Below are 288358 nucleotides of genomic sequence, written 5' to 3'. Positions count from 1 at the left end.
CAGATCTTTTTATCTTTGCTAAATTTAGATAAATTGTAACAATGAAACGAGTCAGAAAGTTAAGCCATCGAAATGTGAATACATTTGTCTCTAGACTAAACAAAACTTACTGGCCGTTCAGCATCCGGTATTCAATAACACAAACTACAGTGCTTTTGTACTAGCATTCATGAGTGTTCTCAATGAATGTTTCCCCTTTATAATAGCACACGAAAAAGCAGTGCAAAGATTCGTGGATCACTGAAGGCATCAGGATGTCTAGTGCGAGAAAGAAGAAACTGCACATGGAAGCGAAGGACAACCCTGAGGCAGAGTTTATGTTATTTAAACAAATGCAAAAGAATATTTGGCAGAGTAGTTAAAAAGGCAAAACAATGGCAAACAGTAAGTACATCTCTAATGCCACAAAGAAATCAAAAGCTACGTGGCAGATTGTCAAGACTGAAATAGGTGCTGAAAAAACAAGAAGTTTTAATCCTAGATTAGAAATTGATGGACAAAAGATTACACCTCCAGACATATATGTGAAGAATTCAACAGGTATCGCATAACTGCAAAAAAAATTGATAACCTTCCGCCTTCATACATAAATCCCAACATAATGTGATACAGATCATGAGAATTCAAATTTACGCATATACCTCCTATGAAGTGGGCAACTCAAAATCTGTAAGAAATATTTAATTGTGTGCTGGCATGAAATTCCAACAAAGATAATAATGGCAGGATATTATAATATTGCACCCCAATTCCGTCACATAATAAATCAATCGTTTAATAAGGGCTACTTTCCAGACAGGCTGAAATATGTGGAGCTTCAACATGTCCACAAAAAGGGCAGACAAGAGGAGATAGGAAACTCTCGTCCAATATCAGTACTACTTATTTTTTCTAGAATATTACACTGAATAGTGTATAACCAACTAGAAAATACAACAAAAACTAACATTATTATTAATAATCTATATGGATTCAGGAAAGGGCAAAGCAGTGTGTACACTATCAATGAGGCAAAGCACTGTGTACCCAACAATGAACTAATCACTAAAGTAAGCAAATGCCTCAATAACAAGGAGTGTGTATCCAGTATCTTCTGTGACCTTACGAAAGCATTTGAAACGGTAAACGATAAACAGCTGCTCCTCATATTAGCTTCTTATGGCTTCCATGAAAAATCTTTAAGTTGTTTCTCATTCTGTCTCAAAAATAGAAAACAGAGGGTAGATATGTATGACTGCATGGTAGGTAGTTATACAACATTAAGATGAGAAAGCCTGCTCTAGTTGGAAGGAAATAAGAGTAGGCCCATTCTGTTTCTGTATTACATAAATGACATGTCAGGTAAGTTAACTTCAGATACAGTTCTGTATGGAGACAATTCAACAGTAGTAGCCTACTGTAAAAACACTGAAGAATTAGCACAGAAAACAAGAAACTATTCAAGAACTAGAAAATTCGATATATCATAATGCTATGAACTAAACCTAACAAAAATCCTAATTGTACACTTCAGGACCAAACAAATTGTTGAATATATAGCACCATTAAGTTATGATGGCAAAGAAATAATCACTGCAGAACCTGTTAAATTTCTTGGAGTGACTATAAACAAAAGCCTGCCATGGATTGACCATGTGGATTGCTTATGAAAGCGGTTAAATAGTTTTTTTGCACAATAAGGGTTCTAAATAGAGTAATTGACTTAGCTGTTAAGAAGATTGTGTACCACACATATTTTATATCAGTTGTAAGGCATGGCATAATTTTTTGGGGTTCTGAGAAAGGAAACCTTCTCAATGTGTTCAAGCTAAAATTATCAGAGCTCTGACCAGAACAAAAAATAGACCATCGTGAAAACCTTTATTAGCGAGTCTTGAGTTATTGACAATTCCTTCCATGTTAATAGATTAGACACTTCTCTTTGAGCTAAAAAAACCCATTACTTTTTGATGAGATTTCGTTTCACATGCTTTTGAAACGAGGTATAAACAAGATTACATGTTACCTTGCCACAGACTAACATTACTTGAAAATACTCCATATTACATGGCTTTGCAACCTACCAATAAACAAAGTCAAAATTCAAGGACTGTAAGCTAGAACATATAGGAGAAAACATTAAAAATATTTAAAAAGCAAATGTTGGTACAGTATGGATGATTTTCTAAACGAGGAAGACGAGTAGGAGATATTAAATTTGGCTTGTTTTTTTGTTAGTTCTACATTATGATCTATGTGTATTGATATGGTCTCTCTTAATGAAGGTAAATGTTCTCTTTATATGTGTCCACAGTCATAAAATCTGTGTCTTGGTAAACTATGTATAGACATGTATAGACATGTGCCCTGTTTATGAAGGAATGTGTTCTTTTTATGTATGTTCGTATTTGTAAGCAACAAAAACAAACATGAAAAATATTTAACACAAAAAGAACTTAACCCATTGCGGAATATTTTAAGAAACAGAAAAAATGTAACATGTACTTATCTTTTTATGTTGTTAAAGTCCTTTGCGGTCCATGAATACACTTTCTTTTAATATATCTTGTTTTGATGTGTACCTACGTAGGTACAAAATTATTCATTGATGAGTCACCAATATTTCAATCAAATGATTATATATAATATGTCATCTGACAATAAAGATTCTGTTCTATTCTACTGACTTAATATGTGCAGAGGTACATGTAGATGTGTAGATTTTGGTTAAATTCTAGTGTCCGATTTCACTCATCGACATTTATGTCATACCAGCTCAACACAAAAATTGGATAGGAAAATCAATTTCTCGTATAAATCATTAGCTGAAGTGAGAAACCCTAATAAAAGAGTAATCGTTGATCGTCGATTCACACTTGATGGAAAGGAACGCAAATAATTACACAATACACGTGAAATGACAGTATTCCCACAGATCCTCAGCAGAACAGAACAGCACGTCAGCGTGAAGTTTTCTGAGGATGAAAGTCTTTGTGACAACCTTGATAGATGCAGCAGAAACTACTCTCGATGCGCTCCCTCGTGTTATTGTAGTGGGTTTTGTGCATTGTGTCTTCTTCGTCGTTATTTTATTGTCTGCTTTGTTTTCGTGATACATGGTAAAGGTTATGTGAGGATTTGGAAATTTTTCCTGTGAATGTTCTTCAGTAAAAGAGGTTATATATCTGAAACGGAAATAGTGATTTAGATTTTATGGTACACAAATAGAGAAAATAATTTTAATTAATAATTCTTTTTAAGGTCAGCTCTTTTGAAGCAGAAATACACAGTTCATTAGACAAAGAGGCTACCCCGATGCAATTGCACTGTCACTGTTCGTCGTGAGATTGAAAGCCTCGCAGTCCTGTTACATGTGGTTGCAATTGCACCCTCTGATTGACATGAACCCTTCTTCCCTGTTACAGAATGTAGTGGCTACCTAATGCTGTAGCTAACTGTGGTCAACCTCCTCCAATTCTTCAAGCAGCAGTGCCTATGGTTCTGAATGCTCCCCATGCACGTAAAACAATGCTGTGAGTGATACCAAACTCCTGGGCCACACTCGTTGCTTTTTGTCCTCCTTCCAATTTCCCTATGATTGTTCCCCATGTGAAGTCATGTATGCTGTATTGAAGAACACCACCACAATGCACTGCAATATGCCATGTGACGTCCAACTTTATGTGCACGAATGGGAGATCTTGCAACATCCTTCCGCACTTTCAATCATTTCAGCAGAGTTGATATGATATATTACTTTATATGTCATGACCTGAATTTTACAGAGCAATGTATGTATATGCATTCAGAATATTAGACAATATTTAAAGGGCAATACACTTTAGAGGCCAATAGTCTTTATTTTATTCACTCTGTTCCGTTTTCTTTCTAAGAATCAGTATGGATGTTGTTAACAAAATTTGCATGTAATAATTTTTGCACTGTTGAGAAGTGAAAGAATAAAAAAAAAGTGTCGTCTAGACTTTTCAAAACAAGATTAATTTTCTCGAGAATATGGATTGGAGTGCAAAACTTAATGATGAAAGTAAATTTAACATTCTGTGCAGAGTGACACTGCTCGGTGAAACTTGCACCATACATAGAAATAACCGTTACAGTACAGCACAGAAGATATCTGAAAAACGCGAAGAGATGAACAGAAATGTTGCTTTTATTGAAGGATAACAATGACACCAAAAGAAACGAAATTTATGATGTTGCTTTGGATGTTAGAAAAGACAGGACATGGTTCTTAATAGAGTGTGTGATCACCACAGGTAATCACTGCAGACGGCTATGTGAGCTCTGTAATGTGGTCCCGTACTGGTCACAGGATTGGTGTGGTGTTCTTCTGGTAGGAGTGTTCCATCCGTCCACCAGCGCATTGACAACTGTTGTACAGCCATTCGTGTATGTAAGTGGTCCAACTAAAACATTCATATTTCTTTATGTACTACACGAATATGTAATAAAAAATGGGAGTTCCTATTTTCAAAAACGCAGTTGATATCCGTTTGACCTATGGCACCGCCATCTAGCGGGCCAATCATAGCGCCATCTGGTTTCCCCCTTCAAGCTAGACAAGTTTCGTCTTTGTAGTTTTTTCGTTTGAAGCTTATTTCGTGAGATATTTGGCACAGTCATGATCAATGGAGCGCGCTCTCTCTCTCTCTCTCTCTCTCTCTCTCTCTATATATATATATATATATATATATATATATATATATATATATATATATATATATCAGAAATCAGTCATGAACTTTTAGAGTGTTTTGGTAATATCGGTAAAGAACAATCTGTCTTTATATAATAGAACAGATTAGAACTTCTAAGCCTACCATTGTTTTAACTTTTTTGTTGCATTGTATTTGGGCATTTCCTCTGGCACAGCTGACTCTACATCCCATTCTGCCCATGCATCTTTATCTGCAGTTGCATTAGGAAAGAACCTCTGGTGGCTTGCCATTTTGGTTGAAGCTTTGCCATCAGTTTTGTTCTTGTTGCGGTTAATTTTTGCCAGATCCTCACACTTGTTGCAGTTATAGCACCTAGGCTGTCTGCTGATCATAACAACATCAGTCTTTTATTTGTAAACTCACAGCACTGCTAGTAGTTGGTTTATGACAGGTGTCGTTGCTTACTTCTTGCAGTAATTTAATTTTTATGTAGTATCTCATTATTGGCAAATCTGAATTTTCTAAGCTCATAATCATACATTTATATTCGTTTACTACTCAATTCATTCTAGTTTACATTCAAACATTAAATCATATAACTGTTCTTTGACACGTACTCTTCTACTGACGAATAATTATGAAGTTCGTTTGTCAGCAATGACTTTAATAGTCTATTTGACATAAGAGGTCTGAGTCTTTATAAATTTGCTTTAGCTTGCCCCATGCTTCTTTAACTGTAGAAATATCTTGCAAATGAACATATATCAATGGTGGATGGAAAGCATAATTTTGGCTCTTGTGCAAAATTCAGTTACATCCATTATTTTGCCATTGTCCCAATCAACAATAGTTTGTATTGTACATATGAAACATGTTGTCCTCTCTTTAAAGTTGTATAGTTTATTTTACTTACATATTGCCTTATAATTTGACTTACAGAGAGATTAATTAAGAAAGATATCCATTTGAATTCTGAACTGATTGAAGTATGGTGTTAGGATTTAAGGCTTTTGTTAAAATCAGACATAATGTTTGCAAATTTACAGCAGTTGCAGTAAGAAAATGAAATCATTATTCATGATACTGATCTCATCTATATGATCTTCCTGATGAACGAAAAATATGAAAATCGACTATCCAAGCCACACGTACAGTTTACATTCATATGAAAGGCAGACAATATTACAAAAAATTCATTAATTAATTACTTTGTGTAAAGAAAACTTATGTTAAAGTGACATGTTCCACATCACTATAAAATGTCGTAATCATGATCTATGGAAGAAGGATTATTGTATGTATGTATGAATGTACGAGGGGGAGTTGGGAAATAAGTTTCCCCTGTCGACTGTGGGAAGAGTTGTGTGATATGGGCGAAAGACGACATGGCAGGTGAACGCGCACATGAAACACACCAGTACACCATGAATCTGGCAATGACGTGTTTCGGATTGTGACAGGGGATGAAACGTGGGTCCACCACTACACACCCAAATCGAAGGCCGAATCCATGAAGTGGAAACATCCGTCTTCACCTGTTCATAAGAAGTTCAAAAGCACTCCGTCTGCAGGTAAAGTGCTACTCACCGTTTTCTGGGACGCCAAAGGACTTCTGTTGCTGGACTTTCTGGAAGATGCAACCATCAATGCTGCATGGTACTGTGCCACTCTGTCGAAATTGAAAGAGCTGATTCGGAAGAAGTGGAATGGCCTTATCAGATCTAGTGTTCTGCTGTTGGATGGCAATGCGAGACCACACACGGCGACGGCAACGCAAAACCATATTGCAACTCTTGGTTGGGAGTGCCTACACCATCCAACATACAGTCTGGATCTCGCTCCAAATTACTTCCATCTGTTTTCTGCTTTGAAGAAGACTCTCGGTGGAAGGCGCTTTGGCAGCAATGCTGACGTCAAACAAGCCGTTCAACACTTCTTCCCTATGCAACGTCCCGATTTTTTCCTGGAAGGCTTTTTGAAGTTTATAAAGTGGTATGACAAATGCCTCAATGTACTTGGTAATTATGTAGAAAAGTAAAGATATGTGTTATCTTTAATGTCTCATTCTCTTCTTTTTCCTTTCACACACAACTCTGACCACAGTCGACAAGGGTAACTTATTTTCCAACTCCCCCACATATGTAAACTTACAAGTTTTCAGATTGATATTTACACTCTGCAGCAGAGTGTGCGCAGATATGAAATTTCTCAGCAGATTAAAACTGTGTACAGGACCGATACTCGAACTTGGGTATGTAGGAGATGAGGTACTGATAGAAGTAAAGCTGTGAGGACAAGTTGTGTTTGGATAGCCGAGTTGGTATAGCACTTGCCTTGTACAACAGTGCACAGTACCAATATGTTCCAAGAAGGAGCAAGCAAAATTGTGGTTTTACAGGCAGTCATACCTTGGGCTCTATTGATAACAGAGATAAGGAGTCAAATGTTTTGGATAGTCCTTGGACTAGCGACCATTTCTATACCAGTTGGAAGAACGAGCATACCGTATCTATCCTACAGTACAGAATCAAAATTTAAACATCGCAAATTGAATAAATCGGATGGTTCTTTTTGATTAGCTGTGGTCAAGGGTGGGCCTTAAACATCTATTAAAACCACCATGCGTTTATGAGTGATTCCTGAGAAAAACATTGATTTTTGGGTACCAAAAGCACCAATTTTTAGGATGGCCACTCCTATAACTTCTATTCATGGCAACTGTCGAAATTTTTACCGTATATTATAGAAGAAACTTATAAAAGTGTTTCTGTATCTTTATCCATCACTGATGTCCAGAGATTCAGAGTTACCTTACTTATGCAGAAAACCGCAAAACCGGTTGTTACCTGGTTTTGCATCATGGGGCGCAATGATCTAAATAACTAACCGTATGAAATTGCTTAGATTTTAACTGTACGTCTTTAGACATTCATGTAGAAACCTCACGTTTCTGTTTTCTAAAATCTGTACCCATTGCCATGATGTACACCGAAAGCTATGATTGCCAAAGGTGCTAATTGTGGATATGGCCACATCTATAATTTCTATTCGTGGTAAACAGTTGAAATTTTTCCATCTGTTCTGAAGATCATGTTCTTGGGGACCTTAAAAGCTTCTTTAGGTACCATTATCTGTTACCAAGATACAGTGATTCAACGTTATCATATTATGCACATGATATCCGGCCTGCAGCGCAAATGTAGGTTTAACTAATGTAGTGAACACATGGGGAGTGTTATAGGGTCATGGCAAGGATTTTGAGGTGACCATTCGCCATTTTTTTCATAAATTGACTTTTTATCACGCCCGGTTTCTGTATAACGGGCACTTCATGCCTATACAGACTGTCTTGACCTGGTGGCGTAAGCACCTTACAAAATATTGTTTTGTTATACGAAATTCTTTGTACTTGAAAATCAAATACAACAATTTTTTGTATACTCTTGGTGTAGCCAAACATTTTGCGCGTTTTTTTTTTTTCTTTTTTTTTTTTTTTTTTTTTTTTTTTTTTTGTAAAATAGCGTAAAGTGAACTTGCATTGAATGAGGGTTTTCTGTTAAGCTTGCATTCCGTATTTATTTGTTGTTTGAATGTGTCGAAGCATATTAATAAACTCAAAACTATACTGACCAAAAAATTCGTTTCAAATAAGTAGCACACTGTACCCTAACAGGGAAAAGAAGGGAACTAGCTGACAACGGCTTCAATTGGAGCACAAAAAAGGCAAATATGTTCCTCCTTAAAAGTCGAGTTACTAAAAATTCTTAAGCAGAGTCCGTGCAAGATTTGGTGGCCTATCGCAGTGACCAGTTTTCGTCCAAAGCGCTGGGCGAATTCATTCGTTTGTTCAGAAGGAGAGGCCGAAAGTGTTTGCCGCCTTTCTGCCAGTCTTTCTCAATTGATTATGGGGAAATTTTTTCGGTAAAAAAATTTCATTTTTCCTTTACTTTTGGCTTTATATGTCAGGTTCACGATGATTAACCGTCCTTTCGTTAATGGTTATAGTATATTTACATTCCAGACACAGAACTTCGAAAAAGTTTGCAATGAAAAGTAGGGGTCGCTATAATTTCCGTTTGGTGTATATTACACACTATGTTGCTGCATATGAAATTTAGTTAACATATCCAATTTTTCTTTCGACTTGGCTGGTGGGCTCAATCTGTCACAAATTTCGAGAAAATTGATCCGGTGGAGCACAATCATTTGCGATTGCGCCGGACTAGCGATAAAATCAAAGTGAAATATACACAACATTTCTCATATTTCATTTGAGAAGCTTAAAGTAGTAAATGAGTTTTGCTATTTGGGGAGCAAAATAACTGATGATGGTCGAAGTAGAGAGGATATAAAATGTAGACTGGCAATGGCAAGGAAAGCGTTTCTGAAGAAGAGAAATTTGTTAATATCGAGCATAGATTAAAGTGTCAGGAAGTCGTTTCTGGAAGTATTTGTATGGAGTGTAGCCACGTATACAAGTGAAACATGGACGATAAATAGTTTAGACAAGAAGAGAATAGAAGCTTTCGAAACGTGGTGCTACAGAAGAATGTTGAAGATTAGATGGGTAGATCACATAACTGATGAGGAGGTATGGAATAGAATTGGGAAGAAGAGAAATTTGTGGCGCAACTTGACTAGAAGACGGGATCGTTTGGTAGGACATATTCTGAGACATGAAGGGATCACGAACTTAGTATTGGAGGGCAGCGTGGAGTGTGAAAATCGTAGAGGGAGACCACGAGATGAACACACTAAACACATTCAGCAGGATGTGGGCTGCAGTAGGTACTGGGAGATGAAGAAGCTCGCACAGAATAAGGTAGCATGGAGAGCTGCATCAAACCAGTCTCAGGACTGAAGACCACCACACACACACACACACACACACACACACACACACATATCGAAAGAGATTTCGGCAAATTATAGTAAGCAAAGAGGAGAATATTTTCGCATATTTTTATTACGCAAATTTTCATTATCTACCGTATTATTCCACTAACTACAAACATTTTTTTATGAAAGAATTTAATTTTTAAGGGACATTGATTGCTGGTGAAGCGAGAAATGCCACAAGCTTGGGAACAACATAATTGGAGTCATTACACATACATTTTGTACTGAGGATGTGTTTCTTCAGAAGCTACTGGCCTTAGTTTTCCTCAGTTCCTCACTTGATAAACTTAATCGACCACTGTTTCGGAATTCTCACGCAGTTGTGTCTGCACTACATGTTAGTGAGGTGATATATTATAAACTCTGCTGTGTTTTTGGAGAAGAAGCAAACTTTAAGATGGTAACAGGAGAAATGAGTAGTTTTTTCTCAAAATTCGCCACTCATGACACTTCTCTGAAAGTTACAAATGGTTAACAAGCCAAGAGAAAATAAATCGCCGCATTTTCAGCGGAATTCTTTTTACATGCTAACCAAAGCAGAGGAGACAGATCTCCTTGAGTGGTCACCATGCGAGTGTCCATGTGGAGGGGTTCCACTTAGTGTTTACGAAATTGTGAGCTTCAGTTTAGAACGGCACTTCTCCGCCAGCGCTCGGCATTTCTCCTACAGCTCCTGTCCGTAACCCCCAGCACTACCTCTCCCACACTCCTGACGGCGCGCCAACCGGCAACTGTGTTTTGTGTGGACTCTTACGACCCCCCCCCCCACACCCCCACATTCTGCCAAACCAGTGAACTTTAACACAAAAGAATTTGACCATTGTCCGCCATCCCCTACACCCACTTGATAAAGTTTCCTGGTCTAGGGAATAAAATTCCGAGCAAACAGTCGTCGAGGACACGAGTCGTTGAGAAGCGAGACAGCAGACTGTAATTGAGGGAAAAAGAGACAGAGGCAATGAGAGGGAAAAACAATAGAATAAATACAATAGCAATGAGAAAGGGAGACAGTGAACGTGACAGAGAAGGAGACAGTTGAAAAGAAGAGCAAGAGAAAGGGATGAAGACAATAACAGTGGGAGAGACAGAAAGGGTGAGAGAAAAAGAAGACAGTGGGAGAGAGACATACATAGTCAGTGGCAGTGAGAGGGAGATGTTTCACTACAAAAAAATACAAGGAGAAAAGGATTTTGAATGTTATGTGTTAAAAGAGCATGAATATGCATATGTAAAAATTTTTAATGAGGAAGGCAGAATGACAATTGAAGCATCCGCATCTCTACTTTTCTGTCAGTCCATTAAAGAGGAGCGTATTTACCTTTTTTATGCTCTGGGAGGAACATTTTTCAGCTAGTGGAATTAATGGGACAGAGAAAGATTAATGTGTAGGTCAGCTATACCTGGAAGCAGTGAAACTGACAACTGGACAGGCATGGACAGAAGGCAACCCCTCCACCTTATCTGCACTGCTCTGTCACTCGTGTTCTCAGAGTGCACCTCAGCTGTTACAAGCCATCTGCCTACAACTGTCGAGCCAATTACAGTGTCATCAGTAGTTATGTCCACCGCATGCATGCACGATGCATTACAAGGCGCTCACTAGAAAATGATTGATTACTGAAATCGTGAGATAGGACATTGCATTAAAAATTTTATAGCCAGAAGCAGACAATGATATATTTTGAACAATGTACTATTACTGTAAAATTGTACATCACGATTTTTTAGAAAATGTTATAGTGGGACAGCAGCCTCTTCACATTAAAGTATTCTGATACGGTTCAGAAATACAATATTGTTGCTCATATGTTAAATTATAAAGATTCTTCACTTCTGATTACAACAACATTTAATCATTCCTTGAAATGAAATGAAATGAAGTCCCATGCTTCTTAACAGAGCGTAGGGGAACGATGCGGGAGACCCGCACCGATTTACTAGGCAAGGTCCTAGTGGAGGTGATTTGCCATTGCCTTCCTCTGACCGTGATGGGGATGAATGATGATGATGGAGACGACACAACAACATTCAGTCATCTCGAGGCAGGGAACATCCTTAGCTTTGTGCAAAAGAGAAAACAAGAGTCTTCTGCTCCACACAAGTAACATTGACAAACATTCCACCACAGGCATGCCTGGAGGCTGGTGTGCCTGTTATTGATAAATTTCTTGCAGGAGATAGCAAAGGGAGGATGACAGGAAAGGGAGTGGTGGGAGGGAAAGTCTACACAGCTTTGAGGAATTTTCGATAAACACAGTCATTGAGGAGGCCTTCAAAGCAGTTAAGTGCCTTTCTCGAATGCTTTTCTTTGTATATTCTTGCAAATCATCATGTCTTACACACGTAATCCAGGCCTACAGTGTGGTATCGTCAATGTATTCCTCAAGTAAATACTCCACATCTATCGTTCTAAACGTGCAATTTCTGGTTGTGACCTTACCTTTCACTGAGGACTGTAAGTTTTCTGTCAGGTTTTATTGTCAATTGTAAAAGTGCTTGTGGTGTGACTGCCTCCATCTTCTCCACTTTAGCATAGCAGTCCAAAATAGAAATAATTTTCTCTTCCAGCCACTGTTCAGTTTTTCCTTCTCTGTATTTGAATTAATAATTTTCTCTTTTTTTTCATCATTGATAACTAGTATTATCCATGACTGTCATACAACCTTCTACTAAACCACATTACGAAACCAAAGACCAGAGTTTAAATACATCATCACTGTACATCTCTTCATGATAATCACTAAGTTTACAGGATGAAAAATTTGTTTTGCATGTTTGATGAAGACATATTCAGGTGTAGGGGAATAAATAATTTTTTCTTCTCAGAGGGGGAGAGAATGGTGTTCAGTTCTGCTCAAGTATAAGATCTTAATGCGACGCAGTATACCAAGATATTAGTAGTTGAAATGTCAGAAACTTTTTCAACGTTTCGAATTGGAAAATAAGTTGCATCTACTGAAAATTCTGATAGTAGTGAAGGGAAATGAAAGCACTGTAACAGAGAAATTGTTACACATATTGATGATTGTAAAAAGTACTGGCGACATCCATACTAAGTGTATTGTTCTATGGGTGATTTGGTAAGTTCAGGATTTCCTCCTAAACTCCTGGATCGCTTTTGACCAAATTTGGCACACAAATAGTAACCTTCCTGAATATCAGCACTGTGAGGTTTACAACCTTCTAGCTCCATTAGGAGAAAAGATATGGGCAAAAACTGTTTTTTTTTCAATCCCTGCCCTGTGGGGTGCCCTGTATGACAGACGAGTTGTGTTGGAATCACATATCAACCTGCTTTGCAGGGCAGGCTACACGTGAGGTGCAAGAAATATTTCTCCAGCATCCAACATATAGGCTGCTCTATGTGACAGTCATGTTGTGCTGCAACAGTATTGGCTTTTGCTATGGACTTGCTTTGCATGCCAGCCTATATGTTAGGGACTAGAAACAGCTTTCTAGCCTATGATGAATAGTTTGCTCTGCATGACAGGTGTGACATGGCAATAGTACTGGCCAGCTTTACCAACCTTTTTTGCGAGGGCTACACATGCAGATGGTCATGGCTGGGAGAAGGCTGAGACGGGTAGAGGAGGAGATGAACAGAGAGAGGGAACAGGATGGAGAGTAAGATGAGGCAGGTGGGTGTTAGAGAACATCCTCTGAGAATCCATTTAAGCCTCATATAAGAATATAAAATATTGTCAAACATTCAAATATTGCAATTTGATATTAATTACACACAAATTAAATACATATTCAATTTGTAATTAAATATATATTTAATTTGTGACTTCAGTTTCTGTTAGGAACACAATGCAACTAATATTTTGCTTATAAATTAGTCAAATATAATATGCTTTGTTTATTCCATATATTATCTTGTTTTACTCTTCTAAATTGTTTATTCCATGAACTACCTATACATACTCAGCAGGAAATAAAGTACCTAAATTACTCTGTCAAGAGTTTATCTCTGTGTATTAAACTTATATTGTTATTTTGTAAATTTTCATCTTAAACAGTAACATTGATTGTTCTAAAAGTATAAATAGACATCCAGCAGCACTGTCATTACGCAAGTTATAGCCAGTATTCTGAGAGTCAAGATGTAGTCAGTTTGTAACGCAAATTGTTCATTGCCACACACCAGCTACACAGTAATAAAAGAATTCATTGCAGCTCCTACACTTTCATTGATGATTTCCACAGTGTGGGAAGACTGCTACAGTCTCTTACAGCAACATATTACAGACAACAGGACATCACCAGCAAAGCACGTATGAAACTCTAGAAATTGAGTATTTAATTCTACCACCGAATTTACATCACAAACATTATTGACATTTTCGTTCTTATTAATTTCGGTTTAATTTTAGGTACAAACACATAACGTTCTGTACCTGGTGGAGGAACCTTTTTTGTTATTCACTATTATTCATTTTTGGTGAGACTACTCAATGAGATTTCCAAGTGAACATCAGTATTTAGCAGTTTTAAACAATTATATTTCGTCACATTCCTAATAGTAATGTTATAAGGGACTGGACAGAGATAGTGGGGAAGGAGGGGAGGAACTGAGAGAGGGAGGGGGGCAGAAGATGGATAGGGAAGCATGGACAATATGATGGATAGAGAAAGTTGAAGAAAGAGATGGGCAGAGAGAACAAGAGGGTGATATAGTGGGAGACAGAGAAGATGGACAGAGGAATGAAGATGGATGGAAGTATAAAGAGGAGGAAGAGATGGTCAGAAAGAGGGGAAGGAAAAGATGGTCATAGATATGGAAGAGGAGGAAAAGATGCAGGAGGCAGGTGAAAGGTGTGGTAGAGCAGCAGGCAGATGGACAAGGAAGAATGGGGGAGAAGATTTGGTGGAAGAGAGAGGGCAGAGGAGATGGACAAACAGAGGGTTGAGGAGGAGATGAAGAGACATAGAGAGTGGGAACGGGGAGATCTACAAAATGCAGTTGGGAGGATGTGGGGTACAAACACATAGAAGGAGAAAGAGGAGGACACAGTTTGGAGGAGGTGTATGCGATATATTCGAATGGATATGTAGGTGAAGGCATGATGAAAAGGCTAGTATGTCTTCCCAAACAAATGAATGGATTTCACCCCTCTCAGTGTCAGTTAGGCCGTCAGCGAGAGCACACCGCTAGTTCCTGCTACTAACAAGGCGAGTACAAAGTTCGCTTTTTACATATTTTTACGATCAGTAATGGATAAGAACTGTGATTGTTGTGCACAGATGCGAGCTGAGCTGGCGACCCTTTGCTCACAGCTTCAGGCTGCGTTGGCTTCCGTCACGCAGCTTGAGGCTGCTGCCAAGGGGCGTCACTGTGGGGGGGAACGGATGCGGGGATACGAGGGACGTCGAGCACGTCCCACGGCGATCGGTGCACTGCTGTGACCTCCCCGGATACTGCCTGCACTGAGGTTGACCCCTTACCAGTGGTCGAGTGGGAGATCATTCCAAAGTATGGCAGGCAGTGAAAAACTTTCCGTGGGGCCGATCGTAGGGCCTCCCCAGTTCATTTTACGAACAGATATCGGGCGTTATCTGTGGCTGACGATGTCTCTGAGCTGGATGCAGTCGTCCACCCCATCCCAGAGGAAACTTCTCAGTCCGCAAGGTCTGGGCATTCACAGAGGGTGGGTTTGCTGGTAGTTGGGAGCTCCAACGTTAGGTGCATAATGGGACCCCTTAGGAACATGGCTGCCAAGGATGGAAGGAAGGCTGTGTGCACTTTGTGTGCATTCAGGGGGGAGTCATTCCGGATGTGGAAAGGGTGCTTCCGGATGCCATGAAGAGTACAGGGTGCAGCCAACTGCAGTACCAATGACGTGTATCGCTTTGGATCGGAGCAGATTCTGTCTGGTTTCAGGCGGCTAGCGGAAATGGTAAAGACTGCCAGTCTTGCTTCCGAGATTAAGGCGGAGCTCACCATCTGCAGCATCGTCGATAGAACCGACTGTGGTCCTTTGGTGCAGAGCCTAGTGGAGGGTCTTAATCAGAGGCTCAGGAGGTTCTGTGACCGTGTAGGTTGCAGATTCCTTGACTTGCACCATCAGGTGGTGGGTTTCCGGGTTTGGCTTAATAGGTAGGAGTCCACTACACACAGGAGGCGGCTACCCTGGTAGCGGGGGCTGTGTGGAAGGGACTGGGCGGTTTTTTAGGTTAGAGAATCTCAGGAAACCACAGAAAGGACGTCTGCCTAAAAGGAGGCAGGTAAAACACAGTAAGGTAGTTGCAGAAACGATTGGTATTGTAGTTGTAAATTGTCGTAGCTGTGTTGGGAAAGAAACAGAGCTCTAAGCCCAAATAGAGAGCACTGAAGCTCAAATAGAATAAGTTCTGCTGAAATTTTTTTAAACGATGTAACAGTGTTCTGAAAGGATAGAATTGAAGTAGATAGTTCAAGTGAAGTAGTATGGCCAGAGGTTATACCTGACAATCAGACTAAACTATTGATTGGGACATTTTACCAACCCCCCAACTCAGAACATATAGTTTCTGAGCAGTCCAAAGATAACTTCAGTCTCATTTCAAATAAGTACCCCGCTCATACAATTATAGTCTGTGGTGACTTCAATCTACCCTCGATATGCTGGAAAAACTATACATTTAAAGCCAGCGGCAGGCATAAAACATCATCCGACATTGTACTGAATGCTTTCTCAGAAAATTATTTTTAACAATTAGTTCATGAGCCCACTCAAAGCGTAAATGGTTGCGAAAGCATACTTAACCTTTTAGCAATAAATAATCCTGGACAAATAGTGAGTGTTGTGGCGAATACAGGGATTAGCGACCACAATGCAGTTGCTGCTAGGCTGAATACCATAACACCTACAACCATCAAAAAGAAACGCAAAGTATATCTATTTAAAAAAGCTGATAAAAATGTTCTTAACGTCTTTTTAAGAGACAGTCTTCACTCCTTCTAACCTGATCATGTAAGTGTAGAAAAGTTATGGAATGTTTTCAAAGAGATAGTATCAGCAGCAATTGAGAGATATATACCACATAAGTTAATAAGTGATGGTACTGATCCCCATTGGTACACAAAACGGGTCAGATCGTTGCTGCAGAAGCAACGAAAAAAGCATGTCAAATTTAAAAGAACGCAAAATCCCCAAGATTGGCAAAGTTTTAGAGAAGTTCTAAATATGGCGCGTACTTCAATGCGAGATGCTTTTAATAATTTTCACAACGAAATTCTGTCTCGAAATCTGGCAGTAAACCCAAAGAGATTCTGGTCATACATAAAGCACAGCAGTGGCAAGACGCAATCAGTACCTTCACTGCGCGATAACAACGGTGAAGTCACCGAAGACAGTTCCACTAAAGCAGAGTTATTAAACACGGATTTCCGAAACTCCTTCACGAAGGAAGACGAAGTAAATATTCCTGAATTCCAACCAAGAACAACTTCCAAGATGAGAAACATAGAAATAGATATCCTCGGTGTAACAAAGCAGCTTAAATCACTTAATAAAGGCAAGGCCTCCGGTCCAGATTGTATACCAATCAGATTCCTCTCAGAGTATGCTGATAAAATAGCTCCATATTTAGCAATTACATACAACCACTGTCAGAAAGGTCACAGTTCGTGGTAATAGACGGAAAGTCATGGAGTAAAACAGAAGTAATATCCGGCGTTCCCCAAGGTAGTGTTATAGGCCCTCTATTGTTACTGATCTATATTAACGACATAGGAGACAATCTGAGTAGCCGTCTTAGATTGTTTGCAGATGATGCTGTCATTTACCGTCTTGTAAAGTCATCAGATGATCAAAACGACTTGCAAAATGATTTAGATAAGATATCTGTATGGTGCGAAAAGTGGCAATTGACCCTGAATAAAGAAAAGTGCGAAGTTATTCACATTAGTAATAAAAGAAATCAGCTAAATTTCGATTATGCGATAAGTCACACAAATCTGAGGGCTGTAAATTCAACTAAATACTTAGGGATTACAATTACAAATAACCTAAATTGGAACGATCACATAGATAATATTGTGGGTAGGGCAAACCAAAGACTGCGATTCACTGGCAGAACACTTAGAAGGTGGTACAGGTCTACCAAAGAGACTACTTACTGTACGCTTGTTCGCCATATTATGAAGTACTGCTGTATAGTGTGGGATCCGCATCAGGTGGGACTGACGGATGACATCGAAAAAGAACAAAGAAGGACACCTCGTTTTGTAATATCGCAAAATAGGGGAGATAGTGTCACAGACATGATACGTGAATTGGAGTGGCAATCATTAAAACAACAGGCATTTTTCGTTGCGATGGGATCTTCTCATGAAATTTGAATCACCAGTTTTCTCCTCTGATTGCGAAAACATTCTGTTGACACCCACCTACATAGGGAGAAATGATCATCACGATAAAATAAGAGAAATCACTTTATTGTGAATAGCAGCGTAATCACATAGTTGTATATGTAGATGTATTTGGTACATGTACTACTTGCTATACAAAAATCACCACTGTGAAGGTTAGAATCTCATAGTTCCCATGGGAGCCAAGATATGGGCGAAAAGGAGTCTTCACCACTGGCATGTAGGTATGCTGTGGGGGTAGTATCTGCGTGTCTTACATTGGTTACCATTGTGGATGGCCACACATGAGCAGACAGATGAGAAGAGAGATGGATTGTGAGAGAAAGGGCAAGATGTGGTGGAGAGAGAGTGGGGAAGGAGACGTGGACATAGAGAAAGGGGAAAAGTGATGAACAGAGAGGGGAAGGAGGAGATGGACAGAAAGAGGGGCGAGCAGGGGACAGATGGAGGCAGGGAGAGCAGGAGATGTACAGAGAGAGAGGATGAGGAGACAGCCAGAGAGAGAGAGGAGAAGATGGACAAAGAAAGGAGGGAGGAGGGAGAGATGCAGAAGGCACATGTAAGGTGTAGGAGGATAGTAGGTAGATGGAAAAGGAGGATGGGGGAGAAGGAGATACTTATCCTACTTTTCTTTGAGAAATGCCTCCTAGTACATAATGGTATGATCTATAGAATGTGGAAGTTCTCACGACACTTGCCATGGTACTTGGCAATCTACGTGAGCTGGCACTCAATGGCACTGCACTAGTCATTACATAGTGAACTGCTTGACCCTGTGCTATGGCAGTCATTTAATTTATTTAATTTCAATTCAAATTCATAGCTACAAATAGACACCACATGTGAACATGAATGTCAATATAACGCGTGTTTTCAGGATACCGTATTACTTTGTTGCATCATTTCCATCACAGTAAGTGGTCAGATTGTTTGGCCTCCCCTCTTCACCCAGATAACAGGCCCAGTGGGCATAGTAATTACACCTATGTATAAGGGATGATCTGAAACTTTCCGTATGAGGGCATTGCTGTAAGGCACATACAGTGTAGCGCGATTCCAATGCAGGCACATAAGCGCTGAAATGTAAGCAAGCGATTCTGTGGCAAGTGTCTTTCCACCCATGCATACGCTAAATGACCACATGTGCTAGAATGTGAACAGTGGTGTCGTTATTACACAATGTGTCCAAAGAGAACCAACGAGCTGTAACATTCATCAAAGTATGGGAAATGTTCGTGGGTTAGCAAGTCAGTCGAAAGTCACCTTGCAGGATCAACGATTCATGCTGTTTGAGGATATCCCAGGCAGTTACGGATGGGTATCTCCAAACAGTTGTGTTAGTTGATCGATGGTCTCGATGTTCACGGTGAGTTTGCCTGTTTGGTTTACCTATTATGGATTGTGTGGCCTTCGAATAGGAACTTTTTGATGGTCCGTTATAATTAAGTCATTAATGAAACATTTTCTTTCCGTTTTCGAACATTATTCAATACTTTGTCATTCATATCAAGCTACATTTCCATTCTTAAAGTGTTCTTATGATAATCAGACTGTTTTATGGAGCGTTACCTTTACTTTCCAGTTCATTTAAAAAACCAAGAGGAACACAATATTTATGAGTTTGATTTATATAATTGGTAATTTCATAAGCTCAATATTGGCTGGAAGATTACTGTCAAGTAATTTTAGCATGATTAAATTAATAGTCGGTAGCACACAGTACCAATATGCTCCAAAAAGCTGCAGCTGAAAATAAGAGTTTTCATGGGGTCATATCTTTGTTCTGTTGATCACAGGGATAAGGGTCAAGTGTTTTGGACAGTCCTTATCCTAGCGACCATTTGTATACCTATTTGAAGAACAGTCATATTGTAGTTATTCTACAATGCGGGGTAAGCATTTAAAGATTGTACACTTTCTCCAGCCCATGCAAACCGATCGTTAGGTGTAGTCTAGGGTGAACCTTAGGCATCTTATACAAGCACCACCTGTTCATTGGTGGTCCTGAGAAAACCCTGAAAAAACATGACTTTTGGGTACAAAAAGTAGCAATTGTGGGGCTGGCCACTTCTATAATTTCTATTCTTGGCAAATCGTCAAAATGTTTTACCATATGTTTTTAAAATTATTTTCTCAAGGAATTTCGCAACTTTTTTCGTTATCATTATTTACTCTCGAAATACAGAGATTCAAAGTTGCTGTGCTTATGCAGAAAACTGCAAAAACCTATATTTATCCATTTTTTCCCAGTGGGTCGCAATTATCTAAATAACTAATCATAGCATATGACTCCAGTTTTAATTGGACATTCTATAGACATTCATGTAGAGTCACCATTTTCCAGTTTTCGAAAATCTGCATCCATTATCAAGATACTTCTGAGAAACCATGATTTTTTTTAGTACTGAAAGCACCAATTGTGGACTTGACCACATCTATAATTTCTGTTCATAGCAAACCGCCAAAATCTTTCCATCAGTCTTAAGATAGGTCTGAGAGCGCCCCCCCCCCCCTTTTGTATCTCAGCCACTGTGGGTTAGATATTCCTGCATGGCAGACAATAAGTTCATTTCCTTTGTCAATTGTACTTTCAAACCGCTATTGTCTTTGAAATATTGCATAATGTGTTTCATGGAACGATTTTGATTGCTCCCGATCTCTATCAAGATAAATAATAGGGTGCAAATGATCCTTTATATTTGATGTGCATTGTTGACGCAGAAGTTTACCTAGCCGCTACAATCACACACTCCATAGAATGCGTTTATTGTTATTCATTTTCCGTGCCTGCATTGCACAGATATCAGTATTCTTCCACATGAATGGTAGCTCCTGTGAAACCAAAACATGTAAAACATCTGCCATCTTTTGCCTTGTAGAATACGCACAACAGTCCTAAAATTCCAATGTAGCATAATTAACAACATATTTCTAGAAATAGTCCAAGTCAGTGATAGTTCTTCCTCCACTAATATCTTTCCTTGAGGACTGAAACTTTATTTATTGGCCATCGATTTCCATTCCCCTTGCTTCTGAAAATATTCTGTGTCTGATTCATATTGAGAAACCATATCCCTTTGTTATTTCAGTCTGTGGTACCAAATGTCAATAAGTTTTCGTTTCATCTGGAATTTTTTTTACTGCCCTGAATAAATTCGTATACTTTATTTATTGTTTCCTCTATCTGGCTCTGTTTGTCTTGAAACACAGACATTTCAAGCTGCAAACAAGAATAGCAACGCCACACCATAAACATCGCATCACTGTTTGCAAACGTAAAACACTTCCATACAGAGAATGCATTTGCTTAAGATGTATAGCAACCAGATGAAAAACCATGCTGGTGTCAGCATGAATGGTGCACAGTATTACCCCATAAATCCTGTTAACTATGATGTATCATTTAAGAGTACGACACCCACTGTAAACTGATGTTTAAAATATAGAATTCGGTCTAATGGAAGATAAAAGATGCCAAATGAGAAAGAAAACGAAATAAGAATATGTTCACTTGTACTTTTATGAAATATAAAATTTACTGTTTCACGAGCATAAATCTTCTGTCTCAAAGACTAATTATTGTGTGACAATACATTGCTTTGTATACAGTTGTGCATTGAAGACATGTTATTATAACAAGTGTTAGAAACTCTATATTGCATTATTCGAATTCTTCTGGAAGCAAGAGGGAAGTTGCCACACCAAAACTCATTTCTGAATAATAAACAAGAGGTTATAAATGTATCAACTGCACACTATCACAGCTGTACATATAGCAAGAACACAATTGCAAACGAAAGAAAATTTTGCACTTCTCATTAAGGAATGCTGAGAAGAAAAGCTCATTATTTAAAATCTGTGTGGTACAGTCAAGAAAGAAGAGGTACATCATTGTTGCCATAAAATACGCGGAAGAATGTTCCTCATGTTCAAAAGTAAAATCATGGCACAAGAGCTTGGTAAGAAAATAAAAGAAGTTCACAAACCTTTAATGAAATACACGGATTCCAAAACTAACCCAGAAATCAATTTAATAATGTTTGTAGCACATGTCTATATTTCTGAGGTCAGTCAAGCCATTGTACAGTTACCTATAATGGTAATACAGTATATAATGGAGCATGCAGTCAATCAGGGTAACTTTTTACCAGTCAGGGTATCTTTGTACCACTTACCACTTCGGTTTCAAATGACTGCTGCACCATCTCTTTATTGCCTTCATGATTTCTACTTAGTTTTTCAGTTTGCCTTTCCAGCTTTCTACAAGCTCTTAGGCTTGTGATTATCTTTTAATTGCGTTGGCTGCAGTGAATGTATAATATTTTCAACAGAGCTGAACAATACTACACCTTTTGCAATCGCTACATACCTTGGGTTTTCTTTCTTGTGACTCTGTTGAAGCGAAGTTAACCTGATTCTTCGGCGAGGATGCAGTTTCGGCGCTGATCTGCAGTCAAGATGAATACAGACCTTTATGGAACTTAGAGGAAATAATGCCATTAGTCTTTTTCTATCTCTTCCTCCCTCAGCCCTTAACCTAGCTGCTGAAAGACCCAGCCCGACACTCTAGTGCGTGGATTCCAATGCTGATTCGCAACATATAAACACTGCAGGCAGCAGTATGTGTGCCAGCCCTCCACGCAAACTTCCCATTAGGATGCCCCCTCCCCTTGATGAACAACTGAATAACAACAGTAGTTTACCATTTGTCTGTAGAAAATTAAAATGTATGATGGCTTCCTGATTCTGCGTTGGGTTTTACATGTCAGAGTTAATGTAGTGCACTCGGAAGAACAAACTATAGTATAGGTATTTACTCCTATACTTACTCACAAACACGTGAGTTCAGCTTCTCTTAACTCAGTCATTGCCTCTCTAGAGCTTGATGAAGGCATCACGGATGATCCTGAGCTCACGATATATACATGGTGGTCTATTGATAGTGACCGGTCCGAATATCTCACGAAATAAGCATCAAACGAAAAAACTGCAAAAAAACGAAACTCGTCTAGCTTGAAGGGGGAAACCAGATGGCACTATGGTTGGCCCGCTATATGGTGCTGCCATAGGTCAAACGGATATCAACTGCGTTTTTTAAAAATAGGAACCCCCATTTTTATTACATATTCGTGTAGTACATATAGAAATATGAATGTTTTAGTTGGATCACTTTTCTGCTTTGTAATAGATGGCGCTGTAATAGTCACAAACTTATAAGTACATGGTATCACGTAACATTCCGCTAGCGCGGACGGAATTTGCTTCGTGTTAAAACTGACCGTTTACCAATTGCGTAAAACGTCGATATTGTGTTGATGTATGGCTTATGTGATGAAAATGCCCAACGGCCGTGTGTTATGTATGCTGCTCGGTATCCTGGATGACATCATCCAAGTGTCTGGACCGTTCGCCGGATAGTTACATTATTTAAAGAACTAGGAAGTGAAACTTCCTGGAAGATAAAAACTGTGTACCGGACCGAGACCCGAACTCGGGACCTTTGCCTTTCGCGGGCAAGTGCTCTTCCATCTGAGCTACCCAAGCACGACTCACGCCCCATCCCCTCAGCTTTACTTCTGCCAGTACCTCGCCTCCTACCTCCCAAACTTGACAGAAGCTCTCCTGCGAACCTTGCAGAACTGGCACTCCTGAAAGAAAGGATATTGCGGAGACATGGCTTATCCATAGCCTGAGGGATGTTTCCAGAATGAGATTTTCACTCTGCAGCGGAGTGTGCGCTGATATGAAACTTCTTGGCAGATTAAAACAGTGTGCCAGACCGAGACTCGAACTTGGGACCTTTGCCTTTCACGGGCAAGTGCTCTACCAACTGAGCTACCCAAGCACGACTCACGCCCCGTCCTCACAGCTTTACTTCTGCCAGTACATCGCCTCCTACATTCCAAACTTCACAGAAGCTCTCCTGCGAATTTTGGAAAGAGAAAGTGTTCAGCCACAGGTGAAACGTCAGCCACGACCTACAACAAATTATGATGCCCAAGTAGGCATTTTAGCTGCTGTCGCGGCTAATCCGCACATCAGTAGCAGACAAATTGCATGAGAACCGGGAAACTAAAAAACGTCGGTGTTGAGAATGCTACATCAACATCGACTGCACCCGTACCATATTTCTATGCACCATGAATTGCATGGCGACAACTTTGAACGTCTTGTACAGTTCTGCCACTGGGCACAAAAGAAAATGTACGGGACTTTGACAGATTTTTTGCATTGGTTCTATTTAGCGACGAAGCGTCATTCACCAACAGCGGTAACGTAAACCGGCATAATATGCACTACTGGGCATCGGAAAATCCATGATGGCTGCGACAAGTGGAACATCAGCGACTTTCGCGGATTAATGTATGGTGCGGCATTAAGGGAGGCCCTCATTTTATCCATGGCATTCTAAATGGTGCAATGTATGCTGATTTCCTACGTAATGTTCTACCAATGTTACTACAAGATGTTTCTCTGCATGACAGAATGGCGTTGTACTTCCAACATGATGGATGTCAGGCACATAGCTCGCATGCGGTTGAAGCGGTATTGAATAGCATATTTCATGACAAGCGGATTGGGCCTCGAAGTACCGTACCATGGCCCGCACGTTCGCCGGATCTGACGCCCCCGGATTTCTTTCTGTGAGGAAAGTTGAAGGACATTTGCTATCGTGATCCACCGACAACGCCTGACAACATGAGTAAGCGAATTGTCAATGCGTGTGCGAACATTATGGAAGGCGAACTACTCGCTGTTGAGAGGAATGTCGTCACACGTATTGCTAAATGCATTGAGGTTGACAGACATCATTTTGAGAATTTTTGCATTAATGTGGTATTTACAGATAATGACACAGTAACAGCATGCGTTCTCAGAAATGATAAGTTCACAAAGGTACATGTTCAAATGTACCTACATTTCGTATTTTAATTTAAAAAAACTATCTGTTACCAACTGCACATCTAAAATTGTGAGCCATATGTTTGTGACTATTACAGAGCCATCTATCACAAAGCAAAAAAAGTGGTCCAACCAAAACATTCATATTTCTTTGCGTACTACACAAATATGTAATGAAAAATGGGGGTTCCTATTTTTAAAAATGCAGTTGATATCTGTGTGACCTATGGCACCGCCATCTAGCGGGCCAATCATAGCGCCATCTGCTTTCCCCCTTCGAGCTAGACTAGTTTCGGACTTTGTAGTTTTTTCGTTTGACGCTTATTTCGTGAGATATTTGGCCCAGTCACAATCAATGGACCACCATATATATATATATATATATATATATATATATATATATATATATATATATATATATATATATATACAGGGTGTTTCAAAAATGACCGGCATATTTGAAACGGCAATAAAAACTAAACGAGCAGCGATAGAAATACACCGTTTGTTGCAATATGCTTGGGACAACAGTACATTTTCAGGCGGACAAACTTTCGAAATTACAGTAGTTACAATTGTCAGCAACAGATGGCGCTGCGGTCTGGGAAACTCTATAGTACGATATTTTCCACATATCCACCATGCGTAGCAATAATATGGCGTAGTCTCTGAATGAAATTACCCGAAACCTTTGACAACGTGTCTGGCGGAATGGCTTCACATGCAGATGAGATGTACTGCTTCAGCTGTTCAATTGTTTCTGGATTCTGGCGGTATATATATATATATGAGTGTGTGTGTGTGTGTGTGTGTGTGTGTGTGTGTGTGTGTGCTTGTGTATGTATATATGAATATATGTATAGTTCTGTATAAAGTTGCTGCTTAAAAAAAATGTGTATCCTATGTCCAGATTGTGCAGAGCATAGCTTAATTTTTTTGGGATCCGATATGGTAAGAGTCAAGTGAATAAGCACATATGAGTGACAATCGTAAAAACACTGAGTTTCAGTCAGGTCCAAAGTATTTGATTGTCTGACCTTGAGCCTCCTTTATGGTTACTGCAAATGAAACTTTTTCCATAAACTGAATGTGGTAATCGATAGGGATGATTGGTGTATGGGATACAAGAGATATCTCTCTAGCTGCTAGATATTTGAGGACATTAGCTTCACACTATTTCACACAGTTTTAATCTGAGGAAGGGTAGAGCTGCCAAGTTTTGTACAGTTAGGATTGTGTAGTAGTATTCTAAACATAAGCCAGTAAACCAAAAAATGCGACTTCCTTAAGATACAGATTTACTTTTAAAACTAGCAACAAAGAAGAAAACAAAAAAGAATGTTGTTGTATAAAACATTTTTCTTTCACATTATGTGTACAGAGAAGTGATATGAATGGTAGAAACAATTATTGTAATGGTTCACATGACCCGCTATTCTAGTTAAAATGACTGAGAGAAAGAAAACTAAGCCTCACATTTTCACAGCACAACAAAGTAGAATACACTATTTTTGTTGTCATACTTAGTTATAAAAGAAGACCTATACATTGTTGTTTAAAAACTATACAGCTTAAGTCCATCTGAATGTTTATTACCACTTCTCTCAAAAGTATGAAATACTCATACACCATACATATTAAAAGTATATGCAGTCTGTGTCTGTCTGAACATTAATAAGAGTGTTGTGCAAAAATTTTAAGTAAATTGATCAAAAGCTTTTTGTGGTTATATATACATATATATATATATATATATATATATATATATATATGTGTGTGTGTGTGTGTGTGTGTGTGTGTGTGTGTGTGTGTGTGTGTGTGTGTGTGTGAGTGTGTGTGTACATTATATATAATAAAGAAATAAGTAGTCTATATCCACCTGAATCTTCATTAGAGCATTGTTTACAAATTTAAATTAAATGCATCAAGAACTTCTCGAGCTTTTTGCTAACAATGTTGAGCTTTTATATACAATATTTATACTTGTGTACCATTTTATATTGAAAATATAGGTAGCCTATATCTGTCTATTGTCCGAAAGTTTAAATATATATATATATACATATATATATATATATATATATATATATATATATATATATATATATATATATACATATATATATATATATATATATATATATATACACACACTTGTATATCACACAAACACACACGCAAACATCTACTTCAGGTAACGTCTTCTTAAGAACAATGAAATTTTGTATGAAATTATCCTATTTTGTCCTGGTGAGTGTTGAAGGCCTGTAAAATGGTCTCTAATTGAAAGATCAAAACTTACTTCACACTATCATTTAGTAGTAACAGGTGTTGACTTACAGTGGATTAATTTATGCACTGTACAATGATATGAAGTCAATGATAGTGTTAAATTTTGGGTAGAAGCGAATTGTTATAGAGACTCCTAAGGAGAAAATCCTTACCATGAATCGGTGAATATCACATTAAAGGTGTTGTCATTCCCACATTTTAATGCAGATGTCGATTGTGTGTTCAGTTTTGTAAATAATGAAAAATCAAAAAGAGAAATGCAGAATGAAGGTGAGGATGTAGCATAATATATTCTGTGTCAAATATCGACCAAACAGGGAAGACAAATGTGGCCATTCATATGAACTGCTAAAAGAGTTGTTGCAAAAGATAATGACCATGCAGTGTTACTCTCAGCCACCAACTACAGCTTCAGCAACTTCAGCTTCTTTCTTTGAAGAGGGAGTAGACAGCAAAGACGAGGAAATACACTGATGGAAAAAAACAACGACCCCCATAAGAAATCCCTGTCACATCTAGAAGTAAAATTCTTCCCCACAAGCAAAAGGTGACAGGACCATACAAGCTCAGCTGAATAAACCTGAAGTGTGATTGCCAATTGCTGTTTGTTTATGTGGTTGATTTGGCATGCGAATGATAAGTATTGTTATAATTATTAGCAAAATTTATAGATTCATACTACCAGATCGGAAATAAATGACTAACAGGGATAACAGGTAAAAAAGATTACATATTATCTACACAATGCAACCAAGAAAATGAAATTTTGGCAGAAAATTTTTGCCAGGTCGCTACGCTATTAAGGGGCAATTGTACAGCCCCTGGTTAACAGCCACTTAATCTCTATTCCTGGAATAGCTCAGAAAACGCATTGTAATAACTAAACTGGTGCTTGTGGCAGGGTTAGTGAAGTTAACCGGAGAATAAGTTTTGACAGTGGAAGGAATAGTTACAGAATTAGTGATGACACGATTGTCTGTTAGAACAAGGTTCAAATGGTTCAAATGGCTCTGAGCACTATGGGACTTAACATCTGAGGTCATCAGTCCCCTAGAACTTAGAACTACTTAAACCTATCTAACCTAAGGATATCACACACATCCATGCCCGAGGCAGGATTCGAACCTGCGACTGTAGCAGTCATGCGGTTCCGGGCTGAAGCGCCTAGAACCGTCGCCCACGACAGACCGCTTAGAACAAGGAAGGAGAAGAAACTAGAACGGCACACAAATTATATGGAAGACTATGGCGATTCCAAATTTATATAAAAATTTCGTACTACTACTCACGCTTGAGAAACTGGGCCATATGAATGAAACGTGAAACTATTTCCTAACATAAAACTTTTTGTTTGTAGTAGGCCTAATAGATTATTTGTGAATTATATTCTGTCACGTTATTTATGTAAATGAAGTAGATAAAAAAATGACCATTTATGCCAAAACAATTACGCTTATTTGGTGTGTGTTACAACTGCTACAGCCAATGGCCTTGCCGCAGTGGTAACACCAGTTCCTGTCAGATCACCAAAGTTAAATGTTGACGGGCTGGGCCAGCACTTGGATGGGTGACCATCCCGTCTGTTGAACGCTGTTGGCAAGCGAGCTGCACTCAGCAATTGTGAGGCAAACTGAGGAGCTATTGATTGAGAAGTACTGGCTCCAGTCTCGTAAACTGACAAATGGCTGGGAAAGTGGTGTGCTGATGGCATGCCCCTCCATATCCGCATCCAGTAATGTGTGTGGGCTGAGTATGACATGGCGGCCAGTTGGTTCTGTTGGGCCTTCCAAGGCCTGTTCGGATGGAGTTTAGTTTAGTTTTTACAATTACTGCAATATTAAAAAGGCCTATATCGTTTTATCTAGCACACAGTGACAAAATACATAGATATAATCCTGTAAAACTTGAGTGCTAGTCGTATTAACAGATTAATCGGTGTTAGACAATGGCATTTTGATTTTTCATGTGGTAAAACGTTTGACCAACTTTGATGAAGTAGTAGATTCTTTTACATAAAGGAAAGCACGCCGTGTAAAGCTGTAGCAATTTTAGAGAGAAGAAATTCTTGGGGCCTAAGGATTGGAGAAATATATACTATCTTGCTTGTCTCTTGTCTTTACTAGTTTTATTTTTCCTATATTTAATTTTGTTGTTGTTGTTGTTGTTGTGGTCTTCAGTCCTTAGACTGGTTTGATGCAGCTCTCCATGCTACTCTATCCTGTGCAAGCTTCTTCATCTCCCAGTACCTACTGCAACCTACGTCCTTCTGAATCTACTTAGTGTATTGGTCTCTTGGTCTCCCTCTACATTTTTTCCCTCCACGCTGCCCTCGAATACTAAACTGGTGATCCCTTGACTACGAAGGCTTTCCCGGCATAATAATTGATAATATTTTTCTCAGGTATGCAGCCGGATCATAACGTCTTCATGACACAATATTTTCGCGGTCCAACTGGCCGCCATCTTCAGGTGAGAGCGCTGGTGCACAATCTCGCTGGAACTGACTTCCCAGCGCAAACGGCAGCCCCTATATAGGCCACAGAAGACCAACAACGCGTGCACGAGAAGGTGCCGTAGCTGCCCTCTAGCGCAGTAAACATGCCGCACCGCCAATGGTGGAAAGAGGCGAAATCAAGATATCGCGGTCAAAAATAAAAGAAATTTTAAAAATTTTTATTCCGACGATTGAAACACAGATCGTTGTTTTTTAATGTCAGATAACACCGGGTCCCAAGTCTTACTTAAAAGATAACCCTTGTCTCTATTAATAAGACTGTCAGATAAACGAATCTCTATGGATTCTTTTAAAACACAGTCCCAATAGCGAGATGCAGGGGCAACCATTTGTGTCGCGTCGTATAGCATTCTGTGTCCCTCGGTGAGACAGTGCTCCGCCACTGCGGATTTCTCAGGTTGAAGCAGCTGTGTGTGCCGCTGATGCTCAACACATCGGTCCTGAATGGTCCGGATTCTCTGACCAATATAAGCCTTCCCACAGTGGCAAGGGATCTTGTACACACCGGGCTTCCTCAAACCCAAGTCATCCTTAACAGAGGCAAAAAGCGCGGGTGATCCCTTGATGCCTCAGAACATGTCCTACCAACCGATCCCTTCTTCTAGCCAAGTTGTGCCACAAACTTCTCTTCTTCCTAATCCAATTCAGTACTTCCTCATTAGTTATGTGATCTACCCATCATCTAATCTTCAGCATTCTTCTGTAACACCACATTTCGAAAGCTTCTATTCTCTTCTTGTCCAAACTATTTATCGTCCATGTTTCACTTCCATACATGGCTACACTCCATACAAATACTTTCAGAAACGACTTCCTGACACTTAAACCTATACTCGATGTTAACAAATTTCTCTTCTTCAGAAATGCTTTCCTTGCCATTGCCAGTCTACATTTTATATCCTCTCTACTTCGAAAGGAGGATATAAGATGAACATCAACAAAAGCAAAACAAGGATAATGGAATGTAGTCGAATTAAGTCGGGTGATGCTGAGGGAATTAGATTAGGAAATGAGACACTTAAAGTAGTAAAGGAGTTTTGCTATTTGGGGAGTAAAATAACCAATGATGGTCGAAGTAGAGAGGATATAAAATGTAGACTCACTAGGGGTAAGATAGATAGTGCCTACAGGAAAATTAAAGAGACCTTTAGAGAAAAGAGAACCACTTGTACGAATATCAAGAGCTCAGATGGGAACCCAGTTCTAAGCAAAGAAGGGAAAGCAGAACTGACAATTTCCAGTCATCCATGGCTATTAAATTTTCGTCTGCCTTCACTATCTGAATAATTTCTTTTATTTCATCATACATTTCATCAATTTCTTCATCATCTGCAGAGCTAGTTGGCATATAAACTTGTACTACTGTGGTAGGCATGGGCTTCATATCTATCGTGGCATCTACATCCTTACATTTGTCCTCTAGCCATGCATGCTTAGCCATTTTGCACTTCTTGTAGATCTCATTTTTGAGACGTTTGTATTCCTTTTTGCTTGCTTCATTTACTGCATTTTTACATTTTCTCCTTTCATCATTTAAATTCAATCTTTCTTCTGTTACCCAAGGATTTCTACTAGCCCTCGTCTTTTCACCTACTTGATCCTCTGCTGCCTTCACTACTTCATCCCTCAAAGCTACCCATTCTTCTTCTACTGTATTTCTTTCCCCCATTCTTTTCGATTGTTCCCTTACACTCTCCCTGAAACTCTGTACAACCTCTGATTTAGTCAGTTTATCCAGGTCCCATCTCCTTAAATTCCCACCTTTTTGCAGTTTCTTCAGTTTTAATCTACAGTTCATGTACAATGGATTGTGGTCAGAGTCCACATCTGCCCCTGGAAATGTCTTACAATTTAAAACCTGGTTCCTAAATCTCTGTCTTACCATTATATAATCTATCTGAAACCTGTCAGTATCTTCAGGTTTCTTCCATGTACATAATCTTCTTTTATGATTCTTGAACAAAGAGTTAGCTATGATTAAGTTGTGCGCTGTGCAAAATTCTACCAGGCGGCTTCCTCTTTCGTTTCTTACCACCAATCCATATTCACCTACTACGTTTCCTTCTCTCCCTTTTCCTACTGACAATTTCCAGTCACCCATGGCTATTAAATTTTCGTCTGCCTTCACTATCTGAATAATTTCTTTTATTTCATCATACATTTCATCAATTTCTTCATCATCTGCAGAGCTAGTTGGCATATAAACTTTTACTACTGTGGTAGGCATGGGCTTCATATCTATCGTGGCCCCAATAACGCGTTCACTATGCTGTTTGTAGTAGCTTACCTGTATTCCTATTTTCCTATTCATTATTAAACCTACTCCTGCATTACCCCTGTTTGATTTTGTGTTTATAACCCTGTAGTCACCTGACCAGAAGTCTTGTTCCTCCTGCCACCGAACTTCACTAATTCCCGCTATATCTAACTTTAATCTATCCATTTCCCTTTTAAATTTTCTAATCTACCTGCCCATTTAAGCGATCTGACATTCCACGCCCCAATCCGTAGAACGCCAGTTTTGTTTCTACTGATAACGACATCCTCTTAAGTAGTCCCCACCCAAAGATCCGAATGGGGGATTATTTTACCTCCGGAACGTTTTACCCAAGAGGACGCCATCATCATTTAACCATACAGTAAAGCTGCATGCCCTCGGGAAAAATTACAGCCGTACTTTCCCGTTGCTTTCAGCCGTTCGCAGTACCAGCACAGCAAGGCCGTTTTGGTTAGTGTTACAAGGCCAGATCAGTCAATCTTCCAGACTGTTGCCCCTGCAACTACTGAAAAGGCTGCTGCCCCTCTTCAGGAACCATACGTTTGTCTGGCCTCTCAACGGATACCCCTCCGCACCTACGGTACGGCTATCTGTATCGCTGAGGCAGACAAGCCTCCCCACCATCGGCAAGGCCCATGGTTAATTTTATAACACACAAAAGAGAAAGTTATTAACTAACAGGCAATAAAATGTGCAAATTTTCTGAAGAGTTCTTATTCTCCCAGTCACAAATAATCCCACTCAGTATTAATTGTGAGTTTTTTTAATGGGGGTAGGAAATCACACTGACCGACTGTGACCAGGAGACGCACCACGGCTCATTTTAATTTCCACTTCCCCCAAAATGTGGTTTTGATGGCCCTACTATCTAGGTTTTGCACAGTTCGGAAATATCATAGATCCGAGGCTGCAAAACACCGCCATTTGTGATGTCAGTGGTGTCAAGGAAGAGCTCATTGGAGGCAGGGTGGAGATCTGATGTGTTTTCTGATGAAAGCTGCTTCTGGGTTGGTACCAGTGATGGTGTGTGTTGGTTAGAAAGAGCCCAACTGAGGGCTGCAACCAACTTGTCTGTGTGGTAGACACACTCGACATACACCTGGAGTTATGGTCTGGGGTTATTGCAGAATTTTGGAAGTGCAGTGTTTCTGGTAATTATATGGTGTTGACAAAGGTTCCATCTTCAAGAACTGCCGATCAATACACGTGGAAGTGCAGAAAAAATAATATATGGAGATCTATATGCAGAGAGACCTGATTCGAAAGACCAAGGCTGAATTTAGAAGTAATAATCATGTTAACTATTTTTGACGTGATTGTTCTTGTAAATCTGTCATGCACGAAACAGGGTTTGTGTGTGACACTGTAATTTACTGGTTTTCATTTTGTAGAGAAGACTGTGGGGAATTTATATACAGGGTATGATTAGGGGGGAGGGGCAGCGGTTACAGCTGAAGTAGAAGAGTCGCATTTTAGAAAGACAAAGTACGAAAGGGGGAGCTTTGGTTTTTTGGAGAATTTCTGGAGGGGATTGTGCTGATGTATTCAGGGTCGTTCGAAATCGTATGAAAGAAGTGTTAACATCTTTAATAGAAGAACATGTGGAAGAAGGTTCAATAGTAATGTTGGATGGGTTTGCTTCCACAAGGGGCCGGGTGCCAGATGTTATAATCATTTGGTTGTAAATCACAATATTCAGTCTAAAGATTACAAGATGGGGTCAGGTATCAATCGTATCGAGGGGTGTTCAGGGGCTGTAAAATCTGTTGTCGGATGCGAAAAGAGGATTTCAATGTTGCAAGGCCATTTGGATGAATACTGGTGGGGAAGAATGTTCCTAACTGTTATTGTGTATACCTAGCCTCGCTTTGTAAGTTAGTTGTGAGTGATTTTCATATATTTTCTTGTTTTTTTCTGTTACTGTGGTCTGTGGGTTTGGTACTTTTTTGGATTCTCTGGGTGGAGGTTTTTCTGTCGTTTTAATATTTTCTTGAGTACAACGGTGGGGTGAGGGGTTGGTTGTTGTGTCTTGTGCTGGTGGGTTCATTTGATTGACTCGTCATATCATTTTTTTTTTATTTTATAATTTTGGGGCCAGTTGGGGGTGGGTGGTAGTTAAGAATTGAGTTGGGTGGTGCCTCTTTTGTGCCTGGCAGTTTGTGTTTCTTACTAACTTTTTGGTTAGTTATTCTGGTTTTTGTATATTTCGTTATAGTTTGACCTCCTAACATTATTTCTTGTTATGTTCTTATTTTGTTTTCCTTTTTAGCCTCGATCTTTCAGTCCTTTGGAAGTTCATATGCGGTAAGTTTCTTTTTATGTTTTCCCTTTCGATGTTGTCACTATACTTCTGTTAATTTTACTTTCATTCCTAAGGTATAAATTCTACCGTCTGTTATTTTTGAGGTATTGTAGCTGGTGTGACTTACATGTAGCATAGTTATCGGTTCCAAGGTTTTGTCATTTTTGAGTTTTATTTTTTTGTGTGCTGTGATGTTTGTAAAAATTTTCATTTTTGGAAATGTTTTCTTTACTACTTTGGACAACAGTGTTCTCTGAACTGGATTAGTAAATTTGAGCCATATAGGTGAATTCTTTTGTCGATTCCAAGGTATGCAAGTTTACAATGTGTGTTCACAGTGATGTCTTTCAGTATTTCCATTGCTCCTTTTCTGTTTTTACTCCGTGACAAATAAACAATTTATTAATTGCAAGACTGCAAAGACGTTGAAAAAGATTCGTGGAATCGATAACTACAACTGACCTGTATTGATATATTATGTACAATAGAAAGCGTGGAAGTGATAACTGGAATTTAGGTATATAGGTCAATTGTAGTTACCGATTCCAAACATTCCATCGTTCATTATGCACGTCGTTTTTCCATATACAGCTCAATACTAGTACCGATTCCAACCATCTATGGCTGAATAGTTGGTATTGGTAAGTAGAACTGACCTCCGATGTAGGTCAGTTCTAGTCGTATTCGATAGTTCACTAACAATATCGTTTTTTAAGCAAGTTTGTAAAATGTAATAAGATTTTTGCGCTTGTAATTGCTCTCTGAACCACCGCGAAACAGTACTACTAGAATTGGTAACTAGAAATGACTTCTTATACAGGTCAATTCTAGTTACTGATTCCTACTATTCGATGGTTCATAAATTATATCGTTTTTGCCGGAAGTGTGTAACATATAATACCATTTCTGCACTCGTAATTTCTTTCTGAACTTCTGCGAAAAAATTAGTAATATTGGAATCGGTAACTAGAATTGACTTCATATATAGGTCAGCTCCAGTTATCGATTCCAATATTTGTTGCTTTTTATGGATTTTCCTTGCTTGTGTACCTGCTTTTCTAAGGATTTAGGGTGTTCGTCTCCCCTGTATTTTACGTTGGTAATTGGTATTTAATATCATTCACTTTTCCATTGTTCTGTTGTAATTTAGTTTCTCCCCGCTCAAAATCCGAACTTTCCTGTGCTTCTCCCCTTTGAATGAATAATTACTATTAACGCAAATTTATAATAGTACGAGTTCACTATATGCTATACAGTAATGCAGTTTAATGATCCTCTGTGCCCTTCTGCTTGCATAAGTTATGATAAGAATTCTAAACAGACATACATTTATCCTCTCTTGTTCTTATTTATTTCACTTATCTTCAACCTGCTTGGATGTAATTAGTGGGTAAATAATCATTGCGTGAAATCTGAGTGTAACTTTATCAAACAAAATGGTTCAAATGGCTTTGAGCACTATTGGACTTAACTTCTCAGGTCATCAGTCCCCTATAACTTAGAACTACTTAAACCTAACTAACCTAAGGAGATCACACACATCCATGCCTGAGGCTGGCTTCGAACCTGCGATCGTAGCGGTCGCTGGAACTTTATCACAAGCTACATTCATTCATTTAGAAGTGTGATCCGTTCATTTCATAGATTTCCTCTATGCGGCAACTTTGCGTTAGGTATTACGTCATTGGTCAAAGCCGACGAGTCGAATTCGACACTAGAATTTATCCCACTTGTTAATTAGTAGCTGCCTGTCTGTGTTGATATCTGAAAGAGACCAGACGCAAATGATGACTTGTGTAAAAAATATACGCACGCCAAGTATTATTAACCTTATGAATGTATTAAAGGTTGTGTGTAAAAATATATTTGGGACAGTTTTAAAAAGTTGTCTGAATATTTATTTATTAGTCCATGAAAGTACATCGCGTTAAATGTTTGGACGATCGTGAGGACCTGCAAGGGCACCAGTAATAATGGAGGGAAACACCAACGTGTCACCACAGCGTTAAAGAGGTACAAGAAATCCTCTGAAGAATGGAAATTGGAACATTTTTAATTTTCATTCTTATGTATTCATATCGAAATTGTATCCCTTAACTACTATGGTTATTCACAGGAACACAATTACTATGGAGGGGTCTCACAGAGAGCATTTTTATATTTTATAAATCACACCAGAATTTTGCTGAACATATATAGTTTCTTGTCTTCCTGTCGTTTATTACATTTCTTAGAGGTGGTCTTTGTAGAAATTTGAATTTTTAAAACAATGTGGTATTTTAAACACTTCGACAATGAAAACAAAGCGAAATTTGGAGTATATTTTTAATTTATGATTATAACAGGTTTCTACTCACACACAGATTTTCATCAGAGGGATTATATAACTAATTGGCAATATAACTAGGTGCAAAAATCGAACTTGACTTACGATGAATTGTGTGCAAAGTCAACTTTCAGTTTACGACTCATCTTTGCAATGTAGAGCGAATATTTTAGTCCATAAGTCTATGAATGGAGAAACTTTGCCACATTTTACTTCTAAAATTACAAGTAAAAACTAAATACGTGTTATCATGTGCCACTGAATCGTACTTTAGTTAATTTCTACCTGCATACTCTTCACGCAGACCTTCCTGGAACACTCCAAACAAATCGGAACACCACGCTGTTGACATAGATATCTTGTTTTCCTCCTCAGATGAGGAGGGCAAAAGGCACACGTTTTTCGATTTTAAAATTCTTCTTTCGGTGTCTGAGGCTCATCTTGTATGTGAAGTATTCTTCTGATGGTGTCACTCAACTCTCATGGCAAGCGTTGAATAGAAATTCTATGCTTCATATGAGGCCATCTTCTTGTCCGGTGACTTGACGAATGAGCTACACATCTTTGGTCGAGACAGTCCACACCACCTTTAGTTATGTTATAAAACAGGATGATCTCAGGTTTTCCTGACACAGGTCATTGTTTACTGAATGGTGCATAGAAGAGATCAGTATTGCAGCTTTGGACTTCTTGGGCTCGAAGGAAACCAGAGTCATGTCTTCCGTAAAACCATAGACAGATGTCTTCACACCACGTTTCTTATTAGGTAAGTTGTTCTGTGGGATCTCCGTTTTGTTGTTTTTCAGCATACCAACGTATGTGAGATCTTTTTTTGAAAGTTCATTCACTAGTTCTACTAATGAGTACCAGTTGTCACCTGTAACATTTCTCCTTGTGTTTTCAATGGGTTTCACAAATCGAAGAACAGCCTGTGTGGGAACACTGTGACCTTTCTCATGGCTGGGAAGGGTATGACTGTCGCTGCCTTTTTCAAAATAAATATATGCATTGTACAAGTAACCTGTATGAGCGTCAGTGAAACACTGAACTTTCAGGCCATACTTTGCTAGTTTGTTTGGCATGTACATTCTATACCCACACCTTCCACCAAAAGGAACAAGCATTTCATCTACACCCACAGTTGCACCTACAGAGTAGCAAAGTTGATTGCTTTCGATAAAACGCAAAAAGATTTGTGAAATTGCTGCTGATTTGTCTGTTTTCTTTCTATCCACCCGATCATCTGGATTGTCAAATCGTAATGCAGACAATAAAAACAGAAATCTTTCTTTGCTAACAGTGCACCTGAAAACATCTCTGCCTGTTCCATCAGTTGTTAACAAGCTGTAAACCGACTTGTTCCCCGACTTGAAAATAGCTGAATACACTAATACACAATTAGAGCCTTCAAATCAATGACATCAACATCTTGTAGATAGTATAAGCGATCGTTAGCATACTGTGCTCTAAGCTTAGATGTTTTCAGATTTGTCCATCGAATAATTTCTTCTAGAATTCTGGTGTAAAGAACAGATTCCATACCTCCAAAGCAGCAGGGTTTTCTCCAAGACTTTTCGCCATTTATCGCAGTCCAGGAAGCTGCAAGACGATGTTGTGTTGCCTTGTTCTTATATTAGCTGGTGGCTGATTTTTTTCTCCATCGAAAACATCTATTCTTATTGAAGAAGTAAGCTCCATCGTCAGCAGCTGTCATATCTTCATCACTTAAAGTTTCCTGCTCTGAATTAGTGTCGTGATCAATAAATATCTCAAAATCAGGATAATTATCGCTGTCATCAAAGTCTTCATCCGAAGATTCAACGGGGAGATCTTGAAAACTGCGCAATTGCGAAGAATTTGTGGCGTCCTGTGTGAAAGGTAGCTCACACGTTGCATAGAAGGCCCAGCTTTCCCCGCCATGGAGAAACAATAGCATGCAACGAAAACGCGGCACGCAAACACTATGGTACGTCTGTGAGACCTCTCAAGGCTAATAATTACGAAACAAAGAGCAGTAACAATGCTGGCACGTGTAGCTTGACGCCAATATGAAGATACACAGAAGAGTCCATTTGGCTTTGCAGGGGTGTGAGAAATATCTCAACACAAAAATTAGTAGCGGTCTGAGAGACGGTCTATGGTAATTAAGGGTTATTGTTCAATTTTTTTCTTCATTAGCTGCAGTGACTGTTTGGACGCCTTCTCCTTTATCCGATGATATATTCCAGAATAATTTTAAAAAAATCATTTAACCCTTAAAATAATATTTCCCTTATCATTTCCAAATTCTATTCCCATAATTTTACACACGTTTGCATGCAACAGCCTGGAGATAACATCGGTTATCAATGTACCAGCATTTTACATTTGCGTATCTCATGCTTACACTAACTTGTGATCTTGCAGCCGGGTTCACACAGGCAACAAAAGTATCGCCACTGCTAATGGCGAACTGCAGTTGCTTTGTAGTTGCATGTGTGAATTCCTAGTTTTCGGTGGCGCCATTTAAGAACTTGGTTCTACTTTGTTGCGCCATTCTGCCGTCTCCACAATCTTCACGATAACGTCATTTGATTGCTACCTCTCTGCTGGATTCAGACCTTTCTAGTACGTATTCGTTCGCAGATAGTGCTTTTGTTTGTGCGTTTGCTATTAATATGTCGAAAAAGTGGTCAACAGCAACAATTATGAGATTCTTGGAGGTGTATCAAGAACGAGAATGCCTTTGGAACCACAAAAGCGAATCATACAAAGACATAAATTTACTTTCACTGTAGAGAACAGCAAAAAGGTCTATGTTTTATCACTCAGCTTTAAAAGAGACTTAAGGGCATCGTAAATAGCATCCAGCACTTCGCACAAGAATACTGAAATAGTATTTTTCGGGACACGGTAGGTGTAGGCTACTGGAGAGATGACATGGAATCACCACTTGCCAAATATCGGAGAGTTACTTGAAGTTTCACACGAGCAGGGATTGCATCTCTCATGTGTGTATCCAATCTTTGAATAGAGCTTGATACACATCTCAACAAATACTCGAAATTCGTCTTCGACGTCCGAAAATGGTTTACGAATGAATTTTCATCTTCGAATGTTAATTCCTTTATGAGCGTATTTGTTGCTCCCATATAATTTCTGCGCGATATCCACTTACGGATCCATTTGCGTTTCCGTTTCATTGTTGTTAACTCTTTGCTCAGTTCTAATGCCACAATTTGCGCTACAACATTAAACGCAGGCCCGAATCATTTCAGCTGAGACAGGTGACGCCATTTTGCAAACTGCGCAATTGCGAAGAATTTGTGGCGTCCTGTGTAAAAGGTAGCTCACAGCGCCATTCCAGAATGACTTGACTTATGGCGATACTTTCGTTGCGTGTGTGAACCCGGCTTTAAGGCCCGTCCACACGCAACGATCTGTCTGCGCAAATGTCTTCGCACATCACATCTGCGCAGACAGATCGTTGCGTGTGTACAGAAGATTTGCACCAACCAGAGGTGCGTGCAAACCTGGAAGTTGGAGTTGGAGCGAAATCTCTCAAATCTATGGGTTCAAACCATATCTGCGCAGACAAGTTGGAGCTTGTGGACAGGAAATCGACGCAAATCTGGCGCGAAACAGGAGTTTGCTCAGTCTAGTGTTTGTATTTGCTCGCAAAGGGCATTGAAATGGCTGATACTCGTCAGTGTTCTCGAGAGTTTGTAAGTGAATTCATTGAAATATATAGAAACTACCCATGTTTGTGAAAGATTAAATGTATAGAATATAGTGACCGAGACAAAAAGACAGCTGCGTACAATGCTCTAATTGAAAAATTGCGGGCAGTTGACACCTTGGCAAACAGAGAAACAGTAATAAAAAATTAAAAAAATCTTTGCAAACTGTTTACCGAAAAGAGTTATCCAAAGTTCAGAAATCTAGAAGATCTGGTGTAGGAGTAGATCATGTATACCAGCCAACGTTATGGTATTTTGATCTGCTTGGCTTTCTTCGCCAAGACCAACCAGGAGTACAACTGAAGATGAAATTGGAGTGTCAATGTGCGAGGAAATGGTACGCGAGACAATGTAAAACAATATATTTCACAAACGTTTATCAAAAGTTTATTCAAAAGAATATATTTGTGTGAAAAATAACAGAAAATTAACTACTGTTATAAAAAGAACTCATCCTTTAAGACAGTGTAAATAGCTTCACATGTGTTGGGTATTATTTCACTCAACGCTTGTTTCGATATTGCAGTTGAAAATTCCAAATCCTTATAGCTGCTTCATGTTGCTAGGAATCTTAATGTTACCGCCAGCCGCACATGAGGAGAAATAACCCTTCTCATACAAGTATTTTTTCTCATAATATGAGGGCTTACAAGCTTTGAAAGATAATTATAAGTTTCGACATCCATCCGCAAATAATTTCTCCAGTGCCCACTTTAACTTGCTGCCTGTATAGTTCTCTGCTGGTATATTATTCATTCAGTTACATATTTCGTTATAAATTTCGCCCATAAATTTATTATAAGCATGGCAAAGTGTTTTATTGGATGTCAGAAATCTAGCGACTTTCTGGAGATTTTTTATATTAAATCTGGCGACAATTGAAGCTCCCATGTTGGTCATCCTGCAGTCCACGCAGGTCTTCTTTTCTTCTGCCATGTGTTCCGTTACAGGACCCAGGTCTTTTCTTCGAGTATTGGTTAATGGATTTGTAGTGTTGTTTGTTCTGTGCCGGGAGCCCAAAGTTTCCTTTTTGAAAAATGGCACTTCATTGTAAATGATAAGGGTCATCGTTATTATTATTTCTGACATGCCAGGTAAACTTTTCCAGGACGTATTATTTCAGCTCGAATTCAAAACTTTTATCTACATTTTGAGTTCCTAAAATGCAGTAACAAAGGTCAGAGGTTGTAATTTTGGTATTCAGTTACAGGACACGTTTTGAATCTATAACGCGCATTTGTGAGTGAGGGGTGTATTTTCGTAATGTGGCTGCGTTTTGAAATTTTGTTGTAAGAGCGTTTTTGTTAGTTCAAAACAACTGAAAGCATGAGGAAATAGTGCGAAAACGATTTTCATCATAATGTCCCATCTTCTAATGACTTTTTGCTATGAAATTCATTTTGGTGGGTTCTCGGCGTATCTGTTCTGTTTACTTTGTTCACTAAGTTTTCCCAGAATAGCCTTGTTGTGTATTAAATTGGTTGTATGGTTTACGAAGATTTACTTGTGTTTCTGTTACCCCATCCCCTCCCAACCCGATTTTTACTTTTACTTTTTTTGCGACATACACTGGCGGAAATATTTATTGCATCACCTCTTACAATTAACAGTTTTTGTTACAATCATTGAATAACTGAGCTACATTTGCCTGATTTCTATAAGAAATATACACAATAGTTTTTGTCAATTTGTTTTTATTCTTAATTTTTGTTTGTATAAAAATGTTGGTTTTTATAATTTAACACTTTTTTGGAAAATGAGTGGATGTGGATATGTCAGCTATTCTATTTGCTAGTGTGAAATGTGAATACTGATGTTGAAAGAAACACTGCATATTAATGTTGTAACATAACACTGATGGATTTTAGTGTTTGTATTGTCTCATATGAACACACTATTGCATTTAATACTTTGTTGCTCCACCACACGCCTTAATCACCACTTGGCATCATGAAGGCATTGAGAGAATTAAGTTTTTAATGTACTCCTCATTCAGTTCATAAAACCACACATGTACCAGGGACTCAAACAGCTCCTATTTATTCAGTGGCTTCTTTTTGGTGATAGCATTTCCTATAACCTTCCAACAGTTCTCAATAGGATTGAGATCAGGGCTGTTTCCAGGCCACTCTAATACTCTAACCCCATTTTGTTGAAGGAATGATTTGACCTGAAATGTAGAAGTACGTGATAATTAACCAAAAAAATAATCTGCTTTGCGTTGGGTACAAATATTAGTCGTAGGACTCACCTTCAAAGCTCTATGCCAATGTGTGGAGTCATCCTGAAAAATCGAATTGGAAACATCTCCAAACTGGTCTCTAATGGTTGGCATAAGCTTCCTTTCAAGGATGCTTATGTAGGCATCTGCGTTGACAGTGAGCTCTATGCCAATGTGTGGAGTGATCCTGAAAAATCGAATTGGAAACATCTCCAAACTGGTCTCTAATGGTTGGCATAAGCTTACTTTCAAGGATGCTTATGTAGGCATCTGCGTTGACTGCAATCGATGAAGTCCAGACGACCTACTCCGTGACTGGAAATGCAACCCCAGACCATCTGTCCTTGTGGGTGTTTGACTGCACGTATTCTGCATGATGGCAAAAATTCTTCACCTTTTCACGAACACTGATCCATCTGAGCCATGCAGATTAAATTTGGACTCATCTGAAAAGATTACTTTGTTCCACATCTCTGGTGTCCATGTCACATGTGCCTTTGCCCATTGTAGTCGCTGTTGTCGCATTATCTTGGTCAATAAAGGCTTCCTTCTAGGACAACGGGCTGAGTGTCCAGCCTCCAGTAGTCTATTTCTTACAGTTCTACTGCTTACTGAGATGTCGCACATTTCTTCCCAGTCTTGCTTTAGTTCAGTTGATAGTAAGCGACTGTTTGGCAGTAGACGCCCTTTTCTGACCCTTTCTCACGATAAACATTTCCTTTTTCCCTGTATTTTTTCAGTAACCTCGAAATCGTAGACTGATTAAACCCTGTCTTAGAGACTATCTCTCTGGTTCTGAGACCAGCGGACGAATAAGCAAGTATAGCAGCTTTTTTTTTTCCTGGCGTTAATTCAACTGACCTGCCTATCTTCTCACTGCAAAGTCTCAACTCAAAATGGCAGTATAAACATTGGTTTCATTGTAAAACCAAACAGCAACAAAGAGTTGTGTATTGTTGGAAAACGTGTGAAGAAGTCAGATTATTGAGGCAAGAATATGCCAACAAAGTTTAGCAACCATGGGACTAGTATAACCTGAAGCAAACTGCTGCGAAAGATAGAGTGATGAAGTAATTTGTGGTGATGCAATAAATATTTCCACCACTGTATATACATAATATGCACCAAAATACTTGTTGGACATTTTCTCTGTTTATACATCTTTTTGAATTATTTATTTTGCAGTACATAGCTTTTATAAAGAAAAGTGTGTAAAACAGGTAGTAAACTTGAAAACTGGGCTACAGCATAGATAGTCCAGTATCACAAGCAAGATATCACTCTCTAGTCCAAATATTTTATCAACATATATTGCATTACACCAACATACTCACCCAGTGCATTTTAGTGTTGCTGTTAAACCTATTTTAGTGAGTTACCAGTAAATCAAAGGAGTGGGAATGTGTTCAGTGGCACTGTGATTCCCACTATCAGCCATTTCGTTGCTTTATCAGCATTTTCACTAGCTTGCTTTTCCAATTGGTGTGGACGATTTAGTAATTTAGCAATTCTTATTTGCATTTGGCACTCTTTGATTAACAGCAGAGTTCTTTCCAAGTGGTTACATGGAGTGTTGCCTCAGGCTGTACCAAATGGTACAGCTAGAATAGAGGAGAAGCATGGCTAAAATCTGCAACTTTCCACAGTTTGTTAAATTGGTTAAATTGAATGTTGATATGGCTCTTTCTTTCTCTGAGCTTTTGCTGTGTCTCTAATTACCTCAGTGTTAAATTTTCCTTTTTTCCCCTCAGGCCATACTTCGGTATGCTGTTTACAGTAAACTATATTTGTCATCTACTTTAAGGCATATAACTCGGCTACATTCAAGGCTGTGACATACTTGTTTAGAGAAGATTCTTTAGTGTTTCTATAACTAATGGTGGCTAAACAGCACTTACAGCCTACCTAGTGATGGAAACTGAATTACTACAATGTAAATCTGTGGTTAGTCATTGTCTAAGTTGCACATAAACCATAGTGTCAATGGACCACTTTGGTCAAGTTGAGAACAATTCAGGATAGGTTGTGTGTTTACTTAAGGAAAAAAGTGTAAATATTAAGTAAAAAATCTATTGTTTCAAAGACTGTACATATAAAGTATGTAGGAATAAATGTTCTAAGTTTTATAAAGAATAAAATAAAAAAAAATTAATACTGAAAGTTGTATTTCCCAAGTTTTGGTCATATTAATTCAAGATAAGGTCAGTCATTTAGCCACTTCATATTATGATAAAACTCTGTCTTAAAATAATTGTAGAATCAGTTTGCTAGAAACTCATTTGTTCTTTATACAAGCACACAAGAAAACAAACATGTATAATGTACTTAAGTTATAGAAAACAAATTAGCAAAAGAATTGTAACAATTGGCCTAGAAATAGTTTAATACCCCTTATAGAACAGAACATCTAGCCTCATTCACATCTGGCATCTTTTTGTGGTAGAACTTTGTGTCTCTCTCAAGAATGCCATATTACTTTTTTTCCATGTGATTTTGCAAATCTGCCTTATCAGGAAGTTTTTGCAGAGGTAAATAGAAATTTTCCTTACTAACTCGAAACCCCAAATTGGAACAGTCCAGAACCAAGCCCATCAGTATATCAGGGTGGCATTTCTGGAAATCTTGTGGAATTAAATTTTACCTTGAAAAATCAGGGAATTCCAGGAATTTCATAAAATGTCGGGGAATAGTGCATTTTTAACCTAGCTCAGAAACTGAATTGTATGGAGTGAGTTTTATAAATCACAAATTTTAAAATATTTAGGGTCGACAGAAGCGTCCGATCCCACGCGTCGGCTTTGACCTGTGACGTAAGGGTGTTGTGTGTGACGTCAAGACGGCGCGGAGTTTGGTTTGAGTGTGGCTGTCTCCAGTTCTGTTTTACTTTATTTTATTTACTTTTCTGGTCTGTTCGTTCTATCTCGTGAGATTTTTTTTTTTTTTTAAATTTAAAAACACTTATTACTTATTTTAATTATGTTTCCTCGAATTTCTGTTTTAGTTTATTATATTTATGTTTCTGATCTGTTCGTTCTATCCTGTGAGATTTTTTTTTAAAGGCAAAAAACACTAATCAGCTACTGAAGCATCTTTATCTTCTATGGGTTGCAGGGGTTATGACCCCTGGGGAGGTGGGTGGGTATTCATGCATGGCTGTCTTCACTTACAAGTTGTAGCTGCGCAAGGCGTCTAAATTTGTTTATATTTAGTTTGCCCCCCACCCAAAACACCCCATTTCCCGCGCTTGTCCCGTTAGTGTCATTAGGCTTCTTGTGGAAAGTGTGTGTGTTTGTTTTTGTTTCCGCCATATTTGTGACGTCATGGGTCAAAGCAGACGGGTGGGATCGGATGCTTCCGTATTTCCAATATTTAATATTTCAAAGCTTGTTATTTATATGAATCTCATCACATATAAATTATTGATGCCTAAAAACTGTGATTAAACTACTGCTTATGGCGGTATATAGCTCAGCTGAAAGGAAAGAAGTCATAGTGTGATATGTTGCCGCCGCCCCCACCCCCTCCCACTTCTCACCCCCTCCCACTCTCTTCATGCTCATCACTAATTGATCAGGTAGATTCTTGCAGAGCTACACCTAAATCATATTTCTTGATATTCTTCCTGAGTTATACAATTTGCTTGCAGTAGCTACCTTCATACCCTCAATAATATCCTCCAGTACATGTTTAACTTTAATGGGAATACCAAAATCTCATTCTTTGCGTGACTCAATAACTATAGGTTAATAGAATGTTGTGTGTTCATAATTTTGTATTGCATATTTTAGTATGTTACAAGGGTAGATGAATTAATGAGTTACTTAGGCAAGAGCATTAATTAGGTCTATCATGATACAGGGTGTTTCAAAAATGACTGGTATATTTGAAACGGCAATAAAAACTAAACAAGCAGCGATAGAAATACACAGTTTGTTGCAATATGCTTGGGACAACAGTACATTTTCAGGCGGACAAACTTTCGAAATTACAGTAGTTACAATTTTCAACAACAGATGGCGCTGCAAGTGATGTGAAAGATATAGAAGACAATGCAGTCTGTGGGTGCGCCATTCTGTACGTCGTCTTTCTGCTGTAAGCGTGTGCTGTTCACAACGTGCAAGTGTGCTGTAGACAACATGGTTTATTCCTTAGAACAGAGGATTTTTCTGGTGTTGGAATTCCACCGCCTAGAACACAGTGTTGTTGCAACAAGACGAAGTTTTCAATGGAGATTTAATGTAACCAAAGGACTGAAAAGCGATACAATAAAGGATCTGTTTGAAAAATTTAAACGGACTGGGAACGTGACGGATGAACGTGCTGGAAAGGTAGGGCAACCGCGTACGGCAACCACAGAGGACAATGCAGCAGGTGATCCAACAGCGGCCTCGGGTTTCCGTTCGCCGTGTTGCAGCTGCGGTCCAAATGACGCCAACCTCCACGTATCGTCTCATGCGCCAGAGTTTACACCTCTATCCATACAAAATTCAAACGCGGCAACCCCTCAGCGCCGCTACCATTGCTGCACGAGAGACATTCGCTAACGATATAGTGCACAGGATTGATGACGGCGATATGCATGTGGGCAGCATTTGGTTTACTGACGAAGCTTATTTTTACCTGGACGGCTTCGTCAATAAACAGAACTGGCGCATATGGGGAACCGAAAAGCCCCATGTTGCAGTCCCATCATCCCTGCATCCTCAAAAAGTACTGGTGTGGGCCGCCATTTCTTCCAAAGGAATCATTGGCCCATTTTTCAGATCCGAAACGATTACTGCATCGCGCTATCTGGACATTCTTCGTGAATTTGTGGCGGTACAAACTGCCTTAGACGACACTGCGAACACCTCGTGGTTTATGCAAGATGGTGCCCGGCCACATCGCACGGCCGACGTCTTTAATTTCCTGAATGAATATTTCGATGATCGTGTGATTGCTTTGGGCTATCCGAAACATACAGGAGGCGGCGTGGATTGGCCTCCCTATTCGCCAGACGTGAACCCTTGTGACTTCTTTCTGTGGGGACACTTGAAAGACCAGGTGTACCGCCAGAATCCAGAAACAATTGAACAGCTGAAGCAGTACATCTCATCTGCATGTGAAGCCATTCCGCCAGACACGTTGTCAAAGGTTTCGGGTAATTTCATTCAGAGACTATGCCATATTATTGCTACGCATGGTGGATATGTGGAAAATATCGTACTATAGAGTTTCCTAGACCGCAGTGCCATCTGTTGTTGAAAATTGTAACTACTGTAATTTCGAAAGTTTGTCTGCCTGAAAATGTACTGTTGTCCCAAGCATATTGCAACAAACTGTGTATTTCTATCGCTGCTCGTTTAGTTTTTATTGCCGTTTCAAATATACCGGTCATTTTTGAAACACCCTGTATATGAAATAAGAGAAATATTTAAAATAAGCCTACTTATAGTTAGCTTAGTCATAATGCAGATCATATCTGTATTACAAATAATTTGTATATATTTTTAAAAGTGAAAAAGCAGGTCTGGTGTGTCTACTTCTGGCACCAAGCATAGCGAAGATGGAACCAAAACTAAATATGGCCCTGTTAGTGGTCGTAGTTCAGTGGTATGTTTCTGGGCTATAACATATTTAATATGTAAGAAACGACACTGTAATACTTTAGCTTACCTCACAGAAGACTGTTTCTTCTGATGTTCAAATAAAATGTGTATAATATGAAAAACCAATTGTGTATTTCCTTAAGAAAAACTCAACTTCAAAACTGATGTCACGAAAATGACTCCAGATAGTAACAAAGAAATGCTTCTATAACTAATTCAGTAGCAGATTTCATTTTTATGGTAAGCTATTGTAAGATTGGCAGATATTCAAAATAAGCTTAAAAATTCACTTACCACTGGCCGTAAGTGGGGTAGCAGCCAAAACTGGAGCCTTGATCTTCCTGTTGTCTAGTTAACTAGCAGGCACTGTTGCAGCACTCAGCACACTTTTCGGTTAGTGTGCGATACTGGACATTCCTCCACCCCACCTGTTCCCGGAAATCTTAGTTGTGGTGACAAAGAAAAGTCATTAGTGTGGTATGTTGTCCCCCCCTAGCCCCCCTCCCTACTTCCCACCCCTCCCAGTCTCTTCCTGCTCATCATTAATTGATCAGGTAGAGTCTTGTAGAGCTACACCTAAATCATATTTCTTCTATTTTAGGTTTAAAAGTGATAATTTGGTTGTTGGTTGTCAAAGTCAATGAATGTGAATGGCAAATAAAGCTTCTGGTAACAAATTGACCTGTAGTGTAGCCTAATATTCATCTTCACACCATTTTTATACACACTTTACGTTATATAAACTAAAACTGTCAAATAATTTCAGGAAACATGTAGTAGATTATGGACAAGTCTCGAACACCTTCTCTTCGCCACTCTGCCCGCTAAACCCCCTCCCTCCCCATCTGCCTGCCCTTCTGTGCCCTGCCCTCGGCAGTTTTATTCTGGTTCCTGGATCTACTTCATTGAATTGGCTACTCCTTTCCCACTCTGAGTGACCTGACTGCCATGTTGTTTCCTAAATTGTATGTGTCTCCTGTTGACTGCCATGCAATGTTCTCCATACCACACAGAGTGAATTCTGGAAACAATCCTTCACAAGTGCACAGCCCAAGTCACACTGTTCTCATGTTTAAGCTTTCTGAAAAGCAAGTGGCTCGGTACTACACCAAAATTTATTAACAAAAGCACTATCATATGTAAAATTTGCGACTCGACAGAGACTTCGTGGTAGGGAGGATGTTGCTTGTAAACTTAGATGGAAAGTCATTCATAGAAATAAAAAGTTACGTCAGATGTGCCCCAGGGAATTGTATTGGGGTACTTTTGCTTCATGTACTGTGTTAATGACCTCCCAAACAACATAATCTCTGACTCTTTACCGATGATGCGGTGATCTGTAATGATGTCATCTGAAAAAAGCTGTACAAATATCCAATCAGATGTTTAGTTGCAAACGTGTCAATATTTGCATCTTGTTTAAATAATCAAGAATGTAAAATTGTGCTCACAAGATACAACAAAGTGTACTGTTGGGTTGATGCACAAGTTCATATCATTTTTCCAGAAGTGTGATAAATACGAGATACACATAACGGAGACTTTTGTCATCGGTAATATATTCTCCTTCAGTATTTACAAGTCTGTCAGGGCTGGGATAACTTTTCAATTCTGTCACTAGAAATCGTGGTTTTGAGGCGAAAAACTCAATGAGCCATGTTTGGAGCCCATTTTCATCTGGAGAAGGTAAAAATATGAGTGCAAGATAGGTGAATAAAGGTGGGTGTGGAATGACAGCAAAGTTCAACTCCTGATAGTGTTTTTGTCAGACCAGCAGAATGCGGGTGGGTGTTAACGTGGAGTAGCATCTTTTCATGCAGTCTTCCTGGTTGTTGTTCTCAGATTGTCTCTGCAAGACATGTAAGTTGTTGGCAGTAAATTTCACCAGTGCTTGTTAAATCTCGGGGAAGAAATTCGTAGCACACCACACTGTTGCTGTTCCACCAGATGCATAACATTATATTTTGTGGATGCACACCAGTCATTGTATGGCGAGTTCTGCTTTAACCATTCCTTTCTTTTAGCGTCGAATGAAATAAGACTTGCACTTGGCGGCTGAACTTCCCCGAATGACACTGTGGCTAAAGCGTACTGTGCATGGCAAAATGGCACTACCCAAAACTGGCACCAAGACAACTGGTGCATCGAGGACCGTAGATGACGGGTGAATGACACCTGCAGAGATGTGTGGGTGAATAGGCGTGCAACTGACGAGCAGCTGACCACCCAGATAAACCGAGGGGATGTAGACAGTCTCTCCTCAATGACTGCCCAACAAATGAAGCTGCACACGGGTCTTTGCAGCAGGTGCCAGGCTCTTGCACCTGTACTGACTGCTGCCAGGCAGTGACAAAGGCAGGAATTTGTACACTAATGCTGCATCTGGACGTCCACTGAGTGGTCGCAGGTAGCCTTTTTGGATGAATCAGTTTGTGTTCCATTGATGTGAAACGTCTGAAAGCAAACACCCTGCAACAATTGTCAGAATAGTGCAGGCTGGAGGAGGGAGTGCTACGGTCTGGGGCAGTAGTGGTCAAGCTTCAGCCCAGGGGCTGCATGCAGCCAAGCAACCAACAGCGGAATCCAAAAACACCGACTAACTTTTAAGAGTGTACCTTTCCTGCACAGTCAAAAAGAAGAATATTGAGAGAGATATTAATATTTTAATATATGCTTAATTTTAATTGACAGAGTGAACTTGTTAGTGAGCTAAAAATATTTGACTGCTTACCTCAGGGGCAGAGGAATAAGTAGTGCAACAACGGGAGGGATTAGAGGAAGTAAGGGCTCTCTCTCTCTCTCTCTCTCTCTCTCTCTCTCTCTCTCTGTGTGTGTGTGTGTGTGTGTGTGTGTGTGTGTGTGTGTGTGTGTGTGTGTGTGTCCCATCCCCCCCCCCCCCCCTCCCCGCCCCAGTCGCTCACCTTGATCAGCTCATAAGATATAAATTTTCGTATGGAAGTTACATGCATTCGTGAAATGTGTACTACAGAGATCATCATCTTCAAATGTGTGACACTTATTTGTAGCAAGGAGCATTAAATTAATGAAGGCTATCTTGAGGCAATGTAGTGAGTGCAAGAAAACTGACATTCAAAACATGTAGTGAACACTAGTGGTAATATTACATAAAGCATTTAATTATAAGTACAATTACTGTTATTAATCACTTAATCATCTGCTCGTACAAACAATGCTACAATACTTCGTCAGGCAGTTACAGTGTCACAACTTTGTGGTCGCCGAGGATGGTAGCAATGTGGAACAGGTAAGTCAGCGTGATGAGTTCTGAATGTACTTGTGGGCTGGCAACTGACCTATTGCACTCTTACTACACAGTCATTGGGGGCTGATAACACGCTAATCTATGTAGGTTACGAAACTTGTAAATAAAATTGAATGTTTGTCTGTTTGTTAGGATTGTATAATCTTAAAACATAATAGGCCAATTTATGTGTGATTTCACAAAAAGACCTGCATTGTCTGCAGAAATTTTCCACCAACAATGTACTGAGGGAAAGACAGTCCTTCTTCTGTAGGGAGAGATTTCTGTAGGCTCTCACATTTTGGTAGTCCTGTGTAACAGTTAAACAAAAGGGAGTAGCCTGTACAATGCTTTTTGTGTGTAAGCAGACTAATTAGTTTATCTGATTGAGCTGAAACTTCGTACAGTTGCTGTTGATTTCTCTTTAAAAGTAATCATACTGAAAGAAGCATCAGTTGTTAGTCCTACCGACCACGCAAGAGAAAGAAAGAAATAGGTGTTTCTCGAGGAAGCGAGGATCACCAGGCGAGCGACGAATCGATCGTTTGTGGGTGACTCGGCCACGTGCGTCAAAATCAGAAGACAGACACACGGGAAAACATTTGGAGCTGCTAGATTGCATGCTTTGGAATCTGTTATATGTGCAGGGTTTGTGAGGGAGACAGCAGAAAAATCTTTCTGCACAAGACAGAAAGACCAAAATTATTGTATACCCCAGAGCACTTGAAATACTTACTCATACACTGCAATGATGAAGAAATTTTTCTTTTACTTATTCTCTTCAGATACAAGTGTCTGCTTCATTGATGTGTACCTACTTCCACTAAATTACAAAACGATTGAAAGCATTGCAACTGTGCCGAGTTTTAATTAATATTAAAATCTGTACATGTGCATCACAGTGTGGTGCCCCACAAGTCGGTGTCGGCTCTGGAGCAAAATAGTGTAAATGACTGCTGGTCTAGGAAATGTTTTCGTGGCGTTCCCCGGTTGGTCTCGTCACTCTGGAAGGCACAATAGATCGACACAGTTATAAATCTATTCTTGGGGACTGTGTCCGTCCATATGTGCAGTTTTGTTTTTCCTCTGCAGGAAGTATCTACTAGCAGGACAATGCGTCGTGTCACACGGTGTGAATTGTACGTTCAGAGAGCACCGGGAAGAGTTCACTGTACTATCCCGGCCACCAAACTCCCCTGATGTAAACCCAGTCGAGAATCTGTGTGACTGTCCCCGTTGGGCTGCTCGCACCGGGGATCCTCGACTGAGGCATCTAGTGCAGCTGGCCACTGTACTGGAGTTGGCAGGTTCCACATCACTGCTGGTACCTTCCAGAACCTCAGACACTCTTCCTCCACTCCCCTCAGTTGCCCGAACTGTGAAACATGGGTATTTGGGCTTTTGACAGTTGTTCACATTAATGTGACTGACAGTGGCGTGACGTAGTTATTTGGACCTGCTCGGATACTCCTCTCCCGTGGTCAGTTCTTCTCCCAAACACCTTAATGGACATATGTTTGGTATTTCTGATGAACATTCTTCCTCTTTAATCAGAGATTGCACGTTTAGCAATATGACAGGTAATTGTGGCCGATGCACAGTGTAGTGGCTGCCCAGTTCCAAATTTTTGTCAACGCCTCATTACGTTCTCCAGGAGATGAGAACGACGAGGCCTTTGTGTCTGGCCACTTTGATCACCACTGGCCTTACCTACCTGTGCTTTTTACTTGTGGAGCCAGTAGGAAAGTACTGTCTGCCAAACCAGTGGCCGACACACGGTCGAACAGTGGGTCCGTAGCCTGTGACGCTATTTGGCTACAGCACTGAACTTTCAAAAGAAAGAGGCACATGATGCGAGCTGCGAAAGTTTGCATTGCATTCTGTGGTGGGCACTTTGAACATTTTTTGCTAATTTGCGAGAAAATTACATCGTGTGATATGTAAGGTAATAAGCAGTGGGCCTACTAACATCTTTGTTCTTTACCTGTCAGGAGTCACTGCCTGAATTTTGTCACCTTTTTTAATAATCAGTGGTGACTAAGAAAACTGAATAGTTGGTATGTAAATTTTTTAATTTTGTGACATTTCATCTGGTTTTTGGTTTGTTGCAGTGGTGGGCAAGTTAGTGCCTCCAGCAACTAGCAAAGTGGTTTTAATAAGTCTTCCAAAACCTGTTTTTTGATAACAGACAAATCTCTGACAGTTACTTTGGTGTGTTTTAGTACATTCTCATACTGTGAAAAATGTGAGGGTACAGGGGCACTATGTAAATCTCTCGTGGCGTACCTTGTATGTCTTTCCAAAAAGCTGTTATTTTGACAAGTTTTTATGAGTGGCTTGAATATTTTTTGTATTCTTTCTCTTACACCCAAAGAAACATTTCTGTTATGTCAAACTGATTCGCAATGGTCCCCTCCATCCTCCAAATTTCCTCGTCTCGGTTTATGCTGCTGCTTACTGTGTGCTTCACAAGGCAGCACACTCCTTAGCATCTCTGCTACATTCACTGAGGTGTTGAGCTGCTATGATGATCCTCTTAGCTCTGTACTTGTGTGTGAAGAAAACTGGCACCAGATCTGAGCAGCTCTCACTCTCTGGATATGTCAGCTGGCTATCACCTTGTGGATTTTGTATTATGTGGACATACCTAATGTGGCAGTTTTAGATTGGAGCCATTCTTTGCTCTACCCTCGCGTTAAGTACTGGTAGGGTTCAGGGGTCCAAACTGTCACTTGTACGACACTGCTGACCTCGGCAGAGTGTTACGCTGTAACTGCAATGGAATGCTTCGGATGGTGTTTTATTTTGAAATGAGTGAAGAGACTACTTCTGGTCCGTGAGAAGATTTAGGTATGACCCTTTACAACACCAGAAGGAATTTGTCAGATCTGATTTCGTAGAACCACTTTGAATCCTGCGAATGGGAGGCCTGCTACTTTCTCCTCGGGCCTCTTTGCACTCCTTTGTTATAGTGTCCACACAACAATTGTATTGAAGTAATACAAGCTAATGTAGAGTTGATGTGACAGACCCTGTGTTTGTAGATGTAGTAAAGGGTGAAAAAGAGTGCTTTCTTCCGCTATGCCATTGGTCGAGTTATTGATTTGTGATCCTGTAAGCATATACTCAGTAACTTTTCTTCAATTCTGCTAAGTTTCCAGTAAATTTTGTGGTAAAAGTTACGTAGTGGATATCCCTCGAATTTTTTGTAGTTTGAGGGATATATGTGCATAATGTTTTAAAATACTAATTGCAGACTGGTCTGTTATCTAACATAACATTTTCTGAGTTTAAACAATGGAAAATCCAGAATGTATCTTAACACTATGATGAAAGGGATAGTTGCTTGACAAAGGCCTTGTTGGCCGGAAACTATCTTTCTGACAGTGCCTTTCTGCGACTCAGTATCTCCGCTATATAGTGTGTAGCAACTATCCTTTTGTTATTTTCTGAACTTGGTTTGCAGATACAGTTTTTATGATGATGTGTGTGATAAAAATAGTGAAGTGCTTTTAAATATTTCATGAATGTGAACATTTCACTAGGCTACACACTGATCAGTTGCCACAACCATTGTTTGGTATTCACATGTATTTGCTCCACCATCTCTGAGCAATATCATCTTTCGACCTAACTTCTACCTCTGGCTTCGTAATGGATCGATCACACTCTAGCCAATTTCCTTTATACTGACTGTTTCTTATGTGGTATCTTCTGTAGAATGTTTAGGTATTAACCGACTGACCGATTATGTACAGTATGAAGATATTTGAAATTGTAATTGGTGGAACTTGAATAATAATGGGTATAAATGTGGCAGTCACGGTTAGCTCCCAGTGCCCAATCGTCAGTCTCTCCCACAGGGTCAGTGGTGGCCCTTGACGGTCCCCTGTGTGTCCTCGTATCAGTCTATTCATCGTGAGCCTGCAGTCAATTTGTGAATCAGTTTTCCAGCAGGTGGCTAGAGCTCTTGCTGCTAATTGTGACATGGTGTGTTCGTGCACAAAGGTAAAGACATAGTGATTACAATTTTTTGTTCAGCTCATATTACATAATCATTAAATCAAAGAAACATATAAGTGACATCAGGGACACAGGTTCACTGCCGTCGTCTTACATGTGGGGGAACAGGCCTGTGCCTGTTCTGTCTCTGTGAAGTTTGTCCACCTTTTCCTCAACCGACGTTTGTCTCTGATTACTTTCAGTTTGCAGTTCAGGATTATCTCAGTTACTCTTCCATCCTTCATTCTATTCACATGTTGTTTTCACCTCCCTCTGTATTCAGTTATTTCCTCATTACTAGCACTGACATTAAACTCATTTCTAACATTTTCATTCTTTATTTAATCTTGTTGTGCAGCAGTTCCCTTTCCTTAAAAATCTCATCTATGCCGCTAATGTTAGAAAAAGATAGATTGCTATCCATCATACAGCAGAGATGTTAAGTCGCAGACAGGTATAACGAAAAGAATTGTATACGTGTAAGCTTTCGGCCAGAAGGCCCTCTTCAGAAATACGCGCACGCACACACACACACACACACACACACACACACACACACACAAAATTCACGCAAATGTCTCTCTCTCTCTCTCTCTCTCTCTCTCTCTCTCTCTCTCTCTCTCACGACCACTTTCCATGACTGCTGGCTGCCAAGGCCTGCCATCCTTGCTATTTGTATTTTGTTATCATTGTACTTTTTTATCCAACATACAACAGTAATGGTTTCACCATAATTTCATGAAAGACATTGTATCTTTCCAGGTTTTATAGTTAAGTGTGCTGTTTATTGTTCTGCATATTGCTTGAATTTTGTGCAGCTTAATGCCATGCTAGTGATCTGGGTTCAGTTACTGCCTGGATCAGAGATTTGAACGGGGAGTGGGTGTTGTTCTCTTCATCATTGTATCCTCTTCAATGCAAAAGTCATCAAAATGGTGTCACCTAAAGACTTTTACCAGGTGACTGGTGTACCTGAAGAGAGGTCATGTTTTATTTTCATTTCTGCGAGTATATGGTATAACTGCTAACTGGAAGTTGTGTTCACTTTCTCATATTACTACTTTTTCACTTTCTTGTATTATTTATCTTCTTCAAATATTAAAGCACTTAGATTAATTTGTTTACATAATTTAACTGCAGGATAATTATCTGATAATGCCCATTTTAATGACATTGTCAATATTAGTTGTATAAAGAGTGGATGAAAGAACACATGAGTCTCACTCCCTGACTAATTTTTATCTCATTTGTCCTTTGCTCTCTTATTTATTACAGTTTTTGTTTCATGATATAAGCTTTTGATTGCCTTTAATAGGTGTGGTGGGTAAGTAGTAGTGTAGGTTCATTTTAGTGATATTAAATTGAAAATAGTCATAGTTGATAATTTTATTCTTTATTTATTTTCTTCTAAATCTAGACTTAACTATTGCTCACTCTCATTTTTTTAAATGTAAATACCGTTTTCTTTTAGTCAGCTCAGATATTACTTTATATCTTCTTCATTGCACTGAAAATGGTAAGCTGTGCTTCAATTAATTCTATGGTTTCCTTTTTTTTCCAGGAGCAGATATTCGTTATGAACTGTAGATTAAAAATGAAGAGACTGCAGGAAGGTAAGAAATTAAGGTGGTGTGACATACATAAATTAAGGACTGAAAGCTATTGATAGTTTCAGACAATGTGTTAGGCAACGATTGGCTGAAACGAGGAGAAAGAAATAAAACAGAAGACAAATGAGTAGCTTTGAGAGATGAAAAGTGAAGGCAGCGAGGATTAGATATGGAGAAAACAGGGCCTAGATTACTCGGTAGGAATTGAATTGATAAAAAGAGGACAGTAAAAAAATGCAAGTGAAAGGGAAAAGATGTGTAAAACATGCTTGACTGAAAGTTCAGACGTGTGTAAGCAGGAATTGTTAGAACATAAATGCAAGGCTGTGGCAGCATAAATGACTGGAGCAAACCTACACAGTCCAGTCACATTAATACAACAACTGCATATTTTAGACATCGGCGTGCAGTACCCACTCCGAAGGTAGCTGGCAGCACTAGCAGTGGAGGGTGTATACAGTGGGTCGTAATGCGGAAATGGAGCGTTTTATCGGACGTCTGAAAGGGTGTGATCCTCGGGTTTCGGACTAACGGTGGAAGCACTTCTGAATTGGCTAAGTTTGAGAAGCGTTTGTGTGTGACTGTGGTTAAAGTGTACCGTGTATGGAAAAATGGGGCTATCCAAAACTTGTGGCGACGCAACTGTGGTGCACGAGAGGCTATAGATGACGTGTGAACAGTAGCTGTGGAGGTGTGTACAGGTGAACAGATGCGCAGCTGTCTAGCAACTGACCACACAAATTATCAGAGGAGTTACTGACAGTGTCTCCTCGACGACCGTTCTGCGAAAGTTGCCGCGTACGGGCCTCTGCAGCGAGTGCCCGGTTTGTGCGTGCCGAATGTCGTCCGACGGAGACACGGGCCGGAATTTGCATGGCGGTACCGCAGTCGGACTTCCACGAGTGGTGACGGGTGGCCTTTTCAGACGAATTAAATGTTATGCTCCGCCAACGTGAAACTTCTGAAAGAAAATAATCTGCAACAAATCTTACAGTGGCCCAGACCAGAGGAGGCAGTATTATTGCCTGGAAAATGTTTTCGTGGCATCCTCCAGGTGATCTCGTCATTCTGCACGGTGCAGTGGATCGACCCGAGTGTGCACCGATCCTCTGGGACTGTGGGCACCCGTACGGGCAGTTCGATTTTCCTGTGCACAGTGGAATCTGCCAGCTGGACAGTGCGACACGTCGCGCAGCTTGGAGTGTGGGGAAGGCGAGCCAAAGGTTGTGTTTCATTGGCAGGACACTTAGAAGATGCAACAAGTCCACTAAAGAGACAGCTTACACTGCACTCGTTCGTCCTCTGTTAGAATATTGCTGCGCGGTGTGGGATCCTTACCAGGTGGGATTGACGGAGAACGTCGAAAGGGTGCAAAAAAGGGCAGCTCGTTTCGTATTATCACGTAATAGGGGAGAGAGTGTGGCAGATACGATACGCGAGTTGGGACTGAAGTCATTAAAGCGAAGACGTTTTACGTCGCGGCGAGATCTATTTACGAAATTTCAGTCACAAACTTTCTCTCCCGAATGCGAAAATATTTTGTTGAGCCCAACCTACGTAATTAGGAATGATCGTCAAAATAAAATAAGAGAAATCAGAGCTCGAACAGAAAGGTTTAGGTGTTAGTTTTTCCCGCGTGCTGTTCAGGAGTGGAATGGTAGGGAGATAGTACGATTGTGGTTCGAGGAACCCTCTGCCGAGCACTTAAATGTGAATTGCAGAGTAGTCATGTAGATGTAGATGTAGATGTACGTGCGCAGTTCAAAGAGCTCAGAGATCAGTTTACCATACTCCCTCGGCCACCGAACTTCTCGGATGTAAAGCCAGAAGCCAGTAGAGTACCTGTGAGACTGTCTCGGTCGGGGTGTTCACTCCTCGGATCCTCAGCTGGGAATTGTAGTGCAGCTGGCAAAGGCACACGAGCCTACATAGGTCCACACCCTGTCCGTTCCTTCCAGAACCTCGTTTACTCTCTTCTTGCACGTTATAACAATTTCTTGGGTAGTTTAATACTTAACTTGTGTCGGCCTGTGGTTCATTGATAAGAACATCACAAAAGTTTCGAGCTTCACAAAATTATTTATCGACATTAGTTCACAACCAAACTGCACCGACTCCGGAAGTAAACGAAACACTGACTGACCTCCTCACTGAGTCGCTTTATATACAAACTTAACAATTATCATTGTTAATGTATTACAAAATGTAACTTACAATTAAAAACAATTTCATCTAAACTAATTGCTGTTACATTTGTTCAGGTTATAACATATGATGTAGAATAATATACTATTTTTATCATCATCTTTGGCTTTTGGTGTGTGAATTAATTCACAATCTGATTTCAACAATTATTTTGATTATACTTTAATTTCGTAATTAGTGACTGTATGGATTTTATTGCTAACATTTGATCGAAGTATACACATCGTGCTTCGCCAGATTGAGTTAATTAAATACCCGTGTTTTCTTAGTTACCGGAATTTTGTAAATTTGTGTGATGTAAATAACAAGAGGCAATTACCTGCGTAATTTACAAGCACCATTAATTACAATGAATTACATAAAAATGAATAATGAATGAAATTACATCACTGGGTAATAGTTATTTTCATTTGAACCAGAATGAGGTTTTTGTGTTAGCTAATTTACCAATTGCAATTAATGGCAATTAGAGGTGTTAATTATTTATGCTAACATGTCCGCAGCCTCTTAATATTTGTTGATAAACATTTATTACTTCAATTTTATGATCTGATATTTAATTTGACAGGTGTACATTACTTTGTCAATGACAACAATCTATTAACAATCATGAGAATGTACGTCATTCCACAATATTCTATACATCTTCACAAAGAAGAATAGGTTCTTTGGACAAACTGAACTGAACGATACCTATAAAGATACACATAAAAGGCTCTAGGAAGCAGTGAATCATATGATAAATACACGGATGCATATAAAAGGGTGGTATCAGACAGTTCATAATGATGTCGGGGGAGGCTGTTGCGTAATAACGTCCCACGGTGGTGTACTCTGCAAAAGGGCATTTTTCAGGCTTTTGATAGGTGGTCACGTTACACTGACTAGACAATGTAATTTCTGCCTATAGGAAAATCAAAGAGACCATTGGAGATAAGAGAAACAGTTGTATGAATATCAAGAGCTCAGGTGGCAAGCCAGTACTCTAAGGAGAAGGGGCTGCTGAACAGCAGAAGGTATACACTAAAGAGCCAAAAAATTATGACCACATCCTATTGCGAGATTCAATCTGCTTCGACTCTCTTCTGGTATTGTAAAAACGTAAATCATTTTTCACTTCCACATGTATCACCACACTTACGGAAGAACACTCAGTGTAAAAAGAAATCGTGGAAAATTTGTGATTTGACATGAAAATGAAGCAAAATTATTATTTTGCTTCTTATTAAGAAGATAGAAAAGCTCATAATTCGCTTTGTAATGTGTGAGTGCAGTGAAAATGGGTTAACTTTCTTTAGTAGATAATGACGACACATGCGCCACCCCACCTACCTTAGAATTGTTAGTGTTAAAACTAACTTCTCGTGAAACCTTTACGGGGACATGACGTGACGTTTAGCCCAGCTCTGTGCTGCACCCCCACTCCTCTCCCTCCTCCCCCAATCCTCCCATGCCGTTGACGACCTGCGAATGTTGGATTGCATGACGTGTGAATTGGCATTAGTTATCAGGGAGTGCCATGTACTCCAGAGGCCTCGTTTTAAGTTGGGTCTTTTGGTGACCTCTCAGATTGTACAATCATACAGGATGTGATGAAAAAGTAGTAGGACTGATTTACTGTAAGCCAGACAAACCGATGGAGGGGAGGCCGACTGGCTGGGAGTTATGGAAGGGACCTTCACGAACAGAATGTAACCCTCTGCAATCGTGTGTGGGCCTGTGGAGGGTGAGCACGCTGTTCTTTGTGAAGTAGTGTCATCACGTGCGGCACGGAACATACTCTGGAGTGGTGCTACACTGTGAATTTTTGCTTCAAACTTGGAAAAGCTGCTGCAGAAACCTTTGATGTGCTCAAGTAGGTCTACACGGATGCCGCCACGAGCCGCCAGTCGATGAAAATGTGACAAAAGTGAAACAACTTACAGGCCCTAATTCTTGGTTATAGATTTGTCTGGTTATTAATTAGTTAAGCCTTTCTTATAGAACCACTCAAACCACAGTTACAAAAGATTCGAAAACGAGAAATGTTTCCACGTCGTCGGTGCCCAGATTCTAGACTAATTACCGAAAAGTGAGTTGTGTGGAAATTTCGACAGAAACTCCGAACTGTGTTTGGAAAAACAATTGCGTTGTTACTGAAGGCAAAAGCTGGTGTTGTCAGTATGACTTCGAGAGGAAATGCCAAAGTTTGGAAAGGCACAAGGTACGTGTCACCTGATTCGAAGAATACCTGGCAGAGCGAGTCTAGACTGAAGACTGTTTTTCTGGTCTTATTTGATCTTCGAGGAATTATCCACAGGCAGTTCGTACCATTCCGGCAAACCACGAATGCACAGTTTTACCTGGATGGTATAGAGGGGTAGTGAAAAAGAGTCAAATGGGTGTGGCTGGACATAGTCCGTTCCCGGAAGCTCCACTGTGGTGTTGTGCTGTGCCACACGACGCCGTCGGTGCGGCAGCAAGCGGCAGAGTACGGCGTTGCCTCACCCTCCCTACAGCCCAGATGCGGCTCAGCCGGACTTCTTTCTCTTCCCTCGCCAGAAATGGGACACGGAGGGACGACGTTTTGACTCCGCCGAAGGCAGTGTGCCGAAGCACCCGGTGTTGGAAAAGCTCCCGAGAGTCGTACTTGTGATACCTATACGAGAGGTACCTCGAGTACTCTCCTCTCCCGTGGAACCTGTCCCCTCTGCAGAAAGTACAGGCTCTGTCATTACCTGTCCACTTGACTGCGAGTGGCGTTTCAGTGGTAGAGTTAGGCATCCTGCACAGGGTAGACAGTATAATATCTCTTGGCCCGTGCTAGCAGATAGAAATCAGTTCCACGACCTTTCTATTGTTATTGGTTTAAAGTGAAGATCAATCGCGAGGTGGCGCATTTTGCCTGCGCGAGTGAAATGTTTATTCCTAGACACCGTGTTGCTCCGTGGCGAGTGAACAAAAGAAAGAAAATTGGAATGTGACTGGACTTCATTGTGATGCAGGGTAACGAGAGGATGTGTAGGAAGTGTGTGTGCAATGAAACGGGTGTTGTTAGCTGCCATATTCAATAATTTGTGTTTTTTGAGATTCACAAGCGATATGTAATGTTAATGTGGAGTTCAGTAATGGCCGTAATACAGTCTGTTGCTTTTCGAAGGTAATTGCGCGTGTTTAATTTTGATCAAAGGATTCTGTGACGAAGTATTATGTACTACAAGCTCGTATAGGACTTCGAACATTTGGTTGTCGATGTTTGCTGTAGAACCTGCTTCAGTAACACGGTCAAAAGCATAGAGAAAGAGTTCTCTGCTAAAAGGAACTCATTTCACTTGCAGACAATCATCGAATGACCAAGTGTGAATGGCAGTGTTCCAGTTCGAGAAGATCCTATAAAAGTTTTCTTTCTCTTACATTTCAAAAGTTTTACAGCAACCGTCTGAGTCGGCAGTTGCATCTACACCACGAGAGTGACTTGTCTACGTGTACGAAATTACGTACGTTGTGGGGGTCATTGACGTTGCACAAAATATTGTACTTCACAGGCATACAAACAGAGACACTACACACACTAGTTCAATAAAAACGAGTTTAATATTACCAGCTGTAAAACCATTAATTTCTTCTTTTGAACAGTAATATAGTAACAGTTATCAGGGAGGACTCAGGGTGTTGTAATGGCCCTCCTAACTGACAAGTTTGAGGTGCTGTCTTTCACTGAAACTGAGCCAGTGAGACTCTCTTCACCTGTTTTGTTAAGAGGAGGCAAACACGAAAGGTTAGGGGTCTGTTAATCGTCGGCAGGTCAGACGTACAGTGAATTGTGTTATCCCTTAGGGCAGGGGTCTCCAAACTACGGCCCGTGGGCCGAAACCGGCCCGCGTTAGCTGGCTCGTAATGACGTTTAATATTGTATTATTTGAAGACTGATATTGGTTCATTGCAAATAATCCACATTGGTTTGTTGCTTGACTCCACCATGAAATATTGACATCCCCACTGCTCTTTAAAAATTCTTCATTCACTGTCAACCTTTAGTTTCTTTTCCATATCTGTACAGAACTTCACAAAAGATTGTAACCTGAGAATAAAATTGTGCTATTTAATACTAATAAAACTAGGGACTAGTCTGCCTAAACAAAATGCAATGAATTTATTTTTAAAGTACTTTAATTACTAAATTAAATGCAATTACACTGTAGTTCCACAAAAAAATACAGTGAAGAAATACTCAAGTCATGCTATACGTATTTCTATTTTCCTTCTCCCTTCGAATTCAAACTTTGAATTGTCCCACACTTCGTCATCTCACCTGCTAGTACAGTGCATAAAACACTAAAAAACCCGTGAGATACTCGCAACATAGACACAATCACGCAACAGAACTATCAAATATATGCTCTGGCTCTGCTACTCGCTACAAGACTACATAACTAAACTTATTGTTGCGCCGCTTGAAATAACAGTGCGTTGAGATACTCTACCTCTGTTACATCTTGCAGTGATAGTGTTGCTAACAATGATTTTGAGATTTCGTTAACTTTGGAGGACGCTTTCGTGAAGAATGTGCAGTGGCATACTTTTTTGTCGGTGAAATTCGCCAGAATAAAATACGCCAGAATTTCGGTCAGGTACGTCCACCAATCAAAATTATGTAATTAAATAAAAATCCTAGTTTGTTTTAGTGCTAACTATTCCCACAACCTTAGATTTTTGCAATTTCATCTTTCTTTTAGCCTTACATTACGGTGTTCGTGGAGTGCTAGGGCGCTTTAATCCCACTAGGTATATCTCGGCCCGTGTGACTTCGTGGAGGAGTCAATGTGGCCCGCGGACTAAAAAGTTTGGAGACCCCTGCCTTAGGGAAGTGGCAGTGAGGGACAGGAGATGTCACCAGGTGCACACAGTGTGGATGCCTGGAGGCCTCATTCAACATGTTGAAGAGGCTCATTCCAGCAGCCATTGAGGGAACAGCGTGCAACCAAATGCAGATTGTGGTGCATGTTGGAACAAATTATGCCCGTCATCTGGGCTCAGAGGTCATTCTTGGGTCATTTTAGAGACTGGCATAGGAGGTTGAGAAGACCGGCCTTGTGCGTGCAGGTTCAGCTAAGCTCACAATTTTCAGTATTGTCCCCAGAACTGATCGAGAACCTTCAGTGGAGTGGAAGGACTGAACCAGAGACTTTGAAGGTTCTGTGACGAGTTAGGCTGTGCCTTGTTGGACTTGAACTGTAGGGTTCCCCTAAATGGGTGAGGTGTGCACTACTCATCAGAGACTGCTACTCAGGTAGCTGACTGTGTGTAGCATGCACACTAGGGTTTTTTAGATTAGTCAACTCTCCATCTAGTCCAGATAACGATAGCTGTAGGAAACCCAGAAGTATCAGTGTAAGATTGTAACAAATGCCTCCCACATGTGAGATTATTACAATCCTAATGGTAAACTGCTGAAGCATTCCTAACAAAGTGCCAGAGTTTGAAGCACTCATGAAAAGCAGTGAATCTCATGTAATACTAGATACAGAAAGCTGACTGATGCTGAAATTAATAGCATTGAGGTTTTTAGGGAAAATTTAAGTATATATCAAAAGGGTAGGCAAATGGGAAGTGCAGGTGCCGTATATGTCACAGTAGACAAGAAACTCAAATCCACTGAAGTAGAAATTGAAGCACGTGATATTTTTTCGGCAAGACTTAATCTCAGGGGTGGGCGTAAAAAGATAATTGGATCCTTTTATTGCCCACCAGACCCATTACCTAAAGTAACCAAAATCTTTAAGGAAAACCTCAGGTAACTTCTACGTAAGTTCACCAATCGTACTGTAATCATTGGAGGAGAATTCAGTTGTACAACAATTAATTGGGAAAATTACAGTTTTGTTAGGGGTGACCATCGTAAGACATCCTGTGAAACTTTGCTAAATGCCTTCTCTGAAAACTATCTAGACCAGGTAGTTAGGAACCCCACTCATGATGGAAAAGCGCTGGTGTCCAAAATTAAAACAAAAAACTGCTATTTCCCTGCCCTGTGTCTAGTTAGAGATATACACATTCAAACTGTTAACAGATGTCCGTGCAATCGTGTTCTGCACGGCAGACAGCATTCCGGTCAACGGTCAAACACGCCAGTGATGGCATCGGTGCACCTTTAAAACAGAGTGGAGTTTCCCGGGTAGTCAGTAGCCACAATCGCCATGTACACAGTCACAGATGATGCAGTATGGCACAGAGAAGACGTCAGCCAGACTCGGATGGAGGGCTGTTGGAAGAGGTGGAGCAGGACAGTTGCAAACTGATGTGACGCAATGGCTTACTGCAAATTGTTCTGTTGTTTCTCGTCTCTAGTGTCAGTTTATAGAGACCGAAACCGTATCCCAAAGACTAGGGCAGGGCCCACCATATGTTGTATCAGAAAGAGAGGACCTTTGTTTGGCTGTAAGAATACGACGGTATTACCTTAGTATTGAACAGCAACAAGCATCTGACCTCTCAGAATCCGTAGGACGTGTTGTCTAGAGGCAAACAGTGTACAGAAGGCTTTGGCAGAGTGGCTGGATACTTGCTGCACGTGTACTTATGGCTTCGGCAGAGTGGCTGGATGCTTGCTGCACGTGTACTTACGACGTGTCCTCACAGAATAGAACATCTAGAGGGGAGCCGTCCTGGACAGTCGAACAGTGGGCCAGCGTTCTTTTCACAGACGAGTCTCGATTTTGTATGGAGAGTGATTCTTGTCTGATTAACATCTGGAGGGAATGTGGAACACGATTTCGGGATCCAAACATTGTGGAAACAGACCGATACCGAGGAGGATCCGTAAGCGGTATACGCAGGGATTATTTTGACCATTTGAAAACCTGTTAATGGAATTATATGGGTGAATTGGTAAGTATTAACTGCTGTCAATTATCGTAACGAGATCTAGGGACCTCGTGTGCAGTTGTTACGAGGTGCTCTGGGCCAGGACTTTGAGTTGATGGGCAGTAATGCTAGACATCGTAGAGCACGAGTGGTTGAAGTTTCCTCGGAAACGGAAGATATTGTATGCATCTTGTGACGTGCTTGCCCTCCCAGTTTGAATCTTGTCGAGCATGTCTGGGACGCACTAAGGATACGGGTTGCGTCACGTTAGCATCCACCAGCCACATTCCGAGACATGTTATAGTCTTAGGTGGAGATTTCAATTTACCAGATATAGACTGGGACACTCAGATGTTTAGGACGGGTGGTAGGGACAGAGCATCGAGTGACATTATACTGAGTGCACTATCCGAAAATTACCTCGAGCAATTAAACAGAGAACCGACTCGTGGAGATAACATATTGGACCTACTGATAACAAACAGACCCGAACTTTTCGAATCTGTATGTACAGAACAGGGAATCAGTGATCATAAGGCCGTTGCAGCATCCCTGAATATGGAAGTTAATAGGAATATAAAAAAAGGGAGGAAGGTTTATCTGTTTAGCAAGAGAAATAGAAGGCAGATTTCAGACTACCTAACAGATCAAAACGAAAATTTCTGTTCCGACACTGACAATGTTGAGTGTTTATGGAAAAAGTTCAAGGCAATCGTAAAATGCGTTTTAGACAGGTACGTGCCGAGTAAAACTGTGAGGGACGGGAAAAACCCACCGTGGTACAACAACAAAGTTAGGAAACTACTGCGAAAGCAAAGAGAGCTCCACTCCAAGTTTAAACGCAGCCAAAACCTCTCAGACAAACAGAAGCTAAACGATGTCAAAGTTAGCGTCAGGAGGGCTATGCGTGAAGCGTTCATTGAATTCGAAAGTAAAATTCTATGTACCGACTTGACAGAAAATCCTAGGAAGTTCTGGTCTTACGTTAAATCAGTAAGTGGCTCGAATCAGCATATCCAGACACTACGGGATGATGATGGCATTGAAACAGAGGATGACACGCGTAAAGCTGAAATACTAAACACCTTTTTCCAAAGCTGTTTCACAGAGGAAGACCGCACTGCAGTTCCTTCTCTAAATCCTCGCACAAACGAAAAAATGGCTGACATCGAAATAAGTGTCCAAGGAATAGAAAAGCAACTGGAATCACTCAATAGAGGAAAGTCCACTGGACCTGACAGGATACCAGTTCGATTCTACACAGAGTACGCGAAAGAACTTGCCCCCCTTCTAACAGCCGTGTACCGCAAGTCTCTAGAGGAACGGAGGGTTCCAAATGATTGGAAAAGAGCACAGATAGTCCCAGTCTTCAAGAAGGGTCGTCGAGCAGATGCGCAAAACTATAGACCCATATCTCTTACGTCGATCTCTTGTAGAATTTTAGAACATGTTTTTTGCTCGCGTATCATGTCATTTCTGGAAACCCAGAATCTACTATGTAGGAATCAACATGGATTCCGGAAACAGCGATCGTGTGAGACCCAACTCGCCTTATTTGTTCATGAGACCCAGAAAATATTAGATACAGGCTCCCAGGTAGATGCTATTTTTATTGACTTCCGGAAGGCGTTCGATACAGTTCCGCACTGTCGCCTGATAAGCAAAGTAAGAGCCTACGGAATATCAGACCAGATGTGTGGCTGGATTGAGGAGTTTTTGGCAAACAGAACACAGCATGTTGTTATCAATGGAGAGACGTCTACAGACGTTAAAGTAACCTCTGGCGTGCCACAGGGGAGTGTTATGGGACCATTGCTTTTCACAATATATATAAATGACTTAGTAGATAGTGTCGGAAGTTCCATGCGGCTTTTCGCGGATGATGCTGTAGTGTACAGAGAAGTTGCTGCATTAGAAAATTGTAGCGATATACAGGAAGATCTGCAGCGGATAGGCACTTGGTGCAGGGAGTGGCAACTGACCCTTAACATAGACAAATGTAATGTATTGCGAATACATAGAAAGAAGGATCCTTTATTGTATGATTATATGATAGCGGAACAAACACTGGTAGCAGTTACTTCTGTAAAATATCTGGGAGTATGCGTACGGAACGATTTGAAGTGGAATGATCATATAAAACTAATTGTTGGTAAGGCGGGTACCAGGTTGAGATTCATTGGGAGAGTGCTTAGAAAATGTAGTCCATCAACAAAGGAGGTGGCTTACAAAACACTCGTTCGACCTATAGTTGAGTATTGCTCATCAGTGTGGGATCCGTACCAGGTCGGGTTGACGGAGGAGATAGAGAAGATCCAAAGAAGAGCGGCGCGTTTCGTCACTGGGTTATTTGGTAACCGTGATAGCGTTACGGAGATGTTTAATAAACTCAAGTGGCAGACTCTGCAAGAGAGGCGCTCTGCATCGCGGTGTAGCTTGCTCGCCAGGTTTCGAGAGGGTGCGTTTCTGGATGAGGTATCGAATATATTGCTTCCCCCTACTTATACTTCCCGAGGAGATCACGAATGTAAAATTAGAGAGATTAGAGCGCGCACGGAGGCTTTCAGACAGTCGTTCTTCCCGCGAACCATACGCGACTGGAACAGGAAAGGGAGGTAATGACAGTGGCACGTAAAGTGCCCTCCGCCACACACCGTTGGGTGGCTTGCGGAGTATCAATGTAGATGTAGATGTAGATGTAGATGTGAGCAGCTCTGCAGAAGAATGGGTATTATTGCCTCAACATGACACTGGGGGCTTCATTCACAGTAGGATCTGTCGATGTCAGGCCCGTATTGCTGCCAGAGGTGTTCACACCCCATACGGAGGCCATTAACGAGTTGTCTGAATGTGTGTGAAAATCTGTTGAGTTGGAAAAAGCGAAAATAATTTGTGTCTACCATTATGCTTGTTGCATTGGTTTACTTTCTGTGGTTTTTACATTGTTTCTACTTTACTATAACATATTTATACTGTTTTTTGGCAAAATAAATGTGACCTTGCAAAATTTATGTTCGTTGCTTTAATTTTGAACATCAGTGTATATTGGATCTAATACCAACAAATAGACCTGACCTCTTTGAGGATTTCCACACCAAAACTGGTATCAGTGACCATGTGGTTGTGGCAACAATGATTACCAAAGTACAAAGGACATCTAAAACAAGCAGAAAGATATAAATGTTCAGTAAAAAAGATAAAAAAAAATTAGTAGATTGATATCACAGTGAGAAACGTGAAACTTTCTACACAGGTCAGGAGCATGTACGTGAATTCTGGCTCAGGTTTAAAAACAGTTGACAACACACTGGGTAGATATGTACCCAGCAGAACAGTTCATAGTCGGAGGGAACCTCAGATTTCTGCATAATAGCTACAAAACAAAGTTTGGGCTTAGTCCAGTCAAATAGCAGATATACCTTGCAAAAGGGTGGGTAGAAGAGTTTATTTTTCCAACTCGTTCATATGGTTGGAAAGATTAGAAAAACGAGTTTTGCCAACAAAATTTCGCTTGGGAAAACTTTCTGCAGCTTGGAAAATTTTGGCCTTTTCCAGTTTTTTCAAAATATCTCATTTTTTCTCCTATTCCTTTAACGTCTATTTTCTTTTTTAAAGAGCACAAAATTCTCTACAAATTTGATTCTTGCCAATTTTTTTTTTTTTTTTTTTTTTTTTTTTTCTACTCCCAATATCTAAGGCGCTACAGCGCCTCAAAAAATACCAATTTTTCAAATTTTGAGCATGGTGGCAAGATACCTTATTTTTGAGCACTATTTTTTCAGTTTCTGTTTGTGTAGTATAAATACATTATACATCATGTTGTATGTTGGAATTTTTCCATCTCACTTTCAGGTATTCAGTTTCTCTGTATGCAACATGAGGATTGCTGGGGACCCAACTATTGTTGATTCGTACATCACTACTTGAAGTTCACTATGGGCCACCTCAGCCCTGGTATTTGTAAAACTATAAATATAAAATACATCATTAAGACACACACACACACACACACACACACACACACACAATAAATTGTCTCAGGAAACTGAACTATTATTACCTGCAATAGGCAACCTAATTATGTAGGTAATTATTCTTGTGTATAAAAGCCACACAGTTGACATTAAAAATAAGTAGCTTTATAACAATTAAAATGCATTGTCAGTTACTAAAAAATGTTGACAGTTCTGGGTGTGTGATACTTGTAATATCGCACTTTAGTGCACTCGAGACAGATATGAGCATCACTTCCAACGTTTTGATGGGCCAGGTTCCTCAGTGTCACCAGAAATACCTTGAGTTACGGATTCAGGGTCTGTACATAGAGTTGATCCCAGATTGACCTCCTCTTTAAAATGCGAGTCAGCCGCAGCAAGTTTGTTGATTTCGTCAGCGGTTTCCTCAACATCCTCCATAACATCATCTTCACTGTCTTCATATTAAAATTTTGGCACGTTTTCACAGTTGACCCCAATACATTTATTGCAAATTGAAGAACATTTCAAACCCACTTTTCTGCAGGAGCATGCTCCGCCACAGTTCAGCTTGCATGAGCATGAAACAATGTGAAGAAGTGCTTCAGGTGCTGGACCTTGTCTCATTATAACGGGTCACTGTGATTCCAGCCCCATTTCTCAGGAAGTTTCCAGTTTCCCATCCAACTTTGGACTTGTTGGTAAGTCCGCAACAAATGATGTTGTACAGCATCTTGTGTAGGTGGCAACCGTGCAAGATTCAGTTTGCTTCTTGTGGCAGACTTGGCAACTAGCTGGTACCGCAAATGGTCTAGTGTGTGGGAACTGCCGACACCTCCATGCCTTTATCTACTTGTGTTGCAGGTCGGTAACCTCGTTTCTGTCCAGTAGCTGCAACACTGTGAAAGAACTTTCTGTAGCAAAATCTGTGGTACCACCCATTTGCAGCAACCAAATCATTTACATTTTGAATCTGCTCTCACTTGTTGACCAAATTCATCACCACGTCGTTTAGCCTGTTCTAATACTGTCGATTGCACTTCCAATTTCATTACTTTGTAAACAAAATTTCGTTTGGCGTATGGCAATCTTAACTGCTTGGTTAAAAAGTCATCAGAATTCCCTTTTGCACATACGAAGCATTTCTCTTTGAAATTGAACTGACCTTTTCCCTGCGACCGATGTTGCATGACTGTTGGTTCCTGAGGATGTCGAAGGCTAGCTGCTATCATTCTCTCATTAATGTACTTCTTGTAGCATGCTTCATGCACCATCACTTCACTGAGCATTTTCAAAAAACGGGTGTGAGCAGACTCCCTGCGTTTAGCACTACAATCGATAAGTGTGCTCAGTCCTTTCTTTTTCACATTGCGTCCACCATTCACCACAGTTTTTTCGCAAATGAAACACAAATTCATGTCAGACATACTCATTTTCAGCACCACAACGTATACTGAATGGAAGCGACTCCAAACTGTAGGACCATTATTGTTGTGTGCTAATAGCTGTCAGTGTGCTGTGAACAATCACCAGAGATAATCGCCTTCTGCCCGCCAAAGAATAAATACGCTTTTGTCCGCTAAAGAACAATTCCTACATACTTTTTCTTATAACTGATCATTAATGTCAATCAACTGTAGAAAATGTATGGCACCTGCATGCAATCGTGTTACATATTGTAACACAAATAAACTTCACGCAATCCGACGTGAATGTGTTCGTAGTTACTGAATATGATGCTGTTTGTCCTGGCCGTGCAGCAGAGTGAGATGGTAAATTCCAATTAATAACATGATGAGTAATATGTTTATACTACACAAATAGAAACTGAAATAACTGTTCAAAAATTAGGTAATTTGCCACTTTGCTCGAAATTTGAAAACTTGGTATTTTTTGACGCGCTGTAGCGCCTTAGATACTGGGAGTAGAAAAAAATGGTAAGAATCAAATTTTTAGAGAATTTTGTGCTCCAAAAAAGAAAATAGACGTCAAAGTGATCGGAGCAAATGAAACGGAGATATTTTGAAAAAACTGAAAAAGTCTGAAATTTTCGAAGTTTTTTGACTGCAGAAAGTTTTCCCAAGAGAAATTTTGTTGGCAAAACTTGGTTTTCTAACCTTTCCAACAATATGAACAACTTTAAAAAATAAAACCTTCTACCCCACCTTTTGCAAGGTACAGGCTTTTTTTCTGACAGTTTCACTGGACTAGCTATAGATTGATTATGCTGAATGAATCGCATTTGGCTGTCAGGAGAGCAGTGCAAGGTGCCTTCAGTGAGTACTGTAGCAGAATGTTGTCAATTGAAATTTCACAAAATCCAAAGAAAATCTGGTCACATGTAAAGGCTGTTAGTGGCACCAAAATTCTGTTAGTGGTGCCAAAATTAGTGTCTTGTCCCTAGTGAATGAGACAGGAACTGAAATTGAGGGTAGCAAAGCCAAAGCTGAAATCCGTAATTCCATTTTCAAATGGTCCTTTACAAAGGAAAACCCAGGAGAATTGGCCCAATTTAATCCCCTACCACTGGAAAGGTGGATGAAATAAGTGTTAGTGTCAGTGGTGTTGGGAAACAGCTGAAATTGTCAAAATTGAATGAAGCTCCAGGGGCCGATGGAATCCCTGTTAGATTTTATACTGAATGTGTGGGTGTGTTAGCCCCTCTTCTAACTATAATCTATCGTAGATCCCTGGAACAAAAAACCGTGCCCAGTTCTTAGAAAAAGGCACAGGTCACACTCGTCTACAACAAGGGTAGTAGAAGCGAGCCGCAAAACTACTGTTCAATATGCTTGACATTGATTTGTTGTAGAATCTTAGAAAATATTCTGAGCTGAAACATAATGGCGTATCTTGAACAGGTGTAGCTGTTCAATGCCAATCAGCAAGGGGTTTTGAAAACATTGATCGTGTGAAACCCAACTCGTATTTTCCTCACATCGCATACTGAAAGCGAGGCAACTATGGAGTCACTGTTGGGATTGGTCAACTCATACAAAAACCTGGGTATAACACTTTGTAGGGATACATAGGTTCAGTCGTGGGTGAAGCATGTGGTAGACTTTGGTTTATTGGTAGAATACTGGGGAAGTGCAGTCAATCTACAAAGGAGATTGCTTACAAATAAGTGTGTGGGACATGAACCAGATAAGACCAACAGGCGATACGGAATGTACACAGAGAAGGGCAGCACAAATGGTCACAGGTTTGTTTAATCTGTGGGAGAATGTCATTGAGATACTGAAGGAACTGAAATGGAAGACTCTCGAGGATAGACGTAAAGTATGCTGAGCAAAGCTATTAACGAAGTTTCGAGAACCAGCTTTAAATGGCTACCCTGTGTATTAGTTCACATAGGGATCGTGAGAATAAGATTATAATAATTACTGCAAGCGCAGAGGCAGTCAATCAATCATTCTTCCTGTGCTCCATACGTGAATGGATCTGGAAGAAACACTAATAACTGGTACAGTGGGAAGTACTCTCTGCCATACACCTCACGGTGGTTTGCAGAGTATAGATGTAAAAGTAGATGCAGCAAGGTTCCTATTTCGAAGGCTATTAAGTGTGTGTAACAATATGTGCAATAAATTATTTCTGATAAAATCAGTCACACTACTTTTTTGATCACACCCTGTATCTTCCATATCATCCTAATTTACTACTCCTTCTCTTTCCATAAATATTGTTTCAAAGTTAGCATAATTTGTATAGCTTTTTCCACATTTCGTGCTTCCCTTCTTCGCATAGTACTTGCTTGCTCTCTGTTTTTGATAAGGCTCGTAGTATAAAATGTAGTACGTCAATCTATAATTTAAAAAGGAAAAATTGCTACTTAATAAAATTGTACACTAGTTTTAAAAAATTAGCAAGTTCACAGTTGTACTTTAACCACATCATAATTCACATCTGACAGCAGACCACATGAGGGCATGTCGCTAGTAGTCCCTGAGGTGAAGTGTGGCAGTGGTCATCTTCTTACCTTTGTACTTAATTTGTGAAGAAAACTGACACCAGATCTGAGCTGCTCACCTCTTTGGGATGTTTCTGCAAACTATTCTCGAATTGCTGAACTTCCAGTGTTGTGTTGTCTGTTAATGAAATAGTTAATAGTGGAGAATTTTCAACATCTGGAAGTGTCTCGGAGCCATCGTCTCACAGAACCGTATATATTTGTCCAGCGGAGCAGTTCTCGGAATAAGTTCGAACACAGCTGGCTGATCTCGGTACGGATGGAGGGTCGGTGATGGTCCACCGTACACAGCCACGCAACTGATAGATCACTGCTTGTGACTGAGAATGTTCCAAGTATGTATGTGTGGAAGTAACCTTAAGAGCCTTGTATATGAGAATAAGCCACTGTGGGGTACAGAAGGTGTGAGGGACATCACAATTATGATATGCGGACAATACTGTGGTAAGGAACTGCACAAAATGTGGTTGTAGAAAGTTAGGCACATATAACTAACAAAGACTGACTACATGTACATCTACCTCCGCAAACCGCTGAGAAAGGCACGGCAGAGGGTATGTCCCATTGTACCAGCTTTTAGCGTTTCTCCCTGCAACATTCACATATGGAGCGTGGGAAGAATGATTGTTTTAATACCTCTGTGCGTGCTGTAATAATTCTAATCCTGTCCTCACGATCCCTATATGAGCAGCACCTAGTAACAGCAGAATGGATCAGTCAAGAGAGCTCAGTGGCTTCAGATGTCTGAAGAACAGGCACCACATACATATAATTAAGACGAAATGGCCAGTGATCTTTTCAGTGAGGACGCATACCGGGCTCAAACTCCTACAGGAATCGGCAAAACGCCACGAGCAATGAGGATAGTGGGCGAGGGGCAGTACGTCGGCAGTGTGTAGATAAGTGGACAATTTGGGTCTGGTGGGAGGCATGAGAGGGCAGTCCGTGCAATTGTGGTGACTACTGTGTCCGGGTGGCTTAGTGGTCAGGATATCTGCCTAGTAAGCAGCAGACCTGGGTTTGAATCACAGCCGGGGCAAGTTTTTCACTTTCCCCATCAATTTCAGTCAATCCCCACATGTAGCTAATGTCGGTAATTCCTCTGTGGCTTAATCTCGTGGAATTGCTTCTCGAACTGTACTCCTGTGTTACTGAATTTGGTGAACTCTAATTGAGTTATATACACAACGCAGCAGTTATAATTCTTCTTGTATTTAATCACACTGAAGTAATAGGTTTACATTTGATCTGAAAAGAGGAATAAAAAAATAGAACATGGAGATGATGACTGTTTAAGGGCTCTCTTTAATAGTGCACTTACAGTATACGGGATCTTCGGAAATTCCCATCGTGGACTTCGACGACTTCTGGAGGGAGAGGAGTGAATATAAAATATTTTGAATAGGAACGTATGTCAGGAAGTAACGTCGAACAGTGCTGCAGAGCGTCAAAGTTCTCGGCAACAGTGCCTGTAAATGTACACTGGAGAGCCAAAGAAACTGGTACACCTGCCTAATACCCTGTAGGGCCCCCGCAAGCACGCAGAAGTGGGACGACACAACACGGCGTGGACTCGACCGATATCTGAAGTAGTGCCAGAGGGAACTGACTGTGTAAATCCTTCAGGGCTGTCTGTAAATCTGTAAGAGTAAAAGGGGGTGGAGACCTCTTCCGAACAGCACCTTGCGAGGCATCCCAGATATGATCAATAATGTTCACATCTGGGGGGTTTGGAGGCCGGCGGAAGTGTTTAAACTCTGTGTTCCTGGAGCCACTCTGTAGCAATTCTGGACATGTAGGGTGTCACATTGCCCTCCTGGAATTTCCCAAGTCTATCAGAATGGACAGTGCAGGTGATCAGAGACAGGATGCTTATGTACATCTCACCTGTGAGTCATATCTAGATATATCAGGTGTCCCGTATCACTCCACCTGCACACCCCCAAACCATTACAGAGCCTCCCCCAGCTCGAACAGTCCCCTGTCGACATGCAGGGTTCACGGATTCGTGAGGTTACCTCCATACCTGTACACATTCGTACACTAGATGCAATCTGAAATGAGACTCGTCCAACCAGGCAACATGTTTCCAGTCACCAACAGTCCAGTGTTGTAGTTAACGGGCCCAGGCGAAGCGTGAAGCTTTGTGTCGTGCAGTCATCGTGGGTACAGGAGTGGGCCTTTGGCTCAAAAGCCCATATTGATGAAGTTCCGTTGAATGGTTCACGTGCTGACACTTTGTGATGGCCCAGCTTCGAAATTTGCAGCAGCTTGTGGAAGGGTTGCACTTCCGTCACGTGGAACGATTCTCTTCAGTCGTTGTCGGTCCTGTTCTTACAAGATCTTTCTCCAGCCGCAGCAATGCCAGAGATTAGATACTTTAGCAGATTCCTGATATTCACGGTACACTGGTGAAATGGTCATAAGAGAAAATCTCCACTTTGTCGCTACCTCGGAGATGTCCCATCGCTCGTGTGCCGACTATAAAACCACGTTCAAATGCCTTTAATCTTGATAACCTGCCATTGTAGCAGCAGTAACCGATCTAACAATTGTACCAGACACTTTTTGTCTTATATAGGAATTGCCAACCATTGCGCCATTTTCTGCCTGTTTACATATATCTGTATTTGAATATGCATGCCTATACCAGTTTCTTGGGCACTTCAGTGTATGTATATACAGAGTGATTCCATGATGATGATAACAAACTTTGAAGGACAATGGAGAAGGAGAAATGTATCAGTTTGAGGTAAGGATCCATGTACTGGAAATGAGCAAGCCTAAAGTAATAAGTGAAAACTGTACCTCTAACAGTGGGCTACTTGTCCTGGTACTGTTTTTGCTAATATTGTAGGGGAGGCAACTTGGAGGTGGTAGTATGGAATAAAACAAGAAAAAAAATTAGTAAACTGTAAAATGCATACCTTAAGAGCTGTAAAGAGGGGCAGCAGCCTTTCCAGTAGTTGCAGGGGCAACAGTCTGGATGATTGACTTATCTGGCCTTGTAACATTAACCAAAACAGCCTTGCTGTGTTGGTACCGTGAATGGTTGAAAGCAAGGGGAAACTACAGCCATAATTTTTCCCCTGGGCATGCAGCTATACTGTATGGTTAAATGATGATGGCGTCCTCTTGGTAAAATATTTCGGAGGTAAAGTAGGCCCCTATTTGGATCTCCAGGCGGGCACTATTCAGGAGGACATCGTTATCAGGAGAAACAAAAACTAGCGTTCTGCGGATCAGAAATGGAATGTCAGATCCCTTAATTGGGCAGGTAGGTTAGAAAAGTTAAAAAGGGAAATTGATACATTACAGTTAGATATAGAGGGAAGTAGTGAAGATAGGCAGCAGGAGGAAAAAGACTTCTGGTCAGGTGAATACAGGGTTAGAAGTACAAAATCAAATAGGGGTAATGCAGGAGTAGGTTTAATAATGAATAAAAAAGTAGGAGTGCGGGTAAGCTACTACAAACAGCATAGTGAACGCATTATTGTGGCCAAGATAGATACAAAGCCCACACCTACCGCAGTAGTACAAGTTTATATGCCTGCTAGTTCTGCAGAAGATGAAGACATTGAAGAAATATATGATGAGATAAAAAAATTACTTAGATAGTGAAGGGAGACAAAAATTTAATAGTCGTGGGGATTGGAATTTGACAGTAGGAAAAGGAATAGTAGGAGAAGTAGTTGATGAATATGGGATGGGGTATGGAATGAATGAGGAAGCTGCCTGGTAGAATTTTGCACAGAACATAACTCAATCGTAGCTAACACTTCGTTTAAGAATCATGAAAGAAGGTTGTATATGTGGAAGAGATGTGGAGACACTGGAAGGTTTCAGATAGGTTATATAATGGTAAGACAGAGATTTAGGAACCAGGTTTTAAGACGTTTTCAGGAGATGATGTGGACTCGGACCACTATTTATTGGTTATGAACTGTAGATTAAAACTGAAGAAACTGCAAAAATGTGGGAATTTAAGGAGATGTGACCTGGATAAACTAAAAAGAAACAGGGGTTGTAGAGTGTTTCATAGATAGGATTAGGAAATGATTGGCAAGAATGCGGGGAAAGAAATACAGAAGAAGAAGAAGACTGGGTTGCTTTGAGAGATGAAATAGTAAAGGCAGTGGAGGATCAAGTAGGTAAAAAAAAAAAAAAAAAAAAAAAAGATAGTAGAAATGCTTGGGTAACAGAAAAGATATTGAATTTAATTGATGAAAGGAGAAAATGTAAAAATGCAATAAATGGAGCAAGCAAAAAGGAATACAAATGATTCCAAAAGGAGATCAACAGGAAGTGCAAAATGGCTAAGCGGGGATGGCTAGAGGACAAATGCAAGGATGTAGAGGCATATGTGACTATGGGTAAGATAGATACTACGTACAGGAAAATTAAGATACCTTTGGAGAAAAGAGAAGGGAAGGCAGAAAGGTAGAAAGAGTATATAGAGGGTCTATACAAGGGCGATGTATTTGAGGGCAATATTAAGGGAATGGACGAGGACGTAGATGAAGATGAAATGGGAGATATGACACTGCATGAAGAGTTTGACAGAGCACTGAAAAACCTAAGTCAAAACAAGGTCCCAGTAGTTGATAACATTCCATTAGAAATACTGATTGCGTCGGAAGAGCCAGCCCTGACATAACTCTACAATTTGGTAAGCAAGATGTATGAGATAGGCGAAATACCCTCAGACTTCAACAAGAATATAATAATTCAAATCCCAAAGAAAGCAGGTGTGGACAGATGTGAAAATTACCGAACTATCAGTTTAGTAAGTCACAGTTGCAAAATACTAACATGAATTCTTTACAGAAGAATGGAAAACTGGTAGATGCCGACCTCGGGGAAGATCAGTTTGGATTCCGTAGAAATGTCGGAACGCATGAGGCAATACTGCCCCTACGACTTATCGTAGAAGGTAGATTAAGGAAAGGCAAACCTATGTTTCTAGCATTTGTAGACTTGGAGAAAGCCTTTGGCAATGTTGACTGGAATACTCTCTTTCAAATTCTGAAGGTGGCAGGGGTAAAATACAGGGAGCGAAAGGCTATTTACAATTTGTACAGAAACACGATGGAGTTAGGAGTCGAGGGGCATGAAAGGGAAGCAGTGTTTGGGAAAGGAATGAGACAGGGTTGTAGCATATTGCCAATGTTATTCAATCTATATATTGAGCAAGCAGTAAAGGAAAGAAAAGAAAAATTTGGAGTAGATATTAAAATCCATGGAGAAGAAATAAAAACTTTGAGGTTCACCGATGACATTGTAATTGTCAGAGACAGCAAAGGACTTGGAAGAGCATTTGAATGGAATGGACAATGCCTTGAAAGGAGGATATAAGATGAATATCAACAAAAGGAAAACGAGGATAATAGAATGTAGTCGAATTAAGTCGGGTGATGATGCTGAGGGAATTAGATTAGGAAATGAGGCACTTAAAGTAGTAAATGAGTTTTGCTATTTGAGGAGCAAAATAACTGATGATGGTCGAAGTAGAGAGGATATAAAATGTAGACTGGCAATGGCAAGGAAAGCGTTTCTGAAGAAGAGAAATTTGTTAACATCAAGTATAGACTTAGTCGTTTCTGGAAGTATTTGTATGGGGTGTAGCCATGTACGGAAGTGAAATGTAAACGGTAAATAGTTTGGACAAGAAGAGAATAGAAGCTTTCGAAATGTGGTGCTACAGAAGAATGCTGAAGATTAGATGGGTAGATCACATAACTAATGAGGAGGTATTGAATAGAATTGGGGAGAAGAGGAGTTTGTGGCACAACTTGACTAGAATAAGGGATCGGTTGGTAGGACATGTTCTGAGGCATCAAGGGATCACCAATTTAGTACAGGAGGGCAGCGTGGAGGGTAAAAATCGTAGAGGGGGACCAAGAGATGAATACACTAAGTAGATTCAGAAGGATGTAGGCTGCAGTAGGTACTGGGAGATGAAGAAGCTTGCATAGGATAGAGTAGCATGGAGAGCTGCATCAAACCAGTCTCTGGACTGAAGACAACAACAACAACAACAACAACAACAAGAGCAATGAGCACTTGCTCACCTTCACTAATGCGAAACGCCTATTCTCTATAGAAGAAGTGGCCATAGCTGTTAAGGTACACATTTTAGAGTTCATGTTCACTAGACATTTTTTTCTTGTTTTGGTCCATACCACCACCTCTGAAAATTGCATACCCTGCAATCTTAGCAGTAACAGTACAAGTACTTGTATTCCACTCTCAGAGGCTGCAGAACAGTTTTTGCTTATTACTTTAGATTCATTTATTTCCGGTACAGGGATCCTGGCATCAAATTGATACATTTATCCCTCTCCATCATCCCTGGAATTTTGGATCATCACGGAATCACCCTGTATATACACACATTTACAGGTGGCAGCACATGTAAGTTTGAGGCTTCGTAGCTTTGTTAGGTGGCATTTCTGTACATGGGTTTCTATTCAAAATATTACGTATCCATTCCCCTCTACAAGTTCTAGAAGTTTGCAACAGGAATTTTTGAATGTACTGTATTTTGGAACTGTATTATCATAGACTGCCTTCACAAACATGGGCATTAATAGAGAAATTGTGAATGTAGTGTAAAAGATACAGAAAAATCAGATTGGTGGTTGAGGAATGTCCAATGGCCCATAGGTGTGGAATGGTACCTGCTTATATTAACCATACCTCACTGCAGTACACATTTGTAGCTGGCTGGTCACCCTTTGTGGCCAGATGTGTGTGACCTGTGTTGTCTTAAGTCTGGTTTGTCCACTAGGTGAGTCAGCACGGCTGAAATCGTCTGCTCCAGCGGGTAAAAAGTGCCGGACCATCTCGACTGCGTGCCACCCGGGTCATTGTTGCCTCTCAGTGGTCAGCATGTGCCAGGGACTTTGCTGGATGAGACAGAAAGGCTGGGGTAAGCTACTTCTTCACAGTAGTCTCCTGCAGTGTTGGTGGTGAAGACCGTTACATAGTGCATCGGGTGAAAACTTTGATTATTTGGACTATTGTTTTGACGAGGAACACTTTGCAGTGGCTACATACGCACACGGATACGTGACTATGATAAATTTAGTATCAGCATTAGTGTAGATGAATTAAGGCAAATTGCTATGGATGTTTTGTTGCAGAACAAGTGTGTTTGATGTGCAGCCAAGTTCCACAAAAAATGCCTTGCGTATTACTAAGAACTTCGATCTTATTACAAACTGAAATGAGAGTAATTTATCATTTATTGTTTGGATATGTAGGTGTGTGAAAGATGCTAGAGAAATTGATTACATAGTCATCTTTGTTAACAATTGACTATGAGTTCTCAGTTTCTTAGTAAGAGTAGACTTCCGAATATTTGTATCATTGTGTAGGAAAAGTTGACTTTTGCTCCTGACACGACTGGGAGGATGTGTTATACAACTGTTAAACATCTCTTGCCCAGCTCGTACACTATGTGATCAAAATGGCTTAAAAGTTTGTTGTGCCCTCCATCGGTAATACTACAATTCGATATGGTATTTGCCCACCCTTAGCTCTGATGACAGCTTCCACTCCTGCAGGCCTACGTTCAGTCAGGTGCTGGGAGGTTTCTTGTTGGGGAATGGCAGCCCATTCTACACAGAGTGCTGCACTGAGGAGAGGTATCGATGTTGGTTGGTGAGGCCTGCCACGAATTCGGCGTTCCAAAACCTCCCAAAGGTGTTCTATAGTATTCAGCTCAGGATTCTGTGCAGGCCAGTTCATTACAGGGATGTTATTGTTGTGTAACAACTCCACCACAGGCTTTGCATTACGAACAGGTGCTCGATCGTGTTGAAAGGTGCAATCACCATCCCCGAGTTGCTCTAGTAGTGGGAAGCAAGAAGATGCTAAAACATCAATGTAGGCCGGTGGTGTGATAGTGCCACCCAAAACAACAAGGGATGCAAGCCCCCTCCATGAAAACCACGACCACACTGTAACACCACTACCTCCTAATTTTACTGTTGGCACTACACATGCTGGCAGATACCATTCGCCGGGCATTCTCCATACCCACACCCTGCCACATCGTGTACCATGATTTCTCACTCCACACAATGTTTTTCCACTATTCAACTGTCCAATGTTTACACTCCTTACACCAAGCGAAGATTCGTTTGGCATTTTCCGGCGTGACATGTAGCTTATGAACAGCTGCTCGACCGTGAAATCCAGGTTTTCTCGCCTCCCGCATAAGTCATAGTACTTGCAGTGGATCCCGATGCAGTTTGGAATTCCTGTGTGACGGTCTGGATAGATGTCTGCCTGTTACACATTACGACCCTCTTAAACTGTCGGTGGTCTCTGTCAGTCGGCAGGCGAGGTCAGCCTGTACGCTTTTGTGCTGTACGTGCCCCTTCATGTTTCCACTTCACTGTCATATCTGAAACAGTGCACCTAGGTATGTTCAGGAGTGTGGAAATCTTGCATGCAGATATGACGCAACTGACACCCAATCACCTGACCACATTCGAAGTCCGTGAGTTCCACGGAGTGTCCCATTCTTCTCTTTTTCAATGTCTAACGACTACTGAGATGACTGATATGGAGTACCTGGCAGTAGGTGGCAGCCCAATGCACCTAATATGAAAAAAACATTATTTTTTGTGTTGTTGTAATTTTGATCACACAGTTCATTTAGTATATCAAGCATTCACAATGTTTGTACGATTCAAAATATTTCTCAATAAACCTTACATGTTTTCAATTGTTAACAAGAAATGGATTATGCAATCAATTTCTTTAGTAATACTATCAAACAGTAATTACTCTCATTTGAATTTATTATTGGATCTTAGTTGTTCTCAGTAAAATAAAATAAGTTTTAATTTGAGATATAAAAATTGTATTGCCTATCTTCAGTTTCAAACCAGACACCAAAACATGACAGCAGAATGGATTAGGATCCTTAAATACAGTATTTTGGGCATCGTACAACTTCTCTAAATAGGCCTAACCATTGACTTCACTGGATTCTACAGATCTGTTATGTTTCAAATACACACCAATCTGTGCCCATTCCTACCATTGCAAATATGCGGGAACTGCAGTGACATACGCTCGAGCAGAAAATTTTTTTAAACTTACTGGAAAAAAACAATTCAGCCTTTCTCAGTTGGACACTATTCCTCAAGGGACTTTTTACTTGCTCACTAATCATTAACAACACTTCAACAAGTAAATGGATGTGATTATAACAAACCTTAACCTCATTAATAATTACATTGTGATACATATGCCTCCAAAACTTCATTTCATCTCTCATACATAGAAAACTTTGGCAGGATCAAAGCATTTGTATCAAACTTATCACCATATTTGACTACTAAATTATGTCTCCTCTCTTTTCTCCCTCTCCCACTGACACTGTGTCTTCTCTCTCACACCAAAATTGTCTGTCTGCTTCTCTCTCTCTCTCTCTCTCTCTCTCTCTCTCTCTCTCTCTCTCTCTCTCTCTCTCTCTCAGCACAAAAAGAAAAAGTGCAGATTTGTTGCACGATAAAATTTTTAGCAAGGAAGGTGGGTTAGAGATTGAGACAGCTGGTTCTCCACGTTCCTCTCAGTCTTTTAAACAAGGTACATATTGGTCTTTGTTGTGCTCTGACAGGAGCACTTTTCCACTAGTTTCTTTCTTTCCCCTGCCACAGCACGGTGTGTTGCTTGTATGAAACTAATTCTGTTGGTCAGTAAAGTTTTGACAGTTTATTTAGATACTTAACAAAGACAACAATCAATTATTGATAAAATTATTTATTTCGATAGATAAAAAATCTAATCACCAAGTGGCAGCAGAACACACACATAAGACTGTTGTGGCAGGCAAGCTTTCTGAGCCAATGGCTCCTCCTTCAGGCAGAAGGGTTGAAGGAGAAGGAAGAAGGGTGAAGGAAAAGGACCAGAGAGGTCTGGGAAAGGGGGGTGGTTTTTGGGAAAGTCACACAAAACAGCAGGAACTGTACGGGACGAGGAGGAAAGACTGATTGTTGGGGACTGCATCGGATGAGATTTGAAAACCTGAGATCTTAAAGGTGGAAGACAGGGTAATATGCAAGACAGAGATTACTACTAAAACATTGTGCACAAGTTAATAAGAGCGAGAAATATGCAAGACAGAGATTACTACTAAAACATTGTGCACAAGTTAATAAGAGCGAGAAACTAAGTGCATTGTTCATAACAGAGGTGGGAGGTGGTGGTGGTGGTGGTGGTGGTGGTGGAAAAATAGACGTGAAAGACAATGAAAGATAGATAACTAAAAAGGAGTGAAGCAAAGAGTAGTTACAGTGAAGGAAAGATGAGACGGTAGAAATTAATGTAAATCTTTTCTCCGCCTCTGTTACATACAATGCACTTAGCTTCTCACTCTTGTTAACTTGTACACTGTGTTTTAGTAGTAATCTCTGTCTTGCATATTACCCTGTCTTCCACCTATAAGCTCTCAGGTTTTCAAATCTCGTCCAGTGCAGTCCCCAACAATCATTCTTTCCTTCTCATCCCACACGGTCCCCTCTGTTCTGGGTGACTTTCCCAAAATCTACCACTTTTCCTACTATATCTCTCCAGTCCTTTTCCTTCACCCTTCTTCCTTCCCCTTCAACTCTTCTGCATGAAGGAGGAGCCATTGGCTCCGAAAGCTTGCCTATCACAACAGTTTGTGTGTGTGTGTGTGTGTGTGTGTGTGTGTGTGTGTGTGTGTGTGTGTGTGTGTGTGTGTTCTGACACTTCTTGGTGAGTAGATTTTTTATCTGTCTATTTACAAACTTAAGACACATTTTCATATGTACACATGTGTAAGCAACAAATAAAGAAGCATAATATATGGTTAACACAAAAGCATGTGCCATCTAGTGCAGGTTCACTTCAGATAAAAATGCCTATCATTACTATGCTACACCTAGTGATGTGGTCCAGACAAATGCACAGTGGGCAGGACATTTATAAACGGGCATTTTCCCAAAGCAGTTTTAAGTGCCCAAAATCAGGTTATTTATTAAGAAATACTTTTTGAAGATATTACTGCTACAATATATAATTTACCAATTAAAATAAGGGATGGGATGACACTTCCGAAATTAGAAGTTAATAAATATTTACATTTAAACATATGTATTACCTTTATTACTAAGAATGAAAGGAAAGGAGAGAGAAGCTTTTTTTACCGGCTTTCCAATGTGCTGTACCAAGGAAGTGCCTGTGTTGCGCGCGCACGCGCGCACGCGCGCGCACACACACACACACACACACACACACACACACACACACACTGTGTGTGTGTGTGTGTGTGTGTGAGAGAGAGAGAGAGAGAGAGAGAGAGAGAGAGAGAGAGAGAGAGAGAGAGAGAGTAATGAACAGCTGTGCAGTGATAAGCCAGTATTAAAAAAATCTTGTCCTTAACACATAGCTTTGTAGTGTAACACACTTCATAATTTGTCAAATCCCTAAATATTACTGAAGAATGATTATTGAGAACCTTCTTGATAGTAACTGTATTCTTGAATGTTGAACTGTTTTCAGTGAAAAACAAAAGAGAATGCTTTTTTGTTGGATGTAACGACATTTTTTTCTATTTTGCTCATTTCTTTATCTACTTTTGAAAGACTGCACTGCTATGAAGATAGAATGAGGACACTAACATAAAAAAGATTTAATAACAAAGAATTGATCCCCAAGACACTGGAATCGTTCAATTCTGATATTTGTCGATTCCTAGAGAATCGGTAACTGTTGGACTCGTCAAATCGGAGTCGGCACATGAATCGTCCTTAATTAAGATCATTATGGATATGCATTTTTTACTCACATTTTTTTGCAGTAGTAAAAATACTGCCTAAGGCTACCTACTTAATATAAACTATACTTTCTTTCAAGAATTACTTTCAAATTTGAGTTTTGTTTTCTTTTTTTATGTACTACCACAAGAATTGACCTCATTAAACATGTGTAGTTATGTTTACAGTCCAATCTATATTCCGTAACAACTCTTAAGCAGCTTTATCAGCTTGGTTACCCAACTAAAACAACAGTGTTACAAAACACCTTTTCCAATACAAAATATCAGTTTAAAAACTTTTATAAGTGCTGCTTATTAGTTAATCTTTAAAATGAATAAATGCCAGGGTGTTTATGAATTTTGGGCATTTACCCAGGCATTTATTCTGGACATTTGCCCCAACTTACAAATGCCCAGGCATTTTGCATCATTACTCTTAATGTTTTAAATATGTGCAGCTTACTTTCAAGTATTGGAAAGCTTGTGTCTTAAAATTAGGTGTACAGTTTAGAAGCATGTACTGCCTGGCAGTGCAAGTAATTTCTTACTCCTAAACACCCCGTTATGAGAGTTGTCTTATGTGAGGTTGCAAGGAACCCTGACCAACTCCATCTCTCTTACATAAGAATACTTCTAGGCTTTGTGCTTTCCTGCAGCACACAAACCCGTACTTCACTTCTATAACTGTGCACCTGCTGGGTGAAGTGTGAGTAGCTTTGCTCCCTTAGTGCCCAGGTTAGGTCTGACCCTTGCTCACTTGAGATAAGCAGATAAACTGGCTTCTCCAGGTTTAGTTTCATATTGCAAAGGATATTCAGCTGCCATGATGAAAGTTGACCCCACTTCGTGATGAACAATGAAGAAAACTGGCACCAGATCTGAGTGGCTGAAATCCAGAAATAGTGTATGGATAATTGTTAGTTGCTCAGAAATTACCTTTATTGCACTGCAGCTGCACAACAGGAATTGTAAATGGTGTGCGGTGTTCACTGTAACGTGCCATCTGCAGCATGTCTGTGGAAGCATACAGGGTCAGGGTGACACTTCTTCTGAAAAACCTGGAATTCTCAGGGAATTGTATTTTTCCTAGAAAAATAAAGGAAATTTCAGGTATTTCGTAGAATCTCGGGGGATTCTGTTCTTAACCTGGTGTTGGAATTTTATTTTATTTGGTTTCATAAATCATAAATTTTAATATACTTAGTATGACAAAGTATGTGAATTATACGAAGATTATTCCTTTAAGTTATCATTGTTTAAAAGCTGCAGTATTCTCAGATGAGAGGAAAGAGTAATGTCACTATTGTGCAATGCCCCACTCCTTCGCCCCGCCCCCCCCCCCCCCCCACACACACACACAAGCTAATTGTTAATTATCATTAACTTCTTACGATGCAATCTTGCTCCCCATTCCTGGAATTCTCACGTCGTCTCCCCTCCCCCGAGGCTGCCGATGTTACTTTGCTCCCGACGTTTGGGTAGGTTTCATTGACGATCAAATTGTAGGCCCATCCGGCCTCGTGCTCATGCGTGCCGACAGTCCCAGTTACGCTGTATTTCTGTGAGAGGTCATACTCGTCTCGTCGAACGAGGTACCGACGATCGTCTGTTGTGCCGAGTGGTTCCAGCAGGATGGCGCTCCAGTGCACTTAGACAATGTGGTACGTGGTCATTTGAATGACACATTCAGCAGCAGATGGATTAGACACGGAGGCCCAGTAGCCTGGCCCTGTCGTTCTTTAGCCGTGACACAATTGTTTTTATGTGTTGGGGGGGAGGGGGGGGGGGATCATGAAAACCCTGGTGTACGAGACACCTGTGGAGTCAACACGAGGCCTTGTGATGACACAAATCCGAGTATCAGCTGGAGTCATCTGTGGTATGCCAGGAATCTTTCCGAGAGTTCGGCAAGATGTCACCAGGTGATACATAAATTGTATCAAAGTTGGGGGTGCTAGTATTGAACATCTTCTGTAAGTGAATTATACTGGTATATACTGACAGTAATAATGTACATTGTTTGCTCCTTGCATAGCTTTAGTGGTTATAAGTGCCTCCGTCCTCCTCTCACAATTCAGAGGTACTAGCACCCAAAACAATCATTTTTAAACATAAGTTTACAAGCCCAGCACAGTCACGCGGCACCCGTTGACTGATGCCACACCTTGTAACTTAGATTTTGGTACACGCTGTGTAAAAGGTCTTTACAACCGACTCCACAGCAGTCTGCTGTGAAGTAGCAGCTCTTACCAGCTTTTTATGGTGTCCGTGGCGCATAATGGCTGTTGCGAAGGTGACGGTGACCTCGTGGTACATAGTGGATACGATTGGGTGTATCTTGTATCTGCCTGAGTAGATGGCCTCTGCTGTGCCACACCTAACAGATAGGCCTAACATACGGCAGTTCTTATACTGAAATATTTCCTGTGTATCACAGTGACAGTTTCGCTGAGTGATGTAATACGTCAGTTGGTGGATAAGCTGCTAATGTCAAAACACCTTTTGTAATTACCTGTGTCTTGACTTGAAGGGGGGGAGGGGGGAATCTTTCTCCCCCCCTCTCTCCTTCCTCCTTCCCTCCCCCCCCCCCCCCCTCCCTTCCCCTGCAAAAAAATCGACATCCAGCTATATTGTGTGCATCTTATATTGTTGACTACTTCTCCTTTTTGGCGTGCTTCTGAGTGCTTTCTTCTTTTGCAAACCACATATATTGTAACAAAAAAAATTGCACTCGGAAAACAACTTCGAACATTACTGTCTGCTTGACAAATTTACCTGAAATTCATTTGCAGTGATCAGTCAGTTAATAGCGGTGCTACTAACTCCGACCTCTTTTGTTTCTAGACCTTTCCTTCTGCATTGTCACAGCCACCTTCTTCCACAGAGGCTGGTGCAACTCCGTGATAGGGATCTGTTGCCGGGAGAAAACTTTAAGAGTAACAAGTGTGGTCAAATGTGAGCTGCCAGCAGCATCGCCCGTTCAGTAGTGATGCTATTTCCATTGACGTTCTGTCAACGTGCACATGTGGAGAAATCCCATGCTGTAAACACACATGGCTCGTTTTCCAAATTACGTTAAATAAACTTTCTTCAGCAGTCGACAGTCATCATTTGTCGATCCTAAATACCCTGTGCCACATGTAACTTTAAGAAAGTGATATGTTACACTATAATACCTCACCAACGAGGGTGACTGACCAGCTTTAAATTAGTACTGAAGCATCAACTTTCAGTTTCCTATTGCAAAAAGTATTCAGTTGCCATGATGACAAAGTAGACTCTGCTTAAACCAACAGTGAAGAAAACTGGCACCAGATCTGAGTGACTGAAATCCAGAAATTACTTATTCTTAGCTATTCTTACTTAATTCTTAGTTACATTTTTTTTTTGTCGTGTGTGCATAATTGTTAGCAGCTCAGAAATCATCTTTATTGCACAGTAGCAGCACAGCTGGAATTGTAAATATTCTCTGATACTAACTGTTACCTCCCTTTTGCAGCACGTCTGGTGTACACTATACAGGGTGTCCAAACAAAACACCGACAACAGTTACTGTGTGGTGCAGAAAGGCAAAGTAATCAGTTTTCAAGAAGGAACCCGTATCATACAATGCACGGCTTCGGTGCCGGAGGGCATCAAAGTCAGAAAATGAACAGTTGTGACCCTTCGTTCTGGTTCGTTTTGGTATCTGAATACGGAAGGTTTGCAACCCTTTAGCAGTCTGTAGTTCGGATGGACGACCTGAAAGTCTGTGCACTACATTCCTCCACACGGCCCTCGTGTGCATCCTATTGCGGACCTTGTGTGGTATGCAAGTGCAGTGACATCATTGACAGCAGCGTGACATGTACCGATACACAATTCTGGAAATGACTGATGTGGTGCTTGCAAATGGCAAAGCGGATTGCAGTGGAGAAGCTGCTGCAAGATTTTATGTGGAAAGTTTCCCAAACAGATGTATACCACATTCGTGGCCATTGAGAGAGACCGCAGAGAAGCCGGAAAGTTGCACGTGGGTGTACTCTGCCTGAGGTGTGTCCGTTGTACTGTATGAGGGGGTGGGGGGGGGGGTGAAAGTAACAGGAATTGGGCTGCGGTGGGGAGGGAGGGGGGGGGGGGGGGGGGAACACATTGTTTCAACTGCAGGGTGTCCAGAAAAGGACTCCCTGATTTCAAAATTAAATATCTCGAAAACAAAGATCGATAGAGGAATGCAGTAAACGGTATGTTTATTGTGAAAGCTGTAAGAAGTTTATACAGCAGTTTGAAATAATAGTTACAAAAGCTGCTAACAGATGGCGCTGTAATCGCCATACATAATGCCTAGTATAAATAGTGATCCGAAGCCCAGAGGGATCAGTTCCACTATTGAAATGTGAAAGGAAGTTAGTGTACCGAAGGAAGAGATTAAAACCATGTACTCCATTGAACAATGCGTTTTTCTGGTGCTAGAGTACCACAGGTTAGAAGAGAGTCCTACGGCAACAAGGCGAAGTTTTCAAGCATGATTTAATGTTCCAAAAGGACCCGATGCGAAAACCATTCGTACGCTCTTCACAAAATTTCAACGAACAGGCAGCGTAACTGATGATCTAGTGGAGCATGTTGGCCGCAAGCAAACCGCAGTTACGCCTGAAAATATTTACGCCTGAAAATATCGCCACAGTTTCTGGAATTATTCAGTGAAATCCAATGTCATCCGTCCGTAGAATTGTATCTGAGACTGGTTTGAAGTGTTCCAGCACGCAGAAAATACTGAGAAAGAGCCTACACATGTTTCCATTCAAAATTCAAATGCACCAGGCCATACCCGTACGAACTGTGCAACAAAGGGTTGCCTTTGCTAATCAGATGCTCACAATGATTGATAGTAAGGGATTAGATGTTGGCTGCATCTGGTTTACAGATGAAGCACACTTCCAGCTGAATGGATACGTGAATAAGCAGAACTGGCAATTTTGGGGTTCCGAAAAGCCATATTAGTGTGAAGTGAAACCCCTGTATTCTCCTAAAGTTACTGTGTGGGCTGCAGGATGCAGCAGAGGCATTATTGGCCCTGTTTTCATTCGAGAAACGGTCACTGGTGCACGTTACGTTGCAATTTTGGAACAATTTGTCGCCACACAGCAAGCGTTAGAGGATCGACCAGGTACTGGATGGTTTATGCAAGATGGAGGCCGACCACATCGGACCGAACAAGTGTTTCGCTTTCTTCGGCAATCGAGTCATTGCTTTGGAATATCCCAAATTTACTGGTGCAGGCATGGATTGGCCTCCATATTCGCCGGATTTGACTCCCTGTGACTTTTTTGTGGGGCACAGTGAAAGACATGGTCTACCCGAAGCACCCGGCCACGCTGGACGAGCTTGAATCGGGGGATCTCTGTGGCATGTGAATCCATTTCGGTTGAGACACCACGAAATGTGATGGCGGATTTCAATCTTCATTTGCGCCACCTCTGTAGTGCCAATGGTGAACATTTTGAAAACATTGTGATGTGATTGTTTGCAAAGATTGTTTTCATACGATTATTTCAGTTATGTATGCTGATATGAGCTGTACAGCGTACGGCGCCATCTGTTAGCAGCTTTTGTAACTATTATTTCTAACTGCTGTATAAACTTCTTACAGCTTTCACAATAAACATACCGTTTACTGCATTCCTCTATCGATCTTCGTTTTCGAGATATTTAATTTTGAAATCAGGGAGTCCTTTTCTGGACACCTTGTAGGTGATCATATCACTGGGCCACAACTACTGCTAGACAGACTAACAGGACCGGTCTACCTCACATATAGTAGAGATGTGTTGTCTACCCTATTGGATGTAGTGCCACTAAAATGTTTGGATGGACACGTGGCTGCAGTACGCCGGAGCTCCGACACACTTCGATGCCGATGGGCAGAATCACCCGATCATCGCGTACAGTAATTGACGGATCGGTAGGGGGTGGACTGTTCCATGGCCAGCATGGTCGGCAGATCTGAAACCTCTAGACTAGATTTTGTTAGGTAATATGAAGAGTTTGGTGTACAGTGCACATGTAACGTAAGCGGAGGACCTTATTGCTGGAGTCTGCAGAGCGACTTGAGATACTTGAAAGACAAACGTCCGTATTGGCTCACGTGTGTGAGACTCAGCCCGCTGATGTAGACTCTGCATTGACATAGGAGATACGCAGTGTAAATCCCGTTTCTAATGTAGAGAGCATGACGTGCTACTCGTGTTGGACTGATTGACATAATGTGGAACACATACCCATCTCAGTTTTAGACACTTTCCAGCACCCAAGCCGTGTGTTACTGGATATGGGTTCCTTCTTGAAAACCGATCATTGTGCCTTCCTGCACAACATACTAAGTGTTACCTATGTTTTTGGGACACCCTGAAAATGTTAAGAAAATACACAGGTCGATCATTCGATCGTTGTGGCTATTGGCATCGCGGAGTCCAGAGCAATTAAATTGTCCAGTGTGCTGTTCAGTGGTGAGTACATTCAATGTCAGCGCTCTCTCTCTCTCTCTCTCTCTCTCTCTCTCTCTCTCTCTCTCTCTCTCTCTCTCTCTCTCTCTGTGTGTGTGTGTGTGTGTGTGTGTGTGTGTGTGTGTGTGTGTGTGTGTGTGTGTGTGTGGGCCCGCGCTAACATTTATATTCACTATATAGGTAATGCATATAACACTTCTACTTTGGGTAACTTACGGTATGTTCCATTAAGTTCTGGGTGTGCAGCCGCAAGAAATCTCCTTCTTCTAATATTTCGGCTGTATACCGTCCAGCCATCTTCAGAGTGAGTCACAAGACTGCCGCGACTGCGCATGCGGCCACAGATGCAAATGCGCCAGAGACGTTGGTTGGCGGCAGAGACGTGCATAATGCGCGAGTTGTATCTATGACTCCGCAGTCGATCTGTGTTGGCATACCAATATACCATTGTGAGCTGCACTGTGACGTCTTTGTGAGTTTATTACAGCAAGTAATTTATCATGATTTATCAAGATTGAAACCACTATTTCTATTAATTAAATTCGTCGTCAAGCTAATTTCAATTGCCTCCTTCACTATCGAGTCCCAAAAGGATGATGTAGTTGCCAAAATTCCGACGTTGTCATACAACATACTGTGACCATTATCAATACAGTGCTCTGCCACTGCCAACTTGTTAGGTTGTAAAAGTCGTGTGTACCTCCGATGTTCTGTACATCTTTCTTGGACAGTACATTGGACAAACAACTCGTACATTTTTGATTTATCTGGCAGCTTTAAGGTCATTTAAATAAAAACATCTTGACATATTTGTGCCTTTTGTTGGCATACCTGCATCTTGCAATTTGTTAGGCTAAAGTCCCTGATTCTGTGCCCACAATCCAGAAAATTCACCAGCTGTACTAAACAATTTATCATATCGTGTAGCTACCCTAGACACGAGTAAATAAATACAAAAATATCATGTAGCTGAAGAGCTTGCATATAATTGTTAAAAAAGTTTTTCTTGGGGAATAAAATTTCTTAAAGTGGATTTGTTTCTGGGGGATGACTTCATGTATCATGGTATTGTATCTGATGCAATGCATTATACAGTCAAACCACCATATAACGATTACCTGTGCGACGATTTTGTATGGCCCTAGCTGATTAGGCAAGACTTTCGGCGCTTTATTTCTAGAAGCTTCACTACTTACTATAGTACTGTATTTATTCTAGTGGTAAAGAATACGAAGTGTACAGCCGCGGGCGAGCTGTGCTCACCGACAAATGTCAGAGAGCTCCTTTGTTTGAACGAGTGTTTAATTTATCCATTGTTGAGCTTCAGTAGCAGACAGAAGTGTTTTTTTTTGGGGGGGGGGGGGTGCATATGCCGCTTATCGCCGTGATTTTTGCAATCTGTGAATGTTTTTAGTTGATGTAAACTCTTTGGACTTTGCTAAGATTTGGACAGTGGCTGGTACTCGGAAACAAATAAGGTTGGAGGCAAAAATGAAGGTTTTCAGAGACATTGATAGCGGAATGAAACAAGTAGACATGACGAGGAAGCATGGACTTGCACAATCAATGTTAGCTACATTCCTTAAAAAATGAAAAGAAATTGAAGAAAGTTTTGTAGGTGGCAAATTTAACCCTTCAAGGAAAAGAATGAAGACGTCTGCTGCTGACGATGTGGACAGGCTACAGTGCGATGGTTTAATGAGTTTTCACAGGCTTCATTTGGTTCCTTTTCTGCTAAAGAATCGATCTAATACATACGAACTGATTTCCTAATGTGCACAAGGCAAATGACACTAACATAAGTAATATAAAAGGGCACGAATTATCCCACAGAACCTAAATGTCAGATGTTGCAAAAGGCAGATCGTGCAGGAAAATACTTTGTTTCGCAGCAATGCCGCTGCTATGCTGCGTAGAAAATGGTCCAAGTTTTGGGCGTCTTCCCTAGGAACTGTTCACTTTAAAACTATGTCTTGAAATTTGTGTGTCCAGTATTAATAAGATTTTCGTAGGTTACAGCACACACATTTGTAGTGTAGATCTCAAGTTACAGAATTTCCCAGTCACAAATAAAAAAAGTCCTTACCATTTTTCTAAACAAACTTTTTGTTAGATCACGATAAACTTATAATAGAAAGCTTGGATTAGTTTTGAAGTTTTTTCATTATCAAAAACTGCGACCACTACAACTGCACAGTGGGGTACTGAATTTGTAAAGAGTACTATTACTCAGTGGTTGTACTGGAATGTGTGGTTAGTCGACAGTGGCCATAGCCGGCAGCAATCGTAGGGCAGTCGGCCACCTACCAGCAGCTGGGCAGGCAGGACGTGCTCTAGCAATAACGAAAGGCTTAAATTCGGTCAATATTTCTGCAAAATAGACAAATTTTTGTTGCTTCTTCATTGCAACTGGTGCTGGGTTGTGGGGTAGCATTTAAATACAGGGTGTATGTAAAGTCCGGGAACACTTTCAGTTATATATTGCAAAAGAATTAACATTGCACAGATGTCATTTTGAAGAGAAACTCTGAAAGTTTTTACAAACATTCGATATGCGAGCCATGAATGACCCAGCAGACGTCGATACGGTAATCGAATTCTTGCCATTCCGGTCCCAGCATGGCATCGTAGACTGTGGCAGTTGCTTCCCGTATTCTCTCCTGGAGTTCTGCTACATCACGTGGTAGAGGCGGTATGTACACCAGATCTTTAATGTGCCCCCACAGAAAAAAGCCACACGGGGTGAGATCTGGTGATCGGGGAGGCCATTTCGTGAAACAGCTGTCCTCTTCTGTAGCACGGCCGATCCATCGATGTGGCAGCTCCGTGTTCAGGTACCCACAAACTTCACGATGAAAATCGGGTGGAGCCCCATCCTGCTGAAAGATGAACAGGGAGTCCAATTGCATATGAGGCATCAGCCATTACTGCAACGTGTCCGAGTAGGAATATCCAGTGACAGTGCTCTCGGTGAAGAAGAATGGCCCGTACAGTTTTTGACGTGACGAGGTTCACAAAACATTAACTTTGGCAAATCACGCTCAAATTCAGTGCATTTGTGTGGATGCTTTGTACCCCAGATTCGACAATTACGCCTGTTTACTTTCCCATTAGTGTGAAAAGTGGCTTCGTCGCTAAAAATTAAGCAATCAACACCACCATCCCCATCCTCATTCAGTAGTTGCAACCGCAAACAAAACTCAAAATGCTTGTCTTTGTTGTCGTCATTGAGCTCCTGCACTAGCTCCAATTTGAATGGTTTCATAGACAGCTCCCATTGCAGGACTTTATCCACACTGTCATTGGAGCCATTTAGAGTTCACGGGATGCACAACGCACAGATTTCTTTGGCCTCTTTACGAATGTCTTTCATACGCGCTCCACATTCACTTCACTCACTCTGGGCTTTGCCAGGCACAAGCAACCCGTCGTAACGAATTTGTTGTGCCCGTGGTAAATGGCCTTCTTTGTTGGTGGCTTCCCGTTCCCGGACTTAACGTATACCCTGTATTGTGGATAGGGTTTTGTATTCACAGCAGCAGCTTTGGTAGTTAACGTCATGCACTAATTCAGTTTGATGATTTTGAAGGGTAGGATGGGGCACGTTGGCAGCAAATTTCATTCATGCTACCAATTGTGGTAGGGCATTACGTGTACCGTGCATTTTATGAACATCTACCACCTCTGAGTAGCATTTCGCCTGACTATATATGCAGTCAGAACTGAAGTGACTTCACAAGTGGGCAAATACTCAGCAGTAGTATGTATATCTACAGGAAACAAATTAATTCCAACATAAGTATTTTCACACAGAACACTAGGAATAGACATAATAAATGAAATGTTAGACTCGAGAACAACACTAAAGCAAGTACAGCTCAACAGCACTGTTGATTTTCAAGGTTGGCAGCAAATGATGAAGCAAGGTTTTTGGCCAAAGTTGTGCAGTTTCTGCTGACTCACACAGGCAACACAAAATTGCTTTTAAGATAATGGTTATTCATCTTGTAGAAACAACAAACATGATTGCAGCAGGAAGAAAGTTTGATGTCACAGAAGTGAATGTTCGTAGGAGTCAAATAAATAATAAATTAAAGAAAGCTAGTTTTACATGCCAAACTTTCTGGAGACCAAATTGAGGAAGGTTTCAGAAATTGGAGCTGCAGGTTATTCAGTATGTGCTCGTGAAGAGGCTTCCCAATTATTCAAAAAATTATCCAAATGAAGCAGCTGGAGGTAAAAGAGGAATTTTCAGACTGCACGCATTGCCGAAAGCCGAGCGAGTGTGAGTTGCTTTGTGGCGAGGATACTGTGTGTGGGGCTAATGTTGTTATGCCGAACCATACTAGCTCACTTGCTTCGTGTGGCATTTGATCAGAATTAAATGGGAGGTCATTTACGTATTAGAAACAGTGTATCTAATATTGAACCTAGTGGAAGTAAATTATTGATTTGTTGAATTGTGCTGCACAACTTTCCCTATCTGTATTGATAAGTATGGTGTATGTAACATTGTTAAATGTACTGTTAATTCCATAAAACCTTCCGTGATATACAGTAAAATGTCTTTAATAGAGAGAATACTGATACAGATATTGAAGATAGTCTTGTAATGAATTCGTAACCCCTGAATTGAACATTGGAAGATGCCGCATATTATACGCATTACAGTTTTTCTGTTGATAACTAGAGTAAAGCTCTTAGAGAAGACCGCAGTACGAGTGTTTCCATTGTTTTTGCAATGAAAGACGAAATACTTCTGTGAAGATTTCTCTTACATTGCCTGAGACTGACCCCCCCCCCTCCACACACACACACACACACACACACACACACACACACACACACACACACACACACCACTTTCATTTGTAAATACAAAAAGTGCTTTAAAAAACTTTCAAACTTCAATTTATTCAAATATCATGAATGAACAGGAAGAAGCCTTAATAACCGTACAGTGAGATGTACCTTCTGCCATGCTTTACAGATTGTAGATGTAAGAGGTCTGTTCAAAAAAATTCTGAAACTTTGTCCACAAAGTTTTTCTACACTTACCTTTTGCTTATTGTGCACGGTCTCCTATGAAATACTGGGCTCCCATCACAGTGGATACATCGCTCCCAGTGCTGTTTCCTCTTCCAGAAGCAGTCTCGGTGCATTTCTTGCTGGATTGTGCAAAGTGCCATATGCGAATTTTATCTCTTCTATCATTGCAAATCTTCATCCTTTCAATGGGGTTTTCAAATTTGAAATTAAAAAATGTTCCGTAGGAGCAGGTCTGGAGAGTATGGAGGGAGGCAGCATAGTGATTTTGTTTTTTGTACAGTAGTCGCACACCGACAGGGATGCGAGAGCCACGAACTGTCCCGCCACATTTCAGGCCATTTCCTTCTCACAGATGTCACAGCACGTCCCGATAGTACCATCGATTGATAGTTTGTCCCTGTGGTGTGGTGTGAATTCGTGATGACTTAATCATTCAAAGTCATAGGAGACTATCAGCACGGCCTTGGCATCTGATTTGACCTGATGAGTTTTTTGGTGTCAGAGAACCTTTCCTGACCCATTGTGAAGATTTAACTTCGGTATCAACATTATATGCATAAACCTATGTCTCATCACCAGTTACGATTCTCTTAAGTTACATTTCATTCTTATTTGCACAGTCCAAAAGTTCTTCACATATTATGATGCGAAGGTCTTGCCGGACTCGACCTGTGAGCCGTGGGATGAACTTGACGGCAACACGATACATTCGGAGATGCTGTGGCAGGATTTCATAACGTGATCCCACTGAAAAGCTACGTTTTTTGCTTTCCGTCTTCAATTGGTACGCACAGCTTTGTTGGCATTCCTGACATTGTCGTCGGTGTCCTGAATGAGGATCATCTTCAAACCGTGTAAACCATTTGTAACACAGAGTATGGCTTAAGCACTCGTCACCGTAGGCTTCCAGCATCATTTGGTGTTTGTCTCTGTAAAGGTTTTCTTGAGAAATGTAATTCAGACTTGTTGCTCCTCTGTCATCTCGAAATTCAAAAACTGTGCGACACAATGTTCTACTCAATACAGCACAGAACAATAACTGATAAGACATAAAACAATGAAACTTCTGGTAGTTACACATTAAACACAGGTGTGTGCAGGAATGCCAGTTGCACTTCGCTCTGACACACCATTGGTGCGAAATTACGAATAGTTTTGGAATTTTTTTGAGCAGACAGGGTGTATATGACCCGGGACATCTGGGAGATCCGGGAAAAAACCGGAAATTTTTTCGTCCGGGAGAAAACTGGGAAAAACCCGGGATTTTTTTAGAATTCCGGAAAATTTCCCTTGTTTTAGTTAGCAGATTTAATTTTTGTGATTTTGACTGGTAAGAACCAATACTCTAATAAAGGATATTACTGTATCCCGCTTCTGCAGAATAATACTGCAGCAACAAAACATGAACGAGAGAAGAAAAAAGAAATTAAAACTTAAGTTGCAAAGGAAATCCGCCATATACAACAACAAAACACAGTGCACATAGAAGCGTCTGCCAACCAAAGTGTCTCAAAGGCTTTAGGAAGAATATGCAGTGCTTCCTAACAAGAAATTGCCTCCGATGAGCGTGACGTGACAGCTGTTTACATTTGATTCATTTGAGCACTTGCGGGCGGGCTCTTGCGCATGCGCAGTTGAGTCGCCTATGAGTAGTACCTTCTCCCGCTTCTGGTTATAGATGTGTGGCTGAGCACCACTATCTAAATTGGTCCGGTTCATAAATATCATAGATCCAGGGCTGATGCACAGAGCAGTCTGAGTTCTAGTGGGTAGTCTCCACGTGACCTGTGTTTATGTTTAGTGATTTTGCTGTTTCCTCTTCCTTTATTATTCTCTCATTAAATGAAAACAAAACGGATTTCTGTGGCCAGGAGCTACCAAATGAATTAAAATACGTTCACATAATTACGGAAAGCTAAAATATGTTGTTAGTTTCAGGTTTTATTTCCACCTTTGACAGTCAAGCATTAATCACCTTGCAGAACAATGAAGTTATTTTTGTCTGTTTGCTAAAGAGATTTGGCTTTTATTAATATTTTGCGCTGAGGCAGTCAATTTATGTGAAATGAAGTGTTTAATTTCACACTGTTGGCTAGTTTCAACTGTTCGCTGCATTTCAAGTGCACATTTTCCATCTTCTGGCTCGTATGGCATTATGCCATAATAAAGAACCAAACATGAGATAATACAGTACTGGTACTCAAGAAAATTTACATCCGAATCTGGACATACAATTGTGCACTTTAAGCCGAATTATGCATTTTAGTATAGTTCACGAAATTACGATGCTTTTGAAGTATCCTTTGATGTCTTGTTTCTTTTATGACATAATGCAAGATCTTTTAATGTTTTACACCTACGAACGTGCGGGCTTCCTGCGTCATCGAAGCTGCGCAGGCGCAGTGACGCCTTTTATCTGGCGCTCTCTGGCAACTGCTGAAATGAACCAATTTCTAACAGGCCATGGGAAAATATTGCGAATGGTGGTTTGAAAAGTGTTAATTTCAAAGTAAATTTCCTTTTACGCAAGATGAACTATATGCGAGAATGTACGATGTATTTCTTAAATCACAAAGCGTTTGATTCTCGTTTAAAAATCAACTTTTCGTGGACGCCCATCTAGAAGAATTTCGAGCCTAGAAGATCAGACATTTACGTCGTTATTAAAAATTGTACTGGCACATTTGTGTGATGTATCTTAAAGTGTAACCCGTGCAAGATGATCAGCATTTTATGTGGAAGTTTAGCTTCTCTTGCAGCTTATTAATCTTAGAGACCAATATTATTTTTCCCCCTTGGATTTCGTTTTCTAAAGTACCGGTAAATTCTACATCTGTGTAGAAAACCGTAAACATTCTAAGGATTGATAAGTTATACAGTGCCGAGGAAAAGTATACTGTCATTTAACACAGAAAAAGTGTATTTTCACCCGGGAGAAAGTGTATTTTCAACCAGGAATCCAGGAAAAATCCACGTATACACCCTGGCAGATCTCGTAGATACCCTCCCCTCCTGTCCCTGCAACGCTGCTGCCCCCACTGCACATACACTACTGTAGCATTCTTCTCCCCTCCATTTTTTTCCTTTTCTATTGAGGGGGTGGAAAAATTTCTCTCATTGGGTCTTTCACTGCTATGATTGTAAACTGCCAATAGTTTTGGATGCAGCACTTTTCCATAGCACTTGTCAGCTCTCATTATGGCTAAGACTTCACACTCTCCATAAGTCAATACAAAATTAGATTTAAATTGTGAATCTTGTTTTTGAAATAGTGACTCTTTTAGTTTACTTTATTCCAAGTTCCTTGTAAGAAGTCCGTGCAGTGTGGATAGCTGCATGCAGCACGTGCTGTGATGTAAGGACATCTGCTGGTGAACTCCAGCCACAGCATACTGTCCTAAACAAGTATTTCAACTAACACAAAACATCACTGTAACCACCATGGCAATATTCATTACACACACACTTACTCATTTGTAGATGATAAGAGTGCAGAAAACTTCACGCCTATAATGCATATGGGAAAAAATCACTCATTTAATTTTTAAAAATTCTGTACACTCACAGCATTACAATGAATGTCTTAACTTTGTGGGATCATATTAAAAATATAATATACTTAAATCATTTGTAGATAGTATGGTGCTAATCAAGAAAATCTGTTCGTCATTGGAATTCTTTAATACTATACAAACACTTTTTAGTAAAATACTCATGAGAGTATTCCCGTTTAAACTGTTTTGTATAATATGGCAGTTTGTTAAACAATTTCATCACTGTGTGTTATGCCTTATTAGATGATAAGCACAGCCTCTCATAGTGTTATAAGTATGTACATCTTAGTTTAACTATTGGATAGCTTGTATCTTAAAATCAATTGTGCAATTTTAGAAAATAGTCTGCTAGCAGTGTAATTGATTTCTTACTCCTAAGCATCCTGTTACACGAGTCATTATATCCGAGGCTCCACAACACAACCCTCATTTCCATAAATATGTGCCCTCTTAAATTGTGAGAAGCTCTTTCTCCCTCACTGTCTAGGGTACATCTGAATCTTGCTTACTTGAGATAGTCAGACAACTGCCTTCTCCGGCTTTGTTTCCTATTGCAAAAGATATTCAGCTGCCATGATGACAATTGACCCCACTTTGATGAACAGTGAAGATAACTGGCACCAGATCTGAGTGGCTGAAATCCAGAAATTCCTATCAATGCTCAGTTACGAATTTTTTTGTTGTGTGTGCATAATTCTAAACAACTAAAAAATTATCTTTAATGCACTGAATCTGAACAGCAGTATTTATATATGCTGTCTGATGTTCACTGTAACTTGGCTTTTTCAGTGTGTCTCGTGGACAGCACGTCGTTTAAGAAAATGCTTAATTTTGTCATCATGGCAGTTGGCATAATGGAGTCCAAAGCAGTTAAATTGTCCAGGATGCTGTTTTGTGGTGAGTAAATTCCGTTTCAGCATTCTATATATATAATCTATTTATATTCACTGTACGGGGAATGCATATAACACTTTTACCTGAGTAACTTACGTGTTTCAAAATTTGTGACCTTAAGTAGTCAACATTGGCACATACAATGATGGTTACCAGCACTTCTCCCCTTTATTCCTTTATTTGACGTGGCCTTTTCCCCAATTGTCATTTGAAAAATACACAGTCTTACATTTTCAGATAAAGCTTTTATTGCTAAAGTAAATTTTTTAGCTTATGTATTGATATAGCACATGTCTTTACATTGACAGGTGAGTCTTTGGCAGTTCAGGTCACAGGCATATTTAATGTGACAGTTTCAGAAGGGTGGGGTAGGTTGCAATGGTACCAGGACATCCAAATACAGGGACAGTAGTGACAACCGAGCAGCATATTTTGTCCTATTCCCAATCCCAGGAATACATTGAGCATATCTTGCTTCTTAAGAACATCTACTACATTTAAACCGCAGTTTGCCAGACTCCAAATGTAGCCGGGGCTCAATTGATTTGACAAATACTTGCAGTGGTGTGTGTATTGTAACACAAATATATTCACACTTAACGTCTGAAATGCAGTTAAATTAAGTACAAGGTTCAACAGTGGCTGCAAAGCAGCAACTCCTTGACAGCACTGTTGATTTTTTGGTATGGCAGCAAATGATGAAGCACAGTGTTAAGCCGAGGTGGCCAGATTTCTCCCAATTCAGCACTACTAAGCAGCTTGATTAATGTTCTAAGAATTATAGCTATTGATAATGGATGCAAATTTCATCTGTGATTCTGTTGAGAAATATGAGTCTACCAGTTTGCACTTCCCGATTGGCTTGCACAGGCAATAGAGAACTGATAATACAGAATCCACAAACAATTGTCCAGCAGGAAGAAAATTTGATGTAACAGAAGCCGATAGTGAATATTTGTAGGTTGTGTCAGATAAAGAATAAATTACAAATTACCAGTTCTACACACCAAACTTTCAGTGGACCAAATCGGGAAAGGTTTCATCAATTGGAGCAGCAGGCTTTTCTGTACTTCTGAGAGGAACGCAGTTAATGCTTCCCAGTTACTCATGGAAATGTGGACAGTTGTAGGGAAAGTGAATGGTTAACTGCAGTTTATTGGGAGAGTTTTAGGAAAGTACATTTCAGCTACAAAGGACACCACTTATAAAAAAACTTGTGTGACCATTTCTTTAGTGTTTGTAATGCCCATCAGGTCAGAGTAAAGGATGGCGTCACAGCGTGCTGCTAGATTTGTTACCTTTAGATTGTATCTGACTTACCAAACGAAAGTGCTGGCACGTCGATAGACACACAAACGTACACACAAAATTCTAGCTTTCGCAACCAACGGTTGCCTCGTCAGGAACATTGGTTGCGAAAGCTAGAATTTTGTGTGTATGTTTGTGTTTGCTTGTGTGTCTATCGACGTGCCAGCGCTTTCGTTTGGTAAGTCACATCATCTTTGTTTTTAGATATATTTTTTCCCACGTGGAATGTTTCCTTCTATTATATTACCTTTAGATTGGATTGACTCGTGATGTTTAGGGATACACGAGAGACTGAGAGATTTTGGGCAAGACTCAGCATTAGGGGTGGGCATAAAATGATGATTAGATCCTTCTAGTGCCAACAGATTTGTCTCCTAATGTAACTGAGAACTTTAGAGAAACCTTCAGTTAACTTGTAAATAAGTTCCCAATCACACTGCAATTATTGGTGGTGACTTCAGTTATCCAACAATCAAAAATTACAATTTTGGTAGTAGTAGCCATCATCTGAAACATACTAAATGCCTTCTATGAAAACTATCCATAACAGATAGTTTGGAACCACACTAATGATGGAAATATATTGGATCTAATGGCAAAAAATATACGTGACCTCTTTGAGGATATCCACATTGAAACTGGTATCAGTGACCATGATGCAGTTGTGGCAACAATGATTAGCAAAGTACAAAAGACAACAAAAGTAAGTAGAAATGTATATGTGCTCAGTAAACTAGATAAAAAGAATCAGTAGTGTTGTATCTTGGTGAGGAACGTGAAACTGGCTTGTGGTAAAAAGAATAGTTGACCATGCACTGGATAGATATGTACCCTGTAGAACAGTTCATAATGGGGAGAGGAGGGGGGGAGGGTGGGGGGGGGGGGAGGGGAGGAGGAATCATCTGTGGTGCACAGTCACTGTAAAGTAACAGACTACTGCATAATAGGTGTGAAACAAAGCAGAGGACTATAGGTTGAGAGGTACTGAATGAAACACATTTGACTGTCAGGAGAGCGATGCCTGAAGCCTTCAATAACTACAGTGTTGTACCAGAATATTGTCAAACAATTTTTCATAAAATCCAAAACAATTCTGGACATATGTAAGGGCTATTAGTGGCACTGCAGTTAGTGTCCAGTCTCTAATGAATGAGACAGGAACTGAAATTGAGGTAGCAAAGCAAAAGCTGAAATGCTTAATTCTGTCTCCAAATGTTCCTTTAAAAAGGAAACTTCAGAACAATTGCCCCAATTTAATTCTTGTACCACCGGAAATGTGCGAAATCAGTATTAGTGGATTGAGAAACAGCTGATAGGGTTAAAACTGAACGATCCCTTTAGATTTTATACTGAATTTGTGGCTTGAGTTAGTCCTTTAACCTTAACCTGTCGCAGATCCCTTGAACAAAAAACTGTACTCAGCGGTTGGAAGAAGGCACAAGTAACACCCATCTACAAGAAGGGTGGTAGAAGTGATAGACAAAACTACCATCCAATTTCCCGGACATTGATTTGTTGCAGATGCTTAGAACATACTGTGAGCTCAACATTGACACACCTTTAACAGAATGACCTTCTCCATGCCAACCAACCATCATAATTCTGAAAACAACATTGTGGAGAAAACCGATCTGGCACATTTTTCACAAGACGTACCGAAAGCTTTGGATCGAGGCAGTCAGGTAGACGCTAGTAAGTCACGACCCATTTTTAACAGGGAAACTAAAACAGCTTAGGTCTAACCCGCCATTGCCCGCACCAAAACTAAGTTTATTGTGCAGTGTCATGACCTATACAAGACGGATCCATTTCCTAACACTACTGTATATTGTGTTGATGGTAATGCAGGATAGATGTGTAATAGTAGATACATTGGTCAGATACAAAGGGACGCTCTTACTAGATTTAAAAAAAACATAAAGATGTCGGTAATTCCAGGTCATGCATTTGATTGACAATTGGCGTGAACTGCAATAGGTTAATGATGATTTGGTAATCTTGCACACTGGAGGTAAAAGTTGTATACTTGAATGTTCTTAAAGAGAGAGAAATTTTAAAAAGTCTTCATTCTAACCCTCTTAAAACTATTAATGAACATACAGATTTGTGCTACAGAAGTATTTTAGCTAATTATGACATACTTCAAGTTACCGCTTAAGTTTGTTTCAGTGTTTTGTCTGTTTGGAGAATTTTCTGTTTTAACTGTGTTATAAATTGGTCTGATTATTTTCTTTTAAATTGGTTACACACCTTTGGTTTTATAGCTATATGTACAGGTTCCCTTCCTGTCTAGTGTTTAGAGCATCCAAATTCTTATTTGGTTTTCTCACTTGTGCTACCAACCTTCCACCTGCTGTAGCTGCACGCAACAACTGTGTTTGCATCACATGTGGCGTGCACTTCCACTGCTCTCCCCCCCCTCAGCTGTTTATAATACGGCCAAGCGAGCAGACGGTGGTTGCCACTTCCTTATGTTAGTGTCTTTCACATCTTGTGTGTTAAGTTTCTTCTTTCTAATATTTCTTAGGTTTGTGTTAGATGTTTTCTAATGGATTTGTTCATTTTGGCAACTTTTTAGGTTCCCTGTTTATAAAGTGGGATATGAACTTTTGTTCCTGAGATGATGGAGGGTTGAAGTAACCTCATTTCATCTATCCGTATAAAGGAGGATAGTTTGCTGCTCACCATAAATATCACACATTGAGTTGCAGACACACACAGCAAAAGACTATTATGATACAGAGTTTGGCCACAGCCTTCTTCAGAAGAAGGAAAAAAAAACCACACATTCATTTACACAAGCCAGCACACCTTACGTGCACGTGACTGACATCTCCAGTAGCTCGGACCGGAATGTTTTTCATTGTGCCTTTCTGCAAATTAGTGTTTTATCCTTATGGTGAGTAGTTAGCTATCCTTTTCCTTATAATGTTGATACTCCAACCTGGATTTTTCCTTAGTCCATCTCTATTGGGTCTTGCCCACTCGTCTTGTATAGGGTGCCTAAGGGATGCTGAGTTCTCAGAATACTATACAATAATTCAAAAAAATAACATTACTAGTTTTATTTCTATAATGCAGAATTGACAATACTTAACTCAAATGCACAAAATGTTGTCACAGGCGAGGGGTGACGTGCAATATAATTCAGAGTCCTTCTGTACACAATGTTCCTGCAAGTTGACACACATCACTAATACTGCTCTGCAAATCCTGTCCACTAATGTCCATATACTGGGCCGATCCGAGCGCAGAGGCAGGCAGGAGCGGCACTTACATTCACTTTCTCTCGAGGGCACTCCTGTCGTGGTGTGGTCGTATTCCACGCACCGTTGGCCGACATCGTTTCATCGCCTACTCTGGTCTTGCGTTCTTAGTCTTCGTTTCGGTGCTTGTGGTTACGCCAGAACAATCTGTGCTTCTATGTGCGTAATGTCGAGTCATCAGTTTCCTCTTACGTGCTTAATTTTTGAATTGGGCTTATTATAACATAGTGTTTCCCCCGTTACAGTGTATGCCAGAAGGTGGAATTATATTATTGTGAAGTTGGTCGTAGAGAATAAAGCATTATTGGTTTGACAGCTGTTGCGATTTCTCCATTTTGTGAAAATGGACTAAGATCAGGCACAAGTGATTTTAGGCAGTCTCCTTTGTAGATGGGCTGCATTTTCCCACTATTCCGCCAATGAAGCAAAATGTGCCACTTGCCTTACTTACGACTGGGCTATTGTGATTGTTCCATTTTATATCCCTATGGATTGCTACACAGAGATATTTTTGAGGTCAACTGATTGCGGTTGGGCTACTTTTTCTCAGTGGTTGATGTCCACAATTTCATGTTCCTGATCATTTAAAGTGAAAGGGTTTGGATGGCAAACCAACTTCTCGATATCGGTGTTCTTAAATAGTTCTTTAAAATGATTTCCGCAAGGATCAATTAACGATAAAGTTTTGTTTGATGATCAAGTGTAAGTTTGTATCTTAAATGGATACTAAGCTCCAGCTGAATTTTAAGTGCTTTTATGTAGATTTTTCTTTAATTTTTCTTTAATTTTTTATTTCATTTTTATTTTTATTTGCATCCTTGTGGTGGCAGCTCTGAAGTCCTCCTCTGTGCAGAGTCGGTAGCTCTTTGCACACCACCTGCAACGTAGGCACGTTTGCCGATAAACTCTAACTGCCGCCCGCCATCCGAGGCATACTTCAAACAAAAAATAAACTGCAAAACAAAGTTTTGGACTAAAACAGGGTATTGTGTATGTAGAAATTGTCTTCCCGTCATTTAATTCTAGCTCATTTATAGACGAGGGCACAGAAAGTTTTGCATCACTAATTCTTATGGGAAAATTCCAAAATTTAATTGAGTTAGTTTCAGTATACTCACAGAAGATTGTTGCCAAACTCTGCACAATTTCGAAGACTAACTAATTCATTTGCAAATTCTGTATAGGATTCCATCAAACCTCAGAGCCTTGTTTAATTTTAGTGATGTCACATATTTATATATACGGAAATAAAGTGTATAACTAATACCTATTTTTGTGTTTGATCTGAATTTATATGAGGACTGACTGCAACTGGTGCAAGTACCTCAGCTTTCTGGAGTGTGTTACATTTTACTAGTGTGTGAACCCATCCCTCATTATTAATGAGGCTTTGGAAAGAAGGCAGTTCATACCAGGGAATTTCTCTGCCCTTCTAGGGGCATCTTATTAACATTTGCATCAAGTTAATGCTCAGTCTACAGCTTCTACATTTGTAAATAATATTGTACACCTAATTGTGATTTACACATTGATAATGATTAAAGTGTATGATTTGCAAGTGATGGGCGGTGAATGAATTGTGACATTCCTTCTCACAGACCCAAGCTGTGTAGGCAAAGGTTCCATTGCACTGCAGTCAAATCTTCCAGAGAGCAGGTATCAGCCTGCCCAGTGCCGCAAGTTTGTGGATAGTTCAACAAGTGCCGCACGTATCTTGTCTCAGTGGTACAAGTTTCTATGCAGAATAGTATAAACTTTCTGACAGTATGCATCTGGGCGGCCACAAGAACACTGAAACTAAAGTACTCGGTGCAATTTACGTGTCTCTTTCCTGTCAAACTTCCATCACATAATTTGTATCAGGGAGCTGTGCTGTTCTGTTAACAAATAGCATAGGACATTTTCAAAGAAAGTTAATGCCTGTATTTTGTCAGTAAATATAAGTATTAAAAATGTGTTCATTCTAATTTGGTGATAAAATGTGATTGTAAAAAGTGGTGTGTGTGTGTGTGTGTGTGTGTGTGTGTGTGTGTGTGTGTGTGTGTGTGTGTGTGTGTGTACGTGTCTCCTAACTTACTTTATTTGGGGCTTTCTCTGTTGGTCTGTTTGTTTACTGCTAAATATTTGAGTGCTGTTTGTTTTTCCATGCACAGACTATTCACGATGCAGGTGAATTTACCAATGCTGGTAAGTTGCATAAGTAATAGTGGTCCAGACACTATTGAATTCTTTATTTTGTGATCACGAGATGTTTTGGATATAGCCCGTCATCACATGACCTGGTGACAAATAATAGGAGAGTGCAAATAATGATATCATACAGTACAGTGTAATCAAAGAAAAGAGATTATGTAAACGTCAAATGAAATTAATTGTATTCATTTTTGGAAGAACACAAATACTTACAATTTAAGCTCTTTTCAAGCATTGCCAAGGACGCTGAATAATGTTGATGCAAAGGTCGAGCAAAACGTGTTATCACGTACAAAGAGTAGACCTAACAGGAGCCGACTACAATTGCATTGTCGAGGAGCCGCTAATGGATCCGTAATGTAAACTTTATTGTGCAACAGAAATAATAATGTAAAATAATAAAAGTTGCATCAGTACTCACGTGCACAAAGGTCAGCTGTAAAATACAGTGTAACAGTAAAAGACATTCCATTAATGACAGTGTCATATGTATCCACATTAGATGATTTGTTCATAATTGCAGTGGAGGGTATAACATCCGATGCAAATTTAATTAAAATAATTATTTTTAAATAAGTGAAGGTGATTAAAATTATTTCATTTTTACCAACGCAATTGTGCAATGAAGTAAACAGTAAAATACAATATAACAATACAGATTTCGTACACAAACTGTTAAGTGCAATAGAAACTCGAGATAGGAATATCAATAATGTAGGAAAAGACAGATTGCTACTTACTAAAAAGAAGACACGTCAGGGTGCAGACAGGCACAGGTAAGACACTTACAAGCGTTCAGACACAGCTGTTATAAGTGAAAGACCGCCAACTTCAGCATCTCTGGCCAGAATGGCATTCCGGCCCAAGATGGAGGAGTTCGTGGTCCTGTGCACGAGGGTGGGTGTGTGTGTGTGTGTGTGTGTGTGTGTGTGTGTGTGTGTGTGCGTGTGTGTAAGTGCGTGTGTGTGTGTGTGTGTGTGTGTGTGTGTGTGTGTGTGTGTGTGTGTGTGTTTTTACTGACGAAGGCTGTGGCCGAAACCTATATGTAAGTTGCTTCTAGCTGTGCCTGTCTGCAACTTAACGTGTCTTCTTTACAATAAGTAGCACTCTGTCGTTTCCTACATTATTGCCCATGTTTACAGCTAAACTTTCGAAAGACGATTCACTAATAAAATTACATGTAGTCATTGAAATTCCATTGCACGTAATGAAAGTTAAACTAAATAAGCCTGCTTGGGAGTCATTGTTTTTCTTGTCCACAAGTAAATCATTTAAAAAAATCAAAGAACCACCTAAAATTGCTTGAGATTTGTTCATTACTGTAAGTTCTGTGTCTACGTGATTAGGCGTGTATATATTTCTTTCTTTACAAATGATCAGTACTGTAACTTAATAACCAAAATGCTAAATACACTCCTGGAAACTGAAATAAGAACACCGTGAATTCATTGTCCCAGGAAGGGGAATCTTTATTGACACATTCCTGGGGTCAGATACATCACATGATCACACTGACAGAACCACAGGCACATAGACACAGGCAACAGAGCATGCACAATGTCGGCACTAGTACAGTGTATATCCACCTTTCGCAGCAATGCAGGCTGCTATTCTCCCATGGAGACGATCGTAGAGATGCTGGATGTAGTCCTGTGGAACGGCTTGCCATGCCATTTCCACCTGGCGCCTCAGTTGGACCAGCGTTCGTGCTGGACATGCAGACCGCGTGAGACGACGCTTCATCCAGTCCCAAACATGCTCAATGGGGGACAGATCCGGAGATCTTGCTGGCCAGGGTAGTTGACTTACACCTTCTAGAGCACGTTGGGTAGCACGGGATACATGCGGACGTGCATTGTCCTGTTGGAACAGCAAGTTCCCTTGCCGGTCTAGGAATGGTAGAACGATGGGTTCGATGACGGTTTGGATGTACCGTGCACTATTCAGTGTCCCCTCGACGATCACCAGTGGTGTACGGCCAGTGTAGGAGATCGCTCCCCACACCATGATGCAGGGTGTTGGCCCTGTGTGCCTCGGTCGTATGCAGTCCTGATTGTGGCGCTCACCTGCACGGCGCCAAACACGCATACGACCATCATTGGCACCAAGGCAGAAGCGACTCTCATCGCTGAAGACGACACGTCTCCATTCGTCCCTCCATTCACGCCTGTCGCGACACCACTGGAGGCGGGCTGCACGATGTTGGGGCGTGAGCGGAAGACGGCCTAACGGTGTGCGGGACCGTAGCCCAGCTTCATGGAGACGGTTGCGAATGGTCCTCGCCGATAATTTGCTGGGAAGTGGCGGTGCGGTCCCCTACGGCACTGCGTAGGATCTTACGGTCTTGGCGTGCATCCGTGCGTCGCTGCGGTCCGGTCCCAGGTCGACGGGCACGTGCACCTTCCGCCGACCACTGGCGACAACATCGATGTACTGTGGAGACCTCACGCCCCACGTGTTGAGCAATTCGGCGGTACGTCCACCCGGCCTCCCGCATGCCCACTATACGCCCTCGCTCAAAGTCCGTCAACTGCACATATGGTTCACGTCCACGCTGTCGCGGCATGCTACCAGTGTTAAAGACTGCGATGGAGCTCCGTATAACACGGCAAACTGGCTGACACTGACGGCGGCGGTGCACAAATGCTGCGCAGCTAGCGCCATTAGACGGCCAACACCGCGGTTCCTGGTGTGTCCGCTGTGCCGTGCGTGTGATCATTGCTTGTACAGCCCTCTCGCAGTGTCCGGAGCAAGTATGGTGGGTCTGACACACCGGTGTCAATGTGTTCTTTTTTTCATTTCCAGGAGTGTAGATATATCACCTTCAATATTTTTTTAAGCTGATGTTAGGTCCCCTTTAAATAATATCCCAACACACTTCCATTACTTCCGTATTCATATTCACAAAATCTAATTTGAAACTCCCTTCCCATTTGCCCAATGTAATATTTCTCGCTTGAACTGCAGAAAATCTTACAGGTACCTGTGCTACAGACTTTATTCAGTGGTAGTTCTAAGCTGTGTCACAGCACTGACCCAGTTTACTATCCATTTGAAATCCCACTGTAATAATACATTTGCAGAAGACAACTGCTATCCTATCTGACACTGACACAAAGTATGACAGTGAAATATGCTTTTCCTCCTCCTTGCTAACCACTTCATTGTTTCCTACTCTATTAAAAATTTTTCTTGCAATCTTCATAATTGCTGCCTCAGTGAAGCCATTAGCCATTTCAACCTGCACTATTGTGTCCGTTTCCTTCTTAGTTACAACATTTTTAAATTAACTTTCATAGTTACTGTTATTATGGTCACACTCTTCTAAGAGGCCTTAAAGTCCCATTTACAAAAGAACCGTTCAGATTTGATGCAGACATTACATTTAGACAGGTATCCCACAATTTTCTCACAACATATGTAGTGATACATCAGTAAATGTGGTAACAAATTTGACATTATCAGATTCTCTACTATTGACCTCAGCTGCATATAAATAACAATAAAAACAAATGAGAGTATGTAAGGCAGGAAATAAAATGTTAATTGAAGTTTTTCTTCTGTGAACAGCGGTTAGTGGTACAGCCAGTGCGGAGATGGGAAATGGTGCGTACACTCTGGCCACTGCAGGAATACGAACTGTCCGCGGTGACTTCTCACGCAGCCTCAAATGTGTCGGAGAGTGGCAAGTGACTAGGAACCCAGCCGCTTGGTGCCTGAGGCAGACTGACTGACTTCTCTGTGTCCAGAGTGCTGTAGTGGGAAGCATCAGCTCTTTGTGTTAAGGGTGCATCTGAATTTATGTATCCATATTTGTCCTTGAAATAAAGTCTTACACAACTGCTCAATTTATTTTTAATAATTTACTACTTCTATGTTACTGAACAGTTGGAAAAACATGAAGAAACTGACATACCAATCTGCTAGGAAGCTACAGTTATTTTTTGCATAGATCTGCCTACTGTTACATCACCTAATGTAGATGTACTAAATGTGATGGCGTTGTGATTAATAGATGTATTAGAATTCTACATTGACAGTGTATTGCCATGTATACACTCCCATAGAGATTTAATTCCTTTCAATTTAAATATTGTTAATGCAGTAATGGTTTGAAGATTCATATTTCTTGATGTCGAACAGGGCGAGAAATTTCTGTAATCTTCACTGGAAGTCATTGTAATAGTTATTGTAGATTGTCACCATTGCTTAGGCAACCAAAGATAATATTTGTTTTGACGTTTAGTGACACCTATGTTGTAAGTGAGTATCAGTGGTATGTAAACTTAAATGTTCTCCATTAACATACTTCATGGTTAGTTTCAGTTAAGCTGAGGAAACTTAACCGTAGCCACTTAAGGAATAACGTGTGTTTACCAGCTCATAGTGAACTGGTTGGTAAGTACTGGCAACATAAGGAGGTGCGAATAATTTGCGGCACTTCAAGGTGTATGGCTGGCGGCTACTTTCACCAGCACAGATTCACTTGTCAAGTTTGCACCCCCACAGCCTCTTGCCATGATTACCAGTGTAACAGTCAAAATTGATTGATATATTAACTCTCCTTTAAACAGAGTGATATTCACTTCTTCTTCCTTGAAGAAAAGGATGCAGTGTCCAGCTCTGTGATACAGAATGCAGTATAATATAACCATAAATAATACAATCTCTGTGTGTTCCAAAGTTTGCCGGCTACGGTGTATTCAGGTATCATTTTCAAGATGAATTGATTTAGAAATGAAATTGCTTCCCTTTGCAAAGGATATATTGTAAAAACTTTTCCACAAATATATATTGTTGTCTGACATACATGCAATATGTACACCCATAATCTGACTGGAAGAGACAGGTAGTTGAAGAGTGAATAATTTGATATTGGCCTAAGGAAATGTTGGAATACAGATATACATTCATCTCTCTTTTCTTACAAATCTTTTTTTGGCACAGGCATGTTTATTTGCATCTCTGCACCACAGTGTTCCGATTCTTATTAAATGACGTATACTTTATGTCTAAATCAAAATAAGACCTAAAACAACTACCCCCCCCCCCCCCCCCCCCCAACTGTATACTGATGTTTTCCTTGATTACTATTGTCCATGGTTAGTGGTGCGTTTTACAAACGTACTAACATAACCAAATTTCATATGGAAGTATCACTTAAAACTACCGTTTGGCCTGGCTGGGGGATCAAATCCCTTTACTTGTGGCCAGGGTTATATCTTATTTATCCCCTGCACGTCAGCTTTATTTAGATTACAGTTTACATGAAGTTTACAAAACTTTAGAGGTTCATTTTCTAAGAGACCATGGATCAACAAATGGTTGAATTAGTATTTTGCTCATTATTGAGGTGCAACCACCACCAATAGTTTGTGCAGCCACATCTCTACTCGTTAAGTGGTGTCTTTTGTGCACATGCCTTGTGGTACTATTGGTGCTACTATGGAGAATAATTCAGCCTCAGGTCTATGACTTTGTAGACTATGACTTCTTGCACATCATTATAGTGTCCGTAGGATAAATGCATGTTGATATGTGTGGTTAAAAAATTCAATGCCACGACGGAGAAGCCATAAAGTTCTGACTGTGGTTATACATCATCGGCATCACGTCAAGAGCTCACCATATTCCAGCTAAGACCATAAATTACTTGCTTTAATTCCTCCTTCATAGTAAAATTCATTGTCCATCGCCACTACAAAGAGCTCGTAGAATGTTTTCGTCATTGTAGGCACATGCAAGTTCGACCACTACTTCATAAGAGTGTGTGTGTGTGTGTGTGTGTGTGTGTGTGTGTGTGTGTGTGTTTCCTTATTCAACACACGTTAAATATTTGATATGTGGACAGTTTCTCTTGAAGTCCCTTTTCATATACAGTTTCTCTTGTGTCTTTGTACGAGTGCTTAAAATTTTGCAAAACTTACATAAATAAATTAAAAAATGATGTAAATTTGCTCCTTATAACTATCCATAAGTGTCATTTTAATATTAGCTGACACACAGTCTGAGATGTTTTACTTGCATGCAAGTTTATGCATGAATTTGTCACACCATTTTTTTATGTTTGCAGGACAATATTTAAATAGAAGTGAATGATATTTGAGAAGTTGTTTTCCCCTTCAAAATTCATAAAGCACTATTACTGTGACAAGTTATTTAATATTAATTTTCATCATTAATAAGTCATTTATGTTCACAACTTGTAACTTTTAAACTCGTGACATAATCTTTGTTTACATTAATTACTTACAAAACATTTTACATGTTAGGACTGGGGGAAAAAAAAATTATACATTTATGCAACAACTATTACCATCATCTCACGTAACTCGAGCTTTTGGATTTCCGGATTGCTAATGAAAGGAACAGAAACTTCACTCTCATGTCTCCAATACCAGCAATCCTAACTAAACTAGCCACTTGTAACCTCCCCTTCTCTCTTTGCTCAGTTTCTTCCACTGATCTTTCCTCTTCTTTCTTCCTTCTTCATAACGCGGCTATATCTCAGGGTTTTCAATTCAGAAATGTAGTTAGTAGGGGCCACGTGTGTGGTGGTTCACGATATCGTAGTGCTGTGAGGGAGCGTCACTCGTGTGTCTGCTTTGAGAAGACTGACGACTGAAGTACGAACATTTCTCAAAAGAAAAACAGGTATGTGCTCTCTTTTCCTTTAAAACTATAAATAGTAGTGTATCTAGTACTATCTATCATTCTACTAAACTGAATGAGTGCGACACCATTGATGAAGTTTCAACCTCAAAAGAAGTTATTAATACCAATTAGCAGAAATAAAAAAAGACTCATCCAATCCACAAGTCACTCACAGTTAGAGTAATTAGTTTCTGATGTGTGTGTGTAGTGGTGATTGATACTTAAAAGATCATTTCAACAATTCTATCACTGTCCGTTTGAGTTGCTAAGCAACGTATCAACAAGCTGACTATGCAATGATTCATATTTGTCGTATCCCAACAGTAAATCGCTTCTCGCTTGCTTTAAGCATCAAGAAGATTTCTATGCCACTCCTAAAAGTCTTTGATAGTTATTATCAAGCTAATGTCCGTAAATTGCGGTTAATGTTACTGAATCATACACATGACGATAACACCCGATATCCAGCCACGTATCTTAAACTCCGCGCTGATATTTGAGAATTCGCATGCGATTTGTTTGCACCAAAGTCGGGCCGTGGTTTCCTAGAATAATTTTTAAATCAACTCCAGGTTGTAAATTAACAATTCTGTGCCCATTCGTGAAAGTTACAGAAGATCCGTACTCTATGACTACTTGATCGTGCACGGAAGTTTTTGTTCTTACAAGGAGAAAACATATCATGCATAATGCAACAAGGTGATTTGCTATGTCACAACATATTTATATCTATCTCATTAAAACTCATTAATTGTTAAATGATGTTTATAATTAAATTCATTACTCTGCAAATAATAAAATTTAGAAATGAATTACATGTATAAAAAAAACCTCAAGTTGATATGGCGTCATGGATCACTACTTGTTTCGACTCCCCTACACTCATGTTATGCAAAGTAGATCCGACTATATTGGACATACTCATGTAATGCTATACACTCCTCATCTGAATCTACCGGCTGGTGGTCTACAAATTAACAGGGAATTATAAGGAATGAACGAAGCATTTATCATCTCCTGGCTGAAATCCATCATTTACACAACATACAATAACTGAGCGAATTCTCTGTGAACTCTTCTCAGTGTTTTGCAACGAACTATTTATTCAGTGTTTGCAGCATTATAGATAAAATTCTTAACATCATTGTGTCGTAAAAGTTTATTATTGACATCTGCTTAAAAGTACCTGTAATGATTGTTCTTCAGCGTACTTTATTTATACTTTTCGTTGTGGGATACAGCTCCGATGTACTATAATATGTATGTACACAAATACTTAGCTACGAAAGTTGTGTCAAAAGAAATGTTTGTAGAAGGACATTCAGAAAAGCCGTGATCTTATGTAATTGTCTTGAACACTTGTATTCAGTGTACACATCTGTTACTTGCATAATTCAGTGTACAGTCTGAAAACCTGCACCTTTGTTTAGTACAGGACCTGGACTGCATTTCACTTTTTACGTACTGTAACTTCTTATATTCACTTACGACAGCCACACTTTTACATTCATACCCATATTTATATATAAATAATTACTCATATTGCGGTGTGGTCCATTTTGTTTGGTAAGGGCTACCTAAATTCTCTTTCTTCTGGTTACTAAGGCATGTGCTTGCCTTGATCCCTCTAAAAAGTTTAATATTAAACTTACAAACTAAGTACGTAGTGGCTCCAATGCCAGCCAACGTATCAATCTCGCTTGTCACATATATATTGTCATTCAGTATGCAGATGTTTTTAGTTCATTATTTTCTGACTGATTCTTGGAATTCAACCCTTTTTTGTGAGAGTGATATTAACAGTTTGTCTGTCACTTCAACTTACCCTTTTCCCGTGTCTTCCATATTCGTACAATGAGTGCACATGAAACTAACAGGTATCTTCCTAGACGAGGCACATTGCCATTACCCCCTCCCATAGCTTATTCAGAGCATTAACATATCCCCAGAATTACTCATTGTGTATATAGAAATTTTCTATACTATAGTGCTTAGTTTTTGTGTGTAGCGATTTTTGTGTATTGTAAATAATAACCTAGTGTGTAGATATCTTCCTGCAGTTAGTTCATTTTCTTTCCTTCCACCTAAATATTTCTTTATCTTAGTTCTGTTTTCTTATATTAGGTTTATTCTTATAATGTAGACCTCATTACTTGTTTTAGTAATTGATTTATATTCATAATCTTTTGGGTATATTCTACTTGGTATACAAATACTGTTAGCTGCGGGCCTGGAATGTTAAGCAGCGTTTCTCATTTTGCCTTTGCACATGCACCGAGGTCACTCTCCTGCAGTTCAAATTTCTAGTGTTTTTGTGCATTGCCTCTGATCGTAATGTTACATCATTTATTTCTTCCCACAACATTTATCAATTTATGCTTGGAAGGTGTACGTATTTTAGTAGGGAATTTGCCTAATGGCGATTAAATTCAGCTCATTGCCTGTTTCGCAACATCCTTTCGCCAGTGAACAAAATCTGAAATAACTAATGGCTTACAGTATTTCTGTTTATGCTCATATAAATAACAAGAGAGGAACTTGTCCTAAAACTAAGTGAACGTCTTTCATATTTTATAGTCAAATATTTTCACTATACTTCACCACAACTACTTTGAGTTGGTTTAACCTTCGTCTGATCCATTCAGCATACAAATTCCTTTAGATACTTGTGTGGATAAAGGCCCTTGTCCTTTCCACTTGCAGGATAGGCTAGTCTGTATGATCCAGAACGAGGGACTTGTGTAATTACAAATGGGGCCAGTGTGTGCGAGTTGCAGTTTGTGGTTAAGTTTTCCAGGTTTGGTAGACATTGGGTTCATTCACAGCAATGCTTGTTGTCCTGTATGGAATTGTAGAGTAAGTCTTAAACTTTTGATGAAGGTTTCTCGGGTCTCCAGCCGGGTGATAGCGTTGATATCTCGCGACGTTTCGGGAAGTGTCATACTAACCATCTTCTGGCACAGTGTCGAGATTCGTGGAGAGCGGGTTATTTATATGCGCGGTCGCCCCCCCCCCCCCCCCTTCCCCTCCACTGGACCTCCGGCAGCTGTGGTGGAGCAGCGGTGTTTGCGCAGTGCTGGGGATGGCGGTCGCCCCCAGCGGCCACGTTCAGTTCTCGGTGTAAGCCTTCTGTCTGCGTCCGCGGCAGATGACGTTGACGGGCGCACTCCCTTAAACTTTTGTTCTAAGACTTTTTTCCTCTCCTCAGCCTTTTCTTAGTTTAGGCAGTGGTTTCCAATCATACATTTCCCATTTCTTAAACATTAATTCAGTTGGTGTGAAACCTGTGAAAATATGTTGCAAGTTATTAATGATTTGCTGAAATGGCAAGACAAACTCGATCTATTTTGTATGTTTCTGTGGTGAGTAACAGTGTATAAATCTAGTAAATTCCTTAAATACCTTCCCTATGGGACTTGCTTTAAAGTGGAATCGTGTTACCAGTATGTGTTTTACTTTATCTGTGGTTGTGAATTCCTTCCATCTATTACTTGTGAAGTACAGTGCATTATCAGCTAACGGTACCTGGGGCTTCCCTACTCTTGGGAGATAGTCATCTGTAATTCTTCTAATAATAGTACCAGCAGTCACCGATTCCTCTCTATACAACTTAACATACTTTGAGAAAAAATCATATTGGGCAATATTTAACACTCCCATTTCCTTTTGGATAAGGACTGGCAGCATCCAATGATACTAATTCTAAAGGTTTTGTGGGAACTGTTTGATGCAGTTCAATTAATTTTGATTTGTTGGAGTGTTCTGACAAGTAGGAGAATTCTGCACCTCATGTTGAGGAAGAAACAGTATGTGTTCCTGATCAGTGCCTTTATAAATCATCATCATTACCCCATACATTGCGAGTATAAAGAATGAATTCGTCTCTAAACTTTTCAGGTAAACATACGCACCTCTGTTCTTGGTTATGTGTATGTCGGTGAAACAAGATTTATTTATAAATATTATAAAATTGAAGTTATCATCATCTCCTCCTTACATAGTTTGTCTTACCATCTTCCTGAGTGGCTCATCTTCTTGTAGTTCCTTCAGGCTATTGTACCTTTTTACATAATAAGGTCGGTATGTTTTGTCCTGCATAAGTAAGATGGAGATTACAGAATCCTGTTCGGTGAATTATAAAAATTCATTTAACCTTCGGGGTAGCCGCGACAAGGCGTCAGAAATTACGTTTTGTTCACCTTCGATGTACACTACCTCGAAACTGAATTCCTGCAACTAAAGACATCATCTGGCTATTCTTCTCTGCACCAGTTTGCATGTCAAGAGGAAAAAAAGCGCTTGGCGGTCACAGTAGCCTTCAGTGTGTTTTCACCACAAATAATATTCAAATTTCTTAAAACCCCACTCTCTATAGAGTTCTGCTTGCAAAACTAACAGGGTGTTTGTTGTCCATCTGTCAGAGTGATTTGGAATAGACACGGCCCCGGACTCTGCAAAGATGCGTCGGTGCTTAAACAAAACTCTTGCAACATGTCTGGGTGATGAAATATATTTGCATGAGGAGAGCTTCTTTTATATTTTCAAAGTCGGTTTGACACTGAGTTGTCTGTATCCACGGTTATTCTCCCGTAACAAGTTTGACAAAGCATCTCTTCCAAAATTCAGACTACTTTAAATTTGCTGTAGCACCATATTCTGAGAATCAGTATAGTACTTGTCCCAGAAGTCACAAATGCTCTTGCTAGCTAGGCATTGCTATTAGCAAGTCATCCACGTAGACTGTGACAGGATCTAAAACTTTACCTAATGCGGAAATGAAGACACCTGCGTCCAAATTTAAGCTGAAAGACTAGATACAAAGTTCGTAGCTTCTGCTCTCACATACAAAGGCTGTGTACTTCCTGCTGTCTTCAGGGTGAGATATCTGCCGATACGATGCCTTTAAATCGATTACGGTAAGGTATTTGACTGTATGGAACTTCAGTAACTGTTCTTCTGAGTTGTCGGGAACAGTGATATTGATTATATTGTGGCTGTCAAGTACAAGCCTGACACTGCCGTTGGGTTTGGCGACAACTGAAATAGGGCTACATTACAGCGAATATGATTGTTATATAACACTCAATCTATCGTCCTCTCAATTTCCTTTCTTACTGCTGCCTGCTCTGACCAGAATATGATGCATGATGAAAAACAGAACATTTTGTGTGGGTAAACATTCTCTTTCAAATTCTGAAGGTGGCTGGGGTAAAATTCAGGGAGCGAAATTTGTACAGAAACCAGACGGCAGTTATAATAGTCGAGGGACATGAAAGGAAAGCAGTGGTTGGAATGGGAGTTAGACAGGGTAGCAGTCTCTCCCCTATATTATTCAATCTGTATATTGAGCAAGCAGTAAAGGAAACAAAAATTTGGAGTAGATATTAAAATCCATGGAGAAGAAATAAAAACTTTGAGGTTCACCGATGACATTGTAATTGTCAGAGACAGCAAAGGACTTGGAAGAGCAGTTGAACCGAATGGACAGTGTCTTGAAAGGAGGATATAAGATGAACATCAACAAAAGCAAAACGAGGATAATGGAATGTAGTTTAATTAAGTCGGGTGATGCTGAGGGAATTAGATTAGGAAATGAGACGCTTAAGGTAATAAAGGACTCTTGCTATTTGGGGAGCAAAATAACTGATGATGGTCGAAGTAGAGAGGATACAAAATGTAGACAGGCAATGGCAAGGAAAGCGTTACTGAAGAAGATAAATTTGTTAACATCTAGTATAGATTAAGTGTCAGGAAGTCGTTTCTGAAAGTATTTCTATGGAGTGTAGCCATGTATGGAAGTGAAACATGGACGATAAATAGTTTGGATGAGAAGAGAATAGAAGCTTTCGAATTGTGGTGCTACAGAAGAATGCTGAAGATTAGATGGGTAGATCACATAACTAATGAGGAAGTATTGAATAGGATTGGGGAGAAGAGGAGTTTGTGGCACAACTTGACTAGAAGAAGGGATTGGTTGGTAGGACACGTTCTGAGGCATCAAGGGATCACAAATTTAGCATTGGAAGGCAGCGTGGTGGTTAAAAATCGTAGAGGGAGACCGAGAGATGAATACACTAAGTAGATTCAGAAGGATGTAGGTTGCAGTAGGTACTGGGAGATGAAGCAGCTTGCACAGGATAGAGTAGCATGGAGAGCTGCATCAAACCAGTCTCAGGACTGAAGACCACAACGACGTCTATTTTATGTGTGTAACCTTTTATTACTCCTGAGCGCTTTCAAATACATGCGCGTACCAAAGTATTAATTCATTTACCTTTGCTTGTACTAGTGATAGATCCATTCTTATTTCATGTAACTGAGCATCTTTTTGTGCATCACGGTACAGTCCAGCTGAATAAGACCATTGTACTGTAATGACCATACTTAAAAGATGTTTGGTTTCTATGGTACTAGTTCTGATTAAATCTACTGATAACCTATGTTGTCCTATGTCAGTCTGTACCTTGTACTTTGGAAGGTATCCATACCAATAATACAATTAATTAAAAGTTTTTCCACCACTAGAAAAATGCATTTTAGAGAACTATTTTTGATCAGCATCGGTGGTAATGCTTGAAGTTTCACCCCTTTAGATTTGCTCTGTACTGCAGCCAGGATTCGACAGTTCTGCACGGGGAAGGTTGGTATGTGTGTTCAGTTTTTAAAGTCTATGCAGACTCCCTTCTTTTCTCTTACAAATTGTGCACATTTTCCTGACACGAGTCATCCTCGGTATATACTACTTTGTCATCTCAGAAAACCATTAGGAATTAATTGTATGCCCTCATCTCCTTCCTCCATCTGCAAAAAGGAGGGTGACCTGTTCAGGTTTTCCTGATTAGTTGGGGGGGTAATATCTTCATTCTGGGTAGCCTGCACTATATGCACAGTATGGTCCTGACTTCGCCGGTTTGTGTCTTGTGTCTGTGAATTAAATTCTATTTGACCACAACCTCTGCCAGTACATAGTTGTTGTTCCACTGGTTATAGCTACCAAGAGGAGGACAGACGGGCCATCTATCACTGGTTGGCCCTTGCCAATTATTATATTGTTTATTACTGCCCGCCAGGATTACATTTTGAATCTGTTGTCCAAAAACTCCTCTGTTCGGTATATGCTGGTCTGTTGTGATTAGGATTGTAATTTCCTTTAAAACCTCGTTTTTGTCCTTGGTTTCTTCGTTTACCATAGTTACCTCCTGTGTGATTATTATGAAGCAGATGGTACAGCCCCCCCCCCCCCCCCTCTCCCCCCGTCTGTTGGTTACTGCCACTATTACTGGATTGCGGATCACTATTTTGCAGAGGTGCACTTTGCATGTGATTGTTCTGCATTCATGACTGCCTCTCTCTGTAAATCAGGTCAATCAGATCCAGAACAGATAAAAAGTATTCTACATCATTGTCACGTATTTCGATTAACTTTTCCTTGATGTGTGCTGATTTGAGAGACTGGATTTGCCCAATATCTTGTTTTGTTCAGGTATTTTTCAAAATACCTCCATAGTTCCCCGTGTTTACTAGTGAAAGGTGTTGGGTTAAATATCTCTGGCTGTAGCCTCTCTTGGAATGCTATTGACCAGAATTTGTCTAAGAAGGCATGCTCAAACTGTTCACAAGTATGGCACCGCTCGGCCGTATCGCTTGCCCGTAATAACGTGTCGCCATCGGTGTGCCCCGCAACGAACCTGATCTTCTGTACTTCGGTCCAGTTAGATGGTAACATGCTACGAAAGGCTCTGATGACTACCACGGGATTTGTTATTTTCCCTCTGTAGTAAAAATCGGAAACTGCCTATGCTGGAGTAACCCTTTGTCAGCTAGATGAGTAGACAGGCAGAAGGTACCGTTCGCTACTGCACAAGGACATATCCCGTGTATGCTAGTACAACTGGTATTGACATTGGTACTTACTTCTCCACCTGAAAGACAAGTGGTAAACGGCAGGTAGGTACTGCAGCTCTCTATTCTGCCTGACTGCACCTCATTGCTAGCGAGTAGTGGTCTTGAACAACCTCATGTGCTAGTATTGTACCCTTATCTAGAAATCCTGATTTGGCTCTCTCTATTGTTCTGTATGTCCTCAATTTTTTCTTGGGTTTTCTTTACAAACTTACTGCTCAATTTTAAATTATTCAATTCTACAAACAGTTCCTGTGCTTCCTCAGGCAAGTCTCTACATATAGTTTACAGCTCAGTAAGAGTATCTTGCATCTCCTTTACACTTCTATTAGTTTTTGATTGAGTCCCTGCCTTTTAATCGGTGTGTGGCTCACGTTTTTCAGCTTACCTGGCCTTTCCTCCTGTGCCTTGTCAACATCTGACACCTTTTTACCTAGCTTATCTGTTTCCTCAGTCAGATCTGTGAATAACTCCACTTTTAATTCTCTTCACAGTTCGGGCAACTTACGTGTTAAATCATTTCACAGGTCAGTGCACATCATCTTACTTAAGCCATCAGATTTTCGCAATTTGTTCATTTGAAAGTTTTTTTTTTTTTGTTGTTTTGAAGAATGTTCAACATTTGATTATGTTAATTTATTAAATTTTTGTGTTACAAAGGTGTGTGTTTGTTCATTCTTAAAGTCATTAAGAGTTTTCATCATCCCTTGCATAAGTTGTATCAGTGTTGGGGTGTCATTTTGAACCTACTGTGTCGTATCTGATCACGTTCAGTTCAGTTGCGTGTGATGCAGAAATTTTAGATCTACTAGAATCTGCGCTACTGCTCCTTTTACTAGCTCCATTTGAAAAAATGCTTCCCTGTGACATTTGCGAATTTATTTCATCTGCCGTAAGTAAAGTCATGTCATTAATCACAGCACTGCTATCTTCAGTTACAGTCGATATTAAATAATACTTGCGACTGTTGTCTGACTCGCTATCATTTGTCACCATGCTAGTTGCGGTGACATTTTGTACGTATACATTAATTACCAAATTGCCAACAATGGTTTTATGTGCTGTATCCATTTCTGTCCTTCTCATTTACTAATTTCAAAATTTGAAAATGAATATCCCTTTCTGAATTACTCTGAGAGAAAATTTTCTAAATTATTCTGTGACATGTTGCAAACATATACTTTAACTCATTGTTGCCTTTCTTACACATACTCAGAATTCTCAGCCAAAAAATGATTTTTTATAAACTATTTACTACAATTTAAAAGGCTCCAATTTTTAGGATGAGAGGGGAAGGATACTACGAGTGAGGCACTACCGAGCGCAGCGGCGCATGTTTTAAGTTAATTTTCTTACCTTCTTGATGGGTTGCACAATTTTTTTTTTTTTTTTTCTGGTAGTTTCCATACAACTTTTATTCTCTGTCCATGCATATCCTTCTTTCATGATCCTTCCTCTCTTTCTCTTGTCAATTTTATTCGCTTAATGTAACAAAGAAATCAAATGATAATTAATGCAATGGAAAAATTTTTACAGCATGTTTTATACATTTTAATTACTTCTATTATGTATATCTGGCACTGTCCTTTTTATGGTTGCCTGCGATACTGGTATTTAAGCTCTGGTGCCGTAACGAGGTACGATTAATGTAGACTATTTTGAGGTGTGAGGCTGGCGGGTGCTTTCACCAGCAAAAACTCACACGTCTTAAGTTCGCACCTCCAGTCTCTCGGTGCATTACCACTGTAACAGTCTGAATTGAGTGATATATTAACTCTCGTTTGAAGATAGCGGTATTTACCTCTCCTTCCTTGAGGTAAAGGATGCACTGTCCATCTTTGTGATAAAGAATGCAGTATAATACAATCCTAAATGATGTTGTTATATCCGAAGAGTGCAGGCTACAGTATCACTGAAAATGTGCTTTTGTCCCCGTTATACCTTAGTGGATGATGGTTTCTCTGCTTCCCCTGTATGCAGTGTAAATCTTTAATATGGTTCTTCTGGAAATACCAAACACTTCAGCTACTTTGGTTATGGAGGCATCCGCCGTGCGAGCACCTACAATTTTCAACCGTTTGAATTCACTTAGTTATGACTTAATGCACTCGCAGTTATGCAGAACACTTTTCTGACCATGGTAGACAGTTGCAGTACATTCAGGACATTGCACAGGTGCCATTCCTGGTCAAATACAACAGCATAGTCTGCAGGCTTGGCTAGTATCTGCATTTATGTTTAAGTGCATTTCTCATGATGTTTTCATATTCTTGATCAACCCCTGTACATAAACAGGCAGGAAGAACAGCAATGAAGTAATACTAAAGAGGATCAATAAGATGAAGCTGACCTGTATGACCAGGATACATACAGAGTTGGCAAGAAAAGTTATAACATTTCTCTAACTACTCGTAATAATGGGGTTGTTTACTCATTGTATCTGGCAATCTGTCGCAGCATAAGTCCTGAAACAGTAACTGTAAGAAAAAGAAACAGCAGTGCGGGATCCATACCAGATAGGGTTGATAGAAGAGATAGAGAAGATCCAACGGAGAGCAGCGCACTTCGTTACAGGATCATTTAGTAATCGCGAAAGCATTACGGAGATGATAGATAAACTTCAGTGGAAGACTCTGCAGGAGAGATGCTCAGTAGCTCGGTACGGGCTTTTGTTGAAGTTTCGAGAACATACCTTCACTGAGGAGTCGAGCAGTATATTGCTCCCTCCTACGTATATCTCTCGAAGAGACCATGAGGATAAAACCAGAGAGATTAGAGCCCACACAGAGGCATACCGACAATCCTGCTTTCCACGAACAATATGAGACTGGAATAGAAGGAAAAACCGATAGAGGTACTCAAGGTACCCTCCGCCACACATCGTCAGGTGGCTTGCGGAGTATGGATGTAGATGTAGGAAAAAAAATACTACAAAGTTATTTTTTGAATAATTAATCCTGTTTTTTGTTTCCACTGAACATTTATTGTAAACTCGGATTAATTATTAATTAAAAAAACATCTTGACAAATCTGAAATAAGTTGTAATATACTTAAAATAATGAAATAAATCAAGGTTAACAAGCTACATGCTTTCTGTCTAAATACACTCAAAAAGTACCGACTCCTATGCCTATATGGCTACCCCTACATGTATATCCTAATCCCGAACAATCCTCGGCATTGTTTAGAATCATTTTTTGATTAATTAACAATTAAAACTCTCATCCTTCAACAAATGTCACATTTTAAAGATTGCCTAGATTGTTATATATTAAATACGAGCGAAATCTAAACTTTATATAAGTTGAAGCAAGTATAAACTCTTAGGTATCAAATGTTAACAATACACTTGTTATATTTACTAATTACAGGAGATTAATATCATATAAAATGTTCCTACCAACTAACAGACTTCTACACACTAGTGTAATTAAGATTTCGTAATCATTTCCTTCGTAACATTTTCACAAGTACATATTTCCATACACCTCTTAGTCAGAAACTACTGTTTATGGTTAAAATTTATTCATTTTTATTAGTTTTAATTGGACTGTTACGTTTCAAAGTATCCAAGGAGTCTCCATCCCGTATTACTTCATGATCCAACACGAGTATGCGCACAGTAATTTTTAATGGTCCATTTGGGGGAAAAGTTTCAGACAAATTTTATTCTATTAGAGTTCTAGCATTTGTAGACTAAGAGAAAGCTTTTGACAATGTTCACTGGAATACTCTCTTTCAAATTCTAAAGGTGGCAGGGGTAAAATACAGAGAGCGAAAGGCTATTTACAATTTGTACAGAAACCAGATGGCAGTTGTAAGAGTCGAAGGACATGAAAGGGATGCAGTGGTTGGGAAGGGAGTGAGACAGGGTTGTAGCCTCTCCCCAATGTTATTCAATCTGTATATTGAGCAAGCAGTAAAGGAAACAAAAGAAAAATTCGGAGTAGGTATTAAAATCCATGGAGAAGAAATAAAAACTTTGAGGTTCGCCGATGACATTGTAATTCTGTCAGAGACAGCAAAGGACTTTGAAGAGCAGTTGAACGGAATGGACAGTGTCTTGAAAGGAGGATATAAGATGAACATCAACAAAAGCAAAACGAGGATAATGGAATGTAGTCGAATTAAGTCGGGTGATGCTGAGGGTATTTGATTATGAAATGAGTCACTTGAGGTAGTAAAGCACTTTTGCTATTTTGGGAGCAAAATAACTGATGATGGTCGAAGTAGAGAGGATATAAAATGTAGACTGGTAATGGCAAGGAAAGCGTTTCTGAAGAAGAGAAATTTGTTAACATCGAGTATAGATTTAAGTGTCAGCAAGTCGTTTCTGAAAGTATTTGTATGGTGTGTAGCCATGTATGGAAGTGAAACATGGACGATAAATAGTTTGGACAGGAAGAGAATAGAAGCTTTCGAAATGTGGTGCTACAGAAGAATGCTGAAGATTAGATGGGTAGATCACATAACTGAGGAGGTATTGAACAGAATTGGGGAGAAGAGGAGTTTGTGGCACAACTAGACTAGAAGAAGGGACTGACTGGTAGGACATGTTCTGAGGCATCAAGGGATCACAAATTTAGCATTGGAAGGCAGCATGGTAGTTAAAAATCGTAGAGGGAGACCGAGAGATGAATACACTAAGTAGATTCAGAAGGATGTAGGTTGCAGTAGGTACTGGGAGATGAAACTTGCACAGGATAGGGTAGCATGGAGAGCTGCATCAAACCAGTCTCAGGACTGAAGACAACAACAACAACAACAACAACAACCAGAGTTTAACAGTTAGTTTTAAAATTGCGCACTAGTCACAATATTGTATACAGAATATTCCACTATTTATTTATTTATTTATTTTTAATCATGACTGATGGTCATATGTGCAGACCAAATAAACCCTAAACACTCATGGATCTTGTGCACAATGATTTTTTTAAGTAAATTGTGGAAAGGGGAAAAACCACTGCATACATGGAAGAAATATAACTTAATTTCGTATTTTAGAAAAGAAATAATCAATTGAACCTTTGTATAATCATGATATTTGTATTTTACTTCGTATTTGAAGGTGAATCCTGTTCATTTCATACTTGCTTAAAAAAATTATTAAAAAGCCTGCATTACTTTTATTCGCCGAAGATATGAGTCTACAAATCCTACTGTTAAATATTTGAATTAAATCATATATGTACTCAAAGTATAAACCAAAGATTAGCAATAACATAGAGAAAGTAATCCTTGTGTTCCATACATTCAAAAATGAGAATAAATGATGAACCAGGTTATGGCAAACAGAAGTAACATTTGTAAAAAGAAAAAAACTGGAAAAACTATAAAACCATTTTGGGGGCAGAAGTATGCGTTGTGTGAAACAATGTATTAAAGCTAATTTGTCCCTTTGAAATTTTGTTTCTTGCAATTTCTGCATTTTCTTACACCCCCCACCCCCCCCCCCCCCACACACACACCAAACTATTTGAGTTTGTTAACGAAGTCATATCATGTTGTTTCTCTGCCTGATCAGTGAATTCATCTGCAAATTTTGTAAGATAATGTATGCAGCGTTGAGCGTTGTAAAAATTGTCTTTCCATTTTAAATTCATTTTCATTAAGGTCATAAGTGTCAATCTTCCATTTTTCTGTATTTTTTTTACATCTTCGAGATATTGATTGCAACGATGTCTTGCCATTGAAACAGAGTTTCGCAAATCTTTATTGATAACAACTATTTTTTGCATTTACACCTAAGGTATGTATATGATCACAAATGATTCTCAAATCTACATATTTGTATGATTCTTCTTTAAGATTTTCAACTTCATTTTTTTTTTCTTTCTTTCCACAGTTGCTTGATCATGGCTTAATAGAAGCAGCTTCTGGGCACATGGTAAAACTTCTAAATGATTCGCTTTTAAGTGAGAGGAAAAGAATTTGTCCAGTTTCACAGTTTCTTTGTCAAAATTTAAAAATTCTTCAGCAATTATGCAAATGATTTGTGACAAAATCTGCATGAATGTAATGTCATTACAGTCTGAAGTTTTCATAATATTTAAATCTGATAAGCTATTTAGAAGACATATCATCTTTCTCATATGATTTTGTTTATATTCCACTTAATTTATTGATATTAAACACCATAAATTTCTTACAATCCTGAAAAATGCAGGCACTTTGAAATTATAACTGACACAATTTTAATTAGCACAGATTTTACAACCATACATAAAGTCTGTAGTTCCGCATCAGAAACTTTTTTTAGAGTAATACAGTTTTACCAAGAAAAACAAGGTTAACTTTTTCTGTAGAAAGATGGTTCTTAGTGTTATTGAATTTAACTTTTATTAAGTCAACTTAATTATATTATTCAACAACTCTGGTTTCATGTTAACAGAATCTTCCGTCGGTTCTTGGTGGAACAACATTATAATAATAAATGAAAAGCACCAGTTTGCTTTTGTTCTACAATATTTTTTTATTGCTAATCGGTTTTCGGCTTACAAGGCCATCTTCAGACATTTACTGAGTATTATCACCAAATAAGTTAAATGTTAGCAGACAACATTGGAAGAGAAGTAACACATCTAGAGTGAAGTACAAAACATACAGTGAGTAACATCTTTGCAATGAAATAGTAAAAACTGAACAGTACATAAATAACAGTGGAGTTGGCAGGAAAACATTTAGCACAAAATAGGAATAGCATGCCTACATAACAGTTTCTATTAATAATCAAAACTAATAAAATGAGATAAAATTAGTACTAGACAAGGCTGCATCAAGAGGTATGAAACATGGAGAGTGATACACAACCAATTAAGAAAGAAGAGACAGTTGTCAATGTAAATACAGAATACACGAGGAACTTAAGCAATATCAATAAGATAAACTGAAATTAGTAAATGCAGGAAAATTGAGGTGTTTGAGGGAACCTCCAGTTTGAAAGTGTGATGGTACTGTATTTTAACATTAACATTATAATCAAAGCAGTGGCTGTATACCAGTTTACATTAAATAAATGAGCAAAGTAAAATATGAACAGTATTTGATGAGACAACTACAAGGGGAGTAAAACATGGACAGTAATACAAGTACTCCCTCAGGATTGGCATCACATTCTCTTCACCGATGAGGGTCTCATATGCCTTCAACTAGATAATTGTCGGAGACAATCCGGTCAGGCTGAAGGCCTTAGACACACACTGTCCAGCGAGTGCAGCAAGGTGGAGGTTCCCCGTTGTTTTGGGGTGGCATTATGTGGGGACAACGTACGCCACTGGTGGTCATGGAACACACTGTAATAGCTGTACGATATGTGAATGCCATTCTCCAACTGATAGTGCAACCATATCGGCAGCATACTGACGAGGCATTTGACTTCGTGGATGACAATTCACAACCTCATTGTGCACCACTTGTGAATAACTTCCTTCAGGATAACATCGCTTGACTAGAGGGGCCAGCATGTTCTCCAGATGTGAACCCTATCGAACTTGCCTGGGATAGATTGAGAAGGGCTGTTTATGGATGACGTGACCCACTCTGAGGATCTACGCTGAATTGTCGTTAAGGAGTGGGACAATCTGGACCGACAGTGCCATAATGAACTTGTGGATAGTATGCTATGACGAATACAGGCATGCATCAGTGCAAAAGGACGTGCTACTGGGTATTAGAGGTAACGGTGTATACAGCAATCTGGACCACCACCTCTGAAGGTCTCGCTGTTTGGTGGTACAACAAGGAATGTGTGGTTTCCGTGAGCAATAAAAAAGACGGAAATGATGTTTATGCAGATCTCTATTCCAATTTTCTGTACAGGTTCTGGAACTCTCAGAAGCAAAGTGATGCAAAACTTTTTTTGATGTGTATATAAGGAGTATTTTGTTCATATAAGGATTTCCAAGCACTCCTTGAAAATTTTTTCAAGACGAAGTTGTTTATAACGAGTGCAAAGAGTCTTTTATGTACTCTGATACCTGCAGACACAAAGGTCAGAAATTACAATTCAACGGTGGTACAAATCTGTAGTTATATTTTAAGTGCAGCTACTAATGGTGGTCTAGTGTGGACTGTAATGATCATATGGCAGCAAACCTCCGTACATATTCTGACGCATTATTTTGGAACTGACTTACGCCAGGAAAAAAAAAAAAAATATTTCCAATTTTGGTCACCAGGTACAAATGTGGCACTGTACACTGTTTGTATGATGGAATGACATCGACACTGTCATTTGACAAGCCACGACGCGTGTGAGCGGTAGGGTTATCGAGAAGAGCGACTGTATGCTGTTAGTGAATTAATGTGGATGTCAGCAATTACAGTGCTGCACTGAGAGAGTGCCGCAACAGAAAGGTCTGAAGAGAGGCCCGATTTCATTAAATGGTTTAAAGAAGATGATAATGAAATTAGTCTGCCTTCTGTATTTGTCCTTAAAAATCTGCCATAGTAGTAACTTTATAAAGGAGGGAGGCAAGTTTGAACATTCCGTCAGCATTGTGGTCATTAAAGACTTAATAAAGGAGATTAAATATCATGTATAGTTTATCAGAGCCTAGTCAGACATGGTGGGAGTTATGGTACAGAATTACTCACGTATTGGCAATGTGTTACTACCTTTTGGATTTTTCAAACAGGGCAGCAATAGTCAGAAACTCTAAACACAGTAGAATAGAATAAATTACATTTCTCACTGGACTCTCTCACCTGCTACAAAGAATCTCACTTCTCTTCTATTTCAAATGGAAAGGACCGATGTTTGAGCTACTCTGAATTTGTTTCTGCAGAACATCTTTGGTTAATTATGGCACCTGGGAAAAGTGGTCAGAATTATGAAAATCTAAGCTACTGTGATACACATCACAGCATTTATTCTGAAAGCTATCACATGTTCTTTCTCTTTTGTTTGCACCTGTAAACAACTCACTACTTCCTCTATTCAGCAAGTAGTCTCCTTTACTCCTATATTATTTCCTACTATAACTTAGGTTAACATTTAGTATAATTTATTTTAGTAGATCAGGTTTTTTAAATGACTGCAAGGCTGGATTAGGAGTGGTCCTCTCTATACAGAATAAGATTTTAATACTCTGTCAGAAACCTCACAGTAGCTGAAATAACTGCCATCTTAGGCTTGTACTGTTGTAAGATTTATGGATATTGGTGTTACACATATCTTCATGAGTAAATCAAAGGCATTTGCATTTGGTTGTTTCATCTTTTGGTACTGGATTGGAGGCTTTTATTGTGATGGTAGTCGTAGTGGAAGTTTATTGATTAAACTTTGTCCTATGAATTAGGCAGAGCACTTTTTTCGTAGCACAAGGTGCTCTGATTCCAACTGTTAACCACCCAATCACCATGTTCTGATATTGTTTAGTCATAATTTCATCATTTGATTATCTACATTTAAGGACTGAAGATTCCTGATAGTTACGAGTAGCAGTGTTTGTGGTAAAAGCCATGTGTGAAGTAGCACTGGCCTTTGCAAGCAGTATTGTATTGTCACAGATGCAGATAAATTGTTTCCTGTGACTAATATCAAAGTGATCATGTAAATATTGAGGAAGCAGCTATATAATACAACCACAGGTTTGAACATTGTTGGTTGTCTGCTAATTTTATTGATAAATTTTGTCTGTTCATGCACACTTAATATAATAATAATAATAATAATAATAATAGTCTCATCTTTTATTGAAGCCCAGGAGTCATGAGCAGTTCAATATAATCTTAGTTTAAGTCAGAGATCTAGATCCATAGTCCATTTCTTTGGCTATATTAGACATTCAGTAATACTATAGCAGCTTGTACTCATACAGGTGCCTCAGTTACATTACTCTGACTTCCAAATGATCCCCTGATAAGTGCAAAATCTGTTGACATGTTTTTTTTCACTTTTCAGTAGTACATGGAGCATAATTTCTTGTATTTTAACCATGCAAAAAAATTTCTGTTGCTGGTTTCAAATACCCATTTTTAATTATACCATTAAATACATGAAGACCTTGGAATGGAACTTGCCATAGGCGATGATACTGTAAGGAAGTTGGTTTTTAAGAAGTGTCTCGTGGTCACTATTGTTGATAAATGTAGACTGCTTGTTTCGTAACCATCGCTAGGATTACTGTGAATAGGGTCTTCAGGCTTCAAACCCCATTCTTGGAAGTGGCTCTGCTTGTACCAGCTGAGTATTAGTCTAAAAATTCCAAGTACTGCTCAATGAACTCAGCATGTCTTCTTTTCGAACATACATATATTCTACCTCTGTTACAGCTGTTCGTTCCATATTATATCCAACTCAGAATTAGATATTACAATTATTCTCGATATGGTTTTGTCTATCTAATCTGCTAACTGTGTGCTAGCCAAAGTCAACTTCTTGTCGTTCTACGATTTCAGTGGGATTGTCCCAAGCTGCGAGCCTCCTGGGCCCACAGCAAATCTCTTAAGTGGAATGCCAGTGGCATGGAATAATTGGCTAAAAGGCAAATGTCACAAAATTTATACTGCTTATATCACAGTTACATAGAAAAATTAACATACAATACTGCCCATTAAAATTGCTACACCAAGAAGAAATGCAAATGATAAACGGGTATTCATTGGACAAATATATTATACTAGAATTGACATGTGATTACATTTTCACACAATTTGGGTGCATAGATCCTGAGAAATCAGTACCCAGAACAACCACCTCTGGCCATAACGGCCTTGATATGCCTGGGCATTGAGTCAAACAGAGCTTGGATGGCGGGTACAGGTACAGCTGCCCATGCAACTTCATCATGATACCACAGTTCATCATGAGTAGTGACTGGCGTATTGTGATGAGCCAGATGCTCGGCCACCATTGACCAGACGTTTTCAGTTGGTGAGAGATCTAGAGAATGTGCTGCCCAGGGCAGCAATCGAACATTTTCTGTATCCAGAAAGGCCCGTACAGGATCTGCAACATGCGGTTGTGCATTATCCTGCTGAAATGTAGGGTTTCGCAGGGATCAAATGAAGGGTAGAGCCACGGGTCGTAACACATCTGAAATGTAACGTTCACTGTTCAAAGTGCCGTCAATGCGAACAAGAGATGACCGAGAGGTGTAACCGATGGCACCCCATACCATTACACCGGGTGATAACGCCAGTATGGTGATGACAAAAACATGCTTCCAATGTGCGTTCACCGCGATGTTGCCAAACACGGATGCGACCATCGTGATGCTGTAAACAGAACCTGGATTCATCTGAAAAAAATGACGTTTTGCCATTCGTGCACCCAGGTTAGTCGTCGAGTACACCATCGCAGGCGCTCCTGTCTGTGATGCAGCATCAAGGGTAACAGCAGCCACGGTCTCCGAGCTGATAGTCCGTACTGCTGCAAATGTCGTCGAACTGTTCATGCAGATGGTTGTCGTCTTGCAAACATCCCCATCTGTTGACTCAGGGATCGAGACGTGGCTGCACAATCCGTTACAGCCATACGGATAAGATGCCTGTCATCTCGACTGCTAATGATACGAGGCCGTTGGGATCCAGCACAGCGTTCCGTATTACCCTCCTGAACCTACCGATTCCATATTCTGCTAACAGTCATTGGATCTCGACCAATGCGAGCAACAATGTCGCAATACGATAGGCTACAATCCGACCTTTATCAAAGTCGGAAATGTGATGGTACGCATTTCTCGTCCTTACACGAGGCATCACAACAACGTTTCACCAGGCAACACCGGTCAACTTCTGTTTGTGTAGGAGAAATCGGTTGGAAACTTTCCTCATGTCAGCACATTGTAGGTGTCGCCACAGGCGCCAACCTTGTGTGAATGCTCTGAAAAGCTAATATTTGCATTTCACAGCATCTTCTTCCTGTCGGTTAAATTTCGCTTCTGTAGCACGTCATCTTCGTGACTAGCTAGTCTCTTTTGTAAGTAGCAACCATCTACAGATCATACACACGAAATGTATTCTCAGTTCCGAATATGGGTAACCATCAGCTGTATAATGGAATGGCGACAATGAAAATTTGTGCTAGACCAGGACTCAAACCTAAATTTCCCGCTTATTGTGAGCGTTTGCCTTACCATTTGGCCATCCAAGCACGAGTCACGGCAGACCCAAATTTCCGTGTGTCGACAACCTGCACTACATCCGTTATGTATATTCTCATGCAGGGGAGACATTTTAATTGAAAGTCGCCTCACTTGGCATGTACAAATGAACTTTGCCTCAAATTCAGAATAACACAAGCACTGCAGTATCATATTTATCTGCCGACACAAAGTGAGCAACTTTGAAGTAAAATGTCTCCCTTTTACGAGAATACATATAATGGATGTACAAGTACAGATTGTAGACCCACGGTTGATGACATATGGAAGTTTGGGTCTGGCCGTGAGTTACACTCAGATAGCGAAATAGTAAGGCGACCGCTCCCAATAAGCAGGAAATCCAGGTACGAGAGGCAAGTTCAGCAAAAAAACTTTTATGCAACAGCACAAAAACAGGATGGTTCTACACCCTGGTTGACAAAATTGTAATAGAGCATGAAATCGCCATCATTTCATCACACAAATTGTCAACAATGAAATGAAATGCTTGTATGTCCAGCTGAACTAACTTGACTGTCCCCATTCAAAGTAGAAGACATGAGTTTTTTAAGTAAATGTCATCCAGGCAGTAAAAGATTTTTAACTTTTTTTAATAAACCAAATTTTAAAGTTCAAAATTAGTTTTTATAAATTCCTTCTCATACTTTAATGCAGATTTGAACTTTCTCGATCACACCACATGTAGTTCTTCTGAGGTCATTCTGGCATACTCTTAAGAAGGAACTACTATTCGTAATTCGAACAACCAATTTGTCTCTCGTGTTTACTTTGCCTTTCAACTACACACACAGGCAAAAATCTAAGGGATAACATTCACGGGCCTCGGTGGCCGAGAAACCTAACATCCCTTGGAAGGTGAACTGGCAGAAAGGTGAAGTCTACAAAGAAAAAGTAAACACAAGAGACGAATTGGTTGTTCGAATTACGACTAGTGCTGCCCCTATAAGGGAACACCAGCATGACGTCATGCTGTACTCATTTGTAGCCTGTATATGTCTTCCAAAGCTATATTACAGACCTGGCCAAATGGCATGTATGAGCGCGTTCGCACCGGCTGCACTCCTGCCTAGTGCCCCAAGTGCGACGGCAAGTAGGGATGATGGATGAGGAGGAAAAGGAAATGGAAGGCTGCAGCCAGATGTCACTACTGCCGGACTGCCGCCGAGCAGTTCGCTGAGAATACTACTTGTGTTAAATTAGATTTATAGTCTGTATTAGAAATACTGTGGCACCTACACAATTTTCCAAAAATGAGAAAGTGGAGAAGCCACGTCATTCGATGCTGAACGGGAAATGTTGTACCTTTTGTATCGTTTGAAGGACACGCAAAGTGCTCCTCGATATGGCATCACACTTTTACGAGCTGCAAAAGGAGTTACGGCAATGTTGTTCCAACACTAGCAACAAAGATGACAAGATCCACTTGTCTTCTGATGAACGACAGTGAATGCTGGCTGAAGTGAAGGCAGCCATTAAGGAAAAAAACTGAATTAAGCACAAGTAGAGTGGTGACAAAAACTTTCATGGTTCACATCACCAATTATTTGAATTTATGAAGTGTCTACAGAAAGGATAGAGTCATTTGGTAACAGATATGGCAGACAAGGTAAACACAATAACGATAGTAATAATAACAATAATAACAACAATAATAATAATGTAGTAATATTAATGATGATGAAGATAAAAATAATCATGAATAATAGTATGGACAAATCAGTTCAAAGTTCATGACATGGAACATTTCCCAAAACTCAAAGCAGCCATCTGTGGACTATACACGACTGAATATGTTTCAGTAATTGAAACATTTCATCATGAGTTCTCAAAGAGATTACAAGATGTTGCATGTTTGAAGGCTGATTTTGATTTATTTGTCAGACCATTCTTGTGTTTGGTGTGGCTTCACGTGTTTGACTGTATCAAGAACCATAGTTGCAGGTATACGAGGGTGAGTCAAATGAAAACCTTAAATTTGTAATCACAAATTGAAATTTTGTGGCGTTATCCTGTAAATTGGTAAGTGTGCTACAAACAGCGTGCAGGATGGCCTGTAGGTGGCAGCATAGTGCAGATGCACACATGCTGTCGCAGTGTCAGTATAAAGATGGCCGCCCCACTTGCGACTTGCACCAGGGAAGAACAGCGTTCTGTTATTTGGTTTTTGCGTAGTGAAGGTGTGAAACCTATTGAAATTCATCAACAAATGAAGGTTCGGTACCGTGATGCGTGTTTGTCACAGTAGCAAGTCTACGAATGGAGTGACTTCAGTGGGAGATGCTCCTCTCCCAGGTCAGGCACAATGAATTGTGACTCCACAGAACATTGCAGCAGTTGAAGCCATAGTGAAGGAAAAACCCGAGTGACACTGAATGACATTGCAGCATGTTTACAGATTAGTCATGGGTCAGCACACCACATTGTGCAAGATGTACTCCAGTTTCACAAAGTGTCTGCAAGATGGGTGCCACGGCAGCTGACTCCTGAAATGAGAGAACGATGCGTCGATGCTGGTGAAGAACTTCTTCGGCACTTTGAACGAGAAGGTGACGGCTTCCTTGCAAGAATTGTTACTGGGGATGAAAACTGCGTTCACTTCCACCAACCGGAAACAAAGAGAGCGAGCAAGGAATGGCGCCATTCCTCATCACCAAAACCAAAGAAGTTTTGAACAGAACCATCAGCAGGGACGGTTTTGCTGACTCTCTTTTGGGACGAAAAAGGCGTCATTTTGGAGCATTACATGCCTGGAGAGACCGCTGTCAGCAGTGCATCATACACACATCTCCTAAAAATCATCTGCGGCCTGCAATCAAATCAAAGCAACGCGGATTGCCGTCAGCAGGTGTCCTTTTGCAACATGACAATGCAAGGCACCACACTGCCCGTACAGCAGTTGCAACAATCACAGACCTGCATTTTGAGTGTCTTCCTCATCCACCATACTCACCAGACCTTGCCCCAAGTGATTTCCATACGTTTGGACCACTCAGAGACGCAATGGGAGGAAAGAAGTTCCGTTCTGATGAAGAGGTACGCCACACGGTGCACGAGTGGTTGCGCGGACTACCAAAACAATTTTTTTCTAAAGCAATTTATGCACTTTGTAAGCGCAGGAGGACTTGCATTGAGCGTGGAGGAGATTACGTTGAAAAGTGATGCAGCTTTGTACCACTTCTGCACAATAAATAATATTTAAAAAATATTTAAGGTTTTCATTTGACTCACTAGAATAGTGCAATTGTGGAGGAAGGTGGAACACAGAGCAGATTCGGCTGTACTTACGGTGCACAAATCTTGGCCAAGACTGCTACAGTACAATGACACGTAATTTAAGTATTCCTTTCAGCAGTACATGAACATATACTTACAATCATGTTTCTGTGGTCCAATGCTGAGGGCAGCTATTAGCTGAAGCCAGAGGAAATGTCTGTCTGACACATTTGAGAGGGTTCAACCATTTAAGCCCTTCTGTGTAACTTACCCCCTCAGATTAAAATCACTGACCAGAAAGCCTTGTCAAAGGCTGTATTTTGATTTGATGTACTTTCATGGCAGACTACTCGTCTTAAAGTCGACAACCTAGTTTGCTTACGTGGAATTCCATTTGGTATGCATGGACTGCATGAGGCAAAGCAGCTAATGGTTTTATTCCTGTTTTAATCAAAGTACAACTATTTCGTGTATGAGATTACAGTATGAATGGCAAAACATTCTTCCAGTCATTTCATCATCAAAATGTCCCACTATCAGAATGTTAGCACTGAAGAGATGCTTACTCAGAGGAACACAACATCTCTGTACGAAAATCCCTCGTTGAGCTCCTAAGCCTTATCCGATATACACTCCTGGAAATTGAAATAAGAACACCGTGAATTCATTGTCCCAGGAAGGGGAAACTTTATTGACACATTCCTGGGGTCAGATACATCACATGATCACACTGACAGAACCACAGGCACATAGACACAGGCAACAGAGCATGGACAATGTCGGCACTAGTACAGTGTATATCCACCTTTCGCAGCAATGCAGGCTGCTATTCTCCCATGGAGACGATCGCAGAGATGCTGGATGTAGTCCTGTGGAACGGCTTGCCATGCCATTTCCACCTGGCGCCTCAGTTGGACCAGCGTTCGTGCTGGACGTGCAGACCGCGTGAGACGACGCTTCATCCAGTCCCAAACATGCTCAATGGGGGACAGATCCGGAGATCTTGCTGGCCAGGGTAGTTGACTTACACCTTCTAGAGCACGTTGGGTGCCACGGGATACATGCGGACATGCATTGTCCTGTTGGAACAGCAAGTTCCCTTGCCGGTCTAGGAATGGTAGAACGACGGTTGCGAATGGTCCTCGCCGATACTCCAGGAGCAACAGTGTCCCTAATATGCTGGGAAGTGGCGGTGCGGTCCCCTACGGCACTGCGTAGGATCCTACGGTCTTGGCGTGCATCCGTGCGTCGCTGCGGTCCGGTCCCAGGTCGACGGGCACGTGCACCTTCCGCCGACCACTGGCGACAACATCGATGTACTGTGGAGACCTCACGCCCCACGTGTTGAGCAATTCGGCGGTACGTCCACCCGGCCTCCCGCATGCCCACTATACGCCCTCGCTCAAAGTCCGTCAACTGCACATATGGTTCACGTCCACGCTGTCGCGGCATGCTACCAGTGTTAAAGACTGCGATGGAGCTCCGTATGCCACGGCAAACTGGCTGACACTGACGGCGGCGGTGCACAAATGCTGCGCAGCTAGCGCCATTCGACGGCCAACACCGCGGTTCCTGGTGTGTCCGCTGTGCCGTGAGTGTGATCATTGCTTGTACAGCCCTCTCGCAGTGTCCGGAGCAAGTATGGTGGGTCTGACACACCGGTGTCAATGTGTTCTTTTTTCCATTTCCAGGAGTGTATATTAAGTTATAAATTGGTAATCTGGCTGGGAGTCAGTGAAGCCAATGAATGTAAATGCAAAATGAAGTTTGTGGTAACAGATTAATCTGCAGCATATTCTAATGTCTTCAATCACATCATTTTATTGTACCTTGCATATTTAATGCGTTTTTCTTTACACAATTAAAATTGCGAGGTAAATTCAGCAACCCTATATCAAATTATGGACAAGTCTACAATGAGTATTTTGATGAGTACATAGATGACAGCAAAGTGTAAGGGGTGTCCACTATGTAGCTCTTACCCATATTTCAATTTACCATTACAACCACTAGTGCAAACATAATCAGTTATGACTAATCACACAGAGAAAACCTGAGATATCGTATTCAGTTACGACCTCTGTAAAAAGGAATTTCAACAACAAATGGGCTGTGAACCTAATTTATAATTTTATTTACAATATAACAATACTCCAGTACTTTATTACATTAAATTTTTATTTCACCATCGCAAATAAAAAAAAATACTTTGAACTTATTAACTAATCTGCTACACTTTATTACAATTCTGGTACACTGTCTTTCAAAGATAATTAGTTTATTGTATTTTCAACAAATTTTGTTTCTGTGAACAAAGTTACTCAGAATTGTCACCACATGAGCCATACTAGACAGTAAATATTCTTTAGCAGTGGCTTTTATAAATATTATGAAGTGATTATCAAGTGGAAATTCATGCTACATGTGAGTACTCAAGTTCAGAAATAAAGTCTTCATTACATATGTACTCATAGCTTCACTAACAATTAAATCAACACAGCTCTGTAGGTGTACATACTGCATCCAAGTGTCACATCTGCACTTCGAAACTTCTTAATCATTGTATTAGGATAAGACATGCAAGTATCAAATGTTGCTCTGACATAATTACACACATGAAAAAAGTTTTGCATCACCCCGTTCCCAGAACTCCTGAAGATAGACGTTGACTGTGCATATTGTACCACAGACACAGTCCCTTTGACTGTTCAGAGATGTCACTAAACCTGCCCAAAGGTGTAAACAATTGTGCATGAGAAACGCCTATTACATGGAGCAGGTCCGACAGCCAATCAGTTCCAGTCATCCCACCAAGAAGGAGGTACACGGCTCGTGTTGTCTGTAGTTCAACCGTGCCTAGACAGTCAGTACCGCGGTTCGATCGCGTCCGCATTGTTACTTTGTGCCAGGAAGGATTCTAAACAAGGGAAGTGTCCAGGCGCCTCGGAATTAACCAAAGCGATGTTGTTCGGACATGGAGGAGATACAGAGAGACAGAAACTGTCGATGACATGCCTCACTCAGGCTGTCCGACGGCTACTACTGCAGTGGATGACCGCTACCTATGGATTATGGCTCGGAGGAACCCTGACAGCAGCACCACCGTGTTGAATAATGCTTTTCGTGCAGCCACAGGGCGTCATGTTACGACTCAAACTGTGCGCAATAGGGTGCATGATGCGCAACTTCACTCCCGATGTCCATGGTGAGGTCCATCTTTGCAACCACAACACCATGCAGCAAGGCGCAGATGGGCCCAACGACATGCCGAATACACCGCTCAGGATTGGCATCACGTTCTCTTCACCAATGAGTGTCACATATGCTTTCAACCAGACAATCGTCGGAGACGTGTTTGGAGGTAACCTGGTCAGGCTGAATGCCTTAGACACGCTGTCCAGCAAGTGCAGCACGGTGTAGGTTCCCTGTTGTTTTGGAGTGGCATTATGTGGGCCCGAGGTACGCAGCTGCTGGTGATGGAAGGTGCCGTAACAGCTGTACGATACGTGAATGCCATCCTCCGACCGATTGTGCAACCGTATCAGCAACATATTGATGAGGCATTCGTCTACATGGGTGACAATTTGCACCCCCATCATGCACATCTTGCGAATGACTTCCTTCAGATTACCGACATCACTCGACTAGAGTGACCAGCATGTTCTCCAGACATGCACCCTATCAAACAAGCCTGGGATAGATTGAAAATGGCTGTTTATGGATGAAATGATCCACTAAACACTCTGAGGGACCTACGCCGAATCGCCGTTGAGGAATGGAACAATCTGGACCAACAGTGCCTTGATGAACTTGTGGCTAATATGCCACGATGAAAACAGGCATGCATCAATGCAAGAGGACATGCTACTGGGTATTAGAGGTACCAGTATGTACAGCAATCTGGACCACCACCTATGAAGGTCTCGCTGTATGGTGGTACAACATGCAAAGTGTGGTTTTTATGAGCAATAAAAAGGGCAGAAATGATGTTTATGTTGATCTCTATTCCAGTTTTCTGTACAGGTTCCAGAACTCTTGGAACCGAGGTGATACAAAACTTTTTTTGATGTGTGTATTTATGTTGGGATACATAAATTGAGATCAACAGTTTCCTGTTTGCACATTTGTGTTACTGTTACTCTGTGGTGGTTGTGTTATAGTATACGTGTTTAGTCATTGTAGTACACTTACTACTTTTCATTTAACAAAATGGTCTTTCAGAAAGATTTCAAGTTAGTTATACTAAAAATGTTCAACAAAAGATTATGGGCTCAGTACTTGGTGTAGAGTAGCATGAAATTTCTGGAATAACGTGTTCCACTATTATCGTCTTAGGCCGACAAAAGATTTTTGTTGGAGTTGAAAATGTATTTTAGTAGCTATTAAGTAGTTTATTGCTTACTGTGTGCACATTTTTTTGAATTTATGTGCAGATATGAAAGGAGAAATGAGAGTACAATGCATTAACAAGTGCAGTGTGAGTGAGTTGATTTATTTGTAATGGAGAAGTTGTTTACACCTTGCTGCCACAGAGCAGTGATGCTGTGGATCCGAGAGAAGAAGACATCTGAATGACAGTGGTTTCACACGAGAACAAAAGAAGGTTGTTAAACAATCTCAGTCAGACTTACTAACTCACCACCTACTTGTCAGGCGATGAAGTACGATGTAAAGACCAGCTACAAGCACATTGTAATAAATGATGTATTCACTCAGTATTGTAAAGAGTTATGAGAATAGTTACATACAGGATAGTTTTTTTTAAATTGTGGTTACACGATTTCATTTAGAGTTGCTAGAAGGTACAAGCTCTCCCACAGCCCTCGACCCTCTACAGATGGAAACGAAATTGAGCAGTGGCACTGCATATCAGGACTACAGCGTCAAGAAAATACAAGACTGAATAAGGCAATTTTTATTACAAACAGCATCACGGTGATGGATCTATACATGAAGCTGTTAGGAGCAGTTCTACCACGAGAACCCTCTATTAAAACTTAATGGGTGCGAAAGCAATGTTTTATAAATATCAAAAACAGAAGTAATTCACAGAAATTGGGAATCAGTTTGCAAGTGGTTATGCATTAAAAGCACAGATGTATGCTGAACAGATGAGGCAAGGTAGTAATGTTACCAAAACAGTGTGGAGTGTAGTAAATAAGGAAAGGGGAGGGAGCAGCAACACAGTGTGCAATAATAAAATAATAAGTGACAATGAAAAATTTCTGAGTGACCCAAAGGAAGTATGTGAGAGATTGATAGACCAGATTAGTAAGATGAGTAGGGATGATATGATCGACCCACCACAGGTGCTAAATCCCAGTAATGTCAGTAATTCATTCTTCCTGAAGTCTGATACAGAACTGGAAATCCTGAAAACCATTTTCAACTTAAAAGCAAATACATACAGTGGCTGGGACGACATCTCAGTGAAATTTCTGAAAGAACGCAGTAATGAATTAATAAAGCCACTACAACATTTAATAAACAGCTCTTTCAGTCAGGGGTCATTTCTCGACCAGTTAAAAAGTCGCCAAAATAAGACCGGTGCATAAAAAGGGAATAATTGCAGATATACAAAATTATAAGCCTATTTCATTGACATCAATACTCGGGAAGCTGTTGGACAGGTTACTTCTTGATCAACTTCAATCATTTTTCTGTAAGTACAATCTATTAAAAATACAAAACTGTCAGCATGGTTTCAGGAAGGGCAGGTCTACAATAACAGCTGTAGCTACATTTTTGCAAGTGGTATTGAATAAACATGAAGATGGAAACAAAGTTATTGGCACCTTTTTAGACCTATTCAAGGCTTTCAACTCTGTAAATCATTCTGTTCTTCTACATAAATTAGAAGCTTACGGATACAGAGGAGTAACATTAGATTTGTTAAGATCTTACTGTGCTGACAAGAGACAATGTGTAAAGCTGTATTATACAACAGGGAGACACACAAACAGTAAAATCATCTTATTAAATTCTTAACTGTTGACTCCCTCGGGGAAGCATTATTGGGCCTTTTTTGTTTATTGTGTAGCCTACATCAACGATATAATAATTCCACGAAATTCAAACCTAATAAATTATGCTAATGATACCTTCTTCATAAGTTGGAGCTCTACAAAACAGTCAGCAGTGCAAAATAATGCAGAGAACATTAGCTTCATCACAGAATATCTCACCAAAAACAAATTGGCACTAAATAAGGACAAGACAGTTCTGATGGAGTTTCTGCTAAATTAAACAGAACCAGAGCTATCAGTTGAAACAATTGATAAACATAAATTCCTGGGTGTTGTAGTAGACTAACATCTTACATGAGAGGACACATCAGCTACATGTGTAAAAAAATCCCCTGTAACACCTACCTGCTAAAATGCCTTTCTAGCATAATAGCGCAACCAGTTTTAAGACAAATCTACTTTGGGATTATACACTCCCACCTGCAGTATGGTATCAAGATTTGGGGTGGGGCATCAATGATATATATGGAAAGGGCTTTTAGAGCCCAGGAAAGAACAATTAGGATAATAGTTAATATTAGTAAGCGTCAGTCCCGCAGAGAATATTTCATTAAGTATAACATACTAAGAGTATATTCATTGTATGTTCTCAGAACTATACTGTTTATAATAGAAAAATATGGATATAGCGTAATCAATAGTGAAATCCATAATTGACTGATTCCATAGTCATGGGTGTGACACTTGAACTCTATAAATGAACTTTATAATAATTTTAAAAGTCCCATATTAAAGATTCCCCTTTTAATATATATTGTTTAAAAGGAAATTGATTACATTACTAAGTCCGAATATAATTTTCTTTTTGTAATTGATGGAAACCTATATTATTAACCAAAAATCATATGTCACGGGTGTGACAAAATTCAGAAGTGCAATGTAGCACATTGACCATTACAGGGAAAAATCTGTGAATTGAATGATTATATGTAAACAAATTAATAACTGTATAATACTGAAAATTTACCGCGTTAGCCATGAACATATCAGAAAGAAACTTACATTATTTTCAAAGTAATAACATAATTTCTGTTGTCACAGGTGTGGCATAATTGTGTCACGGGTGTGATATGTACAAATTTCTCTAAATATTTCAGAGAATTACTGGTTGATAATGGATTCAATACATTTTTTGCAGTACAAAAAAATCACATTGCTTAATGAAAGTGGTTTTGGTGTTAAATTAATTAAAAAAAAAACACTGTTCTTTAATAGAGACTAACAGACCCCTCATCTTCAGCTGAAACACTCTCTTAGCTCAACATAATACACAATATGGAGAATGAAGCATTGTCATGTTCAAATAAATAAAGGACTGAATACTCAACTAGCTAACTAGGTAAATATACACAGAAAGTTTCATCAAAGTAATATAAAACTCAGTTTCCTCTCATTTGAATCACACGAGGATTCAAAATTTTAACATCATTTTGTGAAGAAACAATTGAAATGTCATTTTCATTAGGAAAAAAGAGTTTGTTTTCTTTCTCACGTGGTTTTAAAAACAACCTTGATTTCATTGGCCACACACTGATTGGCAAACAGCCATAAAATTCTGTCCATTTCCCCTCTCACTCTGTAGCTTGATGATCAAAAAGGTTCCAGCTTTAATTTCCTTAGTTGGATTTATGGTTGTCTGTACTTCATTTTCTGATGTAGCTTTGTTATCTTGAACATTAGACTCTTTGGAATCTGAATAAACATCAGAAAATTTTAGCTGTTTCTTGGATTTAGGGATCTCCCGAAAGATTTCATATCTTGCCATTTCACTGCCAGATGTTTCCGCAGCTAAAACATGGCGACTGTCATAGTTTCTAAAATAATGGCTAGAATGCACTTTAGGAATAGGAATGACATCTTCCCAAAGCCTTGACTGCAATTCCTTTGTCTTGTCTACATCACTGCTTGAAACGAAGATAACATGAACTTCATTCAATTTACCATTCACATAATCTGAAAATTCCTTTGCATTATTCACTGCTACTGTCCGACTTCTAATTCCTCTCCAAACAGTTCTCTTCACAATTCCCACTATCCCATCAACAGCCCCTTTGCCGTGTGAAGCGGCAAAGAAGTTCCACTCAATTTCAATTCTTAAACAGGATTTGTTGCAGCAGAGGTAGGACAATGTAAATTTATATTTAAACTCTGCAGTACAGTTGTCCAAAAACCTATGAACTTTTTGTAAATTTCGATTCTGCTGTTTTAGATGTGATATAATTTTTTGAAGAGAGCACCAAACTGCAAATTTGTCATGGGAAAGATAATCACTTGCAATTGCATAAGAAGAAACAGTCTTTAGACTATACCATACACAGCACATAAATAATGTTACTTCTTTATGGCTCCAATGTGCAACCTGAATTTCATCTTTTGACGTCAAAGAGAAGTTCTCGGCATAGCCAACTTGCATGGCAACATCATTCTTTGTAAGCTCTTTCTCACAAGATTCAAAATATTTAGCTTGTTTTTCTCTTATCGAAAAATGCCTTTTAAATGTTGACATCTGGTCCTCTAACTCTTCAGTGGCTACTTTCAGTGTTTATGTATTTTCCACCAACTTTGGCACTCCATCATAGTCCTTCCACTGCTTCCAGGACAGAATTTTATCTTGATTTCATCAGTCAATCACAATGACAGGTCATGTTTGCACTTGCTGCATTTTCGTGTCATAGAATCCTCATTTTCTACATCACAAGTAACTTTCTGAAGCAGCTCTTTAGTAGAAATAGGAAAAATCTGGAACCAAATGTGAAATGCTTTCAGTTAAAAATTTAAAATTTGCATGGTAGTTGCATATACATACATTATGAGGTGTTTCTGAAACTGGTAGTACACGACTTGGCCTTAGTTCATAAAATGCTGACTATCCTAATGGAGTACCAGGGTTTGAATTCTAAAAATTCCTCACATGCCTCACCAACAGTCATAATCATATACCGCTTCTGAACATGTCCTCATTTTCCACTTTTGCGATCTTTAATAGATTTTACATCACGAATACCAGGAGTAGCTCGACTAACATCATCTTGACAAAAATACTCAACTACTTTATTTCATGTTTCAGTTGGCAGACTTCTTGAACCTTTTGGGACATTTCTTTTAATGTCAGCAAGATCCAGTTCCTTCACCAGTTTCCTGACAACAGCAGTCTGTTTCCTTGGACTGTTTGGAAGTGATTTTTTGCCTAATGTCTGGGAACATTTGTAAGATCCTAATTCAGTGGTATGGTTTGTTTCTGCCATATTTTATGTTTCCTTTCTCTACACAACCTTTGTCTAGTTCTGTCATTCTCTCTCTTTTTTAGTAGATCGCATTGGTTCATCAGCAGCTGCTCTCTGTTCTTCATTCTTCTCATTTTGTCCCTTCCTCTCTCCTTTTTTAGGTGTTCTTCATGTTTCAATGGATCTTCCTTCACTTTATCCTGCAGCATTCTCATTCATTCTGTTGAAGTATTCATTATCTGGGAATGCAAAATACATTATTTATATTTATTTTTAATGTCAGCAGACCTGGTATTTATTTGAAATCTCAGCAGTATAAGATTTAACATGAACAGAAACAGCTTGTTTTAAATTTTATATACTGGTATTTCATTATGCTGGAATATCTTTAAAAATGTATGTATACTGTCACACCCGTGACAAATATTACTGTCACACCCGTAACAACATTCCTGGATAAAATACAGTTATTTCCAAAACTTAATAGGTTTAGGAATCGATATATTTTCTTATTCTCACTTTCCTATAATATTAAAAATTTTGAAGTATTTGTTCAAACAAGAATCAAACTTTATCTTCTTTTTTGTCACGGTGTGACAGTAATCCGTATCACTTTCAAAAAGAGAAAAAAATTAAGAAGAAAGCTTACCAGCAAAAAATATTCAGCACAGGATATAAAGAAAAGCTATTGTTAAACGGTAAGGTGTTGCATCGTCTGTTTCACAGACTGCATATCAGTTCAGCAAATATAATGAAGTTTTTTGGTGTTTATGGAGTATAGTCAACTACAATCTTTGGGATGTCAATTCATAACTAAATATCTTGAATACAATATAAATGAGTTTCAAATCATTAAATTAGATATTTTGTAAGTGTATTACCACACCTAAATCTTTACTGTACTGATTTTCAAAAAATGACCACTTGGCTCATTTCATGCGGAATGAGCCAATTATAACACATACAAAAAAAAGAGAGAGGATTACCACATAAAATTTAGTAATAAAACAGCAACAGATCATAGTCCATTTTCTGCTGGAAGACATTTTTATAACAGATTGCCAAATAATATAAAACTGTTAAAAGGAAACATATTCAACGCAAAATTAAAGCTACTGTTAATTGATAACTATTTGTACTCCATCAAGGATTTTTAATGTTATTGTGTATAATTTATCTTTACTTCTAAACTTTTTTTAATGTTATTGTGTTGGTAAACTGACTATGTCCACGACTGTTAAGTTATTATGGACAAATAAACCATTTATTGTTATTTATTATGTACAAGCTGATCTTTCTTATTTTATTTTCATTGTGCATGCAGATTGCCAATAATTTTTTTTATTCAGACCTAAAAATGAGTGATTGAGCTCCATCTGGACTTCCAGTAACTAAAAAATTGATCATATGTGAAAACTGTTGAATGTGGGAATTTGCCACAATGATGTACTTGGTCTGTGATAAGTTGTGGTACGTTATAGAAAACACTCTTTCAGGTCTGATGAAACTGGACGACTCTTGGAAGAAAAGAGACAGAAAAGTACATTCCCGGACCATATTCTTAACTGAAAAGACAAATTATTCCCACAAAAGGGAGGCAAATACAGCAGCAGAAGCCCGGATGCACTGGAATAAGAATTCCAAGATTTTGACTCACACATAGAGTGGACTTGCTTAGAACATTAGTCACAACCGAATTAGATAAATCCAAGTCAGTAGACTACTAGTGCAATCAAATCATAATATCCGAGTTTAGGTTAAGCCCTAAATCAAATGATGTTCGTAGTGAGAGAAGAGTGAATAGGAACTTTGTTCTTGGCTGGCTTACCTGATTATCATCAATCTGTGTTTATGGCACTTAAAAACAGCAGCACAAGTATCACCACACATTCTATTGAAGTAAAACTAATACAAAATGTCAAACTGAAGTTGCAAATGGAAATGAAGAATTAGCATTATGTATAAGTAAACATTATTAAATGCTTCAAGTGCAACAAATCGTATCATGTAGCTAAATACTGTTCTAACAAAAGCAAAAAGAGAAGGAAGCTCATTGAAAAATAACAATAAAGGAAATGTAACTAGAAAATAGAACACAAGAAAGCCTTTCTTGCTGGAGATTCTATACAGTCTCACAAATGGAAAATGTGATATTTAGATCCTTGTGCCTCAACTTGCATCACTAACAGTCGAGGGAAGCTTCATAATGCCAAGCCACACAATAGCTCAGTGGTCAGTGCGGGAGGTGAAGGCTAACTATCAAAGACTTCTAGAAGTGTTGATGTGACCTCTTATAAAACAGCAGAAGCATCTGACACCATTCACATCCTAAATTCAGCTGTGAATTTGCTCTCAGTTATTAAAATTGTAAGCAAAGGGCGTAAAATGACCTTTATTAAAAGAAATAATTCACCTATGATCCAGAAGGTGAACTAACTGCCAAAAGATCATCTAATAATGGCAGCTACTGTATGACATAAGAATGGCATCAAATATCTAAACAGTCCTATAAGTGAAATGCTACTACATAGAAGGTAGCAGATTCCTATGGCTTCACAGACTAGGAATATGAATTGGAAAAGTATTCTGAAGTTGGGAAAGATTTCAATAGAATTAGATGAGGGCAGTGCGGTCAAGGAGCCATGGGAGTTGTGCAGCATGGTAAAACAGTAATGCCTGTTGTTCGAAACTAGCAAAATGCATTTTAAAAACTTCTTGGACTCAGTACACTGTCAATGGAGACAGTGTCTACTGCTGGAAACTTTTATTTTCTCCCATTTAATGATGATTTTTTTCAAGATTCATGTTTGTCTATTTTCTGAGGAAAAAGTCTGAGGTCACGCAGATAGGCCTAATAAAAACATTCAAAGTCATGGTGGAAAAGCACATAGGCTGAATATGTCAACAATCAACAAAAATATTTCTGAATTCTGAAGGTACCATCCACTAGCCTACAGTACAAAATGGTTCACAGCAAATTTGTCTTCCTATGGAGAGCTAATCAAACAATGGTAGGAAAAGCCCATACTATGACATTCGGTGCCAACTTGCCAAAGGAGCCGTTCTACAGCTGCTTGCCTATCAAGTTGTTCCACACATGGAGATGAAACACCATATGAACTATGGTGTAGGAGAAAGCCTTTTTTAACACACACGAGGATTTTCAGGTGGAGTTCAACAGTTCACAATCCGAAACCTCGTCGCAAGAAGTGGGATAAGAAGTCACAAAGTTGACTTTCGTAGGCTACAGCCAGGAAACAGTAGGCCATCGATTCGTTGATAGTAGGAATGTGTAATCTTCGCGGAAACGCCCCGGACGTACTGTAACGTATTTAGTGAATTATCCACGCGTTTCGTCACAGTGCCTTGGTACACAACCCATTCCTTTCATTGTCCTTCGTGGACGTATTATAAACATAAAGGTTTGAAGTCACATCGAAACGAACAGTGCATATTAATATTACAGTATAGTTTAGATGAATCATTCACCAGCAGAAAGTAACTGCTGACTTTTCGTTTCTGTTAATGTGTCAGTAGGCAATACAAATAACCATTCTGCCACAAATTTTCGTTTTTATTTTCGTGGTGATTATAATAACAATAAGAATTTCATGTAGCTCGGTAGCGTGGTGCTAGTATATCAATCGAATCATCGAATGCGTCATGCCTACACACTCCAACATCTTTGGTTTTATCCAGTAATCTCTGTCGAGGAGCCTCTTTGAGGAAAACTTTTCAACTTGTTCGCGCCTGCATTCCGGTGCTGCCACCTATAGTAAAATAACGTACGCCATGTTAGTAGCAAGGGAAACATGGACGGAATTTCGTGAACATGCAACCTTTCAAAAATCGAGCTGAGACTTTTATTGCACTGTTTATTCTAATCGCTCTTGGTGTATTGTCTGCGTACCTGGCAGTGTTTTTAGCGTTTTTGGGTGTGTGTGCGTACCTGTACTTGGAGTACGAAGCTAACAACCTAGGTTTCCATGTGGAGGTACTGAAGTCAGCGATTTTGAGTACATCAATTTGGTTGCAGTCAACAATGTCTTCTTTTGTTAGGAATCTTCAACAGCGATCAGGGTTGGTGAGTGATGAACCGAAAAGTGAAATCCGTAGTATTTCGCGGGCAGATTTACCAGTGACTTCAAGGCTGAGGCGTGTGTCGATCGCAACGAATGGAAGCCGTTACTCAAGAAACAGTGATTTAAACATTAGTCGTAGTGTTTCCAGCCCAACGAGATATCGTCTCTCCCCTGCGAATCGAAGTGTATTGGACGTGTGTAATAGAAGTGACAGCAGGTCGCCGCAGAAACAGTCGTACAATGAAGCTATGGGTTATGCCTACAAGTCATCACCGTGGAACAGAAATGCCCATTCTCCCCTTTCCGAGAAGGCTAGGTCGCCCAAAAACACTAGTGTGAGAACAGTTCAGAATGTGGGTGGACCTCTCCTGGCGTCTCCTCGTTCTAATACAAACAAGACTTTCGATCTCAGGTATGTAGTGTGTGTGTGTGTGTGTGTGTTGTGTATTTCGTTAGACCTTTCCTTTTTTTTTTTGCAGCGAAAGTCAGCGAGGAGTTAATGGATTTTCATTGTGATGCTTAGTGTGTTTCATATTTCACAGTGCATCAAGTTTACAGAAGACGCGCCACCTTCCCCCTCTACACCTTACTGTGTGTCGGTAGGCTGATCTGTAGTATTGCACTAGGTCTAGGTGAAGTGAGGTGTTAGTCTGGTAGAGTTGTTGAAGGTTAAAGACTGATCTGTTGACTAACATGCATTGCTTGCCTTTGCTACTTTGTATTTCATGTATGTATACTTGGGCCACCATCAGTTATTTCCTGCGCAAATGACGAAGCTTGTCTACCGCTTCAATTCTCATTTCTTAATTCAGTTTCGACAGAATTACATGGTTTAATTCCACCGCTGCGGAACGCAATAAAGCATTTCAAAAAAAAGAGAGAGAGATCTACAACAATTCAATCTTCAGATTGAAGAGAACAATCTCATAATCTCATTGAACCAAAAATTCTAATTCCACTTGGGCACGATGATTCATCTAGTCAGAGAAATTAATTACATAGGCCTATCTGAGAAATTATTAATTGTATTAGGTATTACTATATACAGACCTAGTTTCTGCACAGGAATAATTATGACATGGAATTGTTGGGTCTAATTCATGAGAGTGTGATCAGCGGACCATTATTTTACACAGTAATATTAATTAGTTATACGTGTGTTTACTTTATGGAGTTAATACCTGTTTTATTTGGATTTCTGCCTATTTCCTTCCACATTGCCTCCTATTTTGACTCGTGCATTCTGTATGTCGAAATATGTTGCACACAGAGATGCTATTAATCTTGCAGATTCTTCTGAGATGTCTCACACTTTTTCACCACTGTCTTTGTAGAAAGTTAAAGCTGCCCACTGTGGGCAAGAGTAGTTAAGTGCAGTTGCCACCTTCTGTAGAGCCTCTGATGGAGGCAGTATCATAGTGTGCAACATGGGCCATGGCAGGCTGGAAGTGTAGATTAACTGAAATCTTTATACTGCTTCTTCAATTCAAAACCAGATTGTCACCTTTCAACATAATGTGCGCCTCAGGCTATGTTAGAGCAATATATCTCCCCCAACTAAAATTTTTGTATTCACATAATTGGCCTTGCCAACTCTCAATCAAATTGTCAAATTTCAGCCTAACGTGTTGAGTTACTTTACAAATCAGTCTGACACCAACACTTACACATTTCACAAAATATTGTCAGTTTTCTATTTACTTCTCATTTGCATAATGCCACAACTTCATTATGTCACAGTATGAACCTGAACTCTGATATCACAGGTTGAGTTGATCTGCAGGTGCTGTCCATTCCATTTGACTGACTTGGCACAGAAAATATGATTATTAAGATTTTTATGTCTTTTGACAGCTGATCTGCAGCATTATGCTAATTGTTTGCTTTTCTGGCCTGCCTTAAATTTTTCAATAGTTTTATAGAAATTTGGTAAAGATTATGCAGTGTGTGATGTGGGGTATAAATGGATTTGCCTTAACTAGTACGTAAACAAAGTACTGCTACAGCACACAGTGACATAAATTAACTAAGATAGTCACCGCATTTTACAGCAAGCGTAGATTCACAACAAGCACTCAGTGAAGTAAATTTTGTCCACTGTCTTCATTCCGGAGTAGAAATAAAGATGTAAATTACTTATGCTTATGCATGCCCCCTTTCTCAAGAGTAGTTAGCAAATGTGTGGATGAAGAAATTAGTTAGATTTCATTATGGGAGTTCTGCCAGTGTTTAAAGTGTCCTTACAGTGTTGGCAGCTTTCCTGCTGCTGTAGGCAGTTCATTTCTGATGATCATAGCGTATCGGATGGTAGAATGCAATAGCCAGTGAGAATTGCTGAATCTAATGACTTGGATTGGTGGGAGATACTAATTGATTTTGTTTTCAGCATGGATAGTGTGAGATCGATGATTAGTGATTGTCTATTATGCATTATAAAGTTGGTTACTGGTTTTGATATGTACTCCTGGAAATACGGAAGCGTCCGATCCCACCCGTCTGCTTTGACCTATGACGTCACAAATATGGTGGAAACAAAAACAAACACACACACTTTCCACAAGAAGCCTAATGACACTACCGGGACAAGCACGGGAAATGGGGTGTTTTGGGTGGGGGGCAAACTAAATGTAAACAAATTTAGACGCCTTGCGTAGCTACAACGTGTTAGTGAAGACAGCCATTCATGAATACCCACCCACCTCCCCAGGGGTCGTAACCCCTGCAACCCATGGAAGATAAAGATGCTTCAGTGGCTGATTAGTGTTTTTTGTCTTTAAAAAAAAAAGAATCTCACGGGATAGAACGAACAGATCAGAAAGATAAATATAGTAAACTAAAACAGAAATTGGAGGAAACAGATAATTAAAATAAGTAATAAGTGTTTTTAAATTTTAAAAAAAATCTCAAGAGATAGAACGAACAGATCAGAAAAGTAAACAAAATAAGATAAAACAGAACTGGAGACAGCCCCACTCAAACCAAACTCCGCGCCATCATGACGTCACACACGACAACACCCTTACGTCACGGGTCAAAGCCGACGCGTGGGATCGGACGCTTCTGTCGACCGTACTCCTTGTATGTTTCTTGGAAAATAGCAGGATTTCTTGTGGGCTACTGTTTCGTATTAGTGTTATATATTTTGGTTGAGAGTTGCCAAAGCCAATCAGTGTGACTGGAGGTAAACTGGCTATGTTAATGGACTAGTCTGTAGTGTAGTCCGACATCTAGGTTAGATTGAGAAGTTGGTTTGGTTGAGAGTTGGCGAAACCAGTGAGTGTGACTGGAGGAAAACATACAGTGGTGATGGGGTGGTCTGTAGAGTGGCCCACTGATTGTTTCAAAAACTTTGTTGGGTAGGCCTATTTTCGAAATGTTCCCGATTTCTGAAGTCTTGGTTGTACAGGAACCAATGAGTTCAAATTTCATCAAGTATTCTCTTTTACATGACAACATCCTGCACACTATATTCTATTATGCCACCATGTAATTCAATACATTTCATATAATGACAATGTTTATTGAACTCTTTATTTTCTCATTGGTTTCACCAGTGTCTTGTCTAATCATTTGACTCATCATGTCCCCTTCCCATCATTCATCACACAAACAGTTACCAATTGCAGCACATGACGGAAAAGCCACAAACCTTGTAAGTGCACTTTTACTGCTGTCGTCCACCGGTCACTTCTGGAAGCTCATATCTATATCCTATAAATGATGCTGTTGGTCTGTAGGAGCAGTGTCACACTGTCTACTTAACCATGTGACTTGGTCTAAATAATTTTTTGTCATGGTATGAGTTTTGCACATTATGGAGCACTGAGGAATATTTCAGTGCATGGCATTTATGCCCAGACAGGTCATGGGGGAAGATACTCTTTTCTTCTTTGTCTCCATCTACTGCTCTTAAATAGCTATACTATGACAAAGGATGTTTGTTTTGATCTTTCTCAGAGGTGTCACTGAGTATTGTCCAACATTTAGGTATATCACCAGGTTACATCAAAATTTCCCCGTCTGTTAAATATTGTCAAAGATTGTGTCTTAATGTAGGCTGTGTCCCCACGATGCGTCTTTCGTGGTGCACAGTCGTAGATGCATGAGAATAAAATTTGTGGAAACAATGCATGGGCATTCTTGTGGTGTCCATGTGGCGCCTCATTGGGCGAGCAGTCTGTTACGAATCCCCTTATTTGGTTGAGGTTGTGTTGCATTTATAGAGGTGAAAAGGCGACAGAAAAAGAAAACATGGAAGTGGCTGTATGTAAAGCAGTATATTTATAACAGAGGTATGAGAAATACAAAGCAATGACAAGGTTTTGTCTGCAAATTTCAGGTGGTGCTCACAACGAGATTTTAGGTTTTCTGCTTGGGAAACTGCAGCAATAAGGCTGGCAATGAAATTTTGTCAACTAGTAACTAATGACTTATATTCTTGTTTGAATTATTCTTGAATTCAAAACAAAGCATTTCAGTTCTATAAAATTTTTAATTTATGATGTGGATTAATTTTAATGTATTATTCGATTGATTTATACCTCTTTTCACTGTAGGAATTGCTTAAGCTTGTAATTTTTAGCATATTTTGTTCCTATATAATATTACAATTTGTATCTGTTGGCATCTACAAGTACTGTATAATTATGACTCATTCAATATCCGTGCAATTGTCTTGCATATTCGATAAATGGAACACGAATAAATAAATAAGAGTTAAAGTTAATATCACTGAAACTGAGAAATACTTGAGGGAGATTCTTAGTCTTTATGTGAAGGTTAATTTACTTTCAATGCATTATTTGTATTTCATCATGAAATATGATATGTAGATTAACATCCTCGGATTTGACAGATCTGCGAGTTTCATAGACGCCAGCGTCCACTAGAAGGGAGGTTGTGTTTATAAGTTTCGTATTGTTTTCATCATTGGTGTGCTACTTTTCTGTTTTTAGTAGTTTGTAAAGGAGCTACACATACTCAATCACTTCTTTTTTCAGATGTCAGGCTCCTCACTTGTGATTTTAAGTCGCCATAATATTAATATTTGTCCATTTTTCATATACATTTTTCTTAAATTTTTGGGTCATTCTTCTCAGTTATCGTACTTCAGAACTTACGGTATCTTATTCTTTACAGAAATATGATTGGGGACTGTTTATCTAATATGTGATGCTCAGGACAACACATCTCAGATTTTTGTTCAAGTAATCTTCAGAAGCGGCATTCCACATGACTTTTTTGTTTGTCTGTAATCATCAGTAAACTTTGATGTGCTTCCATCAGAGTTAGCAGACATTATTGCTCATAAATTGCTTCACACCATTGACCTCAGCACACTGCACAAACACACACATTCGGTCCCGAGCTGTGTGTCACCTGCTAAATAGCACAAAGATTCCCACCAAACCCAGGTAGCAATGCTCTGATGCACAGGCTCCATTTCCAGGAAATTAAATACGCACAAATGTACATGCATAGTTGCGCTGTTGGAAATTGAAGCACATGCGCAAATGCGTCATGTGGATGCACCTTTAAAAATTTCTTCTACATGTTGTAACCACTTATTTTCCCTTTCCTCTTTGCTTTTGCACAAGAGGTCTGAAAGGACAGCTTCTCAGTTTGACGTTCCTCCTTTTAAATTTGTTCAGCATTCCAGCCACATCAAAAACATTTGGACAATCTTGACTGCTCAATAGTTTGCTCTACAGTGTCCTCGAAATCCCTTTATGTATGACACAAAGGTACACCCAATTTTGATGTTTGTGGAGAAAGGAAGATGTAATTCCATTGTGAAATTTCTAAGTGATGCTGCTTTTGTCATTTAACTGCTATTTTATTTCCTTCGTAGTATGCTGTTGCTATTTTGGCTCTAGAACCATTTTCAGATGGTTATAATTACCATACACATCTCAGCAGTAGTACATTGTCACATTATTATAGTTTCCTCAATGAAAGATCATACTGAACTGTTAATAGGAAACATACCATTACTGTCCTTTTGAAATTAGTTAAATTTCACGTCGATAGCATGTCAGAAATATCATATTCATTAATCAGCTCTACAGGAATTATAATGCTAATGCCACTTTTATGGAATGTCACAGTACTTAGTGAAATTGTAATGTAGGTTATCAATAATTTTACTCAGTAATCATAAGTAAAGTACATCTTTGGCACTTATTGGGAATAGGATTGTTGGAAGGAGTCCACTCAAAGTGTTAGAAATATATTACGTGTCATGCACATATGGAAAAGTCTGTTGGTATAGCTGGATGTTCCGTCGATACTGGGGTCATTGAACATAAACAGCATTTCAGGCTTGGACAAGTGGAGAAATCGGATGCGGTGGAGCTTGTGCCGTGTGAGACTGACCACATAATTAATTCACTAAGACAGAGGTTCTTGCTGTGGAGAAGACTTGGGAATCCTGTTTGTTCAGGGAATCTATTGAAATCCGTAAATTTAGTGATGGTTTTGACAAGAAAATGGGAATCTCCAAGATAATTGAATCCTGGGAACAATGAACAACCATTGAAAGTAGCAGTGGAGGATCTGCAGTGATAATGACAAGGGAAATTCCCTATTATGAATGTTGCACAGAGATTACTCGGCCAAGGACTTGACTCCAGTCTACTACCAGCAACTGAGGGTGAATCTTTGAGAGTGGCAGTCACTTGTGCTGGTGAAACTTCAGAAAAATCATTAAACATTGTTGGTCAGCAAGTGGTACAACAGCTTAAAACACCTTCAAACTTTTTATTTGAACTTTCATTTTATAATGAAATAGTCGGGATAAGTATTAAAATTGTAGCGTAAATTGCGGTATGTGAAATGCATATAATTTCATAGTTAATCATTCCAATTTTTGGGTCGACAGAAGCGTCCGATCAAACGCGTTGGCTTTGACCCGTGACGTAAGGGTGTTGTCGTGTGTGACGTCATGATGGCGCGGAGTTTGGTTTGAGTGTGGCTGTCTCCAGTTCTGTTTTATCTTATTTTATTTACTTTTCTGATCTGTTTGTTCTATCTCGTGAGATTTTTTTTAAATTTAAAAATACTTATGACTTATTTTAATTATGTTTCCTCGAATTTCTGTTTTAGTTTATTATATTTATCTTTCTGATCTTTTCGTCCTATCCCGTGAGATTTTTTTTTTTTTTTAAAAAAAAAGACAAAAAACACTAATCAGCTACTGAAGCATCTTTATCTTCTATGGGTTGCAGGGGTTATGACCCCTGGGGAGACGGGTGGGTATTCATGCATGGCTGTCTTCACTTACACGTTGTAGCTACGCAAAGCGTCTAAATTTGTTTATATTTAGTTTGCCCCCCACCCAAAACACCCCATTTCCTGTGCTTGTCCCGTTAGTGTCATTAGGCTTCTTGTGGAAAGTGTGTGTGTGTGTTTGTTTTGGTTTCCGCCATATTTGTGACGTCATTGGTCAAAGCAGACGGGTGGGATCGGACGCTTCCGTATTTCCCAATTTTTGATTCTTTTGTAGCCTGTATTTTGTAACTTTTCAGTTAGCTTTTGTCGTTATTGTTTTTAACTGTTGTACAGAGTTAACCTAAATGATTCATTGGGTTTCAATACACTGTTTATTAACAAGTATACAACATGAAAATATAGATACTCACCAAGTTTCTGATAAATTATACAAATGTTCAACATGTCTGCTGTTGGTCTCCCAGCACACATCCAAACATTAATCCAATTTTGTCCGTACGTTCACTAGCATGTTTCCATTAATGTGTCTCACAGCAGCAGTGATGTGTTCTTGCAGTGTTGGTGACATTTGTCTTTACTTAATCTCACTGAATGAAATCATGTGGTGATCTGGAGAACACAGTAAGAAAGGAACATTGCCCAGACCAGTACACCCTATCTAGTGATACGGCAGTTCTCTTTGGACAAAGATGTGGAGAATTGTGCCAGAGTGAGGGCAGCCCCATTGTGTCGAAAGATGAAAGAAGTTGAGGCATCAGCTGTCAGTTGTGGCAACAACCACGGCTGCAACATATCCATGTACATTTTATCTGTCACTGCCTTCTCGACGGAAAAAAAGGGACCATACACCTATGTCTTGGATATGGCACACATGACGTACACTTTTAGCAAATCCCTTTCCAACTCCACATGGGTGTGTGCCAATTCGGAAATACGGAAGCGTCCGATCCCGCCCGTCTGCTTTGACCCATGACGTCACAAATATGGCGGAAACAAGAACAAACACACCCACACTTTCCACAAGAAGCCTAATGACACTAACGGGACAAGCGCGGGAAATGGGGTGTTTTGGGTGGGGGGCAAACGAAATATAAACAAATTTAGACGCCTTGCGTAGCTACAACTTGTGAGTGAAGACAGCCATGCATGAATACCCACCCACCTCCCCAGGGGTCGTAACCCCTGCAACCCATAGAAGATAAAGATGCTTCAGTAGCTGATTAGTGTTTTTTGTCTTTTTTAAAAAAAATCTCACGGGATAGAACGAACAGATCAGAAAGATAAATTTAATAAACTAAAACAGAAATTGGAGGAAACAGATAATTAAATAAGTAATAAGTGTTTTTAAATTTAAAAAAAAAAATCTCACGAGATAGAACGAACAGATCAGAAAAGTAAATAAAATAAGATAAAACAGAACTGGAGACAGCCACACTCAAACCAAACTCCGCGCCGTCATGACGTCACGCACGACAACACCCTTACGTCACGGGTCAAAGCCGACGCGTGGGATCGGACGCTTCTGTCGACCCACCAATTCAGTACCCCACACTCTCGCGATTGTGGTGATTCACATTTTCCAACAGATGAGAATTGCCTCATCACTGAATATCAGTGTCCTCACAAAGTCATCATAGTTTTCCATAGCTTTCTTCATTGAGTTACGAAACTCCAATCAGTGGGCATAATCATCTGGAGTCAGATATTGTAACAGTTGCAAATGGTAGGATTTGAATTGCAAGTGCTGCCGCAAAACATTTTCTGCGGAATGCCTAGTTCATGGCTTTCATGAATTGTTGATTTTTGTGGGCTGTGCACAGAGCTCTCTAGTACACTCTCCACGATCTGCTGTGAGACCTGCAGTCACCTTGTCCTTTTCCCTTCACACAGGTAACCACATCACAAAACAGGCAAAACCAGTGAAAAAAGCTCTGGTGACCAGGTGCAACTTTACCGTATTTGCTGTGTAGGACACACACTAAACACTCGTAACTGACTCACATTTCGCACAGTCTGACACACAAAATCTCCTTTCCCACATTGTCACCATCATACAGAGTGGCGACACGGGCCTGCCGTATAGCGTGCACGTGAGCCACGAGGTGGCCTTCTAAAGTTTTTGAGTGGATCAAACATTCTGTTTCCTACCAGTCTCTGTGCTTCATTTGCCGGTCAATCGTCTCGAAACCCGAGGAACGATTTGGGATAACCTCGTATTTGATCTTTTTGTGTGCATCTTTGCACACAATTGCGTCCAGGTAGTCACTGTCGTAAAGTCGTGTGGCGTGTCCCGACCACTTTAGCTGCCACGTTTACAGTTACCTTATCTGTTGCACTCGCAGACTCTACGCGGATGTCAACAGCCCGGGCCTGGCCGAGCGCTCCGTGTACTACTCCCGAATGGGCGGTGCCAGTCCCGGCATGTCGCCGGACGAGAATCGGCGCCCACTGTCACCGCCAGCCGTGACGCATCAGCCGCAGTACCGCACCGTTGGCCAGTTCCCCCTGGTCCGGCTGGGCCAGAAGGGTGCCGCCACGGCCTCCCTGCCACTGCTGACGGCCGCCGTCTCTCCCAAGGCACCGCGTGCACACTCCGTCAGGTGAGTTCTGGCGCTCTGAGAGGGTACTACCAGTTTTTTTCCTCTTTGTTTCTTTCTTTTTTTTTAAATTGTATTTATCATCTGATGTAAGGCCATCAGTTTTCCTCGATAACAATTTGTTCTGTGTTTTAAATAACAATGAGACAAGTATGGACGAAAATGTACAGTTTCACCATTTGTCAGGCTTGGGCCAACATTGCTAGACATGTTATTTTAATGTCCAGATAACCTACCAGCAGACAAAGCTCCACCACTCTTGTTATGAATCCCAGTGAATACCTTGCGAAAGGTCTCTGCCAATTTTCTTACTCCTCCACTTATAAACTCTGCTAGGGTGATCCCGTTCTGAAAGTCCAATGTGACCTCGAATCCCTGCTGGGTCCTTCTCAGAACCTCTCCCTGAATCTAGTTCCATCCAACACGCCCACCTACGTGCTCCCCAAAAGCCACAAACCCAACAATCACAGGTGCCCCAATTGTGGCCGGTTATTGTGCACCCAGTGAAAGAATTTCGGCCCTCACTGACAAAGACCTCCAACCGATTGCCCAAAATCTAGCCTCCCCATGTCAATAAAATCTACCACTTCTTTCACCGACTATCCACCGTCCTCACCGCTTTACCTCCTGGATCTGTACTTGTTACTTTTGATGCTACTTTCCTGTAGATCAACATCCCTCTTGCCTGTGACCATGCTGCTACTGAATGTTACCTCTCGCCAGACCCTCAGACAAGATGGATATAGACTGCTCGGGCAAAAAGTCAGTGGCAGCAGGTGACCCTGAGGTGTAAACTGCCTCTCCAAACCCATTACCTCATTCCTCATACACACCACTAACATTATCCTCACACACATCTACATCTCCTTTGAAGGGAAGGTATAGAAATGGCGGTGGGCACCTGCGTGCCACCCTCCGATGCCACTCTGTTTATGGACCATCCGAAGGAAACCTTGCTAGCCTCCCAAGCTTTCAGCCAAAGCCGTCATCAGAAAGAAAAAACGCACACACATTAGCACAAGTAAGCGCACCTCACACACACGACTGGTATCCCCGGTCAAAGAGGCCGAATATAGCAGTGATGTGTGGGAGGTGTGCTTGCTTGTGTAAATATTTGTACATTTTCTTATTTTTGAAGAAGGCTTTGGCTGAAAGCTTCTATGTAACAGTCTTTTCATCATTCCTGTCTCTAACCCAATTGGTCCTCTTTACAACGAGTGCCACCTGTAAGCTGTTGTTATATATGTTTATAGTGGGAAATTTTAGCACAGTAGCTGATGGCGCAAACAGAATTTTGATCAAATTTGTGTAAAAGAACTGACGATCACAGGTGGTCCGTATGTGACGTCAGTGGGCAGGTTTTTTGTGAGTGAAGGTGCCGAGACTGCGAGAAGGGCGACAGTTTTTCTGGAGGTGGTGATAGAGACCTTAAAAGTTGAGCATCTAAGTCTCGCAGGATGTTTTGTCAGCAGTAGGGCAGTCAGTTGGTATTGAATTGGTGATTCAGTATGATCTGAGTTGGGAAAAGTTGCACGAGTGGTGGTCCAGTCGCACCAGTATGTGTTAGACATATTTTGCGCCCTTTAGGACTTAGAAATATTTTGCCAATGTTTGGAATTTGATTATTTTGCACAGTGTGTCACAGCTGGCTGATTGATTGGCATTTAGGACAGTGAATCATTGTTGATTAGTCAGTTTATTGGTGAGGACATATCAGTGAATTTACAGCTGTGAATACAGTCTGTCATCGACAGATGAATAAAATATTAAGTGAACTTCCCTCCCCCCCCCCCCCCTTTCTCTCTCTCTCTCTCTCTCTCTCTCTCTCTCTCTCTCTCTCTCTCTCTCTCACACACACACACACACACACACACACACGCACGCACGCCCGCCCTCTCCCTTTCTTTATCTCCCACTCCATCCCTTTCTTTTGCTCTCCTCCCTCTCCCTGAGGTAGTGGACATCCATCACATCCCAATACTCCATGCGCTCCGTCTCCCATCTGTGTCAACTGCGGAGGAAATAACTGTCTGCAATGTATATCTTCCTCCAGATGGTGCAGTACTGCTGAATGCATTAGCTGCACTGATTGATCAACTCCCTAAACCTTTCCTACTTTTGGGAGATTTTAACGCCCCCCCCCCCCCCCCCTCCCACCCCTTGTGGAGTGACACCGTGCTTACTGGCCAAGGCAAAGATGTCGAAACTTTACTGTCTCACAAGGGGAGGCCGCCAATTGTGAAATTCAGATTCGATTCATACTGCGCATAATAAAAGCTCATGGCCAAAGGTGTAATGTGCCAAAGCACCAAGATGCACTTCTCAGCCATTGTCGAGAAAATCGACAGTTAAAAGAAAGCATTGCGCGAAATACTCTACGATTAATAATTTTCTACAGCGTCGTGGCGCAGCGGTGTGCGCTCGGGTTCGTAATCCGAAGGTCGCCAGATCGAATCTCGCGCCATGCATCTTTTTTTTATTATTAGTTTTTTGTAATTCAAATATAATAGAGGGAAACATTCCACGTAGGAAATATATATCTAAAATCAAAGATGATGTGACTTACCAAATGAAAGTGCTGGCAGGTCGACAGACACACAAACAAACACAAACATACACGCAAAATTCAAGCTTTCGCAACAAACTGTTGCCTCATCAGGAAAGAGGGAAGGAGAGGGAAAGACGAAAGGATGTGGGTTTTAAGGGAGAGGGTAAGGAGTCATTCCAATCCCGGGAGTGGAAAGACTTACCTTAGGGGGAAAAAAGGACGGGTATATACTCGCACACACACACACACACACACACACACACACACACACACACACACATATACAGACACAAGCCCAAACTCTTTGTCTTTAAATATGTTTTTGGCCGCTAAGGTGTCGTGCACTTCCGTCGGTGTCATACCACTCGTTCGTAACCAGAACTGCACCTTTACGATGATCCACTCACTGTAGTGGAGACATACCGATTCTTAGCACTGGTTTTCAATGCCCGATTGACGTGGCTACCTCACCTTCGTCAGCTTAAGCGGAAGTGCTGGCAGCACCTCAGTGCTCTCCACTGGCTGAGCAACACCAACTGGGATACAGATCGCTCTACTCCGCTGCAGCTCTGCAAAGCCCTTGTTTAATCTCACCTTGACTATGGAAGTCTGGTTTACGGTTTGGCAGCGCCCTCAGCATTGCGTGTACTCGACCCAGTACACCACTGTGGCATTTGCCTAGTGTCGGGAGCTTTGAGGACGAGTCCGTCGGTCAGCGTCCTTGTGGAGGCCGCAGTCCCTCCATTGCAGATCCGATGTGCACAACTGCTCACCAGTTACGTCGAACACATTCGTAGTTCTCACGAACATCCAACTTACCGTCTCCTTTTTCCACCTACTGCAGTTCATCTCCCGCTTCGGCGGCCCAGGTCAGAGCTAAGGACTGCGGTTCACGTCTGAACTGGAGTCCTTCCCTGTACCACCTCCCATCCAGGTCCGTCTGCATACACCTCCACGGTGTACACCTGGGACACAGATTCGTCTGGACCTTTCGCACGACCCTAATGACCCAGTTATTCCTGCCACTCTCCGCTTTCACTTCCTCTCTATTCTTGACGTGTTCCGCAGCACTGAAGGGGTTTACACTGACAGCTCGATGCCTGACGGTCACGTCGGCTTCACTTATGTCCACAGAGGCCATTTTGAACAGCATTCCTTGCCCGACGGCTGCAGTGTATTCACTGCAGAGCTGGTGGCCATCTCTCGTGCCCTTCAGTATATCCGTTCGTGCCCCGGGGAATCGTGTGTTCTGTGTACTGACTCCTCGAGTAGCCTGCAAGCTACCGACCAGTGCTAGCTTGCCATTCTCGGGTAGCGTCCGTCTAGGAATCCGTCTACGCCCCGGACCGGTCCCGTCGTTCACCGGTCTTTGTGTGGACCCCAGGACACGTCAGCATTCCAGGCGACGAACTTGCCAACAGGCTGGCCAAACGGGCTATGAGGAAACCGCTTCTGGAGATGAGCATCTCTGAACCTGACCTGCATTCTGACTTAGGCCGTAGGGTTTTTCGGCTTTGGGAGATGGAGTGGCATAAAGTACACACGACAAACTGCATGTCTTTAATGAGACAATGAATGTGTCGAAGTATTCCTTGCGAGCCTCTCGCAGGGAATCGGCTGTCCTCTGCCGGCTCCACATTGACCACACTCGGGCGACCCACGATTACCACCTGTGCCGTGGAGACCCACCCGAGTGTCGGTGCGGCACCCGGTTGACAGTGGCCCGTATTCTGGTGCACTGTCCCACTTTGACTGCCCAGTGACAAAATCTTGGGTTACCGGGCTCGTTGCCGCTAATTTTATCTGACAATGCCTTATCGGCTGATTTAGTTTTACATTTTATTCGTGACGGTGGGTTTTATCATTTGATCTAAGTTCTAGCACATGTCCTTTGTCCCTCTGTGTCCCCCACCCTAGTGCTTCTATGGTGGAGGTTTGAATGTGCTACAGAGTGGCTGGCTTCTCCTTTTTTATTCTCACATCAGCCAGCCATGGTAATCTGCTTTGTTGTTTTAATCTCTTCATCCCATTTCTTGCATTTTTGTCCATTTACATGTTTGTTGCCCTTCATCATTCGTGTGATTTTTTTTCCTTTCATTCCGTTTTGAGTTGTCAGTCACGTTTGTTTTATTCTCGAATTTGTGGCATTGTTTTATTCGGAACGAGAGACTGGTGACCTCGTAGTTTGGTTACTTTCCCCCCCTATTTAATACGACGGACCGTCCTCCCCCCTCCCTCCCCCTCTCTTCCCCCCACTCCCACACACCTCTCCTGTCACCGAGCGAGGTGGCGCAGTGGTTAGACACTGGACTCGCATTCGGGAGGACGACGGTTCAATCCCGCGTCCGGCCATCCTGATTTAGGTTTTCCGTGATTTCCCTAAATCGCTCCAGGCAAATGCCGGGATGGTTCCTTTCAAAGGGCACGGCCGACTTCCTTCCCCGTCCCTCCCTAATCCTATGAGACCGATGACCTCGCTGTCTGGTCTCCTTCCCCGAAACAACCAACCAACCAACACCTCTCCTGTCACACGGGATTGTGTCGCATACTCACTGGCGTTTCTGCTGCAGCATGAACGTGAAGCCAGTTCTGGTGGAGGGTCCGGCTCCGGCCCCCCTGACGCCGGCAGCTGGGAAGGCGCTCTCTGCGAGGGTGGCCGGGGTGTCTTCCCCGGGGTTGTCCGGCGTCGACAGGTCCGACCCCCACGACATATCTGCCAAGTCTGTCATCGAAGCTCTCAAGGAAATATCGCGCAAGAGGATTCGCTCCCAGGTGAGAATGTGGTCCTGCTGTAATCAGTTCATCTGTATAGTTCTTTGTGTGTGTGTGTGTGTGTGTGTGTGTGTGTGTGTGTGTGTGCAGAAACTCTACAAAACTACATAAATTTCTCTTTTGTAGTTACAAGTTTCGTAACTAGTAATTTGATTCCTTTGGGTTTTTTTTTTTTTTGTTTTTTTTTTATATTTTCTCCTTAGCAGCCTGTTCATATCAAGATTCTGTTTAGAGAACAGTATACCATTTGAAGGTTAATTATTCACATTTGTAGAACAAGAATTTGTAGTCAGTTGAAGTGGGAAATGACTATTGTTCGATTGTGATACACTGAGTCAGGTGGCAGCTGTGAATAACACTTGTATTCGATATATTTAGTATTTTTAATTTCGACGGCAAATGCAGTGACAATGTCACGGTCACGAGAGAGAGTTATTGAAAACTTTTGGAGCATAAACACTGAATTATCTAATACTATTTCTCCAGTAAATCTTCTCCCAGTTGCACGCTACATCGATTGACTGTACTGTGACTGTGCACAATCCAGTATCGGGACAGGAGGACTGTGTCTGCTGTCGAAGCTTGCATTGTCATTACTATAATGTGTACAATAAATTTACATATAAAGAGATGAGGATACTTTTTCTAGCACAGCATTTTCTGAATTGCACCATACATACATGGCTTTGGTGCTGATTAAATCGTAACTTTGTACTTTTCCTGTTAGCTTCAGTTACTATTCATTTCCTGCACGGATTTCTCGAAAGACTCTCCTGTTACTCATGTATGTTGCTGATATGTGACCAACATCATCTCTAAAACTTATTTTTGTTGACGATGGGGCACTAGCTACATGTCACAATAAATTAAGAAAATGGAGGATGACGATTTATTAGCAATCTGTAACTATTTCTGTAAGTGTTCAGGCCAGTTCAACTAAGACGGTGGTTTCGTACTATCACCCGAACAAAGATGGCTATTCGTAACCACGTCATATATCTCCAACACAAGTATGAAGACAACAAGCACTTCTTAGAGAATTTAGAAAAATTCACAACAAATCACGTGTTTCTCTTCCATTCATTCTTTGATTACATAAATATTAAATGACTCTCCTCTAGAAAATCACCATTTGTGGAAGCTGCAGACTTAGAAAATGTCAACTTTTATATTGTGCTTTACTGTATGACCTCGGGAAATTCTGATGTATCTCTGAAAAACCAACTGGCTTTGACCTCGAGAGAAAATCCTGGCTGATTCTAAACTGAATTAGAACCAACTGCAGCAAATGTGCGGACATTATTGTAAAAATGTAAACTAAACACATTTCCAAAGTGTAACTGTATAGAAGATAATCTAACATATAATGCATACATTATCACTAAGAGCCTACACAAGACAAATTGAAAACTTCAAGAGTACAACTGATAGTCTAATTAACTCTATTTGTAACCTGGATATTTCTTTATGAATGCTACTCTTAGTTTACGTCCGTTAATGTGATTTGTAATTATGCTGTATGATAAATAAGAAATAATTCTTATAATACAGTGGAGCTCTTAATGTGGATCCCATCTTTTTGCGATGACTGTCTGTCATTTAAAATGCGCTGTAGAGCTCTGAATCCACAGGGACCTAAGACTGTCCTACAGAAGTGACCGACAGAGCGCGACAGCTTTATGTGACTAATTACCACTGTAGGTGTAGCTACAGAAGTGCCCTAGGTGAGCGAAGACCGTGGCACTGCCTGTCCTTGGCTACAACTTGTGACATTCAAATTCAAATATGTTTGAATCTTAACACTGCAGCATGTGCAAAAGTGAGAGTGTGACATCTACGTCTTCATAGCTAAGCGTTAGAGCGGAAGCATCGGCTGCTATGAAGTAATTATCATCCGATTTTCAGAAAAGTATTATGTGAAAAGATTTGATCCTTGTGCATCTTACAGCTTAATATCTTTCCTCGGTGAAGGGCTGAATTTATTTTCATTGTTAGTCATAGTTACTGTGCTGCATGAATCTAAGTAAATGACTGCTTGAAATTTTTAAGAGTTTGCAGAGGTGAAATCACATTGCATATACTTTCTGTATGTTTCAAACTTAGGACATGCATTATTGCTTATGAAATGTAGCCAACATATTAAAATTGTATGCAAAGTTGAGAGTGGAAAGATCTCTCCTTTTGTTCCCGAGGTATTGGTTGTTATGTCCATGGAAGGTCATTTCACACGAATCCTGTCCTGCCCGTCGGCATTCAAGTGGTTATAAAAGTCATCATATTCCATAAACGGTTCAAGATATCACATGGAGGTTTTTTGGAAATGATAGCACACAAAAAGGATGTACTTTGTCATACTCGTATGATTAACACTTGATATATTTTTGTCAAGTGTTTGAGCAGTGCAAGGACAAGACTTCCTATAAATTACACAATCAGTTTTTGTCCGAATTTTTATAGCCAACCAAGAGTAAGAAATCTGCAAATGGGATGTCAAAGCGACCACCTTGAGGTCTAGTTCTGCACAAAAATATTTAATTACTTGAAAGTAATCAGGGTAATTAAGGGAAACCCAATCACTGGTTTGAAGAAAAATTGAAATATTTTACAAACAGCTGCTGCTATTTAAATGAAGTGTCAAAAAGTTCATATGTTCAATGTCTAGCTAGCCTGCTCATAAAGAGATGCACTTGTACAATATTTAACTGTCAAAAAGGCTTCTTTCAAATCAAGTACTGAAATTAAGTACTAAATTTAGAAATTTCAAGAACAGAAGATGCCAAGAAAGCAAGTGAGGTCTCAGTAGGAATAAAACTTGAAAATAAAAAAAATGGAAGAAATTGATCAAATATTTGTGAAATGTTTTGCCTAAATGAAATAAAATAGAACGGAGAAACATTTTATGTGCTTTTAAATGATGCTGGAAATTATGTACAGAAAATTAGTTTCACTAATATGCTTTATATCTCACCTCCAGATAGATCAGTTCACAAAACACTTGACTTTCTTTTCACAAAATTTTGTATGCTTTACATGTGAAGACTATTCATATTAATAGAAATGCGTGGCATTAACATTGATGGCCAATGAATAATTTTCCCAGCATTCTAATACCAGTAAAATTCATGGTTGTTCATTATGTTTCATTAGGAATTTAATGCATGTGATATACAGGGATAGGTGTATACACACTTAGAGATCAAGTACTTTGGCAAGATCTTAAAAATATACTTTGAGATGCCGTGTAAACAATATAGATAAAACTTCATACACGGAATTGGTGACAGGATTGCAGCTGAGTCAGTTAAAATATAAGAAACAGCCAGGACCGAACTCGGGACCAAACGATCTCAATTAGTAGCCAAAGACACTATTGTTACACCATGGACACCACCTAAGGAGCAGCACTCATTCTTCTGTATTTACAGTAGTCGGTCGTTCTTCTGGGCTTATCAGCTATTGGAAGTTCTTGATCATTTAAGAAACATTTACCATTAATTTATTCATGAGATAGTCTATGTCTCGCTGTTCATCCACATATATTCTTCCCTTCGTAAATCCCCCCCCCCCCCCCTCTCTCTCTCTCTCTCTCTCTCTCTCTCTCTCTCTCTCTCTCTCTCTCTCTCTCTCTCCCCCCCCCCCCTCTCCCCCTCTCCCTCTCTCACCCCCCCCCTCCCTCTCCCTCTCCCCACCCCCTCCCTCCCCCTTCTGAAATTGAATGGAAGTGAACTTGTGGATGCAAGTGAGGATTGCTAAAGGAACAGTAACATAAGAGTGGTGGTGGAAAAGAGGAATTCCGTTTCACCCGCAATACATGTCTTCTGGTTGGAAAAATAGTTTTCAGAATGACTTGAGTAGTAGTTATTATCATTAGGAATAGCTTAACCTGTGAATCTAAGCTGACCCTGTATTTCTCAAATCATGAATTTCGGAAAAAACGCATAATATTATATGGTAAATATGGTAGTAGTTCAAGCCTGAAACTTGCAGAGCTACTCAAAAAGAACTTAAATAATTCATATATACCTACAGACTTGTTTCGTGTACCAAATTCAGTTGTGTGGATTGCTGCGATTGAAAGAATTCATTTGGTGGAACCAGAAGATGGTAGGCAAGTAAATGTCATCACTGAAGCATTTTAGGTTCCCACTATCAGCACTGAAGATAAAACTAGGGAGATATGAGTGCACACAGAGGCTTACCAGCCATTGTTCTGGTACTCAAAGTACCCTCTGCCACAGACCATTATGTAGCTTACAGAGTGTAGATGTAGGTGTAGAAGCCAACGTCCCCCATCCGTCAGTGAGAACTTGCATCTTTGTATAATTTTTTTGAACGTTGTTTTGAAAGTTTGGTTTTTTGGCGAACTTTTTAAAAATACTTTTGACTTTTTAATTATTTAAGTTTTTTAGCTTGATGTTATATAAAAATGCTTATAGCTCATTGTTCCTTTAATCTTAATTGCCGGTATCTGATGAAGGCAGCGCCTGAGACAACTTAATAAATAAAGAAATTTATTAAGTAATCTAGATGATTGTATTCACAAAATATTAACAGTGTTCATGGACGCGTGTAGGAAATTTATTTACTTCATTGATATATTATGTATAGACTGCGTAAAAAATTATATATATTTTTTTGTTTTGTTTTATCTATTGAAGCAGTCCACTGTTCTAAAGTTTTGAGGCAGTTTATAGGTTTTTATGTTTATTTTGATTAGTAAATACTGATGTGAATCTGTAAGAGTCACAAAGTTGACGTAGATTTGGTTTCAAAGTATCTGAACACTTTTCACAGGTACTCTAAATGTTTGAAGTGATCTTGCAGCTCAAATAATTATAATTAGAGGAGTATGTACACGGTTTTTAACCAATGCATTATTAAATTTTCAGTGTCTGACTCCGAATGAAGTTCCAGACGACGAGTCGGCCAAACGCCAGCGTAGAAATGTGTCCTCGGACTCTGGTCGTGCAGACGATTCTGAAGTTGCAGAGAGCTCTGCCGGCCTTCTCTCCCCTTCGACATACCAGTGAGTACACAAGTGTGGAAGTCTCGGTTTCCCATTGTGTCACAATCTTTCTTTTTTATTCTGACTAAAAGTATGGTATCAGTCTGTCGTGCTAATTTTGTGATGCCAAACTTTTTAACAGTCTGAAAGTAACCAGCATTACGTATAATTTAAGGAGTAGAAGTGACAACTCACGGCACAATTGAGGCACGTGTAAACAAGACTGAGAATGTTACTAGCTTTCAGAAGAATTTTTCTGTAAACGTACAGTCCCCAAACATCTTACGTAGCCGTATTCATCCAGCTTAGCACAATATAATATGTTTTTGAGAAGATAATGGCAAATGATAACAGATCATAGAGGACTTCATATGTCAGGGTTGCAATGCCATTTCAGGAACAGACAGATTTTCGGTGAGCTGTTATACAATTATAGCCATTTTTCTACCCATTCTCCCATTTACTAATTTGTAGATTGACAGGAATACAAAAAGCATTTCCCACTTTCCATCTCTCGTTCATAATTTGCATACATTTAACTTGAAATTATAAGCGAGCATTAATATCCAACTCGATGCTGCCACGCGGTCTCTGACAAATGTGTTTAATAAATGCTCAATTGACTGTAGGAAAAATCTATACGAGGTGTTTCCTACGAAGAGATAATCGCAGTGGCACGTACAATAGCCGCTTGTCATTTTTCGTGGCATCAAAACTTGGGAACAGTTGATGAAATTGTACTCGATAGAATCCAGGGCTGAGGCTGTTCAGAAATTTCACTTAAAGGATTTCTTCCCATACTTAAAGTGGAAAAAGCCTCCAGAACAATCTCTACTGACACTGGCTCTATAAGGGGTACTCAAATGAATATCGAATACCTGGCACAACGGATCATGGGAATGGTTCCATTCAAAAGTAATCGGCACACTCCTTAAGTTAGTTATACCACTGGGGACGTGACAATCAGTTCTTGTTTGTAGAATGCAGTTGGCTGCTGACAGATCCACCATGAAACCCACTCTTGCACTTCCTTGTCCGACTGAAACAGACATCCATACGTATTTCTTCAGGTTGCCAAAGAAGTGAAAATCATTCGGTGAAATATCTGGACTCTAAGAAGGATGTCGGAGTGTTTCCCAACCAAATCACTGAAGTGCAGCTTTCAAATGATTGGTAGTGTGGAGACAGACATTATCAGGCAGTGGGTTGATTTTGCCCAACATCATTCCTATGGCATGTCGCTTCCTATGGCATGTCGCAGTTTCTGCAAAGTGTCTTCATAGTGCTGTGCATTGACTGCGGTTCCAGACAAGGAAGTGCAAGAGAGGGTGCAATTGTGGATCTGTCAGTGGCTGACCATGTTCTATGAAACGTGAATTGATTGTCCCATCAAGCTGGATGTGGTAGTACATGATATTAGCATGGTGTGTGTGTGGGGGGGGGGGGGGGGGAGGATGTGGCAATATTTTTTATTTTTATTAATTTTTTTCAGTGTGTTCATTTTTCCTTCACTGGACTGCCATTTTTTCCCAGAAGTGATGCCAAGTTACTCTTATTACATCTATACTTCTTGGAACTTACTAGGAGACAACCTAGCAATTGGAGTTCAGTAATTTATTGTATTTATGATGAGTGAAATTCAGAACGCAGTTATCGGTTTTCCAAAACAGATTGATGCAACTATCAAAAACAGTAGAGAAAATTTACTTTTGAGATCTCCAAGGAACTTAATTTCACCAAAATTAAGCAATTTTCGTGCCAGGCCATGTGTCTGACTCAGTAGCGCTGGTAAATGGTTTGAATCTCACTGAACCACATGACCTGTCATGAAAATTGCCTTAATTTTAGTGAATTAAAGTGCCTCGAAAATCTTAAAAGTTAATTTACTCGAGAATTTTTGAGAGTTGTATTTAACTGTGTTGAGCAATTGATATTTGGTTCCCAATCTTCACATCATAAATATAAAAAATTACAAATATTCAGTTGCTGAAATGGTCTCCTGTTCAGGTCTGTTTGACATTTATTATAAGAGGGGGATCTGAAAATGCAGCACATAGCATCTATTTTTGGCGGAATTAGTGTATCTTCTGTTTGGTCTCCATCGTTTGTGTCGAAATGAAGATTTACTTTTGGGAAAGTTAGTGCACATGTACGCAAATGATTAGACATATAAATTTAAAAGATTGCCACACTATGTGTCTGAAGACACAATTCCAATATCTATTTTTAGGTGTGTTTAAACTTTCAACAAACGATTGCTTCTGCTGAGAAGCAGCAGAATTTTCTTGGCGACTAACAGAGTGCTTATTTGATTTAAGGTCTCTCTCTCTCTCTCTCTCTCTCTCTCTCTCTCTCTCTCTCTCTCTCTCTCTCTCTCTCTCTCTCTCACCCCCTCCCCTCTCAACCTCCTCCCTCCTCAAACAATGGAAATTCTGGGATGGAATAAGAATAATGACAATATTATGAAAAGCTTAGATTGTTACTCACTGCGTAGTGGAAATGCTGAGTCGCAGACAGGCACAATCAGAAGACTGTTAGGCAAGTAAACTTTCAAACAAAAAGCCTTCTTCTGAATTAGAAAACACACACACACACACACACACACACATACACACACACACACACACAAAACATTCACGCAAACACAGCTCACGTGACCACTTTGTCTGGCTGCCGAAGACAGACATATTGTTGGTCTGCAAGAGCAGAGATTCTGTCAGTGGGGGCATAGCAGCCAGCCACAATGGGGCGTCCTAGGTGGTTGTGTTTGTGGACTTTAGGAACCCTGTAGAAAACACAAGTGTGGGGAGCGGTAGGGTTTTGGGATCGGTGTAAGGATTTCAGGAGAGACTGGAGATCCTGCTGGACTGGTAGGATTATAAGTTTGGGATCAGTTTGTAGGTGGTGGATTGCGGTTCTTTTTGCAGATACAGTGAAACCTCACTTTTACACTTTTCAAGGGACTTTAAAAACTGGTGTAAAATGTGGGAAATAACGTTTTAAACTGTGAAAGTTACAAATAGGATACCCCCTTGCATTTTCGACGTTGTTTATATGTACATAAAAGGCATCAAAAGACTTGTCAGGGACTTGTTTATTATGTAATAAAGGTTTATTATCTACTAAAAACCACTGGTGTAACTGGAACTGATAATTGTGGGAAGTAGGAATGTTTGACTCAGTTTCATACGTCATAATCTATGTTTTTTAACACCTGCAGCTTCCATTCATTATTTAAATAATGAAATATTGCACTAGTTATGTATTTTTTCATTCTTGGCATGACTTGTTTCGAGAATTTTTTCTCGTTATTAAGTGCACATATGTACATAAGTATTTTGTGTGGTGTTGGAGTTTGTGTTATTCTGGGTCTCTTGCACTGTAGTCGCCTTTTTGAGGTTATCGGGTACTGTACCTCCTCAGTTATGTGGAAAACCATGCGCCCCCCCCCCCCCCCCCCCCCCCCCCCCACACACACACACACACACACACACACACACACACACACACACACACATTGCTTTTTGTGTAACATCACAAAAAATACATATGTAAATACTTCACCTGGCAATGAGTATGAAATGAAATGATCTATGGCATTTATTGGCCAGGATATCTCCTTTGGGGTTCGGCCACTGTATTGCAAGTCTTTTTGGTTGACGCCACTTCGGCGATTTGCGTGTTCTTGAAACACATTTTGCTCAGCATGAAAACAAATTCGTAGCTGGCGTTGTATTTAAACTAAACATTTGAGCAATGCAAAGTTAATTATGATGTCAACCAGTGCTACAAGTGGCCAAAAGCCGAAACACACTAAATATGGTTCGACAAATGTATCACGGTGATCAAAACAATCACGAAACTGCGTTTGTGCTGTAGAGACAGTTTGGAAATGGTTGTGATTGGTCACGATATGTTTATTCAATCGAACCAAGTTACTCCCATCAGACACAGTGCCAAGTAGAGCTTGGCAGCAGCGGGAGGTACGGCACGAATTGTTCAAACTTTTAGATGTTTACCAGTTCAAATCTGCTGAGTAGAGTGCCCTTTCGTCAAGAGACACTACCATTTAATATTTGTAAACACTACTGAATGGTCAGCATCATTTTTTTTCTCCACTAACATTTTTTATAATGTGTAAGTTGCTGGAAAATTACAAATGTGTTGACGCAAAATCACGTGCAAATCAATGTGTGGACATAGGAAATTTGACGGGAATGATAAAAAATGTCATAAACAGTGGGAAAATGTTAATTCTGGGAACGTAAAAGTGGGATTATACTGTATAAGGTTAACTTGCATGGTGAGGGATTTGATGAATGATGGTGAGGTTAAGAAATTCTGAAAAGTTAACAGGAAGTGATTTGGAGGCTGTGTGAGTGTATCATGGTTGGATGGAGGAGTAAACGGAGTCAGATAGTGTTCAGCATTGGTCTTCGGTTGAGTCTGATCAGTACGGCTGCTGGCAAAGAAGTGTTTTCGTTGGAGGCACCGGCAGAAGAAGAAAAGTTCTTTAACAATTCCTGCATGATTGAATTTGGGATAAGGCCTTTGGAAAGGACTGATACTTCTGTGGGGCTAGTGCCTTTGGAGGAATAACTGTGTTTTGGGTCCGTTTTGGTTCTGGATTGTGTACGGTGGTGGGAAGGAGTTTTTGAGGGTGGGGCAAATGTAGCAGGTCAAGACAGGTTTGTCAGCTATGTGGGGTTGGAGATTGCAGTAGCCCAAGGCGGGAATAGGAAGTGAACAGGTTGGAGAGTTTTTTGAGGTGGCCTTGTGCATGCTGCTCTAGTTCTTGGAGGGCAACCATTTCAGTGTGTCAGATAGGATTCAGGAATTTGGGATTGCACAGCAGGAGCATTTTACAATTGGAGAAGGGATAGTGCAAGGACGTTAGGGCCTGATTTACATGGTTTTGCAATCTGGCTTTAACAACCAGAGACAGTGGTCAGTTGTGTGCGAGTTGCATTTGTCCGCACGTGTGTGTGTGTGTGTGTGTGTGTGTGTGTGTGTGTGTTATCTAATTCAGAAGGAGGCTTTTTGGCTGAAAGCTTACTTATTTAGCAGTCTCATTGTTGTGCATGCCTGCGACTTAGCAATCTATCCTTTTCGTAATATTAACAATGTAGGAAAAGACACATTGCTACTTATTGTAAAGGAGACACGTCAAGCTTCGGACAGGCACAATTAAAAGACTGACATATTGCTTTCGGCCAAAGCCTTTGTCAGTAAAACTCACACACACACACACACACACACACACACACACACACACGCGCGCGCGCGCAAAAGCACACCTCATGCACACGACTGCCAACTCTAGCATTTTGGCCCAGAGTGACAACTTTTTCATAATATCGTCATTTTTGCCTGCTGAGTTTGATAATTTCAAAATCTGAAGAACAGTGATTTCGAATCTGTAGCTTATGAGTCTTGATAATCATACTTCAGAGCCTTTTTGTGGTCATTCCTAGCTGTGCCACACATTCTTGACAGTCGTAGAGATAGTACCGACAAGGTACTTAAAGTAGAAATAGAGCCAAAATATAACTCCATTTGTCACAGGAAGACTCTTGGTTTTGTCAAAAGATGTTAACCAGTTTTGTTTCCACTTGCTATAGTGCAGAAACTACAACCAGTAGTGAGTGCAGTGTGACAGGCAGCAGCAAGAATAATCAAATGATAACTTCAGTCGCCAGGCATTGTGAAGTGATGTGAAAGCAGAACTGTCATAATGGTCATATGGATGACAAATCCCTTATGGTGTCATGAGAGTCACACTCTAGTCCCATGATGGTCTGGGATGAGTCTCTTCACTCAATTCAAAATAAGAAAATTGCCAGCTATGCGTAACACAGAGCATAAAGCATTTGGTTAATGGCTATCACGCAATTGCTTGCTGAGCTTGGCAGTGCCGTAAGTTGGGTAGTTCTGGCCCTGACCTCTACCGGCATTGCACACAGTCACAGTTCTAAACATTCTGCACTTAAGCTGCCTAGTAAAAGTGTCACCAATTTCACATAATACCATCTGTAGCTACCAGGCAAACTTACACATTTTTTATGAAGAGGATAGTTGCTACCCACCACATAGCAGAGATGCTGAGTTGCAGATAGGCGAAACAAAGAGACTTTCAGAAAATGAGCTTTCAGCCAACAAGACCTTCATCGGAGACAGAACACACACACACACACACACACACACACACACACACACACACACACACGACAGCAGTCTCCATCCTGGATTTTCTGTTGTTAAACTTGCACATTTCTTTATTCTGAAATACTAGATCCCATGGTTGAGCTCGATGTTGCCATATATAGTGTGTATCTGATAGGACCAGTCAACCGCCCACTGTTTGACTTGGCACCAAAGTGAAGTGTAACTTACGTGTGCACTTACACATCACTGTTATTGTGGATAGCTGCAATCTTCATTTTCAAAAATCATTCTTGTACATATTCTCTTTCCAAGTTTCAGCAATTGTTGTGCAATACCAGGAACTGAAAACTGGTTAATTTTTGACATTCATGGGCAGAAAAAAAAAACTGTGTCGCTGAAAAAGTAGTTCATTTGGATACAATTTGTTATGAAATAACATTTATTACTTAAATTTGTGTTTTGAAATAAAACTCTCATTTATAAAATCAGTCAAAAATCCCGGATGGAATAATGACAGTATTGTGAAAAGGACAGTTGCTACTAACTGTATAGCGGAGATGCCGGGGTACAGATAGGCACAAGAAGAAGACTGTGTGTGTGTGTGTGTGTGTGTGTGTGTGTGTGTGTGTGTGTGTGTGTTTTCTTGGGTGAAAGCTTGCTTCATGACAATCTCTTTGATGTGCCTGTGCGTGACTCAGCATTTCCGCTATATGGTGAGTAGCAACTATCTGTTTCATATTATTGTCATAATTCCCAGACATGTTAATGTTTCAAGTCCCTAATTATAAGTTTGGTGTATACCGTCAGTGTGAAAATGATCTGTTTCTAGAGTTACTTTTAACATTACTGTTATTTGAAATCTGTTGTTTTTATTTTTAATCTCTTTCAGTTCCCTTCTTTTGGACAATTAGTAGTACTTTATTCCCAGGATGTGCACTCTGTATTGGTGTAGTAGTAAGACTGGATGTAAGAGGCAATGTTGTGTGGGTGCTTCTGATGGTATCTTACCTTGTGGAAAACTGTGGTGGCTGAGGCAAAGTGTGCTTGTGAAATGGGCTGTTGTGTTGGTTGTACTGTAATGTCGAAGAGACACCTTGAGAACATCACGTAAGTCACGTATTTTTCTTACTGGATACGTGTGCAGATATTTTATTAGTGTGTGTGTGTGTGTGTGTGTGTGTGTGTGTGTGTGTGTGTTACACACGCGCGCACGTGTTTTCCTCCTGATTAATGTCACTTAACCTAACCAGGTAGTTATTTGATTTTCAATCTAATGACTTACTGGTCCCAGACATAACAGAACTAAATTTTTAGAGAATAGTTTTTTTGTACAATATCTTTTATTCAAACTATGCATCAGAATAATGTTCAATCAGTAGATAGAAAACTGTAACCACATGGTAGAAAGTGCCATTTTGTGATTATGAGTTAGTTTTTGTCCATTTTCAAGGACTAAAACTAAAAAGGAAAGCATGAAAGTTCTGTACAACCGAAAAACACAGCTGCTTCTCTCTGTACTTAGTATAATATAAGTTTTGTTGCTTTGGGAAGTGATGTGTGTGCTCCCCCCCCCCCCCCCCCCCAAATGTCTCATTAATTTTAGTGCCTTTCTCTTTGATTTACCAAATTTGCAAGCTTTTTATTAGATCGTATATCATTGAACAGCAGAGGTAAGACATTTGATATTACATAATGTGTTTGTATGCTGTGAAGTAGCCTCAGTTATCTCTGTATCTGGAGTTACTTAATGAGGAGTCAGTGACGCATACTCCCATAATGCCTGCATGCTGATGTCATTAAAATTTTTGAAAAAGTGAATGAGAAGGTATAATGGAAGTTGTTGTTGTATCGTAAGATGGTCTGAATGCGCTTTTTTTACACGTCAAGTTCCATGGGACCAAATTAAGGAGCAAATCTCCACGTTCATGGAATGTGTCAGTACATGAAATTACAACATAAAAGTAATAACAGATAAAAATAAATGTTTATGAACTTGAATAAAGTCAGTCCATAAGTTTAAGTAAACACAATCAACAGTACAATAAGAATCAGCTTAATTTTTCAAGGAACTCTTCGACAGAATACAAGGAGTGATCCATGAGGAAACTCTTCAGTTTCGATTTGAAAGCACGTGGATTACTGCTAAGATTTTTGAATTCGAGTGGTAGCTTATTGAAAATGGATGCAGCAGTATGCAGCACACCTTTCTGCACAAGAGCTAAGGAAGTCCGATCCAAATGCAGGTTTGATTTCTGCCGAGTATTACCCGAGTGAAAGCTGCTTATTCTTGGGAATAAGCTAATATTGTTAACAAGAAATGACAATAAGGAATATATATATTGAGAGGCCAATGTCAAAATACCCAGACTCGTGAACAGGGGTCGACAAGAGGTTCGTGAACTTACACCACTTATTGCTCGAACAGCCCATTTCTGAGCCAAAAATGTCCTTTTAGAATGAGAAGAGTTACCCCAAAATATAATACCATATGACATAAGTGAATGAAAATAAGCAAAGTAGACTAATTTTCATGTCAAACAATCGCTCACTTCAGATTCCATTTGAATAGTAAAAATGGCAATATTAAGTCTCTGAACAAGATCCTGAACGTGGGCTTTCCACAACATTTTATCATCTGTCTGAACATCTAGAAATTTGAACTGTTTAGTTTCACTAATCATATGCCCGTTCTGTGAAATTAAAACATCAGGTTTAGTTGTGTTGTGTGTTAGAAACTGTAAACACTGAGTCTTACTGTGATTTAACGTTAGTTTATTTTCTACAAGCCACGTCATAAACTGCACTATCTGAAACCAAGCCAATGTTACACACAACATCCTTTACTACCAAGCTAGTGTCATCGGCACACAGATATATTTTAGAGTTACCCTTAATACTAGAGGGCATATCATTTATATAAATAAGGAACAGGAGTGGCCCCAACACTGATCCCTGGGGATCAGTTCAGTTGCATACGAGTAGTACCATCTCCCGCTTTTGGCCACATGAAGCCAGATGTTAACAGGAAAAATTTTGCTGGTGCGCCCGAGCTACCAGATTTGCGATTGCGCAGAGTGGTCTGAGTTGTATTGGGGAGTGGGGTAGTCTCCATGTGACCTATGTTTACGTTTAGTGATTTTGCTGTCTCCTCTTCGTGTACAGCTCCCACGTAAGATGAAGATAAAATGGATTTCTGTGGCTGGGAGCTGTCAAGTGAATTAAAGTACATTCACATAATTATGGGAAGCTGAAATATATAACTAGTCTCAGTTTTATGATTTTATTTTATTTCCACATTTTTGGCAGTCAACCAACAATTGTCTTGCAGAACAATGAAGTTGTTTTTGTCGGTTTGCTAAAGAAATTTGGCTTTTATTAATTTTCTCCACTGAGGCAGTCAATTTGTTTGATATGAAGCGTTTCATTCCACAGTATAGACTGGTTTCAATTGTTCACTGAATTTCAAGTGCACGTTTTCATCTTCTGGCACATACGACATTTTGCCATAATAAAGAACCAAACATGAGATAGTACAGTACTGGTACTCCAAGAAAATTTACATTCCAAAAACCACTCTGAAAACCTTAATATCAGGTTGGGGCCTACTTCATTGTGAATCTGGACATACAAATGTGCACTTCAACCCGAATTATACATTTTAGTATGGTTTATGAAATTCCAATGCTCTTGGAGTATCCTCTGATGTCCTGTTTCTTCTATGACATAAGGTAAGATATCTTATTGCTTTATACATGCAAACATACGGGCTCCCTATGCCACTGTAGCTGTGGGAGCACAGTAATGCCTGTTTTTTAGTGCTCTCCGAGAACTGCTGAAACCTATTTCTAACAGGTCTCAGGAAAATATTGCGAATAGTGGTTTGAAAAGCGTTACTTTCGAAGTAAATTTCCTTTTGCGCAAGATGAATTATGTTATGTGTAAGAATGTGCGATGAATTTTTTAAATCGCAGAGGATGTCTCTCTCATTTAAAACTTGACACTTTGAGGACCGGCCACTTTGAAGAATTTCAAGCCCAGAAGACCAGAAATTTATGTCATTATTTTAAATTTTTTACTAATACATTTCTGTGATGTATCTTAAAGTGCAACACAAACAAGAAAGACCAGTATTACATGTGAAAGCTTAGCTTCTCTTGTGGCTTATTGATCTTTGACATCAATATTGTATGTGAAAGCTTAGCTTTTCTTTAGCTACACTTTGTATATTAATTTAACCCCTTAACTTTTCCTAGTTGTGTGTTCTTGCTGCTTAACAGTGATGTTGCTATTGGCATCATGTGTTCTATGCTCTGAATATCTGCTGTCACCGGCTGGCAAGATCACGTGACATGAACTGTGGTTGGCTCACAAAAGGGCATCACAATCTTGATTTCAATTCTTGGAAAACTAACATGTTGTGTTTGGTGGAATTTGAATTTATACTCTCGTAATTACAAAAATATGCAACGTATCATAATACCAAAATATGCAGCGTACATGTTGCTGCACATCAGAGATCTTTCCAATACTGACTTTTCTTTTGCTGGGTTTTGTTTTCTAAAGTGGCAGCGAGAAGTTCTGTGCCAGTTGTAATGGATCTGGGAGATGTGTTATTTTCTACCGGATTTGTCGATACCAAATTGTAAATGTTTTCTTATATTTTTGTCAGAATTTTTTTTATTGTAATTTGCGTTATTGTATGCTAATTTACTTGTATTTTTGAGAGTGACAGCATATTGATTACTATTAGTAAATGTGACGAAGAATATCAAAGAGACTGATTACAAGTGGAAACTTGTGCGTTGTTTAAAATGTCTTTGACACTGGAGTCGTCTTTGACTGTAGTCAGTCGGCAGTGAACTCTTGGTGTGTGTTGACGGTAGAACAATGTGCAGGTCGCCGTCATAAATAATTTGCTAGTGAACAGGAAAAAATGAATTATGTTACTATTTTTTCTATATAAACTTTAAGAATAAACCACATTCGAAGAAATGGTATTGAAGCACCAAAAATGAGGCAGACGCATTGAACCGGGTCATTTCTGCAGCTGACGAAACTGCATTGTGGAATCATACTTCCACTAGACAACTGAAGCCAAGACAAATATCGCCTTGTAAACATGTCACGGAAAAGGTACTGTCACGAAATATGCCAATTTAAGTAAATAAAAAATAGTGGGCATCTTTCACAGTGATGTATAAAATGTTACTTATTCAAAGGATTGATAAGTTCTACTGTTGTGTGGAAAGGTATACTGTTATGGAACATGGAAAAAGTGTATTTTTTAACTGGGAAATCCGGGGAAAAACGCGGATTATCCCCCCCCCCCCCCCCCCCCCCCCCCCCCTCCATTTACACCATCTGATTAAATCAACAACCTATGCTTTTTCTAGTTGAATGAGAGAAGAGCAATTCTCTAGGACCCACTGATAAATAAGTATCATGGCTTTCCCAAGAAAACACTACATTTTTCTCTTATTTCATTTCCCACTAATGGTATTCAGGGTGGCAGTTTTGGAAAACATGGAATTTCATGAAAGCTCAGGGAATTCCGTGTTTTTAACCTAACATTGAAATTGATTTTTATTGAGTTTTATAAATCACAAATTTTAAAATACTTATTATCTCAGAGTGTGTTAATTATATGAATATCATTCCAAATAAATTATTGATGTTTCAAAACTGCGGCTATACTACTGGTTATTGGTGGTATATAGCTCTGCTGAGAGGAAAGAAAAGTCATAATTGTGGTATGCTGTGTTCCCCCCCCCCCCCCCCCCTTCTAATCATTCATTAATTCGCATTAATTTATCGGGTAGATTCTTGTGGAGTTAGACCAAGAAATTTTATTTCATAATATTCTTGGAGCATTGTACAATTTGCTTGCAGTAACAACCTTCATACCCTCAGTAATAGCCTCCAGTGCATTTTTAACTTTAATGGGGAATACTGAAATCTCATTCCTTGTATGACTCAAAATCTCTCTGCTCACCATTAATTTATCAGGAGCTGCTTGACACCATATTCTTCTTCACACCTGTAATTTTCAGTTTTTTGCAAGTTTTATTAGCCATCCTGGTACTGGTCCTGGGTGTATTAGCATCTCACAAAAAGCTTTTAGTGGATACTTTGTGTATATTTTACTATTTATAGACTAACAAATACTGTCATCACCTGCTTCCATCTGGTATCTGTCATACATGAACTTTACTTTCCCTTTGTCTAAATTGCTGTCATTTCTACCTGTCAGAAAGCAGTCAGCAAATTTTGCTGTCTTTACACTGTTCAAAAACCGAGAAGTCGGTATCTAACGTATAATATCCTCAGGCACTGAAAAAATTGATACAAACTCATTATACAGTAGGGCTACAAGGGCCATTGGAAACACAACCAATTTTGCTGGGATTTGTGCAAATTAACTCAAAATGAAACATTATGTTGTAGCATGCAAACTCATCATTTGGCCTTTTCTTTGTCTTCACTGACTGGCACAAATGTGTGATGTGTGAAGCTGAAAGTACTATAATAGGATAGTGGCACCAAGTATCTGGCGGGAAAGAAGAGTGGTAGTATACTGACACAATTAATTGTAGGGAATATAGGAATTTGGCATCAGATGGGAGGAGGATGCTGTGAAGGGAAGGTTATCAGTGAAGAAATTTTCACTCTCGAGGCACTTTTCTTTTTGGGACAGTAGGTGTTGGGATGTATAGCTGAGTTGGCGTAAGAAGGTCCCCGACATTTGCAGTGGGCTTGGCCCGATAGCTTCCTGTGCTTACCTCCACCAGTTGTATAAAGCAATCTTGTAAGTATCTATATGCCAAAGCCCCACTGTTGTCCATGCACATTACATCAGTAAGTGGTTTTTATTGAAAGGGAATTTAACCTTTATATTGAGAAAGTGTCCATTATTTCTATTTCTTTGGAACAGCAAACTGATCTAAGGAATCTTTATACGTTCAAATACGGGGTCATAGCACTGTTATTAGGTCCATTTTTATTCTTTTGTGTGCAAATGAATGTCAAATCTGAACACTCCACTTTGACAGAAACCTGTCGGCGTGTTGTAATTCACAAGTCGTGGTGTAGTCACACCCGAGGTATTACTCACCCTGTGGCTTATCTTAGAAAGGAGATTAAAGAAAGGGAAACCTGCATTTATAGTATTTGTAGATATGGAGGAAGCTTTTGACAATGTTGGCTGAGATATACTCTTTGAAATCCTGAAGTTAGAAGATAAAACAAGGAGTAAAAAGGTTTTGTACAACTCGTACAGAAACCAGATGACAGTTAAGATTTTAAGAACTTCAGAGACAGTGAAATAAGGTTGTACCAAGTGTCCTAGGAGTTGTTTTTGCAGTGGCATGTGAGGATAAAATCTTCTCAGTTTTCGAGCCGTGTCAGTTCGAATAAAATTCTCTAGCTTTCGATGCCTATCTACACTGTCGTCGTCGGGATTAAAAACCGCCGACTGCCGGTGCCGGCACGGGTTTCCACATATATTGGCACTATTGCGACCTCCGGCACCGATCGGAGGAGGCCGAAACGGTGCGTGGGTGGAAGGTGAAGTAGGCAGACGGTAGCAGCTCCAGCCCCCCCGGGACCGTGTGACATCAGGTCGCGTGCGGGGCCGGCACCACGTTTGAAACTCCCATTCCTGTCTCCCTACATGTTTCAGGCATCTGTCTTTGCCTTCTTTGGATATCCAAAGCCTGTCGTCACACCCTACTAAGTGTGTACCCCCGGTTTCTGTTAAAATTGTTGATGTTTAATCTGATCTCAGCTGCCTCTTTTGTAACAGAATCCTACTATGTTGACCCACGAGCCACGACTCTCGTGTTTTCAAACTGTATTTTGTGTCCGTTTTCCAAGCGGCGCTCGGCTATGGCCGACTTGTCGACCACCCTTTGTTTAATATGCCTCTTGCGCTCAGTAAAACACTCTGCAGCTGTGCGAATTATCTGACCTGTACAGATACCGTACACAGTGAGCACACGAAGAGCTACATTGTCTTTTCAATAGGATGTAGCATATCCCGTGTCTTGGGGCGAGCTGGAACACTGGTCTCAGTCCGTGCCTCTGCAACACGTGTCCTAACTTGCTGTTCATTGCTTCACAGTGTGGCAGGAAAGTAGCCAGCTTGCCCTCTTCTACCAACCGGCTCACGAGGCATCTTCCTTTAGTGGCACTTGAAAGCATTTGCTATGTGTCTCTTGCTATAACCGTTCTTTTGGAACACCTGTTAAAAGTGCTGCAATTCAGACGTAGACAGTCGTCGTGAGATATAACTTTCGCTCTGTGTATTAATGTGTTCAGGATCTTGTTCTTGTGCACAGGCTGTAAAAATTATCAGTGTTCAGGTATCGATCAATGTGTCTGTTTCACATACATTGAATGACCGAGCCGGCCTCCTGCCGCCCACTCTACTGAAACATCCGAGAACTGTAGCTTGCCGTCCTTCTCCATCTCGATGGTAAATTTGATGTCTGGTTGGGCACCGTTTGTGTGATTGACAAACTGTTGCAGGGCATTTTCACTGTGGGGCCCTGTCAGAGAGGTGTCATCGATGTACTTTAGGAAGCACAACAGTTGTAATGCCACAGAATTCAGAGCCTGTTGGAGACAGTGGTAATCCCATCACTTTACTATCTGTTACGTCATAATGTGCATGACAATAGAAGACGTACACTGTTGTCAGAATACGACAGAACAACTTGACCGTCCGATTGGAAACAGTTGTGTCAAAAGATCCAACCAGCTGTTAGTGGTTTTTACTCCTGATGACAATGGCACAGATATCCATCAAAAGCTCAAGAATTTTATTTGAATTGACACGAGCTGAAAACCGAGAAGATTTTATTAGAGATTGTACCATATCTCCCATGTTATTCAATCTGTGCATTAAGCGAGCAGTGAGGAAACAGAGGTGACATTTGGTAAAGGAGACAAAAGTTCAGGAATAATAAAAAAAACATTTGAGGTTCAAATGTAATTGTGTCAGACTCCACATGACTTGGAAGATCAGTTGAACAGAATGGATAATGCCTTAAAATGAAATTACAATATGAATTTCAACAGAAGTAAAACAAGGCTAATTGGACGTAGTCAGATTAAATCAGCTGACTGAGAGAGAATTAAATTAGGAAATGAGACACTAAAAGCTGGAGATGTTTTTCATTAGGGGAATAACTTGAGGGAATTAGATTTGGAGATGAGACACAAAATAGGTGATGCTTTTGATTTGGGTGGTGAAATAACTGATGATGCCAGAAGTAAAGACGATATAAAATGTAGACTGGGCATAGCTAGAAAAGAATATCTGTAAGAGAACACTTCATTAATGTCGAATATAAGTTTATTTGTAGGAAGTCTTGTCTGTAGGTAATTGAGTCTAGCTATGTACATAAATGAAATGTGTATGGTAAGAAAATGGAAGATTTTGAAATGTGTGCTACAGGAGAGTACTGAAGATTATATGTATAAATTTCATGACTAAGGAAGGGGTACTGAATTGAATTGAGGAAAACAGAAATTTGTGGCACAAGTTGACAAAAATAAGAGATCAGTCAGTAGGACATATATATCGAGGCCTCAGTGCATCGACAGTTTGGTAGTGGAAGGAATTGTGGGTGGTAAAAATTGTAGATGCAGACAAAAGGTTGACAATGCAGGTTCAGGCAAATGTATGTTGGAGTAGTTAGGATGAGTCTTGCAGAGTACATACTAATGTGGAGAGCTGCAGTAAAGTAGTTTTGGATCTGAAGACTGCAACAACAACAACAGCAATATTTGTGTACGTTCGAGAACTGTAGACCCCACTGTGCCCTCTGTGCAGTGGTTTTTGTAACCGTGTCACTACCTACAGTAGCACTGTTGTCTCCCACAGGACGAAACGCGGTCGTAGTGACTCATTCAACGGCAGCGGCGAAAGTGGCAGTACGCCACGGGGTACGGCGAGCGACGAGACACCCGGCACGCGGTCACGAGTCAAGCGCCTGTGCAGCAATGAGATCCTTAGCTCGCTCAGCTCTAGCCGTTGCCTGCTGGTGCTCGCTGCCAACAACAAGAGGAAGTTCACCATCTCCCCAGGTCTGTGGCGCACTCCTTCCTGTCCTACAAGTCCTGCAGGAGATCGATTTCTTCTGTATCGGCACTGCTTTATAAATGTGAGGAACGGCACCGTTCCACCGGGCTCTATAAGACATGTACACACACCGTATTCCTCAATTAAAAATTGTGTGCCACGCGTGACTATGCGTAACACAGTTGTCGAGGTGCACGATCTGAAGTACAGTGTGCGTGGAGTAATACACACGATTAAAAAGGTGTACATAATTGTGTGCTAATACTGTAGTTCTTGCAACCACTGTCACTCTGTGCATTCTGTTTTATGCACCTTGGTGACACTGCTGTGGATAACCGAGGTGATTTTTAATTAATGAAGAAACAAATACATATCTGTAAAACTGGGTTTGAGAAAGCACTACAGTTGCATATGTTTTTATATTGTAACACTCATTTAATTTGGTGTGTTGCCATTGTTTCTAGATGCACTTGAAAATGAGCTATGCTTGAAATTAGTATTGCTAATAAAGTACAACTTTAAAGATATCCGTACAGAACAATGTCTTTCCTCCTACCTGAGAGCCTTCACGGGCCAGTTGTCGGGTTGCCTCTGCAATCAGTTCTCTCTCTCTCTCTCTCTCTCTCTCTCTCTCTCTCTCTCTCTCTGCCTATTTATGCCCAAAGTATTACATTTGTTTGTATTGCGATTCACCTGCCAATCCCTGCAACAAGTGTCAATCCTCTTCTCGCATGTTTCTACAATTTTCTAGTGTTACAATTTCTCTGCGTGTAATAGCATCGTCTGTTAAGAATCTCACGGAACTTGTGACATTATCTGCTACATCGCAGTAAGTTTTCCTTGAGGTACACCCAAATTCCTTTCACATCTGGAGGTTTATCTCCTTCTAAGGAAGAAATGCCGTGTTCCCTATTGTTGCCCCGAGGCAATTTCGATCTGTCTGCAGAATATTTGCCTCTAGCATTTCCTTCTCTGTTTTCTTTGGAGGGAACAAAACAGTGCACCCGTTAGCTACTCATACTGTCGTTTGTTGGTGGTTTATCATTTAAAAGTATAATATTGCTATCCTTGTTTGGAATACGATTTGCTGCATGTGACAGATTGGAACCCTTTCTTTTGCAGACGGGAGTCCGCGTAGTGGCACACCTGTCCCGGTGCAGACCGGCAAACACTTCAAGTCTGGATCCAGTCCGGACACAGAGGAGCAGAATGGCCGGGAAGAGGAAATGGTACAGGCAGAGGTAAGTGATGTTACAGGAGCAAATGATGTGACCCATTGGCATAGGTCAGATCAGATACTTGAGTGATCACCTGGAAGTCGTAACTCTTTTATATTTAGTAATTGTGAAAATATCATTTCTGATGTACTTCTGAATGATTTAGTAAAAATGATTTAGTTTAAGAGCAAACATTTTGACATATTACTTGTCTTCTTCTGCAGGACACAGAAACTGCTGGCTTCAGTTTTTCTATCTAGAGTGTTTCAAGATGTACAGGGTCTTCGGAAAGTTACCAGGCAGTTACGACATACGTTAGAAGCGACGTCCGTGGCAGCTGTAAGAGTACAAACCCATTTAATTTTATTGGAAAAATCTTTATACAGATCTGAAAGTGGTACGCTTCTCATATTTGCGGTCATTTTCAGTTTTTTAGTCCCAAAGTATGCAGGTATGATTGTGAGATTTTGTTGCTACCCAAAGACGAAGTCTGTCAAAATAAGACGCGGCGAACAAAGGGGCCGTATGTTTTTTGAAGTTGCACATTCCCCAAAAAATTTTTCCACACAGCAATTCCCTGATCCTGCAGTGACATTTCAAGATTCTTCGTTGGCCGTAATCGTGTTTTGCGTTAACACGACAGGAGAGCTAGAATTGGGCCTCGTCTGTACAGACTATGACATTGAGAATATCAGTGGTTCTCATGTCAATAAGAGATGTAAACTATTTGCAGTAAAGGATTCAGTTTTCACGATCCACATCTCTCAATTCTTTCACTGCTGCCACATTAGACCAGAACAATTTCAATATTTTCCAAGTTGCTTAGTGCGCGGTTGTGAGCCTGTTATCTTCGCAACGTTCCAACTTCCAAGATGATTTTTCTGGGCTGTGCTCCATAGAATCAGAAATATCCCACTCATTTGGCATCTCAAACACTGTGCCCATATCTCGAAATTTATCAATAAGTTACTGACAGCATTACAGTGTGCTCCAGCCCTTTCCAGGAATTTTTCAGCAAATTTACGTATTTTATCACCTCATTGAAACACATATTTGATAAGAAAAATATATTCCTCAGTCTAAAGCACCACAATTTAAAAACAAATTGAATAGTGGCCAAACACGACACATTGCATTTGACAGCTTTCATCCAGTGAACCTAACAGCTAGATCTTACTTCCGTAGTCCAGTACATTGTGACTTTATTTGACTCTCCATATAATATGCTACTGGAGTGAAAACTGTGTGTAAATTTGTATTCTGTTCACGAATTTCAAAAATAGTTTTAGGTGTTGTGGACGTACCTCACTTTGAAATTTAATTTCAGTGAGTGGTAAGATTGTGTGCGACAAAGTTTCCTTACATAGTTGCGTTCGTGGGATCAGAATTGTGAAGTTTACTGTGGAACCCCTTGTTATACTATTTTTGAAACACAAATTATCTCCTTTTGTGTGAGATGTTTTGTTGTTTGAGACAGAAACTTACTTGCCCTTTGCTTACTGCACAAATTGTGGATCAATTGAACGGAGGAGACCTTGACATACCATACTCAAGGCTCAAGGCGAAGCACTGGTTGGCACAACATTTGGTAATGAATGTTGTAAACATTTTCTCTACAATTTAAGACTCAGAAATCTAGGGACGTGCAACAGGGAACTGACAACACGATAGTAATGAAATTGTGTTCTGTGAAAAAATGGCGCTAACAAAGTTTGACATTTCCCGTCTTCAGTTCAGATTTAGTATATTCTGGCTCTCTCTCTCTCGGATGATATCATAACCTCACTTACACCATTTGGTACTAGGCAAAGCAAAGTTCCACATCTCTACTTGACGGTGTTATCTGACATTTTCTGGTGTGAATCGACCTTTATTAGATGGAGTGTGTGTACTAAAAACTGATGAGCTGCATAAACAAATTATTCTCTCAATACTTTGAATCATTAGGAGTAGTGAAAATTTATTCGGTTGTTCTAGAATATGTCATTCTTGCCAATTATAATGTATCCAGAAAGAACTATAGAGTTAAACAAAAAATAATGTACATTTGAACACAGTTACACAATTGTCAGCTGCTTTGTGCAGCTTGTATTACAAATATACACGAGGGTATTGTAGTCGGCATTAACACTGAAGTCGTGATGGATTGCTGAGTACCTCAACTGTTTTTATGCTTGTTCTTGGAAGTACGGTCTTTTCGTCTTGGAACTGTACGACTTTATCACTGTCCTTCAGTTTCCACATTCTGAGTTTCTCCTTGTATGCCTCTAATGTTTAGCTTATTGAACCTGAAGCAGCCAGTGAGGAGACTATTGATCACTTTCCAAGGAAGGGCTTAGTACCACTTTAACATCTAGCATTCTATTTTGAACTTGATTCTCAATCTGAATAGTCTATAAGAGGGTACCATCTTCCACCCCATCCATACCTTGTGATCTTATGGCTTCTAATACCAGGAGTTCCCTATTACAAGGTTGTTCCTCATACAGAAGTCAAGAAGAGCCTATTAACTTTTGGGTTTTATGCATCCCACCCATAAGAACCTAGAATACTCCCGTGTGTATCTCTTGCAGTCTTCACTTCGGCATTCGTATCACCTGCGATAATTGTTACTACCTCCCGTACTCTTTCCTCGAGGTAATCTTCTTCTTCTTCTTCTTTTTCTCCTTCTCCTCCTTCACAATCAACCTGTGGTGACTAGCAATGAATGATGTTTATATTTTGGGAAGAATTTAATTTTCGCCTGATGTGATGAATACAGTCAGAAACGCCACATGATCTTTCATTCAGTGATCCATAACAGAACTGACTCCATTTTTGCTTGGGGTATTCCAGATGAGCATAGATACTATCCCTTCCATGTTGTTTCAACAAGACCGAGTGTGTCGATTTTCTTCATTTTCATCAAGTCTACACATTCATCTGTTTAGCCAGTTGAGGTGAAAATATTAACTGTGGCAATTCTGATTAGAGTTGCATATCGAGTTTTGTGTGTGTTCCACTTTGATTGTGGCGTGGCATCGGGTTTTGCACTGTCAATGTCTTTGCCAGAGGTAGAGCATGAATCATTTTTCTGAAAAATACATTTCCATACAAGGCCTCATTTGGTTTTGAAAGCAGTTTCGTTTGTTCAGTTGCTAGCTCGCTCTAGCCTTTGGAGTTCACACTCTGTCACAGGGCAGTGGTCTCCCAGAGAGAAGAGTCATTTCATCTGCCAGATTTACTGTACTGAAATCTACTTCTGCCGTTAAGGTCTGCACTGGTGACTCTGGGCACAGGTTCTGAGCTATACGTCACGAGACAGGGTCCCCGTCTGAACTTGGCCGTTCTATCACTCTGGCTTTTTGAAGTGTAGGATCCCACCCCTGCGATAGACAGGAATTACTAGACTGGAGAAATACGGGAAGCTAGCTCTATCTCCCTTGAGACCAGTTAATTGTTGTGCACAATGCTACAACCAAAATTTTACGCACTCCACACGCACATGTGGGAAGCTGGTCGGGTGCAGGATGGCGACACTTTTTACACTACTGCCTCTGGCCCTGTACTAGCGAAGAGAGTTGAGCACAACTTGCCAGATATTTTTGTAGCAAGTGTATTTCAGTGAAAACTTTAAACTAAATAAAAAATGTTAACTTTTATGGCATTTTATTTACAATTGGCGAAATATTTTGTGCCGTATGGTTCATTGTGTGCAGACCTTTCTTCAACTTTTTTCCCCCCGTGACAGAAAAAAATTACAACAAAATGTTGATCAGTAGACTTGATGTGAACTACATTTCTGTATAGCTTCGGGGGTTTGTCGCCGAGCTGTCGTAACAAATTTGTGCTGTTGTAATATCTGTACTCGAATGGAGTACTCTTTCATAAATTGCTCATTTCTGGTTGCATTTCTTACAGTGTCTGGTGCTACTGAAAATAGCATGCTAAATAATTTCAATTCATCTTCTGTGTTCCACAGAAACTGTGACGAAGCTGTGCGGTTTTCTTTTCTTTTTATATATATATATATATATATATATATATATAAAAACAAAGATGAGGTGACTTACCGAACAAAAGCGCTGGCAGGTCGATAGACACACAAACAAACACAAACATACACACAAAATTCAAGCTTTCGCAACAAACTGTTGCCTCATCAGGAAAGAGGGAAGGAGAGGGGAAGACGAAAGGAAGTGGGTTTTAAGGGAGAGGGTAAGGAGTCATTCCAATCCCGGGAGCGGAAAGACTTACCTTAGGGCGAAAAAAGGACAGGTATACACTCGCACACACGCACATATCCATCCACACATACAGACACAAGCAGACATAAAATATGTCTGCTTGTGTCTGTATGTGTGGATGGATATGTGCGTGTGTGCGAGTGTATACCTGTCCTTTTTTCGCCCTAAGGTAAGTCTTTCTGCTCCCGGGATTGGAATGACTCCTTACCCTCTCCCTTAAAACCCACTTCCTTTCGTCTTCCCCCCTCCTTCCCTCTTTCCTGATGAGGCAACAGTTTGTTGCGAAAGCTTGAATTTTGTGTGTATGTTTGTGTTTGTTTGTGTGTCTATCGACCTGCCAGCGCTTTTGTTCGGTAAGTCACCTCATCTTTGTTTTTATATATAATTTTTCCCACGTGGAATGTTTCCTTCCATTATATATATATATTAACTGTGGCAATTCTGATTAGAGTTGCATATCGAGTTTTGTGTGTGTTCCACTTTGATTGTGGCGTGGCATCGGGTTTTGCACTGTCAATGTCTTTGCCAGAGGTAGAGCATGAATCATTTTTCTGAAAAATACATTTCCATACAAGGCCTCATTTGGTTTTGAAAGCAGTTTCGTTTGTTCAGTTGCTAGCTCGCTCTAGCCTTTGGAGTTCACACTCTGTCACAGGGCAGTGGTCTCTCAGAGAGAAGAGTCATTTCATCTGAAGATGTCAGTCAGTTGTGCCAAAGAAATATGGGGATTTCACAATGACATCCGACATCACACACAATAACAAGAACAACTGCTACTCGAAGCACCAAACAATCAGGTGTGTGTGTGTATATATATATATATATATATATATAATAGAGGGAAACATTCCACGTGGGAAAAATATATCTAAAAAGAAAGATGATGAAACTTACCAAACAAAAGCGCTGGCAGGTCGATAGACACACAAACAAACACAAACATACACACAAAATTCTAGCTTTCGCAACCTATGGTTGCCTCGTCAGGAAAGGCCTTTACAAATGTCTGCTTGTGTCTGTGTATGTGTGGAATGATATGTGTGTGTGTGCGAGTGTATACCTGTCCTTTTTTCCCCCTAAGGTAAGTCTTTCCGCTCCCGGGATTGGAATGACTCCTTACCCTCTCCCTTAAAACCCATATCCTTTTGTCTTTCCTTCTCCTTTCCTGACGAGGCAACCATAGGTTGCGAAAGCTAGAATTTTGTGTGTATGTTTGTATTTGTTTGTGTGTCTATCAACCTGCCAGCGCTTTTGTTTGGTAAGTTTCATCATCTTTCTTTTTAGATATATATATATATATATATATATATATATCTAAAAAGAAAGATGGTAAGTTTCATCATCTTTCTTTTTAGATATATATATATATATATATATCTAAAAAGAAAGATGATGAAACTTACCAAACAAAAGCGCTGGCAGGTCGATAGACACACAAACAAACACAAACATACACACAAAATTCTAGCTTTCGCAACCAATGGTTGCCTCGTCAGGAAAGAGGGAAGGAGAAGGAAAGACAAAAGGATATGGGTTTTAAGGGAGAGGGTAAGGAGTCATTCCAATCCCGGGAGCGGAAAGACTTACCTTAGGGGGAAAAAAGGACAGGTATACACTCGCACACACACACATATCCATCCACACATACACAGACACAAGCAGACATTTGTAAAGGCAAAGAGTTTGGGCATTTTTTGGGCAGAGATGTCAGTCGGGGCGGATGTACAGAGGCAAAGATGAAGTTGAAAGACAGGTGAGGTATGAGCGGCGGCAAATTGAAATTAGAAATTAGCGGAGATTGAGGCCTGGCGGATAGCGAGAAGAAAGGATATGCTGAAGGGCAAGTTCCCATCTCCGGAGTTCTGACAGGTTGGTGTTAGTGGGAAGTATCCAGATAACCCGGACGGTGTAACACTGTGCCAAGATGTGCTGGCCGTGCACCAAGGCATGTTTAGCCACAGGGTGATCCTCATTACCAACAAACACTGTCTGCCTGTGTCCATTCATGCGAATGGACAGTTTGTTGCTGGTCATTCCCACATAGAACGCTTCACAGTGTAGGCAGGTCAGTTGGTAAATCACGTGGGTGCTTTCACACGTGGCTCTGCCTTTGATCGTGTACACCTTCCGGGTTACAGGACTGGAATAGGTGGTGGTGGGAGGGTGCATGGGACAGGTTTTACACCGGGGGCGGTTACAGGGGTAGGAGCCAGAGGGTAGGGAAGGTGGTTTGGGGATTTCATAGGGATGAACTAAGAGGTTGCGAAGGTTAGGTGGACGGCGGAAAGACACTCTTGGTGGAGTGGGGAGGATTTCATGAAGGATGGATCTCATTTCGGGCAGGATTTGAGGAAGTCGTATCCCTGCTGGAGAGCCACATTCAGAATCTGATCCAGTCCCGGAAAGTATCCTGTCACAAGTGGGGCACTTTTGGGGTTCTTCTGTGGAAGGTTCCGGGTTTGAGGAGATGAGGATGTGGCTCTGGTTATTTGCTTCTGTACCAGGTCGGGAGGGTAGTTCATATATATATATATATATATATATATATATATATATATATATATATATATAATGGAAGGAAACATTCCACGTGGGAAAAATTATATATAAAAACAAAGATGAGGTGACTTACCGAACAAAAGCGCTGGCAGGTCGATAGACACACAAACAAACACAAACACACACACAAAATTCAAGCTTTCGCAACAAACTGTTGCCTCATCAGGAAAGAGGGAAGGAGAGGGGAAGACGAAAGGAAGTGGGTTTTAAGGGAGAGGGTAAGGAGTCATTCCAATCCCGGGAGCGGAAAGACTTACCTTAGGGGGAAAAAAGGACAGGTATACACTCGCACACACGCACATATCCATCCACACATACAGACACAAGCAGACATATGTCTGCTTGTGTCTGTATGTGTGGATGGATATGTGCGTGTGTGCGAGTGTATACCTGTCCTTTTTTCCCCCTAAGGTAAGTCTTTCCGCTCCCGGGATTGGAATGACTCCTTACCCTCTCCCTTAAAACCCACTTCCTTTCGTCTTCCCCTCTCCTTCCCTCTTTCCTGATGAGGCAACAGTTTGTTGCGAAAGCTTGAATTTTGTGTGTGTGTTTGTGTTTGTTTGTGTGTCTATCGACCTGCCAGCGCTTTTGTTCGGTAAGTCACCTCATCTTTGTTTTTATATATATATATATATATACACACACACACACACACACACACACACACACACACACACACACCTGATTGTTTGGTGCTTCGAGTAGCAGTTGTTCTTGTTATTGTGCGAGATGTCGGATGTCATCGTGAAATCCCCATATTTCTTTGGCACAACTGACTGACATCTTCAGTTTGACAGACATACTTCTGAGCTGTGATTGAAGCTTCCTATTTGTTCCGCTCTAAGTAGGAAACACGAAGGCGTGAAGCTGCCAGATTTGGTGGCCCGATATCTATCGTTCTTAATGTGCACTGCCTTTGGCCGCAGCAGGTTCTGTCGGTAGTAGCATCCTGAAATACAAGTCCGTGCTGCCGAGTGACGCCCTCGCCATTGTCAAAATATTTATGTCTCCACCAAACAGTCATCCCTTGTATGACCAGTAGTTTCTCTGTATGGTCACTGTCACTTTAATATTGCCAGCGGCAGATTCCACATTCTGCCAATTTAGAATCCAGTACCTCTGTTCACAAGATTTGTCACGCTGCACCTTCCGCGTGCCAAGAAACTCGGATTTCTTCTAGGCTCAGTGAAGGCGGTCTCGGTTGGAGAATTCCTGTCATTTATAAGATTCCTTGTAGCTGTGGGAAGTTGTACATTGGACAAACTTGCACTGTGGAAGATGGATATGTCGAACATTGATGACACGCACATTTTGACTGGCTGGAGAAATCTGTAGTAGCCGAGCATTGGCTCAGTATCTGGTGTAATATGGCCTGCAAAATTATCGAAATGCTCTTGTTGACATCTTCGCATTGGGACAGTGTAATAAAGAAGCAGTGGAAATTCACATCTCGACAAATATTTTGAACGGAGACCGTGTGTTCCAGCTTTGCGCACAACGGGATCTAGTGCTGTCAGTATTAAAGTGGCAGTGATGGCTAAGGGAAACTGTCGGTTGTACGACGGATGACATTTTAGTGACAGCTTAAATATTACAGCGACAACAGCGAGGATGGTCGCACGGCAACGCACAGTAGGAACAACAGCCTTTGCGCATACACTGAAGTCCTCGTTTTATGGTCTGACAGGTTGCACAGCTGACCTTCCTGCTACCCATTCAGAAACCTTTGATATTGGTCACCAAATCTGTCGTCTTCGTGCTTGCACATTTCGTACTTACAAGGGACACCTTTGACCCCGAACACTTGGAACTGCATAAAACTGTGTTTAGACAAACACTCAATCATAAAAACAACAGCAGCCTGTGTCATTTCCGTGCAAAACTGTGCATTTGGCTGCTAGCTAGCGCCATGAGACGGTGGCATATTGTAGCTGCATGAAAAAGTGCTAGAGTTGTGTGAATGTATGTTTTGGAGTGTTTGCATATGAGTGTGTACAGTGACATCGTGAAGAGAATTTTTATCCTATCAATCCTGTCCACGTATTAGGAACAATGTTGTGACTTGCTGAATATGGAACTGAAATAGGGGTTGGGGATAGTGGGGATGACACGCTAGATAGATTACTGATTTTGAAGGGCAGTAAGAATCTGAATGTGAACATGAGTATTCAAACAGAAAACAGCCTGTCACAATAACAAACTATAAAAGATCATTTAATATCACAGTTTGGTAGAGCAAAGTCATTCGGGTCTACAGTTCGCTGTTGGCATTTGCAAATGTGGGCACCAGATGCGTCTAAAATGATTGGCTTGGACACTTTCAAAATTTCAATTTCTTTTGTCGATGATCTTAACTCTGAATATGGCATTTCATCCAGGCATATTGCTACGTTTGTCACACATAAGGACGTATAAGACAATAGTAGATGAGAGGCCACAATAATTTGTGAAGAAAGTGAACATGTTTATGACAGAGAAGGGTTTTGAGAAAGGAAACATTTGGAAAAGTCACCAGAGTTAATTCCAGTATGAAATGTCTTTGTCAACACCTTTTCACAGAGGAGAGGAAACTGCAGCTACTGCAATGCAATCTGTTCACAGCTCTACCCACAGCTGCGCAATTGATGTGGCTTTATCAATGACAGACAGAAAGAAAAACAGAAAACAAACTGTACATCCGTTATCAAGAGGCCCAAGGCAGTTTGAGCCCAGATATTTCAAAGAAACTTGAAATACCCTGCCCATGAAACATTCCAAAGTGAAAAAAATGACTAAAGAACACACAAACGTTTCCTAACTTCAGTCCTTGATGAACATGTAACAAGTGAAAAGAGCCTAGTGTTGTGTGATTCCTGGTCAGGCCATACAGATTGTACCCTTATAGATGCACATTTTCCGAACAAGATGTTATGCTGAAGACATTGTCACCGAAAACAGTGAAGTATTGTCAACCCCTTGATGTTTATTTCTTGTGATTATTGACATACCCGTATAACCATTTAAAAATGTAATTAGTGTTACTTTTGATATTGGACTGCTTGAATGCGCAAAAGTGATTTTGAGTGTAAAAATATGGCTTTAGTGAGCTGTACAACTTGTTCTCTTCCACTTTGTTTTAACCTCTTCATCAAAATCCCACATCTACTTTGAAGTACTATCAGATGTGTAGGATATGTGTGTTTTACACGATTATAATTACTTTAATCAGAAGGTTTTTGAGGCTTTTTGTCACTTGATTGAAAATGTAGTGATACACTGATGTCATTAAATTATGCACGATTTCTGTCCTAAGGTATTGATATTGTGTCACTTTGTTTCTCTGTTTTAAAATGTCACTTGTGATATAATGCAACATTTTGCATGCAGTTGACACAGACCAGTGTTGTTTGTTTATCTACAGTATTATTCTAACAAGGGAACCTCCCCATCGCACCCCCCTCAGATTTAGTTATAAGTTGGCACAGTGGATAGGCCTTGAAAAACTGAACACAGATCAATCGAGAAAACAGGAAGAAGTTGTGTGGAACTATGAAAAAATAAGCAAAATATGCAAACTGAGTAGTCCATGCGCAACATAGGCAACATCAAGGAGAGTATAAGTTCAGAAGCGCCGTGGTCCCGTGGTTAGCGTGAGCAACTGTGGAACTAGAGGTTCTTGGTTCAAATCTTCCCTAGAGTGAAAAGTTTGCTTTCTTTATTTTTGCAAAGTTATGATCTGTCCGTTCGTTCATTGACGTCTCTGTTCAGTATAATAAGTTTAGTGTCTGTGTTTTGCGACTGCACCGCAAAACCGTGTGATTAGTAGCCGAAAGGACGTGCCTGTCCAATGGAAACCGAAAACATTTGATTGCAAGGTCATAGGTCAACTGATTCCTCCACAGGAAAACACGTCTGATATATTCTATACGACACAGGTGATGGCATGTGCGTCACATGACAGGAATATGTTGTCGACCCACCTAACTTGTACACTTGGTGAATAGGTAAAAAGATTCTTCTACCTTGCCCAATTTAGGTTTTCTTGTGGATGTGATAATCACTCCCAAAAAAGTGTGAAAACATAAGTGTTTGTCTCATAAACTGCAACAAATGAATGCAACAGTTTCACAGTCACACAATTTTGTCTGTGCTCTGTCAAAACATATGTTTTTAACGTTTTCAAATTTTTCCGTGTGTAGACCGTCAAATCCTGCATATGTCCAAGCAAATCTGAACATGTCCTGGAATTTTGGAGAGCGAAGTTGATTATATGTGAGTGCCTGAACTTTGATAATTGTGTGAAAATAAAAAATAAAAATTTTCTCCCGAGGGAAGACTTGAACCGAGGACCTATCGTTCCGCAGCTGCACACACTAACCACAGGACCACAGCGCTCATGGGTTTACACCCACCTGGATGTTGCTTATCTCACACATGGACTACTCAGTTTGTATATTTTGCTTATTTTTTCATAGTTCCACACAACTTCTTCCTGTTTTCTCGATTGATCTGTGTTCAGTTTTTCAAGGCCTATCCACTGTACCAACTTATAACTAATTCTGAGGGGGGTGCGATGGGGAGGTTCCCTTGTAAGCACGGTTCTGTGCAGTTTCGAGCATTCTAGGTCAAAGGTGACCCTCACTAGACTGACACAAGTAGGGGTCTTCAGCAATAGCTCAGAAGTGTGTTCATCGCAGTTGCTTTAATGAAATGTTCTGGGGATTTCACAACTTCATCATCTCACCCAAGAACAATTTGAATCGTTGTCGGGGAAAGCCTGAAGCAACATTACTTTGAATAGTTTTACACCAAACCATTGAATTAGATGGATATTTATTTCCACTGTTCTTTTTATATAGTAAAGCCCACGTTTGTAATGCAACTGATCAGTGAACCACACGGAGTTTTTAGGAAGCTAAGTAATACAAACAAGTGACAATAATATATGGTCATACTCTATAATTGTTCACTTGAAATTTACGTGAATGTTTAATCACACCTCAGTGACAGTTCGGCCCAAATTAACATAATATCTGTGCACAATGAAGGCATATTTGAGATGTACGGTATGAACGTAACTGAGTAACTGAGTACCCTAGACTACCCACAGAGAATTTTCTGCAAAGTTAAATTTTCTATTTGAAACATTCCATTAACATGTTACTGTAGTAAAAGTAAGTAGTTTTTGACAATAGAAAAATCAGTGATCTTATGGGAACCAATGTTACCACTGCGGCGAGGCCGTTGGCAGTGACTGCGTATGGAGCTAGAAAGAATAAGGTTCAGTGGTTGCACAGCTTTCAGTATTCAGTGTTAGCTGGAGGCGGTGTAAAGAACGACACTGCCGCACAGTGAATGATTGCAAATGAATGATTCCAAGTGACAAATCACGGTACACAGTGTGACAATACGATGGAAGGTTTTAGTTTGTTGCATATGTGGAGGACATTACCTACCATAATGTTTAGTGCAAACAGTGAAGTGTGGAGAGGTATTGGGGTGTTTTTCACGAGTAGAGGACGGTCCCATTATTGCGCTAAAAAAATGGTGAATGCAGAAGAATATGAAAGCATTCATTTTACTGCTTTGTTTACTATGTACAGTAGTTTATAGATAATAATTGCTTGTATCAGTACGGGAGTGCACCTCGCTGTAATGGAACGCCAGTGATTCAGTGGTTTACGGATTGTAACATTCCCGAAATGGATCGGCCTACACAGAGTCCCGATCCGAACCCCAGTGTTAGAGGCCAGTAAATTCTCCGGTTTCACATCTCGATTAAGAATGGGTTGGCATTCCTCTACAGGCATTCGGACATTTCCGAAAGTGCCTCCAGTGAAGTTCGAGCCGCCATAAAGGTGGGCACGCGTCATATTAATGTCCACTAATAAGTGTCTGGACACCTGTGATCCAGTGGTTCCTGTATTACATATGGAACAGAGGACAGTGAATGAAAAAATGGTGTTTATCATAGGTCATACATTATATCGAGTGGGGCCTTTTCTCCAATGTTACGTTTCACTCATTTTACGCACAGATGCATTCATTTTATCATACACTGAAGTGACAAAACCCGTGGGATATCTCCTAACATTGTGTCGACCTTCTTAGTGCCTGGCACAGTGCAGCAACTCGGTGTGGCACGGATGCGACAAGTTGTCGGATGTTTTGTGCTGAAATACTGAGCCTTGTTGCCTCTATAGCCATCTGTAATTGCACAAGTCCGACCTTTGCAGGACCTTGTGCTCGAACGACCTCTCGATTATGTTCTGTAAGTGAAATTTTCACTCCGCAGTGGAGTGTGCGCCGATATAAAACTTCGTGCCAGATTAAAACTGTGTGCCGGACCGAGACTCGAACTCGGGACCTTTGCCTTTTGCGGGCGTGTGGTCTATTGTCCGAGCTATCCGAGCACGACTCGTGCCCCGTCCTCACAGCTTTACTTCCGCCAGTACCTTGCCTACTACCTTCCAATCTTCACAGAAGGTCTGCTGCAAAACTTGCAGAACTAGTGCTCCCGGAATCGAGGATATTGCGGAGACACGTCTTAGCCACAGCCTGGGGGACGTTTCCGGACTGAAATTTTCACTCTGCAGTGGATTGTGCACCGATACGAAACTTCCTTTAAGATTAAAACTGTGTGCCAGACTGAGACTCGAACTCCCGAGTTTTTTAATCCGCCACGAAGTTTCGCGTTCTGTAAATGTTCGACGAGATCACATTGGGCAATCTGGGTGACCGACTCGTCGGCTCGAATTAACCGGATTGTTCTTCAGACGTATCGTTGCTCGGGAACGTGAAGTCTGTGAATGGTTGCAGACGGTCTCCGAGTAGCCGATCGTAACCGTTTCCAGTCACTAATTGGTTCGGTCGGACCGGCAGTCCCAGTTCACTTCACACAGGCACAGCCCACGCCACCGTGGAGCCACCGCCAGCTCGCGTAGTGCCTCGTTGACCACTCGGGTCCACAGCTTTGTGGAGTCTGTGCCACACTCGAACCCTACCGACTGAAATTGGGACTCGTGTGACCGGGCTACAGTTTTCCAGTTGTATAGTGTCCGACCGATACGGTCACCGTAGACACTTGTCGGTCGTCTCCAGCCACAGTTCACTAATGTCGAATTTTGCCGCACTGCCCGGGTGGATAAGTTCGTCATACGTCTCACGTCGATTTCTGCAATTTTTTCACCCAGTTTGTTATTTAGCACTGACAGATCCTCACAAACACTGCTGCACCCATTCGTTAAGTGAAGGCCGTCAGCCACTGAGTTGTCCGTGGTGAGTGGTAATACCTGACATTTGGTATTAACAGTGTGGATCTCAGAATATTGATTTCCCTAAGGATTTCTGAAATGGAATGTCCCACGCACCTAGCTCCAACTACCGTTCCACGTTCATTGTCTGTCGATTCCGTGCAGTTGTAATCACATGGAAACCCTTTCACGAGAATCCCCTGCATATAAATGACAACTCTCCCAATGCACTGCCTTTTTATACCTTGTGTACACTATATTACTGCCATCTTTGTACGTGTGTATTGCGATCACACAACCATTGTTACCACAGTGTACTCGTTACTCAGTAGAGCCTTCCCTCCGAGTGCTATATTTAAGTTTATTTTAACATCTCATCGTATTTGGAGAGGCCGTTTGCACGTGACGGAACGAGTTGCAAATGCAGTACAGAAAGGCTGCCCGGCAGCTAGCCTACCCCGTACACCTGTTCGGTGGTGCTAAACGGTAATGTACTCTATTTACTCAGGAAACGCCAGTTCGGAGGAGATCGGCCGAGACTGCAGTAGGGGATGCCCCCGCGAGTCCGCCACCCGCCCGCGCTCCTACACCCGCGCGGGACACGGGGGTCTCCGCTGCCGACGGCGAGGACGTGACGCCGGAGCACTGGAAGAGGCCTAAGGACGCGGACCGGGACGCCGCCCTCCCCCACCGGGCGACACCACACCCTGCGCGCAAGCTGGTAGGCACGCGCGACCTCGCGGAGCAGCGGCGTGCCGACAGGTCGGCCCTCGTGGGACTACTCACTGTCATCGGCAAGGGAGGTGAGTCGGCTGTCTACTCCATTGACTTTGTCGGCCCACTGTGTTTGCACCTGTTGCTGATCGGTGTTGTGATTAAATAACTTCCAGTATTATGGATCTCAATAATGTTGAACACACCCTGTGTTTCTGTTGTAGGTAAAAGGGTGTAAAGTGTAACAAATAAAATATAAACTTCCTGATAGTGTGGTTGCTCAAAAGATAATAATAGTAGTAGTAATAATAATAATAATAATGTATGTTCTGCTAGTCGTAAAAGGCGACGAAAAGAACAAACCACTAATAGGGCTAACCCCCCTTTTAGTGTGATTAGTTGGTTCAGGACAGAACTAAAGAAGCCTCGAACAAGTGCCGTCATGGTCGGGGACGACACTTGAACCCTATGCCCGCCCACGATGGTAACGACACTGCTAGCCAACTGGAAAATGATTTAAATCCAAATAGAGGTGTTTTGCAGGATATGCTTCCTGCAACCACTCTAGAAGGAAAACAAAGACAGAGGATGAGATGGTCAGATGAAGTTAACCGACACCTCATGTTCTGTTATTACCAAGCAACAAACTTAGGAACCAACACAACCGGATACGGATCAAAAGTACGCACAACATTTATTACCAGATACCCAGAATTAAAATTTTTAACAGGACGACGACTAGCTGATCAGATCCGTGTAATAATCAAAAATAACATGATACCCCAGTCAGAATTAGAAAACATCAAACAACAAGTACAACAAATACTGGAACAAAACAATGTGCAATCAGAAGAAGAGGAAAATACAGTAATGGACTCAAACATCCCAGAGCAAACGAACAAAGAAAAACATGCATCAATTAAACAATCAGAGGAAAACGAAATCTTAAGACAGCCACCAGAACAAGCAAAAATAGTACACGAAGAGATGCACATGTTAGATATAGAAGAGAAATTTCAGCTGACATATATAGAATACAAAGACACAAATACAGACATTAGACCATTCTTGCATAGACCACCAAATAACCCACAACTCGAAACAACAATAAAAACTATCAACACAACCATACACAACAAAATAAATGAAAACACAACTATGGAAGAGTTACAACTACTGGTTTATATAGGAGCACTCACTACACTAAATATACACACTAGACAGAGATCAGAACCAACCAATACACAGAAGAAACCCACAAAACCAACATGGCAACACAGGCTACAGATCAGAATAGAAAAACTGAGAAAAGACATCAGACAGCTAACACAATTTGTAAGAAATGAAATAACAGACAAAAAACAGAAAAGGTTAGTAAAATCTCACAACAAGAAGCGATAGAGCAATTAGATGAAAAGAAGCAGAAATTACAAGCATTGGCCAAACGACTTTGCAGATACAAAAAAAGTGAAAATAGAAGGAAACAAAACCAAACATTCAACATAAACCAAAAGAAATTTCGCCAGATAATCGATAACACACACATCAAAATAGACGATCCACCAAACATACCAGATATGGAACACTTCTGGAGCAACATATGGTCAAACCCGGTACAACATAACAGGCATGCACGGTGGATACAAGCAGAAACAGACACATACAAGATGATACCTCAAATGTCTGAAGTGATAATTTTGCAACATGGAGTCACCCGAGCAATTAATTCTATGCACTGTTGGAAAGCCCCTGGAAAAGATAAAATAGAAAATTTCTGGCTAAAGTAGTACACCTCAACACATTCACATCTAACTAAATTATTTAACAGTTACATTGCAGACCCGTACACATTCCCTCATACACTTACACACGGAATAACATATCTGAAACTTAAAGATCAAGCAGACACAGCAAACCCAGCAAAATTTCGCCCCATAACATGCCTACCAACAATGTACAAAATATTAACTTCAGTCATTACACAGAAATTAATGACATACAACACAGAACAGAATTATAAATGAAGAACAAAAAGGCTGCTGCAAAGGAGCACGAGGATGTAAAGAGCAACTGATAATAGATGCAGAGGCGACATATCAAGCTAAAACTAAACAAAGGTCGCTACACTACGCACACATTGATTACCAAACAGCTTTTTATAGCGTATCCCACTCATGGTTACTACAAATATTGGAAATATACAAAGTAGATCCTAAATTGATGCAGTTCCTATACATAGTAATGAAAAATTGGAAAACCACACTTAATATCCAAACAAATTCAAATAATATTACATCACAGCCAATACAGATTAAGTGTGGAATATACCAAGGAGACTCATTAAGTCCTTTCTGGTCCTGCCTTGCAATGAACCCACTATCCAACATGCTAAATAATACAAATTATGGATATAATATTACTGGAAGACACCAACACAAAATCACACATTTGCTATTCATGGATGATCTAAAACTACTGGCAGCAACAAATCATCTACTCATCCAATTAATAAGAGAACAGAAGTATTCAGCAATGATATAAATATGGCTTTTGGAACAGACAAATGTAAGAAAAATACCATAGTCAGGGAAAACCCACTAAACAAGAAGATTACGTATTGGATAACCACAGCAACTGCATAGAAGCGATGGAAAAAAACAGATGCCTATAAATATCTAGGGTACAGACAAAAATTGGAATAGATTATACAAATATTAAAGAAGAACTAAAAGAAAAATATAGACAAAGACCAACAAAAATACTGAAAACAGAATTGACAGCAAGAAACAAGACAAAAGCTATAAATACTTATGCCATACCAATATTGACTACTCATTTGGAGTAGTGAAATGGAGTAACACAGACCTAGAAGCACTCAATACACTTACACGATCACAATGCCACAAATATAGAATACATCACATACATTCAGCAACAGGAAGATTCACATTAAGCAGAAAGGAAGGAGGGAGGGGATTTATCGACATAAAAAACCTACATTATGGACAGGTAGACAATTTAAGAAAATTCTTTATAGAACGAGCAGAAACTAGAAAAATACACAAAGCAATCACTCATATAAATACATCGGCTACACCATTGCAATTTCATAATCACTTCTACAACCCTTTACATCACATAACATCAAAAGATACAAAGAAAGTAAATTGGAAAAAGAAAATATTACATGGCAAGCACCCGTATCGTCTAACACAGCCACACACCGATCAAGATGCATCCAACACATGGCTAAGAAAAAGCAATATATACAGTTAGATGGAAGGATTCATGATTCCAATACAGGATCAAACAATAAACACCAGATATTGCAGCAAGCATATTATTAAAGATCCCAATACCACAACAGATAAATGCAGACTTTGCAAACAACAAATAGAAACAGTAGATAACATCACAAGCGGATGTACAATACTAGCAAATACAGAATACACCAGAAGACATGACAATATAGCAAAAATAATAAATCAACAACTTGCCATACAACATAAACTAATAAAACAACATGTTCCCACATACAAGTATGCACCACAAAATGTACTGGAGAATGATGAATACAAATTATACTGGAACAGAACCATTATAACAGATAAAACACCACCACATAACAAACCTGACATCATACTCACCAATAAAAAGAAGAAATTAACACAACTAATCGAAATAGCCATACCCAATACAACAAATATACAGAAGAAAACAGGAGGAAAAATTGAAAAATACATCCAACTGGCTGAGGAAGTCGATCACATGTGGCATCAGGATAAAGTTGACATGCCAATTATACTATCAACTGCAGGAGTCATACCACATAATATCCACCAGTACATCAATGCAATACAGCTACATCCAAACGTATACAGGGTGTTACAAAAAGGTACGGCCAAACTTTCAGGAAACATTCCTCACACACAAATAAAGAAAAGATGTTATGTGGACATGTGTCCGGAAACGCTTAATTTCCGTGTTAGAGCTCATTTTAGTTTCGTCAGTATGTACTGTACTTCCTCGATTCACCACCAGTTGGCCCAATTGAAGGAAGGTACTGTTGCCTTCGATGCTTGTGTTGACATGCGACTCATTGCTCTACAGTACTAGCATCAACCACATCAGTACGTAGCATCAACAGGTTAGAGTTCATCACGAACGTGGGTTTGAAGTCAGTGCAATGTTTACAAATGCAGAGTTGGCAGATGCCCATTTGATGTACGGATTAGTACGGGGCAATAGCCGTGGCGCGGTACATTTGTATCGAGACAGATTTCCAGAACGAAGGTGTCCTGACAGGAAGACATTCGAAGCAATTGATCGGCGTCTTAGGGAGCATGCAACATTCCAGCCTATGACTCGTGACTGGGGAAGACCTAGAACGACGAGGACACCTGCAATGGACGAGGCAATTCTTCGTGCAGTTGACGATAACCCTAATGTCAGCGTCAGAGAAGGTAACGTTGACCACGTCACTGTATGGAGAGTTCTACAGGAGAACCAGTTGTTTACGTACTGTGTACAGTGTGTGCAGGCACTTTCAGCAGCTGATTGGCCTCCGCTGCTACACTTCTGCAAATGGTTCATCTGACAATGTGTCAATCCTCATTTCAGTGCAAATGTTCTCTTTACGGATGAGGCTTCATTCCAACGTGATCAAATTGTAAATTTTCACAATCAACATGTGTGGGCTGACGAGAATCCGCACACAATTGTTCAGTCACGTCATCAACACAGATTTTCTGTGAACGTTTGGGCAGGCATTTTTGGTGATGTCTTGATTGGGCCCCATGTTCTTCCACCTTCGCTCAATGGAGCACGTTATCACGATTTCATATGGGATACTCTACCTGTGCTGCTAGAACATGTGCCTTTACAAGTACGACACATGTGATTCATGCACGATGGAGCTCCTGCACATTTCAGTCGAAGTGTTCGTACGCTTCTCAACAACAGATTCGGTGACCGATGGATTGGTAGAGGCGGACCAATTCTGTGGCCTCCACGCTCTCCTGACCTCAACCCTCTTGACTTTCATTTATGGGGGCATTTGAAAGCTCTTGTCTACACAACCCCGGTACCAAATGTAGAGACTCTTTGTGCTCGTATTGTGGATGGCTGTGATACAATACGCCATTCTCCAGGGCTGCATCAGCGCATCAGGGATTCCGTGCGATGGAGGGTGGATGCATGTATCCTCGCTAACGGAGGACATTTCGAACATTTCCTGTAACAAAGTGTTTGAAGTCACGCCGGTACGTTCTGTTGCTGTGTGTTTCCATTCCATGATTAATGTGATTTGAAGAGAAGTAATAAAATGAGCTCTAACATGGAAAGTAAGCGTTTCCGCACACATGTCCACATAACATATTTTCTTTCTTTGTGTGTGAGGAATGTTTCCTGAAAGTTTGGCCGTATCTTTTTGTAACACCCTGTATATACAACTACAGAAATCTGTAATTATTGATACATGTTCAGTTACCCGAAAGTTCCTAAATGCAATGTAACATATACCGTACAGTTAAAGGGAAGTCACGCTTGATCAAGGTCCGCATCACTTTTCATTTTTAACCAGACATAACGTCTGAGAAAGGAAAGAAGTAATAATAACAATACTTCAAATAGGTTAGTAATCATTCTAAGTGACAATACATGAAAGAGAGTTCAAAAAAAATTTCACATCCTTGTAGTTGTTACTTTTATCATCCCTCTGGATGTACTGCTTTGTCATTTTGTAAAATGGTAAATTACTAGCATAACCTGATGTTGTAAAGACTTTCTTCAGGGCAAAAACTAAGTAGCTGGGAGTTGCTGCTTCTATAGCAATGTCACTAGACCACTGGCACTACATGTATTATGTCTTATAATGCTGGTAGGTGTTATGAGAGTTGAGAGGGATGCGTGACAGGCTATTTGCCAGTTGAAGGACTTCCTGACAAATCAGTGGCAAGCGTCTGGGGCCTGTATTTTCCTGCTATCAGTAGCAGAGAAACTATACCAGTTGTTTTGGGCGAGTGTCCGGTGTGGCTGTTGCCCTACAATCACGCGTCGCCTGTCGTTCTGAGGATTGCCGCCTGCCAGGATCGTGTAGCAGTGTTCCCTCTGTCGGTGTCGTGACGCCGTGTCAGGTCGCGTACGACAGACCCCTGCAGTCGCACGGTAGCGACCGATCGGACGTTGCAACAACCGCCTAAACGAATGGCGTATGTAGAACTCGTGTCATTTCTCCACCATTAATGGCAGGAAAACACAGTCAGCAGAATCTCATCTCCGATTCTTACAGGGCTACTGGTTGTCGGCAAACTGTGCGAACTACAGGTAGTCTGCCACCTATCCCGTCCGTGCTCCTATCATATACCGGTATTATTGCAGAGCCAATAAAATGCAGAAATGTTGGTTTATTTTAATATTTGTAAGATGGTGCAGCAGTACAGTCAGAAGGATTTTAATGAGATTTACACCGGCTATCGAAGCGCATGTATTTGTAGGTGTCGTATGTGACTTCCCTTTGTCACACAGAGAACAACGAATTGACAATCCATTTCAAAACGTACATTGTAAAACACACGTGGAGTCACAGAGATTAGCACCTTTTGAGTTCTGGAATTGTTTTTGCCAGTGGAATCACATAGACAGGGTGTTTACCATAACAGCACAAAATGCAAGTCATTTGTGACAGGTCCAGAACCTAGGTGACAGAGAGCAAAACACAGTGTCGTCATCTCCAGAACAACTGATCCATCTGTTTGGAAGATGTTGAGTTAAACATGTAGAAACACCACAGTCCAATGTATGTGTGCTCCACCTTGCTGAAATCTTCTTTGTGCTATGACGACAGAATGACAAATATTAAATCGCATCGTCATCCGTTCAGTTGTTTGTCCCGAGTTCGAGTCTCGGTCCGGCACATGGTTTTAATCTGACAGGAAGTTTCATATTAGCGCACACTCCGCTGCAGAGTGAAAGTCTCATTCTGGAGCCTTAATATTGTCTATTTTCACAGGTGTTAAGTAATGGTTATTAGACATGACTAAATCTTGACTTATGCATTCAATCGTGCAATGTTATCATTCTTGTTGCTCAACACACTTCAAGAGAACAAGCTCCTATCTTCAGGTTCAGTCGAACGAACTACATAACTCTTCCCCCACCCCAAAATTTATTCATCATAATGTCTTTCTCAACTGTCCACAAAATACGTAGTTGTACTGTCCACTCATTGCACTGTGCTATACTTCAATGCGTTGACTCTTTTGACTATACAAGGGGGTACCCAAAAGAACCAATTGATTACTTGTTCGGGGGAGCTTTTGTAGTAATGTGTTTTTCCACTAGGAGCACATAGAGTGAAAATTCCAGAGTGCGTAAGCAGAGTGCTGTTGCTGAAGGTGGTCAGGACTAGTTTCAACAGAGTATAGTGACACCTGTTTTGTGCGATTGTCATTTTTGCAATGGCTGGTTTTCTAAAACAGTGTGTGGCAGTGAAAATTGCTTTTTGTTCAGCAAAATAGAACAGAAACTCTTGAAATGTTAAAACTGCGTACAAGGAAAAACCTAAGTGTTTGAGTTGTTTTAATGTTTCAAAAATAGTGAAATCAAAGCAACAATGGAGCCAGTAGAAGATTTAAAGATCACATTGCCCTAAGAAAGCTCTTTAGGGGAAATCAAACATTGAGTCAGTGCCAACTTGTTATTTCAATGTGAGAGAAGTCGTCCACTCGAGAGTTTTTTTCTGCAGGGTCTGACAGTTAACCAGGCCTTCTAATTGAGAGTTTTGAAAAGCTTGCGCAATTGTGTGTGGTGGAAGTGGCCCAATTTGTGGCTATCGGGTGGTTTTTCCGTCGTGACAGTGCCCATGCTTGCACAGCACTGTCTGTACGACAATTCTAGACCAAAAATAGATCGTGTGAAACCCAACTCGCATTTTCTCATATGATGTACTGGGAGCTTTGGATCGAGGGAGTCGGATGGACACTGTATTTCTCAATTTTCAAAAACCATTTGACTCGGTACCACGGCTACACTTAAGGTCGAAAGTACGATCGTATGGGGTACCATTTGAGATTTGTGGACGGATTGGGGACTTTACGGCAGGGGGACGCAACATGTTATCTTCGCTGGAGATCATTTGTCAGATGTACAAGTAACTTTGGTGTACCCTCAGGGAAGTCTGTTGAGACCCTTGCTGTTCATGTTCTATATTAATGACCTTGCAGACAAAATTAATAGTAACCTCAGACTTTTTAAGATGATGCAATTATCTGTAATGAAATATGTGAAAGAAGCTGCATAAGTATTTAGTCAGACCTTGATAACATTGCAAAGTGTTGCAGAAATTGTCAGCTTGCTTTAAATGTTCAGAAATGTAAAATATTGCACTTCGTCAAACAAAAAAAGTGGTATCCCATGACTGCAATATTAGTGAATCATTGTCGGAAAGGGCCAACTCGTACAAATACCTAGGTGATGTGAAATGGAATGATCACATAGGTTCAGTTGTGGTTAAAACCGTTGGTACAAGCCGGTTGTTCGTAGAATACTGTGGAAGTGCAATCAGTCTACAAAGGAGTTAGCTTACAAATTACTTGTGGGACCCATTCTAGAACGTTGCTCGAGTGTGTGGGCCCAGTACGAGTTAGGACCAACAGGGCATATAAAACGTATACGAAGAAGGGCAGCACTAGTGGCCACAGTTTTGTTTGAGAGTATGGGTGAGTGTTAGAGAGCTGCTGAAGAAACTGAACTGGCAGACTCTTGAAGATTGACATAAACTACCCCAAGAAAGACTATTAACAAAATTTCAAGAACCAGCTTTAAATGATAATTCTAGAAATGTGCTACAATGTCCTACATATTGCTGACATAGGCATCTCGAGAACAAGATTAGAGGAATTACAGCAAACACACAGGCATTCAAAGAATCATTCTTCCTATGCTCTGTATGCAAACAGAGCAGAAAGAAACCCAATTAACTGGTGCAATGTGACATACTGTCTGCCATATACCTCACGATGGTTTGCAGAGTATAGATGTAGATGTAGAAAATGGTGTGACCCTGTGCTTCACCCCTCGCCCCGTAATGTGACCTTTTTCTTTGCTATAATGAAAAAAGACATAAAAGGATAGTATTTGGCTGATGTTGCTGAGGTGAAGAAGAAAAACGATGGGTGGAGCTGTCGAGCATCACAAAACGTGAAGTTAAACAGTGATTTGAAAAATTGAATAAAAAATTATACAAGTGTATTAGTGCATGTGGAGAGTACTTTGAAGGGCATTGAAAGTTTGTGCTTAAAATGTGAATAAAGAAATTTATAAAAATAAGTTTGGTTTCTTTTGGGTACACTCTGTACATAACTGATGTAGTAGATAGTGTTGGAAGCTCTGTGGGGCTGTTTGCAGATGATGCAGTTGTCTGTGAAAAGGTAGCAGCACCACAAGACACTAGTGGTGGTATGTGGGAGGACTGGCTGATTGTGAAGGGCTGGCAGTTGATCCGCTACGTAAACAAGTATACTGTATTGCCCATACGTAGATGGAAACATCCACTAATGTGTAATGACACTATTTGAAGAAAAAAAAAGCACTGCAAACAGTAACAGCTTTAAACACCTAGAAATAAAACATCCAGAGTGACCAGAACTGGGATATACACACAAAATAAATAGTCGGGCAAGCAGATGCCAGATAATTTTATTGGGAGAATCATAAGGAAATTTAATTCATCCATGTAAAAGGGGGCTTATAAAACACTTGTGTGACTGATTCTCAAGTGTTACTCACTGGTCTGGGACTCTCGACACGTTGGATTAACAGAAAAGATACACGAGATCCCGAAGAGAGCGGTTCATTTTCTCTGAGAATTGTGCCTGGCAGGCGTGGCTGTGCTCTGTACGCGACCGTTTGTCACAGGTGTTTGCATAGGAGCGAGAGAGATAGCCGCAGAGTGAGTGAGACACACAGCACTGCTCTGCACTGGACGGTCCTGCAGTCAGATCTGACGTAAACACAATAACAGAGAGAGCGCATCTCTCTAAAAGTGGTCGATGACTGGTAAAACGAGCAAACCGTGTACTGTTTAGGTAACAGTTAGTGTTCGTGTGGCAGGATTACTTCACAAAGCTTTAGAAAACAATACCCAAAACAAGAATCGAAGAACAACTTAGTAGTTTTCTGACACACAGATCGATTCTATTAGCATTGCACATGCACACTCGTTATATGTGCAGTAGGCATCTTCTGAAAGTTATATCGATTTCTTAAGTGAGCTAGTGTCATAAACATTCTATCTCAGAAGTAATTTTACATAAGGGATACAGAGTCCCATTCTTACTGTTAGTAGTTACAAGTAAATATGTTTTGTTGTACTTCATGCTATAACTTTTTGTATCCCTTTTCAGAATTTAGTCATCAGATCATTAGTTTGCTGTTTTGTACACAATAACTTTAGTTGACCAAGTTTTAAAACTTATTTCAGAAGCCAATTAACATTTTACGTATTTTTCTTTTTTGAGGCAATGATTTTGTCTAGGTTTGGTACAATATTCCAAGATACTGCTAACCTGAAAGAATTAATAAAATTTTTATCACTAAGGAGTGAATGGTTCTTAGTTTTAACAAGCTTTAAAAGGGAGAAAAAGCGATCACAAATACACGTGGAACCAAACATTTAGAGAACTTTGGCCACGTGCTTGTGCCAAAGAGGATACTTGTCTTGTGCAAAACACAACTGTAAAAGTCATTCAAAGTTTTACACATAAGAAAGCGGTCCTTCAGGTGAATATCACACTGCAGGTCAATCAGCTCGAGTTAAAACACTTGTGAGACATCCTCTGCCCGAAGGGAAAACAGGCGAACAAATAAATCTAAGGCCAGTTGAAGCTCACTTATATCCAAAAATCTGTTTTCGAACTCTTCTTGTAATTTGCAAATGATTTGAACATAATCTGAAAAATTCACATCTCCTTCAATGCTGTCTAATGCAAGGAAGTGTCGACAGTTCTCCTTGCGCAACTGTTATATATATATGAATAAAATAGAAAGAAACATTCCATATGGGAAAAATTTATTAAAAAACAAAGATTCTGTGACTTACCAAACGGGAAAGCGCTGGTAGATAGACACAATAAAAAAAATACACAAACACACACACACAAGATTTCAAGCTTTCGCAACCCACGGTTGCTTCATCAGGAAAGAGGGAAGGAGAGGGAAAGACGAAAGGATGTGGGTTTTAAGGGAGAGGGTAAGGAGTCATTCCAATCCTGGGAGCGGAAAGACTTACCTTAGGGCGAAAAAAGGACAGGTGTACACTCGCGCGCGCGCGCACACACACACATATCCATCCACACATATACACACAAGCAGACATGTGTGAAGGCAAAGAGTTTGGGCAGAGATGTCAGTCGAGGCGGAAGGGCAGAGGCAAAGATGTTGAATGACAGGTGAGGTATGAGCGGCGGCAACTTGAAATTAGCGGAGGTTGAGGCCTGGTAAGTAACAGGAAGAGAGGATATATTAAAGGGCAAGTTCCCATCTCCGGAGTTCTGATAGGTTGGTGTCAGTGGGAAGTATCCAGATAACCCGGACGGTGTAACACTGTGCCAAGATGTACTGGCCGTGCACCAAGGCATGTTTAGCCACAGGGTGATCCTCATTACCAACAAACACTGTCTGCCTGTGTCCATTCATGCGAATGGACAGTTTGTTGCTGGTCACTCCCACATAGAACGCTTCACAGTGTAGGCAGGTCAGTTGGTAAATCACGTGGGTGCTTTCACACGTGGCTCTGTCTTTGATCGTGTACACTTTCCGGGTTACGGGACTGGAGTAGGTGGTGGTGGGAGGGTGCACGGGACAGGTTTTACACCGGGGGCAGTTACACAAGGATAGGAGCCAGAGGGTAGGGAAGGTGGTTTGGGGATTTCATAGGGATGAACTGAGAGGTTACGAAGGTTAGGTGGACGGCGGAAGGACACTCTTGGTGGAGTGGAGAGGATTTCATGAAGGATGGATCTCATTTCGGGGCAGGATTTGAGGAAGTCGTATCCCAGCTGGAGAGCCACATTCAGAGTCTGATCCAGTCCCGGGAAGTATCCTGTCACAAGTGGGGCACTTTTGGGGTTCTTCTGTGAGAGGTTCTGGGTTTGAGGGGATGAGGAAGTGGCTCTGGTTATTTGCTTCTGTACCAGGTTGGGAGGGTAGTTGCGGGATGCGAAAGCTGTTGTCAGGTTGCTGGTGTAATGGCTCAGGGATTCCGGACTGGAGCAGATTCGTTTGCCACGAAGAGCTAGGCTGTAGGGAAGGGACCGTTTGATGTGGAATGGGTGGCAGCTGTCATAATGGAGGTACTGTTGCTTGTTGGTGGGTTTGATGTGGACGGACGTGTGAAGCTGGCCATTGGACAGATGGAGGTCAACGCCAAGGAAAGTGGCATGGGATTTGGAGTAGGCCAGGTGAATCTGATGGAACCAAAGGAGTTGAGGCTGGAGAGGAAATTCTTGAGTTCTTCTTCACTGTGAGTCCAGATCATGAAGATGTCATCAATAAATCTGTACCAAACTTTGGGTTGGCAGGTCTGGGTGACCAAGAAGGCTTCCTCTAAGCGACCCATAAATAGGTTGGCGTACGAGGGGGCCATTCTGGTACCCGTGGCTGTCCCCTTTAATTGTTGGTATGTCTGGCCTTCAAAAGTGAAGAAGTTGTGAGTCAGGATGAAGCTGGCTAAGGTAATGAGGAAAGAGGTTTTAGGTAGGGTGGCAGGTGATCGGCGTGAAAGGAAGTGCTCCATTGCAGCGAGGCCCTGGACGTGCAGGATATTTGTATATAGGGAAGTGGCATCAATGGCTACAAGGATGGTTTCCGGGTGTAACAGACTGGGTAAGGAACCCAGGTGTTCGAGAAAGTGGTTGGTGTCTTTGATGAAGGATGGGAGACTGCATGTAATGGGTTGAAGGTGTTGATCTACGTAGGAAGAGAACAACAACAACAACAACATGTTTGACTCGGCGAGCAACAGTTTGAGATGAAAGAGCTCCCCCCCAAATATTTGTATGAGGTCTGCTGGACAAATTAGGCACCGTGTTGACCAGGCAGTCCTTGATGAGATTCACAGCCTCAAAGGATTTGCCTGCTTTTGCAATTCTCGGTGAGCATTCGTAACTTGAGTGCAGACTTTGCTTACCTGTTCCCTGCTCCTACCACGGGGAAGGGAACATTTTCTAATTAATATTGTACTATCCTATTTTTAAAACACTTTTATCATTTTAACAATTGTTTCGTTTATTGAAATGCAAATAAAAAAACTAACAAAAAAAAGATTGGTTTTAGGTGCGTTTTCGTCCAGTTTCCAGTGGTCATAGACGCAAGCAAGGACAGCGAAATGTGGTCGCCAAATAAATTTTTATCTATTGGAATGTTTGTGTTTTAATTAATTGAAAACATAGATCAAACTACAACATATGTTTTCCCATCCATAAAAACACAAATACACAAAAACAAAGAATGATTCTTGATGACACTTTGCTGTCCGTGAGAGCGTTTGTGATGACTTTTCAGAAAGAGCAAAAAATAACGCACCTGAAACTTTTTCTTATGTCTGTGCGACACGATTTATTCCAAGCCAAACGTAAACATTAACCGAAAAGAAATGTTCCTTGTTGTTAACAATCTGATATTCAATAACTAACACATTGCTAAGTGACGTATTGATCATAAAATATAGTTTTATTTATCATCTCTTTGTAAATAATAAAGTGTCATACAATAGGAAACACTTACTTCAGTGTAATGCTGCTTGAAATTTTCTTTCAGTTCTTCAAGCTATGACCGGCGTTCCTCTTGTGACAAATTTTCGAACTGATCTTTTAGGTATTAAAATGCCGTTCAGTCGACTATTTTTCTATATATATATATATATATATATGAGGTTCTGATAACGTACCAAACATTTGGCACGATTTTCGACAGCAGTACAAAAGAAATTAATTTCCCACTTGGGTTTCAATAGTGCAGACGCGCGCAACTGCTGCTGTTTTTTGTCTGCTGTTGTTGACCATCCATACAATCCACTGTAGCCTTACTTCTGTAGACTACTGGCTTTGTGTCGTACCAGTGATTTTGACCACAGCTAGCGCATCGGTCTATCTTCTGTACGAAGCTCGTGTACAGTGGCACGACGAGACGTGGCAGGCAGACTGCACGGTCAGCTAAGTGACACAGCTCAGCCACTGCAACAACATATTAATTCTCACGGGGTTCTGGCCTTGGGCGAACACTGGTGCTACCACCTCAAGGGCACAGTTTGGATGAGCCTGATTTATTCAGTGTGAGAGTCTTACAGAGATGCTGAACTGACTGGGGTGGCACCTATGTTAGAGAGGTGTCGTGAATTGTGAAAAGTTTTTTTACTGCTGAAATTTAGTGTACATACATTGAGGGAAGAGTTCGGCAACATATTACATCCTCCCACCTACATCTCGCAGAATGACTACGACGAGATAATCTGAGAAATGCGGAGGTTTACTGACAACTGTTGTTTCCACTCACTATTTGCGAATGGAACAAGAAAATGCTGAACAGATAGCAATACCTCTACCACACAGTGTGTGGTGGCTTGCAGAGTGTAGATGTGAATGTAGACGGGAAAACTTTTGTTGTTTTGTGGAAAGTGAAATGATTTTGGACATGTTTAAGTTGAGGGAAATTATTAGTGTAGTTTTGTTGCATCAAAACTGAAGATGGGAACTCGTTCTCAAGAACTGTGTGGAGCAAACAGATCTCCACGCGGTTGCACGCAGTACATCCACGTCTACATCCACACACTGCAAAGTGCCTGGCAGAGGGTACAATCCATTGTACCAGTTATGAAAGTTTCTTCCCGTTCTGTTCACATATGAAGCACAAGAAGACCGACTGCCTGAATGCCTCTGCTTGTGCTGTAATTATTGTAATCCTGTCCTCACGATCCCTATGTGAGCGATACCTAGGAGGTTGTATTATATTCCTTGTGTCACCATTTACAGCCGGTTCGTGAAACGTTGTCGGTAGACTTTGGCCGCACAGTTTGTGTCTGTTTTCGAGAGCTCGTCAGTTGAGTTTCTTCAGCATCTCTGTGACACTCCCACGGGTCAGACAAATATGTGACTATCCGTGCTGCCCTTCTCTGTATACATTCAATATTGTCTGTTAATCCTATTTGGTATGGGCCCCACATACTTGAGCAATATTCTGCAACTGGTCGCACTAGTGATTTGTAAGCAATCTCCTTTGTTGACTGATTGCAGTTCCCCAGTATTCTTCAAATAAATCGAAGTCGACCCCGTGCTTTATCCACGACTGAGCCTATGTGATCATTCCATTTCATATCCCTACAAAGTGTTACGCTCAGGTATTTGTATGAGTTGGCCGATTCTAACAGTGACTCACTAATCTTATAGGGTACCAGTTTTTTTAAGTGCAAAATTTTACACTTCTGAACATTTAGAGCAAGTTGCCAATCTCTGCTCCGCACTTAAATCCTATCGAGATCTGACTGAATGTTTATGCAGTTTCTTTCAGACAGTACTTCATTATAGATAACTGCATCATCTGCAAAAAGCCTTACTTTACTATTAATATTGTCTGCAAGGTCATACAACACGAAGAGAAAGGGTCCCAACACACTTCCGTGGAGTACAACCACGGTTACTTCTGCATCTGGCAATAGCCCTCTGTCCCAGATGGTATGCTGTGTCCTCACTGTCAAAAGGTCCTCGGTCCAGTCTCACGTTTCACTCGATATCCCGTGTGATCGAATAAACGTAGAAGTGGTACTGAGTCAGGTGCTTTTCAGAAATTGAGGAATACTGTCTCTGCCAGACTGCCCGGATGCAAAGCTTTTGGTATGTGCTGTGGCGTAACAAGCTAGTTACGCCACACTGAGAAGGGAGCCGAAAGGCACGCGTACACACACGCCGACTGGCGTCAAGTCTGGAACAGGATACGTTATGACTGCTATCAAGAAAATACGTAGCTTTGGAATATACTTAACTTTATTCTTTGTTGGTTTACAACGTTCTTCTTGAGACATTTATACGATAACTCTCAAACTAGGTAAGGCTAATGGCGCCTTGCTAGGTCGTAGCCATGGACTTAGCAGAAGGCTATTCTAACTGTCTCTCGGCAAATGAGAGCAAGGCTCCGTCTGTATTGTCGCTAGCAAAGTCGTCCGTACAACTGGGGCGAGTGCTAGTCCGTATCTCGAGACCTGCCTTGTGGTGGCGGTAGGTCTGCGATCACACAGTGGCGACACGCGGGTCCGACATGTACTAAATGGACCGCGGCCGATTTAAGCTACCACCTAGCAAGTGTGGTGTCTGGCGGTGACACCACATTCCTCCCCCACAAATCAGCGAACGGTCGCGAGATAAGGCTTCCGCCCGCCGTGGGGAGGACCCCATGTTGACGTATGCGATGAGGTGGGGAGCCTAACAACAGGCGAGGCTGTGCCACCCGCACCCAGCCATTCGGTCCGAGGGGAGCTAGGAAACGCCTGAAAACCTAGTCCAGGGTGCACGTCAACATGCGGTGTATGCGCCCGTAAAGAGACAGGAGGGGCCGAAGGGTCGACCTCCATTGCGTCGGGGTACCCGACGCGCGATGACGTCATGTGGTCCGATGCGGGCAAGAGTTCCTCGGCGGAGGACAGCTGGTCACGGGTAGCGATCGGCGGCACGTGACCCAGAGAGGCGCTTGGCGGCTGCAGCGAAGCGTCGAATGCTGGCGGCGCCGGCGGGAGAACAGGCTGCGGCGGCGCGTTGCCATGGGGCAAAATGGAAGGCATCGTCGGTAACACCTGGGGGTGAGGCGAGCCAGTAGATGGGTCCCCAGGGCGCTGACCGGACGGCTCTGTTGCTGAAAGCAGACGGGGAGCGGCAGAACCCGTGCAACGACAGAGGCGCAGCTGATTGAGATGCCGACGCACCTCACCAGAGGCCCCCAAAACCAAATACATCGCGCGGCCGAGGCAGCGAAGAATGCGCCCTGCGAGCCAACGCCGTGAACCTCGATAGTTGCGATAAAATACAACGTCGCCTGGAGCAAAATCAGAAGGCTGCCGCTGCACTGGAACCTGATGCGGCGGATGCAGCAAAGACATCAAGGTTCGATGAGGATGACCGTGGAGCAACTCAGCCGGCGAGCGACCATCTCGGGGCTGAGAGCGATACGAAGACAAAAAGAGCAACAACGCGTCCTCCCGAGAATGCGACTCTTTCAACTTCAACATCTGTGACTGGAAAGTCCGGACCATTTGTTCAGCGGCACCGTTTGACTGAGGCGAAAACGGCGCAGATGTCAGATGTTGAATACCATTGGCCTGGCAGAATGACTGAAATTCTGCGGACATGAATTGTGGGCCATTGTCGGAAACAATAGTCTGCGGAAGACCTTCAATGCAAAAGATAGCAGACAACGCTTGGATGGTGGCAGACGACGTCGTGGAAGACATCCGGACAACAAAAGGAAAATTACTGAAGGCATCTACGAGAACCAACCATCGAGCATTCCAGAACGGACCAGCAAAATCAATGTGCAAGCGTTGCCAAGGGGAAGTGGCTTTTGGCCATGCAAAGACTTTCCGCGGCGGTGCGGATTGTTGTTCGGCACACGCCATGCAAGAAGAACACATATTCGTAATCGCAGCATCGATTCCGAACCAAGTACAGTGCTGACGAGCAAGTTGTTTCGTTCGCACTATACCCCAATGTCCTTGGTGAAGAAGCCGTAAAACAGAGGACTGTAACGAACGTGGGACCACGACTCTGGACTGATCATTATCAGAACGCAACAACAAAACACCACGTCGAACAAAAAGTCTCTCCTTGTGAGCAAAAAATCGGCGAACCAATGGATCCTCGATCCGAGACTTTGACAAAGGCCATTGCGTAGCAACAAAACGCAAAACAGTAGCAAGGACAGGGTCAGCAGCTGTGGCTGTAGCTACACGACGAAAATCAATCGGAAACGATTCGACCACTTCATCGGTTTCCGAATCAATGAACATGCAAGCAAGTTCGGAAGAATCGAATGCTTTATCCTCAGCAGCAGGCAAACGGGACAACGCATCGGCGTTTCCGTGCTTAGCAGTGGACCGATACAAGATATCGTAGCGGTACTGCGAGAGGAAAATAGACCAGTGAATGAATTTCTGCGCTGTACGTGGAGGTACAGGCTTGTTCGGATGAAAAAGTGACGTCAAAGGTTTGTGGTCTGTGATGATGGTAAAGCGACGACCATACAAGAAATCATGGAACTTAGTAACACCAAACACGAGAGCCAAAGCTTCTTTCTCTAACTGCGAATAATTTCTTTGCGCAGACGAGAGCAATTTTGACGCAAAGGCAATAGGGCGATCATGCGAGCCAACTTTGTGCGCAAGCACAGCACCGATCCCAAAATCCGATGCATCTACCATCAACAAAAGGGGTTTCTGGGGATCGAATGGCGTAAGGCAAGTATGAGAAAGCAACGCCGATTTCAACTGGCGGACAGCGCGTTCGCATTCCGTCGTCCAGAGAAACGGAACACCTGTACGGCGTAAGCGATGAAGCGGAGCTGAAATGGAAGAAGCGCGCGGCACAAATTTATGATAATAGTTAATTTTACCCAACACACTCTGTAGCTGCTTCATATTTTGTGGCGAAGGCAATTCTTGTATGGCACGGAGGTGCTCTGGACTCGGATGTATGCCTTGGGCATTAATGACATGTCCCAGGTATGGTAAGTCACGAGCAAAAAACACACATTTGTCCTTCCGCAAGCGAAGACCATTTTGTCGCAAGACCTGAAATAATGTTCGTAGGTTCGCAAGATGATCTTCTTCTGTCTGTTCGGAGATCACTATATCGTCCAGATAGTTTGCTGCAGTAGGGACCGACGCACAAATAGTTTGTAAATATTGCTGAAACAATGCAGGGGCGGATGCACACCCGAACGGCAGTCTTTTGAACCTGTACAATCCAAGATGCGTGTTAACCATCAATACGCGCTGGGATTCGTCGTCCACCGGTATTTGCAAGTACGCATCGGCTAGGTCCAACTTTGAAAAATATTTTCCCGGGCACAGTTTAGCAAAAAGATCTTCCGGGCGGGGCAAAGGAAAAGTAGCGGTCACTAGTTGTGGATTCACTGTGGCCTTGAAGTCCACGCAAAGTCTCAATTTTCCAGAAGGTTTTGGCAAAATTACTAAGGGTTAGGCCCAGAGAGAAGCTTGCACACGTTCAATTACACCCTGTGATTCTAGATCGTTTAATGTTCTTGCGACCTCATCACGCAATGCGTGGGGAACATTGCGCGCTCTGAAAAATTTCGGTTGCGCGTTTACTTTCAGTTCCAAATGTGCTTCATAGTTTTTAGCGCAACTTAAGCCCGGTGCAAAAATGTCTGCAAATTCTTCACACAGACGAGAAACATTGTCCGAAGGCACAGTCTGATTCACTGATAGGACCTGATTTACGAGAGACATGTTAAACAATTGAAATAAATCTAAACCAAACAAGTTCACTGCCGTAGAAGAACGAAGAACGTAAAATGACACAAGTTTTGTTTGTCCCTTGTATGTGGCAAGAAGGCTGCACTGTCCTAACACAGGTATATTCTGTCCTGAATAACTATGTAACTTAACATTTGCGGCACGCAACGGAGGTGCGCCCAGTTGTTTGTACGTGTCGTGATTGAGCAATGAAACGGCAGCTCCGGTATCGAGCTGGAATGGTATGACCTTGCCATTAAAGTCCAAATCTACAAAAAGTTTATTGTCTTGCCGACGACAAGAGCGACTGTTTTGTGCAATTGGAACAGACACCTGTACAGAATCACTTGCTAATTGACGTGATTGCCGGCGACGTTGACGCACAGTTCTTGTGGGACGAACACAGTCACTGTTAGAGAAAGTGGCACTGGACGAAGTGGAATTAACGACATGAATGTCCATGGGCGAAGGTCCACGAGCCTGAGTGTCCTTGGTTTGATTCCGGCGCGAAGCAAAGGGCCTGCAATGATTGTGATTGTCTGATCTGAGCTTTTTCTGGCAAACACTTTGAACATGTCCTTTCCTATTGCAGAAAAAGCAAATAGCTTGGCATGATGGGCAATGTTCACGCGAATGTCTAGTAGCACACCGCGGGCATGATTTCACTGCATTTGTGTGCTGGCGCGGCACACCTGGTGTAGAGCACGGCGGCAGCTGCATCGATGTGCGCGAGGGCAGGTTACCGGGCCGCGCAGCGTGCAAGTTAATGTTACACACGGCTGGCGAAGTTTCAAAAGATTCCTGAGCACAGTCAAGTGTGTCTTGTCTATCCAATATGTCTATCACTTGTTGAAGGGAGGGATTAACTAGTTTCAAAATTTGCTCCCGTATGCGAACATCAGAAACGTTCTGTGCAATTGCATCATGAACCATTGTATCTGAATAAGAAAAGCCACAGTCACAGTCAAAGGCACAGTCCCTAGTAAGTCCTTGCAATGTTGCTACCCACTCCCTATTAGTTTGACCGGCCGTACGTTTTGTACGAAAAAACGTATACCGTTTTGCAACCACATTAACTGTTTCTTTGAAATAGGCATCTAAAGCAGACAAAATTTCTTCGTAGGACAGAGTTGCTACGTCGCGTCGGGGAAACAATTTCACCATCACACGGTAGGTGGACACACCGACACAAGAAAGCAAAAACGGCTGCCGCTCATTACCTTGAATTCTGTAGGCGGCTAGATGAAAGCCAAACTGTCGGGACCATTCTGGCCACGATTCTTGCTCTGGATCGTAGTGCCTAAAAGGCGGTGCAACTGCGAGTTGTGGCTGCGGTAGCGGTGAAGCGGCGGCTGCCGCATCGGTGTGAATGGCACGTTGACCCTGGACGAGCTGTCCAAGGGCATCCAATAACGCCTGCGTCTGCTGATTCTGCAAGCGATAAAATTCGGACAGTACATCTGGCGAAGCCATGACACAAGTAAATGTAAGCAATCAGAAAGAACACTTCTCTCGTCGCCAATCTGTTGTGGCGTAACAAGCTAGTTACGCCACACTGAGAAGGGGGCCGAAAGGCACGCGTACACACACGCCGACTGGCGTCAAGTCTGGAACAGGATACGTTATGACTGCTATCAAGAAAATACGTAGCTTTGGAATATACTTAACTTTATTCTTTGTTGGTTTACAACGTTCCTCTTGAGACATTTATACGATAACTCTCAAACTGGGTAACGCTAATGGCGCCTTGCTAGGTCGTAGCCATGGACTTAGCAGAAGGCTATTCTAACTGTCTCTCGGCAAATGAGAGCAAGGCTTCGTCCGTATTGTCGCTAGCAATGTCGTCCGTACAACTGGGGCGAGTGCTCGTCCGTATCTCGAGACCTGCCTTGTGGTGGCGCTAGGTCTGCGATCACACAGTGGCGACACGCGGGTCCGACATGTACTAAATGGACCGCGGCCGATTTAAGCTACCACCTAGCAAGTGTGGTGTCTGGCGGTGACACCACAGTATGTCACGTGAGAAAAGTGCGAGTCGGATTTCACGTGATCGATGTTTTTGGAATCGGTGGTGGGTGGCATCGAGGAGGTCATTCTGTTCGAGGTTCCTCATTGTGTTTGAAATCATTTCAAGATATTAGTAACGGTAGGAAGTGTAGTGTTACCTGTGGGACAGATCTCGTGTCCTGCCTGTCCACAACGAGTTGAATATTTTGCAGAATCGCCGTTCCGTGACGGGGACCGCCTGCAGCCTGCGGCATCCCTGCCAACTTCCCGGCGACAGAAACACGTGAGCTTCTCAGACACCAAAAAGCCGGGAGAGCTGGCACGCGCAGACACGGCGCCCGTCACGGAGTCGCAACAGGCACCTTGTGTCGGCACTCCCACCACCACCTCCTCTCCGGACTCTCCCGGGCAGGGCGGCATGACGGGGACGGGCACGACCAACACGCCGCCCACCGTGAGCCGCAACACGCAGAAGGCGCAGGCCTTCACGTTGAAGTCGTCACCCACAGGTAGGTTACGGCTACGTTCTGCCGTCACCACTACCGTATTCTGCTTTTGATCAGTTACGGTTAATCCTGGTACCCTTCTTTCTCAGAAAGACTTGACTAGAGATGATAATAAAGTTAGTTGTCTCAGAGTACCACTTGCAACGTACGTCATCAATTATTTGCAGGATGGATTCTAATCTCTTGTCTTCCTGCAGAGGTTTTGCCCTCTACAGCTACCTCTAGCACCATTGAAATCATTCCCTGGTGTCTCAACAGATGTCCTATCATCCTGTCCCTTTGCCTTGTCAAGCGTATTCGTATATTGCTTTCTTCTCCGATTTTGCGCAGAACCACCTCGTTCCGTACCTTATCGGTCCACCTAATTTTTTAACATTCGTCTGTAGCACCACATCTCAAATGCTTCAATTCTCTTATGTTCTTGTTTTCCCACAGTCCATTTTCACTACTGTACAATACAGTACTCCAAATGTACATTCTCAGAAATTTATTACTCAAATTAAGGCCTATGTTTGATACTAATAGACTTCTTTTGGCCAGGAATGCCGTTTTTGCCAGTGCTAGTCTGCTTTTGATGTCATCCTTGCTCCGTCCGTCATTGGTTATTTTGCTGCCTAAGTAGTAGAATTCCTTCACATCATCTACTTTATGACCATCAGTCCCGATGTTAAGTTTCTTGCTGTTCTCATTTCTGTTACTTCTCATCTTTCTTCGATTTACTCTCGGTCTGTATTCTGTACTCATTAGACTGTTCATTCCATTCAGCAGATCCTGTAATTTCTTCACTTTCACCTGGGATAGCGATGTCATCAGTGAATCGTATAGTTGATTCCTTTCACCTTGAATTTTAATTCCGCTCTTAAACGTTTCTTTTATTTCCGTCATTGCTCCTTTGATGTACAAATTGAACAGTAGGGGCGGAAGACTTCATCCCTGTCTTACACTCATTTAAATCTGGGCACTTCGTTCTCGGTTGTTCACCGTTAGTATTCCCTCTCAGCTGTTGTACACATTGTGTATTACCCATCTCCCCCTATAGCTCACCCCTATTTTTCTCAGAGTTTCGAACATCTCGCACCATTTCACATTGTCGAATGACTACATTAAGCAGGCTCAAGTAGATGTAGGCTGCAGTATTTTGCATAGGGTAGACTAGCATGAAGGGCTGTATGAAATGAGTCTTTGGACTGAACACTGCAACAAGAAAGCAAAAACACTGATAATGTCCATTTAATCAGCCACAGCAAAAAGTGTGTCAATGTGCTACACGAGACACCGTTGCTACGACCACATTCAGCGAGTTAATAAGTCACACTGTTTTACAGGCTCCGTCATGTCGTCATCTGCTGCGCCGTCAGGGAGAAGCCCCAGCCCCTTCACTGTGAGTGCCGGCCAGTTGCCTGCCTCCTCCGCAGGCTCCAACAGTAGCTCCAGCAATCCGACGGGTGCGGCAGCATCGGTATCGCCGTTTACGGCACGACCGGTCGCGGCCTCCACTCCAATGGCACCGTCTGGTGCGACTGTGACGACGGCCTCCGGGGCTCTTTCCCAGTCGGCCCCAGAGACTCGGCCGACGACCGCGACCCACGAAGCGGTTGGGACGCCGACGGGAGCTCGAGCAACTCCCGGAGACGCCGCTTCGCAGCCCCAAGTGCACATGAGCACTGCCACGTCTACGGCTTTCTCGTTTGGATCTCCGAAAATGTCGACAGTGGCGACAGTATCTGCCACGCCGGTGACTGCCGCCGGCGTACCGGTGCCGCAGTCTGCCGGCGAGTTCCGGTTCGGAGCCGGATCGGTGACGTCGACGACTACAACGTCGAGTGCCGGAGGTTTCAGTTTCACGTTACCTGCCTCGACTGCCGCGTCCACGACTTCGCCGGCAAAAGGAGCTTTCCAGTTTGGGCAGAATCCGACATCCACTGTGGCCACGGCAAAACTGGGAGGTTTCCAGTTTGCGCCAGGTATAGTACACTGCTATTAGTCTCCTTTCATAGTCAGTTAGGCTGTCAGCCTCAGTATTCAACATCTCTGATTTGTATTCCCTTAAATCGTACTCAGTTTGCTGGTATATAATTTTGTAGCATAACCGTTTATTACTGGGGACACAGCTCAGAAAGTTCTTTCATCATCTTTGCATTGAAATCATGTGTGTATTATGTGAATGTGTAAGCTATGTTTTTAAGAAATAATTATTATGTATTGGAGTGTGGACCTTTTTTCTATGTCTTCTCACTGAGTACTCTGCGGACACCCCGTCATCCGAGATGACGACAAACACGTTCACAGTGCCACACGTATACGTTCCCAGTTTGACGAACACTGATGCACCGTATCGCACCTCAATTGACCACCTAAATTACCTGCTCTTAGCTCTGTAGAAAATATTTTGTGCTGTTTTTAGCAGTGGGTGAAATTTAGCAATCAGGATTGCCACAATTGCTGGCTCTCCGTGATATGATGGTCAGTGAGTGATTTCAGCTGGATATGCATACCTGAAGAAACTTGGGGAACTCTATTCCTGACCAATTATCATCAGTGCTATAGGCACTGGCGTGATAACTGGGGTGACTAATCTTTTTGTTCACAAAGCCTAGTTCTTATTGAAACGTTAAGATACAAAGTTGAGAAAAGACTTAAAATATTAATAGGTTGTGTTTAACAGTCTTCCACGTCAGGATCTGATAGCATTTCATTTTTGGAAGTTGACACTTTAATTCAAACAACGGAAATTCCAGGTTGACCGTATTATCGAAAGGATAGATTGCTACTCACTACTGTATTTACTCGAATCTAAGTCGCACCTGAAAAATGAGACTCAAAATCAAGGAAAAAAATTTTTCCCGAATCTAAGCCGCACCTGAAATTTGAGACTTGAAATTGAAGGGGAGAGAAAAGTTTTAGGACGCACCTCCAAATCGAAACAAAGTTGGTCCATTGTAATATGAGACAATTTAGGTCGAATGAATGACGATACAGCTACAGTAGTTTGATTCGAGTCGTAAGCTTAGCAGTTAAGCTTTACCAGGTAGCCATTGCTATGTGTCAGGCGCTCCGTCCGTGTTTATATGGGTACCCTTCCTTTTTCATGTGCTTCGTCTGGTTTGAATTGATTGCTTATTTTTCTTTGATCTGATAAGTGCCGTTTTCTTTGCTATAGGTGTTGACATCACTCTACGCTGAACATGCATTACTGTACTGTGTCATGCATTGTTTGTCACATTCTGATAATGAGTGTTTACGGCCTGTCGCTGCTCGCGGCGTGGGTAGCTTCTGTGCGCGCTACCGCCGCTTAAAATTAGAGAGAGAGGAATCGTCTCATTAGCAAAACAATGGCAAGAGATGGCTATTTGTTGTTATTTACACTGCTCCTTTCTTTGCTAATGATCAACAAGAACCAAATAATAGACTGCGTATGATAGAAGTTGTTCTGAACGAGAGTTTAGCGAAAAATTTTCTCCATTTGAAAATATTTGCAGACGCCTCTTCAGTACATTACATTCTGCACAGAAATTAGAATCATCTTAGATTTAAAAATCTAATCAATTGCCGTGCTTCATTTCTGACTGTATCACTATTACGCATAAGAATAATACGAATATAAACACGACATGATATGTATATTCTTCCGCGTTTGCTGTTGTCTCACTCTAGTTTCGTTGTTTATTAGCCAGGCATGTTCATGGTGTTCATGGTTCATGGTGTGGGTTCCTATAGTCATGTCCTAGTTCATGAACCACGAGCAACGTATGAGTGGCCAAGTAAGTGGTCCCGACAGTCGGGATACCAGTTACTTTGGAATAAGGCTGGGCATCTCGGACATATTCTGAGTCGTGGTCACCTTTGTGTTCATACGGCAAAGACTACCAAATCCATCGGTTAGTCCCTCAGCCATTAGGGGTAAAACCCAATGGGACTCGGGGCAAGTAAGGCTAGCAACCTGCTTCCCTGGTGCTTTAAATATGATGCTGGCAACAATCAGAGCAAAATACCTCGGACCTTCGGAGGTGACGGAGTCCCACCTCTAACTGACAAACCAGGGACTCCTAAGATACGATTTGGCAAACAAATGGTAATGAGATGGGGAGCTATTAATATCAATGGGGGCTACTCTGGGAAGAAGTAGAGCTGGCAGAGGCTGCAAGTAAGATGGGGCTGGACGTTTTAGCTGTTGGTGACATTCGGGTAAGGGGTGAGAAAGAAGAGGTAGTGGGAGAATACAAGGTCTACCTGTCAGGAGTCAAAGCAGGAATAGCACAATGGGGTGTAGGGCTTTACATCAGGAAAGAAATGGAACCCAGCGTAGTTGCAATAAGGTATGTAAACGAACGACTGATATGGATAGATTTGACAGTGTCTAGCAAGAAAATTAGGATTGTGTCAGTATATTCGCATTGTGAAGGGACAGATCAAGATAATATGGATAGTTTTTATGAGGCACTCAGTGATGTAGTTGTTAGAGTAAAGGACAAGGACAGTGTTCTGCTCATGGGTGATTTTAACGCCAGGATTGGAAATCGAACAGAAGGGTATGAAAAGGTTATGGGTAAATTTGGAGAGGATATGGAGGCCAACAGGAACGGGAAACAACTCTTGGATTTCTGTGCCAATATGGGCTTAGTAATCACAAACTCCCTTTTTAAACATAAGAACATTCACCGGTATACTTGGGAAGGCAGGGAACCAGATCTGTCATTGACTATATAATAACAGATCAGGAATGCAGGAAGGCTGTGAGGGACACACGTGCATTCAGGGGATTCTTTGATGACACTGATCATTATTTAATCTGCAGTGAAATTGGGATTGTGAGGCCGAAAGTGCAGGAGGTCAGGTCCATATGTAGGAGGATAAGAGTGGAGAAACTTCAGGATAAGGAAATCAGGCACAAGTACATAACAGCGATCTCAGAAAGGTACCAGTTAGTTGAGTGTAGTCAATTACAGTCATTGGAAAAGGAATGGACAAGGTACAGGGATACAGTACTAGAAGTGGCTAAAGAATGTCTTGGAACAGTAGTGTGTAAAAGTAGGATGAAGCAAACAGCTTGGTGGAATGATACAGTCAAGGCAGCCTGTAAAAGGAAAAGGAAGGCATATCAAAAATGGCTACATACCAGAACCCAGGTAGACAGAGAAAGTTATGTTGAAGAAAGAAACAAAGCCAAACAGATAATTGCAGCATCCAAGAAGAAATCGTGGGAAGACTTTGGAAACAGGTTGGAGACTATGGGTCAAGCTGCTGGAAAACCATTCTGGAGTGTAATTAGCAGTCTTCGAAAGGGAGGTAAGAAGGAAATGACAAGTATTTTGGACAGGTCAGGAAAACTGCTGGTGAATCCTGTGGATGCCTTGGGCAGATGGAGGGAATATTTTGAAGAGTTGCTCAATGTAGGTGAAAATGCGATCAGTAATGTTTCAGATTTCGAGGTAGAATGGGATAGGAATGATGATGGAAATAGGATCACATTTGAGGAAGTGGAAAAAATGGTCAACAGATTGCAGTGCAATAAAGCGGCTGTGGTGGATGAAATTAAGTCGGAACTCATCAAATACAGTGGAATTTCAGGTCTTAAATGGCTACACAGGATAATTGAAATGGCCTGGGAGTCGGGGCAGGTTCCATCAGACTGGACAAAAGCAGTAATCGCACCAATCTTTAAACATGGAAACAGAACAGATTGTAACAACTACAGAGGTATCTCTTTAATCAGCGTTGTGGGTAAAATCTTCTCAGGTATTGTTGAAAGAAAAGCGCGAGTATTAGTTGAGGACCAATTGGATGAAAATCAGTGTGGGTTTAGGCCTCTTAGAGGCTGTCAGGACCAGATCTTTAGCTTGCGGCAAATAATGGAGAAGTGTTATGAGTGGAACAGAGAATTGTATCTATGCTTCATAGATCTAGAAAAGGGATATGACCGGGTTCCTAGGAGGAAGTTATTGTCTGTTCTACAATATTATGGAATAGGAGGCAAACTTTTGCAAGCAATTAAAGGTCTTTACATGGATAGTCAAGCAGCAGTTAGAGTTGACGGTAAATTGAGTTCATGGTTCAGAGTAGTTTCAGGGGTAAGACAAGGCTGCAACCTGTCTCCACTGTTGTTCATATTATTTATGGATCATATGTTGAAAACAATAGACTGGCTAGGTGAGATATGTGAACACAAAATAAGCAGTCTTGCATATGCGGATGACTTAGTTGTGATGGCAGATTCGATTGAAAGTTTGCAAAGTAATATTTCAGAGCTAGATCAGAAATGTAAGGACTGTGGTATGAAGATTAGCATCTCCAAAACGAAAGTAATGTCAGTGGGAAAGAAATACAAATGGATTGAGTGCCAAATAGGAGGAACAAAGTTAGAACAGGTGGACGGTTTCAAGTACTTAGGATGCATATTCTCACAGGATGGCAACATAGTGAAGGAACTGGAAGTGAGGTGTAGCAAAGCTAATGCAGTGAGCGCTCAGCTACGATCTACTCTCTTCTGCAAGAAGGAAGTCAGTACCAAGACTAAGTTATCTGTGCACCGTTCAATCTTTCGACCAACCTTGTTGTATGGGAGCGAAAGCTGGGTGGATTCAGGTTACCTTATCAACAAGGTTGAGGTTATGGATATGAAAGTAGCTAGGATGATTGCAGGTACTAGTAGATGGGAACAATGGCAGGAGGGTGTCCACAATGAGGAAATCAAAGAAAAACTGGGAATGAACTCTATAGATGTAGCAGTCAGGGCGAACAGGCTTAGATGGTGGGGTCATGTTACACGCATGGGAGAAGCAAGGTTACCCAAGAGACTTATGGATTCAGCAGTAGAGGGTAGGAGGAGTCGGGGCAGACCAAGGAGAAGGTACCGGGATTTGGTTAGGAATGATTTTGAAGTAATAGGTTTAACATTAGAAGAGGCACCAATGTTAGCACTGAATAGGGGATCATGGAGGAACTGTATAAGGGGGGGCTATGCTCCAGACTGAACACTGAAAGGCATAATCAGTCTTAAATGATGATGATGATGATTAGCCAGGCAGAATTTAAATGAGATAGCAGCAAACACGAAAGAAAACATGGCAAAACGTTTATATTCGTATTATTCTTATGGTGAAGAGAATACTGCATGTGATTCACAATTCATAAAAGTTCCTATTAGCAACAATCTCTTCTCACAGGTAGGAAAAAATTCAGAACGTAGGATTGGCCTTATTGACAAACATCCCTAACAGTCTTGCCAGTCGGATTTTCGTAGTTCATTGAAACGCTGCAACATTCGAAGATGAACAATACGGAATTTGTATTTACTTCAATGGATAATGTATGAAAATGCAGTGGTCGAAACTTGGGGCGGAGGAAAAAAAGCTCGTCTTCCACCTTTTTTTATTTATTTACTGACGCAGAGGTTTTGGCGCTAGTATTTATCTTTGTGCCTGCAAAGCATGCCTGTGTAGCGCTACATATATTCGACGGCAGAATCTAGTTGTGGCAGCACCTACCAACATTTTTCGTAACTTCCGCTTACTTTGCACTCGATTCTAAGCCGCAGGCGGTTTTTTGGATTACAAAAACTGGAAAAAAAGTCCGGCTTAGATTCGAGTAAATACGGTATACAGAGAAAATGTTGAGTCACAGACAGGCACAACAAAAAGGTTGCTAAACAAGCAAGCTTTCAGCCAGAGTTTGTGGCTGGCCTCAGCACCCGCAGAAAATGGTTTGTGTGTAGAGGCGCGCGCGCGTGCAGTGCGTTTTCCAGTTCGGAAGAAGGCTTTTTGGGCAAAAGCATACTTATTTGACAGTCTTTTTGTTCTGCCTGTCTCCGAATTGGCATTTCCACTATATGGTGAGTAGCAATCTTTCCTTCTTATAATATTGACAGTGTAATTCAGTTATTCATTTTTTAGCTACAGCTAGTGGCGAATATATCATCAAAAGGGAAATATCCTCATTATATTTCTTTTTTCAACAAAGTACTTCAATATGAACGAGGCTGGTTTGATAAGTCTAGTAAAAAAAGCCAGAAAAAATGTTAATTTCATAAATAATTCGCCTTACTTTTTGACAGTTTCCTTTGAGGGATATACACTTGGTCCAGTAATCCTCCAACTTTTTGTCACTTCAGAAAACTAGGTTCTGTCAGACTCTGCAAAATACTTGTTGACTGCAACAATCTCTCCCTCATTTTTTGACAATTTCTTCCCTGCAAGCCAAAGTTTCTCAAGTTAGGAAACAGGACGAAGTCAGATGTGGATGAACAGGGTGGATGGGGAACCAATTGAAAGCATTATTTTGGTGAAAGAGCACTTTTTTGCGTGTCTGCATTTGTCTTTTTTGGCCGACACGTTTCAAATGGTCTAACTGTGAAGTGTAACAGGCTCCAATTATGGTTATGTCTTTTGCCAGGTAATCTATAGAATTATTCTTTGGGAATCCCAAAGAAACAGTGTCCATCACTTTACTGACAAAATTATCTTTACCTGCTTCAGAGCACTTTCACCTGCCTTTGTCCATTCTTTTGAGTGCCATTTTGACTCTGGTCTGTAATAATGCATCCGGGTTTCATCAACAGGCACAGGGCGGTGCAAAAAGTCTTGCAAATTACAATTGACCATTGTGTGGAAATGTTGTGCCAGGTATGTTTTTGTTTGACTGTTAGCAGTTGTGGAACCCATTTCACACAAAGCTTCTTTGTAGTGCAGTGTTACGTGGCTTTATGCTTAATTACAGACTTACTGTTTCATCAGTTGATTTGTTTTCACCACGTAGTTCCCGCGATTTACTTCCTCCTTCGTTGCTGAGCGATGTATCACCTTCCATTCTGACGCCACACTCTTCCTTTCCTATATCTTTACTACTTTTTTATCAATATAAATGATGAACTATTGGTTTGGCCGTTTAACACCTTTTTAATAACTGGGGAAGTATTACAGCCATCGGGTCCCACCTAATGTGTCACCCGCCTACACGTTTTACAAGAACCTTTTGAGACTCGATCGATCTGTTTACAAAGAGAAAGCAGAATATCTCTTCCTTTGACGTTGTCCGGCAATGACCTAGGAAGCTCAACGCCCTCGCAGCCCGGGCTCTTCCATGGCTTGCGGTAGTTTGCAGCATTCGTTTTATTCCTCGCCCACTTGCCGCTACGTCGAACTTTCGTGGTGATCGTCGGGCAACGTCTTCCACGTTATCTGCAACATAAATAAACTTTCTTCCCACAGTATTTCTGAAAACCCAAAAAACAAACATAAAGAACATAATAATACCAACTGTTCTTACAATTTTTCGCATAAGTCTTGGTCGATTTAATGAGGGGTGGGACAGGCCTAAGCCTTGTGACACCACAGTAGCCATTCTGCATGCAGGATGTTACATATTCGCTCATTTGAGATGACTACAGACTCGGCAATCTCATGAATTGTAATTTGGCGATCTTACATTACTGGGATTTTGTCAATGCTATCCTTTGTAGTGACCTCAGTTGGAAGACTGGAGTCCAGTTCATCTTCGGTGCTTGTCTGATAATTTTTAAATTCATTAATCGAAAAATAAATGGTCTTCCGTGATTGTGTAGTGTCTGCCAGAACTTCATCAAGTTCTGTTTAGATTTGTGCACCAGTCCAACACTTCAAATGAAAATGTTTAATTATGACAGAAAACTCGGCTTTCTCCATTTTCAGTCACAGTCAACACACTGACCAAATCAGAAGACTGTCAACAATGAACCGGACAGTGTACAATGTTGAAATTCTTTATGTGATCCTCCGAGTAATCGAGTTAAGCAATGGTGTAGGCAGAACAAAAATGTTCCATTGTTGGGTGGAAATTTACCAGACTTATCAAACCACCATTGTAAGTGGTAGTAACAAGCTCTGATAAATGTAAATAATTTAGGGGTTAGGTAACAACTGACGGAATACGAAAAGCAGTGTGTTATGGACAGATGTTTTTTCAAGCTAGAAAATGTGTGCTGTACCCACATCTCTCTCTCTCTCTCTCTCTCTCTCACACACACACACACACACACACACACACACACACCTACGTTGTGCAAGCTGAATACTTTTTGGGGTGGGGGCGGCACATGTGCGTACTTGTGGGTGACTCATCACATTTAGTATTCTGTGATGTACTATCTTTATTCTAAAATTAATTAATTATCATTGGTAAAGTTTTGCTAGTGCAGCTAATTCACAAAGCCTCTTCCAGTTTTCTCTTCCTCTCACTGCCTATCATTCAGCATTTCCTCCGTTGTTGTCCCCTCCGATTCATGTGATCCTTTACCTGCTCTTCATTTTATTTGTGATCTTACAGTTGGTCTTTCAGTTTCTGTCCATTCCAGAGCTCTTCTTGATAGTCTTTTTTTCCTATTCTTGCGTAATGTTATCAGACCATTTGAGGCTGTTCCTCTCCATTGTTTCTTTTACGAGATTGATCTGAAGTGTGTTCTGTATTGTTTCATTTCATATTCTGTCCTTTCTAATCTTGCCTGGGATCCCTCATAGAAAGCGCACCTCTGCTACTTTTATACTACCCGGATCTTTGTTTGTCCAGGTCTGATATTCTGATCTGTAGGTAAAAAAATGGAAGATGATAATGAAAGTTCATGTTATTTTTTAATTAAAATAAGATTAAACTGTAGTTTTGCTCATTTATTTTTACTTTGGTAACACGAAGACAGCTGTTATTTAGATGCGTATAAAGTGCACTGCACACCCATTCGTGTTACAAATATTGTCGCGCTCGCTCGAGGGCTGATGAGAAAAGTACCCTCTGCCTGGTATTCCATTGTTCTTCTGATTTATGCTCATTGACTTTCCATATCGTCACATCCTCATCATATTAATTTTTTTCTCTCCTGGTACTTCAGTGGGAATGTTGAAATTTCACAACAATGTAGTTCGAAGTTTGCACTGTAATGGGTATTTTGTTTTCACGGGCAGCTCTAGCAAGAGAAACCTGAACTGCAAAACAAACGTGGTACAGTGTGTTCCTGTCGTGTGTGTTCCTGTCGTGTGTGTTCCTGTCGTCAACTCGTGAAGAGCAGCGAAGTGTAATTCGACATTTGTGGCCCGAAGGGCAAAAACCGAAAGGAATTCACAGGGACGTGCACAGCATGTATGGGTGTGACTATGGACTACTGCAATGCCTCCAGGTGGTGTGCATTTTTCCAAGAGGGCTGTGTGAACCTCCAGCCAGTAACATCTACAACCCCGCAGAATGTCGGAGCCATTGAGGGAGCAGTTTTGAATAGCTGGTTTGGACAACTGTGAACCTTATCACAAGAATTCAGTATTTCCTACAGTGTGGTGTAAGATATTGTTCGTAGCACGTTGAAATTTCGTTACGTTAGTGCTCGCTAAGAATCTGACGGATGACCACGAGGGCCAGCACATGATGACGAGCTCGTATCACTTAACGCATTGCGCCATAGAAGGGCATGACTTTTTGAAAGGAATTGTCACTACGTGCCTCAAAGTGAGCAGGTGTCTATGGAGTGGGAACATGCTGCTTCCACATTAAGAAAAAAGTTCAAAGTGACGCCGTCTGCTAGGAAAGTGCTTGTGAGACTGTTATAGGATATCAAAGGTCTGTTACTGGTGGACTTTGCTGAACACGTGACGACTGTGAACGCTGCAGCCTACACTAAATCTTTGGTTAATTTGCATGATGCTCTTTGTGACAAACGCCACAACATTTGACGGTGTCAAATTGCTTTGGGACAGTGCTCTCCCCGTGTTGCTTCTTGTATTCGTGAGAAAGTAGCGAAATTTGGGTAGGAGATCCAGCATCTGCCCTGCAGTCTGGATCTTGCACCGTTGGACTTTCATCTGTTTGATCCCGCAAAGAAAATCTTGGCCGGTCAATGCTTTGCGACAGATGTAGGAGTGATATGTGCAGAAGTGAAATAAGTAGTCCGCAGATGGCTATACTCCAACCGAGCAGACTTAAGGAACAGGACATATCGAAACTGGTAGAGCACTGAGAGAAATGTGTTGAGAATGTTGGTGACTATGTACAAAAGTAGCTAAAAGTTGTAACTTTATTTGTGATTTTTATGAATATTTCCTTCTATTATATATATATTATATATATATGGGAAAAAATATATCTAAAAAGCAAAGATGATGTGGCTTACCAAACGAAAGTGCTGGCACGTCGATAGACACACAAACATACACACAAAATTCTAGCTTTCGCAACCAACGGTTGCCTCGTCAGGAAAGAGGGAAGGAGAGGGAAAGACGAAAGGATTTGGGTTTTAAGGGAGAGGGTAAGGAGTCATTCCAATCCCGGGAGCGGAAAGATTTAAATTAGGGGGGAAAAAGGACGGGTATACACGCGCGCGCGCGCGCGCACACACACACACACACACACACACACACACACACACACACACACATATATCCATCCACACACATACAGACACAAGCTTGTGTCTGTATATGTGTGGATGGATATGTGTGTGTGCGAGTGTATACCCGTCCTTTTTTCCCCCTAAGGTAAGTCTTTCCGCTCCCGGGATTGGAATGACTCCTTACCCTCTCCCTTAAAACCCACATCCTTTCGTCTTTCCCTCTCCTTCCCTCTTTCCTGATGAGGCAGCAGCTTGTTGCGAAAGCTTGAATTTTGTGTGTATGTTTGTGTTTGTTTGTGTGTCTGTCGACCTGCCAGCACTTTCATTTGGTAAGTCACATCATCTTTGTTTTTATATATATATATATATAATGTGACAGATTCGTTTACTCCTGTGCTGTAAAAGCTAGTCCTATTGGGGAAAGTGTGAGTACGCTAATCCAGGTTTCATGTCAGATTTGGAAACTGCTCGATTTCTCCAGCTACAGCATGTTTATAACATATGAAGGAAAAGGTTGACAGTGTTACATTTCTGGGACTACAACTCGATAATAAATTCAGTTGGGAAGGGCATACCACATTTTTTCACTCTATTATTTCATAAGGGAGCATATTCTGTGGTAACTCATCAAACGTAGCAAAGTTTTTCGCATGTAAAAGCGTGTAATAAAAATCGTTTGTGGTATAAATTCAAGATCATCATGTAGGAACCCGTTCAAGGAACTTGGTATTCTATCCACTGCTTCCTAGTATATTTATTCCTTAATGAAATTTGTTACAAGTATTTCCAACCAATAGCTCAATACATAATATCAGTACTAGAAATAGGAACAGCAATCTACATAAAGACCTAAAATCATTTACCTTGGTCCAAAAGGGGTCCAATATTCAGGAACATGCATTTTCAATAAACTGCCAGCAAGTCAGCAACCATTAGAAACTTGGTTTCAGATAAAGTACAGTTTACAGTGTGTTTGAAAGACTTTTTGATACAGAAGTGTCTGATTCCACCCATCATCAATATGCTGGAAATGGCTATTGTAAGTGTGTCTATGACGTCACTACATACACATGGCAACAAACACGAAGATACATATAAATAATACAATAACATCTCCCACCAAAAATACAATCAAACCAACGTGACAACTGCGGGAAGTTGGGGGTTTTAGGGTGAGGAAAAGCTAGTAAAAAAAACACACCATGATCCCAAAACACAAAATGAAGAACAAAAAGAAAAAAATACAGCATTCTGCTACACCAAGAAAAATCTACGGGAATCGGACACTTCCCTTGAACAGTATAGGTCAACCATAGGTGACCATACCAATACCCACAACTAAAAGTACGAAAATTGGAATCGGAAATTTCCCTTGACCTACATAGGTCAACCTCAGATGACTATACCAAAACATTAACACGTACAACTATGAAAATGGGAATCGGTCATTTCCGGTGACACAACACCACAACACCTTTACGTCGAAGCAGATGGATGGAATCGGACGCTTCCATTGACACCTCTTTCTACTCTGTGGATGAATATCGTAACAGAGACTGATAGACCAGCTTAGGTAAAAATTCTGCTATATTTCAGTTTTGACAGCACTTGGTTGCAACAGTCAAGATCGGGTATTCTGTGTATGATAAATTTATTGAAAGTGGGTAACTGTGTTTTATTCTGACAGTGTATCAGTTCTGTAAATATTAGCAGTTACTGTAATATATTCACATATTTTGACAATCTCCTGACAAATGATGAGGATAATAATTATTATATTCAACTGTATTATGTTATACTTTCTGACGTGTTATTTGTCATTCGCGATGGCCAGCGGCTATTTGCGAAGAAGTATGTAAATATTTGTTCGCTTCAGTAACTAACGTCTCTGAAATATCACCAGGGTCTAAGACTGGAGCCACTGTGTCAGGACCAAAGTCACACAGCTATTCCGTTACCAACTTCCAGGTTACCTGTAATGGTAGCCCGATAACTGCCAGAGAGCGAGAACTGTGAGCCAATAACGATAACTGCCAGAGGAAAATACCGATCTCTGACAGTTATTTCCATAGTCGCTCAAATTCCTTATGGTACCTCTCTTTATACTACCCGTCCAAGTTAAATTGACATATGAGGCGGTGGCTCAAGGGAACGACCGTACTTGTTAATGCTTGTACTGCAGCTCCTATCGGTCACCGCTCGGACATTAACTTTATTTAATTGTTTGTGCTAAAAGTAACAAAGGCGCACGATATAGTACACAGTTCTTATCAACAGATGGCGCGCAGTCTCACAGCTATTCCCATGGTCTATAGAACGCCTTCAAATGGTCTACCCTCTCCTTCGTTCCTAGCCAGATCTCCGATGAGTTGACGGGAAAGCGTAGTACGATCTACGGTAACAGATGGCGCGAGGCACTGTTGACATTAGACAGTTATTGAAATAACTGCCTGTATCAGAGGAACGGTTATCGCAGTAACCGTTACCTCTCAGTAACCGGTTATTTCTATCAGTTACGTTATTTTTTGCCACCTATAGAAGAAACTGTTTGCTTGCTAGTTTTGCTGATGCCTGCAGCGGGCTTTGAATGCACTGCATTGTGACAAGATTTTTTTGAGTGGGCAGAATTCTTATGTTTGTTCTGTTGCAAACATACGGATTGTACGTGACTTTTGTTTCCACAAGTGTAACACTGTGTTTGTCTAGACGGACAATCTTGGCGTTTGGGTCGCGAATAGCACCGAGGGCACGACTTAATTCTGTTCACCTGTTTAGAGAACTGTTTACGTGGCACGGCGTGCGCATAATGTTGCTGCCTACTGGGCCGGCCGCAAGCGAGAGACGACTCGACCCGACAAATTGGTCGATGCTCAAATTCGTTGGCCACTACGGCACCTGAATCGTACTGATCTAGAATTTGCACTACTTGATGAAATGATGGATCTGACTGTTTCAAAATCTGTTCTCTAAGTCTGACATCAGTTGCATTGTACACGATTGCATCACGCAACATAACATATAATATAAAGCACCGCAAGCACATTTGAATTTGCATTTCCTCGTCATACCCTGTAAATCTGTTACCCACTTGCGGTAAGTTTATTCTGACCTTTTCTTGCAATGAAAGAATTGGTACCTAGCCGCCACATTCACTCGGGGGTCATAATAGTTACTTAGAGAATCTACAACCTGACTGTAGGAAAGTTCACTCAGAATAGCTTTAGGGAAAATTTTTTGAATGACGCAAAACACTGCACTTTCTACCATCGACAAAAAGTGTTGCAACCACTCTAGCCAGTCCTCTTCTTTTTCGTGAAACTGGCAGATGGGTGGTACGGCACTCGGAGTTACAGTTGTTGCCTTCTGCGCAGCGTTCGTTTGGTTTGTGAGGAACTGTTGTATGGTATTGAAAAGGAATGCAATCTGCTGTGTCTGAAACTGAAACATCCGTGTTAGCTGTTTTTCATCTATTGCTTGCAGCTGAGATGCCTGAGCAAGGGGTGTGAGAGGTGGGTCACTCATTTTGGAATAGCCAAATGCAATAAACAGGCAATGCGAGCAATAAAAATAAGCACACAAGGAAAGACAATTGCTGCAATACCCACCTGAAAACTCTGAATAGAATAAACACTATAAGAGACACTGTTAAAACAGGTTAACACACCCCTGCAAAGAAGACACAAGTAGAATTAAGGCACCAACAAAACACAAAAGCCCACGACGAAACAAAATTGTGACAGCCAGGCTCTGGGTGCGAAATGTGGACAGGTTGTCGCTTTGGTATCCGTTCTTACACCTCGTCACCAAATACGAAGTGTCTAGCGAGCCTGCATACTCGGTTCGCTAGACAATCGATTGTGCTAGTTGTATTCTTGAGTTTTATTAAAATAAGAGAATAAGAAAATTACAGCACTTAACTTTGGCAATTACACAGGTGTTGCAAGTAAAAGGCAACACACAAAATAATCAGTCTTCTTCAGTATAGACAATCCCGAGTCTGTGCTACATAGAGATTACAAGCGAAGTGACTAGAGTTGACGCTGCACTCGTAAACGCTAATCTCGAAGCTGCTAATGGGGCGTCGCCAGTCGGTCTCGGCGCTTACGTCCTCTTCACGTAGGGGTCACTGCTGTCACGTTGTCGTCCTGGAAGGAGTTCCGATCAGTGTGTGATTGGCTGACTTCTTCTCACAACCCTCTCTTCCCTGTCATTCCTGACTGGTGTGCTGACACTTCAGTTTAGGCCATAACAGCCAGTTTACGCCATAACAGTTGCTAGAATATTAGGGACGTGCAATCAGTCTACAAAAGAGATCGCTTACAAATCACTCGCGCAACTGGTTCTAGAATATTGCTCGAGTGTATGGGGCCCGTACCAGATAGGACTAACAGGGCATACTGAATTCTACAGAGAAGGGCACCACAAATGGTCATAGGTTTATTTAATCTGTGAGAGTGGGTCACAGTGATACTGAAGGAACTGAAATGGCACACTCTTGACATACCTGAACTATCTCAAGAAAGTCTATTAACAAAGTTTCAAGAACTGGCTTTAAATTATCAGTCTAGGGATATACTACAACCCCCTACGCATCGTTCACATAGGGACCGTGAGGATAAGATTAGAATAATTACTGCACGCACAGAGGCCTTCGACCAGTCATTCTTCCCGTGCTCCGTATGTGAATGGAACAGGAGGAAACCCTAGCAACTGGTACAGTGGGATGTTGCCTTTGCCGTGCACCTGACAGTGGTGTGCTGAGTATAGATGTAGATTTAGGCTTTTGGTAGTCTTTAAACAGATCTCTTGTATTTGGTATTGTCCAACTTGTATGTGACATCTGAACACTCCTCGCCTACTCGAGGATTTCCACTGGTGTCAAACTGGCGAGACCTTGAGGACTGGTCTTCTTTCTTTTTCTTCCCATACAGGGTTTGAAGCTCAATGCCTGGACAATTTCCTAAAGTAGCATTACACACTTCTGAAAAGCACTAAAGAAATTGACTTTTACAAGTTTCCGAATGCTGTTAGGATCGTAAGCATAAAAAAAGTTCCAATATTTTTTAATACAGCCACCCATAGCTGTGTGTGTAATTCTGGTCTTGTAATTGTGAGGTTGCTGGTTCAGTTCTTGGTAGATGCATTTTAGTTGTTCTTTTATTTGAGTCCTGTGCTCGTTAGCAAATTGAAATGTGAAGTAACAAAAGCTGAAAAGTAATCTTTTAACAAAAGTAGCAACTTATTATTAATCATAAATCACTTGAAAATGTCAGTGTTCTTAAAAAATTGAAATTTGATACAGAAATTTAAAATGTAAAATAGAATTATTTTATTTATAAAGATTACCAATAAACAAGAACCTAATTAAAAAAAACAGGTGTTAATATATACTATTTTTCACTTGTCAGTAGATATTTCAGATCTGTGTACCAAATTTAATTAATTATTAACACATGCAATGAATAATTAAGAATAACAAGTAGAAAAAGTAGCGCCTATATGATTCGAATAAGTAATCTCACAATGATTATACCCAAATACTACATGCATTGATATTCACTGTTTTACTATAAACATCAGTTTTCATAATTAAAAGCACTTCCTGAAATGTTAAGTCTTTGTTGTTATGAAAATGTCTATTTGCTCGCCAACCTTTTTGGCCGACAAAATTTGAATTGCTAATAACTAAGAGACTGGTAATGCATAAAAGCAGTGGTTGAGCACAGACCGGATTGTCATGTCTGTGCACGTTTGTCATGCGGTATTTGTTTCGCTTGTGATGTTGTCATACCAGTGTAGGTACATGCACGTGATTGTTACTTTGTATAAAATTATTGCATAGGAATACATTTATCTGGACATTGGTTCAGGCATCATTGTGAAGAGTTTGCTGAGCACTGCTAGGACCCATAGAGAGACAATAAACATTCTTGCCTGAATATAAATGAAAATCAGTATTAAATTGAAAATTGCAATAAAATGAAAGATGCCATCTTGTGAGACTCATAAATATGCTCGGAATTTTAGAAAGTGCAACACAGGAGAAAGCCCGCGTCGAAAGGAATCCGAGAAGTGTATTATTTAGCGAATGTGACAGATTTGGCAGTATCGAAAAGACAATGAAAAAATGGTGCAAAGCAATTGCATAGCTGGCCCATCGGTCATACTGTGGCTAGGTGATTTATCTGTTCTTTAACCATTATACTAGTCTGTGTAAACATTTTATTAGAGATATTGGTAGTGAAATTACATATTATTATAATACACTTCTTAGGATTTTATTGTGATGTTTTCACGAAAAATCTGTGGCGTGGCCCCAGCTGCACACACAGCATAAAACCATCTTCCCTCATACTGCAACCCCCCCCCCCCCCCTCCACCCCTAAGTGTAATTTATAAATATGTCACACTGTGTTTGAGTAATATATCATATTGCTTTAGCAGGGTGTATACTACCCGGGAAAAACCCGGGAATTTTTTATAATTCCGGGAACTTTTCCTTGTTTTAGTCACCAATTAAATTTTTGTTATTTTAACTGGTAAGAACCAATACTCTAACGAAGGATATTACTGTATCCCGCTTCTGCAGGATAATGCTGCAGCAAAAAAACATGAACGAGAGAAGAAAAAAAAAAAAAAAAAAAAACGAAAATAAAACTTAAGTTGCAAAGGAAATGCGCCATATACAACAACAAAACACTGCTCATACAAGCGTCTGCCAACCAAAGTGTGTCAAAGGCTTTAGGAAGAATATGCGGTGCTTCCTAACAACAAATTGCCTCTGATGAGCGTGACATGACAGCTGTTTACATTTGCTTCATTTGAGCAGTTGTGGGCGGGCTCTTGCGCATGCGCAGTTGAGTCGCCTGTGAGTAGTACGTTCTCCCGCTTCTGGCTACAGATGTGTGGCTGGGCGCCACTATCTAAATTGCTCCGGTTCAGAAATATCGTAGATCCAGGGCTGATGCATAGAGCAGTCTTGAGTTGTAGTTGGGTAGTCTCCACGTGACCTGTGTTTACGTTTAGTGATTTTGCTGTTTCCTCTTCGTTTATTGCTCTCGCATTAAATGAAAACAAAAATCAGATTTCTGTGGCCGGGAGCTACCAGATGAATTAAAATACGTTCGCATAGTTACGGAAGGCTAAAATATGTTACTAGTTTCACCTTTTTGACAGTCAAGCTTTAATCACATTGCAGAACAATGAAGTTATTTTTGTCGGTTTGCTAAAGAGATTTGGCTTTTATTAATATTTTGCGCTGAGGCAGTCAATTTATTTGAAACGAAGTGCTTAATTTCACACTGTTGGCTAGTTTCAACTATTCGCTTCAGTTCAAGTGCACGTTTCCCATCTTCTGGCTCGTATGGCATTATGCCATAATAATGAACCAAACACGAGATAATACTGTACTGGTACTCAAGAAAATTTACATCCGAATCTGGACGTACGATAGTGCACTTTAAGCCGAATTATGCATTTTAGTATAGTTCACGGAATTGCGATGCTCCTGAAGTATCCTTTGATGTCTTGTTTCTTTTATGACATAATGCAAGATCTTTTAATGTTTTACACCTACGAACGTGCGGGCTTCCTGCGTCACCGTAGCTGCGCAGGCGCAGTGACGCCTGTTATCTGGCGCTCTCTGGCAACTGCTGAAATGAACCAATTTCTAGCAGGTCACGGAAAAATATTACGAATGGTGGTTTGAAAAGTGTTACTTTCAAAGTAGATTTCCTTTTACACAAGATGAACTATGTGTGAGAATGTACGATGAATTTCTTAAATCACAAAGCATTTGACTCTCATCTAAAAATCAACTCTTTGGGGATGACCATGTAGAAGAATTTCAAGCCCAGAAGATCAGACCTTTACGTCGTTATTAAAAATTTTATTGGCACATTTGTACATTTGTGTGATATATCTTAAAGTGTAACACGCGCAAAATGATCAGCATTATATGTGGAAGCTTAGCTTCTCTCGTAGCTTATTAATCTTAGAGACCAATATTATTTGTGAAAGCTTTGTTTTTCTTGTAGCAAAACTATGTATATTAATTTAAACCATTAACTTTTCTTTTTGTGTGTCCGTGCTACTCGAGAGTGATCTTGCTATTGGTTGACTACCCTACGTGTCCTGTGCTGTCATCAGCTGTCGAGATCACGTGACATGAGCTATGGCTGGTTTACAAAAGCGCGTCGCAATCTTGATTTCATTGCTTCGGAAAGTAACATGCAGTGTTTGGTGGAATTCGAATTTATACCTCCGTAAAACGAAGAAATTCAGCCTACATGTTGCTGCACATCAAAGATCTTTCCAAAACGTGTTTTTTTTTCCCCCCTGGGTTTCGTTTCCTGAAGTGCCAGCAAATTCTACATCTCTGTAGAAAACCATAAACATTCTAACGATTGATAAGTTTTACAGTGCCGAGTAAAAGTATACTGTCATTTAATACAGAAAATGTGTATTTTCACCCGGGAGAAAGTGTATTTTCAACTGGGAAATCCGGGAAAAGTCCGGGAATTTTTTTTCCTTGTCCACGTATACACCCTGTTTAGTCCTGTAAATAAGAGACCCAGTGCATAAGGTCCTCTTGTGAAATCAGTGGTTTTGGAGCAGGTTATTTGCATGAAATGTTGGAAGTAATGACGGTACGTCACCTGACTGTACTGAATATCTGTCCACTTGCACGCCATCTTCCCACTGTCACGCAGAGTGAGCAAATGAAACCATTATTTGCTGATCACATTGTCAGGCTCTGTGCATTGGTTCTGTAATTTGAGTTGCACTGTTGCTGAAACACAAACGTACTCTGATAATTTGGGCTTATTTACTATGCAGACATCAGTGGTAAGATAAGAACAAATGATTCATTCACTTTCTCTCTCTGTCCCGCAGGCGCGGCAGACAAGGTCGGTCGGCAGGCGGCAACATCGGGACCTGGAGCTACGGCAAGTCAGCCTTCGATTTTCAGCTCTAGTGCCGCATACTCGAAAGCGACTACTACAGAGACGGCAGCATCTCCATTTGCTGCAGCAGCCGTGTCACAGAGTCAGACTTCTCTGACGAGCCCCGCACCTACTCCGTCGTTTGGATCTGCCCCGCAGAAAGGGATTTTCGGAGCCACTCCGACTACGACTGTGGCGACCGCACAGCAGTCTATATTCGGGGGTGCCGCGGCATCGGTATTCGGAGCGGGTAACGCCACCTCCTCGCAGGCACCGACATTCGGTTCGGCAGCTGCGACTACTCAGTCTTCGGTGTTCGGAACTTCAGTTTTTGGCTCTACGACGCAGAACCAGTTACAGACGCCATCTGGCACAAGTAATGTTTCTCAGGTTTCGACATTTGGATCTGGCACTACGGCTGCTACTCCGACCTTCGGATCTGGCACTACGGCTGCCACTCCGACCTTCGGTTCTGGCAGTACGTCAGCTGCTCCGGCCTTCGGATCTACCGGTACGGCAGCTACTCCGGCGTTCGGATCTACCACTACAGCTGCTACCCCGGCTTTTGGATCTGGCACTACAGCTCCTGCTCTAACTTTTGGATCTGGCACTACTACTCAGGCACCGGCCTTTGGAGGTGGTACGACATCTCAGACCCCAGCTTTTGGATCTGCAGCAACATCTCAGACCCCGGCCTTTGGATCTGGTACATCCACCCAGGCCCCAGTCTTCGGAGCAGGTACATCTCAGGGCTCAGCCTTTGGATCTGGTGCAACATCTCAGGCTCCGACATTCGGATCTGGTACGACTACTCAGGCCCCAGCCTTCGGAGCTGGTACATCGTCTCAGACACCGGCCTTCGGAGCTGGTACATCGTCTCAGACCCCAACCTTCGGATCGGCTACGACGACACAGACACCAACTTTCGGTGCAATCCCTACGAGTCAGGCACCCGCTTTTGGGTCTGCCACCACAAATCAGCTGCCAGCATTCGGCTCGAGCTCTCAGAATCGGCCAGCAGTATTCGGATCGGTCACCACGAGCCAGGCACCGGCTTTCGGAACTGGGCAGACACCTGCGATCGGTGCCGGCAGTTCTGGTCAAATAGCTGCACCCGGTTCCGGCAGTCAGTTGGCAGCATTCGGAGCCAGTGGAACTGGGCAGACGCCTGCCTTCGGATCTAGCTCCGGACAGACTCCCACTTTCGGCTCCAACACCGGACAAGTGCCGACATTCGGATCCGGTTCGTCCGGAAGCACTCCCGCACCCGCATTCGGTTCTGCAAATCGGGCGACTGTCTTCGGGTCTGGCGCCACACCGTCTTTCGGAGGAGCGAGCTCTGCGGCTGCTACCACCCAGAGTTCTGTGTTCGGGACAGCCACGCCTACTTTTGGCACCAGTGGAGCCAACCGGCCACCTTTTGGCACAGGTTTGTACTGGAAAGTAATGGTTTTGTAGCCTAATGTGCATATAATCTTTGTATTTCACTTGAAAGAGCAGTTCAGTAACTTTCTCACTGAAGAAGTGTGCGCCATAAAGGTACAGATTAAATGTAGAGTAAAAAGTCTTGAATGCTTGCTGCTCCACAGTTTGTAAATAATTTTTTAAAGGCCATCTAAACACTACGAACTATGCTTAAAACATTTATTAGCCAAACCAATTTTTGTGTTTATAACACATTGTCACTGGCATATTATGTACCTCTGTATATCTGTCGGTTACACATTCTTTGTGAAGTTCAACATGAACTACATATAGAAAGCAAACAACCATGTGAATATTTAGAATACTATTAAAACAGTGCCTATTTTAATTTGTTCGATTGTGAAATCTGTCCTTCTTATCACACATTTGGTCAAGTATGTTCTTGCTGTAAATTCTTAGGCAGTGACAGCTCTTGATTGCATTTAACATAATTGCCTAAGAATTGACAGCAGCAATATCTACGACAACCAGTGTACTGTGAAGTAGGACAGCTTTCATAATCTATCATATTAACCCCTCACGCTGGTAGTTTCCGTACATGCGTCTAGCATGCTGATGGTAGCTTACGTAGCCAGGTGGTATGCAAATGCAGCGTTTCAGTGAGATTTCTCTAGTGCAGAAACTATTTGTTCAAAAGTAATGAAATTTTCAGGAATTGTTAACAGTGCATCTTTATTACGATTAAAATATACGTTAGCCATCAAAATGAATTTTTGGTATGGTATACCTCAAAACTGTCTTCAAAAGTAAGTCCTACAATGCAGTCTAAGCACCAAAACAATGTTTCCTATTTCTTCTCTGTGTGTGGGGGGGGGGATTTTCTCAGTGAAATGCCTTGTTGTGAGCCTTTCAGGTACAGGAAATTTTGAAGGCCGCACACATCAAGGTGAAGCTGCACTTTTTCCATGAATTTCCAGCAACTGTTGTCTGAGAAGAAGCCTGGAATTTACATGTATTTCTTCCCCATCCTCTCACTGGCGTTATAATCAATAAAAGCATTGTGCACTTCAATATTCGTTAGCCTTCTAAATGTTTTTGTGTGCCATTTAACACCTTTCTTCCTTTCCACTGGAAAAGGCTGTAGTTTCTGATACTCAAATTTGCACTACACATAAACAAATTGTGTTTTGTAATGCATTAAGGCTTTCTTTGCTCTTTGCCCTCTTTGGTTGCTGTAGCAACTGCATCATTATGGAATGTTGAAATAAAGAACTCTTGTTTTTTTTATCCATTCATTTTAGCACCATAACACTCTGTGAGTGATATGCTACAAATACACTTTTCTTGATCCTTGCACTTTTCAAGACATCGGGTACATTCTTCTTGTTCAGTTGCAAGTCTGCTAGCTACATTCATATCTCTTTACTGACGCAAATGCACGCTGTTTTGTAGTTGTCCATTCAGTCTTTGGCCTAATTGAGAAGAGGCTCAGCAAGTTTTAGTACAATCTGACTTGTTGTCAGGGTATCTGCAGAAATAAATTCCCTTTGTACCTCAGTTATACTTAAAAATTCTATCAACTTACAAACTTGTGTCGTTTTTGAACAGGTTTGCAATAAAAGTTCTCATACACAGGGTCCGTTCCAAAAGTGCAAGTAATAAATTATTTTTTAAAATTATTTATTCAGTACCAGTTTAAAATCTTCTCAGAACTTTTCAAATTATCCTCCCCCTGCTTCGATGCACAGTGGCCGATGCTTCACCCGATCATTGAAGGCACCCTGGAAATCGTCAACAGGGATCTCCTTCAGTGCAGTGGTCGAAGCTGCTTTTACCACCCCCAATGTCCTGTGCCGAGTTCCTTTCAGGGTTCTTTTGATCCTTGTGAACAAAAAGTAGTTCACTGGTCCCAGATTGGGGCGGAATGGTAAAAACTGACGTAAACTATCTTTTTTATATATTATCAAAATGTAGACAATCAGCAAAAGACATAAGTTTAGAATATGTGTAATATAAACTTCATAGGCAGATACCTCACGTCAATAGAAACTTGTAATTTTGATTAGTCAGAATATGTTAGAAATAAATTTTTGACAAGGAGACTTTTAAAAAGAGGGTGTCATCTTATACTTGACTTTATTTATGAAAGTGTTAATTATAACGTTAGGAGAACCCTCATTCTTAATGTTTGAAATACTGGCATCTACCAGTCCACATGCTTCTGCATCACAGGGGAGGACTCTTTTCATATGCCAAAACACTGGGAACAAGTCCCATACACTGACCACTCCTCCAAATCGAGCAGAGCTCTGACTGTGATTCTCACATTTCGCTCGATACTTATCTGAGTGTGGAGCTTCTCCAGAATGTTATTCCATGTGACATTAGTAAGCATAAGTAGGCACAGTAAACTGACCTCTTGGAGTTCTCATAACTGAAATTGGCGGGCCTGCAAATGCTGTGGTTTTGGAAAGTTATCTGTATCACAAGATTTACCAATTAAAGTCCTTATCAGTATGCACCTCACTAAAAACTGAATGTTCTGTTGCACTTATGGTTTTTCCTATCAGTTCTAAGGTAATAGTAAAGTTTATGTCCCCATTTGCTAAATAATAGCCTATTTAAAGGAAATCACTCACTAAATTTAGTAAAAATTTCATTGATGAAGGAGTTGTTTACAGAAGTATTTAGCATTTATACTAACCTGTATGTGAATCCTTCAAATCTTCATTTTTAGAACAGAAAATTTAATACTACATACTCTTACATAGCTCCACAGTCCTGCTCTCCATTTTCTTTCTTCGTTTCGGCGTACTAGAGAGGAAGTCAGTGTGACTGTCTCTTTTTTTTTTCTGACCTTTAAGTGCTGCTCAGTAATTCTGCAACCGTTTCCTGTGTTCATTCTGTTCTCTCTTTGGTTTGTGCCTATCCTGTCTTCAACTTTGGCTTCTGCAAACCTTTGATTGTTTATAGCTTTTCCTTAAACAGATCATGCTCATAGATATAGTGTCACTACTTCACGTCACGGTTGTGACGTCTTTTGTACTTGCTGTTTTCTTTGATACTGAGATCCAGGCTTTTTCTTAGAATTTTTCCGTCTTTGGCCCCAAGTTTCTCCCAGTCACATATAGAGACTCTGGTCAAATAACATTGCAGCAGTGTCTAATTTTGGTATTTAAGGAGAAGAAAGGAGGAGATTAGTGCTAAACATCCCGTCGACAATGAGGTCATTCGAGTTCGAGCACGAGCTCGGATTGTGTCGAGGATGGGAAAGAAAATCGGCTGTGCCCTTTCAAAGGAATCGTCCCGACATTTGCCGGGAGCGATTAGGGAAATCTGAATGGTGAGACCCGGGTTTGTACTGCCGCCCTCCCAAACGTGAGAGTCTGATATTTAAGGATTTCGATCTCTTCATTGTAGATGTGTTCAGTTAGTCGAAAGGCCATTTCCATTTTGTTAATATGTGAAATAAATGCTTTTTTATGTGATAAGTTTTTGTCCATTTACCTATTTATATAAACTTTGGTGCCTGCGTAATTTTTACTAGTCAAACACCCAGTCTCTTGGTGCTGATTTTATGTTATTTATAAAGTGCATCTTCTCAAAAGGAGATTTGAAGCCCACCAGTTGTTGCCCACACCTTTCAATATTTCTATTTTTGGTCACTGCCAATCAGTACATTGTAATACCTTATGCTGGCGCCGTATGTGTAGATGCAGCAGTATCGGTCCATACTAATACTCGATTGCACTTTTCACTGTCAATTGAGTTTCGCTTGTGGACTAAAGCAATATCGCCGGATGATATCGTGTGTGCCCGTACTGTAAGTACTGACTACTGTTGCCGTATGGGACAGTCGTTGTCTGGTGATACAAGTATTCGACTGGACTTAAACTAGAAACTTTTACAATTAAAATCCAAATTTGTCAGTGTCCTTTGTATCTGTAGTTTCTAATCAACTTAGAAGGCATACTACTAAAAATCTCTATTTACTTTTTGGGAAAAAAAGAAAATAAACATTAAAACAGCGTATATGATTTCAAAAATAGAAACTTCTGAGAGATCATTTTTACAGACCGCGGGAAGGGCTATTTCAGACAAAGGAAGAAAGTTGAGATCCGAGAGAGTGAAGAAGTTCTGGAAACTGAAAGATTCTTGTTACGAAATTGACTAATCTAGTCCAAAGAAATTTAAAAAAGAGGATTGCTCGCTAATTTTACTGAAAGTTTCTTTGTTGAAAAAGTTCTTTTGAGGACCGTCGTAGCACCTACACTGTGTGCTATACGAAACCTTTGTGTAATTGTATTTAGCTTCCTCTTATAGTCTTCCATAATGCCTCTCACCGGTCAGTACATTGCTGTCTTTTTCCTAGCACTTTATGTATAAATGCTGTTAATTTGTCCATACTAATACTCAGTTGTACTTCTCATTGTCAACTGAGTTTCGCTTGTGGACTAAAGCAATCTCACCATGTAACATTCATTGTGGGCCCATGTTGTAAGTACTGGCCCTGTTGCAGTTATTTGGTGGTACAAATATTCTATTGCACGTAAAATAAATGTTTGTGCTTGCTCCTAATCAATATATTACATCAGTAAATGGAAATAGATTGAGTAAATTTACTTTTACTTCACTTTTACTTCGTACCAATACACACAGCTGTAAAAAATGATTGTTCTTATTTCCTCTGTACTGTAATAGACAAGATTCTGTCCTGAATTGTTAAATTGCAGCCCACGTATTAGAAATTTGTATACCAAATAAATACCACTAAACTTTGAATAATGACTGTAATCCACCCACTTCTCCAAAAAAGAAGATAGCAATTCAGATAACTGCAGAGAACTGCACATGCAAAGTTATCCCCAGAATTTTGAGTGTTAGCATTAAATGACGACTAGAGCAAGAAGTCGAGCAATATCGGGGAGACTTCATATCCAGAAGCAGCTATGCAGAACAGATCCCCACTTTAAAATAAATCGTGGCCCATTACAGGAAACAAAGTAAGCCTCTTGCAATAACTGTTTTAGGTTTTATGAAGGCACTTGACAGTGTCTGTGACCTTCAATATTGAAAATCTTTAGAATTTTTGGCCAGTCCCCAAAATTAGTCGTAGTGATGGAACTCACCTTAACAACAGAAAATGTAATGTCAGATTCAGAGGAGTATTTTCTGAGTTATTCCCCCCTAAAAACCAGTTTAAGGGGAGTCGGCATGCCCTATCTTGCCAGTGTTAACTTTGTGTACCTTTTTTCTCAGGAACTGTTATAGTTTCAAATTTTGTCAGCTGTTTTCAGCATATTGGGAAAAAAAATTTAACATAAATTTCCCTGATTTGGAGAATAAGCCAGTTCTTGTCATTATTCTAGCTCAGTGGCCTCTTTCAGCTGTTTTATAGCATTTCTGAAAATTTGAATGCTACTGGTTTAGTGCTTTGCGAGATAAAGGTACAATATAACACCAAAAATGTCAAATGGCAAAAAATACGAAGTAATATATTCTGAAAATTCACAAATTTCTCTTACTTGAGCAGTGTTATCAGGATCACCTTCTGGTTCTTCTTTTTCACCTAGAAACTTTTTTCTTCTTGTTGCCCTTGCTTTTTTTGTATTAAATTCAGCTGCATACTGAGCCTTGCTTACTCACACTTTGTACAGAAGTTGAAGACCTCTGGGGGTGTTAACACTAGGAACAATGTGAAGCCTTTCCATGACATTTAACCTATCCACATGGCCATCATTGAATGAAATAACAGAATCACAGACTCTCCATTTCAACATTTATATCCCAACAGATATATTCGTAGGTGCACGAGTCCTTACGAGGTTTTCAAACGACTCGTTTCGATTCTTGGTACAATCGTGAAGACATTTTCTGAGAAGATCAGGCTGCCTCAAGTCTCCATATGTTTGTTTAATTGCTTCCAAAACAGCCACTGTTATAGAAGTTTTGTGGTGGTAAAGATCTCCAGTAGCTTGAGCTTTTCTGCAAATATGTTGTGTTGCCCACACAGCTTGTTTCATTTCCTGCAAATTATTTGCATTATTTCTTATTGCTATACCATAGTACTGTTGAATTTCATGTATGATTTCATCTGACAAGCAACCTTTAAAAATGCTTTCTCAATCTGACAAAATTTTTTCCTTTAGATTCTGCTTCAGTTTCTTTTGACAGTTGCCCATTCTTTTTTTAATGTGATCAACACATTCTAGTATAATTATTATCTTATTGACATATGATATGGGTTCGATTTTGTCACACTTTTATAAGCCATGGAGTCCCCATCTCCGAGGAATTTGGTGTAAAATACTCCCCGTTCTTTTTCCGATCTGTAAAATTTTCACAGCAGAAACAGTCTCCATCCCTCCACTTGTACCTTCATAACTCTTACAACAGATGTGAGCTTCATCTTCCTTATCAGGTGCAGAGTGGTAACAATGCTTAGTGAGCACTTCACAATCAAAAATTTTGCCTTTGTTCACAATAGTAACAGTAACAGCAGTGTTTTTTGCAGTGTGGCCCCTTATCTGGCAGGTTCCATCCAAGGGATATCTGGATTTCCATCATTGCTATATTGTGCTTCACTGGCAGCAGTTTCCATATATAAATCTGACACTGAGCAGTCTCCTATTACTTTAGTGTAATTTTATATTTTAGTAGGTGGAAGTGGAAGATTCATTATGGCAAAAAGTGTTTGAGCAGCAGTATGTCCTTTACCAACAGCTCTCATTGCATACAGTAGCCTGATATTACTCTCAAAAAAATTGTTACTACCTTTTTAGAGCTCCAAAAACAGGTCTCATTTTCACCACTGGGCACAAACTATAGCAGTTTGGCTGAGAAGTCGTATAGATTTTGTTATGTTCATATCAAATGGGCCTCCACAAAGATTATAACAGAAACACTTCTTCATAAACTTACTAAAAATAGTCAAATAAAACATACTGTTCATTAGAAGTTTCATCTGTAACTTCAGTTGTAGCACATAACTTCTTTTCTGATGCACTAGTGGGCGTATGTGCTTCGCATATCCCAGATGTACAAATGTTAGAACTTTCATCATTATCAATAGGTACTGAAGGAGAATCACTTACATAAAGGTTGTTCACTTAGGCAGAGGTTGTTTCCACATTGATTCCTGCAGAACTTACTCTTTTTTAAATAATGATGCATTTCAGGGCATCGTAGAAACTGTAACACTCAGCATTAAAAGTAAAAATAAGACAGATAACAAACTTCAAACAAGGGACAAATGAAACTCTAGACTCAAAACACAAACTCACAGATCAAAAAGTGAACTATAAACACATTTAGTTGCCAAGACAACAGTAGCAATGGAAAAATAAAAGATTCTACAACAGAAGGTTTAAATACACACACATCACTAGTTGGGTAACTTCCCTGAGTGCATATATAATTTTGAAAAATACAATAAAAATACTTCCAACTAGAATTTCTTAACAAATTTTGCACCATTTTAAGCAGAAAATTTCAAATTATTTTTATAAGCTTAAAAACTGAAAGAGTGTTTTTGTGTCATTCCAACTACCCTTAAGACAGGAAGGCTGTTTTGTTATTAGTGCTGTTCAAGTACGTATGGGCGTATATAATAATAGAATGGAACAAGATAAACCAAAGAACATAAAAATTGGAAGACCTAAAGAGGTCAGAGAGAACTAATTGTGATTCACTGATGAGCTTGATCTCCTGTCCATCAACATGTGGGAAACTTGACAATAATTACATTTTTACAGAAAATAGCACAGAGGATCAGCTTCAGAATATCCTTTGAAAAAACAAAAATTGTGTTAACTGACTCACCACTCACCAAGAAAATTACGACAGAAAACAGGAGATTAAAATTGACAACAAATTTAAATATTTAATATAGTTATAAAATATATCAATGAAAAAACATTTATGGCATAATAGAATAAACGATATAATTAATCACAAAATTAAAAAACCATTACCAAACAGTCATAACAGCCGGAAATACATTTATAGAAAATTTCATTAATGAAAAAGTTGATAAAACCATCTTAGCATTTACACTGGCCACTAGATGAAACCTAGAATGGAGGTAAATGCTCTGTGCTCTTAGTAACTTCCTTAGTGCTTCTTTCCACATACTACTTTTTCCCCCCACTTTTAATCAGTGTACTGTAGTTGTCTTCCTCTGGCATCTTATTTGTTGTGTAATTTGTTCGTACTAATACTTTGTGGTACTGTTCAAGGCCAGTTGAAATTCACTTGTGAACTAAAGTAATCTCACCAGGTAACTTTCTGTGTTCCCTTTCCGTAACTGATGGCTGCTGTTGCTGTGCGGAGCAGTTGTTGTTTGTCGATACAAATTTTTCTCTGGTGTAAACTAGGAATTTTTTGCTCACTGGACATTTGTACAATCATTATGTTTCTACATTTCTTAACACATTAGAAACCATATCATATAATGTTTCTTTTTTGAATGGAAATGTTATAATGTGTGTAATTTCTTAAGTATATTTATATTTAAATGTTCTAGTAGAACACACATTGTGTGTCAACGTACACTGTAGTCATTTGAGCCATGTCTCCATCTGTCTGAAACTTTGAAGAGATCATGCTATGAAACTGTGGGAACAGCTGTTTTACCCATTCATCTAATGTAATTAAAGGGGCACTGAGATATTGGAGTGTTTAATCGGTTTGTTTCTCAGTCCTGAGCCAAAATGGAGTTTAATTTATTTTGGGTTCACTCCCTCTTGTTGCATTATAAATTCTCTGTGGTCACCCGTTTCATAAAATTAATTGCTATTTGGACCAGCTAGTAAAATCTAGATAAAAGAACTGTTTTTCTTGCTAGTGGAATATTTCTCCTTGACAGTGTCTTCTATGCTAGAGGCTGAAAGGAACCTGGAACGCCCGCATCTCGTGGTCGTGCGGTAGCGTTCTCGCTTCCCACGCCCGGGTTCCCGGGTTCGATTCCCGGCGGGGTCAGGGATTTTCTCTGCCTCGTGATGGCTGGGTGTTGTGTGCTGTCCTTAGGTTAGTTAGGTTTAAGTAGTTCTAAGTTCTAGGGGACTGATGACCATAGATGTTAAGTCCCATAGTGCTCAGAGCCATTTTTTTGAACCTGGAATATTTCTCAGTTTTACGAATTGACCATCAATACACTGAGGAGCCAAAGCTTTATGACCACCTGAATAATAGCATGTTTGTCTGTCTTCCAAATGAAATACATCAGTGACTCCACGCATCAGGGATCTTTCAGTTTGTTGGTAGGTTTGTGGAGATGTGTGGCACTAGATGTCTGTGAACAGATCGTGTAATTTGCGTAAATAATGGGCCGCTGATGTGCATGGGTGGTGACAGTGCCCAATAGTACGGATTTCACAGGATTTACACCAGACGAATTTAGCCGCTGAGACATTGACACGAGTACACTGTAATGGTCCTCAAACCACTGTAGCACGGTTCTGGTGCAGACACACGGACAGCTATACTGCTGAAAGATGACTTTGCAGCGGAAGAGATGTCGAGCACGAAGGGATGCAGGTGGTTCGCAGATGTCGACGTGTCTTCGATTACTACCGCAGCTCCCACACGAGCACAGGAGAACATCTCCCGTAGCTTAATGCTGCTTCCACCAGCGTGCATCTGTAGTGTGCGACACATTTCGAGCCGCCGTCCACCTGAATGGTGGCATTTTTGGAGACAGCCATTGACCTAGTGTAACAAAAATGTGATTCCCCCAGAAACTGATGCATTTCCGTCGATCGACGGTCAAATGCCGACGGGGACGCGCCGACTGCAATTTTAATTGACAATTTCATTGAGTCGACATGTGAATGTGTTGCTGCTGCTGAGCTCCACGTTCGACAGTGCACGACGAACAGTGTGCTCTGAAACCCTTACACGTGTCCCGGCATTGTTGTGCTCTTTTGGCAGAGATGTCACAGATCACCATCTATCGTACTTCACATAGCAGACAAGCTTCTGAACACCACGTTCTGTGAAGAGTGGCGGACATCCGACCGTTAGTGCCCAGTGGTAATTTCACCGTCCTCCTACCTCTTTCTGTAGGTGCTCACGACACTATCGAGTGAACATTCGACAAGCTTCGCCGTCTCAATATACTCGTTGGCAGGCTCTGTGTAATAATAATATGCCCTCTTTCAGAGTCGCTTATCTCAATGGATTTCTCCATTTGCAGCCCGTGTCTTCTTTAGGACGATTCCTTGTCAGTGTCTGCTCTGCTTACGTACTTTTGTGACTGCGTCACCTGCGTGCAGCGAGACTGGGCAGCGTCTGACGTCACAGTGGGCAGTGGTTCATAATTTTTTGGTCGATCGGTGTATTTCTTCTTTCAACGCCAATCTGTTCGAACATCGTCGTCATTTACTTAATTGTCCTCTGATACACACAAGGGTATGCTGAAAAGTAATGCCTCCAAATTTTGTATGCTAAAACTCTTAAAGCTAAAGCTTTTTAAATACAACAAATGATATTAACAATCAAAATCTTTATTCTTAATGTCTATATATTTCTTTCTGAACAGACACCCCACCCCCGTGACAAACACGCACACCATTTTTATCACTGTCAAAGTAAGTCCTCGAAGCTGTTAGTTTTGGAAGCAGATCAAAATCAGGTGGGACCAGGTCAGAACTGTACGGAGCATGATCAGTGACTGTGAACTCGAGGGGTAGTGCTCGTGCAGTGTTGCATTGTCATGTGAAGTATAGGGTGCTCCGTGTGTGAAAAAACTGTTTGAGCTCGAAACACGATTACAGCACGCTGCTTCTTACATGCCGACATTACATTACACACTACGGTCCAGAGTCCTGGAGCGGCTGAGGGCTGCAAATACGTAGGCGTGAAGAAGAAAGATGTAGAATGTTAATAGCAGCTGTTTTGTTTTAATATCTTTAAGAGTTTTCACATTAAAAATTCAGAAACATTACTTTCCAGCACACTCTTCCATATTGCAATTGTATTGCAGTCATTTGGGTACAACTATGTTCCACAGCAAGATTGTTTTGATGAGCAAAACAACAAAGAACTTTAGATAGATGGCAGTTTGAAAACTTCTATTGTTGTTGTGAGCACCATTCTTCCGTGGCCACGACACACCTCTGAACTGCGACGTCTAAGAATAAATGGCCCCTAGCAGGTAGAGTGCCTTAACTCGTCATGTACCTTGCATTACCTGCAACCGTTACTCATTTCTCTGACAATATGCTGTTCGAAATGTAACTACTAGCAAGAACATTAAATGAAACAACAAGTTTACTGTTACCAGTCACCGTTTTATTTATTTTCACGACGCGTTTCGAAGGTTTAAACCTCCATCATCGGGTGGATTTACATTAGTTAGTATTACATCTGTGTGTGTGTTGTGTTACGATTTTTTGGAAGAACTTGTGGCACTGCCTAAAAAAGTCTTAACACAGCACACACGCAAATGCAATACTAACTAATGTAAATCCACCCGATGATGGAGGTTTAAACCTTCGAAACGCGTCGTGGAAATAAATAAAACGGTGACTGGTAACAGTAAACTTGTTGTTTCATTTAATGTCAGAAACAGTCACGGTAAAGCCTAACCTAAAAAAAACTAGCAAAAACGTTTATTAATTGTCATGATCATTTAGAATGACCAAGAGTGTAACCCATCATTTTCCCTAAAATGACATGTTACAGCTCAGTATTTGGTACAGTGAAGCAATACATAGCCTTCCAGAAGATGCCATCAAAGAAGGAAGGGACTCCATTATTTGTACAGCTTCCACATTTTCAGAAAAGAGGCATGTGAGGAATGGGAACAGCAGTGAGAAGTACCAGAGTATAGAAAGGGCTTTCCATTAGGATCAGTCTGGCACACTATTTCAACAAAGCTATGTTACAGCAAGAGGAATATTGTGAGGTGGTGTGTGACCTCAATTATTTGAATAAGATTGGGACATACATATTTATCTGTGTGCTTGACGAGAAATGATGAGCGATTACAAATTTTCTTACCATTTCAGCTTCACCTTTCGGCTCCTCACTTGGCACAACTCCGGGTTTCGGGAGCACGTCGACGAGCCAGACGCCGGCATTCGGATCGCCGTTTGTAGGATCGGGGGATGCGAAACCGGCATTCGGCTCTACTGCCCAGGTAAGACGGAATTTGTCCTTCTGTAACTGTGCCAGTGCCGTTAAGGTGTTCACATTGGAAGGTGGATCATGGAGGTGGATGATGGGGCGGAGCGGCAAGGAGCAGTGTTCCACATACCGGTAGTCTTTTTGCCACCTCTGCCTGTAGCACACACATAGGAGTGCATGCAGAACATTTAGTGTCAATTTTCATTCTAGTTTAGGTGTGGTGAGGTGAGAGGAAGAAACAGTGGCTGGACTGTGAGGTATGCAAGAGAGACGGGGAGCACACTGGTGCAGCTGGAAGGTAATCCGTCTCTCTCTCTCTCTCTCTCTCTCTCTCTCTCTCTCTCTCTGTCTACACAGAACGTGTCACACTGCTGCCTTCCTACATGCACCCAGCTATAGCATCTAGTCCGACATGGGGAATTACAGATTGATATCAATATTGTAAATCCGCACAAAGATAATAATAATAATAATAATAATAATAACGACCTTTTAAAAACCTTTGTACCAGAATATAACACCCTGTTCCCAATCCTCGACTGGTACTCAATAGTCTACATAAAAATTATTGTTTTGCTTTAGTGTTGCAAATTTCACAATTCATCCTGAACTAACTCTTACTACCAGTCACAAATGCCTTTATGGACTAAGTTGGCATGTAAGTGTAAGAATCCCAAGGTTCCTGAAGAGGATTCTGATTGAAGTTTATCAAATTAACTCAATATTCTTATTGCACCATTCTGCATAATAACAGGGTGTATACGTGGACAAGGAAAAAAGTTCCTGATTTCCCAGTTATAAATACACTTTCTCCTGGATGAAAATACACTTTTTCCGTGTAAAGCGCCAGTATATTCTTCCTCGGCACTGTAAGTCATCAATCCTTTGAATGTTTATGGTTTTATATACCGACGTAGAATTTCCCAGCACTTTAGAAAACGAAACTCGGGGGAAAAACACGTTTTGAAAGACCTTTGATGTGCAGGAACATGTATGCTGCATATTTTCGTATTACGAAGGTGTAAATTTGAATTCCACCGAACACTGCAAGTCACTTTCCGAAGCATAGAAATTGAGATTGAGATGCGCTTTTGTAAGCGTCATAGCTCATTTACGTGATCTTGCCAGCTGATGACAGCAATAGGACACTTGATGTAGTCAGCCAATAGCAAGGTCACTCTTAAGTAGCGTGAATACACAAATAAGAAAAGTTAATGGCTTAAATTAATATACATAGCATTCACATATAATGTTGATCTTTATTGCGCGTGTTGCACTTTAAGATACACACACAAATGTGCCAGTAAAATTTTTAATAACGACGCAAATGTCTCATCTTCTGGGTTCGAAATACTTCTAAATGGTCGTCCTCAAAGAGTTGATTTTTAAATGAGAGTCAAACGCTTTGTGATTTAGGAAATTCATTTTAGATTCTCGCACATAATTCATCTTGCATAAAAGGAAATCTGCTTTGAATGTAACGCTTTTCAAACCACTATTCACAATATTTTCCCACGACCTGTTAGAAACAGGTTCGTTTCAGCAGTTGCAAGAAAGTGCCAGATAACTGGCGTCACCGCGCTTGTGCAGCTACGATGACGCAGGAAGACCATATGTTCGTACATGTAAAACATTAAAAGATATTACATTATGTCATAAAAGAAACAAGACATCAAAGGATACTTCAAGAGCGTCGGGATTTCGCTAACCATACTAAAGTGCATAATTCAGCTTAAAATGCACATCTGTATGTAAATTTTCTTGGGAGTACCAGTACTCATGTTTGGTTCTTTGTTATAGCATAATGCCATACGTGCACTTGAAATGCAGCGAATAGTTGAAACTAGACAATAGTGTGAAATTAAACACTTCGTTTCAAATAAATTGACTGCCTCAGTAGAAAGGATTAATAAAAGCCAAATCTCTTTAGCAGAGCAGCAAAAATAACTTCATTGTTCTGTAAGGCGATTAATGCTTGACTGTCAAAGGTGGAAATAAAATATGAAACTATTAACATATTTTAGCCTGCTGTAATTATGCGAACGTATTTTAATTCATTTGATAGCTCCCGGCCACAAAAATCTGTTTTGTTTTCATTTAATGTGAGAGCAATAAATGAAGAGGAAACAACAAAAACACAGGTCACGTGGAGACGACCCTCCTCCCCACCACAACTCGGACTGCTCTGTGCATCAGCCCCGGATCTACGATTTCAGAACCGGGGCAATATTGAGTAGTGGCGCCCAGCCACACTTCCGTAGCCAGAAGCGAGAGAAGGTACTACTCATACGCGACTCAACTACGCATGCGGAAGAGCCCGCCCGCAACTGCTCAAACGAATCTAATTTAAACAGTTGTCACGTCACGCTCATCAGAGGCAATTTGTTGTTATAAAGCATTGCATAGTGTTCCTAAAGCCTTTGACACACTTTACTGTTGGCAGACGCTTGTATGAGCACTGTTTTGTTGTTGTAGACAGCGCATTTCCTCTGCAACTTAAGGTTTATTTCGTCCCTCCCCCCCCCCTCCCCCTGTTCATGTTTTGCTGCTGCAGTATCATTCTGCAGTAGCGGAATACCATAACATCCTTTGTTAGAGTATTGCTTCTTACCAGTCGAAATCACAAAAATTTAACTGAAAACTAAAACAATGAAAACTTCCTGGAATTCTAAACAATTCCTGGGTTTTTCCCAGTTTTCTCCCGGATGGAAAAATTCCCAGGATTTTCCCGGATCTCCCAGTTGTCCCGGGTCGTATACACCCTGAATAAATGTTTTTTATTAAAAAAAAAAAAAGAGAGAGAGAGAATAGATACGTTGCCCCCCCCCCCCCCTCCCCCTCCCAAAATTACACCATACGACATGTAACATCCCTTTGTCCTTTCATATATGCAGACCACATTGAGAAGGTGCTACAGCAAGATGATTTGTAGTATCTATCACTTGCATTTTGAGGATCTGTCAGTTAATTAACAACAGGAGCACTACGATGCAACTAGAATTGTTATTTTTGTTAATACTTTTTTGTCACACATTGCTGTATCGTGTTCCACTAAATAACTATTTGAGAGCAAAGCAACTGTCTTACAGATACCTACATGGAACATGGTAGAGTGAGTCATTATAACATCAAACTGAGTGTGTGCATGTCCGAGGCAACAGTCTGTGAAAGTTAACACGAGAGAGTTTGAATATAACTGACTACAGCACACAGCACTAGTTGCCACTTGTATCCTCCTGCAGTGTTGGCCCAGCAAGTTTCATGCTACATTATTGATCAAATAAATATGCCCTTCTGTGGTATATTATGATTATGGAGATAAAGTTTAATTTCCTTGCAGGCAGTATCAAGTGAAAGGAGGGGACTTGGTAGAAAAGTTTTGATGAGGAACTTGTGGTGAGACTTACTGTGATACGTTTATAGTGTTTGGTTGCTAATGTATACATCATCCCGTAACTTGCTGTAATCTCGTTTTGTTTCAGTCGTTGTAATGAAGTACACAACACAGCACCACCTTACATATTGTATCTTCACCTTTATTAATATGCCTCTTCACTTGTGATAATCTTTTTAAAATGTCTCATTTAGAGTAATGACCACAAGTAAGTGGCACTCTTGTATAGTACTCATTACCAAACAAGCTATTACTCGACAATACAAATATTGAAACTAGATGACGCTGACGAAGTGGATCTCTCCCGTAGGCTGGAAGAACTCTACAAAATACATTAGTGCTTACTTGTTTTCCTAATATTTCTGAGAAGAAATAATAAGAATTCTGTATTATGTTGACAATACCTGGGGTGGTGTGCTGTACCTTCACCTCCGTTTTAGGCCAGCGCGGCAGTGACGACGGCCGGCCAGCAGGGGGTGTTCGCGTTCGGTGCGGCGAGCCCCGTGACCACGACGGCAGCGGCAGGCGCCGTGCCCTTCCAATTCGGGGCTACGGGGCAGAGTTCCTCTACGGCTGCCCCGAAGCCCGGAGGCTTCCAGTTCGGGCAGTCCACCGATGCGAGCCCCGTGGCTTTCCCGTTTGCGGCACCGGCGGGCCAGGCGTCTACGCCGAAGGGGGCGTTCCAGTTTAATGCGGCCGGCCAGACGCCCGGTAAGTCTGACTTCCCTTTCGGCACGCGTCGCATGGGCGGGTTTCCCAGTAAGTGCACTGTGCGGCACACGTGTCGGAGGTGTCACACAGTGTAATGCCTGCAGTAGGTTGTTACGTAGCAAAATGTTTGTTGTAATAACTGGGAGTTTTCTGATTGTTCCACGTTTGCATCAATTAATCAATAACGCTTTCTTTTCTCTTCTGTGAACACTTCTGCTGTAATAAGAAGACACTTTGAGACTGAACTTCAGCTGCGTGCCTCCGTAGTGTAGCTACCTTTGCACCTCACAGGTTGCGATGTGAAATGTCGACATTGCTCCCGACCGGTCAGGTAGCACTCCAAAAATCTGACGAGTGAAATATTACTGGAGCTGTCAGGTGAAAATGTGTGAACCCCTCCTGTAGCTAATGGCCTAATGTTTGCTCGAAGCTGTCAAACGAGACAGCAGATAAACTGAACAGCAAATCTTAATCCTTGTGACACAGGCCTTACACACTGTGGTAAAAGATCGAGCATTCGTAGTGCCACAATAACTCTTTAAAATACGAAGAGTTCACCGGTAAAGGTCGACTTGCACTGAGGGTACAGAGTGGAATGCGGCGGAAAGGAATGTCAGTATCGGAGGTTCTCGGGAAGAGGTTGTCGACATTGGTGGGCGCGAGAGTGGTGTCGTTTGCTAGCACTGGAAGTTAACGTATTGTCGCTGCACTCACTTGTTTTGCAGTAGTATATTGTGTGCTTTGGTGTCTCTTTAAAATTTATTTTGTTGTTTGCTTCATTTTTGTGAAACATTGTGGAGCTCAAATACTTTACTGAGAGTGTCCTTTCACGAAAGAGGCTAAATTTGTCGGTGTGTAAAACCAACTTTCACACGATGTGTCGATGCCGAGTGACAAAACTTGATGAAACGTGGACCGTATAATTTAGAATGTTGTGTCGGTGGTGTAAGTGGCCCGTAAAGACAATAATTAAAGTGTCCATAACTTTGTACTGCTTTAGGTTCCGCTGTGGTGCCGAGTTATACACGACGAGGGTAGTATTCTCAATAGAAACAAATCCCGTGTCGACGTATTGTCTTCAGTGCGGTCTTCTGTACTAATGTCGATAAGTCTTTAAGTGCACTGAATCTGGGGCAAAGCACCGAGTGTGGCCGTTTAAAAAAGATGCGCCGACCGGTCGGAGGTGTGTGCAGCGAGGTCATGGCCATTTACCGTCCTCCGGCGACCCGTACGTACGGTGACACCGACAGAGAACGGTGAGCTTCAGGCGGCGAGCTCGTCGAAAGTGTGCTGGCAGAAGATTTGAGAGCACCGTCTCTCACGTAGGTGTGAGTGACGTGCATTCCATGAAGGTGACGTATGTACTGCACTGGAGGTAACAGAAGGAAATGTACAATGAGATTAACAGGAATTACACCTGTATTCAAAGACACTAATTACACCGAAGTCACTGCAATTGAAGATGGCCCGTTGGACATTACAAAACGCAAACACGGGCCTTAATGGGTGTACGATCATCACAGGCAGCAATGTACGCGCCCGTGCCGGCAACGAGGTCGATCGGGCATTCTTACAGTAGGGCATTCCAGTGGCCCACCAGCACAGTTAACAACTGCCGGATAGCTGTCAGTGCCTTTGGACGTGCTGAAATAACGTCTCCCCAATGCATCCCACTTGTGCTCTAGGGGATTTAAACGGTGTGGGGGGTTGGGGGGAGTTGGGCTGGGCATACTAGTACATTTACTGAATATCCTCTCATTGAAAGAACTCCTCCACCTGCACAGTTTCATATGGGCGCACCTTGTTATCATTAAAATGATGTCGGGCTGAGGGCACCTCTGAAAAAGATGCCTGTGGGTTAGGATTACAGTGTCACAGTGGTGTGTGCAAAGATTTGGACGTAATATGTCCATACAAGTTTATCCCTTCCCGTACTGTAACACCTGGACCTTCAAAATTACTTTGTTCGACAATTCTGGACGCACCCTTATATGACGACAGGTGGGAACGTGTAATACACTTGGGAACATTGTCAAACACGATCATTTTGGTGAATAGAAGTATAATTTCTGCTCGTCTCGTTGTGTACTTATTTCTTTCGAGTACTTCTGTACTATATTGTAGCAGTTGTTTCTACGTAGGGTCCAAGTTTGTGAGATGCGTTGCCGAGTGAGGTACTGCAGTGGTTAGCACTCTGGACTTACATTTTGGAGGACAACAGTTCAAATTTTTCCTCCAGCTGCTGAAATTTAAGTTTTCCCCGATTTCCCTTAATTGTTCCGAGCTAGTTCCCTCGGAAAGGGCACGGCCAGTTTCCTTCCTCTTTCTCGAAACATTCTGAGCACGTGCTTCATCTCTACTGACCCCAATGTTGATGTGACGTTAAACCCCAATCTACCTACCTTCGAGCTGTGTTACTTGGCAGTGACAGATTGTCCAAAAGTTCCTTTCATCCTTAAGATTTGTGCACTAGAGTATTTGAAACCAAAAATCGTTAGTTTTTACAGTAACTAAACAAAGGAAAACACTATACAATTTTCATTTAAAATACTTTTTTTATTGTGAATTTTTTTTTGGTACTTAAAAGGAAAACATAAGCATTGGATGCGGTAAAAAGGCTCTATGTATTGCCTTATAAATATTGTTTGCCATGTTTGTGTATATGTGTTTTGTCTAAAAAATAAATGTCAGTGTTTCAAAATGTGTGTGTGTATGTGTGTGTGTGTGTGTGTGTGTGTGTGTGTGTCATTTTTCCAGTTGTTTCATTTCTCAGCTGCTTACATTACAAACCTTGTCAAGTACTTTGCTTTTGCCATTAATTATCTTTGCTAGTTACTATATCCTGTCTTATTGTATCACAGACAGTATATTGAAACAACACATTCTCTGTTCGGTACTGGGCCAAGTGAAGTGATGTTCTGTTGACGTTCCATCAAATGCGAACACAACTCCATTTGACGGTGATTGCTTTCCCTTCTATTCCGTCGAGTTCTACTTTGAATCGACCTTTAAGTTCTAAACATAAGTTAATAAGGATTGCAGAGAGCTGACAGGTATCTCCCTTGTTACTTACGGGCACTGTCTGTTCTTTTTCAGGAGGCAGTGTGCCGAACGTCTTCGGCCAAAGTACGCCCGGCTCAGTGGGGATGTTCAGCATCGGCTCCGGATCCACGGCGCCGAGGTCCAGGACGTCACGTATGCGCAACAAGAACCGGTGATTTTCGGCGTCTGAACACGCACTCGTAAGTTCTGCAGAAATACGTCTTTCCTTCCAAGGCTATCCAATTTCTCTCTCTCTCTCTCTCTCTCTCTCTCTCTCACACACACACACACACAAACACACACACACACACACACACACACACTCGCAGTCATTGTACAATATTGATGCTGTGAGGGTCCTGCTATTCGGTACCCTCAAACTGTGGGACAGCTTCTCCCACTGTGGACTTCGATGCATTGCATTGAAGATGCCAAGACAGACGTTTCTTTTTCCAGTGGAATAACACACCCAGAGAAGTTGAACTCACTGTATTTCCTATAATATACGACTCTGACTTCTCTCAGTGAATTGGCTGCGCATGCATCAGATTCCAGCTATGTTGTTATGCATCTGTCTCGCACGAGGCTCAAAAGAGTAGTAGTACCATAAAATCTGAACATCAATGCCACGATGATTTCTTTGGGGTTCACAGAGGTCATGTGCACTCCCTGCCTTTCCTCGCTATCCCCAAGGAGCCGACGACTCAACCCGACAGGTAGAAACACCAGTCTGCAGCACGCATAATCAAAAGCACAGGATCAGCACAAATCGCAAGGAACCTCCCAAAAATGGGGTGCTTCCCACTCTCGAACTACTTTAACGTACGAACGTCCTTCGTCAGGCAATAGATAAAGAAGGCGGTAAACATCATTCTAGGAATGGTATATTAGACCTCATATTGAAATGTATTTATTAACAACACAGTGTATTCTTTGCCGGAATGGTATGTCTCACAATGTGGCATTCTATTGTGAACGTTACCTTTTGGAATCCGCAACTGACTGGCCAATGATGGTCGATTTTGGCCACGTGCCGTCAGTTAGTTATTCTGCCGGGATTAGGATGTAGAACCCATCCCTCATCAGAACATGAACTTTGTGGCAATCTTTTACAAAATACTGCTTCCCATCTTCGTACAGTGTTTCAGTTCTGTAAAATTTATGGAATTGTGGGTGTAACAGATATGACAGTATTGCTGGTCAGAGCCAACTAGAATTGGTGTTACAGGGAACTTAAGCTTTTGACGTGAACGAGTAGTGCAAGTCGCATTTGGATAGAACGATGTGTACGCCATTACCTTCTGTCACGAGCCTGTGAAAGCAGTCAATGCAGTTTGTTATTTATGTCATCGCATTTATTGACATCTGCCCAGTTATCTGCCTGTCTTCTATTCGATATAGAATAAATTATCTTCAGTGTAATTTTATTGACATACGTTTAAAAGGATAAGTACAATGAACAATATGTAGTGAACGGGCTATAATAGTAATTTAACACAAAATTTCATTAAAAAATAAGGATAATTATCCCTTCAGAAGCAAGAATTACAGTACAACTTCCCCTGTGAATTCATTCTTCAGAAAACGAAACCAAATTTGTCATGTGAGGAAGATCGCAAACCCTGTTGCTCTCATCAGTAATTGATTGATTTTGTCTGTGAATGGTCAGTCATGATAGAGAGCATGATCCTTGCTTCAGGTTACAGTGTGTTAGTGATGCTACATTGCCTCACATCTTTGTTATGCACTGCCACATGCTATGATACTGTTACTGTGGGCTAAGATTTTGTATTTCACTGTACACACACCTAACACTTGCAGGTGTGTCTATGTTTAAAGTGCACCATCCATTAATAACACAATCTCTTGCCGTTCCAGTGTTGGTGTTGTTCTCTTTCTAAAAATAAAAATAATAAAAGTTTTGCGAACCAATATCTATTCCTTCATTATTGCTTGAATTAATACAGTGCTGTCGTCCATCCAAATGAGCAGCAATTACATACAATAAACAATGAGCTAGGTGAGAAAATAAAAGTGTGATCCGTGTAAGAAAATGACCTAGATTCAGAGTTAGTGGTGCAATCCCAGACTGGGGCAGTTATTTACAAGATAATCAGTATTCAAATACGCGATTGGCAGGGATCTGATGCAGCTGCACTGTTTAATGCTTTTAGTGGGTCATTACTGTGGGGTAACACTTGCATGGTGCCACAGTGTGATAGAATGAAAGTTTATTTTAGTAGTGTTTGATTAAACTGTGATTTAGCTCATATAATGTAAGTTCATTTTATCATTGTTTAATTAACTAAGATTAAACTATGATTTTGCTCATACATATTTATCTTGCTAACATAAAGACAGCAGTTCCTTACGTATGTACAAAGTATGCCACACACTTGCTCATTCTGTAAAAAATGGCGCACCCGCTCGAGGATTAAATCTCATTATCTTTAATTGACCCAATGACCATGAAAACTGTGGATTTCATCTATGAGGGTGAGTCAAATGAAAACCTTAAATATTTTTTAAAATATTATTTATTGTGCAGAAGTGGTACAAAGCTGTATCACTTTTCAACATAATCTCCCCCACACTCAATGCAAGTCCTCCAGCGCTTACAAAGTGCATAAAATCCTTTAGAAAAAAATTAATTTCATAGTCCGCACAACCACTCGGGCACCGCATCACACACCTCTTCATCAGAACGGAACTTCTTTCCTCCCATTGCATCATTGACTGGTCCAAACATATGGAAATCACTTGAGGCAAGGTCTGGTGAGTATGGCGGATGAGGAACACACTCAAAATGCAGGTCTGTGATTGTTGCAACTGTTGTCTGTGATTGTTGTAACTGTTGTGCAGGCAGTGTAGGGCTTTGTATTGTCATGTTGCAAAAGGACACCTGCTGACAGCAGTCCACGTCACTTTGATTTGATTGCAGGCCACAGATGATTCTTTAGGAGATCTGTGTACGATGCACTGGTGACAGTGGTCCCTCTAGGCATGTAATCCTCCAAAATGACGCCTTTTTCGTCCCAAAAGAGAGTCAGGATAACCTTGTGACAGTGGTCCTTCTAGCCGTGTAATGCTCGAAAAGATGCCTTTTTCGTCCCAAAAGAGTGTCAGCATAACCTTCCCTTCTGATGGTTCTGTTCAAAACATCTTTGGTTTTGGTGATGAGGAATGGTGCCATTCCTTGCTCACTCTCTTCGTTTCTGGTCGGTGGAAGTGAACCCAGGTTTCGTCCCCAGTAACAGTTCTTGCAAGGAAGCCATCACCTTCTCATTCAAAGCGCCGAAGAAGTTCATCACAAGCATCAACATGTCGTTCTCTCATTTCAGGAGTCAGCTGCCGTGGCACCCATCTTGCAGACACTACTTTTTGAAACTGGAGCACATCGTGCACAATGTGGTGTGCTGACCCGTGACTAATCTGTAAACACGCTGCAATGTCATTCAGTGTCACGCGGCGGTTTTCCTTCACTATGGCTTCCACTGCTGCAATGTTCTGTATCGTCACAACTTGTTGTGCCTGACCTGGACGAGTAGCATCTTCAACTGAAATCACACCATTTGCGAACTTCCTACTCCATTCGTAGACTTACTGCTGTGACAAACATGCATCACCGTACTGAACCTTCACTACGCAAAAACCAAATAACAGAACACTGTTCTTCCCAGGTGAAAGTCGCAAGTGGGGCGGCCATCTTTATCCTGATACTACAGGCCATTCTGCATGCTGTTTGTAGCACACTTACCAACTTGCAGGGTAACAGCACAAAATTTTGATTTGTTATTACAAATTTAAGGTTTTCATGTGACTCACCCTCGTACATCTACATCTACACTCTGCAAACCACCACGAGGTGCATGGCTAAGGGTATGTTCCATGTACCAGTTACTACGATTTCTTTCTGTTCCATTCACATATGGAGTGCAGGAAGAATGATTGATTGTTTGAAAGCCTCTGTGCGTGTAGTAATTATTCTAATCTTATCCTCACAATCCCTGTGTGAGCGATATGTAGGGGGTTGTAGTATATCAGCAAAGTAATAATTTAAAGCCAGTTCTTGAAACTTTGTAGACTTTCTGTCTTTAAGAGTCTGTCATTTCAGTTCTTTTAGCATCTCTGTGACACACTCCCATGGATTAAACAAACCTGTGACCATTCGTGCTGCTCTTCTTTATATCCCCTATTAGTTCTATCCGGACAATGGCCTTGCCGCATTGGATACACAGGTTCCCGTGAGGTCACCGAAGTTAAGCGCTGTCGGGCGTGGTCGGCACTTGGATGGGTGACTCATCTGGGCCGCCATGCGCTGTTGCCATTTTTCGGGGTGCACTTAGCCTCGTGATGCCAATTGAGGAGCTACTTGACTGAATAGTAGCGGCTTCGGTCAAGAATACCATCTTACGACCGGTAGAGCGGTGTGCTGACCCCACGCCCCTCCTATCCGCATCCTCCACCGAGGATGACACGGTGGTCGGATGGTCCCGGTAGGCCACTCGTGGCCTGAAGACGGAGTGCTTTATTAGTTCTATCCAGTATGAATGCCACACACTTCAGCAATGTTCTAGAGTTGGTCGCATGAGTAATCTGTAAGCAATCTCTTTTGTAAACAGATTGCACCTCCCCAATATTCTATCAGTAAACCAAATTCTACCACTGCTTTACCCGCGACTGAACCTGTGTGATCATTCCATTTCATATTCCTACAAAGCATTACACCTAGGTATTTGTAGGAATTAGTTGATTCCAGCAGTGATTCATTGACATTATAGTCATAGGATACCACATTTTTCCATTTTGTGAAGTGCAAAATTTTACATTTCTGAACATTTGGAGCAAGGTACCAATCTCTGCACCACATTGAAATCTTATCAAGATCTAACTGAATATTTACGCAGCTTATCTCAGATAGTAGTTCATTACAGATAACTGCATCATCTGCAAAAAACCTGATTTTACTTTTAATATTGTCTGCAAGGTAATTAATGTACAACATGAACAGCAAGGGCCCCAACACAGTTTCCTGGGCACACTCGAAGTTACTTCTATATCTGACGATGACTCTCCATCCGAGATAATGTGCTGTGTCCTCACTGTCGAAAAGTCCTCAATCCAGTCACAGATTTCACTTGATACTCCATGATACTTTTGACAATAAGCATAGGTGGGGTACTGAGTCATACGCTTTTCAGCAATCAAGAAACACTGCCTGTACCAAGTTGCCTTGATCCAAAGCTTTCAGTTTATCACATGAGAGAAGTGCAAGTTGGTTTTCAACTGATCAATGCTTTTGAAAACCTTGCTGGTTGGCATTGAGGTGGTCATATTGTTAAAGATGCTTATTTCATTCATCTTTTCAGTGATATGAGTCTTAAATTGGGGCAATTCTCCTGGGCTTTCCTTTGTAAAGGAACATTGAAAGCTGAGCTAAGCTCCTGTCACATTCACTAGGGACTGGACACTTAACTATGGCGCCAGTAACAACCTTTACGTATGACTTGAATGTTTTCAACATTTCGTGGTCCTATCAGCAACTGTATAAATATTAATTTTAATTTTAATGACCAACAGTCTCAGTTGCACCGTTTACCTAGAATTTACCTAGGTTTCATTCAGGATAACCCAACCTTCTTCAGAATAAAAGTAACTACCGTTTGTGCATAGTGGACATCGTCAAGCCAAAACTACATAGCCACAAATTATTGTCAGACTGTAAAAACTTATCTGGAACTGCGTCAGCCCCACTTCGGGACTGCGATGTGGCAGACACAAGTGCTGTACTGGAACTGACCGTAGCGTCATGAGGCCCGCCTAGGCGTACTCAATACCTTGCGCCTGCACATAAACTGTATGATAGTTACTTGTTGGGACAAGACGCGAACTTAACTCCTGACCTTGAATTTACTAGTAGAGTGAAATAAAAGGTATAGCTGAGGAAAAGGGCGTATATGTTATCCTGTGCAGAACGTACTTAGATCGACTGTCTTAACATTTATGAAGTATTCATTGGTCATTATATGAGGAAGACATGTGCTTACAATGTATGGCCTGTCTAGGAAAGTTTTGTGCTTAAGCATGAAGTTTAATCACCTAAAAAGAACTTAAGAGTGGGAAGGATAATATAAAGCTAACATCGTCATTATTATGACTAGATCTAGAAATTTTTAAGAGTTAATTTTAAGCACTTGCTTAGCTATGGTAAAAACGCATGAACATCCTATTAACTTAGCACACAAATGGTCATGATTGAACTTATGAACAAGTCTATATCTAATCTGTAACATCCGGCAATACGGGCCATATAAAATAGATGGTCATTATTCAAGATTAGTATATTTGACATGAAATGGTCTAGAATCAAGTCAAAAACTAATGCACGTGCCTGATTGAGCTTCTTGACGAAGTTATTGCTATGAGTTGCAGTAAACACTAAAGTAGGGGATAATGTGGCGGCAATCGGATACTCAATTTGCCTTCATGGAGGTGATCCACACACATACTGTAAAAACTGTGTTGGAACACTGCCATCATAATTCAGGCTTGGTGACCACTGCCATTGAACTTAGGGAATGACAGCAGAATTATGTTTAAAGCCAAAGTGTGACTTGGCGAACATCACTCCGGTCAACACATTTAAAACTGTTGACCGACAGAGGTCAATTATGCTCAAAGCTAAAGTGTGACTTGGCGAACATCGCTCTAGTCAACACACTTAAAATAATTGACCGACATAGGTCAACATGTACTACTTTTTTGCCCAATCAGCAACAGTGTAACGTTGATGTCTTTACACCAGTCAGTGATGTCATAATTGACCTATGTCAGTACTTCGAAAAACATGTAATAAACAAGCAGGCTTGTGTGGAATAGAATATTGAGCAAAATTTAATAGTATGTTGTGTGAAGCAGTCATTAAATATTTGTGCCATCCAGCGACTTCAGTCCTGCAGAGAGTGTTTTCTCCAAGGCAAGAGAAATAATTAATGAAAAACGCAACAGACTAAAGGAGAAGTATTTAAGTACCTTACTTTTTATAAAACAAAGTTTTTGTAACTTGTAATGCTGTATTTTAAACAACAGACTGAAGGACAGATATTAAATACGTTACTTTTTATAAAACAAAATTTGCATACCTAGTATTGTTGTATTTAAAACCTTAAGGAATTCTTAGAAAGTTATTTTTAATTTGAAATACATGCACAAAACAATCGATATATCTATTGTTCTTAAAAATACTATCAATAATATTGCATGTGTCAACTATTGATGTTAAATAAAACTAGCAGAAGGACCTATCAAGGGAAAGAATCGTCAGGGATGCCCGAGGATGTCATACGTTTAGCAGATTAGGAATGATGTGGAGTGCACTACGTATGTGAAAATGAAGAAGAATATTATGAAAAGGAAAGTTGCCACTCACCATATAGCGGAGGTGCCAAGTCGCAGATAGGCGCCCCACACACACACACACACACACACACACACACACACACACACACAAACAAACAAACAAAGGCGCGCGTGCGCTAATGCAACTCTGTGTGTGCCGCCTTTCGGCCGCCGCGTCCACATTTTGCTCGTGCCTGTTTTTAGACCTGCACACAAACATGCAATGCGCAGTAGGTCACCTTTATCTCTCTCACACTTCTATTTAAAATATCGTGGGTTTGAAACGGAGATAGGCAAAGTGGTTCTAGAATTTACACGGAAGTTCGGAAGCACTACAAATTGTTTCCAGTGATGGCTTTGCAATCCTGTTATCATATAGTAGTAGGTTTTTCTGCCTATTTATTGACAACACGTTAACATTTATTTATGTTTAGTGTCAGTTGCCACACGATACAGAAAGTGACAGATCATTTGCAGGTCTTCCTGCATTTCAGTGCAGTTTTCTAGTGTCGAGATTTCTCCATGTGCATCAGCACCATCCGCAAAGACCCTCTTAGAAGTTCTGACATTATCTACTAAGCCTCTCTCTCTCTCTCTCTCTCTCTCTCTCTCTCTCTCTCTCTCTCTCTCTCTCACATACACACACACACACACACACACACACACACACACAGACACTCACTGGTGTATGTGCGGATGGATATGTGTGTGTGTGTGTGTGTGCGCGCGCGCGAGTGAGTGTATACCTGTCTTTTTTCCCCCTAAGGTAAGTCTTTCCGCTCCCGGGATTGGAATGACTCCTTACCCTCTCCCTTAAAACCCACATCCTTTCGTCTTTCCCTCTCCTTCCCTCTTTCCTGATGAAGCAGCCGTCGGTTGCGAAAGCTTGAATTTTGTGTGTATGTTTGTGTTTGTTTATGTGTCTGTCAACCTGCCAGCGCTTTCGTTTGGTAAGTCACATCATCTTTGTTTTTAAAGTAATAGTCCAATAACACTCCTTTGTGATACACCTGAAGTTATTAAGGGGATACGGAATCACCTATCCCCGCAATGTTAATATATGCCTACTATAGGGAACATTTTCTCACAAACTACTGGAGACAGAGAGGTAAAAATTTTACTGTATGTGCATTCATATGTTACAACAATACTGAAACAACAGTTTATTGTCAAAGTATTTTCTTACAGAGATATTGTACATTTATTTTTAAGTAAATTTTTTCCATCGCTTTTTACTAGACTATCACCCCTAAGTTTTGTAAATCAAGTAATTAAAAAATCGTTGTTTCAGTATGTAATAGGGACCTATGTCACTACGTCATAAAAATTTCAGACTTCTAGGTTGACCAGTACCTGAGATAATGTTCCTAGATGAAGTAAAAAGTAAACTTACGGGAAACGGAGAAAGAAGATTAAAACATTCCTGATCCGTAGCTAATACCCCCTTCACAGTCTTCATAATCATCTTCAAGTCTTCTTTTGGCACCCCTCTGCACCTGTCTTGCTTTTTTCACTAATGTCTTGATTATATTATCAGCATGCCTTAGTCTGTGCTGATCTAAAAAGAACATAGCACGTACCGTACGGGAACCAACACACATACCCAACTTTTGAAGGACCTGGCATTTAGTTATATTTCCAAGATTGAAGGTTGCCACAGCATCATACACACCAAAATGTAGTGTATTAATTCCGACAAACACTGTTTTTGGGAGACGATGCCATATCACACTATTCAAGCACTCGTTGGGGTTCTGCGTTTTTCCGTGAAGACATTTCATCAGAAGACTTCTGTCAGCCAGATCTCTGAAAATGGGCTTTATTTCTGCCATGATTGCTGATGGTAGACTGTGGTGGTGAATGTATTTCTCTCCTGTTGTTAGTCCCCTATTGTATTTACACCAGCTGTTTTCACCTTTGGGGCACAAACCATGTTGTGGATGCTCATCCGTGGATGCGGTGTGGAAATATAAAGCCCATATAGCTCTCCTCATTTCTTCAAGATTGCCTGTATTTTGCCTGATTGCAAGGCCATAGCAGTTCTGAATGTGGTCTATTATGGAATCAGTCAATCTTCCTCTGCCATCCAAGGTTTTCCCATCATCTAGTTTTTTCCCTTTCATAACTGATTTTAACCTTCTCAGCCTGGCACCCATTCTCTTCTGCACATGTCCTATACATTCAAGTTTGCTTATATTTACACTGTTCCCATATGGTTTGCTTTCCAAAACTTCTTTGAATGCTTTAGAGTCACCATCTCCCAGATATTTGACATAGCGAACATTATACCACTGTGAAGAGCGATGAAAAATTTTCTTCACCCCAGCAACCTCCATGCCACCACTACTACCATAATAATTAGCAATACAGTCATCACTGTGTTCATTTTTCAGCCTGCCTGTGCACCTACAGTATTTAGACATTATTGCAACATCAATAACCTTGCCAGTATCAACACTAGTTGCTGTTACAACACCATTGTTGGAGGTGTGGCCCCTTTTCTGCCACGTGCCATCAAACGCCACTGTGAGGTCACGACTGCCGTCATTTTCTTCCACTGCTTCTTCCACAGCAACCTGCATTGACTTCTGTGCTACATCTTCAACTGCAGATCCTAGTACATAATTGTAAGCTTCAAACTTTGAAGGTGCACTTGGAAGATTTAGAACACCACATAGCATATCACCAGCTGCTTTGCCCTTACCAATTGCTCGCAATCCATAAACTAACCTAATATTTACACTATAAAGTTCAGTTTTCTTGTATCCATTATTTACAGTTACTGAAACCGAACTTGGAAACTTACAGCTGTATTTACAAACACTGTATATTAAATTAAACTGGGCAGCCAGGCCAACATGGGATTCTACTTTCAGAGAAACGTTTCCATGACATTTTTTGCAGCACAAACTGTTTTCAAGAGCTTCACACAATATATTCGTATCAATGAGTTCAAAAACTTCATTCCCTCTATCAAGTAAATTATATTTCTCTTCCAAATCTCTTAGTTTTTTATGAGAAGCACTGTTTTCATTTGGTGTAAGTTTGTTCGGCAAATCAGTAATAAGTGGATTCACATTTTCCAACAGTGATGATGATGAACTGCTTTGCTTTGCTAATGAATCATTATTTCTTTTCTTTTGCCAGTTCACACGCTTTTTAAATACTTTTGCTTTAGCTCTAGGCATTTTCACTGCGAAAAATGAAGCACTAAATACGAAATAACTCAACAACAACTACTTTCTTATATCACACTGTTTACAAAACAGTCCCGCCACAAAGTCAAAGAGTAACTTGAGGAAACCAGAGAGAAACATTTTCGGGCAACTAGTGTATAAATAGTCGCTGGAAACCGGGATATTTGAATTCATGTCACTTTAAAGGTACTGCCAAAAAGTTCATGGTCAGCCACGAGAGACGTGTATAACTAAAGCGCAATACCCGATCTCACAAATATATAAAAATAAAATAGTTATAATTGTAGTAGAGCTATGTATGATACGTCATTTTAAAGAGGAAACATGGCAGAATATAATACGCCAATAAAAAAAAATTCGATTTTTTAACCCAAAATCCGATTCTGTATCCCCTTAATACACTTCAAGATTTCTCTCCATTAAGAATGACTTACTGTCATAAGTTCGCTAAGAACTCTTTCAGTTCAATCTCACAGCTGATCTGATATTCCATATGCTCAAAACCTTCTAGTTTGCAGTGCGGAACTGTGTTCCATGCCTTCTGGATTGTAAAAATATGGATTCGACCCCTCTCTTCCCGTTATCCACCAGGCCTCAATCTCCGCTAATTTCAAGTTGCCGCCACTCATACCTCACCTGTCATTCAACAACATCTTTGCCTCTGCACTTCTGCCTTGACTGACATCTCTGCACAAACTCTTTGTCTTTAAATATGTCTGCTTGTGTCTGTATATGTGTGGATGGATATGTGTGTGTGTGCGAGTGTATACCCTTCCTTTTTTCCCCCTAAGGTAAGTCTTTCCGCTCCCGGGATTGGAATGACTCCTTACCCTCTCCCTTGAAACCCACATCCTTTCGTCTTTCCCTCTCCTTCCCTCTTTCCTGATGAGGCAACAGTTTGTTGCGAAAGCTTGAATTTTGTGTGTTTGTTTGTGTGTCTGTCGACCTGCCAGCACTTTCATTTGGTAAGTCACATCATCTTTGTTTTTAGATATATTTTTCCTACGTGGAATGTTTCCTTCTATTATAACCATATCATTAATTTGAACCCAACAATTACGTTTGTTATTGTCGCTGTTGCATTTCAAAATCTTTCCTGTCGTCTTATTTTCTCTTTCTGTTTTTACCAGTAGTCTCACTTTGTATTCACCTTCCCCTTTTTACCGTAATACAATTTTATCCCGCCTATATATACTCGATAATACGTAACCCACTTCCAAACCATAACCAAGTAAATTTTTATATTCCGCTTTCAACACTGCCGCTGCTATAAAATCCACCGTTTCTAGTTCAATAACAGCTGCTTTCACGTATTAAACAACCATTTCGGCTAGTTCTAATAACTTTCACTTTATTTCCACTTCCGTTTTTCGCACATCACTGATCATTTTTAGCCGCTCCCCACAGGTTTTAACGTCATTATTTCTTCGTCAGACAATTGTTAGCCCCATTTTCGTAATCTTTCACCACAACACCACTCCTTTTAATACTTTTACACGTTTTTTTCGAAATTTTCCCGAATTTCTCCGTCCTTTAACGTGTTTTAGCGGCAACACAACCACCTAACCTTCATGCATATCGCTGTCTACCAACCCAAGTTCACCACAGGATCAACTTAACCAACACTTTTTCGCCTTTTTTCATACCAGATCTCCAGTTACTTTCTAGTTCACCCTTATCTCTCCCCATATATTTTTATCTTTCATTTTCATTTCAACCTCATGTTACACTTTCCAACTTCTAATACCATGTCACCCTCACAACACCCCCACAATGACCCCATTAAGTTTTATTTACATTCCCTCCGCAAACATGCCTTCACCCTAGCCAGATTACGCTCGCATATTTTATTTTCTCAGGCTTGTCTGACATTTGGCATAACCTCCAAAGGCCTCACACTTAAAGTTCCCATCTCTGGCTGCAACCCTTCTTTCCATCAGTCCCTATACCAGTTCCAAACTGAACAATCCATTGCCCTCACCCACCTAATCCTTCACCTACACATCAACTCAGCCAATGAACACACCTGTCAACTCCTATCCTTAATAAAAATCCTCAATCTTTCCTCTCCCACATCCACACCGGCTATTCAGAGCATCCTCCTACAGGCCAACCGCAAATTAGAACAGCGTGCCACCCTTCACCTCAGAAAACTATCCAATCTCCTGGTTTCCCACCTCCAGAAAGGCAACTCACTCACCCTTCAAAACCTTCCCAGCAAACCTCAACCACCTCTCATTGCACCCAAACCCAGTCTCTCCCATCTACTCAGTCTCCCACTTCCAGCCCCACTCCCTCCAAAACCTCAAAATTCCAATCAGCACAATCTGGCACCACAACACCCTAATTCAGTAGTTAACCTTTCCTCCAAACCTCTCTCCCAATCCGAAACCTCTGTCCTATCCAAAGGCCTTGATTCAACCAAACAGCCCTCGTCAAAGATTTACTGTCCTACACTCGTACTCTCTGCTGGAAGTATCACTTTGCCACGAAGAAAAATGATCCTAATCCTACCCCTAATGATGCAACTCCCCAAGACACTATCCAAATTGAACCCTGCCTGGAACAGTTCCGTCCTCCGTCACAGCGGGACCCACCTCCTCTTCCTCAAAATCACCCTCTCCAAACCTTCCAGGAATTTCTGACTTCCAGCCTTGCCTCTCAATCCTTCTTAAAAAACCTTAATCCTACTCCCAACATCACCACTGCTGAAGCCCAGGCTATCCGTGATCTGAAGGCTGACCGGTCCATCATCATTCTTCCGGCGGACAAGGGTTCCACGACTGTGGTACTTGATCGTCGGGAGTATGTGGCTGAGGGACTGCGTCAGCTTTCAGACAACACCACATACAAAGTTTGCCAAGGTAATCCCATTCCTGATGTCCAGGCGGAGCTTCAAGGAATCCTCAGAACCTTAGGCCCCCTGCAAAACCTTTCACCTGACTCCATCAACCTCCTGACCCCACCGACACCCCGCACCCCTACCTTCTACCTTCTTCCTAAAATCCACAAACCCAATCATCCCGGCCGCCCCATTGTAGCTGGTTATCAAGCCCCCACAGAACGTATCTCTGCCTACGTAGATCAACACCTTCAACCCATTACGTGCAGTCTCCCATCCTTCATCAAAGACACCAACCACTTTCTCGAATGCCTGGAATCCTTACCCAATCCATTACCCCCAGAAACCATCCTTGTAACCATTGATGCCACTTCCTTATACACAAATATCCTGCACGTCCAGGGCCTCGCTGCAATGGAGCACTTCCTTTCACACCGATCACCTGCCACCCTACCTAAAACCTCTTTCCTCATTATCTTAGCCAGCTTCATCCTGACCCACAACTTCTTCACTTTTGAAGGCCAGACATACCAACAATTAAAGGGAACAGCCATGGGCACCAGGATGGCCGCTTCGTACGCCAACCTATTCATGGGTCGCTTAGAAGAAGCCTTCTTGGTTACCCAGGCCTGCCAACCCAAAGTTTGGTACAGATTTATTGATGACATCTTCATGATCTGGACTCACAGTGAAGAAGAACTCAAGAATTTCCTCCCCAACCTCAACTCCTTTGGTTCCATCAGATTCACCTGGTCCTACTCCAAATCCCATGCCACTTTCCTTGATGTTGACCTCCACCTGTCCAATGGCCAGCTTCACACATCCGTCCACATCAAACCCACCAACAAGCAACAGTACCTCCATTACGACAGCTGCCACCCATTCCACATCAAACGGTCCCTTCCCTACAGCCTAGGTCTTCGTGGCAAATTAATCTGCTCCAGTCCGGAATCCCTGAAGCATTACACCAACAACCTGACAACAGCTTTCGCATCCCGCAACTACCCTCCTGACCTGGTACAGAAGTAAATAACCAGAGCCACTTCCTCATCCTCTCAAACCCAGAACCTCCCACAGAAGAACCACAAAAGTGCCCCACTTGTGACAGGATACTTTCCGGGACTGGATCAGATTCTGAATGTGGCTCTCCAGCAGGGATACGACTTCCTCAAATCCTGCCCTGAAATGAGATCCATCCTTCATGAAATCCTCCCCACTCCACCAAGAGTGTCTTTCCGCCGTTCACCTAACCTTCGTAACCTCTTAGTTCATCCCTATGAAATCCTCAAACCACCTTCCCTACCCTCTGGCTCCTACCCTTGTAACCGCCCCCGGTGTAAAACCTGTCCCATGCACCCTCCCACCACCACCTACTCCAGTCTTGTAACCCGGAAGGTGTACACGATCAAAGGCAGAGCCACGTGTGAAAGCACCCACGTGATCTACGAACTGACCTGCCTACACTGTGACGCATTCTATGTGGGAATGACCAGCAACAAACTGTCCATTCGCATGAATGGACACAGGCAGACAGTGTTGTTTGGTAATGAAGATCACCCTGTGGCTAAACATGCCTTGGTGCACGGCCAGCACATCTTGGCACAGTGTTACACCGTCCGGGTTATCTGGATACTTCCCACTAACACCAACCATCCGAACTCCGGATATGGGAACTTGCTCTTCAAATATCCTCTCTTCCCGTTATCCACCAGGCCTCATTCTCCGCTAATTTCAAGTTGCCGCCACTCATACCTCACCTGTCATTCAACAACATCTTTGCCTCTGCACTTCTGCCTTGACTGACATCTCTGCACAAACTCTTTGTCTTTAAATATGTCTGCTTGTGTCTGTATATGTGTGGGTGGATATGTGTGTGTGTGTGTGTGTGCACGAGTGTATACCCTTCCTTTTTTCCCCCTAAGGTAAGTCTTTCCGCTCCCGGGATTGGAATGACTCCTTACCCTCTCCCTTGAAACCCACATCCTTTCGTCTTTCCCTCTCCTTCCCTCTTTCCTGATGAGGCAACAGTTTGTTGCGAAAGCTTGAATTTTGTGTGTTTGTTTGTGTGTCTGTCGACCTGCCAGCACTTTCATTTGGTAAGTCACATCATCTTTGTTTTTAGATATATTTTTCCTACGTGGAATGTTTCCTTCTATTTTTTTTATATATATTTGAATTGCAAAAAACTAATAATAAAAAAAATGTTGCATGGCGCGAGATTCGATCCGGCGACCGACCTTCCGATTACAAACCCGAGCGCTTACCGCTGCGCCACGACGCTGTATAAAACTATTAACCGTAGAGAGCATTTCACCGCGACGGTTTCTTTTAACTGTCGATTTTCTCGACAACGGCTGAGAAGTGCATCTTGGTGCTTTGCCACATTACACCTCTGGCCATGAGCTTTTATTATGCGCAGTATGAATCGAATCTGAATTTCACAATTGGCGGCCTCCCCTTGTTAGTTGAGTAAGCTATACAGCGGTTGTTCCTCCTTGATACTGATCTCTTCACAAATATTTGAGTCATTTATATACCAGTGAGCAATGAAGTATCCAGCAAGTGCATATTTTTATATCACATTATTAAATTTTTCCATTCAGTTCACACTCCGCCAACTCCTCTTTGTCAATAAACCTGTCCATACTGTTGTGTACCATTGTTTCCTCGTAACTAACACTGGCAGAAAAACAAATCCAAAAGCAGAACTATGCAGTACTGGATGCAAATTTGAGGGTGGAGAGAGAGGTCGGCAGACGGAACAAAATTTGTTTCCAGGCAAGACACGTACTATTGTGCAGCACATACGCAGAGATAAGTCGTCGCAAGGAATCAAATGAGATGCAGTGAGTCTATAACACTGTATGTCCTACAATTGATCACCACCTAAACTACCCTTCCTGTGTGGGTGAGCTAACTTTGTATTTTCAAATGAGAGCCACCAGTTGTATCACACATTCATGTTCTATACCAAAAATATCTACAGTTTACTAAAATTTTACTTTCCCATTCACGGAATGTGGCACTGTAATCGCAACTATCGACTGTGCCCGTTTTTGCAATTAAGCACTGATGTATTTGATTCTACATTTAATTTGTGATGTAAATGTAAATCTTTGTGTTTGAACTGTCGGTATTTATGTTCAAAACTTAATGTAGTACTGCAAATTTGACGGTATAGTACAGTACGGTTGACGTTTCAGGGTTCATTTAGAAACTACCTTTAGCACGAACCGGGAATGATAGCGTAGGTGGGATAGTTTTCTGTCCCTGTCGGGATGCTCGATATCGGTGAGTCCCTTTGCCTCTCACCATTAGGGGTCCGCCTCCGTAGCATAGCGATAGCTTTTCCGCCTACCACACAGGGGGCCCGGGTTCAATTCCCAGCAGGGAACTGGGTGTCGTGTGTCCTTCATCATAATTCTCGATCACCATTGACCCGCAAGTCGCCGAAGTGGCATCGACTAAAAGGAACTCGCAATACGGCGGCCGAACTCTCCCACACGGGGCTTCCCGGCCGACAGTGCCGCAGGATCATTTTCATTTCACCATTAGAGTCCTCGATTTCGGTGAGTCCCCTTGCCTCTCACTGTAGCGGTGCTCTATTCCGGTGAGTATCCGTGGCAAGTGCACTTGTCATTATCAGTTCGTGGACATTTTACATTATTACAACAGTTGTGGTTTGTATTCAGCTGGTAGCTGCATAGCAGCCGACGGCAGTTGGATGAAACGTACTGAAATCTGTCACCCTGATGGTGAGGTTTAAGGTGGCTTCCAGAATTGGGCACGATCTGGGGATTCGCCACAGTCAACCCCGTAGCGACTAAAAACTAAATTACCATACGAATGTCAATATCTAGCCATATTATTTGTACTGTGCAATCATGTTTGCAACAGTCAATAACGTTTGAACATAAGCATCGAGCGTTAGAACACAAAGGTTTATATATACATTTTAAATGAAATGTAGAAACAGATTTGAGGGTTTTTAATTCCAGAAACGAGCACACTTAATATTTGTCAATTACAGTGCCATCTATTATGAATGGTAAAGTATAGTTATAAATACTAACAAACTCAAACACATCCTTTCATCCCGCCATCCCCCTGGACTGAACCTACGTTAAACCACCTCACTCCAATTTACTCTTCAGTCTTCTCCTCTTTCCCTTTCCTCTTCAGCCATTCACGCATCTATTCATCCTACGTAGTTGTGTTTATCTTTATACTATATACCTCTTTACTTCTGTATGCATCCTCTTTGGTTTGAAGCTGGCACAGTACTTACAGTAGAATATCTTTGTCTTCCCTCTGACAACCATGCCTCCATCCTTGCTACCCTCCCTGTTTTCCTTTCCCTGTTGCTTCATAACCTGGGTTGTGGGTAACTGAATCTGCTTTCCCTTCTTCCCTTTCTTTCCCCTCTCTCCTCCCTGATGAAGGAACATTTGTTCCGAAAGCTAGGAACGTAAATTTTTGGTTCTGTTTTTTGTGTATCTATCGGCTGTACTGAGCTGAGGGAAGTGCAGGCTAGCCCCTCTATCTCTTTGTTAGTATTTGTTTCACATCTTTATATGAGATTTTCCATTAATCGTTTAAAGTATAGCTATAGTAAATCGTATGTATTTTTTGGCATAGAATGCAAATGGGTTTAATTTTTTTTATACTTGTTGTGCACTTCTCGTATGATATTGTCATTAATTGTTATTGTTGTTGCTTTTTTTTAATAAAAAAATATAGTTTATTCTGATTACATATGCGCATGGCCCAACACTAACTGCTGTACTTCATAACTGAAAGAAAGTTGGTGAAAAGTTGTAGGTAACAATTTTTGTTTCTTTGTTGCAGGGTAAAATCAGATGAAGACAATAGTTATCTGGGTGGAGTTCTGACAGTACAGAGAAATGGCTGCAACTTTTCCTGTGCACCAGATGGCACTACATCCTGGTTTGCAAAATTGAATACTGTGCACGAGTACGATTTCTGGTGTACACGGCAGTACGCATCACATCATTTTGCGGCCAAATTATGCTTGTAGCTTTTTCACCCACCGTGGTTTTGTAAAGTCTCTTTTGTCTAAGGAATAACTGTTGTATTGTTAATAAGAAAAAGAACAACAATAATCTCTGGAGTAAGAAAAAGAACAATAATAATACATGGAAGTGACAAAAGGACATGTTCCAGTGTGTGCAAGTTTTCTCTTTCATTTGTTAATTCCACTACTCTATTGTACATGACAGGCAGTGTCATACCTTATTTTCTGAGCAGGACTGTAGTTTTGAGATGGAGATGCAGATTCTAAAAACTGCTTACGCATACAGAACTGACATTGTAAGTTACTTATGACACACACTGAGCTATAATTTCGTGGTACAGTAGTGCTGACATATTTCTTAATCTGTATTCAGTTGATGTACTGGGTAGACAGCTACTGTATCAGCATAATGCTACAGGTTTATATTCCATTTGTGTGTGTGTGTGTGTGTGTGTGTGTGTGTGTGTGTGTGTGTGAAGCAATCGGCGACCTCTTCTGTCGGAGGAAACGTGTTCTTTGCAAGCATATTCTTTTCTCGAGCAATTTTAGGGGAAGTGAGTGCTTTCTGGAAGCAGACAGTAAGTATCAGACTGTGTTAACATTTTCTGTTAAATTTCCAACGAGCTGATGTGGTTTCAGGAGCAGTATTCCCGTATCAAACTTCGGCCTTTCAGAAACTATCATGAGGTCTGTTTCCTGGAGCTCACCCTTTTTGACAGTTTCAACACTCTGCCTAAGGGCCTGCCAAATAAATTGAGCCCCTCAGAAAGGTTCACCGATCAAAATCTGAGACACTGTCGGCAATGTACTGCAGTTCGTACCCAAACTTCGGTTCGGCATACGATGTACATTTCCCAGCAGTCACTAATATCCTGGGAAATATACCAGGTGTCTTTCACGAGAGTCATCAGATGCATTTTCTCCGGTGTTTCTGCAGAAATTTACAGTTTCGTTTTTGCATTGCGTGGATGGAGTTAGCCCAAACAATTGCTGCTTGTTATGTCTTTCAGACTCGTACGGGTCATGACAAGTGGTATGTCTCTCAGCTCAATATAATTCATTCAAAAGCGAACTGTGAGAAATGCTACAGTCACAGGTGTACAAAAATTGTAACCTATTAGTGGAAAGATTATACAGTTAGGACTGCTGTTACGGGGGGAGGTGACGACGAAACACAATTTGATACCACTAGTGACACATTTTTAATCATCTTTGTAATATATTTAGTCATCCAGCAGTTTTGTCTCGTCTGTCAAATGCATATCCCACATCTTGTCACCTTCCCATCACTTCGTCGCATGCCAGAGAATAGAAACTCACATAGAAGACGCTTCCTTTTACACCAGGAGCACGCAGATTATTTGCACCCCTCCTCTGACAGATCAAAAAGATGACAGAGAAGAGAGAGAGAGAGAGAGAGAGAGAGAGAGAGAGAGTGTGTGTGTGTGTGTGTGTGTGTGTGTGTGTGTGTGTGTGTGTGTGTAGATTTTCAACTGTACCACAAAAGTCACTCTCATTTCACAAAAGTGTAAACAATTACAGCTGTATTTGGAATTGATTAGCAACAGTGAGAGTAAGTTCAGCAAGCACAGGAATTTGTCTGCAGGGAAACAGTGACCTTTAGAAATGGGAATTGTAGAGCTGTCACAAGTCACATGTAATGTTTTCCTTATTTTACAGGTTTCACTCGACCACCACAAGCACCTTCAGAAATCATGTGGCCGAGGGCCACTCGTTACAAATATGGGACTGCGTATAACTGTCGGCTACGTAATTTCTGAAGACGGTCGCTTCGGTCGTGTAAAATAAGGTAAAAGTTACGTGTGACTTGGGGTGGC

The 288358-nt window shown here is 40.9% G+C and overlaps 2 protein-coding genes across 3 annotated transcripts; both read left to right on the top strand.

The window, feature by feature from the left end:
• The first annotated feature begins 41165 nt into the window (after window positions 1-41165).
• Window positions 41166-112323, top strand: LOC124553645. Of its 2 annotated transcripts, XM_047127520.1 has the most exons (5): window positions 41166-41342; window positions 56883-56934; window positions 80717-80857; window positions 101604-101711; window positions 112046-112323. In XM_047127520.1, exons 2-5 carry the CDS (start codon window positions 56898-56900, stop codon window positions 112207-112209), a joined length of 450 nt encoding a protein of 149 aa, XP_046983476.1. In that variant the 5' UTR covers window positions 41166-41342; window positions 56883-56897; the 3' UTR covers window positions 112210-112323. The 2 variants fall into 2 exon arrangements, 1 of the variants encoding a protein (XP_046983476.1); XR_006968093.1 differs by lacking the exons at window positions 41166-41342; window positions 56883-56934; window positions 80717-80857 and adding an exon at window positions 91361-92214.
• A 39082-nt stretch (window positions 112324-151405) lies between these two features.
• LOC124553736 (mucin-19) lies at window positions 151406-287942 on the top strand. The gene is made up of 14 exons (XM_047127667.1): window positions 151406-152099; window positions 161260-161517; window positions 166633-166834; window positions 171724-171860; window positions 187891-188093; window positions 189211-189329; window positions 203831-204125; window positions 225769-226065; window positions 227388-228026; window positions 247298-248776; window positions 260784-260914; window positions 264736-265006; window positions 268103-268248; window positions 286334-287942. Exons 1-13 carry the CDS (start codon window positions 151438-151440, stop codon window positions 268222-268224), a joined length of 4815 nt encoding a protein of 1604 aa, XP_046983623.1. The 5' UTR covers window positions 151406-151437; the 3' UTR covers window positions 268225-268248; window positions 286334-287942.
• The last annotated feature ends 416 nt before the right edge of the window (window positions 287943-288358 follow it).

This window comes from Schistocerca americana, chromosome 11 (genome assembly GCF_021461395.2).
Source record: "Schistocerca americana isolate TAMUIC-IGC-003095 chromosome 11, iqSchAmer2.1, whole genome shotgun sequence".
Taxonomy (NCBI): Eukaryota; Metazoa; Arthropoda; class Insecta; order Orthoptera; family Acrididae; genus Schistocerca; species Schistocerca americana.
Note: the sequence above shows the minus strand (reverse complement) of the source record. Positions and strands in the feature narration are given on the sequence as shown.

Bases quoted from the DNA above. Each gene is read 5' to 3' on its own strand.
- LOC124553645 (XM_047127520.1), top strand. From the start codon at position 56,898: ATGAACTGTAGATTAAAAATGAAGAGACTGCAGGAAG. The intron at 80,858-101,603 runs GTAAGCTACTTC...TGGCTTTTTCAG, and splicing joins GATGAGACAGAAAGGCTGGG to TGTGTCTCGTGGACAGCACG. The intron at 101,712-112,045 runs GTGAGTAAATTC...TTCTGTGAACAG, and splicing joins GTCCAGGATGCTGTTTTGTG to CGGTTAGTGGTACAGCCAGT.
- LOC124553736 (XM_047127667.1), top strand. From the start codon at position 151,438: ATGCAACCTTTCAAAAATCGAGCTGAGACTTTTATTGCACTGTTTATT. The intron at 204,126-225,768 runs GTGAGTCGGCTG...AATATTTTGCAG, and splicing joins CACTGTCATCGGCAAGGGAG to AATCGCCGTTCCGTGACGGG. The intron at 265,007-268,102 runs GTAAGTCTGACT...GTTCTTTTTCAG, and splicing joins TGCGGCCGGCCAGACGCCCG to GAGGCAGTGTGCCGAACGTC.